This window comes from Macaca nemestrina, chromosome 2, assembly GCF_043159975.1.
Source record: "Macaca nemestrina isolate mMacNem1 chromosome 2, mMacNem.hap1, whole genome shotgun sequence".
Taxonomy (NCBI): Eukaryota; Metazoa; Chordata; class Mammalia; order Primates; family Cercopithecidae; genus Macaca; species Macaca nemestrina.
Window position 1 is genome coordinate 61,328,809 of NC_092126.1, and position 288,358 is coordinate 61,617,166.

The window sequence follows — 288,358 nt, forward strand, 5'->3', positions numbered from 1 at the left end:
ATAGTCATCTGTATGTGTCTTTTACTTCCTTGTAGCTCATTCACTTATTTCTTTACAAATTTTAAAATAATTATGTTGATTATTCTAATGTACCTTCTGAATTTCCTGTCTGAAAGTTTGTTATCTTAATATCATCTGATATCAGTATTTGTTTATGGCATGTTGCAAAATATACTGATATTGTTGAACTTAATTTTAATTAAGAATATTATAAACTTGATTATATGTGTCTCTGGTAAGCTAATGAACCCACAAATTTATGTGTGGTAAACAGCTACTAAGATAACTTCCAGTGATCCCCACTCCCTGGTATTCATGCCTTTGTGTAATCTCCCCTTGAACATGGGGTAGGACTTACTAATTTGTTTCTAATAAACAGAATACAAAAGAAGAGATAAGATGTCACTCCCAAAATTACATTTTTAAAAGAGCATGGCTTGGCCAGGCACGGTGGCTCATGCCTGTAATCCCAACACTTTGGGAGGTCGAGGCGGGCAGATCACGAGGTCAGAAGATCGAGACCATCCTGGCTAACACAGTGAAACCCCGTCTCTACTAAAAATACAAAAAAATTAGCCAGGCGTGGCGGCGTGTGCCTGTAGTCCCAACTGCTGGGGACGCTGAGTCAGGAGAATGGCGTGAATCTGGGAGGCAGAGCTTGCAGTGAGCTGAGATCGCGCCACTGCACTCCGGCCTGGGTGACAGAGCAAGACTCTGTCTCTAAATAAATAAATAAATAAAGCGCATGACTTCTGTCTTAGGTGTTCTCTCACACATGGTGGCTTACGCTGGAGAAAGCAGTTACTATAATGTAAAGCAGCACTGTGGAGAGGCCCACCTGAATGAGCTTAGAAGCACATTTTTGACACTAGCCAACAGCCATGTGAAGGAACTTGGAAGTAGATTCTCCACCAGTCAAGACTTGAGATGACTAAAGCCTCAACTGATAACTTCATTGCAGCCTACAGAGAGGCCCTGAGTCAGAACTACCCACTTAAACTGCTCCTGATTCCTAATCAATAGAAATTGTGACATAACAAATGTTATTTTAAGCTAAGTTACAACAGCAATAGATAACTAATACAAGGATAACACATTTAAAACTGCCCTCATTCTAAGTCATCAGTTTTGATGGTTTCATCTAAAGACAGGAAAATGAACTACAAATCTACAAAAAGTTTATACATCTGTTTCTGCATCATAAGAAACAGATATTTATAGATATTTGCAAAATTTTGAGACCACATTCAGGATGGCCTCAATTAAGACATAAGCTTCTATGGCATAAACCTCATTTGAAGGTGTAGTTTCTCAGACATACAGGTGGTCTTACTCTGCAGCAGCTGAAACTGAAGCACAAGAAGCCCTTGGAACTATTGTCAGGACATGTAAGTCCCATGTACTAAAATACTTGGGCCAGAGAAAACCAAGTATAGTTTAAATAGGAGTTTCCCCTCCCCTGAAATCAAAAGCCACTAAGGAAGAACTTCAAGACTGCAGGTATTGGTTGCAGTGGAGATTTTTCTCTGTAGAAAGCACCAAGGTGAGCCTTTAATTAAGAATAGTTAGTAATTTTGCCAAGAAATGGTAGGGGGGACCATCTGATACATAGGATGGTTCAAATTCCATAAACATTATTTATTTATTTATTTTTAATGTTTTTTGTTTTTTGAGATGGAGTCTCACCCTGTTGCCCAGGCTGGAGTGCAGTGGTGCGATCTTGGCTCATCACAACCTCTGCCTCCTGGGTTCAAGTGATTTTCCTGCCTCAGCCTCCCAAGTAGCTAGGATTACAGGCACCTGCCACCACACCTAGCTAATTTTTGTACTTCTAGTAGAGACGGGGTTTCACCATGTTGGCCAGGCTGGTCTCAAACTCTTGACCTCGTGATCCGTCCATCTCGGCCTCCCAAAGTGCTGAGATTATAGGCGTGAGTCACCGCACCTAGCCCTCCATAAACATTTATAATGTATACTGTGTGTCAAGCACAGAGGTTGGTAATATGAATGAAGATACAGTTCCTAGTCTAGAAGAACTTATACTCTAAAAGAGGAGTGAGACTTTTGTATATTTTAAAATTAAAATTTAAGAACTTGCATTAGTTTCCTATTGCTGCTATAACAAATTACCACATCTTTAGAGACTTAAAACAACAAATTGTCTTATGGTGAAGATCAGAAGTCCAAAATGGGTTTCGCTGGGCTAAAATCAAGGTGTTGGCAGGGCTACATTCCTTCTGGAGTTTCTAGGGATGAATCTGTTTCCTTGTCTTTTCTAGCGTCTAGAGACTGCTGTGTTCCTTGGCTTTTGGCCTCTTCCTCCATTTTAAAAGCCAGCAGTGTAACATCTTCTGATTATGACACTACTATCTCCTTCTCATAAGGATCCTTGTGATTACCTTGGGTCCATTGGGATAATCCAGGATAATCTTCCCGTCTCAAAATCCTTAATCACATTAGCAAAATGTGGTAAAAACTGAAGGCCTAACAAAGATTCATGGTTGTTTGGCTGAATACATTCATGTTAAGAGAATGAAAAAGGCAAGTCCAAGACTGGGAAAAATTTAAAACCTGTATCTGATAAAAGTCTGTGTCCAGAATATATAAAGAAGTCTTATAACGTGATTTTTAAAAATGGGGAAAGTATTTGAAAAGACAGTTCTATCAAAGAACATATATGAATGACAATACAAAATAAAACCACAATGAGATGTTATGACACTACGACTCAAATGGCTACAGTTAAACATCTGACTATCCCACATTTCAGCAAGAATGCAGTGCAACTGTAACTCTCAGTTCACAGTTTTTATAAAATTTACATACTCTTCTAATACAGGCCAGCAGTCCTTGCTCTTAGGTGTTTACTTAAGACAAATTAAATATACACAAAGACTAGTACATAAATATTCATAGTAGCTTTATTCATAGTAGCCAAAAACTAAAGACAGTATTGTGATTATGATATTGATATATGTATGAACTTAGCAATAAAACTGAATGAACTGAAATAGGGAACAACACGGATGAATTACAGAAGCATTATGCTAAGGGAAAGAAGCTAGACACAAAAGATGACATACTATGTGATTCCATTTTATGAATTCTGGAAAAGACCAAACTATAATGACAGAAAGCCTATTCGTGGTAACTGGGGGTCGGAGCAGGTAATTATCTGCAAAGAGACGAGGGAAATTTTTGGAATGATGGAAATGTTCTACATCTTAATTATGGTGGAGGTTATGACTGCACTTTTTAAAATTCATCAAACTGTACAACTAAAATTGGTAAATTTCATTGAATGTAATGAAACAAGGCTGAATGAAAACATCTGTCTATACACACAAGCACAAATCCAGTTAAGCAGTTTGCTAATCTTAAACTCACACTTGGAACAATTATACTTTTTTTAACCTCCAAGGTAATGTATGAGTAAATCTGAGGTCTTTTGGAATAGGTTTATGTATATAAATACTATGAAATTCAGAGGAAAAGCTCTTTCTACTTGGACTTACGAGCAGAAGACAGAATTTTTAAGCTTCGTCTGAGCTGGAGCTACAAGGAAAATTCCTTTTTTTTTTTTTTTTTTTTTGAGACAGAGTCTGGCTCTGTCACCCAGGCTGGAGTGCAGTGGTGTGATCTTGGCTCACTGCAACTTTTGCCTCCCAGGTTCGAGCGATTCTCCTGCCTCAGCCTCCCGAGTAGCTGGGATTATGGGTGTATGCTACCACGCCCAGCTAATTTTTGTGTTTTTAGTAGAGACGGGGTTTTACCATGTTGGCCAGGCTGGTCTTGAACTCCTGACCTCAAGCAGTCCACTTGCCTCAGCCTCCCAAAGTGCTGAGATTACAAGCATGAGGCACCATGCCTGGCCAAGAAAATTTTTTTAAAAACTTTCTAGCTGCTTTATGATGACATCAGAGGATTGAAATTAGAAGGGGGAAGGGTGACCTAAGAAGAATGTAACTGAAGTGGAGAATCTAAAAGGAGGCCAGACTATTGGAGAGGGGATTCCATTGGACTGCAGGAAAGCATAAGATTGCCTTGGTAAAGTGAGCTTCAATCATGGTGTACCTTAAGTTCTAGAATAAGGAATAAGGAATTGATGAGTGGGTCAGTAACTGTCCAACTGGAACAAAGTTGGAAAATCATTGTGATAAAGTAAAAAAAAAAAAAAAAAAATAGGTTCTTGAATGAGACTTGTGACAAAAGGGTAAACATCAGATTATAGAGTGTTGATATTTATTTTTATGCAGTATGGGATAAAGGTGTAGTTTTTATTATGCTTTAAATGAATTATATTGGATAAAAACAGGTTTTCATTAATTTTATTTATAACTACAGATGTTTCTCAACTTATGAGAAGATTACATTCCAATGAACCCATCGCAAATTGAAAATATTATACATCAAAATGCATTTAATACACTTAACCTACCGAGTATCATCAGAACATATACATTAGTTTACAGTTGGGCAACATCATCTAACATAAAGCCTACTTTATTATAAAGTGTTGAATATCTCATGTAATTTATTGAGTACTATACTGAAAGTGAAAACCAGCATGGCTGTATGGATCCTTGAAGTGCTGTTTCTACTGAATGTGTAGTGCTTTCATACCACAGTAAAGTCAAAAAACCTTAACTTGAACCATTGTAAGTAGGGAACCATCTAATAGTGGATCTTTATGAGATAATTCTATTTTTGTATAAAATAGAATTCTCTTCTACTCTTCTTGTATCTAACAAACATGTTAGCCCAAAATAATTCTTTGTAGTATTTAACTGCCTGCTTACTATTTAAATTCCAACACTGAATCTTTCATGATTATGTATATTTTCAACAGTGAGTCCATTCTTGCACACCGAGAAAATATGCCACAGATGATGAGAAGTTTATCTGAACCCTTTGGAAGAGACTTGCTCAGTATCCCTGATGGTAGAGGGAGAGCTCGTAATCATAGAGGACATAATGATGAAGATTCTTTGACTGTAAGTTCTTTTTTTTAAGACAGTTAGTGAGAAGACCCTGTAGGAATTTGGAGAAAATTATTACAGAAGTATATATGTATAATGATAGGATATGACTAATATTCTTGTTGTAGAAATCACTATTATATTAAAGGGGGGAACTTTGGAAAGGTGAATTCTTGAACAGTGACTTGTCAGCTATATAGAATTCCACTGTGCTAACCAAAACTTTTAGGTCCATAGGGTTATATATTAGAAGCAAAACTTAAACCATTATTTTTTATATTTATGTGTATGTTTCTCACCTTATAATTTCCTCCAATATCTGAAATGAGAACAGGCAAGGAAATATCCTTTCTCTCCCATACTCATTGTTTTAATACTTGAAAATCGTATCAAAAGCTACAAAGGATTGTCTTTATTGGACCAGGAAACACTAATCTTCTATAATCTTACCTCTGGACCTTCAAAGCTTAGATTAACCTTTAATTGTTTCTCGAAAGCCTTACAACTGAAATATATTTTCATATGTCTTGCCTTAGAGCAAAGCTAGAGGTTACAAACATACTCAACTAAAATTTTTTAAAAAACAGGATATTTATATATCATAACCATATTCTTTTTTCCCTTTTTTTTTTCTGTTGCTTTTTCAGCCTCAGGAATAATAGTTCTAAGATAACAAGCCTTCAGGGGTTTCTATAAAGATGAATCTCAGCAATTGAAATGTAGATATTTGAAACTCAGTAAACATTTAATTGGTAAATTGAGAAACTTCTGTATAGTAAATGTCATAATCAAAATGAATTGGATATTATTTTTCCAGGCAATGAGTTGTTCTCTTGTACCTTTTGGCAGTTTTGGTGGTATGGTTCGTATCCTAAGACACAAATCATTTTAGCAATATTTTCTGACAAATATTTATTTTTCATTAACTCAAGCAGACTAAATTGGCCTGCAGCCTCACTTTCATAATGGCTTTTTAATATTTGTACTGAAAACCTCTGTTTCAAGTATCAAACTTACCTTAAAAAGTTTAAGCACATGTTTCCTGAAGTAAGTCATTTCAACATATATAAAATTCATCTTCAAAAATAAGAAGTAGGCTGGGCGCGGTGGCTCAAGCCTGTAATCCCAGCACTTTGGGAGGCCGAGACGGGCGGATCATGAGTTCAGGAGATCGAGACCATCCTGGCTAACACGGTGAAACCCCGTCTCTACTAAAATACAAAAACAATTAGCCGGGCGAGGTGGCGGGCGCCTGTACTCCCAGCTACTCGGGAGGCTGAGGCAGGAGAATGGCGTGAACCCGGGAGGCGGGGCTTGCAGTGAGCTGAGATCCGGCCACTGCACTCCAGCCTGGGCAACAGAGCTAGACTATGTCTCAAAAAAAAAAAATTAAAAAAAAAAAATAATAAATAAGAAGTAGATTTTATTGGATGAATATTTGCTTGATTTACAAAAGGGATCCTCATAGTTGTGTTTGAAAGTTGAGGACTTCCACATGTTTATGATTACTTTCCAAAAGATTTTTTAAAAAGTACTAAACTGTAGATAGATAAGCACAACATTTGGAAAAACACAGATTGACTGCTTTCTCTAGGATTTTGTTGCCACCTTGCCCGTGCAGCTTTTTCTTGTCTGTATTTAAGAATGGCTGTTGTGCAACCAGCATTTCTATCACCTGTTTCTTAGGGTTTTTGTGCTGTGTCTGTGATGCTAGCTTCCAACACACTAAAAGCATTCTGGGGAGTAGCAGAAAATAACATGAATTTGGAACATTTGTATCTACAGTCTCATGAAACGAGTTTTTTTTTTTTAATTATTATTTTGTGCTACAATTGAATCATTTGTTTCCTTGAAGTTTGACATAAAGGTATAACATTCGTCCCTCCTGACCAGTGTACTTAGTAAGACAAATGACAAAAAAAGCAGTTATAACACAGAGTTATGAATAAAATGATCAGGAAGTTCAGCATGCTATGGGAGCACAGATGGAAAAAAGCACCTTTTGAGGTAGGGTGGGTCAGTCCAAGCAGACTTCCTGAACTTTAAGGATTAGTAAAAGTTAGCCTGAAAAGGAGGGAGGGGAAAGGAATACTGTTCAACAGAGAGGAAACAGCATTTGCAAAGACCTGGAGGCTAGGGAGCTAAAACATGTTTAGTGTCACTTAACCCTAGAGTATGAGTTGAACAGTAGATATTGATGAGGAAGAAGAGGTATCCAGAGACTTCTTTGGGCCATAGTAAGTAGAGTAAACAGTATCTTAAGAGCAGAGGAAGCAGTGATGAGTTATGTCAAAGGGGTAATAGAGTTCAGATTCTTGAAAGATTAGAAGAGACCGTAGTGGAGGCAGGGAAGCCAGAAGGCTGTTGAAGCATTCTTGGTAAAGTATTAGTGATGGCTTACTTCTACTAGGTAATGTCTGTGGTGATAAAAATGAATTACTTCATTTGAGACAGTTAAAAGGGTAAATTGATAGAATTTGGTGATTGATAGGGTGGAAGGAGCAGTAGAGAGGGAGAAGGGGAGTATCACACCCATTTTTCTGGCATGAAGAATAAGGTAGATGGGAATGCCACTGAGATAAGGCATTGATTCAGTACAGATATAGGAGTGGGGTGGTCAAAACGATCATTTTAGTTTTGGGTGTTTGGCATTGGAGCCATCTGTGGGTTTTCCAGGTAGTTTATCTGGTAAACTGTTGGATATATGGATTTGAGCTGAGCTAGAGATAATTTGTTCATTCATTCATTCCACAAATATTTATTAAACCCTCTTAAGTGCCAGGAATTATTATATATGTATTGGGGATATTGTAGTGAATAAAATAGACAAAATTGCCCTGCCCTCAGAGAGATTACTTATATAAAGTGGGAAGACAGACAGTAGTAAACAACAAAATAATTTCAGATAGTCACAGTACCCTGAAGGAGATGAAACAGGGTAATGATATAGAGATGGGGGAAAGTGAAGTAAGGATTAGACAGGTGGCCAGCAGTGGCCTTTCTCAGGTGGTGATACTTGAATCATGAGAAGGAACTAACTAGGCTAAAAGTCAGGAAGAAACATTTAAGGCAGAAAGAGGAGAACGTGTACAAAATTTTTGAAGGCTTTAAGGGCCCACTGAAGTCTCAACTCCATTTTGTACCCCAACTTTTTGTCACTCCAGTGTGTTGGGTCACCCCAGAGCAAGTGCAGATACATCTTTTGATGGTTGATTTGAACGTGAATTGAGAAGAGGACAGAAATACCCAAATGCCTAATCTTTTCCTCTCTCTCTTTTTTTCCTTCTTTGGGTTAACCCTTCCATATCTCATGATAATAAGAATGGATTCTCAATCTAGTGTTAAAGCAAATATTCAGAATATTTCCTGGATTGCGTTTGCCTCTCTGAAATGCAGAATTAATTCTACTTCGGTCCTTTTTGTACCCAAATATATATTAGTGTTTCCTAAATGTGCCTTTGTTGTTCCCTACTATATTAAGTGCAGGTTCTAAGGAGGAATTTGGTTTTCCCACCTATTTTACATTATTAATATCTGTAAAAATCCAATAGCAATAAAAGACAGAGACACAAACAGAACTTAGAGGATTCAGAGCTCCGCTTGCTTGAACAGAGAAGTTCATTAAACCAAGCAACTCATTCTGTTTTATAACAGGTGATTTACTGGGTAATACATTGGAATGTGTGCTTGACTTTTATTTTCTGGTGAGTCTTCCAGTGATAAAACCTAAAATCAATGGTAGATTTTAAGACCTAAAATCAGTGGTAGATTTTCCTAGAGCAAAGTTTCTCAACCTCAGCACTATTGTCATTTTGGGCTGGGTAATTCTTTGTTCTGGGAGACTGTCCTATCCGTTGTAGGTTGTTAAGCAGCATCCCTGACCTCCACCCACTAGATGCTAGTTATAGGCTCTCCTCATCTGTGACAGCCAAAAATGAGTATAGTTATTGCCAAATGTCCCCTGAGAATCAAAATCAATCTTGGTTGAGAAACTACTGTTTACAGGAATTCTTAACTGTTTTTCTGAAGACACATACCTCGTGCTTCAAGGGTATAGCCTACTGACCCTTCAGTAGGCAGCAAATTGAAGGCCTATTAGTAAAGTGAATTGGCTTCTGTCACCTGGATCCTACTATGATGAGAGGAAGGCTGGCTACTTACTTGAGGGGCAACTTCTATCAGCCATGTGGTACTGCTGGAGGTGACACTGGCATCTTATACCCAAGTTTTATTTATTTGTATGGTGGAGTATTGAGAGAGAAAAAGGAGAATTATGAAAACGATCATATGCTGAAGAATATATCACTTAGTATTTAACATATACCAAATTGTGTTTTGAAAAAGTGAGTAATGAGTGATTAGATGTGTATGTGTATGTGTATTTATGCATGCACATGTATGTGTATATATACACGTGTGTGTATGTTTATAATGTTATAATTCCCTAATTATTTGTATGCTGTCTTTTTGGGATTTTGTGTATGCTTCAATTTTCTCCTTAACTAATCACTGTTATTATATCCTCTTTAAGTTATCTTTGTCTGGTTGATTACTGCATGAGATTTCACTAAATAAATTGGAAAAAAATGTTTTAGCTGTTTTGGAAGATGTATTTGCATCTTTTGTGTTGTTACTTATAGTTAATAACATACTTTCTGATATTCTGTAGCATACAGATGTCAGCCCTTTTCAGACAGTGGACCAAATGGTGTCAAATATGAGAAACTATATGCAGAAATTAGAAAGAAACTTTGTAAGTACTGAAAACAAAGTATTGAGAACATTGTGTATACTTTGGTATATTCTATTTCATAGTGGCTTTCAAACACTTTTTTAACCATAGTGGTTAAAAAAGATATCTTACATGATTAACCCAGTAAGCAATATTTGTATACTTTATAAATATATTTGAAGCACAAGTTTCATGAAAAAATGACTATACTATTTACAGTATATACAGTTATTTTCTAGTCTATTTCATGTTTTAAAAATCCTGGTTACAACACACTAAATTGAGTTCATAACCTCCAAGTTTGAAAAATAATAAATTGAGTTCATAACCTCCAAGTTTGAAAAATAATGTTAACTTTCAAAATTTTTTTAAAAATTGGAAAAAAATTGACCTCAAAAACATTGATTCTATTGAAAGTCACTATTGTAAATGAACATTTTATTTGAATTTGCATAATTTTATTAATAACCTGTCTACTTAAAAGGATTTGTAACATCTAAAGAGTTTTAGGGTTTTATAAACAACTCTGAAAACAGAAATTTTAGGAATGATGTTTAGGTATAGATCCCTAATAGTCCAAATACTTATAAACTAGTACTATAACAGTACTCTCTATATTAACATCAAAACCAGTCACTTGATTTGATCTGAAGAAGACCCATATCATTCTAGTCATCCAGTTTGAATTCTATGGATCATTTCAGAATGCCCAAATAATCTAGGGCATTATTGGTTTTAGTAATGTAGCAATCTGGTACCTACAGGAGGAAACTTGATATATAACTAACTGATTGGCTTGACGTTGGCAAGATTACGCACAAGGGTCAACCACTGACTATAGAAGTATCACAGGTTTGGGGGCATAGCATCTTCATTGAAATCTAAGCCACAAGCACCCAAAGACTTAAGGATCTCTGAATTAGTCACTTACTAGTCTTTGTAATGAGAGTGGGATGATGGTACCTAAAATGGACGACCATCAGGACCCTCTAGGGGTGCCTTTTTTTTGGGTGGAGGTAATTTTTCAAGTCACTTCTCACTTGAGAACCTGGGTGTGCCCTGTGACTATACCATATTGGTAGTTTAGTATCCTTAGTAGAACTTACAGCTAGTGTTACTTATTTGAACTCTCTGGCAATAATTATTTATATTTGACTCGACTGAATTTACAATTTGTTTACCTTTAGGGTCAACTTTCACTGGATCCAAATGGACATTCATTTTGTTCTTCCTCAGTTATGACTTATTCCAAAATAGGAGATGAACCACCAAAGGTTTTTCAGGCCTCAACTCAAACCCGTAGAGCTCCAGGAGGAGTAAGTTTTCTATAAGCATTCCTAGAGCTTTATAAAGTTAGGGGATGATAGACTGTCAAGATCAAATTATAACTATTAAAATTTAATCTGGTACATGATGGCGGGGGGACAGGAGGGCGGTGTGGGGGTCGGGTGTAAGGTAGTCCTCACTGTGGAAACCATTAAAACTCAACTGTATTTACTCAGTTTGTGGCGATTTTTCGTGCCCCCACCCCCGTGAGGGTGCCTTTTTTCATGTAAATATCTATGGATGTTTATTACCTTTACATGTTGACAAGGTAAACAAAACCACGAAAAGCCTTTGTTTCGTGAAATAATGTCTATTTTTAAGTTTACATTTGAAGTGAATTAATTTTTTAACTCATGAAATATTTGAAATGTACAGAGAGGATATAGAGAATAACATAATAAGTGCCCATATTCGTGCCACCCAGTTTAATCATATCATAACATTTTTCTCTATTTGCCTCAAATTATCTCTTGCTTTGTTTTCTTTTTAAGCAAAAATGTACAGAGGCAGTTAAAGCTTCTAATACATTCCTCTGAGGTCTGTTTCCCCTTTCTCCCCTTCTCAGAGATTACCATTTTCCTGTATCTGGAGTTTATCATTTTCATGCATGTTTTTACAATTTTATTACTTATCTTTCTATCTTAAAAAAATGGATTATTTTCCAGATTTCCCAACATTACATAAAGGGTATCATATTGCATGTGTCCTCTGCAACTTGTCTTTGCTGAGTAATATACTTCTGAGATTTATTCAACTTGATACATGTGGCCCTGGTTTCTTTAACTTGTATATAGTATCCAAAATACGAATATATTATGATTAATACACTTCTGAGATTTATTCTAGTTGATACATGTGCCCTGTTTTCTTTAACTTCTACGTAGTATCCAAAATATGAATGTACCATTATTTTTAAATCATTTTCTGTCGATAGATATGTAGGTGAGTCTAATCTTTCACTAATTCATCTTTATACACGGCTCCTTATACAAAGAGTCTAGGAGTGGTATTGCTGAGTTGTAGGGTATGTGTACTTTCCTCTTTACCTAGCATTTCCAAGCTACTATCCCAGTGATTGAAATTGTTGGCTTCCACAAACTGTGGCTTGTGAGTTTCCATTTGACTACTTCCTTGTTAGTACTTACAGTAAAAATTTAGGTTTACCCATCTAATGAGTGTGAAGTAGTACATTTTTTAGTTCTTACATATGAAGATGAACCTTTTAATGATGCTCTTGCCATAGTTCTGCTAATTAATCTCAGACATTTTAATTTTAACTTTCTAAAAGTGACAATCTTAAATGTAAACAATATAATTGTAGATGTCCCCCAGTAAATCATGTTAGTAGCTATCATAAATATTCTAGTAACACTTCCATAGAGTTGATAGGCGGGAATGATGAGATTCAAGCCAATCAACATGAAAAATAATTAGTTGCCCTTACTTGTAGGAATGCTACGATAAACTTCCTTCTATTACATTGTCTAAAACAGTCTTGAAGGCATTAAACTATAATTGCTACTTTTGTTTTAATATTTGATTATAATTTGGAAACAGGTTAAATTGTATGGGTTCTGTTTATTCTAGACATTTTCATTTTAAGGAGTTCAGGAAATATCAGAGACTTATCACCACAGTTTTACCACAAGTTAATAGTGGAACTGAGTACACATTATTTTTAGAGTGGTAGATCTATGGCCATACCTCAGTAGGTAAGCTGGCCCTGAGAATTTTAGAGTTATATACATTCTATATATATATTTAAATAATAACAAAATTTCTTTATTTTTACAGATAAAGGAAACCAGGAAAGCAATGAGAGATTCTGACAGTGGACTAGAAAAAATGGCTATTGGTCATCATATCCATGACCGAGCTCATGTCATTAAAAAGTCAAAGAACAGGAAGACTGGAGATGAAGAGGTCAACCAGGAGTTCATCAATATGAATGAAAGTAAGTTATCACAAAAAAATAATATTCTTTCTCATAAAGTTAAAATAACAGTTAAAGTTGACTAATATTTTTTGTAGAAACATGTTATAAGAGGTAGTTTTTTAATAATATGTGTAGAGAATACCTTGTCAAAGAAATAGGATTGTGGTTTCATCCTTTCATAGGAGAGCTCTTTTTTGTAGTGATTTTTGGCAATATGGGATATTACTTATTTTTATTTTATCCTTGGAAAGTGGAATCTTTTGAATTGTTATTTAGTAATATTATCAGTAGGCAAAATGCTTCTTTAAATATTTTTTCTGATTATCAAGAAAGTACATTTGAAAAGTGTAAAGACAAAAATCATCCATAATCCAAAATCAAAATACTAGTAATGTTTTAATGTATTTCTTCCTAATCATTTTATATATATAAACATGCTTTTTCCTCAAATTATTATTTTACTTTTATATAGTTTATATTGTGCTTATTTTAATTTACCGTTATAATTGTAAAGTCACTTATGATGCATTTTTCAAAAACATTTTAAGTGGTTACCTAAAATTTTTATAGTAAATAAGCCATAATTTTTACTTAAATCATTCTGTACTGTTCAGTACTTAGGCTTTTGTATAGATAAGATTTTAATTTCTGTTGTATGTTGAATTACATGTATGTCTCTCTCTCTCAAGTAAATCGTCTTTTTCTAGGTTTTATATTTATTCTTCAGTGCATTTATGTCCTTCTAGTGTCCTTTCTCCCTGTAGTTTTTAATAATATTATAATTTATTAACAAATTTAATCATTAAATTTATTTTTATTAATTTTTAAATCAGTATTAAGCTTTTATATTTAATTAATTGTATTAATTCAATAATGAAATTATATTAAAATTTAGTTGGATTCATCTCCTAGTTTCAGAAACTAGTTTGAATAATGTTTTTCCATAATAAAGTGTTTAAATTTTAAATTGTTGTATTAAAAAAGAAATTCTGGCCAGGCATGGTGGCTCACGCCTGTAGTCCCGGCACTTTGGGAAGCCAAGGCAGGCAGATCACGAGGTTAGGAGTTCAAGACCAGCCTGACCAGCATGGTGAAACCCCGTCTCTACTAAAAATACAAAAATTAGCCGGGCGTGGTGGCTCACGTGCCTGTAATCCCAGCTACTCATGGGGTTGAGACAGGAGAATCGCTTGAACCAGGAGGTGGAGGTTGCAGTGAGCCGAGATCGAGTCATTACACTCCAGTCTGGGTGACAGAGTGAGACTCTATCTCAAAAAAAATAAATAAAAGTAAAAATAAAAATGCAAAACTCAGCCGGGCATGGTGGCCCACACCTGTAATCTCAGCTACTGGGAAGGCTGAGGCGGGAGAATCTCTTGAACCTGGGAGGCAGAGGTTGCAGTGAGCCAAGATCACACCATTGCACTCCTGCCTGGGCAGCAGAGCAAGACTCTGTTTTGGGTTGGGGGGAAGAAGAAATTCTGTTAACATTGGGATTTGATAAAATTATTCCTTTTTTTTTTTTTTTTTTTTTGAGATGGAGTCTCGCTCTGTTGTCCAGGCTGGAGTGTAGTGGTGCAGTGGTGCGATCTCAGCCCACTACAAGCTCTGCCTCCCGGGTTCATGCCATTCTCCTGCCTCAGCCTCCCGAGTAGCTGGGACTACAGGCAGCCGCCACCATGCCCGGCTAATTTTTTGTATTTTTTAGTAGAGACGAGGTTTCGCCATGTTAGCCAGGATGGTCTCGATCTCCTCTTGTGATCTGCACGCCTCGGCCTCCCAAAGTGCTGGGATTACAGGCGTGAGCCATCACGCCCGGCTGGGGTTTGATAAAATTATTCTTATGCAATAAGATAGAAGCCATGATATTGTGACCTGTGTTTAATTGTAACCTCTGTAATTTTATCACATTTATATATATACTGAGTATTTCACAATAATCAACATTTTAATGAAAAATTTAGTGAAGGAACATAATATTTTAAAGCAGTCTTAAAGAAGAAGTACTATCATTCTCTATTGTTGCTACTATGGAAGTTAGATTACTTACTTCATAACAACATGAATTGACATTCTAGCTGAGTAACCTGTCTTAGGAAATTGACAACAGAAACTTGTGAGGTCAAGTTACATAGAAAGATGGTTAGGTGAATAGAAGTGCTAGTCACAGAAGTATACAGTATACAGGAAGAACATATTCATTGTGAGATGACCCAGGAAGAAAAACTGTTAGTTATTATAATTGGGTCAGCTGTTCCATTGGGTAAAATAATATGATATCCAGGCAGGTGAAAAAATAGATCATCAATAACTAGGTCATCAGTAGGAACAGGAGAGCAACAGACAGGAAAAGAAATACTACTCTCATCAAAGACCCTTATATTTGAAGCAGCTTCCTGCCTCTATATTGAGGTTACACTAATGAAAACACCAGACTAGACTGAAATATGTGGGAGCAAGGCAATTACTGACAGTTGATACCTTAATACTTATTCCCATTATTTTTCTATTTAACATAGATGATGCTCATGCTTTTGATGAGGAATGGCAAAGTGAGGTTTTGAAGTACAAACCAGGACGACACAATCTAGAAAACACTAGAATGAGAAGTGTTGGTCATGAGAATCCTGGCTCCCAAGAACTTAAAAGAAGGTAAAAGTTGTTTCTAAAATAGTTTGGTTTTTAAAGAAGAATTTGAAGTAAAGTTACATAATTTTATTTCTGTTATCAGAAAGTTTTGATGATCATCCAAGTTGTATCCACAGTATCTTTTGTGAAAGATGTTATAATTTTATACTAAAACTGAGTATTCCGCACAAATTTAAATTTATATCTAAAAATCAATAATAGTTTAGGATTGTATGGTTAGTAATTCACTAGTAAATTATGCCTCAGAAGACAGAGACCAAAATCCTCTTCAGGAAAACTGATTTGCTACGGAGTAGTTATTCTTGTAAAACAGATTCTAATATGGTTATAGAGTCATACATTTCACACTGGTAAAGATACCTAGAGATATGTTAAGGGGAGAGGGGCTGTATTTGGAAGACTTAACAACTTCCTTAACAAATCACAATTTATCATGTAATCGTAAATGAAATTTCAGACACGGGTACAATATGTAACAGTACATGCAATACCATATTTGATGTGTTTTAGGTGTTTTGGAAGAATTTTGCAAGAACATTAGCTTATTTTACAATTCCCTTTTAGTATAGCTGAGAAAAATAAATTTGCTGAAACCACATATTAAGGATTATAGAGATTTCTGGCTGGGCATGGTGACTCATGCCTGTAATCCCAGCACTTCGGGAGGCCGAGGCAGGTGGATCACTTGAGGTCAGGAGTTTGACACCAGCCTGGCCAACATGGTGAAACCCCGTCTCTACTAAAAATACGAATTAGCTAGGTATGGTAGCATACACCTATAATCCCAGCTACTTGGGAAGCTAAGGCAAGAGAATGGTTTGAACCCAGGAGGCGGAGGTTGTGGTGAGCCAAAATCACACCGGTGCACTACAGCCTGAGTGACAGACTGAGACTCTATCTCAAAAATGAATAAATAAATATTATAGAGATTTTAAAATACATTTTGTACATACCCTGGAGCTACAGTTTAATGTGGTTCTCTGCGGGGGGGGGGGGGGGGGAAGTGAATAATAATATCTATTTCCTATGAAGTTACACTAAAGAGAAAGGCCTCACCAGACCTTAAATAGAAATCTGTTCTAAGCTATAAGAGAGTGGAGAATTGCTGCAGAAGGTAGAAGGCTTCACAGAACTAGCGGTGGACAAGTGAGTATCAAGTAAATCAGAAGCCTTATGGAGAATTTCATATGCTAGGATCTTTTCTTCTAAAACACTTGTTTAGGAATTTAGAGCCCTGGTATTTTCTATTGAATTGCTTGAAAACTTGCTCCTATATTAATTACAGATATTTTTCTCATTTGAAAAATGTACTGATTAAAAACCTAGCAGTGCCAAGTTTGAATAGGAAATCCAGGTCCCACTTAGAGAAGGCATACTCTTTATGGATGACCTATAAATTTCTGGCCCTAACAGTGGCATTTTCTCTTAACCAGCACTGTCCAATGGCATTTCCTGAAATGACTTCGGTAATGACAAAAATGCTATATATCTATTCTGTCCTGTGTAGTAATTACTAGCCACATGTGGCTGTTGATTCACATTTGAACCATTGCTGGTAGAACTGAAGTATTGAATTATTTTAGTTTAATTCAAATATAAATGTGGTTAGTGGCTACCATACCATTAACATTAAACAGTGTTTAAACTATAAACAGTTAAATCTATCTCAGGAAAACAGCTGTTGCTGTTTTAAATTCACTGAAATAGTCTGCCTTGTTTTTCCCGTTTGTTTGTTTGTTTTTGTTTTTTTGGAGGGGGAGACAGTCTGGCTCTGTCACCAGGCTGGAGTGCAGTGGCGCAATCTCGACTCACTGCAACCTCCACCTCCCAGGGTCAGGCAGTCCTCCTGCTTCAGCCTCCTGAGTAGCTGGGACTATAGGTGCACATCACCACGCCCAGCTAATTTTTTGTACAGATGGGGTTTCACCATGTTCGCCAGAATGGTCTCGATCTCTTGACCTCGTGATCTGCCCACCTCGACCTCACAAAGTGCTGGGATTACAGGCGTAAGCCACCACACCTGGCCAGCCTTGTTTTTCAAAGCTATTAAGGAACTTTTAAGATAAAAGTTTTCTTATGTTACAGTGGTTTTTAACATGTTTATTGATTTATAAACCATTGGCCATTTTATAAATCATATTAATATTCACATGTATATTTCTCAGGGAGAAACCTCAACAAAGTCCAGCCATTGAACGTGGAAGAAGATCAAATGTTTTGGGGGATAAACTCCACATCAAAGGCTCATCTGTGAAAAGCAACAAAAAATAAATAGCCATGCATTTGATTTGCTTAGTTTTGGTTGTTTTAACAGTTAGTAATGGTGCTGGGTAATAAGCATAAGACCAATCTCTTGCTGTTAAATCAGTTCTGTCCTTGGCAACTTTCTTCTGATACCTGAATGTTCATGAAGGTCCTAGCTTTATATTGTCCCTCTTTTAGGAATAAAATTTTGATTTTCAACAATGTGAGTAAATTGTGAAACAGTCTATTTAATATAAAACTCTTTAAAACATACTGATTTTTTAAAGCTTATATGCTGATTTCGCTTCCCCAGTTGTTTTTGTGTTGGCTAGGTATTCTTTTATATTTATCAAGATTGATTGCAGAGCAGTTCTGTCACTTATAATTAGTTATAAGACATTATAATGTTAAAAATTTCTCAGTTTTTACTAACACTGTACTCGGGTGATATTAATAAAGGTTTAAATAATTTATCTCTAATTTTATAATGTGTTGTACAGCCAGCTAGATTAAAACTTTAAAAATAATAAAGCAAAACTACACTGGTACTCTTTTATGAGAAAATAGTTATTATTTTGATAAAGGACAAGAATAATCAAATAGTTCATTTTCGGAGAAAAATATTTTAAATTGCTAATGTACATGATTGTTTTGGTTATAATTTCTTTATAGAATGTATCTTTTTTATATTACATTCTTAATATTCATCAGATATCATATTGACCATTCTCTTTAACTTCTTAATGTGGCATATTTCTGCTCTCCTTTCCCACAGACAGCTTCATCTATCTCCAAGACTAACATTCTAAAGCTGGAGAGTCCTTGGAGAAAACTCTGCTCAGCTTTTTTGGGACATTTAGAAAAATACATTTAGTATTCTCCAAACCAGAATGATACATTGTCTCAGAATTTGTTAGACAGCTGATGGGTGTTTTTGAGCAACATCTTAATAATTCAGTTGTTTCTGTTTTAATTGTACCATTAAAAATCAGCTTTAGCATTTTTATTCTAGAATTTAAACATTAATCTGTTTTTATAAAAGTTAGGTTTAAAGTTTATAAGAATATAAAATCTTAACTCACATCTGTTGTTTGATATTTCTTTTTTTTTTTTTTTTTTTTTTTGAGACGGAGTCTCGCTCTGTCACCCAGGCTGGAGTGCAGTGGCCGGATCTCAGCTCACTGCAAGCTCCGCCTCCCGGGTTTACGCCATTCTCCTGCCTCAGCCTCCCGAGTAGCTAGGACTGCAGGCGCCCGCCACCTCGCCCGGCTAGTTTTTTTTGTATTTTTTAGTAGAGACGGGGTTTCACCGGGTTAGCCAGGATGGTCTCGATCTCCTGATCTTGTGATCCGCCCGTCTCGGCCTCCCAAAGTGCTGGGATTACAGGCTTGAGCCACCGCGCCCGGCTGTTGTTTGATATTTCTATCAAGGAAAAAAGTCCCCAAAATTTGCTATCACTCTATAATCCTAAATATTTTTCTTTTCAGTTTCATAAGTAAAATTATGACTATGCTCATACTTCTCTAATTTCTTATATAGTATTTTTGTTAATTTTAGTAGTTTATGTTTTATGCCTTTAGTCATTAAAATGCAAATGTGTTCATTCATTGTTAAAATTGAGCATGTATTAGTTAAAAATTTCCTTTTAGGCATACTTTAGTATACTACTAACATACCATAACACATTGGGAAATTGTCATACAGCACAAATTTTAAATAACATCTTTATATAAATTAACCTAATAGAGCAAAGTCTTAATAAAGTACATACTTTATTTTCGTTTTACCTAAATCATTACACTGATGATAAGTTGAATCATTGTAGTCAAATCTAAAAACACCCTTTAATAAATAATTGTGTTTAACAGTATAATTCCTGTACATCAGATTACAGTTAAGAGATTGTGGTGAGGCAAAATTTGAGACGGTAGTACTGAGAAAAGTTCTGTTTCTTTCTTAAAAGTCAACTCTGTCTTTGTACCATAAAAAAAATAACTATCACTATCTATATCCCAGAATGATATTTGTTTGCAACAACTTCTTACGATGGGTGTTTAATACTGTTAGTCTGTAAACTTAAACTATTTAAAACTATATACATGCCGGGCACAGTGGCTCATGCCTATAATCCCAGCACTTTGGGAGGCCGAGGCAGGTGGATTGCCTGAGGTCAGTTCAAGATCAGCCTGACCAACATGGCGAAACCCTGTCTGTACTAAATACACAAAAATTAGGCAGGCGTGGTGGTGGGCACCTGTAATCCCAGCTACTCAGGAGGCTGAGGCAGGAGAATTGCTGGAACCTGGGAGGGGGAGGTTGCAGTGAGCCGAGGTCGCACCACTGCACTCCAGCCTAGGCAACAGAGCAGGACTCCATCTCAAAAAAAAAAAAAAAAAAAAAAAAATCTATACACATACTAGGTAGGATGGTTTATTTTTAAGATTAATATTTTATTTCCACTCCTTTTATGAGCCAATGATTTACATGAGTTTACGAGGTTTTTTAATAAAATAAATAAAAATTAGAAGCTTGTTTTTTGTCTGTGTATTCATTATTGTTAATTTCATGAGAATGCCATTTGTTTTATTCTTGGAAGTCTTCTACAGGAAGAACTATGTTTTTTTTTTCACTGTGCTCTGTTACAGAGTGTTTTAAAGTGATTTACCTTGTGCCTACTTAAAAGAGTCTGAAGGCTGGGTGCAGTGGCTCAGGCCTGTAATCCCAGCACTGTAATCCCAGGAGGCCGAGTCAGGCAGATTGTCTGAGGTCAAGAGTTCAAGACCAGCCTGGCCAACATGGTGAAACCCCATCTCTACCAAAAATACAAAAATTAGTTGGGCGTGTTGGTGGTCACCTGTAATCCCAGCTACTCAGGAGGCTGAGGCATGAGAATCTCTTGAACCCGAGAGGCAGAGATTGCAGTGAGCCGAGATCACGCCATCGCACTCCACCCCGGATGAAAAGAGCGAAACTCCCATCTCAAAAAAAAAAAATGGTCTGAAAAGTTAATGTGTTTAGATCTATGAAATTACTTTCCATGTAATTTGCTAATTGTAAAAAAAAAATAATCCAGACTTATAAAACATGAATGGCTAATCTTTTGGGAAATGTTAATCCTAGTATTAAAATAAGGAGCAATAGATATAAATTGGAAGAAGATCATCAGAATTAAAATTTTCTAAGGTCCTTGTAGTCTTAAGGTTCAAGGTAAAAATAAATGATTAACTGATGACTGTGTTAAGAATGCTTGTCAAAATAGGGTAGCCACTGAAAGAATAGACTAGCGATAGAGTATGCCTTTGAAGGAGATAAAATGAATTCAATCTCAAGGCAAGAAAGGAGGAAAAGGTAAATACAAAACATAAAAAATTGATGAGAAATAAATGTATATAATTTGTGGCAAAACATTAAAAAGCAAAAATTGTCAGTTCAAATTTTTTAAAAATCTAGCACCATACTGTTTCCAAAGTCGTATTCAAAAGACATTAAAAGGTTGACAGAAGATGGAAAAGATATAATGGCAAATATTAGCCATAAGAAAATTGGTATGTCTATATTATAATGAAACATTTAAGGCAAAAAGTGACTACTAGATAATAAAGGGGGACCCTGCTAAATAATAAAAGATTTGACCGATCAGGAAGATACACCAATTCTAAGCCTATGTATACCTAATAACATAGCATTAAAATATATGAAGCGATATTTGAGAGAAGTGACTTCTGGTTCTAAACAAATGGAGCATACATATTTTTTCGTATTCTTCCCACTAAGTACAGCTAAAAACTCTGGTAATAATTCTTAAACATTAGAGCAGAGAGAAAAATACTAGCTAGGGACTTTGGTACTTGAAGAATGATACGGTGTGAAAGGAGTGGAAATAATCTGAAAAAAAAGTTACGTTGTGTATATAGTCTTAAAATAGTTTATAGACTATCATATATACAAATATGATTGTGGGATATAGACATTAATAATCCTCTTTCTATGGTGCATAGAGTTAATTTTTAAGAAAAAAACAACTTTTCATAATACTCCAGCCTCAAATTTTGCCTCACCAGAATCTCTGTGTTTTCAAGAACTGGAACTTTCTCAGGTTGTTTTCATTCTTTAAAATGATCGACTTTACTATTTGATTACATTTATTATGGAAAATGTAAAGTTGCAGAAGAATGCTAAAATAGAAAATACCCGTTATCGCATTATCCCCCAAACAACGAAAGATTTGTGTATTCATTTCTAGTCCTTTTATGTGGATATATAGAACTTTAAAAACAAAATACTGTAAAATTATATCCTGATTTTTCACATTTTGGAGTAACCATTTCTTGAGGACAGTAAGTATTCTTTGAAAACATGATCTTCAGTTTCATTGTTTACATCAGAGTCTAATTATAGCTGTACCATACTTTATCTCCAAATATTTGTTATTTCAGATTGTTTTAAATTTTTGCGATTGTAAATTTTTATGACTATAATTTTTATACGTAACTATTGCTAATAATTCAAGATAATTATGGGAAAAGAGTTACCAATTCAAAGAGTATAGCTATTTTTAAATTTTTGATACATTTTAGTAAATTACAGAAAGATTGTACTTATTTATAGTCATACCAATGAATGTCCCAGAAATGTCCATTTTTTTCATATCCCTTGCCCAAAGAGAATAGTAGATGTTACTTCTCAAACTTTTATTATTACAAATTTTAATAGAGGTAAAATATTATCTCATCTTAATTTTGGACTTTTTCTCTGATAATTAATGAAGTATGATCTTTTTCCATATGTTTACAGCTGATTTGCTTTGCTTTTCTGTACATTTTAAGCAGTGCAGATCTTGTAGGAGCTTCCAACATAAGCAATTTCTTGTCATATCATTAGTTCTTCCTAAATGAGCAAGACATGAAACTGTGTGTGTTTATCACATTATTTCAAGTTAAGTATCCCAATGTGACTGAAATTATAATATTTTCTCCTGGGCAGCCATGTTATTTTAGTCTTGTAATCTAACAAAATTAGCTCTTATTCTTCACATAATAAAGAGGTTTTGAATATTCCATGAACCCTATATGTGATATGATAGTGAAGAGTAAATTTAAGATCTTACTTGCATTTTCTATCAGGGTCTTCAAAACTCTATTAACTGCATATTCATGCTCCTTATAGCAATCCCTATCTGTAGCCATGGCGATGTTGGTATAGTAAATTCCAGCTTATCACTTTTAGAATTCCACCTCTGGAATTGTAGTCATATAATATCCACCCCTTCAGTATAGAACAAGAATATTTCTGCTCAGGAGCTAAAACAGAGGCCTGCATTTGTGTCCATTGTCCCCTTTGAGTGACATCACAGTCCTAGCTTCTTGGCAGTTGTAGAGAACCTCTTTAGTTTGGGGGCAGCTTTGTTTAGTCATTGGAATATGTCATAGGAATGGCTCCTGTCATAGAAGATCTGAGAACTTATGATTGTCCTGTCAATGAACTGATCAATAATGATATCTGAAATTTCTTCTTTTACATATGTATAGAAATCTCCTCCTTCAAAGCCCAGATGTTTGCTTGGATGGTAACCAGGAGACTACACCTGGCTGGCCAACTACAGGGGATTTTAGTTGACAAAGGGGTTGACCGGCTGTGGTCTGATCCATCTCTGCATTTTCTCTGAGAATGGTCTTTCCATGGGCCACTCCCAGTCAATGACTAAGTCCTGCAGGGATATAGGTCTGTTCCTGAGAGTCGTCAGACTTTGATATCTGACTTTGGCTCAAGAACTCCCCAGTGGCCTTGCCAAAACTTCTGGAGAGTGAAAGGCAGTATAGGATGCTTTCACCAACTCTTCTTTCCCTCTCTCTTTCACTTAGGATCAAACTTGTATGACTGACTGGTGGCCCTCTCAACCTTACCTAGCTACCTCCATTTTCTCAGGTGTTTCTCCTAATAAAATCTTTGATCGTTTAATCCTTTCTTGGCATCTGCTTCTCAGAGAAACCAGACTAATGCAAGTTAGTAGTTGACTTTGAAAAACAAAATGGTTTTCTGCCTCCCATACTTTGCAAGAAGAACGTAATCAACATTTTATATTTTCTCTAAAATTAAGGCCCTGGATGGCTTGCCATATGGATGGCCACATATTTTTCAGTTCTGTCTCTAAAGTTTCTGGATCGTCCAGGCCCATTCTACCAATTATTTTAATCCAGGGTCATGGTAGTAACATCTAAGTTACATACAAGAGACAGTAGCTGGGACTAGAGGTGCCACCATGCCTGTTTTTACTATGCACATGGAAGCTGACACTGGGAGAAGGCTGTGGTCAGAGCACAGGGAAAAATGTGCAAAAAAGTAGACAGCAGTTGAAAATGCAGTGTGGAGGTGAGAAAGGCAAAGTCTAAAGGAGCAAACTTCTTGTGCCCTGGAATAGTTGGATTGTTTGGTTGCATTCAAGTTCATTTTTAAATTTTGTCAGTGTGATGTTTTGATACATGTATACATTGTGTAATGATCAAGACAGGATAATTAGTATACTTATTACCTCAGATACTTATCAATTCTTTGTGGTGAGAACATTCAAAATCCTCTCTTCTAGTTATTTTGAAATATACAATCCGTTATTGTTAACTATAATCACCATACTGTGCAATAAATAGAACTTCTAACTGTTATTTTGTACATTAACCAACCTCTCCCCATTTTCCCATCTTCCCTACTGTCCCTAGCTTCTGGTAACCCCACTATTCTACTCTTTTTTTTATATTTGAGATGGGAGTCTTATGCAGTGGCACAATCCTGGCTCACTGCAACCTCTGCCTCCAGGGTTCAAGTGATTCTCCTGCCTCAGCCTCTCAAGTAGCTGGGATTACAGGCACCCACCACCATGCCCAGCTAATTTTTATATTTTTGGTAGACACGGGGTTTCACCATGTTGGCCAGGCTGGTCTTGAACTCCTGACCTCAGGTGATCTGCCCACTTCAACCCCCAAAGTGCTGGGATTACAAGCGTGAGCTACTGTGCCTGGCCTGTAATTTTTTTCTATGAACTCATTTATTTTTTTCCCTTGGACTTTTATCTGTGGGAATCCTTTTTTTAAAAAATTTTTTGTCACCCAGGCTGGAGTGCAACGATTCAACCTCTGCTCACTGCAACCTCTACCTCCTGGATTTAAGTGATTCTCCTGCCTCAGCCTCCTAGTAGCTGGGACTAGAGGTGCCACCATGCCTGCATTTTTTTTTTTTTTTTTTTTTGCATTTTTTGTAAAGACAAGGTTTTGCCATGTTGCCCAGACTGGTCTTGAACTCCTGGGCTCAACTGTTCCACCTGCCTCAGCCTCCCAAAGTGCTAGGATTACAGGCGTGAGTCACCGCGCCCAGCCAATAATTCTTTAGTCCTGTGTTGAAGGTTGTTTTTTTTTTCTCTCTCTCTCTCTCAAAAAGGATTTCTATGTTGTTGTTCTAGCTGCAGTTGCTTGGGGATAGCAGTTGGTCAAAATGGATAATCTTAAATTCAATTATCTGCATCCTCTCCAGCATTTGTTACTGTTTGTCTTTTTAATAATAGTCCTCTTAACAGGAGTGAGATGATACTTTATTGTGGTTTTGATTTGCATTTCCCTCATGATGGGTGATGTTGAACATTTTTTTTTTTCAAATATTTTTTGGCCATTTGCATGTTTTTTTTGAGAAATGTTTGTTCATATTATTTGTCCATTTAAAAATCAGATTGTTTGGGTTTTTTGCTGTTAAAATGTTTGGTGCCTTATGTATTCTGGATGTTAATCCCTTGTCAGATAAGCAGTTTGCAAACATCTTCTCCTATCCTGTACATTTTCTTTTCACTCTCTGTTTCATTTGTTGTGCAGAAAATTTTTAGTTAGATATAATCCCATTTGTTTACTTTTGTTTTTGTTGTTTGTGCTTTTAATGTTTTATTCATAAAATCTTTTCCCATACCAATGTCCTGAAATGTTTCCCCTATTTTTTTTATATTAATAATAGTTTTATCATTTAGGGTCTTACATTTAAGTCTTTCATCTCTTTTGAGTTGATTTTTAAGGTGAGAGGTGGGGGTCTAGTTTCATGCTTCTGCATATGGATATCTGGTTTTCACAGTACCATTTATTGAAAAGACTGTTCTTTTCCCAATGACTCTTCTTGGCAGCTTTGTCAAAAATCAGCTGGCTGTGGGTATGTGGATTAATTTCTGGATTCTCTATTCTGTTTCACTAGTCTATATTTCTATTTTTATGCCAGTGTCATGCTGTTTTTGTTACTATATCTTGTAGCAAAATTTGAGATCTGGTAGTTTGGCACCTCCAGTTTTATTCTTTTTTCCTCAGAATTGCTTTGGCTGTTCAAGGTCTTTTCTAGTTCATAATGAATTTTAGAATTTTTTTTTCTATTTCTGTTAAGAATGTCATTGGTATTTTAATAAGAATTGCATTGAATCTGTAGGTTACTTTGGGTAGTATTGTCATTTGAACAATATTAATAATTCCAATCCATAAGCATGGGATGTTTTTTCATTTGTTTGTACCCTCTAATTTTTTTCATCATTGTTTTACAGTTTTTCTTATAGAGGTCTATTATTCCCTTGGTTAAATTTATTCCTAGGCATTTTATCTTATTTTTATAGCTAAATGGGGTTGCCTTCTTAATTTATTTTCAGCTTGCTCACTGTTTGTGAATAGAAATGCTACTGATTTTTATATATTAACTTTGTATCCTACAAGTTTACCAAATTCCTTTATTAGTTTTAAGAGTTTTTTTGGTAGAGTCTTTAGGTTTTTCTGTATATATAAGATTATGTCATCTGCAAACAGGGACAATTTAATGCCCTCCTTTCCAATTTGCATGCCATTTATTTCTTCCTCTTGCCTAATTGCTCCAGCTGGGACATCCAGTACTATGTTGAGTGAAAGTGGCTGGGAATCCTTGTTTTTGTTTCAGTTCTTGGAGGAAAAGCTTTGAGGTTTTCCTCATTCAGTAAGATGCTAGCTATGGGTTTGTTGTATATAGCTATTATTACATTAAAGTTATTTCCTTCTATACCCAATTTATTAAAAGTTTTTATCATGCAGGGATGTTGAAGTTTTCATCAAAAGCTTTTTCTGCATCTATTTAGATGATCAAATGGTTTTTGTCCTTCATTCTGTTGAAGTGATATATGGCATTTATTAATTTGCAAATGTTGAATCATTCTTGCCTCCCAGTTCAAAGTGATTCTTCTGCCTCAGCCTCCCAAGTAACTGGGATTACAGGCATGCACCACCATGCCTGGCTAATTTTGTATTTTTAGCGGAGACAGGGTTTCTCCATGTTGGTCAAGCTGGTATCGAACTCCCAACCTCAGGTGATCCATCCGTCTCAGCCTCCCAAAGTGCTGGGATTATAGGCGTGAGCCACTGCACCTGGCCCTACTTTTTTTCTTAAAAGGAAGAACTGAGCTGTGGCTTAGGGTTTTGTTGTTGTTGTTGTTTTGAGATGGAGTTTCATTCTTGTTGCCCAGGCTGGAGTGCAATGGCGCAATCTCAGCTCACCGCAACCTCTGCCTCCTGGGTTCAAGCAATTCTCCTGCCTCAGCCTCCTGAGTAGCTGGGATTACAGGCATGCACCATCATGCCCGGCTAATTTGTATTTTTAGTACAGACGGGGTTTCTCCATGTTTGTCAGGCTGGTCTTGAACTCCTGACCTCAGGTGATCCACCTGCTTTGGCCTCCCAAAGTGCTGGGATTACAGGTGTGAACCACCGTGCCTGGCCCTGGATTACAGTTTTTGTATGGTGGATCAATGTATGCTGCTTATGGGCAGGACTCCACAGTGTGTCACCACTGAGTTGTTTCTACCCCTTATATGTCTCAGTTTCTCTCTCCCGAGGTGAGGGCTCAAAATGTTGGGTGATCAGTCCTTACATGCTTTTCCTGGACAAGTCTTTTTTTGTCTCTGTCACCCAGGCTGGAGTGCAATGGCATGATCTCAGCTCACTGCAACCTCTGCCTCCCAGGTTCAAGTGATTCCTCTGCCTTATCCTTCCAAATAGCTGGGACTACAGGTGCATGCCACAATGCCTGACTAATTTTTGGATTTGTTGTTGTTGTTGTTGTTGTTGTTTTTAGTATACAAGGAGTTTCACCATATTGGCCAAGTTGATCTCAAACTCCTGACCTCGTGATCCACCCACCTCAGCCTCCCAAATTGCTGGGATTACAGGTGTGAGCCGTTGCACCTGGCTGCCTTTTTTAAAATTAATTTTTGTTGTGGATTTCCCTATAGGGCCACTGCATGTTGTGAGGGGCTGCCGCGGACCCTGGTGGACTGAACAAAGGAGGACAAATGCAGGAATAAAGACAAAGACAAAAGTGTATATTTGGAAGAAAGGGTCAGGGGGTTCCTTGCTTCTAGTGAATAGGGCCCTGAGCTTCTAGAGCCCTTCATATTTATTGAGTAAAGCAGATAGGGAGAAGGGGGTGGTTGTCAGTCAGCTGCTTTACTTAGGGCAGGCCTGCATGACTGCATTCTTTGAACGGTAGACTCCAGATATCCCAGTAGATAACCTCAAGGAGCATGGTGCCAGGGAGTGATTGCCCTCAGCATACCTTCTGGCGGCAGGTGCAGATGTCAGTTTGCCCACATCCTGCATTCATGATAAACAGTTTGCTGTTTAATCATATAGCCTCCAGTAGAATGCTGAGCTGGTCACGACCCTCAGGCTTTCAGCTCCCAACAAGGGGCCAACCCCCTAGACACTCCCAGGAGGCCCCCAGTCACCCAGGGGTGCCTTTTGGCTGGGAGAAGCAAAATGCCCTTTCTCTTCTGAGCTGAGAAAACTCAGTGTCTCATTTACCTATGAATTGAACAATAGTTCAGTTACTCATGCAAATGTACACCAACAAGCCAAATCAAGATTAATTTTCAGAGAAAAAGCAATAGAGAAGACCCTTTAGAATGCATCGCTGAACTAGAATTAGGATTGTTAAACAACAACTTCCTAGGAGGAAACAAAAAACAGCCAAGACCACTTCCTGTAAACTGTGCACAGCCACCCCAACATTGTAGTTCTCATCTGCCGTTACACATGCCAAGGTCAAATCTTCTCACAGTACAAGGTCATCTCTGGTACACCCAAAGCCAAAGAGGTCAGGTCATTCAATACAGGAAAAAAGAGCTTTGGACCTAAGAAGAGTCTGCCCATGACTCTTGAAACTCCACAAAGAAAACAGAACACACCAAAAAGGGTTAGTGGTGGCTTTGTTCTGAATTCTTTAAAGGGGTTCAAGTTATTAGAAGCCTTCTCTAGATTTTTTTCGGTACTGCAGATGGCAAAGGGGGAAGGAGGTATAGGGTGGAAGAAAAGTAAATGGAAGAAGATTTGGTTTTTAGGACAGGAAGCAAACATGGAAATCAAGTGCATCGTATTTTTTGTTTTGTTTTGTTGTGTGTTTTTCTTCCCTCTATTGCAGCTGCGAGGAATTCTAGCCAAATTAGAGAGGCTTTGTTATCCATAATTTGGAATTCTCACTCGGATTTAACCAAGTCAGGTAGAGTTGGACAAATCTGATGGGAGAAAGACCAGAATAAACCACAACCAAAAACCCAACAATATGATCACTGAGCACACTAATGGTAAAGAGAAATTAAGACCAAGTGCTTTTTAAATTTAGCCAGGACAAAACCCCAATTCAGCTATTTACCTAGGGATGGGTCTCAGGCTGAAGACTGCTTTACCATCCTACAAGCAGGAAAAAACTCAAATTTGTCTTTCTTGTTAGGAGCAAGCTCAAACTCCGGTAAAGGAGTTACCTGCCTTCCATCATCATGGAAGCAGAAAATCTTTCTTTCCTTGTTGGAAGCAAGTAAAACTCCAAAAATGGGAGCTGCACAGCAAAATAAACTTTAGATCTTCACCAAATTTTGGGAGATTAGGGATTCTCTGGAGGGGGTGCTCCCAGACCTCAGCAAATTGTCATATTGGTTTCAGCCATAAAATTAGCTCATGCTGGTACCAAGCACTGATAAAAGATTTGTCAGAGATCTGTTGGATATAAAATGCTTGGTGCAGTGAAGTAAAAACAGCACCCAGGCAAAAGTTTAATGCTCTCGGCAAGGCAATTTACTTTTGCAAAAGGGTGCCACTCACGTCAATCAAGATCACAAGTGCACAGAGAACAAAGGAGACCAGAGGGTTTTTATCCTTAATGCAGTCCCTATCTCTGTGTCACCCCCCCATGGGCTGGAGTTGTACTGCACAATCTGAGCTGACCCAATTGGCTACTTGTACATATTTTCCTAAATAGAGAAGGGAAGGGGGACGTGAGGTACAGAGGTGGAGCATGTGAGACGTGCAGTTTCAGGGGAACAGTGGGTACAGGTAACCAAAAGAACAGATGTTAGTTATTGATTAGAACTGGGAAGTGGGTAGGCTGTTTACGGTAACAAACAAGGGGCAAGGAAGAACGAGAAAGTTGAGTTTGAGAACAAAGGATAAGGAAGTTAACAGGCTAATTCCTTTGAAGAGAAACTCAAAGATTTATCGTATCTTACAATTCCTCCCTTTTAATTTTCTTATGATTCTTTCTCTTCAAACTTTTATAACATGTCTTGGATTTGCTGTTTGATTTGATCTTCTAAAAGGAAAAGCTTACTTGAATAAGGTGGAGGAGAACTAAGGGAGGCTTTAGTAAGTGCTGCTTGTACAATTCTTTGTATTAGCCCATGGATGCATGGTATGACACAACACCTGACAGGAATGAGTACACCTATTACAACTGCAAGGGAAATAAGAATTGGGACCACGATTCCTTTCTGTTTACCGAACTACTTTCCTAGCCATCCTGAAATGGGGTCATTGACTCCAGAATTTTTAGCTAATTCATTGGATAAAACAGTAAGTCCCTGCAAGTCCTTTGTCATGCTCCCATCGGGGGCAGTGTTGTTTGGGATGAATTTACAACGTTGGGTTTTAATCATAACACAAACTCTACTTTTTTTGGCTAATAACATATCTAGAGCTATTCTGTTTTCCTAAGCCATTTGGCTAGTAGGCCTTAATTGGTCAGCTATTCCTTTGATAGCATCCCTAGTGTAATTAATAAACTGCTGCTGATTATAATAGATGTAATCTCTCCAAGCTATATTTTTATTAATAGTTATTCATGGAAACATGGATTCAAATCCTGCAGCTATTCGGTCTCAGGCTTTGAACCTGTTGGGCACTCCCCGGGGGATTCCAATGGCATCTATGTAAACTTGAGAGTCAAAAGACCCATAAGGGACTTCTCTTATTTTTTGGTGTTGTGGTTTTTCTTTTTCTGGTTGATGAAATGCCAGGGTGAAAGGGATAGCCAACTGGACAAGAGCACAAGTGCTGCTCCAGTTACTTGGCAGGGTATTCAGTAAGGGTGCACCGCAACACCACCATACATACGCTTGAACATGACTAAGGGGAGACTGATGGGTAAGCTCTTGGAAGGGCTTAAGCTCACTGCATCCTATTAAGCTTCTAAGGAACGCCAAATTTTCCCCATTGTGAGAGACATGAGGTGAAATTGATGTTGGGAACCGGAAGCTGGATGGCCCTCAGGGACTGACCTGCAGGGTGTTGGACTTCAGGATATAGCAGAAAGAGATAGCTTGGCATGATTTGTTGCCCCAGGCTGTATTATCCTGGAAAAGAGCTACTATACAGCCTATGCCTGGTTGATTGAATGACCATCCTAGTGGAAATGGGACAATCTGTGCCTCTGGGCTGCCATGCGCGCAAGCATAACAACTGCTTTTATTTAACGTGTGGTGGGAATATTGAATCCATTTCAACCAGGCATTTAAATCTTGATATCCTGTTTCAATGTTAGGATTTGTCTTAAATCTTTTACTTCTAAAATATATACTTTAACGTTGTTAGGTAGGGCAGAAGGTTCAGATGGAGAAGAAGAAGGGGGGGGTCAATAAAGCAAATTTTAAAGAAGCCTATATAGTCATATCCATTGACTTCTGCTCCTAAGCCATACAAGCGTTCTAAAGGGGGCGCAGGGTTGGTGGAGGTAGGGGCATTAATAGAGATAGTTACTGGGTTACAATGGTCAAATTGACAATTAGAGGGGGTAGTTCCTTTCGTAAGGCAGAGGTAAGATTTTAGGTCAGTAGAGCCTTATGGGGAGGTCCCGCTGTGTGCTCTGGTAGTTAGGATGACATCTGCCCATTGAGAACTTATCTCCTAACTTGGGGTGCCTTGGTACCCCCGCCACGAGCAAGGTGGGGGGGGTGGTCAGTGGCTTCTCTGAAGGGGCAGAGGTATTTTTCTTAAGTAGAGACATATCTTTGCCAGTATTCATCCTTTTGACAAGGCATGACAAGGCAAGCATCGAAAGTAATGATTTGGAATGAGTCTGACCTAGTTACATTCATAACAAGGACAGCAATATAAAGAGGAAAAAAGAAAGGGTAATAGAATAGATAAAAGAGAGTTAAACTTTTCTTAACCTTAGTTTGAGGAGGTTTTTCTCTTGGATAATGACCAATGACTTCGGAGATGGCAGTGCTTTCTTGACTCGGGTATGATAGGTCCATCTTTTCTTCCTATTTGGACTATGGTTTCAGTGTGTTAGAAGCACTAGGCTGGCTCCTCAGGCTGGTGTCAATGTCCTGGAAACTCTAGGGGCAGCCTGTACTGGAAAATCATGAGTTCTGAAGGAAGAGAAAGTGGAAGATAAACCAAGTACGTAGGAATGTTGGATTGCTTTGAGAGGTAGTTTGGATTCTTAATAGGGTAATAGGAAGTCAGAAGATATTTGATTTTTGGCAACCAAGTCTCCAGACTTGTTTGGCTAAGGGTATAAATTCCTATACAGGTATAAACTTTGACTATACTATACATGGCTTGGGGTCTTTAATGAGTCCTCTAATGTAGGTGGGATAGGACTTTCTTTATAAAAGGTTTGAATAACATTTCTCTGAGTTCCCAGGAGAAACGGCAGCTGGTCCAGCTTATCTGATTTGCTAGGTTATTTTCTTGACTTTTGAAAGACAGGCTTTTTGGTGCCTGGGTACATGGACAATAGCTATTTTTTCTTTTCTGGTAACTGAAGGCTGTTCAACACTTGGGTGATTAACTCCTCATGAACAAGGCTTTGACTTTTACTATTAATTCAGTCTGAATTTTTCTAAATGTATGAGCCACCATAAAGGCATATTTAGAATTAGTATAGATGGTTCTCTCCTGATCTTGCAGATACTCTAAAGCTTAACTAAGTGCAGACAGCTTATAAATGTGGATAGAGGCCGGGCGCGGTGGCTCAAGCCTGTAATCCCAGCACTTTGGGAGGCCGAGACGGGCGGATCACGAGGTCAGGAAATCGAGACCATCCTGGCTAACCCGGTGAAACCCCGTCTCTACTAAAAAATACAAAAACTAGCCGGGCAAGTTGGCGGGCGCCTGTAGTCCCAGCTACTCGGGAGGCTGAGGCAGGAGAATGGCGTGAACCCGGGAGGCGGAGCTTGCAGTGAGCAGAGATCGCGCCACCGCACTCCAGCCTGGGCGACAGAGTGAGACTCCCTCTCAAAAAAAAAAAAAAAAAAAAAAATGTGGATAGACTACTTATTAAACACTTTGATTTTATCTCTCTAGGAACTTTTATTAATCACTGAACACTTGTTGTGTTCTTTTTCCCTTAATCACTTTTGAAGGGGGTTTATTTTAAGTTTGGCCAGATGTTTGTGTGGTAATCTGTTAAATCTAAACATGTGTGCTTTCTTTTTAGATTTGGATATATCATTAAGAAACTTGCTAGGTTAAGTGAATTGTCAGTAATTAATGTTAAACCATCCTTTTTAACAGAATAGCCTCATACTTATACACATGTAATTCTTTTCTGGTGGTGCATTTTAATATAAAATATAAAACCTTAATATATAATATAAAACTTTAAAGAATCAGAGTTCTTTTCAGGTGGATATTTTCACTTTTAACACTGGCCTGACCATAATAAATGCTAGTGGATATATCAGCTGAAAGATTATCTACTACCTCCTCAGGAGACTTAGCTGCAGAGATGCCTGGCTGCTAGGAGCTGCGGCTGAGGCCTGGTATTACTTGGCCCTGCCAAAAGCAAGGCAGATGTCCCATAATGTAGTCTGCTCAGGGCATAGGCTGGGGCCTGGCCTGTGTGTCTTGCAGAGCTGCCATCAATATGGTGCCGGGACCTTGGACCACCCAGCGGGCAGGAGCATGGGCTTTGCCCTCGCTGGGGTGTACTATGGGCTGGATGATGCCAACAACATGTTGTGGCAGATCCTTGATGTTGCCAACCCGGCAAAAGCCACCTGGCGAATTAGGAGCTTGGAATTCTTTTGGGGAGGGGGACTTAGGCTAGGCCTAAGGGGAAGGGTTGGGGGTATTAGGTGGGGGACTATGGGTGTTAGGTGGAGGATGGCCTAGGGGATCCCGTGTGCTGTTCTTTTTGCCAGGATCCCCTGAGCCTCTTCCCTCACTGGTTCTAAAGTAGGGGCAGGTGCATAAGGGAAAAGGGAGGACAGGTCTTTGCTTCCAACAAAGAGCATAGACCAGTTCTTCTTGAGAAACAGGGCTTTTATTATTTGCATGTTGAATTAAAAGTTGACATAGTATATCGTCAGTTGACCCAAACTTTGGCCAGAAGATTGAGGGATGGAGGATAGGTCTTTGAGTCCAAATAGAACAGCAATATTTTATCATTTATTGCTTTTTCTTACGTTTAGTTCTTTCATTATCTTCCCAACCTTTTAGCATGAGACCTAGAGGGCTATCAGGTGGTATATCTTTGAGACCTAGGGGACTATCAAGGGGGATATCTTTGTTGCTAACTTCATCTTTTTTGCTTGTAATATTTCCCATACTGGGTCCTGGCTAGGCTCAATCCCTCTTATTAGGAATCTCTTGCCTAGCGGGGTCTTGCTGTGGCTCATCCTCTCATATTAGGGATCTCTTGCCTATTAGGGGAGTTCCTTGTGGCTCAACCCCTCATATTAGCAGTGTCTTGCCTATCCTTCAGTGGAAGCTTTGCTAAGGCTTAATTCGCCTATCTCCGCCTCCTGGAGGTCCCTTGCACCCTTGTTTTGCTTCGTCGGCTCTGGTCACTTCCCTCACGGGAATGTTTCAGTTCCCTCTTAGCATTGATGGCGGGTCAGTATAAATCCCTGATGGGACCCCCAAAGGGTCGCCCTAAGCCATATAAGGTGACCACGGAACCGCAGATTGGACTCACTCACTGCGCACAGCAGTAGTCCTTGTTACCGTTCAAGCACTTTCAACCTCCGGAATGCCCCGACCACACCCTCGGACCACCAAAGAAGTACTTTGTCGCCCCTGCGACGTTTCCTACCTTGGTCTGTGCACAGAGTTTACCTGTTCGCCGCAGTATTGGCAAGCCTCTCCTCCCCACGTTGCTGAGAGTCTGGGTTTATTCGTCACAACGGGTGGGTCTCCATCTCCCGTCCCTGAGGCCACCGCAATGGGGCAGTGGGACACGTCTCGCCTTGGTAAGGAAGTTCACAGGCTAAACACTTTGAAGAGAACTCAGAAAGATTTATTTTATCTTACAGATCAGCGGTACCTCCACTCAGATTCCCTTCATGGTTACCAAAATGTGAACCCTGAATATCTGAGACAGGTCTCAGTTAATTTACAAGGTTTGTTTTGCCAAAGTTGAGGGCACATGCCTGTGACACAGCCTCAGGAGGTCCTAATAATATGTGCCCAAGGTGGTCAGAGCACGGCTTGGTTTTATACAGTCGGAGACATAAGACATCAGTCAACATATGTAAGATGAACATTGGTTCTGTCTGGAAAGGTGGGACAACTCAAAGCAAAAGCAGGACAGCTCAAAGTGGGGAGGGGGCTTCTAGGTCATAGGTAGGCAAGAGACAAATGGTTGTATTCTTTTGAGTTTCTCATTAGCCTCTCCAAATGAGGCAATCAGATATGCATTTATCTCAGTGAGCAGAGGAGTGACTTTGAGTAGAAGGGGAGGTAGGCTTTGCCCTAAGCAGTTCCCAGCTTGACTCTTCCCATTAGCTAAGTGATTTTGGGTCCTCAAGATTTGTTTTTCTTTGACGAAAATATGTACTCATAAAAATTTAGCTAGACATTTCATAGATTTCTGTCTTCTATTTTTCTCTTTGGAGAAAGTAAAAGTGGATTACTTTGATTAAAAGTGGTGATTAATAACAATAAAAATATACTTGGTATAATCATGGAACAAATGAATATATATATACACACACACACAAAATAATGAATATAAATCATTACTAAGGAAACAATTAAAGTGGTAATTTCAATATAGTAGATATACAATCTTATTTAAGATTAGTCATCTGTATACTAAATTAAATATAAAATTAAAAATTAAAAACCTTTATTTTATATTTACATAATTATGTGTTTTAAAATAATACTTATAAAGGTGTATAAAGACTAAATTTTTAGAAGTCTAAATAAAAAAGTTTATTTAAAGTATTTGATGTAGTTTGCTGTGTCCCCACCCAAATCTCGTCTTGAATTGTAGCTCCTGTAATTCCCATACGTTGTCAGAGGGACTTGGTGGGAGGTAATTGAATCATGGGGGTGGGTCTTTCCCACGCTGTTCTCACAATAGTCAATAAATCTCACCAGATCTGATGGTTTTATAAAGAGGAGTTCCCCTGCACAAACTCTCTTTTTGCTGGCCGCCATGTAAGATATCCCTTTGCTCTTCCTTCATCTTCCACCATGATTGTGAGGCTTCCCCAACCATGTGGAACTGTGAGTCAATTAAAACTCTCTCCTTTCTAAATTACCCAGTCTCAAGTATGTCTTTATCAGCAGCATGAAAACAAACTAATACATTATTTTTTAAATGTTAATGGATTCACTCATTAAAGTGGCTTAGAAATCCTTTATTGCAAATTACTACATGGATGATATACAAAAAATAAGTTTGAAATTCATCATTGAAACTTTCATTTTCCTTTTCTTGTCCCTTGTACTGATTTCAATTTACTTGATCTTATTTATTCATTCATTTAACAAATATTTATTAGACATCTCAAACATGTATGGAGACACAGTAATGAACAAACAAAACTGTTGTCTTTATGAAACTTACATTCTCACATGGAGACTCAGACAATACACAGATATGTATGCAAAATGTCTGAATTTATCTAAGAAGAACTCTGAAGAAAAATGAATCAGAGTGAGAAGACAGAAAGGGAGGGACGGAGGCCGGGTGTGGTGGCTCACGCCTGTAATCCCAGCAGTTTGGGTGGCTGAGGCGGGTGCATCACGAGGTCAGGAGTTCAAGACCAGCCTGGCCAACATGGTGAAATCCCGTCTCTACTAAAAATACAAAAATTAGCTGGGCATGGTGGCAGGCACCTGTAATCCCAGCTACTCGGGAGGCTGAGGCAGGAGAACTGCTTGAACCTGAAATGCAGAGGTTGCAGTGAGCTGAGATCATGCCATTGCACTCCAGCCTGGGTGACAGGACTAGACTCCATCTCAAAAAAAAAAAAAAAAAAAGAGGGAAAGAACCATGCTGCTCTCTGGGGAAGAGCAAAGGCTCTAGCCACATGAGGATCAGCAAGGAGGGTGTATTAGTCAGGGTTCTCTAGAGGGACAGGACTAATAGGATAGATGTAGGTATGCAAGGAAGTTTATTAAGGAGTACTGACTCACACAATCACAAGGTGAAGTCCCACAATAGGCCATCTGCAAGCTGAGGAGCAAGGAAGCCGGTCCGAGTCCCAAAACCTCAAAAGTAGGGAAGCCAACAGTACAGCCTTCAGTCTGTGGTCAAAGGCCCAAGAGCCCTGGCAAACCACTGGTGTAGGTTTGTGAAAGGAAATTAAATTTTGGGACCCCAAACTCATTTAGCCAAAGAGAAAAGTCAAGCTGGGAACTGGGTCACACAAACCTGCCTCCTGCTTTTGGTTCCCAAATAAGGTGGCTACAAGATGAAAAGCTGCATGCCTCCCCCATATTTTTCCCACAGGGAAATTCCTGGTGAGCTGTTAAAATTTCTCCATGCAATGCAAGTTGATAGCTTATCTTTACAGGTGCAGTCAACCTGGCCTGCCAGACACAAATGTGTATGTGATTGTTCCCCTACCCCATTTTGGCTGTGTTATCTTAGGTAAAATGCAGATTCCCCACATTTTTCCTCTCCCCCTTTTGTTTATGTGAAAACTGTATGCTTCTCAATATCCTGCCCTTTCCCCTTTAAATTTGAAACCCTCAAAATCATCTTTGAAGAAAGGCATAGACTGTCTCTCGGGCATGTTGTTAACTTTGGCAAATAAATCTTCTAAAATGACTGATACTTGTCATTTTCCTCGATTGATAGTTTCGAAGAAAAGACTCGAACTCTGTAAAATATTTGGAGAGATTTATTGAGCCAAATATGAGTGACTGTGACCCATGACACAGGAGGTCTTGAGAACATGTTCCCAAGGTGGTTGGGGCTCAGCTTGGTTTTATACATTTAAGAGAGGCACAAGACATCAATCAAATACACTTAAGAAAGACATTGGTGTGGCCCAGAAAGGCGGGACAACTCAAAGCGGGGGTGGGGGTGGGGTGCTTCCAGGCTGTAGGTGAATTTAAACATTTTCTAGTTGACAATTGGTTGAATTTGTCTGAAGACCTGAGATTGATAGAAAGGGAATGTTCAGGTTAAGATAAAGATTGTGGAGACCAAAGTTCTTTTGAAGTCTTTAGTGGCTGCACTTAGAGAAAATAGATGACAAATGTTTCTTATTCAGATCTTAGTTAATCTCTTTAGGCTTGGGAGGGTCTGGAAGAAAAAGATCTAGCTATTTAACAGAGATTCTTTACGGATGCAAATTTTCCCCCACAAAGAACAGCTTTGCAGGGCTATTTCAAAATGCATCAAATAAACATGTTGTGGGGTAAAATATTTTTATTTCTTCCTTGTCTCATAATGTCATGCCAGGATCAGGTTGGAAAATAAGTCATAATATACAGGGTTAAATAAAACCCACCTGATGAGAATTTATGGTTTGTAGGGCATAGGGCATTACGCCCCAGACCCCTTAGATAGGAATTTGGGCAAGATAAAAAAAAAAATCAGAGTTTAGTCCTCAACAGGTTCAAGAGTCCAAAACCTGAAGAACTTGGAATCCTATGCTTGAAGGCAGGAAGCATCCAGGATGGGAGAAAAAGATGGAGGCCAGAAGATTTAGCCAGTCTAGTCCTCCTACATTCTTCTGCCTGCTTTTATTCTAGCCACCATGGCAACTGATTAGATGGTGCCCACCCAGATTGACGGTGGGTCTGCCTTTCCAAGTCCACTGACTCAAATGTTAATCTCCTTTGGTAATACCCTCACAGACACACCCAGGAACAATACTTTGCATCCTTCAATCCAATTAAGTTGACACTCAATACTAACCATCCCAGAGGCCAATGTGGCTTGAGCAAAAGGGGCAGGGAAGTAGGAATTCCTTGAGATAACTGTTTTAATTAATTTAGGGGAGCTTTAATTAATTTAGGGGAGTTAAATAAGTTTAACACGAGACCAAATTAAGTAAGAAAGTGGCAGGTTTTAATCGCAAATATGCAGCAACTCTCAGGCGAGGTTCTCCGGTCCTCAGGTATGGGGCCGGGGAAGTCGCGCCGGCCTCTGCCCGCGGTGGACTTTTATACATTGGTACTGGAAGGGGGAGGGCAGTGGGCGAGATAAGGGCTGATAGGGGCGTCTCCGTAGGCCTGGCCGGGTAAGTTTCGATCTCTTCGGATTGACGTCAACTGGCGCATGCTGGGTTGTCCTGCACTTTCCCCGGCACAGGAAAGTTGGTGATGAAGAACCCAGAAGCAATCGGGACTGTGCCATCTTGTTCACCTTCCTCCATTTTGGTCCCTTCTCCCTCACCCAAACAATAACAGCAACAATGAATTCAGTGGATGGAGTGTCTTTAGCAAAGGACCTGGTCTGACTTAAAAGTATCCCTTTAGTTACTGTGTTGTGAATTTGAGGCAGAATAAATAAGCTTAGGAGGCCATGCTAAGAAGTTGTACAGGATACCAGCCCGCTTCCCAATGGTTACAAGTTCCTGACACCCAGTACAGCCAGGAAAGAGAACAAAAGCCTTTATTCATATTGTAGCTTCCCCAATTTCCAGCCAATTAGCATCAAAACCCAAGAAGCTATTAGCTACAAATTCTTGCCTTGAGTGAGGGGCAGGGGGAGGGCGACTGGGTGGCTAGAAATTTTTCAGGTTCTGCATGTGTAGCTAGGCTCAAGGTTTAGCTTTTAATAGTTTTTTCCTTATTTTGATAGTAAAAAACACACCACCAGGAAGAGATTTTGTATGCTAATGATACATGCAATACCTGTCACAGCAGTGGTCACCAACCTTTCTGGCACAAAGGACTGGTTTCATGGAAGACAATTTTTCTACTGGCAGAGAGTTGGGGGATGGTTTCAAGATGATTCAAGTACATTTATTGTGTACTTTATTTCTACAATTTTATCATTTTCATTATATATTAAATTGTAATATATAATGAAATAAGTATACAACTCACCATAATGTAGAATCAGTGGGAGCCCTGAGCTTGTCTTCCTGCAATTAGACAGTCCCATCTAGGGGTGATAGGAGACAGTGACACTCAAAGAGTGTTGCTTATGTCCAGTCTACTCCATAACTCATTTTGGTTGCTGTCACTGCAGAAAACCCTACTTCACAAAGATAGGGTGTTGGAAATGAAAGCAGGCTTTTCCATGCTTTTTAGGCAATCTCAGGATATTCTGCCTTGACTTTAATCCAGAATGTATGGAGATTTTGAAGTTGTCTCAAACATACTTTTAAGGCCACCATTATTTGTGATCTCAAACTAAGGGAGGAGATCACCCCTCATATTGTCTTATGCCAAAGTTCTGCCTCCAAAGAAAGAAGAAGTAAAAACTAAAAGACAGAAATGAAATCCACAAGCAGACAGCCTGGCACCACACCCTGGGCCTGGTAGTTAAAGATCAACCCCTGACCTAATTGGTTATTTCCATTAAAAAGGCACTGTGAAGATCCCTGTCCTGTTCGGTTCTTTTCTAATTACCTGTGTATGCACCCCCAGTCACGTACCCCCTGCTTGCTCAATTGAGCATGGCCCTCTCACGTGGGCCCCTTTAGAGTTGTGAGCCCTTAAAAGGGACAGGAATTGCTCACTCTGGGAGCTTGGCTCTTGAGACAGGAGTCTTGCCGATGCTCCCAGATGAATAAACCCCTTCCTTCTTTAACTCAGTGTCTGAGGGGTTTTGTCTATGGCTCTTCCTGCTACAAAACTATTGATCCTCTTCTAGCACAGACAAAGTTGATTTACAAATAATTTATTCACAAATGGGTCATGGATCAATTCCTTCCCAGTTCAGGGATCTTTTGTGGTTGGGAAGTAATGCTCAAACTCTTCTGAAAGCTAAGATAGGTGATCATGCACCAGCTGGGAGAGAGAAAGCCCTGGCTTAGTCTCTTTCAAAATCTCTGTTAATGTTTGAACATGTTAAAAATCCCAGTGTTAACTCATCACCCCATAATTCCATTTTGGTTTTGAATGCAGCCACTTTATCTGCCAACTTGAACACAGTTGTCCTTCTCCCCTGAAGTGACAGATTGAGTTCATTGAGCAGGTTAAATATGTCATATGACTAAGCAAGTTCTGTGACCCATTCTGTGTCACTGAAATGTGCTGCCAGTGGTGACTGTTTTTCTAAAAGAAATCTGTGGAATGACTCTCATAACTCAAAAACTCTGGCCAGTGATCCACCTTTAAAAATCCATCTCATTTCTTGTGCATAAGAAGGTGGGTGTGCTCTCTGTGCATCTCCTCACAGAGCTGTGTGAACAGACGTGAGTTAAGGGCATGTACTTTAATGTGGTTGATAATTTTAATCACATCCTGCAAAACGTTAAGTTCAGGTGATACTTTTCGGCTAGCTAGCATTTCTCTATGGACGACTCAGTGTGTAGACTCACATTCAGAAGCAACCTCTTTGACCCTAGTAGTGAAACAAGAAAGCTGTCCAGTCATGGCAGCTGCTCTGTCTGTGCAATACTGACACAAAATAACCAATTCAGTTTTGCTATGTAATCATTCAAAGACTTGATTAGTTATGCCGCTGTGGTGTTTGTAGGCAACAAACGTGCACATAACATATCCTCCTGCACATCCTCCTGAAAAATCATACAAAAACAAGCATTGTTGCTTTGTTGTGAACCTCGGTAAATTCGTCAACCTGGATTTTGTACCAGAGTGATCCTTTCTTTCTTTCTCTCTTTCTTTCTTTCTTTCTTTTTCTTTCTTTCTTTCTTTCTTTCTTTCTTTCTTTCTTTCTTTCTTTCTTTCTTTCTTTCTTTCTCTCTCTCTCTTTCTCTCTCTCTTTCTTTCTTTCTTTCTTTCTTTCTTTCTTTCTTTCTTTCTTTCTTTCTTTCTTTCTTTCTTTCTTTTCTTTCTTTCTTTCTTTCTTTGAAATGGAATCTCACTCTGTCACCCAGGCTGGAGTGCAGGGGCATGATCTCGGCTCACTGCAACCTCTGCCTCCCGGGTTCAAGAGATTCTCCTGCCTCAGCCTCCTGAGTAGCTGGGATTACAGGCACACACCACCATGCCTGGCAAATTTTTGTATTTTTAGTAGAGATGGGGTTTTACCATTTTGGTCAGGCTGGTCTTGGAACTCCTGACCTTGTGATGCGCCCGCCTTGGCCTCTCAAAGTGCTGGGATTATAGGCATGAGCCACTGCGCCCAGCTCCATTAATCCTTTCTAACAATTGTGCCTCGATATCCTCTGCTATTTCATCATTTCCTCTAATTATGGTGCTAGCCCAAAGAGGCACACGTACCACCTTTTGAACTGCAGCATCTCCTAAAAGTTCACGACAAATGTCCTTAGCAGCAGGCAGGTTCAATTCTTCTCCAATAGTAAAGGGCTTCTTAGCTTTAGCAATGCTGTTAGCCACCAAGAATGATGCTGTCAGTGCAGGTACATTTGATGGAAGTGGTGGCCTTCAATAATTGCTTCTTTCTTCGTGTTCATGTTTTTTCTTTTGAAAAACTCCAAAGGCTTCCCTTTTAATGTAGGGTGCTTGGTCTCCATGTGGTGAAGCAGTTTTGAAGGTTTTCATGGGTTTGTTGGATAGTCTCTTGCCACATATTTACAAAGCAGGCTTGGAGAATGTGAATCACCTGTTGCAATGAACCTGCAACTTAAGTAGGGCTCTAGGTATTTTCTTTTAAATGCAATTTTCCTTTTATTGTCAGTCTTACAGCTTTCTATTGTCTCATCATTGGGTCTGTCCCCATTTTCAAAGAAGTTCTCCAGTGACATTTGTTTTTTACTCATTTGGCTAGGGTTGGCTTGTGGGCTTACCAAAACTGTGACTGAGACAAGTGCTCAGTGTGGGAAGGAAGCGTGGACAGATTTGGTAAATAAAATAATAGGCGGGTCACGCATGATTTTAAAGTCTGCCATCAGATGCAGCTGTAAAATTAAAGTACCTCAACTCACTTGCCACTATAAAGCTTGCCACCAGTGCAGCTTTTGTCACTTGCCACTCACTGATACGGTTTTGATATGAATCTGCAAGCAATTGATTTATTATGGTCTTTGTGCAGTCAAACCTCTTTGCTAATGTTAATCTGTATTTGCAGCTGTTCCCCAACACTAGCAGCCCCACCTTAGCTCCACCTCAGGTCATCAGGCATTAGATTCTCATAAGGAGTGTGTAACCTAGATCCCTTGAATGCGTAGTTCACCATAGGGTTCACACTCCCATGAGAATCTAATGCCACTGCTGATCTGACAGGAAGCAGAGCTCAGGTGGTAAAACAAGTGATAAAGAGAGGGTGTAAATACAGATGAAGCTTCACTTGCTTGCCCACTGTTACCTCCTACCGTGTGGCCTGGTTCCTAACAGGCCATGGACTGGTACTGGTCCCTGTTCCAGAGGTTGGGTACCCCTGTGTTAGAACATGTAGATCCTGAGTACATGTGCCAACCACAGGTCCAGCTTTGCATACTTGAACTTACCAATATTTTATTAATATGGATGTGCATCTCCCATGTTACCAGTGAAGGGTCTTGACTATGAGTCATACAGGTTCTTGGTGTTTGAACAAAGAATTGGACAAAACACACAAGCAAAGCAATGAAAGAATGGAGCAATGAAGGCACAGATGTGTTGAAACAAAAGTACACTCCACAGCTCAAGAGCATCTGTTATTCCGGAACTTAAATACCCACTAGAGGGTTTCCATTGGTTACTTGGTTACATCCTGTGTAAATGAAGGAGTGGCCCACAACCAGCCTGCTTGGTTGCAGGAGATGATCAATCAGAGGCTGAAGTGAAGTTACAAAGTTACACATGAGGACTTCGCCTGCAACCAGTCTGAGTGTTTGCCATAGGGGACCAGTCAGAGGTACTTTCCATTTTTTTATCTGCAATGCAATGCATTTGGGAGTAGCCTCTGATCCTTTTGTTACTTGGGCATGGAGAGGTGGGGTTTTCCTTTTGATTCAGCTCTAGGAAGTCAGCAGGGCCTTCGGTTCCCTGCCTCCAGACCCTGTTCTCCTGCCTCACCCATAAAGGGAATTCCCTAAAGATACTAAAGGCTGTCTATCTCTCTGTCTCTGAGCAGCCCACTCTGCCTCTTAGAGTGTACTTTTGGTAAACCAAATAAATTTTTTCGCCTACTCTTACTTTGTACTTGCTTTCAAATTCTTGTGGCGAAGTCAAGCACCTGAACCGGCCCACTGACAACAGCAAGGATAGAAGCAGTGCGATCGGTTACGAGGGTATTACCATAGTTCCTTCCAGAAATGGCAGTACTGAGAGGTGCGGAGAAGTAAGTTCTGGATTTTTTTTTTTTTTTTTTTTTTTTTAATACAGAGTCTAGCTCTGTCGCCCAGGTTGGAGTGCAGTGGCACGATCTCGGTTCACTGCAAGCTCCGCCTCCCGAGTTCACGACATTCTCCTGCCTCAGCCTCCCAAGTAGCTGGGACTACAGGGGCCCGCCACCACGCCAGGCTAATTTTTTTTGTATTTTTAGTAAAGACGGGGTTTCACCGTGTTAGCCAGATGGTCTCTATCTCCTGACCTCGTCATCCGCCCACCTCAGTCTCCCAAAGTTCTGGGATTACAGGCGTGAGCCACTGCGCCCGGCCAAGTTCTGGATATTTTTCTGAAAGTAGAGCTTACAGGATATGCTGACTGATTAGACCAGAGATGTCACAGCGTGGTGTCAAAGTAACTAACATTTTTGGCTAGAGTCACTAAAGCTTACATTTATGAGTTGGAGAAGACTGTAGAAGGTTTGGGGAAGAAGATCCGAAGCTCAATTTTGGACCTGTTAAGTTCAACATGCCTCTAACACACCCAAGCAGAATAGTCAAGGATGCAGTCTTCCATATGGACTAGATATTAATATCTGACATCGAACAATAACAAATAACATTTTGAATTGTTTGTAGTTGTAATTGATAGTTCATTCACTATATTTTTTCCACTTTCTTTTTCAGGCCATGTCATATATATACACATATATATATTTGTAATAGATAATTTTGCCTTTTACCTACTTAAATTCTGTTATATACACTTCTCCACATTGCTTTACAGGCCTAACAACCATGTTTAAAGGCTGTATTTTAATACAGAGGTAATATTTGAAAAAGAAGATGAAGACCAAAGAAGGACTCCCTTCCCCCACCCATACACCTGTGTCGTCTTACTGGGAGCAAACGCAAAGCGATTGCACTTTCTCTTCCAAGTCGGTAGAAGGCGCGCGAGCAGCGTAGGCACTGCTCCGCCTCCAGTCCAGTTGCTTCTCTTTCATTTCCTCACTCTCTTTTTCCTTGCGTCCTTTGCCCCGGAAGTGCTCTTACAACATTGGCCGCCGGCGTGACTTTGACCGCTTCCCGGTGCCTTACCGGCAGCTGAACCGACCCGGAGCCACGGGAGTTGTCGCGTGCTCTGTGCTTGCGATGAGACTGCTGGGAGCCGCAGCTGTCACGGCTCTGGGGCGCGGAAGGGCCCCCGCCTCCCTAGGATGGCAGAGGAAGCAGGTACTGGAGCACAGAGAGACTGAATCGGGACGATTCCCGAGACCTTGTGGTCTCTTCTGGGCCATGGAAGGCAGTGACACCCCTGAGTCCTCCTGACTGGCAGCTCCGAATACTGGCGGTCGCGCGTCAGTGCTGAAAAGCCCCTCCGTGCCTGCACATTAGCTCGTTAACTTATTTGTTTTGCTCTCTGGTATCCCTGGGGTTTAATCAGCTAAAAGTACCTGTCACTCAAATACTTTCATATTGTATCCACCTTTTCTGAGGTTGTTTTTTGTTTGTTTTTGTTTTTGTTTTTTTTTTTTTTTGCCTCTCTTTTCCCATAAATAGTTGTACATAGTGGAAGTGCAGTCCTATAGGGAAAGGTTTATATTGTATCTTAATTCCATCTAATAGGGATCCCCATCCCCTGCCCCCAGAGTAAAGTTAAAACAAACTTCATGAATTGTTTTTGTTTCGAGGGAATTGTAAATCTTTTGGAGCCATTAGCACCACTGCATAGAGCATATAAGTTCTCAAACATATTTGTCATCTGTGAACTACAATAAAGGAGAAAGGGAAAACAATTAAATTTAAGCTAAAATTTGTATTTTCTATTAAAGGTTTTTGGAGCTGTCTTTGTGATTTTTTCTGCCCCAGTGTGTATTTTCAAGTCTGTAGTAAAAATTATCTCCCATTTTAATTAAATTTGATTTATTCGTTAATTAATTTAAAAGAATACGCTTTTTCTGTCGTTTGTAGTCTCTCCTCTGATTACAAGAGTTCCAGGCTTAAACGTTTCCCCTGGTGCCTTTCTCAAGCTATCTCATATCCAGTGAGATTTCTTGGAGGAATAATGTCCACCATACTCCTTTAATTCTCTGTTGTTCTCTCTTATAAAAGGTTTGTAGAATTGAGCTCTCGTATTTTTTTCAGGTGAATTGGAATGCCTGCCGATGGTCTTCATCAGGGGTGATTCCTAATGAAAAAATACGAAATATTGGAATCTCAGCTCACATTGATTCTGGGAAAACAACATTAACAGAACGAGTCCTTTACTACACTGGCAGAATTGCACAGATGCATGAGGTATATATTCATGGTTGATTCCGGATGAATTAGAACCTGATTTTAATTGTTTTGTTGCCATTATTTAATAAAGCTTATAAACCTGAAAGATTAAAACAGTGGTAACAGTGGACCTTTGACAGGCCTATCTGAAAGTTGCTTAAGTATCTGCGTTCTGGTGTTCTTTTAAGTTTTTATAGACGGGGTCTCACTTTGTTGCTCAGGCTGGTCTCAAACTCCTGGGCTCAAATTATCCTCCTGCCTCAGTCTCCCACAGTACTGGGATTATAGGCATGAGCCCCTGCACCTGGCAACTGTTTCCATTTCAGTTAAGTTTTCTTTCCTTCTTGGAATGCAGGAACAGAGAAAGTCTGAATTGCTGTGCTTGTGTTTAGGTGAAAGGTAAAGATGGAGTTGGTGCTGTCATGGATTCCATGGAACTAGAGAGACAAAGAGGAATCACTATTCAGTCAGCGGCCACTTACACCATGTGGAAAGATGTCAATATTAACATTATAGATACTCCTGGTAAGTTGGATTCTTGGTTTTATTGCAGCTTCTTTTGGCAAAAGCACATTTGGTTCTTTCTGTTACTATGACCCAATTAATTTTTGAGTGTCAAATACTCAAAAGTATAACACTGAATTCCTATTAAAGAAGCCTAACTTAGGACCTAGAGCACTTCATCCTTACGTAGTTTTCTTGAATATTTTGTGCAAGTAATTGTGAGTAGGCAGATTCTTGCCTTCTACATATTCTAGCTGATTCTAAAGGTGCCTGTGCCCTAGTATCTTCTTGAAGTGGTCTTGCCGGGCCCTCCACTTAAGGGTTGGTGAATAGTATTGGTGAGCTCAGGAATCTACATTCTAATTAGAAGACTTTTGTGACGAGCAGAGATACAAAAACTTTTAATAGTGCATATGTTAAAAATTCAGATTGCTCTTTAAGACCCTCTCATACTTCATCTTATTCAGGGCATGTGGACTTCACAATAGAAGTTGAAAGGGCCCTGAGAGTGTTGGATGGTGCAGTCCTTGTTCTCTGTGCTGTTGGAGGGGTACAGTGCCAGACCATGACTGTCAATCGTCAGATGAAACGCTACAACGTTCCATTTCTAACTTTTATTAACAAATTGGACCGACTGGGCTCCAACCCAGCCAGGGCCCTGCAGCAAATGAGGTAATGAGCCTTAGAATGGACAAAGAGGATGTGATGCTCTAGACAGCAAACCTTATATCCAGAAGGATGATTAATTTACTGTCATTAAACTTTATTCTTAAATTTAGCTTTTTAAATGTATTTATGTGAGTTAGTAAGTGGAACACTGATTTTAGTAAATTGACTTGTGGTATGTTCTCATCAGCTACCTTCTCTGTAAAATGGGGACAATATTACTTAAATTCTAGAGAATTTGAAGATGGATTCAGAAAACAGTCTGTTTATACTGTTTTGCTATTATTAGAGAAGTTATAATCTAGATTGTAAAAATGCCTTGTGTTTTATTTAGACGAAAGATCATCTTTGGTTTTACTTTTTCCTTGAAGCATTTTAATTAATGCCCTTAAATAGCTTGCCATAGAGATGAGATTTTCTTGTTTTCAGATGGAAACATATTTTCTAGGACAACAGTAACACTTCCTTTCTGTACCAGATAGAACCAGTAGTATTTATAGCATTTTAAATTTTACACAATACTGTATATTTCACAAAGCCTTTAAAAAGGTCAGAATTTCACTTTTCACCTTTTGTAGATGTGCAAGTGTAGCTGTAGAGTTCATACTTATGTTTCACATGGCACAGTTGATGGATATATAGGTGTAAAGTTTATGGTAGTGGACAGGCTAAGAATGGTGTGTCTGATGACAAAAAATCTGATGAAAGTGATATATTTGATATGAAAGTGAACATTTTCTTTGTTGGGTATTTATAACTTTTGGTAAAATGTTTTTACTTTTTGTCCTTATTTTACTTGTGCTTGGCAATAGATGGACTTTTTTCACCGAATCTTCTGAATTCCAAGGAAACACTGTTTTAGCATTTATTTGATTGCTTCGGTTTATTCTTTTCTCCACTCCCATTTATTTGTTTTCCATTTTGTAACTTCTATAAAGCAGATAAAAATCTGGAACTTCTAGATCTGACCTTCATGTCTTACCTTTTCTATCATACTTATTCTTTCTGTCTCCTTCTCATTTTGCATTGCGCTTATGAGAGAATTCTTGAGGTTGATCTTCCAGCTCACTAATTTGATATTCATTTGTGTCTCTTCAGTTATTTAGCTTGCCTTAAAACTTTTTTTCCGGCAATTATGTACTTAATTTTCGTAAACTTTCTCTTTTATTGCAACATTTTTATCAGTAGAGGTAATCGTTTCTCAAATCTTTACATTTTATTTTCTTTGCTCTAGTAACTCTCTTCTTGGAGATAAGTTTTATTAAGTTCACATTCTCTTTCAAGCTTTTGGTTTCCTTCAAATATTTGGTGATTCTTAGATCTTTAACCATAGTTATAGATGGGAGTTTAGAGTCTAGACTAAACAGTGGTAGCTAGAGCATATTCTTTTCCAGTGAGAATTTTTGCCAGTGAATGCAGTTTCTATTCAGTTTTGAGCCTGGGCCGGGCGCGGTGGCTCACGCCTGTAATCCCAGCACTTTGGGAGGCCAAGGCGGGTGGATCACAAGGTCAGGAGTTCAAGACCAGCCTGGCCAACATAGTGAAACCCTGTCTCTACTAAAAATACAAAAAATTAGCCGGGCATGGTGGCAGGCACCTGTAATCCCAGCTACTCGGGAGGCTGAGGCAGGAGAATCGCTTGAACCCGGCAGGCAGAGGTTGCAGTGAACGAAAATTGTGCTATTACACTTCAGCCTTGGCAACAGAGGGAGACTCTCTAAAAAAAAATAAAAATAAATAAATAAATAAAAGGTGGGCTCAGCTATCCTACTGTTTAATTTCCCGGCTAGCCCCCCATTATCTATTCTTCCCCCTTTTGCTTTTGATCCAGTGTATCTGGGGATCTGATGGTAAAACAGTTATTCTGGAGTTCTTTTTGTTGCCTGAATGGGGTTGTGGCTTCCTGAGCTCCTTGAGTTACATTGTCAGTCTGTTCCCAACAGATTTATATTTTCTGTTCTGACCTGATGGTAACACCCTTCTCAGTTCTCCAGTGTCTGCCATTGATTTTTTAAAATACTCATTTCAAAGGGACTAGGGGAAAAGAAAAAAGGTAAACAAGTGTACTTTTATTTTTCAGGTCTAAACTAAATCATAATGCAGCGTTTATGCAGATACCCATTGGTTTGGAGGGTAATTTTAAAGGTATTATAGATCTTATTGAGGAACGAGCCATCTATTTTGATGGAGACTTTGGGTAAGTGCTAAAAATACATTATTAAAATTTTAAATTTTAAAAAGCATTAAAAAGAAGGAAAGGATAAGTTCATCAAACCCAGAGTAACTATCTTTTTGAAATGTGGCTGGAAGAATACTCTGAGATGGTTTTGTTTTAATGCCTTTAATCCTTGTTGCTCCCCATTTTATTTAGTATTTATTCTGAGAGAGACTGTGTTACTTTTTGAGTAATAAACTCATATCACATTATGGCACGCGTGGTGTGGTGGAAGGAGGCCTTCAGTTTGGGTTAGTAAATTTGGGTTAGTAAATGTATTATATCTTTTTGCACTTGTTCATTTATTCATTCATTCTGTGGACTTTTATAGAGCAGCTGCCAGGTCTGGGGTATTGGGATAAAAATTAGGAAGAAAATAGGGATCATAAGTATTTGCTCCTCCTGCTTTATAATTACATGGACAAAAAAGATTGATAAGTTAAAACAGTTAAAATTGTACAAATGTAGTTTGGGAAATGCAAGAAATAAATTGGTAACTTTTTGATGTGGTATTTGGTTCATCAGCTTTTGAGCGACCTTTACCTACAAAGTACTGCAATTGCCTGGTGGTTACCAAACCTCAGCATTCTTAACAGTCTCCTGGAGACTTTGTTAAAAGACATAGTCCTGGCTCTGCCTCCAGAGATGCTGATCAGTCCATTGGGGTAGGGCCCGTAGTTTGCATTTCTGGAAGGTTTCCAGTTGATGCTGCTCTTACAGGTCTGCAGACCATACTTTGAGTGACATTGATCTAGACAATGTGAGGAGTCATAAATGATCCTTTGTTCTGAGGAGTGACCTCTGCAGCCTGGTAGTTTCTCCACAGGCACTTCCTGAGGGATTTCCTTCCTCTGCTATGGAATTGGGATTGCAGGTCTGGCAGGTGGGTGAATGGCATTGTGATCAGTGAACTGTAGAATTTATCTTCATCAGCCATCTTGTAAGCAGGAAAAGGATGGAGTCTGTCCAGGGGATAAGGTGTTTCTCTCACTTTTTATGTGACAACTGAGTAATGACAGCAAAGTTTACCTTCTACTCCTTATGATATAAGGCCCAGAAAGGCAGAATTTTTCGTTTTATTTTTTCCTACTTTATTCACTGCTATGTCCCAGCCCCTGCAACTGCCTGGTACATAATAGGGACTCAAAAATATTTGTAAATGAATGAATAAATCCACTTTCCCAGAATTACCAAGGCACATATTTCTGTTGTCAGAAGTAGAGACTCTTAAACTTTGTTGTACATCAGAACCACAGATGCAGCTTCTTAATGTACATGTACCCTTCTCCAGCCCTAGTTTACTGTATGTATATTTGGAAAGGAATCCACAGATGATTCTGACACATGAAAGGCTAAGAAGCAGGGAGCTTGCCAGGAAGGTTGAACTAAGATCTGAGGCTGTGGGGAGTCTTAGAATATTAAGAGTTACTTTTTGTTTCCTTGGAAATGGCTTCTTTTGTCTTTATTAAAGTTAGGAATGTATTTTCTGAAACGCTTAATTTTTTATATTAATTTCCATTTTAAAAGAAATACCTTGAAAAGTTTTCAGACTGCTTTTAAATATCATATCAAGTATATCCATTTTAGCTTTGAACATTTGATTTGTAATTTTACCTGTTCAGCCTCTGGAGGAATGGAGAACTGATGTCACAGATTGAAGAGTCTGCCATATTTAGTCACCCTTTTTTTTAAACTACAAATTGGGATATTCTTTGTTAAAAAGTGTATGATCAGGTCTGTTATTAATGGAAAGGAATAGAGTAAAGTCTTCCTAGTGCTGCTCGCTAGAGATTGTTATGTTGTGATTAATAAGAATGTGATTAATAAGAATATGATTAATCGAATTTTCAAGAACTCAGATGGGCCCCAGACAGGTTGGCTTTGAATCTTACCTCTTCTGTTTACTAGTAGGACAGCGTTGGGCAAATTACTTTGCCTATGTAAGTTAGTTGATCTGAAAATGCAGATAATAAAAGCTACTTCATATGTGAAGATCAAATAAATAGCTTGTCAGATATTTAGTTTAGTGCTTACTGCATTATAAGTATTCAGTAAATGGATACTGTTATTACTTTGCATGCTTGCCAGTTTTAAAATAATTAGAATACAGTAAAAACTACACTGAAGAGTTTAAACTTTGATTTAGTTGATACTTTGTCAAGTCATTGTTTTGAACTTGTGTTTTACTGTATATTGAGTAAGGATAAAACCAGGTTGCATTACATTGGGAAGATTTTGTGTTATATATTTTATCATTATCTTCTGTAAAACTTGATATGCAGAAAAGTAGAATGTGATGTCTATTATAAAACCAGAGATTTTTTTTCTTATGATAGTGGACTGTTTTAGCTCTTCAGTTACTGGTAGTGCAACCTTGTCTTTAAACTTGCCTGTTACAGTATATTTATCTATTATTCTGTGTGCATTTTAAAGGTATGCATTAGTCTTGTTTGCCATTTGAATGCAAATGTATCAAAGCTCTGTCTTACCTAAAAAAATGTTTTAATCATATCTTTTTCATTAGTCCTTCATATATCAAGTTGAATATCCTTAAAGCACCAAAATACTTGTTTTCTTAGTCAGATTGTTCGATATGGTGAGATTCCAGCTGAATTAAGGGCGGCGGCCACTGACCACCGGCAGGAGCTAATTGAATGTGTTGCCAATTCAGATGAACAGCTTGGTGAGATGTTTCTGGAAGAAAAAATCCCCTCGATTTCTGATTTAAAGGCAAGTGCTTTCAAAATAAGTCTTATATTAACAACAAAAAGAAGTTGTTTGATTTTTGTAGGGAGGGGACATGATGCTTTTATGTATGGGCTTTATTAATGAAATCTCAGTACATTTATTTAACATAATTGGCTTCCTCAAAAAATACTTGACATGGTATATTACTTTTTTTAAGTGAGTTATATAATATCTTCAAATGAGAAAAGTTATTGAGGACCCTTAAATTATTGGGGACTTGATTTTAGTTTCTGTTAGAGCCAGCACTCCAAAGAGTGTCAGGTCATTTTATTCATTTGTTGGTTGAGGCCACAGCACTATTGTTGGCTTCTTCCAGCTGCCAGAGCTAAAGCTCCACTACGTATTCTCTAAGGCCTGCTCAGCCAGCAGACACATTGATGGTGTTTCACTAAGGGTTGGGGCAGGACCTGGAGCCTGCTACTGTCATGACCTGTAATTTATGAGAGATTTGTACTGTTTGGTTTCCTGTGTGTATGCTCTTTACAAAGAGAAAAAGATAAATGTTCCTTAATCGAGCATATGTTCATATGGTTTAAATATTTAAAAGGTATACAAAGGTAAACAGTAAACACCCTTTTATTTTATTTTTTTTCCGTCTTCCCAGTTCTCTTCCCCGTCCCTGAAACAGGTTACCAGTTAATAGTTTCTGGTATATCTTTCCATAGGCTTTTGGTTTTGCATATATATTACTTTTTCCTCCATTTTACACAATTGTAGCATACTCTTTGCAGTGTTCTATTAGTGTGTTTATTTTCTATGTGTATATGTATTTTTTTTTAGCAAATTGAAAATTAGTGACAATTAGTGATTCCAAGAGTGTCGAAAGCAGTTGTATAGTAAATCACTTCCCCACCCTGAAGGAGAAAGTGATTTTTTTCTTTGTATTTTGACCTTAAGTTCATTGGGGACCTGATTTTAGTCTCTATTAGAGTCAGCACTCCAAAGAGTGGAGTATCAGTTCATTTTATTATTTTGTAATTGACTTGAAGCACAACATATAATTTTAACATTAACTACCATTAAATTGTTTTCTTTTGTAGATAGCAATTCGAAGAGCTACTCTGAAAAGATCATTTACTCCTGTATTTTTGGGAAGCGCCCTGAAGAACAAAGGAGTTCAGCCTCTTTTAGATGCTGTTTTAGAATACCTCCCAAATCCATCTGAAGTCCAGAACTATGCTATTCTCAATCAGGAGGAGTAAGTCTTGAAAACTGAATCTTAGTTTATGCAGAAATACTTTCATATTTGTGCACTGTGAAGGAATTTAAGGATGGTTCTTCTAGTTATGTCTGTGATTTTTTTTCATAATTTACAAACATTAATCATGGTTTTTATTTGGGTAACAGTTTTGACATAGAAAAATATTATATCAGTTCCCATATCATATTCTGTTTTGAGTTAAAAGTATGATTTGTTTTACTATCTCTCAAGGTTTACATCATTAGAAAATTTTTTCATTTGGGACTAGATGTTAAAAAAAAAAAACTTTAAGAAACAAACTTCTGCCGGGCGCAGTGGCTCACGCCTGTAATCCCAGCACTTTGGGAGGCCGAGGCGGGCGGATCACCTGAGGTCAGGAGTTCGAGACCAGCCTGACCAACATGTAGAAATCCCATCTCTACTAAAAAGACAAAAATTAGCTGGGCGTGGTGGTGTGCGCCTGTAATCCCAGCTGAGGCTGAGGCAGGAGAACCGCTGGAACCCGGAGGGCGGAGGCTGCAGGGAGCCGAGATTGCGCCACTGCACTCCAGCCTGCCTAGGTGACAGAGCAAGACTGTGTCTCAGAAAAAAAAAAAAAAAAAAAAACCTCAAAAAAAAAACCTCATTGATTATTTTCTTTTCTTTCCCTATGAGACCATTTCTGTGTTTTTTAGTCTACTCTTGTCCTATCACTGTGTAGTAACTAAGCTAAGCTCTGAAGACCTTTTTTTTTTTTGAGACAAAGTCTTACTCAGTTGTCTAGGCTGGAGTGCAGTGGTGTAGTAATACCTCACCACAACCTCAAACTCCTGAGCTCAAGTGATCCTCTCACTTTGGTCTCCCAAAGTGTGGGGATTACAGGCATAAGCCACTATGCCCAGCTGAGAACTTATTTCTATTGATCTCTTTCAGTGAAATTTTACTTATGTATGACACCAGTAATATCCCACACACGTGCTTTTTCTCAGATAATACTTCCTGATGAAATAAAGTGATAGAAATATCAATATTACATCTCATAGATTTATATTTCTTTTATTTTAAGTGACTCAAAAGAGAAAACCAAAATCCTCATGAACTCCAGTAGAGACAATTCCCACCCGTTTGTAGGCCTGGCTTTTAAACTGGAGGTAAGTTGCTTTTTAATGTATTTAACTGCTATCTGTAGAATGTTTTTACTTCTAGGCTTTATTCCTATTACAGAATGACTCTGACCTTTATGAAAGATGCGTAAAGTAGGAAAAGTAGAAGGAGCAGATAGAGAATTTCCAAAGCTCTGACATGATAGTTCTTTTGTTATTAGGTGCATTTCTTTCTAGTCTCTTCTCTTTGCCTGAAGAGTGTACATTTTTACTGAACTCATACTACCTGTATAGTTTTGTCTTGCTCTTTTTATTTAATGTCACAGTAGATAATGGTCCATGTTTCTATAAATAGTTTAAACATTTTAAGTAGTAGCGTAACAGTGCATCAAGTAGATGCACCAAAATTTGCTTAAAATTTCTTAATTGTTAGACGTTCATATTGTTTCCAGGTTTCTGCTATTATAAATAACATTGGATGCATTTCTAGAAATATGTCCTAAGGAACTAATGAAGGGTAGCAAATTAATGTTAGCTTCAGCTCACCTTATAAAACCAAAATCTTACAAACAATTGAAAATGCCCAGCCGGTTGCGGTGGTTCACACCTGTAATCCCAGCACTTTGGGAGGCTGAGGTGGGCAGATCACAAGGTCAGGAGTGGGAGGCTGAGGCGGGCGGATCACAAGGTCAGGAGTTTGAGACCAGTCTGGTCAACATGGTGAAACCCCGTCTCTACTAAAAATACAAAAATTAGCCAGGTATGGTGGCGGGCACCTGTAATCCCAGCTACTCAGGAGGCAGGAGAATTGCTTGAACCCGGGAGGCATAGGTTGCAGTGAGCCGAGATCACACCACTGCACTCCAGCCTGGGCGGCAGAGCAAGACTCCATCTTGAAAAAAAATAAATAAATAAAAATAAAATGCCCAGTAATTACAATTTGATAAATAAACTGAGGTACATTCTTATAGTGCAACATTATTCAGACTTTAAAAGTTATGTTGAAATGCTTATTTTTTGACATGAAAAGATGTTTGTGATTTAAAAAGAAACAAACTTACTTATTTTAGAATATTTTAAAGAAAAGTTATGAAGATAGTCCACAGAATTCCTGTATATCCTGCACCCAGTTTCCTCTATTGTTAATATACACTGTCCCAACTAATGGACCAATATTGGTATATTATTATTAACTAAAATCCATACTTCACTTGAATTTCTTTAGTTTTTGTCTAGGTCCTTTTTCCGTCTCACTAGACAGAAGGACTACAGAAGGTCCATCCAGAGGACCATGTTATATTTGATTGTCGTGTCTCCTCATGCTCTCCTAGGCTATAACAGTTTCTTAGACTTTCTTGTTTCTCACGAGATTGACATTTTTGAGAATTATTGGTCAGCTCTTTTGTAGAGTGTCGCTCAATTTGGGTTTATTATTTGATGTTTTTCACATGATTAGATTGGAGTCATGTTTTTAGGAGGACTACCATCGAGGTAAAGTGTTATTCTTGTTGCATCATATCCAAGGTACAGACTTGCAGCATGATTTATCATTGTTAATGCTAACCTCAATCACCACACCTGGCTGAGATAGTGTTTGACAGGTTTCTCCGCTATAAAGTTACTGTACTTTTTTTATTCCCCTTTTCATAGTGTACTTTTTAAAAGGAAGTCACTTGACTCAGCCAACACTTAAGGGGTGGGGAATTATGTTCCACCCCCTTGAGGGGGCAGTATCTACATAAGTTATTTGGAATTCTTCTGAATGGGAGATTGGTCTTTCTTCCGTGCTCATTTGTTTATTTGGACAATCGCTTATTTAATATCAGTATGGACTCATGTATACGTATTTTGAACTTTGAGTTATAATCATGACTATGACTTTGAGTATGTCATTTGTCGGTCAGAGTGAGTGGGTTTGGCGATTGGGAACTCTCAGTTGACTCCTGTGTTCCTTTAACATCTTCCAATGTTTTGCCTTTTTGAGAATACTTCCTTACTTGCCAGCACTACAAGACGCTCCAGGCTTATCTTGTATATTCCGTGTCCTAGCCCTAGAGTCAGCCATTCTCCAAGGAGCACTGGTTCCTTTTTAAGTAAAATGGCATTAGAAACCAAGATTTGGGGACTGGATGGGCTTTTTGTGGAAATGCTGTTGCTTCTGTTAGTAATATTTTAAGTGGGGGAAAGTGGTAGATAAGTTGGAAGTGTTAAGAGTGGTTATTTCTGGGATGGGATTATATTTTGGGGGCGTTTTCCTACTTTAAAAATATTTTACAGTATATTTATTACCTCCAAAATTAGGGGAAAATTTTTTTAATTAAAAAGTAGAAACATTACAGTAAAATTTTTTACACGTAAAGCTTTTAAAAATACATCTATAAGAATATTTTCTTAGGATTCCCAGAATAGTGATTATTGAGTTAAAGGCATAGAATGTTTTCATATTTAATGGTTTATATTGCCAGATTGCGTTCGTACTCTCCAAATTAATGTATTGGATTATTTCAACGAATATCATCATTGAGTATTATTTAAAAATCATTACTGATTTAACAAATGAAAAATTTTATTGTAATCTTTCATCTTGATGAAATACATTTTGATTTTTAAAAGCAATCAGTGCTTTAAAGTTCATATACTCAAATATGTCAGTCTTTTTCGTTTAGTCATTCTTTAATTTTTAACCTTAGAAACCTTTTATTTGTATATATTTTGTTAATATTTAGTTTCGTTCCTTCTACTTTTTTACGTTTTTTTTTCTTTCCCCATTATTAATTCAACTGGTATTTGGTTTGGTGGGTAGGATCTAAATGTATTTCCTCTGCCTCCAAATAGAGTATCATTTGTCCAGTTAGTACTTTATGCACAATCCTTTTTTCCTTTTCCATTGATTTGTCATGTTTCCTTACCATCTATTGACAAATATATTTTATACTTTAGATTTTTATACTATACTGTATGGGGTGGTTAGTTTAATTTGTGCTGTTTCTGAACTTTGTGAGTTTCAAGCATTTTAATATGTTTTTATATATGTCAGGGTTAGTTTTATATCATTACCATAGATTTTGAAAAATTTCTGTTTTTACCTATTTATTCCTCTGAATGAATTTAAAATCACTAATCACATATTTAAAATTTCCTGTTGGGATTTCTATTGCTATTTTGTTAAGCGTACAATTAACATGGTAAGAACTGGGAACTTTTAAATATATGTTAATTGGTCACTGCTAGTATATTCAATCACTTCACAGAACTCTTTTTTTTTTGGAGACAGAGTCTCACCTACTCTGTCACCCAGGTTGGAGTGCAATGGTGCGTTCTTGGCTCACTGCAACCTCCGCCTCCCGGGTTTAAGCAATTTTCCTGCCTCAGCTTCCCGAGTAGCTGGGATTATAGGTGCGACACCACCCCCGGCTGATTTTTGTGTTTTTAGTAGAGATGGGGTTTTGCCATGTTGGCCCGGTTGGTCTTGAACTCCTGACCTCAGGTAATCTACCTGCTTCTGCCTCCCAAAGTGCTGGGATTACAGGCCTGAGCGACCAGCCCAGCCACAGAACTCTTACTTGCATAATTTTCCACATGATTATCAGAGATTGTATTTTAGATGTATAGCACACACCTACTGTTTCTAATGGTATCTTTGTTGTTTTTCCAATTATACCTTGTTTTGTCTGATATCTTATTGTATTAAACTTACGAAATAATGTTAGAAGGCAAAAGATACTTCTGTATTATGTAAAAAATTTAAAAATTTTGTTCTAATACTAATAGCTTATCTCAAAGGAAACAGAAATAACTTAGATTGTGATACCAAAAAGATTGATGAATAACAGCCATTTATCTGTGTTCAAAGCTAGTATTAGTTTATGACAATAAACTGAAGTATGTAAGATAGTTTACTAAAATTGGTAGAGAATACTCGGAGGGACTTATGAAGCTTTCCTCAGTACTTTGATTATTATGTTTCTTTTTATTCTTCTTGCCCCTACCCGATCTTGACTTCTAGGTAGGTCGATTTGGACAATTAACTTACGTTCGCATTTACCAGGGAGAGCTAAAGAAGGGTGACACCATCTATAACACAAGGACAAGAAAGAAAGTACGATTGCAACGGCTGACTCGCATGCATGCCGACATGATGGAGGCAAGTACAGGGTCATCGTGAGATTAGAAATTCCTCTAATATGGGTGAAATAGATCTTTCTTGGTATCCTGAGCCCCACTAGAAAATTAATTCTGGTTAAATGTATGTTCCTAGTTTCTTCCTTTTTACTTAAATGTGTTGCAGCTCTGATCTAGCACTTTGCTATAGGCTAAATTAGCAGATGTTAACAACTCAGTTTTTTTAAATACCACTAGTTGTGAATTAGTTATATTTTCTCAAGAGCCTGGGTTAAGGAAAAGAGATAGTTTCCTAACACTCAGAATAAAAGATTCAGTACTTTCCTCAAGAACTATCATTACAAAGAATGTAATAGGCATTTAAGACTGTGGAACTGTGATTCTTAAAGATAAGAGAATCATAAATTTACACACTTTTCCACATTGTTTTATTTACTTTCTGAAATACAGCAGGCACAAAAGCCCTGTTTAACCCCGGAGCTTTTATTCCTATTGTAGAACCCACTACAGGACCATATTGGGGCCAGAATCCACCTGAAGATTTAAAGCTTCAGGGGCTGATCTGGGAGATAAACTTTGACTTACGCCTTGAATTCTTGAGTTGGCTTGGAGTCTGCTATAGCCTTCTGTAGTCCTTATGGTTAGTTCTTGGAAGGAATACTGAGTGCATGAGTTTGTCCCCTACTCCCACCCTCTCCCAATCCAGCTATATATTCCTGGAGAAATGTATCAGTCTAAGCAAAATCTTATGAATTTTTTGGTAGCTATAACTTTTGTTTCTTCTAGAGGAGGAATTGTCAGTCTCAAAACCCAACAGCATTGCTGTTTTGTGAGATAGGCAGCAGGGGGCAGGCTAAATGATTGTCATAGCTGTTTCATGGACCAGGAGCTGGAAGATTTGTGTAGCTGTGTCACCATTAAAGAAAGACATGTTTACTCACAGCCACAGTTGTTGTGAATGAACTGTAAATGTAAAAGGACAAAAACTAGGAAGCTTGGAGGCACCAATGCTTTGTTCTTAGATTTCCTGTGTTTTCTTGACTGCTTGCATCTGTGAGAAATTAAAATTATTTTTAGTACAGTGGGCTCCATTCTCCTTTGTTTTCAAAACTTCCTTTACAGGTTTCCTGGTATATCTCTGTCATACACAATCTCATTGTCTAACCGCGGCAACATATATAGTACATGCCTTTTTTTTTTTTTTTTTTGAAATGGAGTTTTGCTCTTGTCTCCCACGCTGGAGTGCAGTGGCGCGATCTTGGCTCACTGCAACCTCAGCCTCCCAGTTTTAAGTGTTTCTCCTACCTCAGCCTCCCGAGTAGCTGGGATTACAGGCACCCGCCACCATGCCTGGCTAATTTTTTGTATTTTTAGTAGAGACAAGGTTTCACCATGTTGGGCAGGCTGGTCTCAAACTCCTCATCTCAGGTGATTCACTCGCCTCGACCTCCCAAAGTGCTGGTATTACAGACGTGAGCCACCATGCCCCGCCAGTACATGCCTTTTAATTCCATAGAAATAACTTTAGAACTTTGAGGCACTGTGTTGTTGGTACTGCAGATCCTTCAAGTAATGAGTTTTCTGTTTAAAATCTTGTCTGTTGACATATGGTTTAAATGAAGGCCTTTTAAAAATACATCTTAGCATGGTTGATTGTTGTTGTATTGGTTCTAGCTAATTCACTATAGAATTCAAGCTGAGAGATTCTGCCATGCTTATTTATATACAATGTGTGTACTGTACAGTTACTTTTTAGTTACCACGTCTTTATTTGTATTACTTATATCAAATATCATTTTGTTTTATTTGTTTTTTTAGGATGTTGAGGAAGTATATGCTGGAGACATCTGTGCATTGTTTGGCATTGACTGTGCTAGTGGAGACACGTTCACAAACAAAGCCAACAGTGACCTTTCCATGGTAAGCCATTTAATTTCAAAGCTACTTATCACTAGAATTTTAAAAGTCTGTTTTTTCATGTAGTGCATTTAATACTTCAGAAAAACAACCACAGAAGTTTTCATTGAGTACCACAGTCATCAAGTTAGTGGTGGCTCTTTGAATGTTGGTTATAGCTCTTTGAATGTCAATTAGACAACTGCTGTGTAAGCTAATTCACTTGGTTTTTTCATAGTAAAAAGTAGGAAGAGTTTTGACTATAGTAAAAAGGAAAACTTGGAGGATCCACAATCCTCCCAAGTTTAGCAAGAAGGAAAAATCTCCACCAGATGGTACCTGGACAGTGTGGCTCTGATTCCTCCACCCTGAGACCTGCATCCACACTCGGGGTGCATTTCTAATTGTTACCACTAGCGTCAAGCTAGTTTCAGTGGAGTGCTACTTCCTTACTAACTCAGTAGCAGGAAAGTGTACTGTTCCCTCAATCCCTTGTGAGACCAGACTGTAACATTTAGACTAGACTTGGGATAACAGAACATAACCAGGCTCAGAAGGCAATATGCAACTACACAGTCTGATTTATAGAAACAGCCTGCCGTTTGGAACTCAGAAGTCCCTTTTTATCATTGAGGGATTCTGAGGGAGGAGCATGCACAGGTAGTTCTGCCTTTGAATTCCCTTCACTCACTCACCTTTTTTGCTTCTGTAGTAGAGCAAATTCTGTTACATTATGGCCATTTGTTCATAAGAGTGATCTCTTTCATGAATTCAGTAAAGAAAGAGTATGATGAGTACATAGGTAATTTGCAGTGGGTCATTTACATAAGTACTGACCCAACTCTAACAGATTAGCACTGTAATACTTCCTGCTATCTAATGATGAATTCATGATTTTATAGTTTAGTTTTTTTGTCTATAATATTCTCTAATGTGTGTAGTATTACCTGTTGATTTAGGACACTACAAAAAAGCATAAATCTATACAATTTTTGTTTGAGATCCAGATAAAAGGAATGTTTTCTAAGTATTATTGATAAGACCTTCTCTAAGTACTTCTCATTAGCAACATGAAGTGATTGGTGGTTGTGGGAAGTGCTTACCAAGGCTTTGAAACAAATAGGCCTTGGTTAGAGTCTCACCTTTGCCCTATACTACCTCCTGGCCCTTAGCCAATTTGTTTTACCTTATTTCCAAGGCTTTAGTGACTTTATTTGTAAAATTGGGATAATGCCTGCTTCTCAGAGTTGTAATTGATTAAATGAGGTATCATGGGTATGAAGAATGTGGTGCCCTTTCTCTTTTTGCCTTATCAGTAATTGTAGTATATTTTGATTAAATAAAGTAACTTAGAAGATTGCAACAGCCACCAAGCAATAAGAATTTCACATCTCAGTATTTGGATTAGTTGTAGTGATTATGTTAAACAGGTAAATAAATACATTCATTAATTTTATTTTGGGAAGGGGGAACTTATATAAGTAGATAGCTTTATTTATTTATTAATATGTTGTATTAATATATGTATTTAATGCAAAACACATCAAGATATATATTGTCTAGCCTAAAGACAATGGCTAGTATTTATCCTTTGTTCTGTTGTGAAGTGGCACATTAATCTATCCCTGACCCATGTGGGTCTGTTTTTGAATTCTTCTGTTTTCTTTTAAAAATATTTTAGGAGTCAATTCATGTTCCTGATCCTGTCATTTCAATAGCAATGAAGCCTTCTAACAAGGTAGGAGTTTGATTTAAAGCTCAGTATATCACAATTAAAACTTGAGCTCTTTTTCATCTCTCTCTACCATGCACTCGATATCTTGTAATAACCAGCAGTCTTATGGTCTCTGTTTCCTCTGTTGGTATTGAGATCTTCTTTTTAAGTTTACCAGTCTGTTCCTAATGATAACTTCTCAGTATATTTGAAGAAATGGATGGTGTTAAAATATTCACATTACTGTACTTTATAACTCTTTAGTATATTGTTGGCTTCAGAGTGGTAAGTGTAACTTCCCGGATTCAAATCATAAATAACTGAAAATGGGGAGTCAGGGGCATTTCTCGTAAGTTGTAGTAAAACCCCACTATAAAGTACTTTAGAATGTTGAACTGATTAATCGACTCGTAGGTTATAATATAGCTCTAGGTTTTGTGGTATTTCTGAGGTAAGTGTCTGAGTATTGCATGGAAAGCCTGAAAATAAGACTTTTTTTCACTTTGAAATATAATTTTTAAGATAATTTTATGCTTTATAGTTTTATAATTGGGTTGATGTAATTTAACTTTTAATAAATCCAAAATTGCCTGGTTAGGTTTTGCATTTTCATTCTTTGCCATAGGAATTAGTCTGATCTTAAACCATAATTTTTTAGTTCTTAAGTTGCCTTGGCATTCATAACAATCATGTTAATGTGGTATATTGAAATTCACTTATTCATACATTGAGTGAACATTTTGTGATTTGTTATACAGAACTTATTACAAAACATACTCTGATGAATTGTCATGTGTGATATATCACTAACAGCTACTACTACATCTATTTTGAGGAATCTTGAGGTTTACCAGACCTTTCCTCAATATAGAAAAGAGAAAATTGAGGTGGCAAGACATATTAAATTACTGCATTTTCTCAGGAACTTGAGGAAAGGTGAACCTTACATCTTAACCTCAGTAGGATACCGTAGTTTATTCCAAGTACGTTGTTAAAATTGCTTGCTTTTCTCTTTGGAAGTATGCAAGGTTAGAACTTATGTATTATGCTTTTTCATTCCTAAATTCAGAGTTTATTTAAGACACTTAACTGTTGATAATTTACAATAATGGAGGGAAATCAATGCTTCAATATCCAGAAGGTTTTTTGGTGTTTTGGGGTTGTGTATGCATTAAAAAGTTTAAAGATGTTTGCTTGCTGGAATAAGTTAATTTAAATCAAATAATGAAGTCTCCATGAGTCTCAATAGTAGGGGCAGGCATGATGTTTCTAAGTTGAGAGTATCTGGCTTGTGCAGGAAAAAGGCAAAAGACCTAGAAAGACTAAACTGGGATTCAGTCCCAGCTTTGCCATGCAATAGCTGTGTGGCCTTGAACAAGTCACTTAAACTCTCTGTACCTCATTTCCTCACCTATAAAATGTGGATAATTCTGCCTTGCAGCATTGTGGTTGGGATTTGAGAAAACGTATGCAAAACACATACCACAGCTCCGGGTGTGTGGTAAATGATAGCTGTTAATATTGGTGGTACTGGGCATATAAGTTTTCTATTGCTGACATAGGAAGTTACCACATGTGGCTTAAAACAACACAAATATATTATTTTATAGTTCTGTGGATCATAGACTGATAACTGTTCTCAAAGGGCTAAATTAATCAAGATATTGGCAATGCTGTTTTCCTTTCTGAAGGCTCTATGGGATCATTTCTCTCCTTACTCAGGTTATTGGCAGTATTCAATTCCTTGTGGTTGTAGGATGGGGGTCCCCATTTCTTTGATGATTGTTACCTGAGGGCTGTTCCTAGCTTCTAGAGGCTACCCACCTTCCTTGGCTTGTGGCCCGCTTCCTCCATCTTTAGTGCCGGCAACAGCTGGTTAAGTCCCTTTCATGCTTCAGATATCTATCTCCTGCCACTTCTTCCTTCATGGAATCCCTCTGATCCACCCTTCTGGCTTCCTCCATGTTTTAAAGGCACACATGATTTTGTTGTACCCACCTAGATAATTGATAACAATCTCCCCATCTCCAGGTCTGTAACCTTAATTACATTTGCAAAGTCCCCTTTACTATGTAAGGCAGCATATTGACAGATTTGGGAGGATTAGGGTATCTTTGGAGGGCCATCACTTTGCTTACCACATGGGATTACATGTCATCTAACGAGAAAAAAGGTGCATCATACCACATCCAAGCAGACTGTTTTGAAAGGGACAAGTCTCATTGTGGTATTTGCCTATTTGTTGGTCTTAACTATCCTGCTTGGATCTACAATAGTGTCTTGGTAAACATGCTGATTCCTTTGATTATGTATAGGATTTCTAAAATGTAACACAGATTCCAATTTCTGCTTTATGGGCAATTTTCACAAAACGACAGTTTGTCAGTGTAAGAGGAAAGGGCATAGAGTGAAGTCTTGGACTCTTGTTTTCTATCTTGGTATGGAAAGAAAATTCTTTTCAGTGAGCTATTCCCTGCTCTCTTGGCTGTGCGGTATCCAAGCTCACATTGTTTTTAAAAATGGAGTAGAACTAGATGTGTATCATTTTTATTTCTTAACTGCTGATGTATTTTATTTCATTCAGTAAAGTTTTCTCTAAAATCCCATTGCTTATCATGCGCAGTAAAACATATAGTGATTTTCTTCTTCTTTTGAAGAACGATCTGGAAAAGTTTTCAAAAGGTATTGGCAGGTTTACAAGAGAAGATCCCACATTTAAAGTACACTTTGACACTGAGAACAAAGAGACAATTGTATCTGGAATGGGAGAATTACACCTGGAAATCTATGCTCAGGTAATGAATAATAAGGAAGTTAAGTTAAAATCAATTTATTACTATCTGTTTTGTTAAAAGTCAATAATTCTCAATCTAATGTCTCTAACTAACTGGTTTTTCATCTAATGTCTCAATCTAATGTCTCTAACTTCACTCTGGTTTGTATGCAGATGTGGTCTACTGCTTCTGCTACTATGTGTTACAAAATAATTATTTTTGATCTCTAAACCTTTTTATTTGTAAAATGTTCTAGACCCCTAGAATCAAGGCTCAGGGGATTTGCAACAAGAATATCTGTCCATCTCCAGGTCATGGTTAACTGGGTCAGGTAAATCCTGGTTCAAGCCTTAGGGAGACAACCTGCGGTTGTACCAACTCTTCAGGCCATTTCTTCTCAAGTCAATAATTGAAGGTCATTATAATATAGATAAAAGGAAGGTGGGGCCTATACCTTCCCAGGAAAGGTCTTGTATGTATGGATATATAAGTAAAAAACAAAGGTATGTGATTAGAAATTTTGATGAGATCATATCTTTGAAGTTGAGATAGAAAATCCTGACAACAGATTTATATATTATTCAAATGAATATATAATAATATGGAACAATGGTGACGTTTTAGTGGGTAGATTAATTGGAGGTAAATATAAATTAACCAATGTAACTTAGAATTCATTTATATAAAATCTGTAAAAGCAGTTTGTATTAAGTATCACATACCTAATCCTTATAAAATACTAAAATGATTTAATATTTGTTTATCTATTATATTTAAATGAATGCTACTAAGATATATAAGATGCTCATGAGTTTTTCTTTCAGTTTATTTTTTTAAATTTGAATAATATTTTCCCCACTCTTTTTAGAGGATGGAAAGAGAATATGGCTGTCCTTGTATCACAGGAAAGCCAAAAGTTGCCTTTCGAGAGACCATTACTGCCCCTGTCCCGTAAGTATGCAACGTAATTAAACATTATGAGGCTGAAATTGAAGCTTTTTATTTTGGATATACATACCACTATTACTGTCATAAAGACATTTTTATATAGGGATACTTTGTATTATGAATCTATAAAGTTCTATACCATAATCAAGACATTTATATAAAGTGACACTTTGGGATTATTTGACCTCATAAGCTAGATGCCAGTGAAATTGGCACATACATCATTAATAGACATGTTTACACTTCCAGTGTTAGGGTTTTTGTTTATTCCAGTTGTACTTCCTTTGGCAGACGGCTGTTATGTTTTACTTTAGTGCCATATTGTGGATGCCAGAGAACTTGCATTTGCCAGGGAATAATCTCCTGCAAGTGAAGAAAATTAATGCCATGATAAAATTCAGAAAACATTTAGGAAAATGTAGTTGGGTTTATATTTTGTTAGAGATAAAACAGTCTTCGCAAAGAATAGTACTTTTGTTAAATTGCTACAGCTATAATATACTGAAATATGGTGCCTATCTGGATTTACATGAATTCTGATTTAGAGTCAAAATTAATAAAGCATACTTTGGCAATACAGGGAGTCTCAGTTTTCAGAATGGCATCAAATAAAGGTAAATTATACTTTACCTGAGATCCTATATCATGAAGTAGAATGGTGTAGTCTAATTCAATAAAGTCATCATTTCTTTGCTGTGACAAAAAATAAAAACCTGTTGTTTAAAACTTAATATCATTGGCAAAAAATTACATTTAATTTTGAAAATCATCTTTGATTAGTAGATGAATATAATATTTATATTTAGGTAAAAATAAAAATTGAATGTCAGAATTTCAGTTTAATGTGACAGAAAATCTATTCTCTTACACTAAATAAAGTGTTCTTTCAAGATTCATTTTAAAATCATGATTTTATATTTGTTCCCCAAAAAATGTTTACCTGTTTTTAGTTTCCAAGTTGTGGTAGCTACTTAAGAGAATTACCAAGTGTAGCTTGTTATTTAAGAACCCTTCGTGTTTCCATTGTACACAAAAGCATAATTTATGGGATAAACTGTAGCAATGGGTGTTTACATTGAAATAATACAATTTTACAATAGAAATTTTCTTTTTGAAAACTGAAAAATAAGGCCAGGCACAGTGACTCACACCTGTAATCCCGCACTTCGGGGGCACCGAGGTAGGCAACTTGCCTGAGCCTAGGAGTTTAAGAACAGTCTGGGAAACACAGTGAAACCACGTCTCTATGAGAAGAAACAAAAAATTAGCCAGGCATGGCTGTGTGCGCCTGTACTCCCAGCCACTTGGGAGGCTGAGGCGGAAGGACCGCCTGAACCTGGGAAGTTGAGACTGCAGCGAGCCATGATCACACTAATACACTCCAGCCTGGGCAACAGAGTGAAACCCTGTCTCAAAAACAGGCAAACAAACAAACAAACAAATGAAACCAGAACACCTGAGAATAATAAAATGTAGTGAGTATAGTTATGTGATTGTGTAATTAAGCTTTTTTCTGTACTGTACAGTAGAGGGAAAAAAAAGTTTCAGTATGGCATGACTATAGTAAGTTGAACACAAAACTTAGATTGCTAAGGGAAATAGTCTGTATTAAGCTGAGCATAAAAGCTAAATGTCGGATTATAACTCAAGACTTTCCTCTTCTGAAAGCACAGCTTTGCTTGTGACTGCCATAAAAAGTGGCCCTGAGGATCTTTATAGAGCAGATTAAAGGTGAGGAGAGTCATTACAATTGTCCCTTAGTATCCATGGAACACTGGTTCCAGGATTCCCCTCAGATACCAAAATCCACAGATGCTTAAGTCTCTGACATAAAACAGTGTAGTATTTCCATATAACCTATGCATACCCTTTCATATACTTTAAATCATCTCTAGATTACTTATAATACCGAATACAATCTAAATGTTATGTAAATAGTTGTTATATTAGGGAATCATGACAAGCAAAAAACCTGTGCATGTTCAGTACAGATGCTACCATCCATTTTTTACCCCAAATATTTTTGATTCTCAGTTGTTTGTATCCATGGATGCAGAACCCATGGACAGAGAGACCTGACTGTATATTGTATACCTGGGATTCTATCTTGCTGCTACTAATAAAACTCTCTAAACCTTTTTGTTCTAGAAGAGGGTTTGAGTAAAGTATCATAGTTAAATCTGACTTGACTAACCTGAAAGATTAAGAGCTACAATTACCATGATGCTTTTGGAAAGTGCAGTCTAGATACTGTGTGTTAATAGAAAGTGTTTCATTGAAATCCTTGGCTTTGCCTTGCTATTGTTAGGCTTCCTAGTCAGTATGTTCCCAGAGAATGCAACTAACCAAGCACAGTTATTAGGCAAGTTTGAGGCACAGGAGGCCTGTGGTTTGCATCTCTCAGCCAAATCAAACAACTTTTTAGACCAGTTACTGTTGCTTTGGACTCTTCCTACAATTCTTCACCTTCTCTAATCTTGATTGTAACTGACCTCCCCTTTGAAATCCCGGGTTTGCTATTAAATACAAAATGACTATAGGGATACTGTTTATCGAATTATGAATTACAATACTTTTGATAAATATTAACCCCATTAATAGTGTATTTTATAGAAACTACTTACCACTTGCTTGACAGTTTGAATTTTTACCATTTTATACCATGTGTCTTCGGTAGAATTTTGCCATATTATATAACCACAGGCAACCCAGGCTAAATGTAGAAGGAGCGTCATTTCTGGAGATACATTTCCAAAATTGTCTGGTAGGAGAAACATTTATATGATAACTATATATGTAGTATTAACCTTTTAAAACAAAATGTAAATTCTAAATCATGTCTTAGTTTCCTTCAAATGTGTGCAGAAAATAATTTAATTAAGCTATGGATCTATGAAATTTCCGAGGCCTCTTTTTTGTTGGATTAGATTGGAGATGAGTATTTTTGCCAAAGCCTGCATGTTTCTAACATACTTAGCAACTAACAATTTTAAGCATAGATAATTGAGATTGATTTTAAAGTTGAAACAAACAAATGATTTTCATGCCATATTTATGTATATACCTGGAATATTTTGTGCTTCTAGTGGTTCCTTCATCGACTTGAGTCTTTGATAAAATGTGTTGTCTTCTTCATCTGGATTCTTTCCAGTTTCTCCTTCAAATGTGAAGTTGACTTCTGGTGCAGTTTCTTGTCCCATTAAAGGGTAAAGGACTTCAGCTGTGCAGTTCACCTTAACTTGCTGTTTGAAATTTAGCAAAAGATCCTTATATACAGGAGGCTATTCATTATTAATTATCATCTTTGAGATATGATTTAAAGCATAGGCCCCTAATGGTGTTGTTTTAGACTAGACTTCAGAGTGCATGTTTTCAGAGGTATCTAACTGGGCCTGGCCTATTAATATTCTATACTTATCATGTGAGTACCCTAAAATAGGTAACTTACCTTATAAATGATCTTGTAAAGTCTAGTCTTAAAACTGAATATATCTCAGTATTAATGGGGTGTCCACTTGCAAGGCCAGATTTTAGTCTGACTTTATATACCAACTCAAGACTCTGGTTACTTTTAAAGTTTTTCCATTACTGTTACTCCTTGCTCCTGAAATAACATAATTTTTTTCAAATGCAGATGCAGCAGTCTGTGTCTGGATATAAAATTAGAAGATTATAGCATTGGGTTATGCTTTGTAAAGATGGCTGTCTAGCAGCTCAGATGCCTTTTAATGAATCTCCTTATGAATTATGCTCAACAGAAAGGCAAGCTTTTTAAAATTTCAAGATGGCTGTGGTACAGATTGCCATTGCTTTCTTTGAAGTTTGTCTCATTACTAATTTGACAGTTGTGTATAATCTTTAAAATTTCCCTTCCTTATTACTGGAGGATCTTTATATGAATGGTGGTATCAGCTGGCATTCTATTGCTTGTGAATATCTAAGAACACATTATTTCTCTAAAAACCCAATGAAAAACAGAATGAGAAAAGCAGACGTAAGAAAGTGATTGATTGGGGAGTAAATTACTTCACTCATTTATATTAGGCATAAGTGCTGATTGCCCTAAGAGTAAGGAAATTCATTTGAACTGAAGTATATAGTCTTTTTCTGTGTAGGTTGGTAGAAATAATTCACATACCTAGGAATACCCAACGATAGTAAAGAACTGATCCTTGTAAACTTTGCCCATATGGTAATTTTTAGAGGCAGGGATTTCACAACAACTTTTTAAAAAGAGGTAAAACTAATCAGTGTTATGGATTTGATCAGCAAAAATGATCTGGAATATTTAGAATTAAATTTGATTTAATAAGAACATTTTGGCTGGGCATGGTAGCTCATGCCTGTAATCCTGGCACTTTGGGAAGCAGAGGCAGGAGGATCACAAAAATTAGCCAAGTGTGGTGGCATGCACCTGTGGTCCCAGCTACTGGGGGTGGCTGAGGTAGGAGGATGGCCTGAGCCCACGAAGTTGAGGCTGCAGTGAGCCATGTTCCGCCACTGCACTTCAGCCTGGGTGATAGAGACCCTGTCTCAAAGAAAAAAGAAAAAAAAATTGACGTACTTTTTGTATAATTTCTTCAACAGCAAATTTAAGGTGATACTTATGTCCTCTTCCTGGAATATCCTAAAATTAAACAAATGTAATGGAGACAAGAAAATATTATAACAACATTATACTTGCATTGTTAGAAGCATCCATCTCATTTGGTTGGAGGGGCTGGCTGAAGGGGAATGGTGAAAGCCTTAGATCTTGAAAAAGGCATGTCACCATGAATGTAACATCTAATCTAGCAAGTCCCCTGTCAGGTTTATTTTGGATGAAAACAAAAAGTTAGGATAAAAGCATACAAATTGGGCACAGCTCACTTTCAGTCATCAAAAGACTTTAACCTCTGGATCTGTGATCTTAAAGTCTCTACATAAATTTTGAAACAGTGTTTAATTCTAAAGATGACAAATAGTGTCATCTTTGAAAAGATTTTTCATAAAGCTCAGTGTACCCTCCAAATAATGTTCAATGAACGTGAATTTCATTTTGAGGCAGATTACTGCAAAGCAATTGGAGACTTAATACAATTAAGTATTGTTTTTACTTGTATATTAGTGGAACTGCAAAATGATTAACAAATTTTATAAGACTAAGAAATGAGTTTCACTTTTAAATCAAAATACTGGTTGAAAATTTATACCTAATTATGTTATCTGGTCCAGTTTCAAAATAAGATCTACGGTCTGTCAGCTCTTAAAGACTGTTAGCAGTTAAAATTCTGTCAGATAAATAAGGGATAATCTGAAATCCAGTGGATTTTAGTAAAATGAAAACAAACGTCGTTAGTGATTGCTGAGGCCTTAAACATTTAACTCAAGCCTTTAGCAGAGGGTGCACATCTTTTAAGGCAGTCATGTGGTAGTGGTGTTTGGGTGGCTAAAGGCCAGCGTCAGCCCACAGTGCTTTTATTCTTTGACTTTGTCGGTTTCTCTTGCTGTTTGTTTCCTCCTTCATTTTGGTCAAAGGGTCTAATAAGGATTTGTCTTAAAATGTAGGCAATAGAGAGTCATTTGGAAGATGGGAGCTTTTGTTGGTCCAGATCAGAGTAGCAGATGAGAAACGTGGCAGCCTTAAGAGTCTTTCGAATGGTTCCTACAGGTTACACTTAAGGAAAGTGCTGCCCCATTACTTAGAGCGTTTTCCCATTTTCCTGTAACTATGCGTGTAAAAACTTTGTCTCTGCCTTAAGATGAAAACAGTCCCGGGCTGTCTGCAGAGACTGTAGTATAGACATTCCCCCAGAAACCTTAATATCTCAAGACCAGATACCAGCAGTGTGTCCTAAAACAGAAGGTGGGTAGGGGGTGGCGCGGAGTATCTGCACACAAAGGCTGAGACCTCGGGTCAGTGGAGGGAGCGCAATCCTGAAGCCCCCGCTGCGCGCCACCCCCTGCTAAACTCACCTCCATGCTGGCTTGTTTGACCTTCTGCACCTCAAACACCCTGTGGGGGGTCCCCTGCTGGTAGTTGATGTAGTTCTGTGCCACCAAGGCTGCCCTGGAGGCTGGGTAGTTGGTCGGCGGGATTTCCATTCTGTTAGAGCAGTGACTTCAGGGCTTGGGCTGCTGAGGCTTAACGGGACGAGTAGCAGAGCGCCACCCGTCCTGCTTGCTGCTGGGTCCGGTTGCCGAGGCGAAAAAGTCGCAAGCTCCTTCAGTCTGTCTTCTTTCTCAGCAACTTCCGACTCCGGAAGCTGCTGCTTGGGCTCAGTCTCTCTCCGTCCCAGCTCCCTGGGCTGGCTGCTTCTGAGGCCCCGCCCCGCTACTGCCAGCAGCGGCCTTCCTTACTCCGCCTGCAGGTTCCTACTGGAAGAGAGGCCAGCATGCTGTCAGGCACCAGCAGGTGGAGGTGTGGGGAGGGAGTCAGTGGGCTAGGTTCTCTGGGATTGCGTCTTTCCTTTCATTAACCTTTATAGAAGTGCAGGGTGGGGCTTTCTGGCCTTCGCTTATGTAGGACGTCTCTGAAGCCTCCAGTTTTCTGTCCATGGAAAAAAAGTCTGGTTGCTTCGCTTGCATACTGGAGTGCAACTTCCGTATACACCGCACGCAGTGTCCCTGACAGGGCAAGGTGCACAGGCACTCCAGGTAGTGATTCGATTCCTTCATTTCCCTTCCCCTTGTGAGAGTCCAGGAAGAGGCTTTCTCGTCCTCAGCTCTTTGTGGGTTTTGGACCAGTTCTGCCCAAATCAAAGTATGAGAATCTGCAAACTATAATATTAAATTGGGGGATTATGTAATTTGGATCAGGAGAAAAAAAATGCGCCTGTACCCCTCTCCTTTACTAATCTTAAAATGATGAAGTTTTAATGTAATACCATGCTTCCAATTTGAGTCATTTTGAATATTTTACTTCAAGGATTAAAATAAACTTAAAAACTAAACTTATACAAATTACTCTCTCTGGTATGTGGTCTCCCTCATTGAAATGGGTCTATAAACCTGACTTTGTAGAAGTACAGGTTTATCCTTGGTGGTCTTAGGCTAATTGGGCTAGGATAACTTGGAGATTCTACCAAGGTTTGGCCAAGGTCTTCGCAGACTGGATTGGGACCTTTTTTTTTTGAGTCACAGTTTCGCTCTGGTTGCCCAGGCTGGAGTGCAATGGTGTGATCTCAGCTCACTGCAACCTTTGCTCCTGGGTTCAAGCAGTTCTTCTGCCTCAGCCTCCCAAGTAGCTGAAGATTACAGTCATGTGGCACCATGCCCAGCTCATTTTGTATTTTTAGTAGAGACAGGGTTTCTCCATGTTGGTCAGGCTGGTCTCGAACTCCCGACCTCAGGTGATCCACCCGCCTCAGTCTCCCAAAGTGCTGAGATTACAGGCGTGAGCCACCACACCCGGCCTTTTTTTTCCCTTGTGTATTACGCTGGTTTAACAGCTTTTTTTTTTTTTTTTTTTTTTTTTTTTTTTTTTTTTGTGAGACGGAGTTTCACTCTTGTTGCCTAGGCTGGAATGCAATGGTGCAATCTCAGCTCCCTGCAACCTCCGCCTCCTGAGTTCAAGCGATTCTCCTGTCTCAGCCTCCGGAGTAGCTGGGATTACAGGTGCCCACCACAATGCCTGGCTAGTTTTTTGTATTTTTAGCAGAGACAGGGTTTCACCATGTTGGCTAGGCTGGTCTCGAACTCCTGACCTCAGGTGATCCACCTGCCTTGGTCTCCCAAAGGGCTGGGATTATAGGCATGAGCCTCCGCGCCTGGCCAGGACCTTTAACTTGGTAGTAACACACACACCCGAGACTCTTGAGGTCTCTTTTTTTCCAATTATGTAGATTCCGCAGTAAATCTGGATTCTGGACTTGGGCCCCAGTTTCATGTTTATTATTGTCTCCTGGGATTTGGGGGTTCTGATTGACTTTGCCTTTAAATACCATCTGTCTGCTTGCCCATCATCTTATATCAAATGTCTCTCTCTCTGTCAAAGCTTAATCCAGAGCAAGGCTCTAACTCTGTTCAATTTTATGAAGGCTGAGAGAGGTGAGAAAGTTGCAGAAGAAAAGGTTGAAGCTAGCGGATGCTGGTTCATGAGGTTTAAGGAAAGAAGCCATCTCTGTAATGTAAAAGTGAAAGGTGAAGCAGCAAGTGCTGATGTGGAAGCTGCGGTAGTGATCAGTGATCTCCTAGGATCGTTGATGATGTTGGCTACACGAAACAACAGATTTTCTTTTTTTCTTTTCTTTTTTTTTTTTTTTTAAGATGGAGTTTCACTGTTGCCCAGGATGGATTGCAGTGGCATGATCTCAGCTCACTGTAGTGAGCCTCTGCCTCCTGGGTTCAAGCCGTTCTCCTGCCTTAGCCTCCCGAGTAGCTGGGATTACAGGCATCCGCCACCATGCCTGACTAAGTTTTGTATTTTTAGTAGAGACAGAATTTCATATATTGGTCAGGCTGGTCTCAAATTCCTGACCTCGTGATCCACCTACCTCAGCCTCCCAAAGTGCTGGAATTACAGGCATGAGCCACCACGCCCAGTCAAACAACAGTAATTTTCAATGTAGATGAAACATCCTTCTTTTGGAAGAAGATACCATCTTTGACTTTCATAGCTGTAGGGAAGTTGGTGCCTGGCTTCAAATCTTCAAAGGACAGGCTGTGACTCTCTTCTTAGGGGCTAATGCAGCTGGTGACTAAGTTTGAAGATAGTGCCCCTTTCCAATTGTCAAAATCCTAGGGCCCATAATAATTATGCTAAATCTACTCTGCCTATATTCTACAAATGGAATAACAAAGCCTGGGTGACAGCACATCTGTTTACAGCATGGCTTACTGAATGTTTAAAATCCATTGCTTAGAAAAAAAACGATTCTTTCAAAAGATTACTGCTCATTGACAATTCACCTGTCACACAAGAGCTCTGATGGAGATGTACAAAGAGATTAATATTGTTTCCGTGCCCGCTAATACAACGTTCATTCTGCAACCCCTGGATCAAAGAGTAATTTTGACTTTCAAGTCTTACTATTTAAGAAATACATTTTGTAAGGTGATCGCTGCCATAGGTTGATTCCTCTGATGGATCTGGACAAAGTAAATTGAAAACCTGGAAAGGGTTCACCATTCTAGGTGACATTAAGAACATTTGTGAGTCCTGGGAGGAGGTCAAAATAACATTACCAGGAGTTTGGAATAAGTTGATTCCAACCTTCATGGATGACTTTGAGAGGTTTAAGACTTCAGTGGGTGAAGTAACAGTGAATGTATTGGAAATAGCAGGAGAACTAGAATTAGAAGTGGAGCCTGAAGATGTGACTGAAGTCCTACAATTTCATGTTCAAACTTGAGCAGATGAGGAGTTCCTTCTATGGATGAGCAAAGAAAGTAGTTTCTTGAGATGGGATCTACTCCTGTTGAAGACACTGCGAACATTGTTAAAATTATAACAAGAGGTAAACCTGGTTGATAAAGCAGTGGCAAGGTTTGAGATGATTGACTCCAGTTTTGAAAGAAACTCTGCTATGGATATAATCCTTTCAAACAGCATCACATGCTACAGAGAAGTCTTGTGAAAGGGAAAGTCAATCAGTGGGGCCAACTTCATTGTTGTCTTGTCTTAAGAAATTGTCATGTGACTGGGTGAAGTGGTTCACACCTTTAATTCCAGCTACTTGGGAGGCTGAGGCAGGAAGATCACTTGAGGCCAGGACTTTGAGACCAGCCCTGGGCAACTAGGGCAATAGAGAGACTCATCTCTAAAAAACATTTTAAAAGAAATTGCCACAGCCACCTCAACCTTCAGCAGCCACCACCTTGATCAGTCAGTAGCCATCAGCATCAAGCTAAGACCCTCTAGGCTCCTAGACCTTCAGTGTCTACTCCTAATTCTGATGCTGAAGTTTCAGATGATTGTTAACATTTTTTAGCAATAAAGTATTTTTTAATTAAGATATGTGTGGTGGGATTTTTGTTTAGACATAATGCTATTGCATACTTAATAGACTACAGTATCGTGTAAACATACAGCTTTTGTAATCACTAGGAACACAATTTGTGTGACTTGCTTTATTGTGATATTAGCTTCATTGCAGTGGTCTGTTACTGAACCCACAATGCCTCCAAGATATGCCTGTATGTTGTGATGCTTTGAAAAAGAAAGTGAACAAAAATGTATTTGTAATGTACTGTCTTCTCATAAACTGTTTTAATTTATAAATACAGTGTTTCTTTGGACTATGTAGCTTTTAAAAAAATTAATAGCAGGCCGGGCGTGGTGGCTCACGCCTGTAATCCCAGCACTTTGGGAGGCCGAGACGGGTGGATCACGAGGTCAGGAGATCGAGACCATCCTGGCTAACACGGTGAAACCCCATCTCTACTAAAAAATACAAAAAACTAGCCGGGCGAGGTGGCGGGCGCCTGTAGTCCCAGCTACTCCGGAGGCTGAGGCAGGAGAATGGCGTGAACCTGGGAGGCGGAGCTTGCAGTGAGCCGAGATCCGGCCACTGCACTCCAGCCTGGGCGACAGAGCGAGACTCTGTCTCAAAAAAAAAAAAAAAAAAAAAAAATTAATAGCAATATAGCATTTCTCATCTTTTCTAGTTATATTAGCCAGCAACTATAAAGTAACTAAAGGATGAAATGGTTAGTTCTTCTCTTAAGGCCTTTTCTAAGAAGTTGGAGGAATTTTTTTCTCCTATTTTTTTTTCCTTTTGATGAGTCATGTATCTGTAAGCCAGCCTCTTAGGTTGTCGTTGTGTGTGTGAGGTTTTTGAATAGGTCCTCTGCTGATAGTGTCCAGGAAAGTGGCTGAGTACATTCTGATAACTCAGAGCTTTTTGCTGATAATGAAATTTTAGGTTTCACGCTAGTTAATATCTCGTGTGTTGCCACCAGTAGTGAGAAATACAATATGTGAGCTTCCTCAAGTCACCATTTTGAAGCCTTATGAATGCAGTCACCATCTCTGTATATCAAAGCTAGTAACACTGGTTGTGAGATAATAGGCATTTAAAAGTATACATACCAATTTAGGCTCTCTTAAAAACATAATTACTAGAAATGCCCATTGCTTGCAACTTTGTTATGACTCTGAAGTCAAAACAAATCTGCAAATTTGAGGTAAACAACAAAGCCAACACAATTCTTACATATATATATATATTTTTTGTTGTTGAAAACAATGTGGCCCTGACGTAATTTTTTTTTTTTTTTTTTTGATTAAAAAAATAGATTGAGTGGGTACAGGTGTAGTTTTGTTACATGGATATATTGGGTAGTGGTGAAGTCTGGGGCTTTTGGTGTAACCATCTGCCAGATAATATTCATTGTACCCAATAGGTAATTTCTCTTCCCTCAATCCCCCCCACCCAACAATTCTAATCAACATTCATTTTAATGTGACAGATGATGTTTTGCCAAAATGAAATTGTCTTTCATAATGTGACATTTCTTTCACCTTCAGCATTTCTGTTTAGCTGCCTGTCACGCAGTCTTAGTTCTTCTACCTTTACTTTTTCTAAACTACTGCAAAATCTGTCTTCTTGTAGCACCGTCTGTTAGCTTTTGAAGTGAATAAACTAACCCCAGCGTTTGTAAGTTAGTTTATATCTTTTTTGTATTAGCCTTCTAGAAGAATGTTTAAGATCCTTGGTTTTAGAGCAAATCCTGACTCTGCCACTTAATGCTCTGTCACATTGGGCAAGTTACTTAGTCTCTCTGTCCCTCAGGTTTCTCATCTGTAAAATGGTCATAAAAATAATACCTACTTCATGGGTTTGTGGTAAAGAACAAGTAAGACAATCCATATAAGGTACTTAACATAAGCCTGGCACAGAAGTATTCTGTTGTTTGACACTCTCTTGATGATAAATTCAGATATGGTTCCTGAAACTGTGTGGAGTTACTTGTTTGTGATTTGGTCCTTTAGAGCAGTGCTGCCCAGTAGAACTTGGGGCAGTGATGGAAATCTTTTAATTTAAATGTAAACAGCCATGGTTAGTTATTACCATATAGACATCACAGATCTAGAGTACGCTTGTATAGATGTTATATTGTTGACAAATTGAAAACATGATTTAAAATGTCTCATAGAAACCGTTGTGTATACTTGAGAATATGAGAGCGTTCCACAGTTTTGGAAATTTGCCTGTTGTAAGCTGGCATCTCCTAACAGCTTAGAACAGGCAAATATTGATATTTCCTTTTTCCAAACCACTCTCAGATTTGTATGCAGGAATGCACACTCATTAATGTCCATTTTCTTACCTGCTAATAATTTTGAAAGCAGCTGGCCTCTTCCATCTTGTAGTCTTGAGGAAGATTTCAATTTAAAGGAAGAAATGCCTTGCAAACAGTAGATACTCATGAAATGATTTTTCCAGTGAAACAGTAGCCTGTGTTTACATATCTTTAGTATGTATGTAAAGTGCTTATTCTATCATATTAATGTTGCCATTAGTGGTTTGAAGTAAACACTGACCTGTGTTTAAGTATCTTTTTGTGTCTTTTGAATGACTGCTTATGTTAGTCTCTATCATTTTGCCACCGATCATTTTCAGGTATTAATTATTTCACTTGGAAATCCCTTTTCTTGTATTGCCTGAGTCTATGATGCCCAAGGAATAACATCAAATAGGAACTATCTGAATAAATTAACTTAGCCATCAAAGGTCCTATTTTCAAGTCTTTGGTTACAGAGATTTAAAGAAAGAACACTGTGTTCCAGGGAAATGGGCAAGGTCTTCGGAATGTAGGTTATTAGAACAAGAACCAGACTGACCTTTTTCTTTTAATTACTCGACTTTTACTTTTTTATTTGTGAAATTCATCTGTGTATTACCTTGGGTAGTATATCCCACCCTCACTTTAAGTAAAAACAGAAAAGAGAGGGTTCTTTTTAAAATCTACAGTAAACTTTTATAAAAAGACCATGATAATAAATAAATAATCAAATGTGTTCTTTTAAATTAATAGGGGTTACTTATTTTGTAATTACATAATGCTCCTTTTTTTTTTTTTTCTCCTAAATCACTTTCAGGTTTGAGTTTACACATAAAAAACAATCAGGTGGTGCAGGCCAGTATGGAAAAGTAATAGGTGTCCTGGAGCCTCTGGACCCAGAGGACTACACTAAATTGGAGTTTTCAGATGAAACATTCGGATCAAATATTCCAAAGCAGTTTGTGCCTGCTGTAGAAAAGGTAAATTTTTTAAAAAGCGTTTTTGCATTTTTACTTACTAAAAACAGTTCATCAGGTATTAAATCATACTTTATCTTCCATCATGTTGTCTATCATGGTTTGTTTTAGTTACATACCTGTTTCTCTGATTGTTAGGCTTTCCATCTGATTTAGAATGTCTAGTTCATTAAGGAGAAGAGCTATAAATCCATGCTGTGACAATGATGGGAAATTATTATGTTTCTGAATCATAGTTGTATTTTTCTTAATAAATTGAAACTACTCTATTGTAATCAGCAATTAAAATTTGTAGTAGTTCTTAGTGATTTGTAAGAGTTTTATGTGTACTATTGTAGCTGAATGATCATTCTTTAGATTCCCAACACCTGGGTGCTACTGTCTCATTTCTGCTACTGATTAATATGCTTTGGTAAATCAGTATTGAGAACAGTTTCTTCATTTGTAAACTGAGAGAAAATACTTAAACCTGCACCCCTCACAAAATTGAGGATCAGATAAGACTATGTGACATTTCCTTGGAGAAATGCTTTGCACATGTGAGGGGTGTTTTGTTCACTTTCCAGGTCATTTGCTTTGTGACTGTTGTAGGCTGGGCACGATGGTTCACGCCTGTAATCCTAACATTTTGGGATGCTGAGGTGGGCAGAACACTTGAGCCCAGGAGTTTGAGACCAGCCTGGGCAACATGCTGAAACTCCATCTCTACAGAAAAATGAAAATAGAAAAAAAAATTAGCCTGGTCCCAGTGGCACACACCTGTAGTCCCAGCTGCTCTGGAGGCTGAGGTGGGAGGGGAGGATTGCTTGAGCCCAGAAGATAGAGACTGTGGTGAACTGTGCACCATTGTACTCCAGCCTGGGTGACAGTAAGACCCTGTCTCCAAAACGGAAAAAAGAAAAAAGAAAAAAAAAAAATGTTGTAAACCCTTAATTGATTCACATAGACTGTGTTTTGTTTTTTTTTTTGAGACCGAGTCTCGCTCTGTCACCGAGGCTGGAGTACAGTGACGCAATGTCGGCTCACTGCAAGCTCCACCTCCCGGGTTCACGCCATTCTCCTGCCTCAGCCTCCCTAGTAGCTGGGACTACAGGCACGTGCCACTACGCCCGGCTAATCTTTTGTATTTTTTTAGTAGAGACGGGGTTTCACCGTGTTAGCCAAGATGGTCTCGATCTCCTGACCTCATGATCCGCCCGCATTGGCCTCCCAAAGTGCTAGGATTATAGGCGTGAGCCGGTGTGCCTGGCCAGTTTTTGTTTTTAACCTTTTGACTTAGAAGATCTTATTAACAGGTTATAGTTTTGATTTCAGTGGTGGAGCATTTTTTTTTGTGATTAATGTATTCTATTTCAAGACAATATTTTGTCATTCACACACTTTAAATTCTTACATCCACTAAGATGAATGTAGATGAAGGAGAACTTAGATATTTTACAGCAAATATAACTTACAGTTTTGAAATGTCAAGAAATATTTTGTGCTATCTGTGCAGCCATGTTATTGTGTTGCCGAGAAAAACTAACTTAAGTGGTAGGAGCTCTACAAGTATTTGTTAAGTGACTGAATTAATAAAAATTGCAAGCTCATCAAATGGTACTCTTTAAATATGTGTAGTTTATTGTATATCAGTTATACTTCAACGAAGCTATTTTTAAAAAAATAATTAGATTTGAAAAAATGGTGAATTACCCTTTAATTCTAGTTCTTACTGACATTTTGTAACACCAGAGCTGTAATGTAGTGATCTACCAATGAGGCAAAGCAGTTAGAGGTATGCAGTATGGGGCTCAAGACACAGCTAGTGAATAAACACCAATTTTGGTGGGGGTTTTCTTTTAGGGAGTTTCTTAGTTTTGCCTTTCCACTGTTTCCTCATTGTTAAATTAAGATCATGCTGTCTCTATGATGTGTTATGAATAATTGAGTTGAGTAATTCCTGCAGATGAGGTTATGAGAAAGTGACTGTTAGCACTCTAAGCCTTGCTTTCAAACCAGCTTATGCCCTTAACTAATATGCTTTTCCAAGGAATTGTTCATCTAAATGCCACAGTAATAAAACTTAAATAGTAAAGTTGTACTGTTTACAATAGCAAAGACATGGAATCAGCCTAAATGCTCATCAATGATAGACTGGATAAAGAAAATGTGGTACATACACACCAATACTATGCAGCCATAAAAAAGAACAATATCATGTCCTTTGCAGGGAGGGGCATGGATGGAGCTAGAGGCCATTATCTTTAGCAAACTAACTCAGGAATAAAAAACCAAATACCACATGTTCTTGCTTATAAAAGAGCTAAATGATGAGAACACATGGATACATAGAGGGGAACAACACACACTGGGGCCTATTAGAGGGTGAAGGGTGAGAAGGAGAGGATCAGGAAAAAATAACTAATGGGTACCAGGCTTAATACCTGAAAGATGAAAAAATCTATACAACAAACCTCATTGCTCAAGTTTACTTATGTAACAAACCTATACATGTACCCCTGAACTTAAAAGTTAAAAAACAATAGTAAAGTTGTTAAACATTTTTAAAAAATTCTCCTTTGAGGGGTGAAATACAGCACACATAAAAACGTACACTTCTGAACACAAATATTTTGGGGTTCTTGATAATGTATCTGCAAGTAAAATCCATTCTCTCCAGAAGTTGTGTTCATTCATTAACAGGGGTTTTTAGATGCCTGCGAGAAGGGCCCTCTTTCTGGTCACAAGCTCTCTGGGCTCCGGTTTGTCCTGCAAGATGGAGCACACCACATGGTTGATTCTAATGAAATCTCTTTCATCCGAGCAGGAGAAGGTGCTCTTAAACAAGGTATGCTGTGCCCGGGTACCTTAGTGTATCTGTTTTCCTGATAGATCATCATAGCCTCAGAAGGCAACACTATTTTTAGTCTTCTTCACCCAGAGCCCTAGGCACCACAGGGAATATTGTAGGTAGTGGGCAAATCTTTATGGAATTGAGATCAAGGTAGATTATTACGTTCTCTTTCTCGCAAAACTAAAAGACTACCGTATTCTCCTGCATTCTCTGGGGTTTTCTTTCAGGTATTTGAATTCATAGATAATTTATAAGTTCTGTTTTTAATAGAGAAGACTGAAATGTTCAGAATTCTAAGAAATTTTTAAAAGATGTCTTAACTACAGTCTTGTTATTTCTAGTGACTTATTCAAATGTCAAGAAATCCATAAATTTGTAAGTAATTTCTTCATTATGACATTGTATGCTTTTAGGCATTTTGAGAATGGCAAAGTATTTTGAAATAATTTGGTAAACCTCATTCACAATGCAGATTTCTTGCAAAACTGCTAAAATTGTCAACATTTCTCACAGAATAATATTTGTATTTAAATGCTGATGAACTAGAACCTTATGCAGTTGCAAACATATCTGATTCTTTGCTTTTAAGAGAAAAAAAGCTAGTGACAACATAGCAGTTTCACATCAGGATTATTCAAGAAAGGAACTTCAAAGCCATTTCCTGAAGCCAGAAAATTCCATTCTCTTTGTCATCTTTTCCATGTCCTTTATGTGAAAATACATTAGTAATGTCCACAAGTGTCTTCACACAGTAGAATTATAATTCACAAAATATTTCCAAAATACCTTTATCAAAGAGGATTAAAGTGGACAGTAGAAACTTTAATCATAGTATTTCCTAAACATTCTGTAGATCAGGATTTATTGATTCTGTATGAATTTGAACTTTGTGGTATTTTTGGTCACACTTTGCATCTGTGATCAGGTGTGGGGGGCAGTGGTTGGGGAGAGTTGCTGATTCCTCATTTATGTTTCAGTTTCTCAGCTGTGAAAGAGAGGTTTCCTTTATATCAGCTCTCTATTAAAAATGCAGTTGAGGCCGGGCGCGGTGGCTCACGCCTGTAATCCCAGCACTTTGGGAGGCCGAGACGGGCGGATCACGAGGTCAGGAGATCGAGACCATCCTGACTAACACGGTGAAACCCCGTCTCTACTAAAAATACAAAAATTAGCCGGGCGCGGTGGCGGGCGCCTGTAGTCCCAGCTACTCGGGAGGCTGAGGCAGGAGAATGGCAGGAACCCGGGAAGGTGGAGCTTGCAGTGAGTGGAGATCGCGCCACTGCACTCCAGTCTGGGCGACAGAGCGAGACTCCGTCTCAAAAAAAAAAAAAAAAAAAAAAAAAGCAGTTGAAATTTATGATGTAGAAATCTTGTCACAGTCTGAAGGTTGTGTAAATAGGAAACAGGTAAATAAAATGACAAAGAAAATGAGACTTTATTAGGTATGACTCACATTAAAATACTTGTGTTTTTACCTCTGTGTGTTTACCACTTTAGTATGCCTTAAACTGACAAATTAGTTATAATCACTTTATATACTTTTTAAAAGTACAGTTAAAACAAATTAAAGTACTGATTGTTCTATGGTGGTTCTTTACTGGAAATTGGTAGCTTTCCTGGAAATAGAGGTTACATAAAGCCAGATAATTGATATGGTTATCAATCAACAAGGAGCCTCATCCTTTTTAACTGCTCCTACATTTAAATATAAGTAAATACAGATGCATGTGGCCATATATATACATATATAAATAAAGTGGCCATATACGTTTTCCTACAGGATATATATGTTATATATTATATATGTATATATATTTGTAGATGTGTTTATATACAATACATGTATAAATTATATATGCGTATATACTATATATAAAGTGTATAATATGTAACAAAGTATAAAATATATGTAAACTATATAAAGTATATATAAATATATAATATGTATAATATACTGTGGGAAAAAGATATATAAAAAATACATATATAAATATATCCTGTGGAAAAAAATGTATATGGCCACTTTAAAAAATATAAAATATGTATATATATAATATTACTTTTAGGACTTGGATGCAATGCACCATCCAAAAATGGCAGGGTGAGTTAAGTTTGGAGCTTTGTTTGTCTCATGGTCTAGGGTTAGAGGAAGGCATGTGTAAGGGTAAGATTCATTTGGAGCTAATATATTAATATATGTATATATATTTCCTGTGGAAAAAATGTATATGAATATTAACTAAACAGTTGAATATGTACTATTTAGTTTTTTGTTATTTAGGTATAGTATATATATTATTAAGTATGATTAATTGCCTATTAGATGTACAGGGGGAAAACACTAGATTATAATTGAATTGAGGTTTTTTTTTTTTTTTTTTTTTTTTGAGACAGAGTCTCACTCTGTTACCCAGGCTGGAGCTGGAGTGCAGTGGTGTGATCTTGGCTCACTGCAACCTCCACCTCACAGTTTCAAGCAATTCTTATGCCTCAGCCTCCCAAGTAGCTGAGATTATAGGCATGCACCACCACGCCCAGCTAATTTTTGTATTTTTAGTAGAGACAGGGTTTCGCCATGTTGGCCAGGGTGGTCTTGAACTCCTGACCTCAAGTAATCTGCCCACCTTGGCCTTCCAAATTTCTGGGATTACTTTTCTATTTTTGAGACAGGGTCTTGCTCTGTCACCCAGGCTGGAGTGCAGTATCACAATCTTGACTTACTGCAACCTCGAACTCCTGGCCTCAAGTGATTCTCCATCTCAGCCTCCTGAGTAGCTGGGAGTACAAGGGCATGCCACCATGCCTGGCTAATTTTTTTTAATTATTATTTTATGTAGAGATGGGGTATTACTTTGTTTCCCAGGCTGGTCTCATAAACTCCTGGGCTCAAGTGATCCTCCTGCCTCAGCTTCCCAAAGTGTTGGGATTATAGTGTGAGCCACCATGGCTGGCTGAGTAGTTTTATTTTTTACAAGATATACTGTGCAAACAAGCAGGATGCTAGCATGAGAAATAAGTTACCTTACTGTTTCTTCATCTGATTTTTATTTCTCCATGATTGAAAGACAAAAATCTTGAAAACATCACACTGTATCCTCCAAATATGTCCAATTATTCTTATTATTATTGTATATTATTATTATTGTATTATTATCTGTCACCCAGACTGGAGTGCAGTTGTGTGATCTCAGCTCACTGCAACCTCCGCCTCCTGGGTTCAAGTGATTCTCCTGCCTCAGCCTCCCAAATAGCTGAGATTACAGGTGCATGCCACCACACCCAGCTAATTTTTGTAGTTTTAGTAGACAGGGTCTCACCCTGTTGGCCAGGCTGGTCTTGAACTCCTGACCTCAAATGATCCACCTGTCAGTTATAAGCCACTACTGCGCTTGGCCTATACAATTATTATTTGTCAATTAAAAATTAAAACTTTTTTTAAAAACATTAGATTTGAAGTAAAAATAAAAATTAGCTTTTTCTGCCCTGATAAAAAAAGACAAAAATATAAAAGTCAGGTGAAAGGAAGTTCTTGCCACACTCAGCAAGAAAATCAACTTTTTTTTTTTACATACACCTCTGTTGAATGCCATATTAGAGTTTTACAGTGAAAATGTTGGTAAATGAGTTTAATATAAGAATAGCTTATAACTATAAGATATTATAGTTATTATAATAGTATACTATTATTATATGTTTTATCTTATCAAAATTGGAAGAACTGTAGTTCACATTCTCCTGTATTCTTGATTTAAAAAATGAACATTAGAATTCATTTGAACCTAATTTTAAATATTGTTCATGAGACTGATCAGTGATGTAATCTAAAACTGAAAGGTGAAATTGACTTGACTACAGACCTGCTGGAGGAAAAATTTCTTTTAGGACTTGGATGCAATGTGGCTATTGAAAAATGGCAGGCGAATTGGCTTTGGAATCTTATCTCATGGTATAGGATTAGAGGAAGACATGTGTAAAGATAAGATTCATTTGGAACTAAATCGGGGAGTAGATTTAGAGAGTTAAAAGGAAGGGAGCAGGGTAAGGGGATGTGAAATAGAACCAGAAAGGCTGTCCTCAATAATTGAGTGATGGACACCATATACTTGCCTCTTTCCTTTCCTTTACCCTTTCACAATCTAGATGTTTTACATTACTTATCCTGTTGAGAACATTAGATAATGTGTAACTAAATCTAGATACGTCTGCTCACATCTCTCCTTCTGGGTGCTTTTTTTCGTATTAATTACATTGCTTTAGAGCCAAGGAAGCCCTGCTGTTGTAAAGAAGTTATGCAAGGAATAGAACTGTTTCTACACTCTAAAATTGTTAGTCTGATTTAGATGTCCATGTAGGTTTCTGCAGGACTTAGCCAGTGAAGCATAGGAGTCTGCAGTACCTCTTTGAGTTCAGTTATTTCTCTTTTAGAACAAAATTCACTCATTAGAACTAATTATTCGAGGGTAGGTGTGAGCTAGGATATGATTTAAATTTAAAAATATTTCTAATTACATTTCTGTTGTCATAAGTATTGCAGTTAAGCTATAACTGTCTCTAGAAGAAACACTAAGTGAATATATAAGAAAAATTTTTAGTTTTGGTTTATTATAATCAAATTGATGCTTCTGGAAAACCTGTGATTATATTTAAACAAAATACTACCCTTGTCATCATTTCTGTGAAAGCCTTTATTTGGAGATAATTTAACAAACCTGAGACTGAAGTATTTGTCACTATCACAACTTCCAAATTAAGTATAAATGTTTGAAGTTTTATTATATTCTCTCCATATTGTTACATTTAAACATTAGCACTTTAACAGAAAGAAGTGTTTTGGTTATGTATTAAATGGGATAAAAATAAATACAAACGCACTGAGTTTTAGTGTTTAAATGGCCCAATCTAGTCCAGAATCCTTATTTTGTAGATGAAAAAATTTGAGACCTGGACAAACTGTGTTTTTCCAAAAGGCATATAACTTCTTTGAGGTAGAGCAAAAACTAGAAACTTGGTCTTCCCATTCTCAATCAGGTGTTGAAATTTTTCAGACTAGAAAAGGAAAGACATCATAGACGTGGCTTGATTCTTGCTTCTGAGTATAGGAAGGGTACCCTCCACGTCCCCTCCTGCCCTGTGACAAAAGTTATTTTCTTATAATTAAAAATAACTGTCTGCCAGGGACTACAAGAAAGAATGGGTTTATCCAGCCTGACCATGGCAAAAGCCTGTCTCTACTAAAAATACAAAAAATTAGTGGTAGCAGACGCCTATAATCCCGGCTACTCAGAGGCTGAGGCAGGAGAATTGCTTGAACCTGGGAGACAGAGGTTGCAGTGAGCCGAGATTGCCTCATTGCACTCTAGCTTGGGTGACAAAGCAAGACTCAAAAAAAAAAAAAAAAAAAAAAAGAGAAAGGGTTTACCTTGGTCAAATTTGTAACAGTCATTATCTTTACCCCTGACGATTTTCAGAGAGAATACCTAACTGAGCTGGATCATTTAGATGGTAAAGGACTTGATCAGATGTTGTTTTAAGACCCTTTTGTATTATTCTCTGCTATTTAATGAGTTTTAAGGATAATAATATGATAATGGAAATACCAATATTAAAATTAAATGTTGGAATTTCCATTTAGAAGAGTGACTGTTATTACTACAGGAAAAATGAGTCTAGGTCAAATATTTTAAGCTTGCCATTTGTGTTTGTACCTTTGGGAAAGTAGCATCTTTCTCCCTTTTTTATATCTGGACAGTTGTAGTTTGTATGAAGACTAATGAACTTTTTTTTTTTTTTAACCCAGCCTTGGCAAATGCAACATTATGTATTCTTGAACCTATTATGGCTGTGGAAATTGTAGGTCCAAATGAATTTCAGGGACAAGTAATTGCAGGAATTAACCGACGCCATGGGGTAATCACTGGGCAAGACGGAGTTGAGGACTATTTTACACTGTATGCAGATGTAAGTACTCTTGGTCATTGACAGTCCTGCTTTTATTAACCATAGAAGGAAATCCAGATTAACTTTTGTTTTTGCAAATGGACACATTTCCTTGCTGAATTTGTGGCTTTATACATGTGGCATTTTCTGTAATCTGCTATTAGAGCAACTCTTAAGTGCAGAAGTTAAATATAAGATTTATTTTATCTTGACCTTTTGTAAATGTGTCATTTTCTTAGATGTATATTATCTCTCTTTCTTGGATAAGCACAGACAGACAAATTAAAAAGAAAAGGAAAAATAAGATGTATATTATCTCTCTCATTTTAGCTTTATTTGCATAGTTATCTTTAATTTATCCCTTTTAATTCCCTTGCCTATACCTTTCTTGACTTAAATCTCAAGGGAGAAAGTGTTTATTACATTTCATAAGGCCTCCTGGAAAAACACTACTTTCAGCATATCATTAAGGTGTCCAAAGGAAAGTTATATTCACATTTTCTCAGAAGAAACAGTTCTGAGTGCTTAAGCTGGGGCTACAGAGTGGAGTGGGGATGAGGAGGGAAGGCTGTCAATGGTGTTCACTCCATGAAATGGAAAGATTTGGTTTCTGGTCGCGACTGTCAAATGAAATAATTTTCAAATAGGATTTCCACTTGGAATAAAACAAAAATGTTTCTCTTTGGCTTTTAATTATTTTAAACTAAGAGTAGTGAGCAGAAATCTTAATCTAAAGGAATTAAATGGCTAAAGTGCATCTGTATTTTTCTCAAATATTTTCCAATAAGCAATGCTAAAATATCTACTGTGTTTGTTTTCAGGTCCCTCTAAATGATCTGTTTGGTTATTCCACTGAACTTCGGTCATGCACAGAGGTAGGCAAGTTTAAACTTTACTGTAGCACCCTTCAGAAGACCACCCTACACAATGATCATATTATAAAATCTTGACCTTGCATGACTTTACTTGATAGTTTAAAAAAAAAATTCTCTTTTTTAAAAAATCCTTAGGGAAAGGGAGAATACACAATGGAGTACTGCAGGTATCAGCCATGTTTACCATCCACACAAGAAGACATCATTAATAAGTATTTGGAAGCTACAGGTCAACTTCCTGTTACAAAAGGAAAAGCCAAGAACTAACTTTGCTTACTGTGAGTTGACTGACTTTAACTGAATTTGTGTGGTCTTGATACTTTGATGGATTCCAGTGGAATAAATTCAGGCTGCTGAAACAAGAAATTCTGAGCCCAGGAAGCGGGCTCTTCTTTCTTCAAAAGAAGTCCTTCTTACTCATATTCAGGAGCTTCTGTTATATTCAAAGGTAATTCTATGTCTATCTCAATTCTATTGATTGGTTTTATAGTTTATTGAAAATCCTCAAATAAAATATAATTATTACTGAAATATGTTTAATATTTATTTAAGGGGAGAAGAGACTAATTTCGGTTATACTTTTAAGCTTAGAATGTATGTTCATTTCCTTTTCAAATTTTGTATCATAGGAGTTTACAACACAGAGAAAAGCTGAAAAAATGCAAAGAACCACCACATACTTTCCATCTACCCTCTTTTGTTAACAGGTTGTTTATCATATAATGATTTGTTTTGTCATATTTGCTTTCACTATTATCTGTTTAAGTCTCATACCTCTGTATTTTTAGTTTGCTGAAGACTTGAAAGTGAATCGCATACACCATGACACTTCTTGGAGTGTCATTAATGGGCAGGCTTTTCTGTTGACGAGTGGGTTCCATATGATCTTCATAGAGAGAGTTTTTCAGATTCTTCATTGGGATATTAAAATATTAGCCAAATTTCTCTCTGTTTTATATATGTCTGATTATTTCAGTTTGTGGTTTCTGCAAATTTGTAACTGCCTCTGTTTTAGGAGTGTAAGTATTACTTCCTTGTGGTCTATTGTGAAGTGAAAAGTAGACCCTTGCATATACTATTCTTGTTTGTGCTCATCTTAATGTTTTTGTACACTTAAATCAAATGTAAGTTGGTTTCATCAACGTAATGAATACTAGTTAAATTTGAATTCCTTGGAATTTATCATATATTGTATTCACTGAGATTGCGAAGGAACGAATGTTAATCTTTTGTTTCCAGAAAAAGCTAGGCTTTCCCAAGCAGTTCTATTACCCGGTTCAGAATTGCTTCATCCAAAAATCATCTGATGGTGTAGATGGATCCTAGTCCTTTCCCTTACCTGATGATAGAAATAAAATAATTGATTTTAAATTCCTTTGCTTTTCTTGACTTACAGACGTGGCTTTATACTTGCAGGTTTCTAGGGAAAAAAGATTTTTAAAAAGTATTGAGCACATGTTTTCAAGGCATTTACTAAATACTTTTTTTTTTTTTAGATTTTTATTTTTTTGTGCGGGGTCTCGCTCTGTCCCCTAGGCTGGAATGCAGAGGGACTATCTCTGCTCACTGCGACCTCTGCTTCCTGGGTTCAAGCAATTATCCCATCTCAGATGCCCAAGTAGCTGAAACTACAGGTGTGTGCCACCACTCCCTGCTAATTTTTGCATTTTTTGAAGAGATGGGATTTTGCCATATTGCCCAGGCTGGTCTCAAACTCCTGGGCTCAAGCTCTCTGCCTGCCCCAGCCTCGGAAAGTGCTGGGATTATGGGTGTGAACCACCGTGGCTGGCTGCTAAATACTTTAAATGCATTGTACCATTTCATTCGCACAACCCTAGGAGTAAGTACTATTATTATGTCCATTTGGTAATAGAGGAAGCACAGATAAGGTAAATAGCTTTAATGAGACCACAAAACCTAAGTTTTTAAATTGATACTTTAATTACAATTATTCACTAAGTGCATTTCCCCCATGAATGTCTGTTGCTACAGTAGCATCAGGTCTGAAAAAATGTGGTTGCTTTGGCATTTCATCAGCATCTTGTGCCATTCACAGTAACTTTGAATATTGTTCCTAATGAGGAAATACATTCTGTGTACCTTCATGGAATTTAGCGTGATTCCTATGGCTATTGAGAATAGTCACAACTACTGGAACTAAACTGGATAAATTTGAATAATAAGTAAAAATTTTACTCATTTTTAATTTGTAAAACATCCTGGTTATAATGTTACAGTGTTAGGAAAGGTCTTAGATATTTAATCCAATACCAGCATTTCATAGGTAATGACTCAGGCCTAGCTGGTGGGAGTAATTAGAATAGGTTCATAAACGGACAGATCAGGACCAGAACCCACATCTCTTTCTAACTCATTAGTTATAGTTGGCAAAGATCACATACCAACCAAAGTCTGTAGCATAGAAAAAAATTAATGAGAATATTTGTAAGTGAGGGATGTTTATATTACTATCAAGAAGGATAATTGTTGGCTAATTCGAATATTACATACTTGTGTTGGAGAATAGTAGCAGCACTAGGTAGTATTGTACTGATTCCCAACCCTCACTGCACTTGAAAAATCACTGGGGGAGCCTTCAAAGTAAAAACCTAGGCCTACACCCAGTAATTTAAAGTATTTGACTGGATCAAGATAAAACGTTTTTTGGGTGATTCTAATATGCAGACAAAGTTAAAGACCACTGAAATATTGCCTGCACTGCACTTAAGCCCAAGACATGAAATGAAAAATTTGTGACATTCAGAAGTGTCATATTGCATTCTTTTGTGTGATATTAGAGTTTGATTTTTTTGTTTAATAATTGTTTCTTTTTTTTAAGAGATGGGGTCTTCTAAGACAAAAACCGTCTGACTCAGCAATACCATTACTATATACCTAAAGGAATGTAAAATCATTCTGTTATAAAGACACATGCATGCACACATTCATTGCAGAACTATTCACAATAGCAAGACATGGAATCAACCTAAATGCCCATCAGTGATAGACTAGATAAAGAAAATGTGGTACATACACATTGTGGAATACTATGCAGCCGTAAAAAAGAACAAGATCAAGTCCTTTGCAGGGACATAGATGGAGCTGGAAGCCATTATCCTCATCAAACTAACATAGGGAAAGAAAACCAAATACTGCGTGTTCTCACTTATAAGTGGGAGCTAAATAATGAGAACACATGGACACACAGAGGGGAGCAACACACTGGGGCCTATTGGAGGGTGGAGGGTGGATGGAGGGAGAGGATCAGGAAAAACAACTAATGGGTACTAGGCTTAATACCTCGGTGATGAAATAATCTGTACATCAAACCCCCACGACACAAGTTTACCTAGGTAACAGGCCTGCACATGAACCCCTGAACTTAAAGAGATGGGGTCTCGCTGTGTTGCCCAGGCTGCTCACAAATTCATGGGCTCAAGCAATCATCTGGCCTCAGCCTCTGGAGTAGCTGGGACAACAGGCACACACCACCATGCCTTGCTTGATAACTTTACCTAAAAAAAAAAAAGCGTTCCTGTTTTTTGTTATTTCTTTCCTCTGTTCACTCTTAGATTGTGTGGTTATAAAATCACTAAAATTTAATCAACTCCAAAGTTTAGGATTTTTCATATTTTAATGTTTTTGAAATCTGTGTGAGTCTCAAAATTGACAGTCAACCCAGTAGGAGTAAGTCGTGACATGTTGGAATGTATATTCCTTTGTACGTGATAGCTATTTGCATTGCTAAAACTGTAAATTATTGAACTGGAGCTCTAATTGCCACTGAAAGTATCTTCAAATAACATTGTAGTGCATAATTGAAATAAGTTAATTGTATTCAAGGAAAATTTATTGTGAGCATTCATTCATTTATCCATTCCAGTAGGTCTTAGGCAGCATGTTAGGTGACTATAGTACTTTGAAAACTAGGAAAGATCACAGAACAGGTCAAAATTTTCTAATTTGAGAGAAATTGATGTAATAAACTATGATGTCATGAATGACTAACATTCAGGTGCAAATAGATAAGCTTCCAACTGACTTTCAAAAGAACTTGTTTAACTTCTAAAAATTCATAATTCAGGTAAGAAGAAAATAAAACTATGAATAAAATAAAATGGAATGTAGACAAAAATCCCTGGTATTATTTTATGTGTCTTAAAATTCTGAAAGTTCTAAAGGGATAGGAAAATGAATGTGATGCTGTATGTAATTGTAATTAGCTAAGAGTGATTCAGAATAATTAGACTCTTAATGAAAAGAGGACGTAGGGAATTTAGTTTTTCATTTTATGCCAAGTGATTTTTCTGTTGTTTATTAGCTAGTGAAACCAATATTGGTAAAATTAAGTTAACAATTTTAGAGTTTGTGCTAAAAAAGATGTTCTGAGGCCAGACGTGGTGGCTCACGCCTGTAATCCCAGCACTTTGGGAGGCCGAGGTGGGTGGATCACTTGAGGTCAGGAGTTCGAGACCACCCTGGCCGATACGGTGAAACCCCGTCTCTACTATAAATACAAAAACCATCCGGGCAGGGTGGCACGCGCCTGTAGCCCCAGCTGCTCAGGAGGCTGAGGCAGGAGGGTCGCTTGAACCCGGAAGGCGGAGGCTGTAGTGAGCTGAGATGGTACCACTGCACTCCAGCACTACTCCAGCCTGGGCAACAGAGTGAGACTCTGTCTCAAAAAAAAAAAAAAAAAAAAAAAAAAGAAAAGAAAAGATGTTCTGATGATGATAGTGGTAACTTTTTAGTTGGTTTAACTTTTGGGGGTTTTGTAAATTAATAAATTAGGTAATTTGTGTTTGTATATTTGTATGTATAGAATTCCCCTTCATAATCTATTGTATGGTAATAAATCTGCTAAAGGGTTACCTTAGAATCATTACCTGGTTGGATTATGGACACCTTTGTGAGCCTAATCTCACTAATGAAAAATGCCTTTTGTGGCTCATGCCTGTAATCCCAACACTTTGGGAGGCTGAGGTGGGAGGATCCCTTGAGCCTAGGAGTTTGAGACCAGCTTGGGCAACATAGGGAGATAAATAACCAACTGGTGTGGAACATCCGGGAATAGATAACCATTTCTTTCCAAAGTCAAGATAGCTACCCAATGAAGATCAAACAAACAAACAAAAAGAAAAACAAAAAGACAAAAGAAAAATGCATTTATGGGGATGAGGACTTTGAGAAAGCTCCAACTCTAGAAAGCTGAAACAACAAGTTTCTAGTCCTTAATGTGACACTAAAAGATTGATTAAATATCACAGGACATTGAATGTACTATTATAATGCTCTTGGGACTTTTTTTGAAGATCATTTGGGGAACTTCAGTTACAGAAATTTATCACTTGATTTTGGCATAATTTAATCACTGTGGATTATTTTTGATAAATTTAGAAAAAGTATCTCTTCATTATCACATAGGTGGGAGAGCTGATGTGTCCTTTAAATGATTGTTTGCAGTGCTTCCAAATAATTACAACTCTTTATTTTTTTTATATATATATGTATTTTTTAAAATTAAGACTGTATTTCACTATGCTGCCCAGGCTGATCTTGAACTCCTAGGCTTAAGTGATCCTCCTGCCTTTGGCCTCCCAAAATGCTGGGATTACAGGAATGAGCCACCACACCCAGCCACAAATGTTTAAATCATTAAACTTTTTTAAAGAGATGGGGTCTCACTGTGTTGTCCAGGCTAGTCATGAACTCCTGGGCTCAAGTGATCCTCCTACCTCAGCCTCCCAAAGTGCTGAGATTATAGATGTGAGCCATCACGCCCAGCCCGTTTTTTTTTAATTAAAAAAATTTTTTTTTAAATTATAAATCAGCTGGATTTTGGGAAGATAAATGCAAAGCATAGGGTTTTAAGTAGAAAAATATATAAACTAGATTAGCTTATTTTATTTTGTATGAGTTCATGCCTTCTTTAGTATAAACTTTTCTGATTGTCTAAAAGTGCACACTTAAAAGTAATATTTTGGTGTATTTTAAGGCTCCTATTTCCTAATCAATTACTGGCTACAGAACCTGGTTTACACACTGACATAAACATTCCACTAAGTGATACTAGTTTTCAGAGGCAAATGATGACAACATTTCCTGGATCAATTCCTCCTGCCTTAAGGAGATACTCTACTGGATTTGATTAGTACGTACTGTGTACTATGTATATACTGTGTTTGCTTTTATAAATTACTTAGGCCAACACTCGGTCCAGGTTGTCCTTGTAAATGAAAATGTAAATATTTAATATACTTTCAGTTACATCAGTGTTCGTTTTGATGCGTGTTTGCAGACAGCTTTATCTGGTGAGACAGATGTTCTATTATTTGTAAAATTTAAGTTAAGCAATGTTACCATTTCATTTAATTCCAGTTTAAGCACAAGTTTTTCCTTTCTATACAAATCTCCATGAGAACATTTAACACATTTCATTATTTAGAAATGTAAACATTTGGCCGGGCGCGGTGGCTCAAGCCTGTAATCCCAGCACTTTGGGAGGCTGAGACGGGCGGATCACGAGGTCAGGAGATCGAGACCATCCTGGCTAACACAATGAAACCCCGTCTCCACTAAAAATACAAAAAAATTAGCCGGGCGTGGTGGCGGCGCCTGTAGTCCCAGCTACTCGGGAGGCTGAGGCAGGAGAATGGCGGGAACCCGGGAGGCGGAGCTTGCAGTGAGCCGAGATCGTGCCACTGCACTCCAGCCTGGGCGACAGAGCGAGACTCCGCCTCAAAAAAAAAAAAAAGAAATGTAAACATTTATGTAAAAGTAGGTGGCAAGTTAAAAAGGAATACTTGCCTGAAATCATAAAATATAATCAAGTTCCTTTTAAACAGTTAATTTTTTTTCTATAATTTACTTTCATCGAAAGTATTTATTATTTTTCATCTTTGTTTACATGCTAGAAGCAATTTAGCAACATAAAATATATTAGCTATAGTATGTTCAAAAGAATGAGAAATGTAAATTCAGAGATGAGACCATCATTTTTTGCAGTTTAAAAAAAATGCTGATCCCATTGCAACATACACTAATTATCCAGGTTTTACATTTTTGGGCTGAAACCCTGAGGAGCCTGCTGGTGACTGTTTAGCACAGAGCAGAGTTCAATGTGCGTGCGCTTCCAGAGTTAAAAGCTAAGCAGACTGAGAAACAAACAAAAAACCAACATCTTTGAATTTTTGAGTTTTTACTTGTAATCATAGGCTTTCCCAAATTGTTCGAAGATCTATACCTTAGCTATTTTACCAGAAAAATGATTTATGCTAGTATCGTCACTTTTTAAGAAGTTGGAAAATATCATTTTTTCTTTTTAGAAATTACTAAGCTCTGTTGGTACAGCTGATCCTTCTTCAGTTCCAGAGGCTTCTTCTGGTGTCTGTAGCTCTTGACAGTGGTACTTCACTTTAAGTGGTTTGCCAGGGTACCAGACCAAGTGAATATGACAGGGAATTATTTCCTAGGAAATAAGAGTTATAAAATACTGTAATCTGCAAAAACTTATGGTAAAAACAATTCTACATACAATTTTATGTTTTACCTGTGTTGATAATTCATGAAGTAGAACAGTATAATCAAAATCAATTGTATCATCATTAGTTTTCTAGAGGGAGAAAAAAGAGTTAGTGTAATAAATATGATGGTATTTAGTGTAATAACTATACAATACATTCTTGTTTTGAATGGGTGCCTTGTGTCTCCTACTGCCTTTTAGATTTCAGCCTCAGGGTTTTTGGTAGTATTTTGCTTCAAGATATGGAAGTCATGGATCCTCATTTTTGTCTTGTCACTGAGTTATATGAAAGTCTGGTTGAATGTCTATCACTTTTTTGATGGAGACTGAAGTCTGTGGGAATAGGGAGATTTTTTTTTAACAACCTTAATGATCTTGATACTGTATATGCACCTCAAGATGATATATTAGCCCTGATATGACAGGCAATAAGACAAGGGGAGGGGCAACCAGTAATTCTAGAAGGCCTACCATGGGCCGGGTTCTGTGCTAGGCACCTTCCACATGTTCTCATCTAATTCTCCTTTACGATCTATGTATTATAAGCCTGGTTTTACAGGAGAGGTAATATGAGGTTACAGCTAGGAAGTGACAAATGGGAATTCCAACCAGATCTACTGACTCCAACATCCACATTCTTCATATATACCAACATGAAGCTATACCACAGTATTTCTAAAACCAGCGCATTGGATATTTTTCAGTAGGCAGGCAGTTGTCTTCACCTCTTTTATTCACATCGTTTCTATACATTTTACTAGTGACTAAACCAACTCTGTATTTTTTTTTGACATTTCCTCCCCGCCTCCTTTTTTTTTTTTTTTGCAAGAGTGCTTATCTGTTCACTAGTAAAAATGGAAGAAAGAATATTTTTTAAAAATACCTTAATTTGGATTATAATTTTAGTCTTTTCCTACTATAACTGAGTACTCCATTTTTCTAAGAGAAAGAATGAGTTACTTAAAAAACAATTTTTTTCTTTTCTCTTTCCACCTATTCCCCCTGTTCTCTACTTCCTGCTTAGCTCTTTAGAAATGGAATCATAACCTTTACCTTCCCTTTTACCAGATACTCCCTGCATGGCAAGCTTATGTATGTGCTCACTTCAAAGCTCGAGAGCTGGAACTCTCTCCCACCAGGAGAAGGCCTCATGAGACAACAGTCAATTTACAATCTCATTTAGGCCCACGAGGGAACTCTGTCCAAGTATCTTGAGATAATGGCCATTTTACAATCTAGCTCTGCCCACAATGGCACCAGCTCTACCACCCGGTAGATACGGCACCCAAGAGAGTCACACAGACCCTGCAACTGCTCACTCCCTCCCCTGCATGCCATTTATGTCAGCTCCCCCTCTAAAAGCCCTTGTTTTTTGTCCCAAAAGGGAAACAATACCTTAAAGGCAGGAGCCTATACTTCTTCCCCTAAGCTAGCTTTGGAATAAAGTCACCGTCTTTATACCAGACCTCACTCTTGTGAATTGGATTCTGCAAGCAGCAAGTGACTACACTTGCATTTTGGTTACATTACCAGGTTTGTATTAAGACTACTAAAGAATACAAAAAAGCAAATCCCCACCCCCCCAAAAAAAAAGTTTTGTCTCCCCTTTGCCTACATTGATGGAAATTTTTACAAGCCATGAAATTTCCAGTAGGTGAGGAAGTCTGGAGGGAAGATACAGGAGAGGGCCTGGATACATCAGAAATCAACTGCATTTTCTATGGTTTTCTTGGCAGTACTCAGTAGGTTTCCCTCCTGTCTCACAGTGTACCCACAAATGTTCAAAGCAAACATCTGAGGCACAAGCTGCAAAGTCAGAGAATTCATGAGAGAAAATTCAGTGTTTCTTTCATAAGGGAACAGTTACTGGAGGTTCCAGTGATCAGTCTGGCATTGTCGCTTTGAAGGTGTGTTTAGCCTTGTTAGACCTTCATTTGGTGGCTGTCTTGACCTTGGAAGGAAATGGTTATCTATCCCAAGATGTCCCACACCAGCTGAATATTTATCTCAGACTTTTGTGCTGTCTGCACTATTTTTTAAGTCTTGACTGTTTACCATGTATTTTTATGATTTAAAAATTGGTTTTAGGCTGGACATGGGGGCTCATGCCTGTAATCCCAGCACTTTGGGAGGCCAAAATGGGAGGATCACTTGAGCCCAGGAGTTTGAGACCAGCCTGGGCAATATAGTGAGACCTCATCTCTATTAACATAATAATAATAATAATAAATATAAAAATTGGTTTTACTTATACACTTAAAATGTTTTATTGAGAACAATGCCTTATTCTGCTTTTGAAAATGGCATTTCGGAAGGAAATCATGGCAGTCTCCAGTGAGGCAAAAAAGAGGCAGAGCTTAAAACAAATGTTAGGATTCCAGCCCCATTTGACAGACTATTTTGGTAAAAGCACAAGAAGAGTGTTACCCATTTTTAAATACAAAAATGTGAGTCGTGATAATGCTGGTAAAACCCTATATCATTTGACTGAGAACTTCCTCAATAAAGTTATTGAAACATCCCCTTACATTTTTGTTTTTATAGATTCCTTCTCCTTTAGGAGGAACCACCTTTAAACCAAACCAAAAGCACAGCTTCTTAAAAAACTGCATAAGAGGACATTGTACATCCCAGCCTGGCAAAGGATGCCAAGATCAGACTGCCCTCCCCATGTCAAGCTCTGCCAAGAAGTCGTTATTTTTAATATTATTCAGAAATTATCTTTTTGGCTTCAATTCAGATCATCACAAGTGCCAAATCTTGTGGCCCAAATGGATGATGATTTGTTGTTACATTTCCTGGTAACTCAGCACTTAATCTTGTTGCAGACAGACTGGAAGTGTTTTGTTTGTTCCCTTTTACTTGGTCATGACCCAGCCCACCCCCTGCCCCTCCACCCTGCTTCCCCCAAAAGGGAGCAAAGGATCTCTAACAGAACCAGGGTGGTTTTAGTAGGAAAAATTAGGCTTAAGTTAGTAATAGAAGTTATCAAAAGTAGATTTCAGCATAACAGATAGGTAGACAGGATGGTTTCTATATGTAGCTTTGGCTAATGGAGACTTCTATGTAACGTGAAGATGAGCTGACTGATAGTGATGTGCTGCAGGTTAGACAGTTTGGGATGCTTACAAATCTGGTACTGATTGATAAGAGTTAGAGCAATACTCAGCTTGACTTTTCTCAATTCATGTTAAAGGCTAAAGGTATGGGCTTATCCATTTTTTCCCTAGCCAGCAAATATCCCTTGTTCTTGGCACAGTCCTCATAGTATTGGGAATGACATCTATTCTTCAGTTCTAAGGAAAGTGTTGTGCCAGTAAGATGGGTCTTACTTTATATTTGTATTTCAGTCCTTCTTTTTTTTTTTTTTTTTTTTTTTTTTTTGCACACTCTTCCCTCAGGCCTTATTCATGTGGGGCTGTGAGTTTATAAGCTTGTACTTCTTTACACATTGATTTAAAGGTGAAATTAGCCCTGAGTATCGAGATAGTAATTCCCACCCAGAAAGTTTTTGGAAAAATTATCATCTTTATACTTTTTTTGAGCTACCTTGGGCCAAGAGCACCTCCAGTCACTTCCTGCCTCCGTGCCATACTGGCTTTCTCAGCCCTAGTGTCCTGTTACTAGTCTCTCAGAATGGTATTTAGACCTTCTGCTCATAGTGTCTTTTAAAAAATCATTGCTTGTTGCTTGTGTTGCTTCTTTTGGTGAAGGGTCACAGGAGACTTTAGTGGCCACTCATTGGCAGAATTTGAAAATCTTTGTGCATATGTACATACTTTTCTTTAAGAGAACTCTAAGCTGAAATGCATATCAACCTTGAAACCAAATATCCTAATTGCTCCAGGGATTTAAATTTGTGTTAGTTTCACTTCAATCCTTTGTGAGTCCTCATTTAATAGGCCCTAAGAGAGAAATGATTTGCCTTGGGTGACCCAGCAAGTCAGCTGCATATTCAACTATTATTTATCTAACACCCAGACATCACAGGGGGGAAAAAAGAAAATCTAAAACTCTAACTCAATGAGCATTCTCCCTCTGCATTTCTGTTTTTGTTTGTTTTGTTTTGTTTTTGAGACAGAATCTTGCCCTGTCACCCAGGCTGGAGTGTACTGGCACAATCTCAGCTCACTGCAATCCCTGCCTCCCGGGTTCAAGCAATTCTCTTGCCTCAGCCTCCCAAGTAGCTGGGACTACAGGCGCCCACCACCACACCCGGCTAATTTTTTGTATTTTTAGTAGAGACAGGGTTTCACCGTGTTAGCCAGGGTGGTCTCCATCTCCTGACCTCATGATCTGCCTGCCTCGGCCTCCCACAGTGCTGGGATTACAGGCGTGAGCCACTGCACCCAGCCTGCATTTCTGCTTTTTAACTGTCTAGTTACACATATGTCCTCACTTTCCTACTTGCAATTTGGTTAAGGCATATTAGTGGACAGATGATGGACATGAAAGACTGGTTAGAATGGGAGAGAAATACACCTGCTATTTTTTGTACCCTAGTATGTCCTAGTGGTAAAAATGTGTCATATGCAACTGCAAAAGAAAGGGAAACATGTTCGTTATCTCAATGTGTTGCTCTATTCCTATTGTTTTCCTCTCACATTTACTACAATTAGTTCTGTATTATCTTGACACTATTTTCTATGCTTAAAACAACCTCTTCCCCCTAACTTTAAAATCAGGTACAGTAAAAGCCTCTTGTTGAGGGTGTGGTTATCTTGGTAGATAAGAGTGTGTCAGAAATAGATAGAAACTTATGTAGCAAAAGATAGAAACTTATCTAGCAAAAGAACTGGTACCGTATCTTGACTTGTTATGTGGCAACAATCAATTAGATGGTAATTTCTATTTAAAAGCGTTCTATATGGGAAAAGACATGTTCATTTTGATAAGTAAAGACAAAATCTAGGTTTCTAGTTGATGTGTGTTGTACATGTGGTCTTTGGAAAGCAAACCAAACTTTATTATTGGCATTAAAAATGATGACTTAATGCTGAGTAAATCCTGTACTCAGAAGATACTCACTGATGATCCATCCATGGGTGAACCTATGAACAAAACAAATTTTTTAAATTGGTGCTTATGATTAGTTCAGCTTGCCTCTCTGATACTCCCAACACCTTCGCTCTTGTCCTGCTCTCAGCTGATTACTTTGCCTCCTTTTTCACTGAGAAGACAGAAGCAGTTAGAATAGAGCTTCCACAAGATCCCACTTTGATATCTGCCCTCCTAGACTGGGCCACTGTTTCCTGCTTTCCCTCTAGGTGAACTCTCCGTGTTTCTAATATCATCTGGATTAATCACATCCTCTCTTGCCTACTCAAAGATAGTAACTCTAACTTTTCCCTCTCTTTCATGCAATTCCTACTTTGCCTCTCTCTGCCGGACTTTTCCTCATCAACATATAAACATGCTGTTACGTCTCCCAACCAAAAAAAATACAAAGAAAAAACCCTTTCAGCCCTATGCCCACCCATTGTCCAGCTATAGTCCTCTTCCTTCCTTTTACTCTCTTTTATTATAGCTAAATTTCTTGAAAGGATGGAATGTCCACTTCCTCTCCTCTCCTCCCATCCTTTCCTGAACCTACCCCAATCAGGCTTTTGTCCCCACTGTGCCAGTGAGAGGGCTTTTGATAAGCTCTCCATTTGTTGACTTCCAGTTGCTCAGTGAAATGGGCAGTTCTCAGTCCTCATCTTACTTGAGTCTCCAGCAGCATTTAATACTACCAGCCAGTCTTCATCCTTGAAATACTTTTTTTCCCCATATCTCCAACTGCTTAAGTCAGAAGTGTTCCATGATCCAATCCTTTACATAACTTACCTTCTTTGTCTACACTCATTACCTGTGATCTCATCCAGTCTTGTGGCTTTAAATACTGTATGGTGACAACTACAGCTGAGACCTCTCCTGTGACCTTTAGACTCTTCTGTCCAGATGATTATACAGATTCTCTGGTTATAGAATTTAGAATGCCCCAAATCAAGATAATTCTGCCTCAATTCTGTTCCTGCTATAAGCTTCCTCAATCGGTAAATGAAAACTCTGTCCTCCCAGTCAATTATGCCAAAATCCTAAAAATCATCCTTAATTCCTCTCATTTCTGATATCCATATCCAACCCATGAGCAAATACTGTCAATCTGCCAGAATCCAAACATCTCTCTAGCCCCATTGCTACCACCCTGGTCCAAGCCAGCGCCAGGCCTTGCCTAGAATATTGCAATACTTTTTTCTTTTTTTTTTGAGACAGAGTCTTGCTCTATAGCCCAGGCTGGAGTGCAATGGTGCAATCTCGGCTCACTGCAACCTCCGCCTCCCTGGTTTAAGTGATTATCCTGCCTCAGCCTCCTGAGTAGCTGGGATTACAGGCACCCGCCACCAAGCCCGGCTCATTTTTCTATTTTGAGTAGAGATGGGGTTTCACCGTGTTGGCCAGGCTGGTCTTGAACTCCTGACCTCAAATAATCCGCCCGCCTTGGCCTCCCAAAGTGTTGGGATTCCAGGTGTGAGCCACTGCACCTGTCCGAATATTGCAATACTTCACTGGTTTTTCTGTTCCTTTATCTCCCTGTTACCTGTTCTTAACATAGCAGCCATAATGATCCTATTGTAAGTCAGATCATGTCACTCCTCTGGTAAAAACCCTCTAATGGGTAAAAGAGTGAAAGACAAGACTCTTTGAATGGTCTGCAAAGTCTTCCATGAACTGATGCTGTCCACTTGCCCCCCTCCATTTGATCTGTCTCTTGGCATGCTCCCCTCATCACTCAGTTCCAGCCACACCAGCCTCACTGCTATTTCTCCTGCTCTCAGCTAATGACTTTGCCTCCTGTTTCACTGAGAAGACAAAGCAGTTAGAATACAACTTCCACAAACTCCCACCCTGATATCCGTCTGTCCTTTTACCAGTATCTGCACCGCTGTTTCCCTCCAGGTGAACCCTCTGTGTTCCTGAGATCATCTGGATTGATCATATCCTTTCCTGCTTACTCAAAGACGTGAATCTTGCAGCCTCAGCTCCTTCCGTCTGACATTCTCTTTCCTTACGGGAGCAGGGCTCAGCTCACCCTCACTTCCCTTTGGCCTCTACTCCAAAGTCACCTCTGCTCAAATTAGCCTTACTTCAGACTAAGTAGTAATTCTGTCAATACCCTGCATTCCCTGTTCCCTACCTCATTTTTTGGGTTTTCTTAGAGACAGCATCTCACTCTCTTGCCCAGGATGGAGTACAGTAGCGCAATCATAGCTTATTGCAACCTCCAACTCCTGGATCAAGCAATTCTCCCAACTCTGTGTCCCGAGTAGCTGGGACTACAGGCATGTGCCACTACATCTGGCTAATTTTTATTTTCTTTGCAGAGATGAGGCCTTGCTGTGCTGCCCAGGCTGGTCTCAAACTCCTGACCTCAAATGATCCTTCCACCTTGGCTACTTAATTTTTTTTTCATAGCATTTACCATCCTATGATACATATTTATTTATTAGTTCACTGTCTCTTCTCTCACTAGAATTAATCTCAATGAGGGCAGCAACGTTGTGTCTTTGTTTGCAACTGTATCCCCAGCCCCTGAAACAATACTTGGCCCATTGCATGAACTCAAATATTTATTGAAATAAATGTGATTAAAACTCCTGATATGAAATTAGAAGTTCACATGAATTCAGTCTAAGGAGACTGCATTGATTGTAACTCTTGCGGCATAAGTTAATTTTCAGGTTTTTCTTACCCACTGCCTCACACTAGTGAGCTGTGCCAAGTAGTAGTGTGAAACCTGTGTTGTCATCTCCCACATCACGTAAGAGCTTCCAAGGAAAGCCAAATCCCAGATGGGTCTCAGATAGGGGTCAATATGTCCATGATTATCTGAAAGAGACAAAAAAAGCACATTTGTATTAATGCATTTTTAAGACAAAATCTCAGAAATTACAGAAATGAAATAGGGTTTAAACTTAGTCATAGCAGTCATCTCTCTCACAGCAAGACCTTGAGCCAGATATGTGATTTGTTTGTATCTGTTTCTATGTTAGTATGTAGATTTATATTCTTCAACTTGCCAAACTGAGTAAATCTATTATAAATCAATGGCCATTTGCTGTACTGTATACATGCAAAAATAAGAGCTACGAAGCCTACATTCTATCAAGCCTATGTCCACAAAGTATCTTGGACCCATCATGTCTTCTCCAAACCCACTGCTACCACCCTTCAGGCCTGGGCTGCTTCTCCCTGAGACCACGGCCACAGTCTGCTACCAAATCTCTCAGATTTCAGTCTTCTCCTTCCAACTGTCTCGCACCTAGCAGCTAAAGTGACTTTTGCATACTCATTACTGAATACTCAAAGATGACATTCAATTTAACTTAAGTCTTGTTAGTTAAGAAGCTTTTTTTTTAAGAGATAGGGTCTTGCTCTGTTACGCAGGTTAGAATGCAGTGCCACAATTATACTTCACAGTAGCCTTGAATTCCTGGGCTCAAGCGATCCTCCTGCCATGGCCTCCCAAAGTGTTGAGATTACAGGTGAGGGCCACTGTGCTGGCCAAGAAGCATTTTTAGTTAGGTTGAAAAATCTATCACTGATATTCACTGATACAAACCTTACCTTCTGATTTAGGTCTACAGTGAATGTGATGGTGGTCTTTGCTTCCTAGTCTACCAAAATATCTTTGTGCTTCTCTGGTCATTCGCTTTAAAGCTAATCAATGTGTTGGCAGCAACTCTGTCACTCTTGTTTAACACGTGAAGAAATCAGGTGGATTTTTTCTGTGGCATTGTTTTCGGACCTAAAATCTTTCAAATTTGGCAAACATCTTTATTAAAACTTACACAATATTAGACACCGTGAGAGGTTAGGGATACAGTGACTAATAAATTACTGTTTGTGACTTTTAGGAGCTCAAATTTTATGAGATGACTATTCATGAACCATCGTTTTATGCAGTTTTGCAGGGATACTATATTAAGGCCCAATAATAGCACAATACATGAGGAATACTAACAAGCTTATTAGGAAACTAATCCTTCTGGGTAAAGTAATCCTTAGCATAAATTCTCTTCTGTATTGGTAGAACTTGGCTGGTTTGTACTCAGAGGTAATTCAAACAGCATTCATTGATTTCTTGGGATCTGTGAAGGATACCAAGATGGGTCCCCACCCTCCACATGTTGACATGGTGGGGTTATAGTTGATACATTCCTTAAGAGAGGGAGGATCAGAAAGCTGAGGGACAGCAGGGAAGGGACAGGTTTCTTTGGGCTGGAGAGGGTTGGGGGAAACTTCACAGAGATGAGATTTTGGCTGGGCCTTGAATTGCTGTCATGTGTGTGGGGTCTGAGTGAGAAAGCAAGCATGTGAAGGTAGGAAGGCACCAGGCAGGGGCAGCCTAAGTGGCTGGTCTTGATAGAATATACAGTATACTGGCAGGAGATTTTGAAAGGCCTTGTTTGCAGAGATGCCAGAGTGGGTATGAACTGCAGTTGAGTAGTAAGTGTGGAAGATGACTTTGACTGCCGGGTGCGGTGGTTTCAGGGAGAAGCCCAGGCATGAAGGATGGTGACAGTGGATTTGGAGATGACAAGATTAGTCCAAAATACTTTGTGAATGCAGGCTTGATAGGAAATGGCAAGTTATTAAATGTTAGGAGATTAGTTGATAATGACCAAAATTTCTGGATAACTCTAGGAGAATAGTAATACCATTAAATAAATGTAGGACAGAAAGTGGGAACATTTTGGGTGAAAACAAGTTGAGTTTGTTATTAGGTGTATTAAATACAGTGTCAAGAAAGTCATGAAGGTGGATGATGTAAAGTGCTACAGATAGGCCGGGCATGGTGGCTCACGCCTGTAATCCCAGCACTTTGGGAGGCTGAGGTGGGTGGATCACCTGAGGTCAGGAGTTGGAGACCAGCCTCGTGAACAACAACATGGTGAAGCCCCAACTCTATTAAAAATATAAAAATTAGCTGGGCATGGTGGCACACACCTGTAATCTCAGATACTTGGGAGGCTGAAGCAGGAGAATTGCTTGAACCCAGGAGACAGGGGTTGCAGTGAACCAAGATTGCGCCACCACACACTGGACAGAGGGAGACTCTGTCTCAAAAAAAAAAAAAAAAAAAGTTCTACAGATAAATCAAGAAGGATAAGAAGCAAGATCTGGTGGTTAGGCTTTTTGGTGATCTGGGTGGTCCCTTTATGTACATAGGGTAGAAGCCAAATAGGAAGAGTTTGAGGATGTGGCAATGTGTATAGAATCTACTTTTGACAAGTGGACAGAATAAAGAAAAAGAGGGGGTGATGGGTCAGTGAAGAAACTGGTCAACAGAACTCTGATCTTGATGATCTTTATAGGACAAGAGAAGGAACTGGTTGATGAAGGTTCTAAAGGTGGGAAGGATACTGATGGGGCAAAATTATGAAAGAACCAGATAAACCAGAACCAAGGGTATAAATAAAAGGAGTCTTAGAATTAAAGAGAGGGTTGGGGAAGATGTAGCAACTTTGTGAGGTGGGAAGAAATGACAGAATCAAATGTCTCAATCTCAGTAAAGCAGGAGGCAAGACTATCTCTTGAAAGTGCATGAGGCTGGGGTATGAGCCTTGACAAAATGGAAAAGCTTCAACACAGCTGTCTTGTGGAGTGCAGTAAGATGTTAGAAATAAATAGCAGCATTGAGGGCTCAGCACTTGGAGAAATCTTTTAGGAGAAAATACCTGTTGAGAATAAAGCAAAAGGTATTTGTTGCCCTTCATTGTCATCATATCACCCTTACGTGACATGTAAGTTTTTTGGTTCCATAATGCTTTCCTGTTAATATCGAAGTGCCTTCAAACTTGGAACTAAGGACTTTTCAGTACTCTTCACTGGCTTTTCTGTGTAATTTATTTAACCTGGTAATGTCATTTTTGCCTGTCACCATACGATAAGTAATCAGTAGGGAGCTGTGACTATTTTTACAGATGTTATTGTAGAAAGTGTGTTTCGGACTTCTACTTCCTGACAAGAATATCAGCATTTCACGAATGAATTTGTTTTTCCTCACTGCTATGAGGAGCTGAACCATTAGAACTTCAGAACATTATGTAATACAAGACTCTGAATTCAACATCTTGGATATAAACTCTTTTGCTTATTTTGCTGTTAAGAGGTTTCCCATCATTCCTGTCTTCATTGACTGAAAACTTCCTTGATCCAACTCATCATCACATGTTCTATCTTATGGTGCTGCTGTGAGTTCAGATTTGTGAAATCAAAACCCATGACCCTAGAAGATAAATCAATTATACTAAATACTGTTAATAGTGAGAACATTTGAAAGGATAAGTGCTGGCAACACTGCTGTAGAATCACTTCGACAGACACAACTTCAGCTGGTTATTCCTAGGTCTTCAGTCTTGCACTCTGTATGTAGTATACTTGGATTCATCACTAGGAAGTTTGCAAATTCATTAGAAGTGAAACTTTTACTCATAAAAAGCAGACAACTCAAGGGGGGAAAAACGTGGAGCAAGGATATTCCAAAATGGATTAGATCTTCTCACTTATCCATTGTACTACAACAGTCCAATGCCTTGGATTGATTAAATACTGAATAGGAATCTGCTGAGATTTTTTTTTTTTTTTTTTTTTTTTAATTTGAGACAGAGTCTCACTCTGTTGCCCAGGCTGGAGTGCAGTGGTGCAATCTCAGCTCACTGCAACCTCCGCCTCCTGGGTTCAAGCGAGTCTTCTACCTCAGCCTCCCAAGTAGCTGGGACTACAGGTGCCCGCCACCATGCCTGGCTAATTTTTTGTGTTTTTAGTAGAGACAGGGTTTCACCATGTTAGCCAGGATAGTCTCAATCTCCTGACCTCGTGATCCACCCGCCTCAGCCTCCCAAAGTGCTGGGATTACAGGCGTGAGCCACCACGCCCAGCCCCCCTGAGATTTGAACTTGGGAAAATTTACCTTATCTAAAACCAAACCTTTTTGGTTTTAAGTAATTTTACATACACAGACAAGCTATAGATAGCACCATTAAATGTCTCTGCCAAATTTACTATGACAGCAAAACTTACAAGTTTTTTGATGAAAAGTTGCCCTCTATTAAAAAGTTTTTTGAAGTTTCACAGTAGCTACATTAAGTTAGATTATTATAGAATGGCCCCTATGGATATACAGGACTTATTAACTAAACGTAATTCAGTTAACCTGCGCTGTTAAAGAGTGTCTAAAATCTCATGATCCTGTGGCAAATATTCAAAGAAAAGATCCAATACAATTTCTAAAATTTGTGTATGAAGGAGTATAGAGAAGCCCTATTTTCCCAACTAAAGGAAAACAATCCCTAAATAAGTATAGATTTATAAGTATCAGTCATCAGCTCATTTATTTCAAGCAATACTAAATATAAACAAATTCTGCTACAACGTGAGATTTTAATTGCTCCCCTTGATTCCTAAGCACAGGATTTGATCCGAGTTGTCAGATAACTATCATGTGAGAATCATTCAGAGTTCAGAATTTTAGAAATGCAAGAAGCAGTATTCCACTTGGAAGTTTTTAAGGACATTTCATCTCAGTAAATCGATGGGGAGCAGAGACATTCAGGAATGGAGACTGCAGAGCCTCCAGTGTTGACATGGGTTTGCCACAGAATCTGGGCAAATGAGTGAACTGTGGGAGAGGGTGGGGTGATGAATGCTGCTGCGGTCAGACATCAAGCTTAATACCCAAGAGCAAGGCCAGAGATGACTTCTGTGGTTTTGAAAATTGGATTTGCCAGTAAATGTGCTGAGTCTCAACTGCTACCCACACATTCTGGTGAGGGCAGGAACAAATGAGCTCTGCTTCAGTTCAGCTGAGTCACTTCAGAGGGCAGGGCTCCTTTGTTAGAGACAGCACCACTGCCCGTTAACTACTGACCTGAAATGAGATAAACGTGACTCCCCTGCAGCATCCCAGAGAGCGCTCACCCGGCCCTAGGGCACAAGGCTGTGATGAGCAGAGTGGAGGCTCTGGAGGCTGTCGTCTAAAGTTTCCAAAGCCACTGCCAAGAACAGAGATGTCATCTCAGCTCCTGGACTCAACCCAGAGAACAGCACCCCTATATGCATATCCTATTTCAAAATCCTGTACCTCTTACCTGGGGGTTCAGTTCTTACTGTACCCCTCATTCTGGGATGGAAAATGAGGAGGTTTTTTTTTTTTTTTGGAGGTGGAGTTTTGCTCTTGTTGCCCAGGCTGGAGTGCAGTGGCACAGTCTCAGCTCCCTGCAACCTCCACCTCCTGGGTTCAAGGGATTCTCCTGCCTCAGCCTCCTGAGTTGCTGGGATTACAGCTGTGCGCCACCACGCCTGGCTAATTTTTGTATTTTTAGTAGAGTCGGGGTTTCACCATGTTGGTCAAGCTGGCCTCGAACTCCTGACCTCGTGATCTGCCTGCCTTGGCCTCCCAGAGTGCTGGGATTACAGGTGTGAGCCACCATGCCTGACTCGAAAATGAGGAGATTAAAGGGATACATACTGTTGGTGGAGTTACTGCATTGGACTAGAGATGAAGAACAGAAAGATGATACCTCTGAGTTTTGTTTAAATTATGAGGGATACCACAATCTTCAGTTGAATGAAAGTGCCACTTTAGGGATAAAAACTTAAATGATCTATTAAAGATTTAGTTATTACATCCATTCCTGAATATAGAAATTCCAAATGCCGATTCATACCAGGTATGCTGACTATCTCCAAGGGGTTTTTCAGTTGCTTCATTTGCTTGTAAAGCAGGTAATCCTCCTGTTGTCTTTTCTTTTTCTCGATGAGCCGTGTACAAGTTACATTGATGGCTGGTCTGGGTTTCTGATTCTTGAAAACCACTCGAGCAGAACATTTCCCCAAACGTCCTTCACCTTCCTGAAGTAAAGACTTTGGAATTAAACAGGATACTTTCTTATCACCTCCCACTCACCCCAATACACACAAGCACACACAAGAGTGAGAAGAGTTCATTGTACAAAGCGGGCAGGCTCTGGCATCAATAGATGGTAGTGAGTTTTACTTTATAGAAAGTGGTTTTTGTACTCACAGCTGAATACAACAGTCCTTCTCTTTGCTATCATTTAAACTCTTGTCTTCTGATTGTGACTTTATCAAATGATGCGGGGCATATTTCCAAAGAAATATCATCGACATCCATTGAGCGCTGCTTGGCTGAAACCTCTAGGGTAGTGGCCACTTTACTGTCTAATGTGGACCAACATAATGCTTAGGTGGACCTCAAAGTTACTAACGATCTAGATGAAGCTGGCTCCTATTTACAAAAATAACAACAACGTCTTCGTGCTGCCTTATGAATTAGGTCCTCTTATTCCACTTTGGAAGATTAAGATACTGAAGTTTCAGAAGGAACCTACTCCATGTCTCACAGCTAATAAGCCAGGGCTTTACCTCACCTCTGTCTAACACTGAAACCCAGGCTCTCTGTACTAACTTCATCTCTCAATGCCAAGATCTAATCCAGAATAAATGGGGGCACCGATCATCCACATGGGATTCATTCAACTACCTGAGTAATGTTTATTTGCACTCATTTTTTTTTTTTTTTTTTTTTTTTTGAGATGGAGTCCCACCTGGGTGGGAGTGCAATGGCACGATCTCGGCTTACTGCAACCTCTGCCTCCTGGGTTCACGTGATTCTGCCTCAGCCTCCTGAGTAGCTGGGATTACAGGTGCCCACCACCATGCCCGGCTAATCGTTTGTATTTTTAATAGAGACGGGGTTTCACTATGTTGGCCAAACTGGTCTCGAACTCCTGTCCTTGTGATCCTCCCCGCTTGGCCTCCCAAAGTGCTGGGATTACAGGCATGAGCCACTGCCCCCAGCCTTGCATTCATGTTTAAATGTAGATGTTCTGGATATTCTGGGCTCTCCCTCACTTATTTTACAATCCAGAAACATCTGGAGCTTCAACTAGACATCAGATGTATGACTCATTTCTCGCATAGTGGTTCTTCCCCCTTTTAAGGAATTCCCCAGTTTCCTCAATCAGATAATAAAAGCCAGGGAACCTATTCCCTGAAAAATGCACATATCAACACTGTGCCTAGAATTTGAGGAAGTTCATGGGCCACTAGTCTTGGCCCTCCTCAAATCCAACTCTCGTTGGCTGGTTGTGTAGTTGAGGCAATAATCTTCTTTTTACTTTTGTGATTGTTTAAACTGGGTGAAGTCCCAGTGAAAACAACCACCAAAAAGAAAAAGAAAAAAGTCCATGAGGAAACAAATTGTAATGAAAATTCTATCTGCACTTGAGCCCAGAAGTCAAGGTTGCCGTGAGCCATGATCGTGCCACTTCACTCCAGCCGGGGAGACCGAGCAAGACCCTGTCTCAAAAAGAATAAATAAAAATTAAAAATTAAAAAATTGGATCTGCTTAATAAGCGTATTTCTAAAACTACTTCAAAAAACTGAGAAACACTTTCCAGTGGGCAACTTTTCCTCCTGCGAGTGCTGGTTTTGAGTGAGAGGGAATTTCAGCACTGCTTTAAGATGTTAATTATTGGTGCAACATAGGAAAACAGTGAAGGAAGCATTCAGGAAGGGGCAGAAGGAGGCTAGTACATGGCCTCCTCTGTTGTCGAAGCCATTTCCAGAGAAGAGAAAAGGAACCAGGTACTGCCCCCTTTCATTTTCCTTTCCATTTCCCTCTCAAAACATCTCCATGGAATCAAAGCCGTTGCCGGAGGATAAAAGAGCTGCCCTTCACCCCCTGAAATGAAACGTTTCAATTAGCTGGCTGTGCTCTTAATGCATCTACAGGATCAAATCCAGGGAAGCATATTGTTGGTGAAAATAATCTAGTAATTGTATTCCCTCTAGCGTTAACACTTTCAGTTTGCAACACTAACAATCAAAGACATCTTTCGTATGCTTTAAGGAAATTTTAATTCGTAGGTTAATAAAGTCAGAACATACTGCTGTCATGTTGGAACTTGGGTACTGGTGAGCATTCTTCCAGAAGCATGGGGTTGGGGAGTCATGCCTTCACTCCCGAAACTCTGCCACCCTGGAACACTTTAATCCTGGATGCTGCCTGCTCCAGGCTGCTTCTCAGCACAAGACAAAGAGCCATTTGGGCTGGTCTCCTCTCCGCCCATGCTCTGATTGCCGCCTTTCAGCTTGACCCAGCACAAGGAAACTCATCTGGCTCTAATTTATGAGTTTTCTCTTTACTGTCTTCTGAAAACAGGGAAAAGGAAACTTGGCAAAGCATGGTCTGCTTGGCCAAAGCTGTAGTGAGGCTAATAACGGCTGGAGCACGTGCTGGTGTTTTACAGAGTGCCTCTGTGTATGTTAGCTCAGGGGGTTGGTCTCACGCTATGCTGGCAAGAAATGTCACCATCTGACAGGAAGAGAATAAGTTGGCATTTGAGAGTGAGTCATTCTCAGGACTCTGAGGAGCTAGGAGGGATACCAGAGGGAGCATGAAATTCTCTTCCAGGGGTCCCAAGGAAGAGGAAGGTGATGGCTTATATGGATTGTTTTAAATGCAACCCTGCGTAAGACCATGAAGTTGAAGTAGTTAAACATTGAGCTCTTGCCTAGTTCTGTTCTTTAGTTCTTGATGACAAATAGCAACCAAATCAGGAAGAAACAGAACCAAATCAGGAAGAAACAAAACCAAACCTCCTGATCACTATATATGAAGATTCTCACTGTTTTACAAAGCCATATTTATAGCAGTTGCTAATAGGATACTTTGCCAATTGTGGCAGCTTACCTCTGGTTTGTAGCGCTCTGTGCTGAAGACCACGTCAACTTTACATCCCTCTTTTGGATTCATCTGGAACACAGAAGCTGAATCTTAGTATAGTAGAAGCTCCCTTAAACATCTTCACATCCAGGAATCACACTCTTAGGATAACATGGCACGCAAATGGTAGCTGTAGCATTTATACCTGAATAAAATTGGTGATTGCTTGGAAGAACTCAAATTTTATTCTGATTGTGCCACTCTGCTTGCTTGTTTGACGCCTATTCACAAAGAGGGAGGTTGAGAAAGGGAAACGGTTGCGTTCCGACTGGAGTGGCTTTGTGAGAAATGAACAGGTGTGTGCAGGGAGCTGGAGGGAATTCCTTCATCCCCAACTCCTCAGTGCCTGCTCCATGCCCCGTCCTGGTGCCACATGAGCGAGCAGGACGGACGAGGACTTGCTCTTCTGCCACCCACAGCCCAATGGGGGATGCTGGCAACAAACACATAACAAATAATTTAGATGCTTTCAGGGGCTGATGAGTGAAGAAAGAGAGCAGTGGTGTAGGAAGGTGCTTGGCATGAGGTGATCTCAAAGAGGAGACCGGCAGGACAGGAAGGAAGCAGCCATCCCAGATCTAGGTGGCGGATGCCCGGTACAGGCAGAGGGGACCCACAAGCGCAGGCGTGAGGTGGAACTTCAGTCTGCGACAGGATGAATCACCAACACTGAAGAAGTCTTCCAATGCTATACTCTTTCTTCCCTTTGCAGTTTTTACAGGCAAGCATAGTTTTAAACTTCTGAAATGTTAATGTGTAGCCTTTTAAAACTGTTGAATTGATTCCAATGCATATTTTGGAATATGCATATCTATGTCATTATGGCAATTTAAACTGTTTAGAAGAAGTTTATATTATTTGCCATCTTTTTTTTAAGAGAGCAAAATGATAAATCAGTAAAAGAAATATTTCCTAGAGAGGAAAGGGAACTTGCTGTTGTATAGAGCTGAAGTTACTTCAATAGCATTGATTAAGGTTAGACTCTGGAAACACTAGTTTCCTTTGAATCTTAGCGTAGCAATGCAATAACCAACCAACATCATTTTATTTTAAATAGACCAGATAGCATCCATTCCTATTATAGATTCTTAAAAAATGCTGGGAAACTGGAGAAGGGAAGGAAAGGATTCCTTGGCAATTATTTATGTAGGGAATATTTAAACTTGGACATGTATAGATGTTGCTGGGGAAGGGAGGGAATTCCTGAGAGCGCTGCACACAGAGCAGTTTGCTGAGGGCTTCTTGTCAGTCTTCAAATGAGTTCAGTTGTAAGCTGAACCACTGATTGTGGTTTACGCAATTGCACACACACGAGTCTGTCTATTCACTCATTTCACTGTTCACCAACGACTATGCCAGGCCTTGGGGAGATATAAGGAAATATGACATCCAGCCCCGCCTTCCCAGAAACCTACTTCTATCTTGGAAACAGGTTTGTAGTGTAGCTGATCAGTGCGGCTGAGCACAGCCTGTGTGAGGGTGCTGAGTTTAGGAGGCTTTCTAGAGTGGGTGAGGCGTAAGCTAACTCTTTGAGGAGCCAGTGTTAGCCAGACAAAGGTGTGGGAGTGGGATGTAGGAGCTGGAATTCCAGGGGGACAGTGAAGCTGGAGAAAAGGTGTCTGGGGAGGTGGGTGCAAGGGCATGGAAAGCCACACTTTGTTGAAGATGACTTGGAACTTGATCCCAAAGTCTGGAAGAGCAACATTAAACATATCCACAGTACACAGGGTGTTGTGAACAGTAGGATACGGCATAAACAGAGCTTAGGACAGTGCCTGGGTCAGGGTAAAATTCAATGTCTGTTCACTATTTTTATTATTACTAAAATAAACAGGCATGAGAGAGCAGAAGAACTGGGCTAAACACAAAGAGACTGACCCAAGTTGAAGGATAGGGGACGTTATATAACATGTTCTCCCATCAGGGTTGCTCCTGAAACACCCAATGAGTAGTGAAAGACTGTAGACAAGGCTCCCATGCCCTCCATCTCAAAGATTCCTCAAGTTCAGCATCTTTAGTACCTGCCAATGTGGGAGGAACACAAGGCTGAGGCTTGCTGCCTCTCACGCTCCCAGCCACATGGGCACCTGCAAACAACTAACACTCAGAAGGCAACACTTCTGCTTGCCAGTGGGTTCTAAGCCTTGAATGGGTCAGTGCACCAGCCCTGCCCCTGCTACGTGCACCGCAGCACCTGGGAGTCTGCCTGTCCTGTTGAGTAGGGGTACAGCTTCTTGCAGAGGAGTCAGCGACGCCCTCAGGTTTCTAGCTGTGAGGTGGGCAGGGGTGGGCACGGAGGCCATTCACGAGATGAGGAGGAAGCTGAGTTGGGTGGGTTCAATCTCTGGCACAGGGGGACATTTGAGATGTCTCGGAAAATGCTGAAGGTTATAGAAGTAGGATCAGCAGAGGTGGTGGTGAAAGCCATGGAATTTGATGCAACCCCCCAGGGAAGATGTGTAGAATAAGAATCCTGAGGAACATCAGCTTTCACATCAGTGATACACTGGGGCATGGTTATATGCTATGCAAAAAGATTCACTCAAGTCTTCCTTATTCTTGATATAATTGTGCATATTTTAAATACAGGACTTAAGGTATGATTTGATGCAACAGTGTTCTGGAAACACATAGAGGCAAAGTGAGAAGGGCTTTGAGCTTGTGTGGAGTCTGTGCTTTTAAAGAGTTATTTTCTTTGCTGATTTGATTTCTTTATTTTGTTTTAAGGAGGCACTTTTTTATTTATTTTATTTTATTATTATTTTTTTTTGTGGAGCCAGAGTCTCGCTCTGTCACTCAGGCTGGAGTACAAGTGGCATGATCTCGGCTCACTGCAACCTCCGCCTCCTGGGTTCAAGCAATTCTCCTGCCTCAGCCTGCTGAGTAGCTGGGACTACAGGTGCACACTGCCACACCCGGCTAATTTTTGGTATTTTAGTAGAGACGGGTTTTCACCGTGTTGCCCAGGCTGGTCTCGAACTCCTCACCTCAGGCAATCCGCCTGCCTCGGCCTCCCAAAGTGCTAGGATTATAGGCGTGACTCACTGCACCCAGTGAACAAGGCCTCTTAAAAGTGTCCACATTTCATCCAAAATAAAATTTTTATATTTTTGGTTGTACTTATCATGTATCAAGACACAGTGCTTTTATCTCTCACAGAGGCCTCTCTCTTCTCCTTTCCTCTGAGTCACAAGCGCCCCGTGCTGCTTTGCTCTGGTGAGATGAGCCACGCACAGCCACAGGCCTGTGTGTGAGGTGGGTGGGAGCCAGGGCCACCTTCCTCTGGATGCGGTGTCTCGCACTTGCTCTCCAGTGGTTTTAGGATTGTGTTGGACTTTGGCTCTCCTTGATTTAAAATGTTCTGTGATAAACGGGTCCTTGTTGTTCAACATCACTCCATGATTTCAGCTTCTACCTTATTCCAAGTACTGTGCTGGGTGCAGGAACGAGAGCAAAACAGCAGCAGCTGCTCTCAGGGCAGCCTATCGGAGAGGGCCTTAAGTAGAGCATTGTAGGAGTGATTATTTGATTGTGGCTGACTTAAGAGCTATGAAAGGATAGCTGGAGAATTAATCTAGTCTAGAGATCAGGGAAGCGACATTTGAGCTGAACTCCAAAGATGAAGAAGGAATTGGTCTTGGTTGGGGGAGGAGAGCTGGCAAGGGTCTGAGGAGCGGCCATGGGGCTTCAGGGCAGAAAGACTGGAGCTGGAGCTGGTACGTAAGCGGCTGACTGGGTGGCAAGAGCCACACCTGCAGGCCACAGAGAGGATTTTGTCCTGAGAGAAATGGAAAGCTAGGGACGAGAAGGAGGGATTTTGAAAAGATCCCTCTAGCTGGAGTGTGGAGAATGATGCTGGAGTGAGGAGTTGTGCAGAATGAATGCAGAGAGAGCAGGAGGCTGGCTGAGGGGGCGGGGGAGAGGTGAGGACAGTGGAAATGGAGAGAAGCATATGGTGGACCAAGTATACCAGGTTGCCCCCCAGCCAGGCTGCAGCAGGCCACCCTCACACCAGCCGTGTGAGAGTAGTCATAAACCATCAAACCCCAAGTCCTATCAGAAAGTAAAAAATAAGCAGGTAATTCAAGATCAGAAATCATCACTAGAATACAACATTTTACATTAAGACATTTTTTTTTTTTTTTTTTTTTTTTTTTTTGAGACAGAGTCTCGCTCTGTCACCCAGGTTGGAGCACAGTTGTGTCATCTCAGCTCACTGCAACCTCTGCCTCCTGGGTTCAAGAGATTCTGCTGCCTCAGTCTCCCAAGTAGCTGGGACTACAGGCACATGCCACCATGCCTGGCTGACTTTTTGTATTTTCAGTAGAGACGGAGTTTCACCGTGTTAGCCAGGATGGTCTTGATCTCCTAACCTCGTGATCTGCCTGCCTCAGCCTCCCAAAGTGCTGGGATTACAGGCGTGAGCCACTGCGCGCGGCCTTAAAACATTTTTAACATTGTGTCATTTAAAAGATGCTTGTGTGTACAGAATAATGCAAGTAGCCCAATAATTGGGCCAGTTGCCTGCTACTGTTCTAAGCACCCTACATGTATTAAGTACGCTAACAAAGCTCTGAAGGCCTACTCAAACTCATTAGTAATTACAGGAACACAGAAATGCAAATTAAATAAGCAATGAGTTAGTACAGTACCATTAGTAGACTGGCACTCAGAAAGTGGACAGGGCCCATTGCTGGGTGGGGTCTGGGCTTAAAGACTGCAGTCTGGCCTATGCAATCTGGCATATGTGGTCAAATCAAGTTTATGTGTGAATGCCCTATGACCTAGACATACCACTCTGGGCAAGTATCCCAGAGAAATTGTGATGGAGGTCTGTGAAGAAACTGACTCATACAAGGATGTTCACTGAGGCATCATGTGGGGAGGTGAGGCTTTGGAGGCACCCACCTCATAAAGACCTCTGGTCTTGCCCAGGGATGCTCCCTCTGGGACTTACACAACAGGTTGTTACAGCCAGATGGTGTAAAGCTAATCCATTCAATTCAAAGCCATGAGAAAAGTAAGTAGACATTTTTGAAACAGCCAAATCTGACATGAGGCAAAGGTGACCAACAATTCTAGCTTTCCTGAGGAAAGGAGGATTCCTGTAATGTAGATTACGGTGATTTCATTCCTTTCCCCCACATACTGCCAGAACTGTCCATCTGTGAAACAGATCAGGAAACTTGAATCCCTCTCTTTAAACACAGCCAAAGGCAGAGCATATTGTTCCAATATTTTTCAGAAAAGGGCTATTTAATAAGAAAAAGCAAGCAAATGACCATATGACTGTATAACCTGAAGGACTCAATTAGTAGCTCTTCACTGAAGGATTTTTAAAAAATATGTATAAAAGGGGTCTTGTATACTACAGCCTGGAACTAAATTCTTCATAATCATGGGCCAATAATAACATGGTTTATGCTCTAATCTTTTTTATTTTTATTTTATTTTATTTTAATTAATTAATTAATTAATTAATTTTGAGACAGAGTCTCACTCTCTCACCCAGGCTGGAGTGCAATGGTGCAGTCTTGGCTCACTGCAACCTCCACCTCCCAGGTTCAAGCAGTTGTCTTGCCTCAGCCTCCCAAGAAGCTGGCATTACAGGCGTTTGCCACCATACCACCATACCCGGCTAATCTTTCTATTTTTAGCAGATACAGGGTTTTACCATGTTGGCCAGGCTGGTCTCAAACTCCTAACCTCAGGTGATCCACCTGCCTCGGCCTCCCAAAGTGCTGGGATTACAGGTGTGAGCCACTGCACCTGGCCATTACTTTTTGTATGTTTATTTAACAGGTGATTTTTGGCCCCACTGGTCAGTGAGAAGTGGCAGTCCCATCCCCCTCCCCATATACCTTCTACCTCCTGTTCCTGGTATGCCATACCACCATGTACTCTTTTTTGTTTGTTTGTTTGTTTTTTTGAGACGGAGTCTCTGTCACCCAGGCTGGAGTGCAGTGGCGCGATCTCAGCTCACTGCAAGCTCCGCCTCCCGGGTTCACACAGTTCTCCTGCCTCTGCCTCCCAAGTAGCTGGGACTACAGGCACCCGCCACCACGCCTGGCTAATTTTTTGTATTTTTAGTAGAGACGGGGTTTCACCGTGTTAGCAGCAAGGATGGTCTCGATCTCCTGACCTCATGATCCACCCGCCTCTGCCTCCCAAAGTGCTGGGATTACAGGTGTGAGCCACTGCGCCCGGCCTCCACCATGTACTCTTCAGGGACTGATCAACACTTTGAGTTTGGTTTGATTTACAATCAGTTTGGAGGGAAAAAGGCCACTTTCAAAGACGTATTTGAGAGAGAGTACAATGGAATGCCTTCAAAGACCTGAACTCATCACCCTAGATTTTATTTATTTTTTGGTAAATGTTCCTCAAATCCTTAGCAAATCAATATTAAGCATTCATTCAGTGCTTACATATGAAGCATCCTGCCACCATCAGAGGGAATCATGATAAAAGCGATTGTTATACTCTTACTATGTGCCTCACCTGACCCAACATGGTACCCGTGTACTAACTTATTATTCACTAAAGCCCTTTAGTAGGTATGATTGTCATCACCATTTTAAAGATGAAGAAATGGAGCCACTTGACCAAAGTTAAGGAATTGGCCAAAGTCACAACACAGGAAGCAGGAAAACTGGCCTGCAGAGCCCCTGTTCTTCCTCAATACTACACAGAACTGCCCAGAAAAACAGAGCCCAGCAACCTCTCTAAGAAAAGGAAGAATAAAAGCTGGCTGCTGGAATGTGTGTGTGAGAAAGAGAGAGAGTGCAAGCACACTGGGATGCTCTTGGACTGTGCTTGTAACCAAGGTCCCTGTGGACAGGAACCACTCCAAACCTTCCTCTGGAAGGGAGACTGCCAGGCATGGTGTGTGTATTAGTGTGCTAGGGCTGCTATAACAAAGTACCACAAACTAGGTGGCTTAAAACTATGGATATTTATTCTCATACAGTTCTGGAGGCAAGAAGGCCAATCTCAAGGTGTCAGCAGGGCGATGCTTCCTCTGAGACTCTGGATAGAATCCCTCCTTGCCTCTTTCTAGTTTCAGATGGTGGCTTTCAATCTTGGTTCTTTGTTTTGCAACTGAGTCACTCCAATCTCTGTCTCTATTATTGTTTGTTTGTTTGTTTGTTTTTGAGGTGGGTCTTGCTCTGTTCACCCAGGCTGGAGTGCAGTGGTGCAATCATAGCTCACTGCAGCCTCAAACTCCTGGGCTCAAGGGATCCTCCAGGCTGCCTTTATCTTTAAATGATGGTCTTCCCCTGAGTCTGTTTGCATATCCACATGGCCTTAATATTATATAAGGACACCAGCCATTGGATTTAGGGCCCATTCTAATCCAGTATGACTTCATCTTAACTTGATTACATCTTCAAAGACTCTGTTTACAACTAAGGTCACATTCCTAGTCACTGAGGGTTAGAACTTTTTGGATATAACATTTCTTTTTAGAAGACACACCTCAACCCATAACAGATGGAAGTAAAGGTGATCTGAGACTTTAGAAGGAGCCCCTGGATGCAGACCCTTTCAGACAAGGTATAAATGAAAGCATGACCCAGTGCAGGTGGGGACATCTCCAGGAAAGACTAGGATTAGAAAAGCCAAGAGAGAGGGAGAGGGTGCTCTGGAAAGGTAGCTTGTGTGCCAGGGCATGGAAGCGAGCAGCCCAGCCTAGGGCAGTCAGCACATTAAGTCAGGGTAGACTTGGAGCTGAGGTTACAATGGTGGGTGCAGGCCAGATTAGAGATGGTCTCTTATAGGGACTTCATTCTAAAGCGGTGAGTCTCAAACCTGAGTGTGCCACGCTAATCCCCTACAGGACTTGCTAAGACCCAGCATGCTGGGTCCACACCCAGAGTTTTGATTCAGGAGGTGTGGGGTGGGGCCTGAGAAGTTGCATTTTAACAAGTTCCACATGATGCTGATCCTGTTGGTCCAGGGACCACACTTCGAGAACTCTTTAGGTGCTGAGCGGAACCACTGAAGGTCTGAGGGGTGCAGGTAGGAAGTGACATGTAGATCAGATGACAATCACTAGGATACAGCTGACCACTAAATAGGAGATTGATGCCGGGACCATCAATTCTCTCTGAATGCCTGAGAGTCTCATCAGGACCAGATGAAATGGAGGAGTGTTCTTTTGAAGTGTGCTGACTTCAGGAGCCTGGAGTTTCTGGTGAATCAGGTTATGATACCTCAGAGAGTGCAGGCGGCAGGTCTACCCTCTGCTTCAGCAGGTGCAACTGATAAACTCCATGGTGACACAGTATGTGCTGTTCTTCAAGAAGGAACACTTGGGCTGGGCGTGGTGGCTCATGCCTGTAATCCCAGCACTCTGGGAGGCCAAGGTGGGTGGATCACCTGAGGTCGGGAGTTCAAGACCAGCCTGACCAACAAGGAGAAACCTCGTCTCTACTAAAAATACAAAATTAGCTGGGCGTGGTGGCGCACACCTGTAATTCCAGCTACTCGGGAGGCTAAGGCAGGAGAATCGCTTGAATCCAGGAGGTGGAGGTTGCAGTGAGCTGAGATCGTGTCATTGCACTCCAGCCTGGGCAACAAGAATGAAACTCAAAAAAAAAAAAAAAAAAAAAAAAAAGAGTATCCAGAAGGAACACTTGAAGAAGGCACTTTGGACTAAAATAATTTTTAAAGAAAATTCCTTCCTTGCTTCCTGTTACATGGATAACTACTTTATTTTATAATGACATTTATATATGCACCAAGAAGTTAAAACTGCTCATTCTAATACAACTCTACAATGTCACGTCCTGTTTTCGTGAAAGCTGTTTATAGTAAACAACAAAGCTTTGTTTTCATGTTAATGGATCAAAGATTTTTCTTCCAGTAGGTGTCTGTACTATCTTTACATTAGGCACTACCCACTTTTTTTGAAGATTGCATAAAATCACCAAAATTGCATAAAGTCAATTTGAAATATTAAAATATTTAAATATTTTCCAGTATTTGAAAGATTGGGTAAAGTCATTGAAATATTGGGTGTGTTAGAAATGAACCCGAGGAACTTGATGAGGGATAGAGAATAGGTATTTATGTGTTCTAAGAGCACATGTAAAACCTCAAACATCCTGGCCGGGCACAGTGGTTCATGCCTGTAATCCCAGCACTTTGGGAGGCTGAGGCGGGTGGATCACGAGGTCGGGAGATCGAGACTGTCCTGGCCAATATGGTGAAACCCTGTCTCTACTAAAAATACAAAAAATTAGCTGGGTGTGGTGGCGGACGCCTGTAGTCCTAGCTACTTGGGAGGCTGAGGCAGGAGAATGGCGTGAACCCAGGAGGCGGAGCTTGCAGTGAGCAGAGATCGCGCCACTGGGCTCCAGCCTGGGTGACAGAGGGAGACTGCGTCTCAAAAAAAAAAAAAAAAAAAAAGATCTAACATCCCCTTTAAACTCTCTCAAAACACCACAAAAACGTGGAGCAAATAAAAGAGCAGGGATGGTATCGTGGAGAAACCTTGCTGTGCACCACCACATGGAGGAGTCTCAAAGCTCCTCTACAGAAAACACTTCCCATTTATCTTCCTCTCTGTGGTGTCTGTCATTGGTTGCTAAGTGCTGGTCCTTCCTGTTGCGTTAGTGCCGACTGTGACAAGGTTAAATTTCCTGTTCTCAGGCTGGCAGTGCAGGTAGGTGGGGACGAGCTCACAGGTAATTCCAGTCTCCCTCCATGCATCTTGGGACTCACTGGTCTAACAGCTCCTAAATGTTGCCTCCAGCATTCACATTTGGTAAGAAAACATAAATGTCAGACTATTCCAGTAAAAGCAAACTTCTTCATTTTATAAGGTTACTTTTATGAGTCAGGCTTGCTTGGAGACAAGTAAACAACTCATTTGTGAATAGAAATTGCTGTGCTATCTTATGTTCCAGACGGAGACGGCATCAATATATTGTATTATACCCTGGAATCATCTTATTGCATTTTCCTTCTCTCGAGCAAGGCCAGATAAAGCAAATACAGTTTATGGAACAGAAGTCAGTTACCTTCCGATCAGGCCCAGGCATTGGGGCTCAAGGAGCCCTTTGCGTGCGAATGCTTTGCTTTCTCAGGCTAAGTAGCAGTGGAGAGGACAGCCAGAATACTGTGTGTCCTCTCTCTCAGCCAACCCTGGGTCCCACATTCTTGATTTGGGGTAGGAAGTGAGAGGAAGTGGCCAGAGGCAGCTGCCCCCTCCAGATCCCCTCTGGCCTCAGGGGGGGATAATCAGAAAAGGCTGGTTGAGAGCGGGACATGAGGCTTCAGGTCTCCTTTTCTCCTGCCTGAAGCAATGGGAATGGGCTAGGTCCTGGCCTGTCTCCCTGTTCCAGGTGCCTCAATGATTTCAGCATCCTTCCAGCTACCTTCATTTAATTTAACAAATATCTAATATTTGTCTCTAGCAGGCCGTGTGCTAGTACCATGAAGAGATAGAGACCTTGCGCCCTGTAGAAGCTGACCATCTCGTTTGGGATAGGCAAGCACATGGGCACAGTGGAAAGAAAATTGGCTGTTCAAAAGCTTTGACAAAGCTGCCTATGGTCGAGTACTGAGATCGACAGGAGAGGGCAGGTGGGTTCACATGTGAGATTAGCAAGGCTGCAGAGGCCAGCAAGACAGGAGGTGGGAGCAAGAGCTGCATTTTCTGGGTACCGGCATATGTCGGGCAGAGTGGTAAATACTTGCAGGAGCTCACAGCCAGCCTGGACACTGACTGTGGTAGGCTGAGTAATGTCCCCCACACACACCCCATGCCCAAAGATGTCCACTTCCTAATCCCTGGCATCTGTGAATATGTTATTTTACATGGCAAAAAGGATTTTGCCAATGTGATTAAGGATCTTGAGATGGGGGGATTATCCTGGATTATTCCTGTGGGCATAACGTAATCACAAGGTCCTGTGAGAAGCAGACAGTAGTGCCATAATCAGAAGATTCTATGCTGCTTGCTTTGATGGAGGATGCAGTCATGAGCCAAGGAGCACAGGTGGTCTCTAGAAGCCAGAAATGGATTCTCCCCTAGAGCCTCCAGCAGGCACAAAGCCCTGCAGACACCTTAATTTGAGCCCAGGGAGACCCATTTCACGCTTCTACCCTCCAGAACCATGAGTGAGTAAGTTTGTGTTGTTTTAACTCACTAAATCTGAGGTCATTTGTTATAGCAGCAGTAGGACACAATAATGATACAGAATTACTGTGATCCTTAATGTCACGTTCTGTGTGGGCATGTGCCCTTGGGATGACCATGGATCGCATACATCCCATACACGGCCATGGTACAAGACTCCCTTTCTTTTTTTTCAGACAGGGTCTCACTCTGTTAGCCCAGCCTGGAAGGCAGTGGTGCAATCAGGGCTCACTGCAGCCTCAACTTTCCTGAGGTCAGGTGATCCTCCCATCTCAACCTTCCAAGTAGCTGGGACTACAAGTATGTGCCACCACACACAGTTAATTTATTTTTTGTAGAGATGGGGTCTCATCACGGCAGGCTGGTCTTGAACTCTTGGGCTCAAGCAGTCCTCCAACCTCGGCCTCCCAAAGTGCTGGGAATATAGGCGTGAGCCAACATGCCCGGCCAAGATTTCCTTTCGTAATTTGACTTTTCTGGCTAGAGACATCCTGAACAACCATGGCAAGTCAGCCAGAGTGGACTTGTTATGGCTACTGTCTCCAACCACTGTGGGACCGTCTCTGTGAAACATTCTTCAACTGAGGCACCATCCAAAAAGGCAAATAAATGCTGAGGTCGCATAAGTGTCATACATCTCTGGGGTGATATACTGCTTAACAGCAAGTGAGATCAAGGGTCAGGCTGGATTTGGGCAAGTGTGTGTGTGTATGTGTAACCTTCCACACCTCATAATGTCAGTCGTTGTGCGCGGATTATTTACATGCAGTCTCCAGCAGAACAACCTAGGTCCTTAAAGGATGAGTCTGCAGCCAAGCCAGACTTCCGACAGTTAACAATCATGACCCACCACTGCCAGTCCTGATGTGGGACATTACTAATGCACTGTGATTACATGCATCCTTGGCTATGACTCCACATGTGGAAAGCCAAGTGGAAAATGTTGTGGGCTGTTAAAAAAAATTGTGGTTTAAAAACAATTTATTATAAAAAAGGGTAAAACAACATTCCTACTGGCTAGCTCATCCGGGTGCAGTTAGCTTAGGAGATTGGGGCAAAGTGCCAAGGAGGTCAAAGTCAAAGCTTTAACCCCAGGCCCAAGTGGCCTTTCCCACCCCATGCTAGACCCAGACTCTGCAATCAGAGTCTGCGGACCGGGTGGGTGCTGTGGTGGGTGGTGGGGTGGAGACTGTAGGCACATCTGTGCCATTTCAGCATGAACATTGCCTGGAAGGAGAGATTCCTGCCTGTCCTGTGCTTTCAGAATTGTTCTGTTTCATCCTTAGGGCAGTGTGAGGGCACTGAAGAGATCCGAGCATAATCTTGCAAATATCCCCCTCCCTGCCATTCTTTCCTAATGCCTATAAAAGCCCTTGGGAGCTTTCCTTACAGGAAAATTAAGACTAGTTCACTTGAGTATTTTATTACTTATCTTCTCCCTCTATGTTCATTGCAGCCTTTTTAGTTCTCCAGTTTTTGTTTCTATGGACTATTTAATGTCTTGCTTTCCTAGTCTTCTGAATGATCACCTCTGAATTATTGACATTAATGGAGAGAGAGAGACCTCAAGAGCAGTACTTAGATAAATTATGTTGTAGTAACGTGCTTTATAGATTGAGAAGTCACAAAGGAATAAAGTTTTTCTTAGTAGAGTAAGTGCTCTCCTAACTGCCTTGTGGCCTAGAGGACAGGGCTCCATGCTTGCTGTCAGACCCACGGTGGCCTGAACCCCAGAGCATGGGCTCCTGCCTAGTGGCCTGTATGGGCCCAGCCTGACGCTTACCCAAAGCCAGCTGCTTTGCTCCCAAACTTGCATATATTAGATGTACTTAGTACCTAATTACATAAGTAAATATTATGTAAACTGGTGAAGAGCGGGTACAAACAAAGACGTCATGTCCATGAAATCAAGTTAAATGCTTTAGAAATTTAGCTGTTGAATTGGTGTCAATAAGCTGAGATTAGGCAAGAAAAAGCAAAAGCAGAGGATTGTTCAGCGTATTCTTTGCACGCTCATTCCACTATAACAAAAATGCAAACCACAAACGATTCCTCATGGGTGTGTTTTCTTGCTAGAAAGACTGTGATATGGTTTGGATGTCTGTCCTCTTCAAATCTCATGTTGAAATGTGCTTCCCAATTTGTAGATGAGGGGGCCCTGGTGGGAGGTGACTGGATTATGGAGGTGGGTCCCTTATGAAGGGTTTAACACCATCCCCTGGTGATACGTGAATGCTTGCTCTGAGATCTGGTTGTTCAAGTATGTGGCAGCTCCCCGCTTGCTCTCTTGCTCCCGTTCTTGCTATGTGACATGCTGGCTCCCTGTTGCCCTCCGCCATGATTGTAAGCTCCTTGAGGCCTCACCAGAAGCAGATGCCAGCACCACACTTCCTGTGGAGCCTGCAAAACCATGAGCCAATCAAAGCTCTTTTCTTTATAAATTACCCAACCTCAGATATTCCTTTATAAGAATGGAAGAAATGACTAATGCAGACTGCAAGGAGCTCCAATTAAATGGCCTTGGCCCTATATCAAAAGATAGATGATAAATGTACACTTTCAGATTTTATTTTAAATTGAAGCAATTAAGGTATGGGCATAACTCCCCTCTCCCCATACGCTTTGATCAACTGTTTAAAGTATGTTTCCAACAACTGGTCTTGACCTGGTCAGAGGGTGTTTTGTTTAAGTGGCCAACTCCTAAACAGCAGTGGATTCCAGAATGGGTTGACTTTCTTATGGAGTGTGTGCACTTGAAGATTTCGGCTAGTCTCTCAAAATGTTAGTAAAAGGCCGACCTCTCACCAAATGCTGCATGCAAAGCCAGTGGTCCCAGAACTTGCTGAGTGGCAAGAGGAGACTTGTCTCCAAGTAAGGGACAGCCTCGAATAGTCAGGAGCAGGGCAAACATTGTGGGGATGATCCAGGCATCCCTGGGAAGCATAAGATCGCTCAGCACAATCCAAAATCTCCCACCACTCCAACTGTGGGTCCTGAGCCTATGCCATGTAATATTAGAAAAGTAAAAGCCTCTGGTTATGGAAAGGTAGTGTAAGGCCAGGTAAGAGAGGCATCAGGTGGGGTCAGTGAGGGAACACAAATCGTGGTCTGTGATTTCGCCTACAATTAGCAGCAAAACAAAACACTTACTCCACTCCACTCCACCCGACTCCAGCTAGCACTTAGTTCTTCCTTGAATTTACTACCGTAGCTATTGCTGCATTTCACCACCAGAGGGCAACAGTGTTTTTAAAATGAAAGATGACGTGCCAACAGCTCACGGAATCAAAGAATTTCAGAGCGAGAAGAGGTCTTTTTTTTTTTTTTTTTTTTTTTTTTTGAGACGGAGTCTCGCTCTGTCGCCCAGGCTGGAGTGCAGTGGCCGGATCTCAGCTCACTGCAAGCTCCGCCTCCCGGGTTCACGCCATTCTCCTGCCTCAGCCTCCGGAGTAGCTGGGACTACAGGCGCCCGCCACCTCGCCCGGCTAGTTTTTTTTTGTATTTTTTAGTAGAGACGGGGTTTCACCGTGTTAGCCAGGATAGTCTCGATCTCCTGACCTCGTGATCCACCCGTCTCGGCCTCCCAAAGTGCTGGGATTACAGGCTTGAGCCACCGCGCCCGGCCAAGAGGTCTTAAACATCATTTAGTCTAAAGGCTTTCAAAACTTTTTAAAGCTGCAACCCACAGCAAGAACTGCGTTTTTCATTATGACCTAGGTCATACATATATATCTGAAACACATTTGGAGACACTACTTACCCTTGCTTTTGCAATGCATTCTAATCGTTTGTAGTCTATACCATTTCGTTTAAAAAAAAAACAAACAAAAAACGGATCCCACACTAAATTGACTTTATAACCCTAATGAGCTCTTAGTTTGAAAAACCCTGACTTCATCTCAGCCTCTCATCTTACAAAGGAATGCAGTGACCCCTAGAATGGGGAGGGATACCCATGAGCTACACTTCTCTCCCCTACCTGGCTACCTGCTCGCCCCTCAGGGTCAGTTCTGGATGGATGATAGACATTGTGCAGCAGCTGAATACTCAGTCCAACAATGCTCTGGTTGGGTAGAGTGCAAACCTGAGTTTGGAGATCAGTCGTGGTTCACTTTTTTTCTTTTTTTTTTTTTTTTTTTGAGACAGATTCTCGCTCTGTCACCCAGGCTGGAGTGCAGTGGCATGATCTTTGCTCACTGCAACCTCTGCCTCCCAGGTTCAAGCGATTCTCATGCCTCAGCCTCCTGTGTAGCTGAGATTATAGACACGCACCACCATGCATGGCTAATTTTTGTATTTTTAGTAGAGATGGGGTTTCACCATGTTGGCCAGGCTGGTCTCAAACTTCTGACCTCAAGTGATCTGCTTGCCTCAATCTCCCAAAGTGCTGAATTACAGGCGTGAGCCACCACACCTGGCCCATGTTTTATTTCTCCCCAATGCTATGACTGCTCTTATAATGGAGGCAGGAATTTCTTATGACTACACTGAAAGCTCCATGTAGGTGTGTCTGCACTCTTCACTCAGGCAGCGGAGTGCTTCAAAACTGAAGGAATCTCAAAGAGGCCTTCCTAATGACCCTATGTTAAATGTGAATCAGGCCTCACTAACTAGCCCAGTTCCTGGCACAGAGTAAGCATTCAATACATAGCTAATGGATGAACAGACTACCCCGAACTCATGTTTTTATACTTTCTAATTGGCACTCATATCATCTTATATGACTCTTCAGACCACCTGACATCGTTGGCAGAACATGAATCATTTCCATTCCAAACAGGGAAATAGGCAGAAAAGACTTAAATAACCTTCCCCAAAGCCACTGGACTAAATGATGTTTAAGACCTCTTTAAGATTTATATAACTTATATAAAATTCCCAGCCCTTGCGTCCTCATTGGAGCAATGCAGGGGCTGAGAATTTTTACTTTATTCACTCAGGTTTTGAGAGCTAGTTTGATTATTTTATGAAGGATGTCAAGTATCTTATTTTATTTTCAAGGGGTGACTAAGTGCATGATAATGCAAGTTATTTTTATTCATTTATTTATTTTTTTGAGATGGAGTCTCGCTCTGTCGCCCAGGCTGGAGTGCAGTGGCGCCATCTTGGCTCACTGCAACCTCTGCCTCCGGGGTTCAAGCATTCTCTATCTCAACCTCCCGAGTAGCTGGGATTACAGGCGCCTGCCACCATGCCCGGCTAATTTTTTTTTTTTTTTGTATTTTTAGTAGAGAAGGGGTTTCACCATCTTGGCCAGGCTGTTTCTGAACTCCTGACCTTGTAATCTGCTCACCTCAGCCTCCCAAAGTCTGAGATTACAGGCGTGAGCCACCGCGCTCGGCCTATTATTCCTTTTTAAAATGGGTTTGGAAGGGGAAAAAGAAATATCTGGGATTGAAAACTGGTGTACATTAGAAATCGGAGTGAGCTTGGTTTTCTATAGGGAATCCTGCCCTGGTAACCAGGGAGCAAATCCTCAGAGGCCCCTTTTTAAGGCTCTGGGCATTGGCTACTCTCCTACCTTGATAGAAAGTTCTCAAGCTCCATTATCTCACTGCTCTGCTCTGGGCATTGGCTACTCTCCTACCTTGATAGAAAGTTCTCAAGCTCCATTATCTCACTGCTCTGTTGGACAAGGAAAACTGAACTTTTTTGTATCTCAGCAAGGATTGTTAAGACAGATGACAAGATGGCCGGGCGCGGTGGCTCATGCCTGTAATCCCAGCACTTTGGGAGGCCCAGGCGGGCAGATCACGAGGTCAGGAGTTCGAGAACAGCCTGACCAACATGGTGAAACCCCGTTTCTAGTAAAAATAGAAAAATTAGCCGGGCATGGTGGCAAGTGCCTGTAGTCCCAGCTACTCAGGAGGCTGAGGCAGGAGAATCGGTTGAACCAGTGAGCCGAGATCGTGCCACTGCGCTCCAGCTCGGGGCAACAGAGCGAGACTCTGTCTCAAAAAAAATAAAAATAAAAATAAAAAAATTTAAAAAGTGACAAGAATAAGTTGCCCGCCCGTCCCTCCCTCCCTCCCTCCCTCCCTCCCTCCCTTCCTTCCTTCCTTCCTTCCTTCCTTCCTTCCTTCCTTTCTTCCTTCCCTCCCTCCCTCCTTCCTTCCTCTCTCTTTTTCTTTCTTTCTCTCTCTCTCTCTTTTTTTCCCCATAGGGTCTCACTCTGTTGCCTAGGCTGGAGGGCAGTGGTGCATTCTCTGCTCACTGCAACCTCCAGGTCCTGGGGTCCTGGGCTCAAGCGATCCTCCCATCCCAGTCTCCTGAGTAGCTAGGACCACAGGCCCACGCCACCACATCGGCTAATTTTTTTAAAATTTTGAAATTTTTTTATTTTTGGCAGAGACAGTGTTTTGCCATGTTACCCAGACTGGTCTACAACTCCTGAGTTCAAGCGATTTGCCCACCTTGGCCTCCCAAAGTGCTGGGAGTACAGGCATGAGCTACCATGCCCCGCCAGGTTGCCTTTTTCTTTATTATTTTATTTTATTTATTTTATTTTGAGAAGGAGTTTTGTTCTTGTTACCCAGGCTGGAGTGCAATGGCACAATCTCGGCTCACCGCAACCTCCACCTCCCAGGTTGAAGCGATTCCCCTGCCTCAGCCTCCCAAGTAGCTGGGATTACAGGCATGCACCACCACACCCAGCTAATTTTGTATTTTTAGTAGAGACAGGGTTTCTCCATGTTGGTCAGGCTGGTCTCGAACTCCCGACCTCAGGTGATCCATCCGCCTCGGCCTCCCAAAGTGCTGGGATTACAGGCGTGAGCCACCGCGCCTGGCCAGGTTGCCTTTTTCTAGGAACAATTTGATTTAATCATTCAATAAATATAGGCGTGCTGGGTGCAGGAATAAGTTTTGAAGAACCGAGGCTGAGCTTCTTGAAGAACTTTCCAATGGTGTTTGGCACTGTTAAATGAAAATCCTGCTGCTATGCTTTAAAACTCCACCTATTTATTAAGTACACGTGATACTCAGTTCCAGATTCTTTGAGGCCGTGTGTCTGCAGGCCTTGTGGAATATCTGGGGGTTGTAGAAGGAGCAACTTTGCTTTTGGGACAGACTTAACGTAGTTCTGTAACTTTTGTAATCTATATGATGAAGAACGCAAAGTAGCTGCACACACACAAGACAATACCTACAGTCAATGCCTTGAAATCAGCAACCAACCAAAGGGTTGCAAAGTTCTCATTCATTCGGTTCATATAGAACACTGACCCCTGATTAACTCACTTTTATTAGATCAAAGCAGACGCTAGCATTAGCAGGTTTCTGCCCAGGCCTACGTGTACATTCCAACCACATTACCCTGAAGCCCTAGCGTGGTGGCCTGCAATTAACAAGAGACAGCCATCCGCGGTATGGTATGGCTACTGGCTTAGATTTTGGAAATCCCGCCCAAAACTTTGGCAGCAGTCACTAGCAGGGCGCGTGTACAATAAGCGCCCCCATAGCAACCAACTCTGGGTACCTCCATACAAAATTAAATTTTGCCCTTTCAGCCTGTTCCTCAATTTCCTAAAGCATCACTCTCCCAGGTATAGAAGCAATCAAGAGCGCTGCCCTATGAAAAACCTATGGCCTCATAAATGCTGGAAGAAGCGAGCCAGATTTCTGCGGACGCTGTGCACCGAAGGGCCCCTTCCACGCCCTGGGACACTTCCGGGGCGCCGCCCAGCTGGGATCTCCCCTGGCGTCGTGCGCACCGCACCTTCCCCGGCAGATCAGCCGTTGGACGGGCAGGCGCGCGCACCCAGGTGTCACCGTCCAGCGCCGTGCGCGGACAGTCAGGCGCGTGCCCCGGCGCGTCGCTCCGCACTCACCCACGCGCGGCCCTCCTGCACCTCGGCCAGCACTCGCAGCGCGCTGGGCGAGCCGGCCCGGAAGTTGAAGAAGTGAAGCGCAGCGCGCGCCGCCTGCTGCAAGAGCCTGCGCGGGACTCCCGCATCCTGAGGCTGTGCAGGGACTTCGGCGCCCCTGGACACCGCGGGCGCCACCACCGGGGCTAGCAACAGTAGCAGCGCGAGCAGCGGGGCGGTGGGGCGCGGGTTCCCGGGCCCAGACCGGGGAGCGGGCGGCGGTTGCCGGCGGGGCTGCATGGACGCGGGAAAGTTGGCGCGGCACCCGACAGACCCGGGCTCGGAGAGGGCGGTGCCGGCGCTCGCGGAAATAAGGCCGTGGTGGGCCCCTCCCCTCCGCCCCCGGGGCGAATATCTGGAGCGAGCTCGGGTCCCCGTGGGGCCACTCCCTTTCCACGGTTCCTGCAGCCTTTGGGCTCTCTCTGCCCCTCCGCATTGCCGCGGCTTGGTGCCAGGATGCGGCGTCGCCTCCGCGGCGCGGGGCCGGGTGTTTCTGGCCCAGGCCACGAGGGGAGAGGGACGGGGTTGCAGGGACAGTGGGGACGCCTCCCTCGAGGGATCGCGGCCCGCCCATGCTACCTCGCGCCGCGCCCCTAGCCCAGCTCAGGGATTCGGCGTTTCCGCTGCGGTTTCGCAACCCTGGGGTTTTAAGGGAAATTGCTTGGGTTCTCCAAGCCTTAGGGCTGTGATTTCCCAGCGGGTGAAAGGGGACCAGCGCAGAAAGGGGCAGGTCGCAGCGGGCATTGATGGGGCTCCTCATGGCATAGCCACTGTGGAAGTGGGAGAAGTCGCCAGAGGGCTGGGGCTGGAGAGGAGGCTGAAGGTGGACACCAGCAGGGAGCCCGGGACTACGGAGCCAGTGGCTGGGGATGGGCCTGAGCACCTGCAGGTCCTGCCCAGGAGGAGAGGCGCTGAGGAGGGAGGAGTGGGCAGCAAGGCAGGGTAAGATAAGGCCTGAGAGTCCCATTGGTCTCAGAAGCAAGTAGGTCATTGATACATTGATAACCCCGGTGCGAGACAGATTTAAAGGCCGGGGGTGGAGGTCGGATTCCAGCGGGGTGAGGCATGCATGGGGCTTCCGGGAATGGAGGCAGCAAGTGTTGGCAACTCTTTTTTTTTTTGAGACCGAGTCTTGCTCTGTCGCCCAGGCTGGAGTGCAGTGGCGCGATCTTGGCTCACTGCAACCTCCGCCTCCCAGGTTCAAGCAATTCTCCTACCTCAGCCTCCCGAGTAGCTGGGATTACGGGCGCCCGCCACCATGCCCGGCTAATTTTTGTATATTTAGTAAAGACGGGGTTTCACCATGTTGGTCAGGCTGGTCTCAAACTCCTGACCTCGTGATCCCCACGCCTGGGCCTCCCAAAGAGCTGGGATTACAGGCGTGAGCCACCATGCCTGGCGGCAACTCTTTTTAGACAGTTGGCAGTGAAGGGCTGAGATAGCCATTGTTTTTAAACCACAGACAAGAGAAAAAGCCCTGGAGAAGTAGGGCTCAGAGAGGAGAACTGGTACTGCTAGGCACTCCCAACATCCATTTCTCCATCCTGCATTTTGTTCAGCGGTCTACCCCTGCTCCAAACCTGGACCCCAGTGCTGTTGTGGGACTAAGGGAAATCCCTTCTTGCCAGTGGGTGGTTGAGACTGGGCATGTGCCAGTTCTGCATGGTGAGCAAAGCCTGTGACTTGATGGACGTGGTGCCATCTCTGGCAAGATCCTGTCTCACTGCACTTCTTCCTCTGGCTGTTGTCTGTCCCTTGTCTGTCTTTCCTTCCTTCTGCAGATAATTGTAAAACACCTACTCTGCCAGACCCTGGGGAAATGAGGGTGAACAATCTTAAACATCTCTGCCTTCCTGGAGCACACCTTCTAGGCAAGTGGGGCCCAGACAGTCAATGAGGCCGAGGGAATGTGCCCTATGTTGGACGCAGTTACATGCCAGGGAGAAAAATTAAGCCAGAAAAAGAAGTGGGGAGTTGGGAGGTGGTTAATCATAAAAGGTGTGGTCAGGGCAGGCCTCTCTGGGGAGGTGATACTTGGGTGAGGACGTGAAGGAGGTGAGGGAGCCAGGTGGACATGTATGCAAAAGCACTGTAGGCAGAGGGAACACAAATGCAGAGGCTGGGGCAGGAGTCTACCTGGCATGTTTGAAGAAAAGCAAGAAAGTCCAGCTGGAGGGAGAAGCCAAGAGGGAGAGTGCAGGCCCTTGATAGGCTCCAGTTAGGTCTGGCTGTGCTGCCCAGAAGCATGCCCCCGTCTTGCTGGCTGCCTGAGAATGAAGCCCATTTCAAGAGTGGCAGAGCAGAGAGAGGGGAGGGCCCTGGGTTCCTGATGGCATTGTTGGACACAGGAATCAGCTGATCCTGGAGCCTATTTCTTATTATTTCACTTCTTTGAAGCTGGAGTTGCTGTTTCTTGCCCTCAGAGGCAGCCTAGCACAGGTAATCACCTCCCAGAACCCAGTCATCTCCCCATAGTTTGTTTTGTGCTATGATAATAGAATACCTGAGACTGGGTAATTTATAAGGAACAGATATCGATTTCTCACATTTCTGGAGGTTGGAAGTCCAAGATCCAGGCACCACCAGATTTGGGGTCTGGTGAGGGCTCAGCTCTGTCTCCCCTTCCAAAGTGGGGCTTTGCATGCTTCATCCTCTGAAGGGGAGGAACACTGTATCCTCACATGCTGGAAGAGCAGGAGAGAACCCACTCTTATGACCTAAACACCTCACTCTAGGCCCCACCTCCCAACACTCTTGCATTGGGAATTGAGTTTCATCATGAATTTTGGAGGGTACAAAAACACCCAAACTATAACACCCTCCAAGAGGTTATAGTAGCAGACTTGAGAATGATCACCTCCAGGTTTTATAAAGATTAAATTTTCCTCATTTTACTTCAGTGCTTTGTCCCCCATGAGTATGTTAGGTTGCTTTTAACTGTATGTAATGGAAAACCCGATAAACAATGTGGACTATTTATTGGTCTGGAGTGGGAGATCTCAGTGAGTTTCTGAAAGACCCAGGCTCTCTCCATCCTTCTGCACAGCCATCCTCAGCTGGCTGGCTTTTTGTCCATGGACTTGTAGTTTCATGGTTATAGAATGGCTGCCACAGCTCCAGACAGCACATCTTCACATGCTGCAGCCAAAAGCAGGTAGCAGGGAATAGATTGCCAGAGTAGAAAGAGTGGAAAGAGAGCTGGACATTATGCACCTGTTTGTTTTTTGCATCAGTAAGAAATATCTTTTCCAGAACCTCCTGCCTACACCTTTCTTCCCCTGAGACCTTCCTTTATACCAAATCTGCCAGATCTGGGTTACACTGGCAAAGCCTAGCTGCAAGGGAGGCTGGCAAACAGTATCTGTCATTTTTCAGAGTCAATGGTCTGGTCTGTAAACTAGGATTAAATTTAACTGTATGGAACAAACACCCGAATGACATTGGCTTAAACAGGAGAGGAACTTATCTCTCACATAAAGGAAGTTGTAGGGTAAAAGTGGGGTAGTAGACAATCTGTGGTTGGTATTGGCAGATCCATGAGGTTGTTAGAGGTCCAGACCTTTTCCAGATCTCTGCTCCCACATCCTAAGGGTGTACTCCTTGCCCTCAGGGTCCAAGATGGTCACTAGCCATCAGCAGGGCTCCCTTTATGGATTTCCTAGAAGTCTCACAGGGCACTTGTGCCCTGTATCTTATTGGCAAGAACCTGGTTGCAAAGGAAGCTGGGAAATGTAGTTTTTATTCACGGTGGCCCTATGCCAAAATAAAACTCAGGATTTTGTTACTAAGGAAGAAGATTGTGTCTTACGTTGGGTATCCTAGAAGCAGGCCCGGAAACAAAGATTGTTCGCAGAAGAAATGCTCCTAGAAGAATTCAGTAAGGAGCTAGAAGAAGGATAGCTATGCAAGGATGTCAGATAGTTATATGACTTATATGACAGGTAGGTTCAGCCTGACCTGAAGGGGAGCTCTCAACTGTAAACGATGCCTCTGAGATGTCCCTGCCCCAGGCAGGGTATCTGGGCTTCCATTCTTCTATGCCTGTCAGCCACTGGCTAAGAGCCATCCTTGTTGATAACTCAGGTACTTCAGTCTTTCTGTAGGTGGACATAAAAGGGCAGTAGTACAAGAACAGCCCTCCCAGAAGAGCTGCAGGAGCCTCAGGTCAGAAGCAAAAGTATGCCAAGTGGAAGGGGCAGACTCAGAGAAAGGGATCCAGGAATCTCTGCAGAGCCCCAGTGGGGTCCCTGCAGGGATAATGCCTAGTGGGAAGGAAGTAGCCACCTCTGTCACTGAGGCGAGGAGGGGAAGGGTGGGAATGGCTGATAGTGTCCAACAGGCAGCCTGTGCAGCATGTGTGCAGTTCCTGCCTATGAGATAGTGAGAATCATGGAAAGTCATAAGCAAGAGGGAAGACAGAAAAGACAAGGAGACCAAATGCTGCTGTGTGAGCTCTGGGTGCTCTTCCGAGGTTAGGTATTTTAAATAGTGACAACAGTTACAATGGGGGCAAATTGATGCTGATCAGGAACACATGTAGACATTTAATTATAGTATTTATTTTATAAACAGGGATTTTCTGGAACACAGAGTATTTCCTTTGCAAGAACTGTCCATGTTCTTTGCCCACTTACCTGTGGGGTTGTTGGATTACTGGTTGATTTGTAGAAGCTCTTTCAATACGAGGGAAATCAGGCCTTGGTCTGTCATGGGTATCCCTGTTTTTTCTCAATTCATAGACAGATTTTGTGTGTTCACAGATTGTTCTTCCTTGCCACGTACTGTGTCGGGAGTGATGTTGCTAACTGTTCACCACGTTCTCCAAAAGACCTGTCATCATATCCCACCCCCAGCCTGGGGCCGCTGGGAGACTGTGCCACATGGGAGGGGAGGAAAGTATCAGCCAGCGGGTCTGCTGTAGCCTCTGCACAGAAGCAGATGTGTCCCCACAAGGGTGTCCTGATATATCATGTTCCCTAGTTCCTTAGTCATTGCTCAGTTTATCATGAGCATTTTAGAGAACTTACTTTGTGTTTAAGAAACCTAGTGGTATATAAAGCTATAATGACTTTTAATCATATGAAAAGATAGTACAGACTGTGAGAGGGGAAATTGACATGACCTGTTTGGTGGACTATTTGCAATATCTATTGAAATTAGAAATGCACATGGCTTTGACCCAGCAATTCCACCTTGAGAGTTTATACTAACAACACATTCACACATGTAAATGAAGAAGTATGTGCAAGGATGTTCATTTCCACATATGGATTGTAAACTCCTCCATGGCAGTGACACTGAATGTCTCATTTTCTTCTCTATCTTCCCTAGAACAGTGACTGGCACACAATAGGCGCCAATACAGATTTTTTTTTTTTTTTTTTTTTTTTTTTTTTTTTTTTTTTTTTTTTTTTTTTTAGTAATGAAGAGTTAAGGGCTGGAAAAACACCTGTGTTTCATGGTTGAATAATTATGGTACCTCCATAGAATGGAATATTGTACAGTCATGAAGAAGAGGTATATTGAGGTGTGTGTGATACTGAACCATCTCTAAGGTATAATGTTAACAGCAAGGTGTAGAGTAGGGCAAGTAGTATGCTGCTATTTGTTTAAAAAGAAAAAAAATAACATACATAGATGTGGAAATATGCAAAAACAGTCTCTGTGGAGGTTTACAAGAATTGCCAATAGGGGTTGAGAGAGAAACTCTTCACCATAGGCTGTCTTTTGTGGTGGTTGCTTTTTTCATGTGTGTATAATGTATGTTACCTGTTCTAAATAAGTAAATAAATGAGGTGCAGTTTCCGAGTGCACTTCAATCAGTTTCTCCTCTGGTAGGGAAGACCACCACAGGAGCTTTCCAGTTCTGTGGTTCCGCGTAGCCAGAGCAAGCCTGCTTTGCTTGTTGTGTAGTTCCAGCTTGTCTCCCTTTCTCTGAGTCTTGCCTTGCCACACTCTTTCTTGCCTCGGACCTAGTCATGTTTCCTCACATTGAAACTTCCAGGGAAGGAGCTGCTGAGCAGATGCATACTGTAGTGTCAGTGGCTATCATGGCTCACTGCATGGCTCATCTCGGAAGTATTGTTATTTAAATAGGGATCAGGTCTTGAGCCAAGATACCTAAGTTCTGACTGAGCATATTGCAGCACTGGCTCCTGTGCCCTATGCTAGGTAGAGGTATCCAGCAGCCCCTGAACAGCTGTACTTGCACCCCTCCTATCCTCTTGACTACATAAAGAGGCCAGAGAGCAGAGAGAAAGGGCTCTGAGAGGCATTGGCTGTTTATTTTCCTTGTCTTAACCAACTCGGGCTGCCATAACAAAATACCTCAGACTAGGTGGCTTAAACAACAGAAATGTGTTTTCTTATGAATCGGAAGCTGGGACGTCCAAGATCAAGATGCCGGCTGATTCACTTCCTGCTGAGGCCCCTCTTCCTGACGTGGCCTGGAACGGTGTACTCACACAGCAGAGAGGGAAGCAGCAAGCCTCCATGTGTCTTCTTACAAGGATGCTAATCCCATCATGGGATTAGGAATTATGGTTAGACTTCATCTAACCCTGATCGCCTCCCAAAGGCCTCACCTCCAAATATCATCACATTGGAGGTTAGGGCTTCAACAAATGAACTGGGGGGGACGCAATTCAGTCTATAGCAAAGCCCTCCCAGAGGGCCTGGGATGTGTCTTTCTGGCAAATGAGAGGACTGGGCATGAGGAGACTGGGTGGTTGGCTGTGGAGAAAGAAGGGTATGGTGGCACTGCCATCCTGGCTACCTTTGGCCACCCCAGCTTGTGGAATGTAAGAAGGCCCAGGAACCAGTTCCCATGCACCTCAGGCCCCAGGTTTTCTTAGCCAAGCCCTGAGAATACATCAAGAACAGGTGAGGGCATGTGGACACAGGTGTGCGGGGGGCCTCCCAGCAGCTGTCCCCGCTTCCTGCTAATGCTGCTCTGATTTTCGCCTTTGCTCACCTCTCTCCAGTGCTGCTGAACACACCCCGTTCTGGCGATCTGACTGGAGAGAGACAGTGTCACTGTGGTGGGCTCAGGGATAGACTCAGGACCCTATTTGGGCAAGTAAGTCAGGAGAAGCGGTTGGTGGAGTCTCGGAGGGAAGTTGTCTTGCTCTTCTGAGAACGTGTGCACTCCCGTTCTCTGCCGTGCATGTGAGAGGAAGCCTGTGCCCCAGAAGCTGGTGGTGCCATCTTGCCTCCTCAGGAAAGAGGGCTCAGGATGGTGTCGACTCAGTGGAAGGCAGAGATGAAGCTCAGAAAGAAACCAGGCCCTTGGGGGTGTTACTGACCCACTGGACTGTGACCCATTTGAAGCCTGCCCTGTCTCTAGACTTTTTATTGTAAGAACCAGTAAGTCTGTTTCATGGTTAAAGCCAGCACGAGTGTGGTTTTGTAACTTTGGTTGAAAATTCCTAATGGATTGCTGAGGCAGTTAGTATTGGCAGGAAACACAGAGATCTAAGGCTGCCTCGCAGTTGGGGTGGGAGGTGGGAGGCAGTGGGGAGACTGTGCCGGGTGTGGTGGAAGCCAGACACAATCTGGGAACACCACAGCTGCTACCTGCATTGGGACTACCATATCTTCAGAGTCCACCAATTTTGGGATGACCTAGCTGGAGAAGGGACATTTCCCTTCACCAGCAACTCCCAGCCATGGCAGTAGTGCCTTGTCAGCCACAGGGGCCAGGCCAAGCCTTGGCCCCAGGTCAGAAGTGACTGCTCCCAGGCTAGACAACTGTCTGTTCCCATTTGAGCATCATCTCTCAGCTCCACAAGTCCTGCTGCCCTCTCTAAGGCTGTGAGGCAGAGCAGGGTCCGGGGGAGAGAGGAAAAAAGACCCTGGGGAAGGAGAAGGAATCCCTGAGATAGAGGCTTTAACCTACATCGTGGCTAAGAGTCACATCAGAGAAGACAGCAGAGTCAGTGGGGTGGATGGAGTATTTTGCAAAGGTACGCTTAGTTGAGACTGTTTTCTCCTCTCTCCTTGCCCCTGCACTCACCAGTGTAAGCACTCACACAGGCGCTTGGAAAGCAAAGTTGATATCAGTTATTAGAAAAGATAAAAACATCTCCTATTTGTGCATGAGTGTGACTGCCCAAGGTGATACCAGAAGCTTCTTCCTTCTAGATATGCATTTAGAAAGGTGTGCACACAGACCGTCTCTGGAAGGACAAATCAGAAATGACTAACAATGGTTAGGGGAAGAGAGAGGATGCTTGGGGTTAGAGGGGCTTTCTGTAACTGTTAAGTCTTTGGGTTATTTTCTGTTATCATTTGTAGGTAGCACAGTGGCTCAGAGAGTGGACTTGGAGCCAGGCTGCCTGGTTTGTAGCCCAGCTTGACCTGTGTGATCCGAGGTGAGTTATTTCATCTCTCTATGTTTTGTGGTACTTCCTACCTCATTGAGTTGTTTGTGAGGTGCAAACAACTCACTATCTGTGTATACATAAAGCATTTAGGACAATGCCTGGCACAAAGTAATGGCTATGTAAGTGACTGCTATTATTATTATTATTATTATTGCCATTAACGTAAAAATTAGATACAATCTCGAAAAATATGCAGTCACCTGTGGATTTCATTTCACAAAGGATGAGAAGGGATGGCAGGGACTGAAACCTACTAGGCCACTAAATAAAATCTCAGCTATTACTTGTAGCCCCTGTAACCTAATCTTTCATTAGAACTATTTGCAGTTAAGAAAATAAGAATCTGTAATCATTTTTGGTCTTCCCCTTGCAGAGGTAAGGGTGGGTGAGGTTGGCAAGAAGAATATGGAAATCCAGCCTTAACTATTGAAATCTGATTAACCAAAGCTAGAGTGTGGCCAAGATGATTCTTAGAGCTTTGGAACCAGAATGCTGGTGGAGAAAAGGGAGCTCTCCTGGTTCCTTGGGCCTGCATCTTGCATGCTCTGAGGGGAACTCAGCTTTTGTTTAGGTGAAGCCCTGTAAATCTACACATTTACCGTGCTGTGTTCCTGGGCCCATAATGCCTGTCCTGAAGCCCTTGTAGGAAGGCACTTAGCTATCCACAGAAAGAACAGAGCCCCTGATCAATGGAGCGAGCTGCGTTCCTAGGGCATTTGGCTTACTGGTCTCTCCTGTGAAGGTGCTTGGGACTCATATGGGGAATTCACAATGTCCTAAATATTGTGCCTGTAAGCTACCTGAGGTTTATGTGGCTGTGTTGAGTCCCCAGCGATGGTATTTTGCTTTAGGAGCAAGACCTAGGACTTGGAGCCTTCAGCATTATGCCCACATCCCATCAGACTCTCAGCAGGAAGGCAAAGGCTGCAGTGCAGAGAACCCTAGAATCTGCATCTGGGCTGCAATGGAACAGCTAACTAGAGTTTTCTGAATCCATGAGGTTAAAGAAGAAGCCTTTCCAGCTTGAATCTAGTGAGACTGAATTCTTTGGGGATGCGGAACTGGAGATGAGGTTCTTTCTAAAAGAGATGCCACAGAAAACAGTGGTTGCATTTATTCCTGTCACCAAGGAAAGATTTCACATGACATAGTTTAGGTAGAGACTGACATGGATGTATTTGGAAGTGTCAACACCCAAGGGGATAAGGTAATCAGCCCTGTCCAAGAGAGCTTTCTGATGACAATGATCCGTATCTGCACTGGCTACGTGTGGCTACCAAGTGCTTGAATTATGGCCAGTGCAGTCTAAGAACAGAATTTTTAATTGTATTTAATTTAAGTTGATTTAAATATACATAGCCACATATATTTACATGGTGTCTGATGATAACTATATCATACAGCACAGTTGTAGACAACCGACTTTTCCCTATGGCACTTCGTTTGGGAAGAGAATATTTTGGGGAGCTGTGTTTCAGACATGATGCTATGTGCTTTCTCTTACAGAATAATCTTGTTTAATCTCCACGAGTTTGAGGACTAAACTGGGTGCCAGAGAGAAGTTAAGTAACTTGCTGAGGTTGTGTCAGTAACAAGGGAGCAGGGAAGAGATTCAAGCTCAGGTATGGCCCACCCAAGTACTGCTTGTGCATTCCACAACTGGGGAGACTCTAATTTACTTAAGGGTTTAGATTACGGCGGCAAAGTGAATTAAGGGCCAGGAAATGTGGCTTTGTGATTAGGTAAGTTGAGATATTTCACTTCAAGAGAAGAATACTGAAGAAGTCACTCGATATTTAGAACTATATTCAAAGATCATTTCCTTTTCTTTTTTTTTTCTTTAGATGGAGTCTCGCACTCCATCTAAAGTCGCCCGGGCTAGAGTGCAGTGGTGTGATCTTGGCTCACCTCCCGGGTTCAAGCAATTCTCCTGCTTCAGCCTCCTGAGTAGCTGGGATTCTAGGTGCCCACCACTACACCCAGCTAATTTTTTGTATTTTCAGTAGAGATGGGGTTTCACTATGTTGGCCGGGCTGGTCTCAAACTCCTGACCTCAGGTAATCCACCTGCCTGCCTCGGCCTCCCAAAGTGTTGGGATTACAGGCGTGAGCCATCATGCCTGGCCTCAAAGATCATTTCTTAGAGAAGAACAGCTGGCTGTCTCTGTCACCATTAATGAAAGCTTCACTTTATTCTGGTTTACGTAGGGGCTATGGAAGAATGTGATAAAGTCTTGTTTCTGACATGGGCATTTCTCTTCACATCTCAGGGAGCCTGGTTGGACTTCAGGCCCCTGTGAGGCTGACTCTGTAGTCCTGGAGAAACTCAACAGCCAGGAACTTAGGACCATTTGTGTGTGGCATTTGGGCTAACCAGATTGGTGGCTTCTAAAGAAGATGGAAAGCATCAAGTTTCCTATATTTAAATTATTTGGTGATCTCAATACCGGTTGTTAGCCAAAGTACACAATGGAGACAGCCTATTTGCTCTACTACTTTTGATGTAGAAATATTACTAAGCTTGAGCTGATTAATAGAACTGTTACACATTTCTGTGCTCCCCTTACCGGTGGCATGAAACAATTCTTTTAAAACCTGCCATGTGTTCACATTTAAAACTAAAAGTAATTTAGATTACATGGATTTGAGAAGCGCATGTTGACACATAATTGCCAACAGATGGGTTTTCAAATGTAATGAAGTAAAAATGGTCAGTACCCCATGTGTTGGATTTTGCAATTTTCCAAAGTAAGCCCTCAGTTTTGGCATGTCATGCTAGTTAAGAACACAATGTATTTATAGCTCAATTATACATTTTCTGATGAATTTGGCGTGGTATTTTGTTTTTCCATCAGTCACTTAAGACAGGACATTTGCCATTCCAAGAATGAATTAACACTCTTCTAAGTGATCTATAAACTGAGATGTAAAATAAATTACAAATTGGGACTGTTTTAGTTTTCCAAGCAAAGGGTATTTAAATAAAGCTTGAAATCATAAACCTTATTTCCTGTTTGAGAAGATGCTATATTCATTACAGAGTGAAATAAATGATTTTAACTTTTTTTTCCAGCAATAATAGTTAGAATCTTATGTTCTTCAAAGAAAATTCATAATACTTGTTAATATTTGTATGCCATGAACTTTCTGGAGTGATTGATTTATGCAATTCTGTTTATGACACTGGCGTTCGTCAGTCAAATTTGCATAGAGTATGTTATCAAGGCAAACCACAACCAACTCTTCATACCACAGAGGAAGGCATCTGCCCACATGTGGCAGCCTAGATAACAGGACAGTGTGTTAGAAAGCCCTCATTCTATTTTCCCCTCTTCACCATTATTTCTACAGGGTGCACAGCAGGGCATATGTATACTAGTGAGAGCAAACAGAAGTACTGAGAAATAAATCACCTGACTAATAAATAGACAGCACAATCACCCAGACGACTTAGAATACATGAATACATACAGACAGAGGTTGGTTGATTCCTTGGAATGTTCTTATGACAGTGCTGATTTGTGTGTGTGGTTAGTTGTTAAAATTTGGTGCTCCTGCAGGGAGGATGATTGGTGCAGGCTTCTATTCAGCCATCCTGCCCGTAGTTCCTTGGAATGTAATGTGCGGTAGGTGGATCTTCAAGTCCAGAAGCAGAAAAGCTGGATCTGTGGGCATTCAGAAGAGTCAGCAAGTTGCGAGAACAGCAAGGGGCAGACTAGTCTAGGCAGATGGTGTGGGCTGAGTGAATGAATTGTAGGGAAGACCAAACAGAACAGCAGTGAAGCTGGCTGGAATCATGCCAGTGGCTACTTGGCAGTAAAGGAAAATGGAGGAAAACCTTGAAGCCCAGCAATGGGCATTTGCTCTTAGAGGCTTCTCTAAAGTCCCAGCACACCTAGCCTTGAAAAGAGCCTACTGTGCGCAGGGTGAGTTGGATTTTTTTTTTTTGAAACAAATACTAGTGTAAACATGTTTTTCTCTTCGGTGGTAAATATCAGAATTATGATGAGGCTTTAGGATAAGGAGATACTATTGTTGGCTAAAATGAAATTCCATTTTTTGATTCTTAAAGAACTAAGAAGGATAGTACAGGGCAAAGAGCTCTTGTCTGGGAGTCAGAAGGCATGGGGTCTAGTCCCAGCTCAACCGCTCAAACTGGCTCAGTCTCTTCTGTGTAAAGTGCTGGGTGTAGGAAGAATTACATGGTAATCAGAGGGAACTGCCAGTTTGAAACACTGTAGTTTTATTCTCTTTTTCCTGTGCCTACCTGGTGCAGAGAACCTTGCTAAGCTGTCCTTTCTTTGGGCTAATCTCAGTAGCATCTTCCCACCTTCTGAAAGAAGGCTTATGCCTTCTTACCATCATGCATGTATCATGCATGGCCTTATTACCAGATATTTTAAGTTAAAAAAAATCCAAACCACCAAAGATCAGAGTTTAATTGATATGCTTATTGTTCTGAGCCAAATGAAACAAATGAATGTCTGGAATTTGGTAAATGAGATGACTCCTATTTTGAATTGTAAGTAAACTAATGTGGTAGTCAGGGTAGTCTAGGATATGCTGCAATAACAAACGATGCCTACATCTCAGGGCCTAAGATGAAAAAGGTTTATTTGTTGCTCTCATCACAAGTCCATTATGGCTTGGCTGGGGGTTTTACCATAGCATTGTCAGTGTTCTTATTCCACAGGGCAGGCTGGTGGAGCAGCTGCTTCTGGAGCATTTCTTGTTGCTACAACTGAGGAAAAAGAGAACAGGGTGAATTATGCTTAGGCCCTTAGAGTTTCTGTTCAGGAGTGATATATGTTACTTCTGCTCACCTTTTATTGACAAAAGCATGTCATAGGTGGTGCTTAACTTCTTCAGGGGGTGGGAAAGTACAATATCATCATCTTCTCCAGGAGGTGGAGAGCTGGAGGTATGTGGAACAGCACAAATGCTTACCACAGCAGTGACTGCTGGGCGACACCCAAACTCATCACGAGCAGAGTCTTTCGTATATTGTATTAGTTTGCTGAGCTGCCATAACTGAATACCACAGACTGGGCAAATCAGACAGCATTTATTTTCTCCCAATTCTGGAGGCTAGAAGTCCAGTATCATGGTGTAGGCAGGGTTGGTTTCTTCTGAGACCTCTCCCCTTGGCTTCCCTTTCTCTGTGTGTCTTCACATCATCTTCCCTCTGTGTGTGCCTGTGTCCTTGTCTCCTTATAAGAGCACCAGTCATGTTGGACTACAGCCCACTCCAATGACCTTACTTTAACAAATTACCTCATTAAAGAGTCTGTTTCCAAATGCTGTAATATTCTGAGGCGCTGGGGGTTAGGGCTTCAACATATGTGTGAACTTTGGGGGGACACAATGGAGCCCATAACAGATATCATATTAACATTAGAACCGGGGCTATAAAAATGGTAATTGTTAATAGCAATTAGTAATTAGCAAAACTTTTTGATACATATTTTCCCTATCCGTATACTTGGTACCAAAAACTCTTAAGATTTTTTTTTTTTTTGTAGGGTCTTGCTGTGTCACCCAGAATGGAGTGCAGTGGCGTGATCTTGGCTCACTGCAACCTCCACCTCCTGGGCTCGGGTGATCCCCCCATCAGCCTTCTGAGTAGCTGGGACTACAGGCATGTGCCACCATGCCTGGCTAATTTTTGTGTTTTTAGTAAAGATGGGGTTTTGCCATGTTGCCCAGGCTGATCTTGAACTCCTGGCTCAAGCAGTCCACCTGCCTTAGCCTCCCAAAGTGCTGGGATTCCACGCATGAGCCAGCACGCCAGGCCACAAAATTTATTTGTGCAAATAAATTATTTCTTGCTATAACATTCATGACAGCTCTAAGATGCTGTGATTAGAGTTTAAAAATTGTAGATTTAATTGCAGACCTATAGAAGGTTTTCCTAATATACCTCATACCCTAAACTCTCTTTAAACACATTAAGATACTACAGAATCCAGAAGACTGACTGAACTTTTTAGTGGTTTTAATATTTCTCCTGTGATATGTGTTAGAAAACCATTGACCTGTTACTTTTACTGAGTATTTTCCTGCTATTAGACATGATTGGCTGGGCACGGTGGTTCATGCCTATAATCCCAGTGCTTTGGGAGGCTGAGGTAGGCAGATCACCTAAGGTCAGGAGTTTGAGACCAGCCTGACCAACATAGTGAAACCCCGTCTCTACTAAAAATACAAAAGTTAGCCAGGCGTGGTGGCGTACGCCTGTAATCCCAGCTACTTGGGAGGTTGAGGCAAGAGAATCACTTGAACCAGGAGCGGAGGTTGCAGTGAGCTGAGATCGCGCCGGTGCACTCCAGCCTGGGTGACAGAGTGAGACTCCCTCTCAAAGAAAAAAAAAAAAAAGATATGATCTAGCCTGGTGGTTCTGAGACTTGAGCATGAATCAGCATCCCCAAGAGGGTTTGTTGAGACAGACGACTGAGCCTCTCCCCCAGAGATTCTCATTCCGTAGTTCTGGGATAGATCTAAGATTCTGCATTTCTGACATGTACCCAGGTTGTGCTGATGCTGCCAGTCAGACCAGACTGCAAGAAGTGCTGGTTTAGGAAGTTGCAGGTGAGGTGATGGAAAAACCGTCTTTCTGTGTTTCCTCATCTCTGGGGCTTGAGGTCCTGGAAGGCAACCAGGCTAATGTGGGTACATCACTGATACCTTCCAGTCACTGGGAGACAGGGAGTCGGAATTGTCAGAATGGTGAATGAGGCACTGTGTAACCAGGACCAGCTCTTTTGTATTTCTTAATCCTTACACAAACCATGTAGTATTACCCACTCTGTGTAAGGCCTGCTTCCTCTTGAACCATTCTTCAGTCATTTTGTTTCTGTTTTTAGAACAGAGGGGCTGGTACAACATTCTTTTTAACAGTTATGCCAATTGCACCAAAATCTTGAGAAAAAACACCCAGTCATTTTCTGTTTCCAACTGTGCTGCTTTTCATACACACAAATTTCTGGGGCCCAGTGCTAACTGTAACCACTTTTGCTTTGGGAGTCCCAGAGCTCCTTGCCAAGGCTCAGCCTCGTGGCCCACACTCACCTCTCTTCCTGATGGCCTTAGCCTCCTATTTGAGACTGCACACTCAGACCATGCTGTTAGGACTGATGGATTTTTAGTCCCCCAAGTAACAGTGAAAACTGGAGAAGTGACAAGTGGATGTGTCCAGAGAAGGAGGCCGAGGCAGACTCTGCTCTCTGCTTCTGCAGTATCTGTTCTCCATTTCTTCCTTACTGTGATGGTCTGAGTTTTGTGTTCCTCCCGAATTAACATGTTTCAGTCCTAACACTCAAGGTGATGTACCCACATTAGCCTGGTTGCCTTCCAGGACCTCAAGCCCCAGAGATGAGGAAACACAGAAAGACGGTTTTTCCATCACCTCACCTGCAACTTCCTAAACCAGCACTTCTTGCAGTCTGGTCTGACTGGCAGCATCAGCACAACCTGGGTACATGTCAGAAATGCAGAATCTTAGATCTATCCCAGAACTACGGAATGAGAATCTCTGGGGGAGAGGCTCAGTCGTCTGTCTCAACAAACCCTCCTGGGGATGCTGATTCATGCTCAAGTCTCAGAACCACCAGCCTAGATCATTTTTTTTTTTTCTTTGAGAGGGAGTCTCACTCTGTCACCCAGGCTGGAGTGCACCGGCGCGATCTCAGCTCACTGCAAACTCCGCTCCTGGGTTCAAGTGATTCTCTTGCTTCAACCTCCCAAGTAGCTGGGATTACAGGCGTATGCCACCACGCCTGGCTAACTTTTGTATTTTTAGTAGAGACGGGGTTTCACTATGTTGGTCAGGCTGGTCTCAAACTCCTGACACTCAAGGTAGGGCCTTTGAGAGGTGACCAGTGGCTGTATGAAAGAGGCCTGAGAGTGACACGTCATCTTTTGCATCATGTGAGGACACAGCAAAAAGGCATTGTGAACCATGAAGTGGGTCCTCACCAGAACCTGAATCTGCCGGCACCTTGATCTTGGACTTCCAGCCACCAGAACCATGAGTGATAAATTTCTGTTGTATAAGCCACTCAAGTCTATGGTATTCTGTTATAGCAGCCCAGATGGACTAAGATACTTACTGACCAGATCCAAGGGTCATGTAGGGTGGTGATGTGCCCAGCTAAATACTGTGCCAGTGACACAGTATCCAGGGGCAGCTGTGTGACCTGCTACTGGTTCATGCATGCAAGAGTTCTGTGTGGGGCTTCTGAGAAAACCTTTAAAAGGAGGTGTGGCTCAGCTGGGGTGCTCTTATTGTCCTCTGCCCTTCACCCTTCCCCTTCTTCCTTCCTGGAATGCAGATGCTAGGCTTGGAGGTGCAGCAGCCATGGTGCTACAAGGCAGGCTCCATGCTGAGCAAGTTGGAGCAGGAGGAGAGCAGGAGCCTGCCTCTCCAGTGGCAACCCCAGCAGCTGCTGAACTCCAGACTTCCTCTGATGTGAGAAAAACAAACCCCTACTAGACTCTGCCTGTTTGTTAGATTTTTCTGTTACTTGCAAGGGCTCTGCCTTCATCAGCATGGAGTCTGAGAAAGAAGAGAAGTGACTGGGAAGTGACATGTGAGTGTCCCACCACTGATGACGGTGATGAGAATCAGCAGACTAGCAGCCACGCGAACAAACATTTCCTGAGTACTGACTCCAGATCAGGCACAATGCCAAGCCTTCGGCGTGACATTTTACAGATGAGGAATCTAAGGTTCAGAGAGTTTTAGTAACATGCCCAAGTCACGCAGCCAGGAAGGGTAGAGCTTGGATTCACACCCAGGCCTGTCCAACCTCCCTGGCCCTCATCAGGACTCTTAACCTCTCTAGCTCTGATTCCCAGGCCTGTCTTTGGTGTCTAGAGTCAGGCCTTAGGCACCTGTCCACTTTCAAGGCCCTGGCTCTCATGGCTTGTATCTCCACCAACCTCCCTGATCCCTTCCCTGCAAACACAGCTGCTCCTCCAGGGCTGGGCTGGGGTTGAAGCCCCTCTTCCCCTGCTGTGCCCACCCTCTTCTGTCTGGTGACTCCTGCAGGATGGGGCTCCTCCGCCTACTATTCCCTGTGTTCTCCTCCTTTGCTTTCCTTATCAGAATGAGAACAGGCATGGCGCCTCTTCTTAGAGTTTTGATTTTTCAGAGTAGCAAATACGTGTGCTCTTCACATTGTATCTTTATCATTTTGATTGATGTCAGTTTCTAGAACACTTCAGCACTGGAAACAAGTACCAGAGGAAAACAACATACATTATAAAGAAAAATATGTGTAGTATTGATAAATGATAGAATCACAGAGTTGAAAGGAATCTTGGGGCACCGTTCAGCCTCACCATTTCCCCTGAGGCTGAAAACTCAAAAGGTGAACTGGGTGGGTAGCGGGCTCAGAGTGCTTGCAAGGGAACTGAGGCCTGAGCATTCCGTACAGAAAGAATAAATCCCATGTCTCCCACACAATGTGTTCAAGCACTTTCAAATGTACGAAGACACTGTTGTGATTGATAGAATATGGATTCCTTTAAAAGCATCCCTGAACGTAGAGGTTTTGACCATGATGCATTTTCTGGTATATGTGTGTGTTTAAGGGGTCTTCGTACTCAGGGAGTCATGAACTCCTTCGCAGGCAGACCTGGCGCGTGCTGCTCACTCATCCATGACAGCTCCTTGGGAGCCTCAAAGCCAGCCTTATCTTGCATCCAGCTCTGCCTCTGGGTCACTTCTACAGTTGCCCTGGTCCTGTGTAGTGTGACTGAAAATAAGCCCCTCCAACCTTTGGAAATCAGAGTCTGTGTCCTGGTCCAAATGTGTCCTGGCACCTCTTACTCATTCTCATCTTGACCTACGGTGGCCAGCTTCTCCTGGTCTGCCAGACAGTATCCTGGATTTAAAACTAAAAGTTCTGGGTCTGGAAACTCCCTCAGTCCCAGGAAAACTGGAATGGTTGGTCACCACTGTCTACTCTCTTTCAGGCTGAATAATGCCATTTCCTAAATTGTTTATGGTAGACAAGGTATCTATATCCCACCATCCTGGTACCCCTCTGGGCTCATGCTCCAGTTCATCACCGCCACTCTGAACATGCTGCATCTTGAGCTGAAGGAGATCCTCCGTGTTGAGACTGTGGATCTGTCCATGAAAGCATTCAACTTTTAACCAACTGGTCCACAACACTGGCTTATAATGCATGTGTGACCAATTAAAACCACAGGGCGTTCTCCATAAGCTTCTGTCAGGTCAGGTTTCCCACCTCCACCCTGTACATGGCAGTTGGTCTTTTGAGCTAATGGCAATTTATTTTAAATTTAGTTTAATTCATTGGCTTGGGCCTAGCCAATGTCCCTTTTCAGGTGATGTGAAATGTGAGCCCGTGGCCCATCTTATTGGTCATCTCACCCAGGTGTTGTGGCCTCTGCTTATTTGATAAACACACCTTCTGTGCCCTCCTCCAAATTGTCAGTACAAATGTTTGGCACAGATCCCTGGGGCACATCACCTGAGACATCCATTGAGATTCACATCAAGCTGTCAGTTGATAATCTCTATTTTCTTGTTCAGCTACCAGGGAATAGATCTAATTGGATTTTGACTTTTGATCCTTAGGGGTAACCCCAGAGGCTTTGGACACATGCTGATGAAAAATCAAAATCTCTTGGTGGCTGAAGCATATTCCAGAAAGACTATGATGCCACCAGGTCAATACCACTCTGAATAAGCACAGGTAATTGAGGCATTGACCCTATAATTATGTGGGTGGTTTACTCCCAGCAAAGGACTAATTCTCAATTGGCTTCTCTTTGCCACTCAGAGGTCTCTAAGTCACTTCCTTTCACCATTTTTAGTAAACTCCTGGGGAGTTCGGATCAATTTGCTAAATATTTCAAGATTTTATTCCATCACATAAAGAAATAGAGTCGTAGGATGTACCTTCAACTATAACCTCTTAGAATTTGTGTTTTAACTTTTGTCCCTGTACCTGTGACCTTTTTAAAAAATTGAATTAATACCTACAGAGAAATGCCCAGATCTTAAACATGCAGTTCCATGAGTTTAAGCAATTGTATAATCCATGCCATCAGCACCCCAGTCAAGATACACATCCCACCCGTCACCCCAGAAATGCTTCAGTGCCTCCTTCCAGTCAGTTTCCCCCTCGCCCTTCATATGGCCTAAGACTGTACCATTCTTAACACGTCTTAGACACCAGGCAAATATAACCAAAGGTGATTAGAAACAAATACCCTATGAAAATAAAATAAGACTGATATACATGGTTTGAAAATAAATACAGTTAGTTTATCATTTTCCATCTCCGTCTATGTTACAGGTAACTAAGTGTTTACTACATTGTTTTCTTACATTTTCTATTGCATAATTTTCTTTGAATAGTTCAGTGTCATACCAATTAAAATGTTTATTCTGTGTTGCAACTTGTAGTATCTTAAAAAAAATATGTAAAATTGAACTTAAAAGGGGGGACATTCTGCTGGAACATGAGAGTCATTAGGTGTATAACAACCAATGTCATCATTCCTGACTGGTAGAATTGTCTCATGAGGCCTGCAGCCAGCAGGGGTGCTCATAGGTAGAGGAGTGGATACTGGCTGGCCTCTACCTGGTGGTTTGTGTTGGCTGCTGTTTGTGGAGACCTGCATTTGTAAGAGCATCCCTGACTTCTGTGGACACATCTGCAAGTGTCTGTGGAATGTAATTAGTGCAGCCCAGGCTTGCAAATAATTTCTCTATATATCCTCTTGGCCTGTTTCTCTGGAGAACCCTAACTAATACGGCATTTTGCCTAACAATGGTAAGGTGCTACTCAGACCCCTGCATAGCAATGAAGAAATAGTAGTAGTAACAGCAAAAACAAAAACCACCATGACAATAATAGCAACCATTTACTATTGCTCACCATGCTGGCAGCTGTGCTGAGGAGCTTGTATAGATCATCAAAATTAATTCCCACAGCTGTACCATTTATAGATCAACTAATTGAAGTAAAACAGGTGAAGTAACTTTTCTAAAGGGGTAAACAACATTAAAAGTAGAATTTGTACCAGGTGTACCTGTCAGTGTCCCAGGAGAAAATGGCTGGTATATTTAAATTGAGCGATCAGAGGCAAGTATGATAAATAAATAATGGAGTTTTCATGTGTGTGAGGAACTGCACCTAGATGTGTTCTTTGGTCTGTCTGTCTGGACCATTCCATGCTATGATGTCCTTTTAATATCTCTAGCTTTCATAGTAAGTCATATTATCTGGAAGAGTGAGTCTCTGGCTCTCCCTGCTGCTCCTCGTCCTCTTTCTTCTTCAATTTTTTTTTCTTAGCTCTTCTTTTCTGTTTATTCCTTGCATTAATTTGAGGATGTACTTGAAAAGTTTCATGAAAAAAATATCTGGGTGGGGTGCATTGGCTTACACCTGTAATCCCAGCACTTTGGAAGACTGAGGCTGGCAGAGCATTTGAGGCCAGGACTTTGAGAACAGCTTAGGCAACATAAGTGCCACCTTATTTCTACAAAAAAGGAAAAGAAAATTAGCTGGGCATGGTGGCTTATGCCTGTAGTCCCAGCTACTCGGGAGGCTGAGGTGGGAGGATCACTTAAGCCCGGGGGTTGAGTCTGCAGGCAGCTGTGATTGCACCACTGTACTCCAGCTTTGGAGTCTACAAGGCTTCATTCTGTCACACAGGCTGGAGTGCAGTGGCCTGATCACAGCTCACTGTAGCCTTGACCTCCCAGGCTCAAGCAATCCTCCCACCTCAGCCTCCCAAGTAGCTGGGACTATGGGCACGAGCCACCACACCCCGCTGATTTTTTATTTTTTTGTAGAGATGAGGGTCTCACTATATTGCTCAGGCTGATCTCAAACTCTTGAGGTAAGGCAGTCCTCCCACCTCGGCTTTCCAAAGTGCTGGGATTACAGGCATGAGCCATTGCACCTGGCCAAACTATCATCTTACAATAGTTTTTAACACTCTCCTGGATTTTCTGTACTAAGGTAGTCAAAATTCTAAGGCCCCCAAGATTTTCACCTCTTGAGGTACATACCCCATATAATTGCTTTCCCTTGAGTGTCAGTAGAACCTGTGAATATGATGGGATAGTCACTCCCATTATTATGCTGTACCATTTAAGATAGTTCTAGGTGACTGAAGGGAGAGATTCTCCGATGGCTTTGAATAAGTAAGCTGTCACAGTGTAGGCCAAGTGGGAAGGGACTGCAGGCGGCTTCTGGGGTCTGAGAGCAGGCCCCAAGCAACAACCATCAGAAAATGGAAGCTTCAGTGCTATCATCCCAGGGAACTGAATTCTGCCAACCACATGAGTTTAGAAGAGGATCATGAGCTCCAGCTGAGAGCAGAAGTAGGACCCCTGCCTTGATTTCAGCCCAACCTTGATTTCAGCCTGCTGATACCCTGTGTAGTGGTACTGACTTCTGACCTACAGAACTGTGCCATAATAAATGTGGGTTTTTTTAACTGCTAAATTTGTGGTTGTTACCCAACAACAGAAAGCATTGTAAAAATTAATGGCATTTGCAATTAATGGCAAGATTGTTTCTTCCTTTCCAAACCTAACATTCTATATTTATTCCTGGCCTTATTTTCCTGGCTAAAACCTTGAGTTAAATAGAAGGGATGATATTGAAAATCCTTAAATTTTTCTTGATTATAAGGTACTTCTTTTATTTTTATTTTTTATTTTTTTGAGATAGAGTTTCGCTCTTGTTGCCCAGGCTGGAGTGCAATGACTCGATCTCGGCTCACGACAACCTTCGCCTTCCAGGTTCAAGTGATTTTCCTGCCTCAGCCTCCCGAGTAGCTGGGATTGCAGGCATGAGCCACCATGCCCGGCTAATTTTCTATTTTTAGTAGAGACAGGGTTTCTCCATGTTGGTCAGCCTGGTCTCGAACTCCTGACCTCAGGTGATCCACCTGCCTTGGCCTCGCAAAGTGCTAGGATTACAGGCGTGAGCCACTGTGCCTGGCCAATTGTAAGGTAATTCTTCTAATGTGTCATCATTAAATGTTTTTGTAATCTTTTAGAGAACATCGTTGATGAACTCATGAGCTTTAGCTTCTCTTCCTACTTTGCTACGAGTTTATTTTCCAATTATGAATGGGCTTTAAAGTTGTTAAGTGCGTTTTCTAGATCTGTTGAAATAATTATATATTTTTTCTTTTTTAACATGTTAGGCTAGCTTCTACATTGACAGATATTCTGAAGTTAAGCCATTGTTTCATTCTGGGAATAAATCATAAATTTAAAAATGTAGTACACTGCCAGTTTTAGATTGCTGATGTTTTATTTAAGATCTTTGCTATCTTTCTTCAAAGGATTAGTAAAACAGTTGTAACGTCTTCAAAGATTGTAGCTCTTTTTTTCCCTCTTAAATAGACTTTATTTTTTAGATCAGTTTTAGGTTCATAGCAAAACTAAGCAGAAGGTACAGAAAGTTCTCATATTTCCTCAGCCTCTCCCACTATCAACATCCTGCACCAGAGTGGTACACTTATTACAACTGATGAGCCCACATTGGCACATCATTATCAACAAAAGTACATAGTTTACATTAGAGTTCCCCCTTGGTGTTGTATATTCTATGGGTTTGGACAAATGTGTAATGACATACATTCACCATTGTAGTATCATACATAATAGTTACCCTGTCCCAAAAAGTCTTTGTGCTGTTGAAAATGATGTATTCTTTAACATCTTTCATCCCTTCCTACCAATCCCTGGCAGCCACTGATCCTTTTACTGCCTCCATAGTTATGCCTTTTCCAGAATGTTGCATAGTTGGAATCATATAGTATGTGGTCTTTTAAGATTGACTTCTTTTCATTGAGTAATACGAATTTTGTTTTCTCCATGTCTTTTCATGGCTTGGTAGCTCATGTCTTTTTAGCACTGAGTAACATTTCATCGTCTGGATATGCCACAATTTCTTTATTCGTTGACCTACTGAAGGTCATCTTGGTTGCTTCCAAGTTTTGGCAATTATGATAAATAAAGCTGCTATGAACATTCATGTATGGGTTTTCGTGTGGCTGTAAGTTTTCAACTCATTTGGGTGAACACCAAGAAGCACAATTGCTGAATCATATGATAAGAATATTTTTAGTTTTGTAAGAAGCTGCCAAACTGTTTCTAACATGGGTATATCATTTTGAAAGATTGTTGTTTTTGTTGTTGATTTTTCTTGTACCTTTTATTCAGCTGAATAGAATAGTCTATTTTCATTATGGAACCATGCATTTTAGTCATTTATAATAATTATGTGGATTTAATATACTTATAATGTGGGTTAACATTTGGTAGTGCAAGCCCATCGTTCATCCCAATGTATGCATTATTTTCTTTTTCAAAATTTGTGATGCTGAAGTGTTATTCTATAAACTCCTCTCACCCCTTTGCCCCCAGTTGTTGATTTTTTAAAAAATTGATTAAATTTTTAAATTATTGTCTCTAAATGCTTACAGATCTTTTCAGGTATTTTATTCATCTTGAGTTTTTAAAATATTTCTCTAGAAAATTATGTACTTCATATACATTTTTATTATAATATTGTTATTCATAGTATTCTTTCATGAGGTTCTAAAATTCTCTATGCCAGTATTTATATTGAATTTTTATTTTTTAGTATTGTTGATATGTGCCTTTTCTTATTTATTATTTGCCAGGTTTGTGAAGATTTTATTTATTTTATAAGTCTTTTCAAGAGTCAGCATTTGGTTTTATTAAATCTATTTAATTATCTTTGTTTTCTTATTTCATTCATTTCTGTTCCTGCATTTATTAGCTCCTTACTTCTACTTTGTTTTGTTTATTAGTTATATAGCTTCCTTTTTTTTTTTTTTTTTTTTGAGACTGGATGTCACTCTCACTCAGGCTGGAGTACAGTGGCATGATCATGGCTCACTGCAGCCTTGACCTCCCAGGCTCAAGCAATCCTCCAGCCTCTCAGCCTCCTGAGTAGCTGGGACTACAGGCACATTGCCACCATGCCCAGCTAACTTTTGTATTTTTGGTAAAGATGGGGTTTTGCCGTGTTGCCCAGGCTGGTCTCAAATGATCCTCCTACCTTTGCCTCCCAAAGTGCTGGGATTACAGGCGTGAGCTACTGTGTCTGTCTGTTAAATCTATTTAGTTACCTTTGTTTTTTATTTCATTCATTTCAGTTCTTATATTTGTTCTTTCCATTTTATTTATTAGTTATATGACTTCTTGAACTGTTAGATCATTAGTTTTTAAATTTTTCTTTTTTTCAAATATATCTGAATTATTTCCTCTAGGTTCTGCATTATCCGCATTCCATATGATATGTAGAGTTTTCTTTGGTATCCATTTCTAAATATAGTATTTTGTTATTTTTAAAATGATTTATTCTTTAACTCATGAAATATTTAGAAAAGTATTTCTTATTTTCCAAATCTGTTGGTTCATTTTTTATTTGTTTTGGATTTTTAATTGTGTTTTATTATGGCTTGGGAACTTGATCTGAATGATACTGAGTTTTTATTTACTGAGATTCCTTTTGATGTTCATTCAGTGTTCAAGCTTTATGAATGTTCAGTTTTTTCAAAAATGCTTCAAATGTGACAAAAATATGTCTCTAATGTGAGGTGCATGATTCCATTATTTTACATTTTTGAGGTCTCACTTTGTTTACAGTGTTCTTACAAGGTGGTTGCCTTTCATTAGATCACAGGGCTTTCTGGGTCCCTGCCTAGCTCTCAGTTTAATTTTCTGAGTAAGGATTCCTGTAATCTGCGGAAAATGTAAATGTGAATACCATTTCCTTAAGTGGAATAGGTTTGGGGGTTTGATTTTATGTGAAAAACTTACTCTTTTTTATCCTTAGCAGCAGGCAGATTACAAACTCCCTTGACATCCATGGTGTTGAGGGAAAATGTATATTTATGTGTATAATTTTTCTAGCCTCCTTTTCATAGAGGGGGCTTCACAGGGAGTTCCAAAACTTGTGTTGCATTTATTAGAAATTTGAGAGGCTAATCCCTATATGAACACTTGGATTGATGATACAGAGGTACCAATTATAATTACATATACATACAACTATATGTGTATGTTTCTTATATATGCAAACAGATATATTTGCACACTATAACTTAGATTTTCACTGTAATGTGTGAACTAGTGCCTATTTCAAACACTGCTTTTGAACTTGATAGACATTGGTTATATATATTTTTAAATTATATTTTAAAAATTCTATCAAATTATCTGCAATCATTAATTAGGTTATTCAGAGCTGTCTCAGCAAACTTATTCTGTATTTGAGAAAATGGGAACTGAATGGACTTGTTTATCATCAATTTGTGCCATTGTCTACAGAAACTGAGATCAGCTTTGGCTAGTGTTTTCCTTCTGCTTTTTTTCAAAGAAGAAGATTTTTATAGTATGTGGGACAGGGACTTTTAATTTTTTCCACTACAACATTACCACACTCTACTGAGCTGATTGGAATTTTATTTAATCTTCCATCTTAAAGATGGAAGGCCTCCAAAGGCTTTTGTAGGCCCCAATTTGGGAGTATAATCACTCTGAATGAAGAAACCAAAGTAAGTAAACTGTGCGGTATTGGGGGGAATTAGGATTGGGGTGAGGTAAAGTCTTTTTTAAAAATGTACTAAAAACAAGATCTCCTTTGACTTTTGATAAAGTCAAGTTATCCTAAATGCTTAAACCATTTCACTTAATTCTTGGTAAAGATATCCATTAAATGTACTTTCATCCACTGTAGTTCTGAGGGCGGTTGCTTTTTGACTCGTTTATTTTTCTTAGGCATTGAGAGAGGAGGGGTAGGAGCTTTCCACAAAGGAGGCCCAAGGTGGTCCATTCCTCCACGCTGGCTGTCTCCTCGCTAGGCCAGCTCATCTTCCTCTAACTCAAAACAACAAATAGTTTCTCTCAAGAAAAGTGGTTTTTGAAACCATTATTTTTGCTATTTGACAGGCAGGAATGTTTGTTTGTACTAACTCCAGCTCCAATCATAATACTGTACACATGGTGCTCAAGAAGCTGGGTGGTTCAGAAAGAAGTAATGCTTCCAATGATGGTGGGCATTTTCCAAGTATTTGATCTGTGCCAGGTGCTGGGCTAAGAGCTATAGGGCTCTTGTTTGATCCACAGGCCAGTTCTGCGAGGAAGGAGCAGATCATTTATTCTGATATTCAGAGTTTGCCAGGGTTTGGATCCTCATTTACTGTTGCTCTGCTGGTGTACACTGCCCAGGTGATATCCGTTATTATTATCCTCTACTCCTCATCCTGATCTTGACCTTGAAGTGTGAGCCAGTGTGATTGCCTGAGAGAATAATTCTTTAATGCATAAAAATAATTTATAAAAGTGCTCTTTGTTGAAAACCTTCCTTGAATGCCATTCTAGGAACATTTTCTTCTCATCATTGGCAGTGTGGGCTGGGCATGGTGGCTCATGCTTATAATCCCAATGCTTTGGGAGGCAGAGACAGGAGGATTGCTTGAGTCCAGGAGTTTGAGACCAGCCTGGCCAACATAGTGAGACCCTATCTCTATTCAAATATTTAAAAATTAAAAGAAATTTGGCAGCATGTTCAGGAAGGGCAAGACCCACTTAGATCATCTTATGACCATGAGACAGGATGGAGAAGGGAAGAAGGTGAGTCCTAAGCTGTAAAGGAAGATTGATTTATGGGATAAGTGAATGAATGACCAGAACTGTAGCTTCTGTTTCACAAAATGCTTTGTAATAGAGAGAACATGAGCTTTTTGATTAGACCAGGTTTGAAATGGCATCCCACTGCTTGCTGATGGCATCCTGGACATGTCATACAGGCTCTCTCAGACTCAGTTTCCCTGAGGAAAGAAAGAGCAAAAAAGTAAAAACGTTATGGTCAATGAAATCTCGTCCTATCAGAAAAGTAGGTTACAACAACTTGGTCTGTTAAATCAGAGCGTTATTGAGAATGCAAATCCTCAAAGACACACCTTCACTCTAGCACCGCTACTGATGCAGGAGAGTAGTAGGGGTGCTTGGCCATTGCTCACTCTCTTGTGCACCCCCCGCTCTGCTCAGAATTTGGTCTCTATAAGGAGCCAGGGCTTCTTACAGGGAAGCTGATTTCCTGTCTTAGTTGGAGAAAATATCAGGATTGATCTGAAGCAAAATAATGATTTCAAGTGGTTTATGAGATGTGGTGAAAGGACATAGGCATTGACCTAGAGAGCTTCCGCTTGCCTTTGGAAATGTGAACGTGGCCCTGAAAATGATAATTATAGTTCATTGAAAGACTTGAACTTGTAAAAAGTTCATAATATTTATAACAGAACAACTAAAATAAAGTTCAATAAAAAAGGAAGTCATAATAAGAGAGTATATGTACTGCTGTGTTTAATTTTGTGTTGATTGTGGTAACAGGAGAAGTGTAATCCATGTGGGGTTTCTCCTTCTTTTGGGCTATGTCTACTTGCCAACGTCGGGTGTGGATGCACACTTGTTTCTGTCTATGTGAGGAGAGAAGGAGAGCACAGCTGTGTTTGGCTGTGGCCGTGTTGGGTGGGCTCTGTGTGTTGGTAGGAAGGTAGGCTTTGGGCTTCCTGCAAGTCATTGGTGGCACTGGCTGGTCCCCTTGCCTTGTTTCACACTCCTGCTTTAGGTCTCAGCTTAACGGCCTGTTTCTCAGTAAGCTTCCCACCCAGATTAGTTTACTTCTCTCAGAACCTTTCCCTTGAGAATTTATCACAATAGGCAGTTGTGCAGTTATGTGTATGATTATTTGATTAACGTCTTCCTCTCCCACTGAGCTGTGATCTCCATAAGGGCAAGGCCCACGTCTGTTTTGCTCACTATGCTATTTCCTAATACCTGGCACAGGTACATCACAGGTTCTCAAAATACACTTGACACATGAATAAATGGCATAGTGCTGTACCATCCTTTGTAAATGTAACATTTGGCTTGATTCCTCACCATTACAGGGTATAATTAACATGAAAATTTTCTACCCCTAACACAATAAAGGTTTACTCTTGAATTTTATTCTCTATAACTTAACAGTAATTTGATTACGTTAGCTTTTGCATCTCTGGCCTCCAGAAAAAGAGAATAATCATAGACTCATGGCACTAAAGGGGACCCTGTTATCTCAACTGGACAATTTAAACATTACACTAACATTAAGCAATCCAGTCAAGATAAAAGAGCTTCCTAAAATTTCGGCAAGGTAAGGAGGTCGGGAAGGGAGAGCGCCCTGGGTTGAGGGAACAGCATGTGCAGAGCTCTGAGGTGGGAAGGTGCCCATCTGCAATGCTTGAGGAGCTCATAGAAGGCCAGAGTGGCAGGAACAGGACGGGGAAGGTGAAGTGGGCAAGTGGGCAGGAGTCAGATACCCCTCTGATGGGAATGTTCCCCTGCCGGAGTCATATGTTGAAATCGAATCCAAATGCAATGAGTATTAAGAGAAGCTTGCATGAATGGAATTCGTGCCTTATAAAAGGCACCCAGGGAGCTCATTTTTCTCTTCTGCCATGTGAGCTTACAGTGAAAAGACTCCTGCATATGGGGAAGTGGCCCTCACCAGACACCAAATCTGCCAGTGCCTTGATCTTGGACTTCTCAGCTTCGAGAACTGTGACCAATAGTTTTTTTTTCTTTGATGGTTATGCAGTCTAATATACTTTGTTACTGTGGCTCAAATGGACTAAGACAGTTACCAAGTTCCAAAGACAGTATTAGGCATTTGGCCTTTGTTCTAAGCGTGGTGTGGGGCCATTAAAATGTTCAGGTAGAGGTGTGACTTGTTCAGACTGTGTCTTCAGAGGCTCACTGACTGCCCTGCTGTCAATTGTGGACAGGCAGAGTGGATGCAGAGTACCCTCAGTGAGGAGGGTATGACTGCAACACTTAGCACTCACTCAGGATGGAGCTTCTTCTCCCCCATGCCGTCTACCACTTTAGAGCACATCAGGTTACATGATATTTATAAAAATGACCTTTCTTAGCAACCCAGTACACTGGACCCATGGTTGGGCTTTGAGGGGCTTCTAAGGTTTCAAAAGTACCCCATGAGTGGTTAGTATTGTAATTATTACTGACTCAAGGGGGATGAGGCCTCTGAAATCACAATGACCACATCCTGCTACACCCCTCATATCCTTTTTGAGTTCTCTCCAACCCTAACTCTACTTTGCCTGAGAACATGATCCTCCAGAGCCCAAGGGAGTATGGCCTTAGGCCATATCTTGAGCAATCTTAATACTTTATAAAATTCAATTCTGTTTCCTCCTACTGACCTGCAGAACTTTTACATACATCATTTGAGGATTAATTATGAAATTTAGGAAGATGTCCAGGTAAACAGATATGCTGTCTTTCAGAACCTCAGTAGTGAGAAGTGAAGTAATTTTTCTCTGGTGGAATTATTAGTGGAGCTATTTTTTGTGTGTATGTAGTGTTAATTTTTCATCACGAATAGTAGGGCACCAACCTTCTGGAAATTCAAGCTAGTTTTAAGGAAATGGAGTAAGACTTAGGACTACATGTATCACTACATCTTAGATTCAGCAATTAAAACAGTTTATTTTGGGATACATTGTGTAAGAGAGTACTTTGTTCTTCTCTAATGAAAGAGAGATACTTATTTTATCAAAAGATATCAAATTCATTATTTCTGCCTCTTGGAGCCTGGGGAGGCCCATGAGAACAGGGCTTCTGAAACAGCAAACATGTCTGCAAGGCTGTGCCCTGAGGCCACTTTTGCTAGAAGCGGCATCTCTGAACCAGAGGGAGCACACAACTGTTCTTGAAATTGAAGGTGTTTATGCCCGAGATGAAACTGAATTTTATTTGGGAAAGAGATGTACTTATATGTGCAAAGAACAACACAGTGGCCCTGGCCGCAAATCAAACAAAACCAGAGTCATCTGGGGAAAGGTAACTTGTGCCCAAGGAAAGAACAGCGTGGTTTGTGCCAAGTTCCAAAGTAACCCTCCCGCTAAGGCCATTGGGCACAGAATCCATGTGATGCAGTACCACTGGAGGATTCAAATTCATTGAAAAGTAAATAAATACAATTTTAGGTTTGTTCATTTGAAAAAAACATGTGGGTATCTAATGTCTATGTGTTGGCAGGGCCAAATAGTGAAACAAGGATCTTCAAGGCGAAGGCAGCATGTTGGGCTCCCTCCTTCTGACCTGCCCTTGGCAGCACATAGGCAACCTGTCTACAAGGTCCTTCCACTTGCTGCCTGCTCCACTGTCCCAGGGGGTCATTGATGGGTGTCTTATTTTTTATTTTATTTTATTTTTTTAGACAAGGTCTCACTCTGTAGCCCAGGTTGGAGTGCAGCAGCACGATCAGAGTTAGTATGGGATGAACTGTTGGGGAGGGGGCTGGACAATAGGACTGGACTAAGAGATCTTAGTCCTTACTAAGGAATATAGGCCACAGTGGACATCTGTTGTGCAGCTCAACAAGAAGCAAGGACCAACTCTTAGTTCTCTGAGGTGAGTTTTCAGGAGTGACGGGGGAGATGTTTTGAGGACATCCTGAACCCACACCATAGGTGCCTCTGTAACCAAGTGGAGAGAGGCCCTTGGTTATAGAGTTGGGGGAACCTGGATGCCTCTGGTACACAAAGAACTCTGCAGTGGGGGCTTAACTTCCATCCTTGGGAAGGTCCCCACCTACCTTCCTGGTCTTGAGGGATTCTCAGATGGAGGCCTGCCTGCAAGTGGCTCCTCCATTGTGCTCTGTTAGGAGGGAGGGATGGATTGATGGAAACTGAGTGGAAGTGTTGTTGAAAACTTTTGTTTTGGCTAAAAATAAATGATTGAACTTAAATACTGCTTGGAAATAATTCTTTGTTTTACCAGTCAACTTTCCCTCCTATTCTTCATGGTGGTTACCTTAATATTTATTCTTCGCCAACCTCCCAATCTAATTCCTTCACCGTCACTTTAAGCAACCACTCATTCCTTTTACCTTTCAGAAAAAATAAAAGCCTCTTCCTGCCACCAAACTTACAAACTTACTAGCTCCACCCCATTCTCCTCTTTTTGTTGTGATGGAAGGAGTGTCCCTCCTCCTCTCCAGGGTGAATCCCTACACCTGCACTCTGTGCTCTTTCTCCTCTAGCTTCTCCCTTTCTATAACCTTCTCTTTCTCTAGTTCTCCTGCCCCTTTCTTTCGTTTCATCATGCTTAAGTGTTGCCCATCTTCAACCAGCAAACTAAGCAACCAACCAACCACTTCTTAAATGGAAAAACAGGCATTCTTATTCCTGGTTAGTAGCATGTAAATTGGTGCAACTTTTTGGAAAGCAAATTAGCAACATCTAATGAAATTTAAATGTCCATGCCCTTTGATCCAGCAGCTCCACTTCTATGAATGCATTTTAGAAGTGCATTTGCACACACTGAGACATGGCTGAGAACGTTCACTGTGGCATTGTAACAAACAGCGCAAATATCCATCAGCATGGGTTTGGATTGTCATGTTGCTATGAAATAGAACGTGGTTGAGCTGGATATTACCTGTGTGCGTTATTCAGTGGTATTCAGAGAAACAACCAATAGAGATTCTCTCTCTCTCACACACACGCACGCACACGCGCATGCACGCACACACATCTATCTATCTAAATTATAAAGCCTCCACAGGGGAGGTCACTGGAGGACCAGCAGAGGAAGGGTCATCTCTCCCAGCTGTGTCAGGAGAAAACCAGATGACTTCCAATGTCCTGTGAGTCTAAATTTTTATATCATTAATATAACATTGTCAATAAAGTTTTAAAGCTTAATTTAGAAAAGAAGCATAGAATGTGCTTTATCATTGAGGAGACCCTGGTAGCACTGTCCCCTGGATGACATGAATCTCTCTGGGTTCCTGGCAACAAGTCACTGGGCACAGGGCTTCTACCCTGCCTAAGGAATTTCCATGGCTCGCTTCCTCTAGAACCCTGGAAGGGGGACCTTTGATCAGCTGGCCGGAGATTCATCTCCACTAAGAGGCTTCCTTCCCACAAAAGCCTCCAGTCACATCCTTGGTTAGGTTTTGCCGCCTCCTCTCAGTCTCAAAGTCTATAGCAAAAGGTAGAGCTGCAGGGGTTTCTTCTCCTGGAGCACAAGACAGGCTGCATGCAGGGATGCCTGGTTTAAGCATATTTTTCTTGGGGTGATGAGTGGCTTGGGAAGGACATGCATCATCTTGCTGCCCTCCTCTGCTAATTTAAGCTGCACCGTGCTTGTGGTGTTTGCATCAGCCCTTAATTTTGACAATACAAATAACTCTAGGGCAACACTGTCCAATGGACCTATCTGTGATGATGGAAATGTTCTGTAATATCTATGCTGCCAAATATGGCAGTCAGTAGCCACATGTGGCTATCGAGCACGGGAAAGGTGGCAAGTATGACTGAGGAAGTGAGTTTTAAATTAAATTTAAATTCATTTAAATTTAAGAAAGCACATGCAGCTAGTGGCTGCCGTATTGGGTAGTGCAGCTCTAGGCCCTTAAACAGAGTTAGTGTGGTCTTGGTTAAGCTCTAGCCTTGGAATGTTAAACTGATCTTCTTGAAATGTACTCTGATTCTTCAGCTGGAGAGCTAGTATTAAGCATCTGTATTGCCTTTAAACCAACCAATTAATCCATCAACTAACCAGTTTACACCCCCCTGCCCACTCACTGACTTTCATGGCTTTCACAGCCATCTCTATGCTGATGCCTTCCAAATCCCAGATTCTCTGCTGAGATTCAGACCCAAATGTACAACCATGTGATGGACATCTATCTACACTTGGATGTCTTACAGGTGACTCAGATTCAACCAATTCAAATAAAATCGTTCTCTTCCCGCTTTCTTCAAACCTGCTTTTCTTCTACGAGCTCTAGCTCAGGAATGTCACCTCCATTCTCCCACTTGCTTGTGCTAGAAACCTGCAGCTTGGTCTTGACTTCCCCCCCTCTCTCATCCATCTCATTCAGTTTCCATGATCTATAAATTCTGCCTCCTAAATGATTCTTAAATTCTGCTGCTTCTCATCATCTCCACTGCCACTCCCCTGGTTCAAATCACTATTGGATATTTCTAAAATGCAAATCTGATCATGTCCCTTCCCTGCTTAAATTACTTCAGTGACTCCCAATTTCTCCCAGGATAAAGGCAAACCTTCTAACATGATCCCTATGTGATCTCCCCCTGGCATCTTTTACCTCCCCTTATCTTTGGCTGCTTCCTCCCCTTGCATTCTCTGTTCTAGGTTTACCCCAAATACATCACAGCATCTCTCATCTACGGGCCTTGACACCTGCTGCTTCCCAGCTGAGAACCCTCTCCTTGCCCACCTGCTTTGGCTTAATGATTGCTACCCATCTTTTAGGTGTCAGCATTTAGTGGTTACTTTCTCTGTGGCCGTCTGGGCCACATGTTCCTCTCTGTGCCTCCATAGGACCCTGCAATTTCCAGCTCTTCCACGTGACTGTAAGTTCCTTGAAAGCAGAGCTTTGTCTGTCTTGTCTACCACTGACACATAGTTGATGTTAAGCCTCCATAACAGAATCCTTAAATGGAGCATATTTGGGCCAGGGCTTCTGGGGATCTTCTTCCTGTGACTTCTTCAGCTACTTTCTGCACTCATGGAGATTTTCCTACATGCCAAATCCATGCTAGAGGGCCTGCGTGGTTCATGGAAAATGACAGCTGGAGCCCTGTCCTCCTGGTGCTGATCTCAAGAAGTAGTTCATTTGGAAAGAGCAAGAAGAGAGGCCTTTCTCCCTATACCTGAACATAGAGCCACTTGGTTAATCAGCAGACGTTCCCAGGGCAGCCTCAAACAAATTGGTGGAGTCTATGTAAGTTCACAGGATGGACAAGCCCATGTGAACAGACTACCAAATAGAAATTGCCAACACTCTCTCATATTGTGGTAGGATAAGCTTACAGCTCTCAGGTGCAAGGTTTTATTTATTTATTTATTTATTTATTTAGAGACGGAGTCTTGCCCTGTCACCCAGGCTGGAGTGCAGTGGTGTGATCTCTGCTCACTGCAACCTCCACCTCCTGGGTTCAAGTGATTCTTCTGCCTCAGTCTCCCGAGTAGCTGGGACTACAGGTGCGTGCCCACCATGCCCAGCTAATTTTTGTATTTTTAGTAGTATCAGATAGAAGTGCTGGAGCCGAACAGTGTTTCACCATGTTGACCAGGCTGGTTTTGAACTCCTGACCTCGTGATCTTCCCACCTTAGCCTCTCGAAGTGTTGGGATTACAGGCATAAGCCACTGCACCCGGCCTAATTTCTTATTCTTTTAAAAATATTTTTTGAGGGTCTCCTGTGTGCATCTGTTCTAGATGCATGTAGTTAGAGCTGAGCACTCCAAAATGCACACAAGCAGCCATGTCTCTGGAAGTAACCGTCCCACAGAGTGCAGGAGCCTTTTAAAGACTGTGCTCCTCTTATAGTCATCTTATTTCCCAAAGTCAGAGAGGTTGAAGTGCAAAGAGTATACATTTTGCTAAAAAGGAATATTTATAAAACTGAAAGTGTATTGCACCTCCTGATATTTTTATGAGTAAATAAAAGCAAAGTAGCCAGAGCTAAAGAAATGCCTTTAGTGAAGGCTCTACACTTGGAAGTCTGAGCAATTGCAGAGTGAGACCAAGAGTTCTCCTCCATTAGGATACTCCTCCTGCAACTAGGAAGGGGCTGCTCTGATATTAACTAATGGGGCCCACATTGAACCTGGTGGTTTCCTGAGGATACAGGAGAGGAGACACAGAATTCCAGCACTAGAAAACACCAAAAAAAAGGGGTCCAGATCAGGGAACAGTTTCTCAGTTACTGATGGACAATGGTTTAATCATTGTTCCAATGGGAAGAAGTACCCAAGGTTGGTGGTGGGGGTGGGAGTAGGGGAAGTAGGGAATCAATTGACTTCTGTAGTCACTCTGAGTGAGAGGGACAGGCAGCTGGCCAGTGCCCCTCCCACTGCCCTCCTGGCAGAGAAGGAAAGAGAGTGACTATTTCTCTGCCTTAGAGTTAAAGCACCAAGAGAAACGTGAGAATGCTTGCGGGAAGCCAACCACATTTGCTCTTTGTTGACTTTTGTTAACAAGTGTCACTTGGTGTCACACTCTCTTCCCATATTCCCATCCTCAGCATGAACACATATGTGGGAAATACTCTAGGATTTGCAGCGATTTTTGGGAAACCTTGTCCATTCCACACCAGGCCCACATTCTGGGGGTGGGTTCCAGGCCCACAATGGCTCCTTCCTCTGCACCCACAATTTGGCTGTCTGTGGTCACTGGTTTAAATTTTCCTTTATTCACATTTTGCCTCCCCAAATGGATTGTAATACCTTTGAAGATGGGGAGTATACCTTGCACATCAGTGGTGCCTGCTTCGTATATAACAACACAGAGGTCATTAAAATGCTGAGTGAATCAGATAGAAGTGCTGGAGCCAAGCAGAGTAGTTCCTAATGTGTGTTAGGCACTCACAGCGCATGAAGAATAATGGGCTTTACTATTGTTCGTTTGTTCACTCTTTCATTCATTCGAACGTGTGGGAAATGCCCAGTCCATTGGGTCAGTAGAGAAGCCACTTGCAGTTCTTCGTGTTGGTTAGAAAGGCTCAAGGGATAGACCCTCTGCACTAACACCCCCACATATCTGCATCTACTCTGTCTCCTTTCTATTTGTTATGACATTTTTGGCTTAGAAAAAGAAAAGATGAAACAAAGTTCAAATGAAATTCATTGTGTGTTTCCTCACAGCTTACACTTGGCAATCCTCTAGGGAGGACTTTGGCTGAACCCAGTGAACCAGGAGGAAAAGAATCACAACGTCTGGAGTTTGTTGACTAGAAAAATTCCCTGTGGTCTGACAGATTACCATTTCCCACCCAACCATTCTCATCAGAGAAACCAGTCCCATTTTCAACTGGCACGGCTAGTTGAAAGTTCTGCATGTTTCCCCAGGTATCTAAATAATATGCTTTTGTATTGATTTTGCAGATTAGGCAGAAACTTTGACTTCCTCCTATGAAAGATGAAGATTGAGCACTTTTGTTCCCCTATTCTTCCAATGTAATTATATTGTATTTTTTTAAATTACGTAACTACCCAAAATTAACACTGTTACGATTATTATAAATGTTTTCCCCAGTAAGGCACACAGTGTACACTGATAATACTTCCTTGGTTATACAACTTCTTTTTCTCCCTGGAGTTCAAAATTTTCTTGTTTTGATATTTTTCTGTCCCTAATTCTCCTCCAACTCATTGCCAGGAGTGTTAATCTCCTCTTAATAGTTCAAACACATCAGGTAATCAACTGATTTTTTATTTTTAACACATCCCCTCTGGAGCCCACTGGCATCCTGCTCTGATGCGTCGTTCAGTTCTACTTAGTTGGATCCCTCTCTCTCGAATCCTTTGTATGCCTTTTTCCTAATTTGCTCCTTCATTTTGTGGAATATATTCAGTACCTTCCCAGTAAAGTATGTTTGTATTCTATTGGATTTTTTTTCCTGTTTTTATATTTTTTTAGAACTGAAAGCTCATTTTTGTTGTATGAATAGTTTGTTCTTTTTCATAGATGCAGTTACATTCTCTCTCTGAAGATATTAATTATGGTTTTCCTGAAAGTTTATTCTGCTTTTTGTGCTGTCTTGGCTTTCTCTGAATATGTATGTTTGATTATAATCCCCAGTAGTCATTGTTTATAAGTCTTTTCTTTGAGGAGCTCAGTTTCTCTCTAGAGAAGAAATTTCTAGTGTGCCGCCCCATGTGTCTAAGCTGAGTCACCAAGATTCTCAGATGCAGTGGCGAAAGGCTGCTGGCTGTTTTCACCATTCAGCATGCTGACTGGCCCCTCATCCCCTTCTCTGGTATATCTTCTGTTGGATGAGAGAGGTGCTTGTCTGATGGAGTGGAGAAGTGATCAAAGGATCAAGCTGTATTTAGTAAATCCTTTTAACCAACAAGGTTAAGGTCCCTGGGCCTCCAATTCTATGCCTACCAGGGGCTCTGGGGCCAGTCTGTTATCCTCCTGCCTCCTCACTGCAACCTGTGCCTGGTCTCTAAGTTACTCATCATTTACCACCTACTTTCCAGTTTCTGACATCGTGTTTACCTCTCTCTCTCCACACTTGTTCCTTTCTCTTTTAGCTTTGTCCTTGAGATGGTTTGTTTATTTGTTTGTTTTTTGCCTTTAACAAAATCTCGATACTGTAGTGAATTTTGGGGGTGGGAATATAGGCAAAAGACGATGTTCAACCCACTATTGTTATGGGTTAAATGTGTCCCTCAAGTTTCATGTGTTGGAAACTTAATCCTCAATGCAGCAGTGTTGAGAGGTGGCACCTTTAAGAGGTGATGAAGTCATCAGGACAGTCTTAGTGCCATTATTTCGGGAGTGGGTTAGTTATTGTGGGGTTGGATTCCTGATAAAAGGATGAGTTTGACCCTGTTTACTCTCTCTTTCCCTTCCACAAGAAAATGGCATACCCAGAAGGCCCTCACCAGATTCCAGCACCAGCCTCCAGAATGAGAGCCAAATAAATCATTGTTTATAAATTACCCAGTCTTAGGAATTCTGTTTTAGCAACACAGAACAGATCAAAAACAACCATGTTTACTTGGCTGGTTACCCCGTCTTTCTTGAAAGGGGGGAAAAAAAGCACTTGAAATAGTCTGTGGAAATTCTACCCAGTTTGGAAATGTTGCTGAATTCTCATGTCTCTAGATTCAGTTCACAACTCTCACTGAGCTGATGCTGCCGGGTAAAAGGTGAGCGATTACGGTGTGCTGACCATTTGAGTGAATAAATTAGTCAGGTGTTCACTGGTAGCACTGTTGACTCCTCTGAAAGCTAATGGACTCCGAAAACTCAGAAGAGGGGAGAGTATAGCAGCCTTAGTAAACTTGGGAGAAGTGGCTTCCATATCTGACTGCAAATTAGAATCACCTAGGAAGTTTTCAGAATTATAGATTCCTTGGGATGATTCCAGAACTAGTTGAATCCTAAGCTCATGAACTAGGTCCTGTATAAACTGCATTTTTACCAACAAACTACCCACTTGTAGCCTTCTTGTTATGTGAAAAGACGCCTGTAGTGTTTAAGGCACTGTTAATCATATCTTTTGTTGCTTAGAGCTGAAAGTGTTCCTAACAGATCTGCAGGGCTCATGAGAGTTCTTTGACACGAGTGGGGAGGGTGTGTCCATTCAGGGGAGTGTGGATATAGAGTCAGGGCTCGGCAAACATCTCTGGGAATATGCAGCCAGCTGAGGGGCTCCTGGGGATGATGGGGGAAGGCTCCAGGTGCTCCCCAGACTTCCAGTGTGGACTTGCTCCTCACCATGTGCTCCTCCCCTCCCTCAGCCCAGCACACCTTCCTCTGGTCTCCCTGGAGGCACTGTGATGGGGCTGTCCATCCCTATCCCTGGTCCACATGTCTCTGTGCTTTGTGCCCCAAGCCTCGCTTTTTTGATTCTCAGATGCCGTTTTAGAGTCACAAATATGAATGTTGACATTTTTGGCTCTTTTCAATCCCTCTTTACCAACTGTACTCTTGTGGGAGGCTGTTTGGTCACTGTACAAGGAAGTGAGCAAAGAAAACCCCACAGATTATTATCTCAAGATAATATCTTGCCACACTTATTAATAACAATCAGCCCATTGTTGCATCCACTCCTACCCTACCTTCAGCAAGATAGCTGGGTTCACTCCCAGAAACCGCTGGAGGCAGATTATGCGGATCCCACAGAGATGGCAGACAACAGAGAAATCTGGGGAGAGGGCAGTGGCTGGAGCCCAGGAACTAAAGAGTGCAGTGGGGATTTTTTATGTCCTTGGGGGAGGGAGTGTACTCCAGAGCCAAAGTCCCAAGTCAGGGAGGCAATGGGAGACAGCATAGCCCCAGAGGGTTGTGCTCATGGATGGGGAGAGGTAAGGGCTGTGGGTGGGGGTTCCAAGCAACTCTTTTTGTTAAAGAAGTCGCAAAGGTAGCCCAATTTCAAGGGTAAGGGAGATAGATTCTATCTCTTAATGAGGGAGTAGAAAGTTTCTGGATGAGCATGTGGAAACAAACATTTTGTGGCCATTTTTGGAAGATACAGTCTACTACAGCAGAAAGCATCCCACTAAAAGCCTGGTGCCTTGGGAACAGTAGGATAATCAGACTTTCACATAGTGGAGGGAATTCATTTCAATTCTAATGGCTAGCTGAAGGGAAGGGGTCATTTTTGACTAGGGCAAGAAGATACTGGTTTGGGAGCATTCAGGGGGCAGGCCAGGCCACTGGGGAGACAACTTTGTTTAAGACTTGGAGTCTGGGGTGCAGGCCAGAGTGAAGAGGAGGGATGGTTGTAGCCCCCTGACATGAGCCTGCTCATCCCTCGGGGTCAGCATTTCTCACCTGCCCCCATTGGTTTCCGCACAGCAAGCCTCGCACCTCCTGTGAACACTCTGCAGAGAATCCCGCAGTGCTTCTCTCTCTTCCTGTCACCCGCCACCCCTCATTCATTCCCATCCTTCTACCTCTGCACAACGTGCTCCCTTTAGGGGTCCCCCAGTGTCCTATATGTCCCTCTCTTGTTGTGCTTATTAGTCTGAACTGTCACATACTGGTTCTTTGTCCATCTCTAGTATAGGGCTGTGAGCTCATTGTGAGTAGGAACTGTAATTTTGACCCCTGTCTTCCAAAATGTCTAACAAAGTGAGAAGCCTCAGTCATGTTCACTGAATGAATGAATGAATGAATGATCCAGCACTCATTAGGCCCTGAGAACACCTATCTCTCCCATCAGAGGCTAGTGGTATTTCTGAGGCTGAAAATGTTCTCCTCTATGCTTTTCCAGCAGCCAGCTCCCTTGGGCTCACCAAGAACCATGTCAACAGCCATACTTGCTGCACTGCTGATATATGCAGCTCCCTTATCACAGCCTCCCAGTTCTTGTCTTCCCTCTCTTCTGTTAGATGCTTGTTTTTCACCATCAGGGTGACAAGGTCCCTCAGATAGAAAGTGGCAAGACCACAGTTTGCACTGGGTCCCTGTCTTTTATTAGCAGTGTGACTGCCGCAGCCGACTCTTCCCAGCTTGTGTTCTAAACATGCACCCTCACCCACATCGGTTCTTCCCTCTCTTCCTTACATTTTCAACTGCTCTCTCTTTCTATTGCTTCCTTCCCCTTAGAATATAATTATGTGCAAACAACTCCTATTTTAACCCATTTCCACCCATTGACCAAAAGTTTCTTTCTAAATATTGCCTGTTTTGCTTTCACACCCAAGTTTCTTAAAAGGCATCCTGTGTCTCTTTCTTATGAACACGGTCCCCTGCTGTCTTCCTTTTCCTCTTTTCCATGCTTCTGCGATGGGCCAATTACTCCCTGGGTGACACATTCTTTCTAGGGGGTTTCATACATTCAAGTTTTCTTGGCTTGAAAATCACCGATCTTTTCAAGGTAACTTTTCGGCATTCTGTTCCCATCTGGCAGGTGTTATTTTTATGAATTGGCAGTGGGGGGAGATAATTTTGCTTATATAGCTGTGGGTTTTTGGCCTCTCATGCTATGTACTCACATACTACCTAAATGGAGTTGATCTGTACAAGGAGAGAAGGTGAAGCTGAGTTACCTGGGAGCCCGAGAAGCAGAACATTTCGATTGAACACTTGGTTGCTATTGTGCCAATAACTTTTCTCTTTTCCACTCTCCTGAGCAGCAGTACCATGGCTTGAACTCCGTGTCATGCTCTTTGCATCAATTCTGGGCAAAGTCAACTTGCTTTCCCGTAAGTAGTAGAACTACGGGAAAGTAAAAAAATTTCTTTCCACCTCACAAGGGAGTGGCTGAAGGCCAGTTTTAATAGAAACGATGCTTTGTTACTCAATATTAACATTATTTGTTTGTACTCTATTATCCGTTCATTATTGTCATGTTCTTCCTTAAAAGAAGGTGGGGCATCTGCTTGTTGGATTCAGGCAGAGCATGATTTTTAATGTGTATATTCTTGGTCTTAAGCCATGAAAGTGTTGTAAATCACCAGCAAGCAGCACTAAGTATTATCATCCTCTAGGCATTGAAAATTTGAAATGAGCTGCTGACCCAGATTCTTTGAAGAGAATACTGAGTCATAAAATGTTATTTCCTGTATTTAAAAATTACTTTTTTTCACTTCAAAGAAAATGAAGTGAAAAAAAATTCAGTCAAAGAAAATTAACTGGTGTTTGTTACCCAGTTATGTGTTTTGGTTGAAAGTTCTTCTAAGGAGTAATGTGATCCTCCTCCACCTTCTCTTTTTCCAGTGTGTTTGCTTCCCCTTTTCATTTTCTAGGTCATGTAAGAAATCTTTAAATTAATTGTACAGTTTTTTTTCCCACGATGCTCAAAATCCTCTAGTTTTTATCATCTGAGTTCAGGCATCCATGCATATGCCAGCAAATATTATTCTTTATAATAAAATTTCCTCCTGTAATCATCAAAGAGATAAATCAGATTTCAAATCCCAACATCAATGCATTCATTTCTCAGAAATACTCTGTGCTCATAACAACTTCCACTTCTGCCCAACCATGTGCATCTCTCCTATGGCTCTGAAACTGCATGAGTGAGGAGTAATCAGGGTTCCTCAAACATGGTGCTGGAAATTTTGTGTGAAATGAGTTAAGGAGCACAACTGTGTGACAAGAACCAAATGGTATACTTTTCCAGGAGGAAGTCTTACTCTCCCCTGATGTACTTACTGCAAGATAAAAGTACTGTTTAAACTAAAAATTACTGCTTTTGTCTTCTGAGTATTGTTTTTCTGGGGTCTTGTAATATAGCCTTAACATTTTTTTCTTAAGTTTTTGGAGTATCTTGAAAGGCCTATATTGACTTTTTTGTTTTTGTTTTTGGTTCTTTCTCCAAAAGGTGAGGATGAGTGGGAGACAGTAACACTCAGATTGCTGAAACACACAGTACTATAAAATAAGATGAAACTGAAATGTCAGGGTAGCTCTGGAGAGGGATGAAGAGCCTGGGAAAGGAGAAGCAGTGGAGATAAGAGCAGAAGGAAGGGGAGGACCCAGGGACTGGTGGTGGGATGAGTCTGAGGTCAGGACTGCCAGTAGAAAACCCCCAGGGCTTGGATGGACAAGGACCTTTTAAGAACAATGATTAGCTGTTTTCAATTTCAGGTTGCTATCGGTGAAGGATGTCCAGGTTCTTGGCATCTTGAACAAAGAACTGGGCAAAACACACAAACAAAGCAAGGGAAGAATGAGGCAACAAAAGCAGAGATTTATTGAAAATGAAAATACGCTCCACAGTGTGGGGGCGGGCCCGAGCATAGGGACACAAGGGCCCTGATACAGAATCTTCTCGGGTCCAAATACCTCCTAGAGGTTTCCCACTGGCTACCTGGTGTTTACCCCATTTAAATGAAGTGGTGGCCCCAATCCGTCTGGTTGATTTCCACTCAGAGGCTGAAGTGGTTACAAAGGTCACACTCCTATGCAAACTCCTAAGATTCACTTTAGCATCACAGGCTAAAGTGGAGTTACAAAGTTGCACTTTCAAGCAAAGGAAGACTTGGCTCGCAATCAGTCTGATTGGCTGTGAACAGCAACCAGTCAGAGGCTGAAGTGAAGTTATGAAGTTACACTTCTATGCAAACATCTGATTGGTTGCTTGGCACCAATCAGAGGCACTTTCAGTTTCCCATCTGCCCTGCAGAAAAGGTGGGGGTTTGCAAAGCGAGTAGCCTCTGGTCCTTTTGTTACTTAGGCATGGAAAGTTAGGGTTTTCCTTTTAATTTAGCTCTATGAAGTCAATGTGAAACAGCCTTAGGTTCCCTGCCTTCAGACCCTATTCTATCTCAAGGTTGTTCTGTTTGGTGGCTAGGCTCTGCTCCTCTGTGTTATCCCAAAACCTTCATGGAGAGCCTGCCGTATCTGGCAAATTTGTACAGGTAGATTTGGGGACTGAAGGCAGAAAAGGACCATTTTCACCTGGGAAAGAAGTGACATGAGGGACAAGAGGCAGGGGCATGCCTGGGGCCATAGGCCACAACCACCCCCATGCATCCCAGTACCCTTCAGGGTGGCATTAGGAAGGGCCCTGGTGGGTTTGTGTTTGGGTCTGAGAAAAGTTGCACAAGAGGAACACAGGAAGTGGAAGGAGGCCAGGGCTGGGGAGAGGGGCCTGGGGAAGGGTGGGAAGGCTGCAGGGCAGGACTGGAGGCTGGAGAGGGAGTTGTGGCTGTCAGGAGGGAGTGTGGATCGTGTAACAGCCTGGGTTCCCTTGAGATATTTGGTGGGGTGGGTGTGAGGGGGAAGAATCTGATAAAATATGTAAAGTTCTTTTGGCCAACTAAGTTGGAGCATTACAGGCTGGGGCTGTGTTACAGACTGGAAGTGGGGCCTGATAAGGAACTGATACATTTCACAACTGGTAAATTACAGTAAGCTAAAGTCCCATGACATTCCAGGGTCCCTCAGTCACCCACAGCACTCATAGAGATAATCGGGAAATCTCAGACTAACCAAACTTGTCCTGTGTATTTTCTTCCTGTGGTACAAATTAGACTACAAAGCTTGCAATAGAAGAAGAAAAGACAATCACTGTGTATTGCTGGGTTGTGGGTTCTGAAGCAAACTTGAAATTGAAGGTTAGAGCTGGGCAAATGTAGCAGAGTGATCTGTTTCTAGAGAAAGTGATTCTAATGCAGAGATTATGGCCTGAGATTTTGAGAGTGGCCAGTGAGTATTGTGGGGGCAGGCACTGGCCTGCTATGCAGACAGGATGGAGAGAGATAAATGGTCCTCCTGAAATAGTAGCTCTTGGGGTAGATATTACTGATGACACAGCAGAACTGAGTGATGTGCTCCTTGCTGGGGAGGAAACCAGCATTTTAAAATTCTCTACATATTTATGACCCTTTGGACGGTAATCCTGGAGCACTTTGCTGTTCTAAGTGTCTGATGAGGACTCCTGAGCTGCCAGGTTCTAAGATGCAGCTGCCAGATTATGTTTATTTTTTGACAAAAACAGGAGCTGGTGGATCCCAAATCTGGGACAGGGCCCTGGTGTCCTGTGGACCCTGATTGGAATTCATTTAGAAAAATGCAGATGGGCTGCACTGTTTCTTACTTAAGGATATAATATACCCATAATGCTTTAAATGAAGTGCCGGAGATGTTTTCTAGAGGTCTTACTGAGCAAGAGATCTAGCGGGCCAGACAAAGCTAACCATCAAACTGCTGCCCCTGTTTGAGTCCCTGAGATAACTTCACGCCAATCAGGACTCATACAAGTCTGGAGCTTTGTGATAATGAGTTCAGAATTAGTAGTGTTTCACTCTTCAGACTTATCTTGAATTCTATCAATGACTTCCCTCAGTGGAATTTATTTATTTATTTTTGAGACAGAGTGTCTCTTTGTTGCCCAGGCTGGAGTGCAGTGGCATGACCTTGGCTCACTGCAAACTCCGCCTCCCAGATTCAAGTGATTCTCCTGCTTCAGTCTCCTGAGAAGCTGGGATTATAGTCATGCACCACCAAGCCCAGTTCATATTTTGTAATTTTAGTAGAGATGGGGTTTCACCATGTTGGCCAGGCTGGTCTCAAACTCCTCACCTCAAGTGATATACCTGCTTTGTCCTCCCAACCTCAGTGAAATTTAGATCTGTCAGTTTCTTACTTTTTGTATTTTGAAGCTATGTTATTGGGTGTGTTAAGATTTAGGACTGTGATATCTTTCTGTTGGATTGAGTCCTGGTCATTATAAAGTGCCCCTCTTTATGTTTGGTAACACTTCTTGCATTACAATCCCCTTTGTCTCATATTAGGATAGCTACCCCAGCTCCCTTGTGGTGAATATTTACATGGTGACTCTTTTTCTGTCCTCTCACATTCAATCTGTTTCTTATACTTAAAATGTGGTTGTTGTAAGCAACATATATTTTTGTCCAGTGTTACAGTCTTGGCTTTTTACTTGGGTTATTTAGTTAATTTATACTAAAACTGATACAGTTGAGTTTAGTTCTACTGTCTACTATTGTATTCTATATGTAGACCTGTCTGTTTTATGTTTCCTTCTTTTCTTACCTTTTTTTTGATAAAATATTTTTTATTATTCTATTTTACTCCTTCACTAACTTGCCATAGACTTCATTACTGTCTGCTTCCATTTCTTCAGTGCTAATCTCTGGCTGCCTTCATTTCTGGGTTCCATCAATTGAAGAGGAAAAGTAACAGATTCTCCAAGTGCTCAGGGTGAGCAATAGATGGTTTAAGCTTAGAAATGAATGGGCTGGAAGGATAAATAGAGATAAATAGAGATGGAAAATCACATTCTTTGAAGGGATCCATGAGATACATGGTTTTATAATGGAAGGGGCTGCATTTTCAACAACAGAAAAGAGAAATAATGTCAGTTATTCTAAATATTGTATAGTAAAACTTCCTGGGCTCTAAATGTAGCCATGTTTCCCAATTTTATTACACTTACAGATATGTCTATACTTTGAGAAGAAGTCATGCTATTGACATTCTGAAGTCAAAATTAAGTATCACTTATTATTTAATGGCTTAATTTTCTGTAATCCGTGGATGAGTTTAGTAAAAGAAACTGGTATTATCTGATACCTGTTCTATCATCTTTCCTCTTCCTGGATTTCTTTTTGATTTTATTTATTTATTTATTGAGACAGGGTCTCACTGTGTCACCCAGACTGGAGTGTAGTGGTGCCATCTTGGCTCATTGCAACCTCTGTCTCCCAGGTTCAAGTGGTTCTTGTGCTTCAGCCTCCTGAGTAGCTGGGGTTATAGGCAAGCACCACCATGCCTGGCTAATTTTTGTATTTTTAGTATAGACGGGGTTTCACCATGTTGGCCAGGCTGATCTCAAACTCCTGACCTCAAATGATCCACCCGCCTTGGCCTCCCAAAGTGCTGGGATTACAAGCGTGAGCCACCCCGCCCAGCCTCTTTTTGATTTTAAAGAAGGAGTTTTTACTTCTGTGTTTCTAAAGCTAATATTCCCAGCTCCTAGCTACCCTTACCCACCTCCTGTGGAATATCACCTTCACGTGTTTTGGCATGTTTACTATCACCCTTTCTGTTTCTCCTCAGAATATATCTTCTGTCTCTCCTGCCATTTCTAGTTATATGCAGTCTCTTGGATCTCTTTTCCAAGAGGTCTGTACCCTCTACTTCTATTTTCTATTTACTCATTTCTTAATTTCTTTCTTTCTTTTTTTTTTTTTTTTTTTTTTTTGAGGTGGAGTCTCTCTCTATCGCCCAGGCTGGAGTGCAGTGGCGCTATATCGGCTCACTGCAAGCTCCGCCTCCCGGGTTCACGCCGTGCTCCTCCCTCAGTCTCCCGAGTAGCTGGGACTACAGGCACCCGCCACCATGCCCGGCTAATTTTTTTTTTTTCGTATTTTTAATAGAGACGGGGTTTCACCGTGTTAGCCAGGATGGACTTGATCTCCTGACCTCATGATCCACCTGCCTCGGTCTCCCAAAGTGCTGGGATTACAGGCGTTAGCCACCGTGCCCAGCCTACTCATTTCTTTTTTAAAAAATTTTTCTCAACAGGTTTAATTTCATCAGGTCATTTAAAAAACTGATGCATATAAACACAAAAAGAGTTCAGATTTTGACTTCCTGCTGGCAGAAACATAAAAAGAAAAAAAAGAGTTCAAATTTGTATATTTAAAAAATGGATCCACAATAGCTGAACATATTTATAGAGTACAAGTGATATTTTGATACATGCATACAATATGTATAGAGCTCAATTTTTTCTCTTTAATTAAAAATTTTATATTATTATTTACTCATTTATTTGTTGATATATTAGGATATTTTCAGCTACATGTGACAAGAAATCCAACTATTAATGTAGCTTAAATAATGAGGACATTAGTAATCTCACATGACAAGAGTTCAGAGACAGGGTTGTTTGAGAACTGGTGAAGTGTTCAGTGATGATATTCAAGACCCAAGCTCTTTTCATCTTTTAACACAACCATTCTTGGTATGTTGGTTTTCATCCACAGTCTTATCTTCTCATGGTTGCAAGATGGCTGTCGTAACTCCAGGCGTCACACTTCACACAACTACATTCAAGATGGAAAAAAATAGTTTTCTTCTCACGTATTTTCATCAGAAGGAAGGCATTTCAAAACCTCCTTATCAGACTTCTATGGGGCCATTTCTCAGAATCAGGTCACATGATCTGGCAGCAAGGACTGGGAAAATGAGTAGATGATGGTACTTTAATCCTCTATAGTAAGAGATGGTTTTGATAGCAAGTGATATTTTGGAATGTTATGGTCTGTGGTAAGAAACCAGTGGTGTTTACCACAATTAACTCTTTAAATTTACCTTCTGGTCTTGAGCTCCAGACTCATATAACCAGTTGCTACTGGAAATTTCTATTTGGAAGACCCCCTAATATCTCAAATTCAATGTATCTGCCCTTTCTCCCTGTCCCTGGCTCTTCTCCATACTCCATCTCAGGGAACAGCACCACCATCTATGCAGCTGTCAAGCCAAGAACCTCGGTGTCATCTTTGCCTCCTCTCTTTCTTATCCTTTTTCATCACCTTATATGATTGATTGCTTCCATCACCTAAAGGCCCCTCACATCCACCCACTTCTCTCCATCTTTATGTCCTCATTGCCACTATCCTGTGTTGTCCATTTCTGAACTGCAGAACAGTGCTTAACTCAGAGCAGTAAGTCAATCTGTGGGATGAATGTTTCCAAATGGGAAACAAACATTTTAAGATAAACAATGACTACTATCTTGCCTTATCAATTAGCCTCTTTTCACCCATTTTTTGTTGGGTGGGTGGAAGGCCAGATGCAGCAGGATGGGTTATTGACAGAAGAGAATTATAAAGGATATAAAGTATTTTAACTCTCTGTCGGTCCTATACTAGCCTGTGTCTCTCTCCTTGTGCTCTCCTCATATTAAGAAACAGAGGATGTTGTCCGGGAGGTCATAATAACCTAACTGAGTAAAATTCTGAAAGCCAATTTTCGATTCCCAAGCGTATTGGCTATCTAGAATTTCCAAGGAACTTGATGTATCAGAGTAATGCAGAAAAGCAGGACCTCAAGCACCAGGGTTTTATAGCACCTATAAAACATGTTTTACAGTTTCTGTTCAATTTTATGCTGTTAAGCTAAATATTTGACATCATATGGCACTTCAAGCACATTGATTTATGGTAAGTCAGCAATTGCATCTGTAATAAAAAGTCCAAAGTATGGGTTTTAAAAGTAATCTACTATATTTATTATTGACATAAACAGTTACCTGCAGTCCATTTGAACATCATCTTAGGTTTAACTCATGTATTAAAGATATTATGTTTTCCACTCAGCAAGGTCACCTTGAAGGTGAAAACTGTATGTGGTTGAAAATGAAAAAGATTAAATATATAAAGATAAATATTTTGAAAATAAATGATATATAGTATTTCATTTTTGTATACTCCTAATTAATAATCATATTCTGTTTATTTTTTACACCCACCTTCTTCTCCCAATCTCCAACTCCAGCAACCACTAATCTGTTTTCCATCTCTATAATTTTGTTATTTCAAGAATGCTATGTAAATGGAATCACATAGTCTGTAACCTTTTGAGATGGACTCTTTTTTTTTTCTTTCACTGAGCATAATTCTCTTGAAGTCTGTTTACTTTTATGTGGATTGTCTGTCTCGTGCTTATTTCACCAGGGTAGTTACAACTAGGGTGGCAAAATTTGACTAATTCAAGAACTACTTCAATATAAATCAAAATAAGAGAGTCTAAATTCTAAGTAATTTTTTAACAGGGAAAGATTATTTATAATTATGAGTCCATGGTAATGAGTGAGGAATGTTTATTTTTAGACAGTGTTAGAGCAAATTTGGACAAAAATACACCTACTTCAACTATGACGTAGTTGGCAGCATGATTAAAAGAACCACCAAATTTCCCTAATGCTAATTTGAGTGTTTTAGTAAACATTTTAGAAAAAAATGTGAAGAATGTTAGAAAATATCCCATATTTATTTTGGACGTGCCAAATGTGTATTAATTTATGAGCATTTATTGTGTTCACCTTGTGTGTGCATGGTAAGCCCAGAAGTCATGGAAAAACAAAATCTGCATGGGCCAAAGGTATAAATTTGTATTGCCTTTCTTTGACTAACTAATGTGTTTCTTGCTACTGTTCTTAAGATATTGTTTGTAGGTTTATATTTGTTTTCAAAAATAAGTGTAAAGTTTGACAAAGACGATTTCTTTTTAAATACCTCAACAGAAGGAGGTCTGCTGTTTGGGGATGGTTTATTTTAGGGAGTATGTTACCAGGCTGTGACACAAGGTCTCCAAGGCCACTCCCAGGTTCAGTGGTTCTCTAGGAGGGCTCACAGGACTCCGCGTAAGTCATACTCATGATTATGATTTATTACTGAGAGGATACACAGCCAAATCAGCAAAGGGAAAAGGCACATGGACTGAAGTCTGGAGGAAACAAGGTACAAGCTTCTAAGGGTCCTTTCCCAGTTGAGTCACACAGGACACCCTTAACTCTCCCAGCAACAAGCTGTGACAACATGTATGAAATGCTGTCAACCAGTGAAGCTCATTAGAGACTCGTGCCTAGGGTTGTCATTGGGGGTGATGACAAAGCACTTTCTATCTAGCACATACCCAAATTCCTGGCTCCTAGAAGGAAAGCAGGTGGTCAGCATAAACCATATTATTTGTACGAATGGTTCAGGCACAATGAGCCACTCTTATCTACTAATGGAGGGAATCCTCCCAAAATCTAAGTTCCCAGATGCCAGACAACAGCCGACTTTGCAAGCTGGTCTTTTCAAGGATAGCAGCTTAGGCCTGCTGTATAAGTCTTTTCTATACATAAGCACATTTAGTGTAATGCCTTAGCCTATCAATTTGATCTCCATCTCTCTGATTCCTGTGTCTTTGAACTCAGATGAATAAGGGAAAAACATTATTTTCTTATTTATTAATTTTTGTTGCCCAGGCTGGAGTGCAATGGTATGATCTCAGCTCACTGCAACCTCTGCTCCCCCGGGTTCAAAAGATTTTCCTGCCTCAGCTTCCCAAGAAGTTGGGATTCCAGGCATGCACCATGATGCCTGGCTAATTTTTGTACTTTTAGTAGAAATGGGGTTTTGCCGTGTTGGCTAGGCTGGTCTTGAACTCCTGATCTCCAGTGATCTGCCTGCCTTGGCCTCCCAAAGTGCTGGGATTACAGATATGAGCCACTGCACCCAACCAAATGTTACTTATTGACCCTCAGCTAAATATTATGGCAGAGACAAATGAACAAGAGAGTGGTTAGGCAGGTAGGCCTCTTTCTCCAAGCATGAGAATAAAAGAAAACAGCAATAACCCAACAACAAACACCAACACATTAAAACTTTATTATTAAGGATAGTATCTGAAAAATGGATTTGCATTCACTATCCTTATTGACAAAGTCTATGTTGTGGCTTGAGATATTGATATTGATGTATGGAACATCTCAATTAACAAATTTATAATATTGCTTATTTCATTTAAGACTGTCATCCTTCATAATTTTCACATGTGTGTGAATGGGTGTGTATGCGTGCATGTCTGATCATTACTATAAGGTACTGGTACTGTGGTACATGTATACCTTTTGAAACTAAATAAATATACATATTTTAGAGTTGTGTGCCAAAAACTGTTTTACTAATAGGGATTTAGCAGTCATTGTCTTTATGTCATATAATTTCAAAACTGGAAGGAATCTAGAGACCTAATTCAACTCCTTCATTTTACAAATAAAGAAATTGATACCTAGGAAGGTGAAGCAGATTTGTACAAGATGACACAGAAGTTAGTGATACGGCCAGGCTAGAACTTGGATAATCCTTGAGCCAGGCAGGAACGTTTGACAAAATCTGGGAGGCCTTGGGAGCAACAGTTCTTTTGGGAGAAGAAATGAATGAGTCACCTTTCTCCTTGCCTCTGTTCCTCCTGTGTCATCGTGCTTCTGACATCTTCTTCCTCTTCCTGTTCTTCTCTAGGAGGACTGGGATGCCACAGTTTGCCTCACCTGGAGAGGGATGAGGGAGATTTATGCCCCATTCTGTCTCTGTGGGAGAATTTCACCTTGGAGTGTGCCTGAGACATTGCTAGTTAAATATTGGCTGGGAATATGATTGCTCAAAACTGCCATGAGTGCATTGTTACACATTTTACTCTTTTTCAAGTATGTAGGCTGAAATTGGAGAGAGCTTAAATTAGTTTGGAGTCTCAGTATTATAATTATCCCTTATGTTTTCACAAGGCTCACCCAGTTGTACAGTGCTTTTCCTCTACATAGTTTCAATTGGTTATTGTTTAAACACACTAAATTTTGGGATCATTTGTAACCAGAAAACAACGAATAAAATAATGAATTATATTTTACAGTGGCAGAAATCAAGACTTAGGGACATTAAGTGATGGTATGTCAGAACCAAGTGCCAAGCAAGGGCTTCAGATTTTTTCCCTCCACTATACCGCAATACTATGATTCTGCATTGTTACTCAGTCCACATACAGAACCTTACATAAATGATGGAGGCTTGATTACAAGTTAATTATTTCAACTACCCCATCTGTAATTTTAGTTTGAATTTAATGCTATTCATATACTGTAAACCTCCTCTGTAGAATTTAAAGAGCTTATTCTAAAAAAATTATATGACATGTCAAAGGATATAGAATAGTCAAAACAGTTTTTGAAGAAGGAGAACCAAGTGGGAGAATTTATATACCTAACTTTAAGATGAACAAAAAAGCTACATTAATCAAACCATGTGGAATTGGTATAAGGATAGACACAAAGACTAGTGGAATACAATAGAGAGTCTAGAAGTAGACCCATAAATATATTTTCAATTAATTTTTTACATATGTACTAAGGTAATTCAGAGGAGGAAAAGATTGTATCTCTAACAAATGGTATAGGAGCAACTGGATGTCTAAAAAAAAGTTAAAGGACCTTGACCCTTAGTCACACCATCTACAGAAGTTAACTGGATCACATAATTAAACATAGAAGCTAAAATCATAAAACAAAGCACAAGGGAAAAGTTTTGTGACCTTAAGTTAGGGAAGACTGTCTTAGATAAGACACAAGAAAACAGAAATAATAAAACAAAAAAATAGGTTAATTGGACTTCATTGAAATTATAAACATAAAATCTTCAAGAATAGAAGATGAGGTTTCTGGAATGGTAGTATGAGTCACTGACAGAAATGAAAGGAGAGATAAATAATTCAACAATGTAATTGGATACTTTAATACTCTACTTGCAATAATGGATAGAAGAGCTAGACATAAAATCAGGAAGGATAGGTTGACATGAAAACCTCGGAAAACTATAAATCAAAGACACCTAACAGATATCTATTCAATACTTTACCCAACAACAGCAGAATACCCATTCTTCTCAAGAATACATGGAACATTTTCTAGGACAGACCATATGGTAGGCCACAAGGAAAGCCTCAATGAATTGAAAAGGATTTAAATAATAGAAAGTATGTCTTCTGATCAGAAATAACAGAAGAAAATTTAGGAAATTCATAAATATATGGAAATTAAAGAAAACATTTCTAAATAACTAATGGGTCAAATAAATCACAAGGGAAATTAGGAAATGTTTTGAAATGAATAAACACAAAATACAGAATACTAACATTTATGTGATACAACTAAAGCAATGTTTGGAGGAAAATTTATAACTCTAAAAACCTATGTTTAAAAAGGAAAAAATACTATATCAATAACCTAATGTTATAGCTCAGGAAATTAGAAAAAAGAAAAATAAACTAGACACAAAGCAAGAAGAAGGAGAGAAATAATAAGAGTTAGCATGAAAATAGATGGAATAGGGAACAGAAAAACCACAGAGAAAATCTACAAAACCAAAAGTTGGTTCTTGAATCAACAAAATTGACAAAGTTTTATCCATATTGACCACCACCACCAACAACAAAGAGAAGACTCAAATGACTAAAACTCAAGAATAAAAGAGGGGATACAACTACCAATATTATTAGTCATTGGAGAAATACAAAGTAAAACTACCCTGAGATACTACTATATGTCTATTAGAATGGCTAAAATCAAAATTTTAAAAACCTGACAATACAATGTTGATGAGGATATAGAGCAACTGGTGGGAATGCAAAAAGCCAAAGTCAGTTTTCATGGCAGTTTCTTAAAAAGTTAAACATATACTTACAGAAATTGACAAGTTGATCCTAAAGTTCATATGGAAATGTAAGGGACCTCAAATAGCTAAAACAATCCTGAAAAATAATCACACAACTCAGTAATCCTACTCACAGGTATTCACTCAAGAAAAATAAAAACTTAAGTTCTCAAGAAGACTGTACATGAATGTCCTAGCAGCTGCTATAGTCTGAATGTTTGTATCCCTCCTCAAATTCATATGCTGAAACCTATTCCCCAATGCAATAGTATTAAGAAGGGTAGCTTTTAGGAGGTCATTAGGTAATGAGGGTGGAGCACTCATGAATGGGATTAGTGCCTTTATGAAAGAGGATGGAGGGAGCCTGTTCACCCTTTTGTCATGTGAGGACACAAGAAGGTGCCATCTATGAGGCGGACAAGGAGCCCCCACTAGATGTTGAATCTGCTAGTGCTTTGATTTTGAACTTCACAGTCCCCAGAACTCTGAGCAATAAGTTGCTGTTTATAAGTTACAGTCTAAGGTATTTTATTATAGCAGCCTGAAAGGACTAAGAGAGCAGTTTTATTCATAGTAGCCCAAGCTGGAAGAGACTCAAGTGTTCATCAACAGGTGAATGGACAAATTGCTCTATGCCCATTGACTGGAATCCTACTCAACAATAAAAACAAATAAACTATGGATGTACACAAGATTCGTTATGAAATTCATTGATAAATTTCAAATGATTTATGCTAAGCAAAGAAGACAAACACAAAAGACTACATACTCTATGAATCCACTTATATGAAAATCTAGAGGGAGTAAAACCATAATGAAGAAAACCAGATCAGTAGATGATAATAGTGTTCACTACTACTACCTACGTGCAATTAGTATACAATTATACATATGAAATATATAAAAATATATGAAATATATATAATAATTGCAATGTGGCAGCAGACTATAATGGCAGTGGGTCCTTTAGGAAATCTTAACTGATTTTCAGTTTCAGCTTTTGAAAAATTATCAAAATTCTAGGCAAAATGCTATTCCTCTCAAATAACTATGAGTGATTTATCTGGGCAACTCCTACATTCAAGGTTGCTAGGAAGACTAAGTGAAAAGGAAGGAAATGATGTGGTAACTCTTCCAAGCCTCTACTATCCATACAATTTATTCTTCCCTTTAAAACACTAGTCTAATATTCACAGAGAAAACTTCAAAATCCCTCCCTCTATAACAGAAAGGACAAGGCCAGAAAATTTAAGATGCTCAAGTTAGAAACACACAATGGCCACAGGGCCTCACAAACATAATGCCAAAGGCCAGTCCTATGGTTATAAGTGACTAGAAGCAAACATTTAGTAAGCACAGTGGAAGGAAGAGGAACCTTCCAGGAACTCCCTTGTGAAGACTGCCCTTCAGGTGACCTTAGAAGAGCATAACCAAGAACTCAGGACCATCTTGCAACTGGAATAAGGGTTGTACAACACAAGCAGGCCTGTGCCGATGGGTGATAACATGTGTCAGAACTTCCACAGCACAGAGAGAAAAATATAGAGTGGATATAATTTCTTAGTCACCCCTGGCTAAGGGTATCATAAGGATAAATTTAACTCTTGATATAATGACTCTATGTGTATCTTTTGTCATCAGTTTTATTAGTCATACTCATGTTTAATGAATATTGAACTTATTCCAGAACAGGAAGTTTGGTTATTCTCAATTAAACTGTTGTGGTTTTTGTCAAGACTCTTAAAAGTTTTTTTGTTGTATCCTAATGTTTTTCTGTTGAGACTCTACTGTTAAAACATCTATTTAAAAATATTATCTATATGATATTTAATTAATTTTAATAACATGAGTGATATTGATGACAAATGACACAGTTGTAATCTGTGAACTTAACCTTTTCTTTCTTTTTGATTTGAAAATTACCTGCTTTTTGAAACAACCTAATGAAAATTAAAGATGTACAGTTTAATACCTTAGATTTTCTGTCCTTTAATCCATGAAGTAATTAATTAAAGAATTCTCTGGGCCTCATATTTTTTGCATCAGTGCATCAGAATTCTTTTAAAGATCATTTTTTTGAAGGTAGTATTAGGAGAAGGACTGCAAGAGCTTAGCTGAAACATTTGCATTTCATGATTGGAGACTGTTCTAAGTAAAGAAGTCATTGCCCTCAGCTAGAGAGGGGTCTGTAGAAGCATAGGTAGAGCCTCTCTCGTTCTCTGGACCTGTGTAGGGCATTTCATCAAAGGATAAAAATGACAAGCTGTTAATATTTACATATATCAAAGAGCCACATGATTATGGTTAGTTCTTATTGCCATGAATTTGTTTCCTAATTTTGATAATTTTAGTTATCAGATCAAAACCACTATACACTTTGTTTAAATCAGAACATGCTGAATTGGTTTTCTTTACCCCTTCAAAAAGCTCTCTCCTGTTAAGCATAGTAGTGATGGGCTTTTTAAAAAGGACTTTTAGTTTTACAAAGCCAGGTTAGTAAAATAATAAAAAAGGACTCAACCCTAGGAATCTCCTGCCTCATTTATCTAATGAGCACATGGAGTGGATTTTAAAAGAGTTATTGTCCTAAAACATAGGAACAGAGAGATGTACTAAAATTTCTCTCTTAAAGTAGCACTTGAGTGACATCCACTGGCCAGACTACTTTATTGGCAGTGTGAAAGAGATGTTACCTCTAAGTCCCAAATAAGAGAACGTCTGAAGATAGATATTCTTAATAGTTGTACATATCTGTCCAAAAAGCAAATTATTTCTGCCTTTAAAAATTTATATCCACTACTGTAGACAGATCTTCATGCTATTTCTGGAAATCTATGCCACATGTCTCAGTTTAAATGGGCAAAAATTCAAAAGCTTAACAATACAATTTCTTGGTCAGACTGTGGGAAAACGGGTTTTTAAATTTTTATTTATTTATTTAGTTTTTATTCTTTTTTTTTTTTTAAGACAGGGTGTCATTTTGTCATCCAGGCTACAGTGAAGTGGTGTGATCATGGTGCACTGTAGCTCCAACCTCCCAGGCTCAAGTGATCCTCCTGCCTCAGCCTCCCAAGTAGTTGGGACTTCAGGCTCATACCACCATGCCCAGCTAATTTTAAAATTTTATGTAGTGTAGGGGTCTCACTATGTTGCTCAGGCTGGTCTTGAACTCCTGGGCTCAAGTGATCCTTTAGCCTTGGCCTCCCAAAGTGCTGGGATTATAGGCATGAGCCACTGTGCCTGGCCAAAAATAGGTATTTTTATAATGTGAAATGCTACAACCCTTTAAAAGGAAATTTGGCAATACTTAACAAAACCACATATGCATTTATCCTTTGGTTCAGCAATTCCACTTTAGCCTAAAGACACACTTCCACCAACATAAAAATACGTATTTGCAAGATTGCTTATTACATGATTTGCAATCACAAAATATTGGTAACCTACTAAATACGCAAATATAGAAGGGTGATTGAAGAAACTATAGTATTAATACATACACACAATGCAGTACCATGCAGGTGTAAGAAAAAGAACAAGGAAAACCTGTATGAACTGATATGGTGCAATTCTTAGGACATATTGTTAGGCAGACAGAGAGATAACTTTTAACAACTGACACCCATATCAGTGCCGTTTTTTGACCTAATTCAGTTATCATTTAAGTTTTTAGTACTAGAAATTTCTGGTGAATCAGGAATGGTAGAGGTGGGTGGGGAAGGTGTTTTGAGCCAGGTACAACATCTATCTTTGGCTTCCACATGTCAGCTGTTCTTATATACTAATCATAGTCTATTTGGGGATTTGGGGGGTCAGGTCACTTATCTGAATGTGCATATAGATAGGTGGATAGATAAGAGATCCAAAGCAGATAATAAACACATGTGTGTGGGTTTAGGTGTATGAATTGAACCAGGCACGAACTTTGCCATCTTGCAATATTCACAGACAAGTCATGCTTGAGTCTGGTAATTTCGTTCACTCCAAGATTTCACACTGATCTGTTCACATGGGTGTGTGTTGATTTACATTTCTGCCTTGTTTTCAGTAGTCCCTCATTGACCTGAAAGGCTGAGTTGGTATCATGTGGGAAAACCCTACTACTTTCCAAATTGTAAAATTTGTCCTGCTTCTGTAGAGTAATGCTCACATTTCCTTTACCATTGCTTTTATCCCAAGGGGCTTATTTTTATTTTATTTTTTCTTATCATGTTCTTTTTCCTCTTCTCACTTTGAATTTCAAAGGCATCTTTGTTGCATTTATTTCTTCTATTAAGATGTGGGGCTCATAATAATTTCTATTAAAAAAAAAAAAAACCAAAAAACACAACAGACTGGCACAGAAGCAGCCACCTGTGCTGCAGAACTGGAGGAAAATCCATTTTTTCTGAGACGTCTCTCTGACGCCATCTACTGACAAAGCTGCATATCGTGCCAGCTGGCAAAGGAAAAATATTTTAAACCCTCAGTCTGTGAAAAGAATGAACTTGAATCCGAGACAGTAAATTCATAACCTGCAAGGAAAGTGCTCATATATACTTCCCATGGTGATTCCTTCATCAAGTTAGTTAATTTTTTTCATAAAATACGTTCTCATCTTTTATCTTTCTCCTTCTTAATATGTAATTCAGAAGTATGGTCACCTCATTTATTATTTATTTATTTATTTATTTGAGATGGATTTTCGCTCCTGTTGCCCAGGCTGGAGTGCAATGGCACAATCTCGGCTCGTGGCAACCTCTGCCTCCCTGGTTCAAGAGATTCTCCTGCCTTACCCACCCAAGTAGCTGGGATTACAGGCATGCGCCACCACACCAGGCTAATTTTGTATTTTTTTAGTAGAAACGGGTTTTCACCATGTTGGCCAGGCTGGTCTCAAACTCCTGACTTCGGGTGATCCACCTGCCTCACCCTCCCAAAGTGCTGGGATTACAGGCGTGAGGCACCGTCCCCAGCTGCACATTATTTTTTGTTGCTTAATTTATATGTATTTTTTCTTTTACCAAGCTGGAGGGATCCTTTAACATCTTTTTTTGAATTAGAAGAATATACTATCACCTGTTCTCTCCTGACTCCCTTCACTTCTGATGAGGAAGGAAAAATACAGCAAGTATGTTTTTACAATTGAAGACAGATAAATGTATAGATAGGTAGACATATGGATGAATACACAGTTGGATACATACACAAAGAGAAAGAAAATAGATATAAACAGATTAAGAGAAGAATGCATGAACAAACAAAACATAGTAAGAGAGAGGCATATATTTGTTAAAAATTGAATACTGTAGGACATAAATGTATTTATTGGCATTTGAAATATGGGACAATTTAGGATCATTTTTCATCCCAGGCATGGTACCTGTCTTTGTTCCCAAACACGCAAGTCCCTTTCCTCTTGATCCTAACATACCAATTTAGTATCTTTGGGGGTAGATCATTTATCTCTATTTAATTAGTTTTCAAAACAGATGATAAGAATGTGCCTGTCTGGAGGTCTGTATAAAAGGAAACTTTTTTTACTGTCTAATCTTTGTTCAGTCATTAATTTGTATTGTGATTCCAGGGAATTATTTATTCTGCTCCTTCGAAACTCAAGTTTGCTATAAACAAATGAGGAAAACAACAAATTATTTCCTTGGAGCTGAATAAAAATAAATTTAAATGATTCCTAGGTATTTTGATGTATAAAAGTAGTCCTGCCTTATCCATGGTTTTGGTTATCTGCAGTCAACCTCAGTTCAGAAGAATGAAATGGAAAATTCCAGAAGTAAAGAATTCATACGTTTTAAATTACATGCCATACTGAGTATTATCATGAAATCCACCCCAGTATGAAATCATCCCTCTGCCCAGTGCATCCACTCTGTCCACACTCCCTGCCAGTGAGACACTTGGTAGCTGTCTCAGTTATCAGATCAACCGTTGCAGTATCATAGTGCTTGCGTTCAAGTAATCCTTATTTTACTAAAAATGACTCCAACGTGCAAGAGTAGAGATGCTGGCAACTCGGATATGCGAAAGGGAAGCCACAAAGTGTTTCCTTTAAGTGAAAAGGTGAAAGTCTTCAACTTAATAAGGAAAGAAAAAAAATCGTATGCTGGGGTTGCTAAGATCTACGATAAGAATGAATCTTCTATTTGTGAAATTGTGAAGAAGGAAAAATAAATTCATGCTAGTTTTGCTGTTGCACCTCAAACTGAAAAAAAATTATGGCCATCCAGTGTGTGCTAAGTGCTAAGTTAAATGGAAAAGGTATTAAATTTGTTGGTGGAAGACATGAAGAGAAATTGTGTTCTGATTGATGGCAATATGTTGGGCCAAAAAGCATTCAGCTACATAAAGACTTCAGCAAGGGATCCCCTAAAACTAGTGACAGCAAGCCATTTACTGCACGTAAGGGATGGTTACATAGATTCAGGAGTACAGAAGGTCAATGGTAGCTTATAACTGTCACGATGACTACATCATTCACCTCACTTCATCTCATCATGTAGGCAGTGTATCATCTTGCATCAACGTAAGAAAATGAGTATGTACAATACAATATTTGGGAAAGAGGCCATATTCACATAACTCTTATTATAGTGTATCATTATAGTTGTTCTATGTTGTTATTAGTTATTATTGTTAATCTCCTACTATGCTTAATATATAAATTAAACTTTATTATAGGTATGTATGTATAGGAAAAAAACATAGTTTACATAGGAGTTCGGTATTCTCCATGGTTTCAGGCATCTACCTGGGGAGTCTTGGAAAGTATTCCCCCAGGATAAGGTGGTGGCTAGTTTGTACAATAAAAAGCAGTATTTATTAAGCACATAAACATTCTTTCAGACCTATTATTCATTTATTTAAATTTGTAAACATTTATAGGGTACAAGTGCAATTCTGTTACATGCACAGATCATGCAGTGGTCAAGTCAGGGCTTTTAAGGGTATTCATCACCCAAATAATGTACATTGTACCCATTAAGTAATTTCTCAGTACAGAATTTCTCACATCCACCCTCCCACCCCTTCACTCTTCTGAGTCTCTATCGTCTATCATTCCACTCTCTACTGCCATGTGTTCACATTTTTTTAGCAGTCACTTAGGAGTGAGAACATGAGCTCCCTAGACCTCTCAGTGGATGCTTTCCCACTATCTTGGCCACTAGTTTTGCCAATTCAGCTCTAAAATAAAGGACAGCCTTAAACTCCTAGAGTACATATTTTTCTTTAAAAATTGGTACTTCATTCACATAATAATACACAAACTTTTCATTCCTGTGATCAGATAAATCAGAGAGTATAAACTATTTTTCATGAGTCAATATATGGAAGTAAACTAACGTCTGGTCCCATGATTCAAATTAATGTGGTTATTCTCACCAGACTTCAAAGGTTTTCTTTGCATATCTTCTATGTAGAGTTAGATGAAGCTAATGTAGAAGTTCAGAGAATCTGAATCCCTTTCTAAGGGCTTCGTATATGATGTTGCATTTGCCTGAAATACCCTTACTCTGCCCCTCCAACCCCACTCCCAATCTTCATCCCTCTAGTCAAGCTCATTTTTCACGGCTTCTGGGCTCCCAAGCAGAACCAGACACTCCTTCTCTCTTGTCCCATACTAGCAACCTGCACTATTGGTGGGGAGAGGTGGGGGTGGGGGTAGACCAGGGAGACAAAAGAAGGCACTGAAGAGGTTTACAGCTTGACTTCCAATATGAAGGATGAAGATAAAGAGAATGTTTTGGCTCACATAGCACTCAGGAGGAGTGGTAGGAAGTAAATGCACATGAAGACTGAATCCAGAACTTGGATTTTTGGAAGTAACCCTCTTCTCTTTTCTGTCTGTGTAGCTAACTTTGCTCCAGAGGCTGAAGCTACCCCCACACCTGTGAAACCAGGCTGGTCAATCTAGTGACCTTGTGTCCCAGATGATAAAGCCTATACTTACACCTGAATTGATCTCCAATCACTTTTCCATCAGTTGGTGGTTATAAAATAAGTGCAATTTGTTTGGCCAATAATAGGTCTATGCAGTTAGAATGAGCAAGTTCATTGTTTGGACAGGAATAGGTTTTTCCACAGAGGTAAGCTTCCCTTGTTACACCACTAGGTGGTGCAACGTGCTCCTGATATAAGGAACTCACTCATTTAAGCAGTTTTCAAGCTGGGTCCTATTCTAGATGTTTGAGACACAAAGGTGCCCAAGACTTTCAGGAGGTCAAAGTGTGGTGGATATAGTTTCAGATTTACAGAAAAGTTGTAAGGCTAGTACAAAGAGTTCCCACATGCACTCTTACCCAGACTCCTGAAATGGCAACATTTTACCACATTTGTTTTAGCATTTTACCACATTTGTTTTATTCTTTCTCTGTCCATATACATATATATCTACTATATGTACATATCCTTTGACTTCTAAATATTTCAATATGTGTTTTCTAAAAACAAGTACGTTTTTTTATAACCACAGTCCAATAGTCAAAATCAGGAAATTAATGCGGATACAGTACAAATTATCTACTTACAGAACTTAGCTTTTGTCAACTGTCCCCAATAATGTTCCCTATAGCCAAATAAATCCTGGATCATGTGTTGCATTCAGCTGTTATGTCTCTGCAATCTTCTTTAATCAGCACAGTTCCTTAGTCTGTTATGACACTGAGAAATATGGGCCAGTTATTTTGAATAATATCCTTCAATTTGGGTTTGTTTGATGTTTCCTTATGCTGAGATTTAGGTATGAGCTTTTGTTAGGTAAACCACAGAGTTTTGTGTTTTCATTTTCAATGCATATCTGGGGGCACGTGATGTCACTTTGTCTCAATACTGGTAATATTAACTATGATCACTTGGTTCACGTGTGTGGGCCAGGTTTCTGCACTGTTTTTTCCTTTGTCATTAGTAAATCTCTGGTGAGGAGCTACTTTGAGATTATGCATATATCCTTTACTCTTCAAACTTTTATCCACTAATTTTAGCAACCACTGATGATTCCTGTCTGGATCAAATATTATGATGATGCCTAGCAAATAGTGGTTTTCTATTTTCATCATTCCTTCTGCATTTATTGATTGGCTTTCTACTACAAGGAAGAGCGTTCCTTTCTCTTCTGTTTGTTTAATATTTATCCCAGGTCCAAGGGAAGAATGTACACTATCTTCACTGCTATTTAACATTCAACTGGAGATATTCACTACTGCAGCTGGAAAAGAGAAATCAAGTGAAGACAGAAGGACTAGAAAAGAGTAAGTAAAACTCTCTGTCTTTGCAGATGGTATGATAGTATACTTGAAAAATCATAGAAAATTAACAACAAAACTAAGTCAAACAAGAGAAGAATTCAGTAAGTTGGCAGGACATAACATACATAAATCAACAGCCTTCCCATACATAATAAGTAACATGACATAAAGGTAGAGACAACTACATTTACAAAAGCAACAAAGAAAAATAAATTTAACAAGAAATATGTAAAATATTTATGAAGAACACTTTAAAACACTCTCAAAAGACACAAAACAGTTTGAAAAAGTGCAACACCCCCTTTTTTTTGGTATGAGATGACTTAGCTTTTCTCACTTTGAGAAAGTGAAGTCTCCTTAAATTAATTTTTAAAGTTTATTTAAAAAATACTAAATTTTCTTATGGAGCTAGGCAAGCTGATACTAATTTCAGATGGAAAAATATGGAAGAATATCCAGGAAAACAAAAATAAAAGCTATGAAAGGGGACTACCTCTACCAGTCACTAAAACATACTCTAAAGCCTCTAAAATAAAAACTGTGGTCCTAGTGCATGACAAGAAACACCGAGCAGTACAACCAAAAAGAAAGTCCAGAAGTAAACCCAAATACATATGGGAATTTAGTATACAATAAAGGTGGCATCTCAAATCACTTGGACAAAGATGGACTTAACAATTGGTTAGCCATTTAGAAAAAGATAAAAAGTTTGACCCATACCGCATACTAGGCAAAAGAATAAACTCCAAATGGGTCAGGAATCTAAATCTAAATAATGAAACCATACAAGTACTAGAAAAAAAATGGGTGAATTCTTCTTTAACCTGGGTACAAGCAAAGGATTTCTCATTATGTTTCAAAATCTAGATGCAATAAAAGAAAAAATTGATAAATTTGACTATATTCTAAAAAAAGAACCCTTTTCATGACAAAACAAGCGAAAAACTTCATGAAGACAAAAGACAACTGATAAACTGGAAGAAAAAAGGTAATATCCCATTAATGTACTGTTAAAATTGAGAGGAAAGACTTCTTTTGTGTTTAGGATATGAAAAGCTGCAATGAGCATCCTTCCTTTCTCAATAAGGAAAAAAACTCAGAACTACAAGGTCACAACCTTAACGGAAACCATCAGATGCAGCTGGGTTGCAAGGTAACCAGGTAGCCTGAACTCCTGGGAAGGGCAAGCCACCAAGAAGTTCTCAGGCATGCACAGGGGAGTTGACACCGTCTAAAAAGCTCTTTCCTGCGTCCTCCTCTGGGTGCTCAGTTTGGTGGGTACATTACCTTTTTACCTTTTTTTTCCCCGTAGGTTTCACATTTCTATAATAATTTTTTAAAGCCCTGAGGATTAAAGCAAGTTTCCACACTCCTAGAACGAGTTTTAAACCCATTCAATTAATCAACTGCCTCAATAAACTTGTTTTGAAAAACCCCTCCTTTCTCAAAGTCAGTCAATGACAGATTCACTCCAATAAATTCAGTGGAGAATTAATAACAGTCTTACCAGAATATCTACTCTTCTACAGATGATGGCAAACCCTTTTGCCTCTGAAATTCACCTGTTCCTGAACTCTATATTCTCCAAAGCTCCATAGAGCATCAGCAGCCTGCTCTGCTTGGGGAGATTGTGCCTACTCAGCATAGCTTTTCCTTATTAGAGTATACAGTAAAATCCAGTTTTGTTGCTTTTCTTTTCTTTTCTTTTTTTTTTTTTTTTTTGAGGCAGGGTCTTGCTATGTCACACAGGCTGGAGTGCAGTGGTGCAATCACAGCTCACTGCAGCTTCTATTTCCTGGGCTCAAGTGATCCTCCCACCCCAGTTGGGACTACAGGCACATGTCACCACACCAGGCTAATTTTTGTATTTTTGGAGAGATGAGGTTTCACCATGTTGCCCAGGCTGGTCTCCAATTCCTGAGTATAAGCAATGTCCCCACCTCAGCCTCCCAAAGTGTTGGGTTTCCAGGCGTGAACCACTGTGCCCGGCCCAGTTTTGTTTCTTTTAGTTCAGATATTGATGACTGACTCATAATTCCTTGACAAACCAAAGCTCCAAACTAACTACAAAGATCATTTGGATTGTTGTGTGGGCAACATATCATAGAAATGCAACAACATAAGTAGAGAGACCAATTGAGGCTGTTGAAAATCTTGGGTAAGGAGCAAACCTCTGGAGTTATAAAATAAAAAAAGAGAGAGTTTGGCATTAGAAACTATATGGAAACATTACCATAAACTGAGTGAAAATAAATATATACAGCTCCTATCAGCAACAAAGAGCCTATTTAATCAACAAGAAAAAACCTCAATAATTCATCTGGAAAAATAAGCAAAGGATATGAAGAGAATTCCTAGAACAAGTATAAGTGGCTGTTAATGACATAAAAGAGGTTCAGTATTCCTCAGTATAATAGAAATATAAATTGAGACTACACTATGATAGCAATTTTTCACTAATCATATTTGCAAAGACCAAAAATCTGGTAACAAGATTGATTAGGATGATGTGGCAAACAGGCTGTTTCCAAGATTGTCCTCAAGAATAAGAACAATTTCTAGGCTATACTGCTGGGCTGAAAGGAAGAAAAACAACTGTGTGTAGTAACTCTGGAAGGACGCAAAATAATCTGGTAATGATGATTACTTTCCAAGAGTACTGGGTATAGGGAGGCAGGAAAGACTTGCTTTGAACTTTATTCTCTTTGGTACTGTTTGAATGATATACACCAGATGTATCTCTCATCAAATATAAGCAAAACAAAAAAGTTTAAAGAGTCTGTTGTGATTGTCTGGGAGATATTATTCTGGTAAGAGGAGTAGTGATGGAGAACATGCATAATGAGGGTGTATTTTGGAGGAAAGTTGACAAGACATGCTGAGGGAGTAAATGTGGGCGATGAAGTAAGACATCAAGGATAACTGCTAGACTTGTGGACAGCAAATGGTAGAGAGATGTCCCATTTACTTTGCTAAGGAACACTTAGGGAGGAGCAGGTATAGCATGGGTGAGAGAATTCAAGGATTCTGTTTTAGATGTGCTAAGTTTGAGATGCTTATTAGTCATCCACATCATCCACGTGATGTCAAATAAACAGTTGGAATAGCAGTCTTATGCTCAAGAAAGGAGTCTGGAATGAAGGTATTTTAGAGGCAACAGCATATAAATCCACACTGATAAACAGAAATACAATGTAAGCCACATAGGCAATTTTACATTTTCTAGCAGTCACATAAAAAGTAAAAATGGGTGGAATTAGTTCACATATATACATATATATAAACTAAAGCAAAATTTTGTATATATATACACACACATATATATATACATATACATGTATTTTTTTGAGATGGAGTCTCCCTCTGTTGCCAGGCTGGAGTGCACTGGTGCGATCTCAGCTCACTGCAACCTCTGCCTCCCAGGTTCAAGCGATTCTCCTGCCTCAACCTCCCCAGCAGCTGGGACTACAGGCACGTGCCACCACGCCCAGCTAAATTTTGTATTTTTACTAGAAACAGGGTTTCACTATGTTGGCCAGGATGGTCTCGATCTCTTGACCTCAGGTTATCCACCCACCTTGGCCTCCCAAAGTACTGGGATTACAGGCGTGAGCCACTGCGCCCGGCCAGTTTTAATATATACATTTTTAACCCAATGTCTGCAAAATATTATTTAAACATGTAATCAGTATTCAAATTACGAGGTTATTCTGTTTTTCATACAAGTCTTTGAACTCTGGTGTGTATTTTATACATATTGCATATCTCATTTCCAACTATCCACATTACAAATGATCAACAGCCACTCGTGGTTACCTACTGGACAGCAAAGGGAGGGTATTAAAGCTATGGGAATGGATGAGTGGAGGAAAGTGCAGGAATGGCTCTTGCATCATTGAACATCTAGATTTTGAATAGAAGAGGAGGAGCTGACAAATGAGACAGCAAATGAGATAGGCCAGCAAAGTGGGAGGAACACAAGGCAAGCATGGTGCCAAGGAGGCTAGAAAGGAGGGGCTGTCCCCTGCATCAATTGATAGAAGCTGAGTAAGATGATAGAGAAGTGACTAATGTATTTGGAAAGATGGAGTTATTACTCATCTCGGCAAGACAGTTTTATTAGACTGGGAGCTCCTCCACTGGAGTTGAAGAGAGAATGGATGGTAAAAGTGGAGATATGTATAGACATCTCAAAGGCAGCACCTGATCCTTGACACTCTCTCCTACCTCCTTCTCTCCCTAAATTTTGATCTCTACAGGGGGCCCAAGCTAGAAACCTGGGAGGCACTCTCAAGTCCTTCCTCTCTTTCAGATCGCATAGGCTATTATTTACAGTTATTCCCATTTTACCTCCTAAATAATTACCGCTTAATAATTACCGCTTTTTTCTTCTGTGCCATTCCTGCTTTTTATTGCCGACAGGCCCTCACCATTCTAATCGTTACGACTGCAGCATCTTCCTAATAATCCTCAGTTTTCAGCGTCTAGCTTTGACGCCCTCAAAATTCTGTTAGTAAAGCCCGAGTGCCCCCAGAAAGCGACGATGGTGCTGTGCTGGCAGACTGAATGTTTTTTAAACACAAAGCTTGCAGTCGTGCTGCTGTGGTAGAAATCCTTGCATGGCTCTTCTTGAAACAGGTTTAGTGTTTCTACTCTTGAGTTCCTTCTCTCGTTCAATACAAACACGCACACAACCAGTTCTGTTTCATGCTTTTGTCTTTATTATCCCTCGTAACTGCCCCCCCTGCCACCAACCCACTCAAACAAGCACCCTGACTGGCTCATTCTTACTCATTCTATCCTGGGTTTCAACTTCAAGGAGCTTCAGCGCCCCTCACTCCCTTGCCCCGAAAGCTGGTTAAACTGTGCACCTTTTCTCCCCTTTTCAAATGCCCTTTCCAGATATTTCTGTGGAATTCAGTGCCATTTTCTGCCGCTGTTCTCACCACATTCATTCATCATGTTGAGTTTTAAAAGTACTAGATTCTGTCGATTTCTCTAACTGAACTCTGAAATCTTTGAGGTCAGAGAGCTTGCCTCATTCCATTTTGTATTCCCAGTACGTGACACATGGCTGGACACATCAGAAGTTGTCCAACCAAGTTTGTGGGTATTAAGAGTGGTCAAAGACGCTGGGAAGGGCAGTGCCGGGAGAAGGGCAGCGCGCGTCTTGGCTACCCCAGCGCAGGTCGAACCACTCCGGAGTCTGGTGTGGAGCCGAGAGGGAGGCCCGCACTTTCTCCCCGCGGAGTTGCGCTGAGTCTGAAATAGGTGTACGCGTCAGCGGGGCAGGAAGCGAAAAGACAGTGCGGTAATTAGTGGAAAGCTGGAAGTGGGCACCTCCAGGGCCTCAGTCACACCAACACAATCACCCAGGGAAAGCGAACCGCACCACGCCTTTTCATCGCTCGCTGGGTCCAGGCTCCCAGCGCTCGCTGCCGCCTACATGGGCGTGGCCCTGCGTGACCTGCCGGGGCGTCACGTGAACGCCCGGAGTCATGTGACCGCCGTCTTGGTTGTCCTCTGCGGGCGCTGCTTCCTGCTGGGGCTTGGGGTTGTCACTGCTTTCCTCTCTCCGTCTCCTGCGAGCGCAATGGAGGAGGAAGATGAGGAAGCGCGGGCGCTCTTGGCAGGCGGCCCTGACGAGGCTGACAGGGGTGCCCCCGCCGCCCCCGGGGCCCTGCCGGCCCTCTGCGACCCCAGTCGCCTGGCGCACCGGCTTTTGGTGCTGTTACTGATGTGCTTCCTTGGCTTCGGTGAGCCGGCCGGGTGGGTTGGGGCTGATATTTAAGGAGTTCCCGACTTTCTCTTCGAGGTAGATCGTCATCGTGGTCACTGGTGCCACGGGGCCTCAGCGCAGCTTCTGCCTTAAGCGCCTGGGCCTCCTCATTTTGCCCTATGCGATTCCAGCCACACCTGTGGATGTTGCTAGTTACTCCGCGTCCGGAACGTGGAGGTCAAGGGGCTGAGCCTGGCAAGTTTTGTCGCGCTCCTTTGCTCTTCAGTAAGCCCCAGGGGCTAGCGACTCGCCCCTGAGGCCATAGATATGAAGGTAACTCCAGATTTTCAAGGTTCCTCTCTTGGCACACGTGGTCAGAGGAAATTCAGAAAGCTTTAACTGATCCTAAACGACTTTTGTTTGTTTGGTTTTAGGTGAGACGGGCTTGCTCTCTCACCCAGCCCGGAGTGCAGTGCTGTGAACGTGGCTTACTGCAGTCTCCACCTCCTGGGCTCAAGCAATCCTCCCGCCTCAGCCTCCCGAGTAGCTGGGACTGCAGAGCGGGCGCCACCACACCGTGCTTTATTATTATTATTTTTAGACACAGAGTCTTACAATGTTGTCCAGCGTTTAAAAAACATAAATGATTTCGTCGGCAGTCTTTTATATATTTTTAACCCTCTTTGAGAAAATGTATGAGTGTGTCTTGCTGATAGCTTCAGTGAGTGGATGTTATTCTCTTAATCTTCCACTCTGCCACTGTGAAGCAATCATATTGGACTGGACGTGTGGTAGTCTTGACAGTGGTTGGTTTCACTTATGAAATCTGATGATGTCTCTGAAAACAGTTTCTTGATAATTAGAAAATGATTTTCCTTCCTATGTTACGGTTTTTAATTTATTAAGCAAATATTCTAATATTAATTCGGTATGAATGTGTTTTTCAGGAGGCTAGCTGGAGCCCGTGTAATCAGCAGGTTTAAGAACATTATGGTGGATAACTATGCTACTGCTGAACATATAAGTAGACATGAAGGATGCTTTGGGCTTTGGTTTTCTTGCAACTCTTTTTCACCCCCCTCACCTGTTTTTAGAAGATGATGCCCATCCATTAGCTTTAAAGCAGGACATTGAATCCTTAAAAGCGACTAAAGCAGGGTTTAGAAACAACAACAACAACAAAGAAAGAACAACAATAAAACATTTAAAAAAATTGTTCCTACTCAAGCAGACAGTTTTTGGTAAATTCTGGTTATCTGTCTAGATTTCAGAAGCCAGATTCATACCTTTCTAATGACAATTTTTTATTGTCATTAGAACCAATAGCCTCGTGTACTTGTAGAGTTAGTGGAGCTATGGAGACAACATTATCTTATAGCCTACCAAGGAATCTCAATTATTTTATCTTTAAAATAAATCTGAGTGCATGATCAGATCTCTTCCTACTTCTCTCTTTCCAGTTCCCCCAAAGACATTCTTTAATCCTTTAGAATTTTCAGTTTCATTTTTTTTTTTTTTTTGCATTCCTGGCCCTGTATTCACTAAATTATTTGATTTGGGGTAGTTTGTAGAATTAGAGAACTTGTTTCAAATATTGGTTTTGTAAGAATGGTTACACTCCATTCCTTTGTCCTTAAGCTAACATTATTAGGAAACTGATGAGGTTGTAAAGTTTTTAGTGTACTTGTGTTTGTAAATAAGGAAATAAAATATAGATGCTTCATGAAGATGTTAATAAAATAGTATGTGTGAAGCATGATGAAAGTAAAATAGAAAAACATTTAATTGTTGATTGTTGACTTATTAATTCAGGTTCCCAATATTTGCTGTGTATGAACACTACTAATTTATGGAAGTTATTTGATATAACTTAGAAAATATTGGTGGATAAGGAAGTGGTTCAGAAATATTTCTGTAGTGTCAACCCATAGTATCACCATTTAAAATTGTAATTTCAGTAGTAACTGCAACTTGAAACCTTTATATGGAAAGTATTATTACTTACAAAGTATTTGCTCTTTTCTAGGCAGCTATTTTTGCTATGATAATCCTGCTGCCCTTCAGACTCAAGTTAAACGAGTAAGTTGATTTTTCACCTTTGTTTCTTTTGTTTTCTTTAGAGCAAGTGTAGCGGTGGAGGCATTATCAACCCTCAAGTGGCCTAATCTGAAGTGTCCACTGAATCTATTTTGACATCTGTAGTCACCAGATCCACAGGTTGCAAGGGGTTGAACTTTATTCAGCCCATTTATTCAGATATATATCTGTTGAAACTCAGTTGAAATGAGTTACCACAAATAATTCATTTATAGCACATATGTGACTTGAAATTGTTTCAGACCTTAGATAAATAATTATGTGGTATTTCCACAGTGTTTTCAAAAATACGAGCATGTTTTTGTTTGCATTTTACTCTCCCAGCACTTAGTCAACTGAATGACAAATGATTTGGTAAGATAGCTTTTTGCCTTCTTAAATAGGTTTTAGTTGTTATTTTGTTTTTTAAATGTGGATACTGATTGCAGAGGATTGTCCATGTCAGGATTTTTAGTCTAGTTTTGTATTGTAAAAACATACTTGATTTACAGTTTTTTAGGTATTTAGTCTCTTTTCTTTGTAGGTTCTTTTTAACCTTTGCACAGGGAAAATGCATAGGTTGGCCCTTTTCATTCTAGAATGAAAGAGAAAGGAAGTAGGAGGAGCATGCTTGAGGGGATAGAGAGGGTAGGGTAGGTAGGGATAGGCTGAGATTATCCTTGTATATGTGGGTGAAGTCCCAATGCAGGTAGTATATAGAAGACATAGACAGAAGTGGCCCCTGTAGCAGTGTGTCTGATCCTGGAATCCAGGAAGCCCCTGAAATGGCATGTGAACTCAAGAAGTTCCCAGGTGTGACTATTTTTCTGGGTCAGGGGCCATAGCTTTCATGAGATTCTCAAGGAAGTTAGTGAGACTTACAAATGGTTAAAAAAAAAACTTGCCCTTTACAGAAAGGAGAATGTAACTGCTTTCCACTTTAGATTGTCATATTTTGATTTGTTAGTTGCTAAACTTAACTATTTGGGAAAAAATGGTTTTATTTTCTTTTCATATAGGATATGCAAGTGAATACCACGAAATTCATGCTGCTGTATGCCTGGTATTCTTGGCCCAATGTAGTTTTGTGTTTCTTTGGTGGCTTTTTGATAGACCGAGTATTTGGAATACGGTAAGCTGGTAAAGAAACTATGGGTAAATCTTACCTGACTGTTAGAAAAATACAGAGCTAGATTAAGGTATTTCTAGAAAGAACTGAATAAAGTTCTGTATTAACTATGATAATTTGCATGAGTTTTTAAAAAACAATTTTTGTATCTCTGGAATTGGTTTTTGAAACTTGGTATTTCAGTTAAGGTCAGGACTAGAAAATGCTGATGGTATAAGGTAACCATCAGTTATCTATAGGAAAATTATACTCACCCTGGGGAATCAGATAAACCAGGTTCTGAATCCCATCATTGCCACTTGGTCATCTTCCTGGCTGTTCCGAGCTGTTTGCAGCTTCCTGAGCTTCGGCTCTCTCATTGCTAAAATATAGATGATTCCTGCCTTGCAAGGTGGTTATGAGGATTAAGTGAGAGATGGATGTACAGTATCTGGCACATAGATAGTGTGTGCTTCTTCCAGCCCCAGTGAGATTTTCTATTTCTGCTTTCCTTGGGGTATAAAACATTCTGTGACCACTTCTATTAGATGCTGAGGAAGGAATAACACTGTAAGCTTTGCCACTGTTCGTCCTTATTATTGTGTGTATGTTGTTAGTGAAACTGAAGAGGAATATAGACTGGGAATATTTTCAGAAGGCAGAGACCAAGATGATGAAAGGTCTTCAAACCATGTCTAGTGGATAAAAATTAAAGAAACTTTAAGAGTTTACACCTGGGGACTAACCTTTCAAATTTTTGAAGAGTTAGAATATGAAGGAAGAATTAAATTTATTTTGTTTGGTCTCAAGAGAATTAGCTTGAAGCTTCTGGGGAACAGATTCCTTTTAATATGAGGAGTTTGCTTGGTCAGATTGGCAGGAGATGACAAAAATTGTCTTGGGACCATAGTGAGTTTTCCAGTGCTAGAGAACATTCAGTAGAACACGGCATGGCCATTTCACAAGCATCTTGAGAGAGAGTTAAGTTTAAGAGGTATGGTTTACCCTGATGGCCTTTAAGGACTCTTCTAATACTGGCCTTTTATTATTCTAGGGCAACATTAATCAGATGTCCAGATTGTGGGATGTTAGATTTGTATAACATGGTTGATATTTGTCCTTTTAAATATCGGTTTTAGTTATCAAGAATTATAACCACTTAAAATTACTTACTGTAAAATTCCTTGGAATCAATCCTAAACTCTTAATGGAAATTTTCTAAAGAATTTACATTTTTAAATAGTTTTGACCCTGGGAACTTCTTGAAGATTAGTTGATTAGCTTTATTTAAGCGATGATAATGATTTAAACTAATATATGCCATTGCTGAAGCCTCTGAAATCCCCTTAGAAGTCCAGACTTCTGTAGATTCGCATTTAGCCTGAGAGTTGCTGGCTTCAGAGGGAGATGAGCCCTTTATTTTTCTTTCTTTGGAGGAAATGCAGAGGGGGCAAAGAGAACCAAAATGAATTACTACTAAAGGACTTTGTGATTACGAATACTAATGTAAACAGAAATTAAGATTTTTTTTCTCTTTCTCTTTCTCATTCTCATTCTTTCTTTCCCAAACAGATGGGGCACAATCATTTTTAGCTGCTTTGTTTGCATTGGACAGGTAAGGAAGGTCAAAACATTCATTGATGATTGACAGTGACTTATAAATTCTTATCTAATTAATTCAGTTGGCAAAGATGTGTTTAATTAATATCTAGCTTAATTAAGCAGAACCCATAAATGCCCATGTGATATAATCCTTAGTCTATTTTAAGCCTTGAAATAAATGAACATTAATATTTGAACTTCACAGATTTATTAAGGAGGAATATTAAAACCATTGTAGAAGTTGAGATTTATCACATTCCTTTTGCTTCTTTTTAATACCTTGAATTTACTTTTTCATTGATTTGACATGAACTTCTACATTATAGGTTGTTTTTGCTCTGGGTGGAATATTTAATGTGTTTTGGCTGATGGAATTTGGAAGATTTGTATTTGGGTAAGTTATGCATAATTTAATTTATCCTAATGTATTACTGTTTTAGTGTTCATCTATGAAAGATCTTTAAAAAACATTGTCTCTTCTGGGGAATTACTTCAAATCCTTGAAACCTAGCTTTATATGCATAAGAATATTTCTTAGTTGTCTTAGTTTTCCTTTAAAATATGCAATAATTTTGAGTGGTCCTAATCAACTCTGTGTGGGGTTTGAGTATTAAATAGTTCTCTAGAAATGACATTTTTCCCAGACATTTTGCCTGTTCTGTTGTATTAAAGACGATGATTTGAAACACATTTAGAAAAGTATAGACCATCGATTTCTAGGTTGGTGACTAATGGACATTTCACTCTTTTTTAGCGAGTGATGTGAGGGTCCTTTCAACCCTGTCCAAGAGCTTTGCTTGAATGATCACAATATGTGTAAGCTGACTCTTTTGTGTGAATTCTTATAGACCAGTTGTTCTACCTGAATTGCATTGTCTGTTCAGTAAGCCTATTCTGAGACCAGCCTTGGGCTTGCTGCCCTGAGGGACCCAGATGACAGAACTGACTCAGTCTTAAAAGCATAACTTATTCAAGCTTTGCACAGGTATCAGGAGCACGTAGACATAGATGACATACCACAAGAAGTACCATAAGTGAGAGAGAAGGAAGCAGAATGTATGTAAAGGTATGACAGGGATTCGGAAACAGAAACGTGGTCAGAAATGGCCTTACAGATGAAGTAGGCCTTGATAGAAGTACAGGATTTGGATTAGCAGAAGAGAGGGAAAATATTTTTGGGCTAGGACAGAGTCACAAGAAATAAGACTATTTCTTAGTTGTCTTAAGACTCTTTCTTAGTCCTTAATACTGAGGTGGCCTTGGTGTAAGGATATGGAGGAAGGAAGCTCCTAACTGAAGGTGCTTGGAGGAGAATCGTAAATATTGAAACTTACTGAAGGAAAATTAAAACCCAGGAAGTAGGAGAGTGTTGAATATGGAAAGTGAATGGGGGGATTGATTGATGGAGAGCTTTGCATATTCTGAAAAGTGTGAGTTTTTATGTTTTCACAAAGCACGGACCACTTTTCCCACATCTGCATTTTATATAATATCGATGGTAATGTCGTAACCAAGATGACTCCTTTTATTGCCTGTCATGGTTGTTATTGCAGTATATCATGTGACTCCAACACTTAGCAGTATAAAACTACCATTTCATTATGCTCACGGACTTTGTGGGCAGGAATTCAGACAAAGTGTAGCAAGGACAGCTTGTCTTTGCCTCCAGTGTCTGGGGCCTCAGCTGGAAAGATTCATGGGAGGGTGGGAGCTGAGATCATCTGAAAGCTTATTGACTCACATGTTTGGCACCTGGACTGGGATGCCTCAAACACTGGGACTGCTGACTGGGGCACTTACATGTGGCCTCTCTTTGTGGGTTGCTGTCTCACAGCATGGGGGTAGTGGCTCAGGGCTCCAAGTGCGAGGGTCGGAGTGAAAGGATGATGTCACCTTTTATAACTGAGCCTTGGGATCACACTGCCTCATTTCCACCATATTCTATTGGTTGAAATAGTCACAAGCCCACTTGGATTCAAGGGGAGGGGACAGAGACCCTGTCTCTTGATAGGAGAAGTGCCATGCTAACTGTAGTATTTCTTTAAAGTTGTGACTTCTGTTTTTTTTTTTTTTCTATTTTTAGGATTGGTGGAGAGTCCTTAGCAGTTGCCCAGAACACATATGCTGTGAGCTGGTTTAAAGGCAAAGAATTAAACCTGGTGTTTGGACTTCAACTTAGCATGGCTAGAATTGTAAGTATAATGAAAAGCCTGATGAAGCCAAATGGGAAGCAAAAGATTAAATCTTATAGTTATCTCTTAAAAATCACAGGATGAAATGGATTTGTGTATGGTAAATTAGATATTAACTTTTATGGATTTCTCTAGAACACAGCATGGCATTTACCTTGAGTAAAGCATTCCTAACCTTATTTCATCTAGCAAACAGTCTAAAATGGCTATGTACATTCATTAGTTCAAAGAATCTGAGCATAGGGAGGGATCCTGTAAGTTTTGTTGTCTAATTTCTTACCCATTTTTGGCATCCCTGCTAGAACCTCTCCACATATGGCTGTCCAGGTTCTGTTTGCAATATTTCGAGGGATTGCAAGCTTGCTCTGTGATGAAGCAGCCCACCTACTTCAATGAACTTTATGAAGCATAACCTCACATAGCGATGAAACCTCCCTTTACGAGTAGCTTTTACTGATGGCTCTGACTTTTGCTGTCTGTAGGTAAAGTTTACCTCCTCTGCTGTGCATCAACGCTTTGCTCCTTTGTAGACAGCTCTTAAGTTCTTGGTTATATGTGCTCATTTCTTGTGGTTGTCTGAGCCATATGACGTGGATCTCAGCTCCCTTACTGTGGTGCTCATGCCTCTCTGAACTTATCTCAGTTAGCCAGTACTCCTGTTTGTATTTGGAACCTAGAGATAATCATGGTGTTTCAGGTTTGGTCTTAGAGGCTATGTAGGGGGAAAAACATTATGGCTTTTGTTTGTTTGTTTGTTTGATTGAGACAGGGTCTCACTTTGTTGCCCAAGCTAGAGTGCAGTGGTGCTATCTCGGCTCATTGCAGCCTCGACCTCCCAGGCTTAAGTGATTTTCCCACCTCAGCCTACAGAGTAGTGGGGACTGCAGATGTGCACCACCCCGCCCAGCTAATTTTTGTAATTTTTGTAAAGACAACATTATGTTTTTATTAATGCAGACTATAAGGTGTGTTGGCAGTCCCAAATCCCATTAGGTTTTTTTCCCTCATTCCCATGAATAGAGTGTTAAAAAAAATTTTTTTTTTGCCACTAAACATCAAGTTTTCAAGCTTTGACTTTTAGTATATGTGCTGCCAAGGCGAGCAGACTCTTCGACTTTTAATAAGTGTCATGAAAATACAACATAGTCTCAGGGAATAAGAAATTCAATATAAAAATACTTGAATATAATATGTGAGTATTTCTATATTTTTATACATGTAGGTTCTTTCTGATTTTTCACTATTATAAATAGTGCTATAGTCTAATACTCTCGCTGTGAAAGTTCTATGCATCTCTTTTAGTCTCCTTAGGCTAAGTGGCTAGGAATGGAATTATTAAGTCAGAGTATTTGTTAGGTCATCTGAGGACTATTGAGAGATACTTCCACATTATTATTTCAGAGACGTTTACATCCCCATCTGTGAGATATGAGAGGATCCCTTTTATTGTAGCATTGATAGTACAGGCTATTAATTACTTTTAAAAAATTACTTTATCACTTTGATAGGAAACAGCGAAATATTTGAATTTGTAGTTCTTTGGTAAATCTTGTGGTTTTCCAAGTTTTCTAAATTTTACCTATAAGGATATTCCTAAAGCTTCACTACGAGTCTTGTGCAAGTCAATATATGTTTGTGGCAGTTTGTGAATCTAGTTGTCCAATAATGTTTTAAAGAAGGAAGTGAAATCAGTTGAGCAAGACTCAACTGACTTCATTCTGGTTACTAGAACATCAGGTTCTTTTCTGTGTCATTTTAGGTTAGCTGTAATTCACTAAGCTGCATTCTGAGGAGCTTTAAGTTTCTCTCTTTCTCTACGTATGTATATTCTTTTGATGAGAGAGCTGATAGGATTGCTAATGGAAAATATGTAGAGTGTGGGGGAAAACGGCGGAGGCAGTCAGGATGACTGCACAGTTTTGCCTAAGCAACTGTAAGCACTGTAACCTAGTGCTTGATACTCTGCGCACCATCCCCCAAACCAGCTCCTGCTGTAGTTTTCACATCTTCAGTTAAAGGCAACTGGGTTTTGGTCATGTTACGTTAGACGTGCCTACCATTCGTCCAAGTGGAAATGTTGAGTAGACAGTTGCATATATGGGTGTAGAACTCAGGGGAAAAATCTGGACAAGTGATATAAGTTCAGGAGCAAGGAAAATGCTACTTAAAATTGCAAAACTTGGTAAGTAAAATCACCAAGAGTGTGGATGTTGAAAGAAAAGAGATGATGTCAGTTACCAAGCCCTGGGGCACTTCCCACATTTGCAGGTTGAGAAGATCGAGATGGAGCCAACAAAAGCACTCCACTGGGATGGGCGGAAAGGCAAGGGGGAAACTACAGGCTGTGGTATCCCAAAACCCAAGAAAAGAAATCAAGGTGGAGAGGATGTCAACTGCTTGAAATACTATTGATAGGCCAGACACTATTGAAGACTGTGAAATGTACATGCCTTCAACAATATTCTCATAGCAAATACAGTAGCAAATTTCACTTGGCTGTTTCTTATAAAATACTAGCTAATGGTGTTACTCAAATGAACAAAAAGGTAAACAGAGACCTACTGGAAGCTTTCTTTAATATCATCAAAAATGTAAATTCATGGCTGGGTGTGGTGGCTCACACCTGTAATCCCAAAACTTTGGGAGGCTGAGGCGGGTGGATCACGAGGTCAGGAGATCGAGACCATCCTGGCTAACACTGAAACCCCGTCTCTACTAAAAATACAAAAAAAATTAGCTGGCATGGTGGCGGGTGCCTGGCGCCTGTAGTCCCAGCTACCGGGAGGCTGAGGCAGGAGAATGGCATGAACCCGGGAGGCAGAGCTTGCAGTGAGCCGAGATCACGCTGCTGCACGCCAGCCTGGGCGACAGAGCGAGACTCCGTCTCACCGAAAACAAACAAACAAACAAAAAAACATATATATATATGTATGTATATGTAAATTCCTCAAAGACAGGATGTTGCGTTAATAATCCTTTCATTCCAAAATATCTATTAAATTACTATTTAAAATCTCTATTAACTATTTAAAATATCTATTAAATAAAATAACATGACCTGGCTTATCAAGTGCCCAATAAATGTTTCTTGAAATAATGAGTTTTCAAGTAACAATAGTGAAGGAAAATTAGAAGGGTGCTGGATCTCCAATCCCGAGCTAAGACATGAATACTAGGAAAAATGAGAAGTCCATTGAAGGTATATGGTATATACTAATAGTTCAGGTGTCTAAATGCAATCAAACTCAAAAGCTCAGGCAATAGAAAAATCATGGAGAGGTAAAGTCAGGACCTCTGTGGTCATTCTGGAGGCTACATAGGGAACAAGAGAAGCACAAAAAAGACGGAACCTATGTCACCCCCAGCAGCCCTATAATGGAATAGCTCTTGGCCGTTTTGATCATAAAATCATCTTACATGGATCCTAAATACATAAATCAGATAAAAGTTGAGCAGCATTGGCTGAAACTGAGGTGGCTACCTGAGATCTGGCTCATTTCACCTCAAGATCTCCCTACCACTCTCATAATCCCTAAAGTGCCTCTAAGAAGCCCCTGAGATTCCCTTCTAGAAACTCAGGGTAATTTATATACAAATATATCTATGCTCTGACCACTTCCCACTGTGCCCACTGCTGACCACCTAGTGCGAGGCCCAATCATCTCTGTTCCGGATTATTGCTATAGCTCCCTAACTGGTGCCTTTGCTTTTGCCTTGTGGTCTGTTCTGAATGTAGGGTGAGTCTGCCAGTATGAGTCTATCACAGTATCATGCCACTTCTCTACTCAAACCCGAGTGGCTTCCCATCTCACACAGAATAAAAACTGAAAGTCCTCCTGTAACTCCCCTTCCCACTATTTCCTCACTGAGAACTCATCTCATCCTCTCCCTTCTCCATTTGCACTGTTCCAGCCTCTGCTCTCCTTGCCATTCCTTGAACTCCCAGGCAAGCTCCTCTTGGGGCCTGTGCAGTGGCTCTTCCTTCTTCCTGGAGTGCTCCTCCCTCAGATATCCCCACAGTTCGTTTCCTGCAAGTTTACACTCCAAAGTCACTTTCAGTTGGGAGGCCTCCACTCCCAATTTTATATTCTCCTTTCCAGCTTTTTTTTTTCTTATTTTTTAGAAGTACTTGTCAATATTTTTATGCTTTCTTCTTCTTCTTCTTCTTTTTTTTTTTCAGACGGGGTCTTGCTCTGTTGCCCGGGCTAGAGTGCAATGGCGTGATACTGGCTCACTGCAACCTCTGCCACCCGGGTTCAAGCAATTCTCCTGCCTCAGCCTCCCGAGTAGTTGGGATTATAGGCGTGTGCCACCATGCCCGGCTAATTTTTGTATTTTTAGTAGAGACAGGGTTTCACCATGTTGGCCAGGCTAGTCTCAACTCCTGACCTTGTGATCCACCCGCCTTGGCCTCCCAAAATGCTGGGATTACAGGCATGAGCCACTGTGGCTGGCCACTTTATTCTTTATTATATTCCCAATACCTGAAACAGTGACTGGCATGTAATAGGGGCTCAGTAATTGCTCAGTGAATGAATAAATGAATGAAGAATCATCTATTATAACTTTTACTGTCCTCTTTATGGACATTCAGAGGAAGATGTTTTTCCCCAGATTTCAGTGCCAGGAAAAGTTGGGCTTTTTCTGTTACTGACATATTTTTGTCTTAGATATGCTGGATTTTATAACTCATGTTTCACTTTTGCTTTGGCTGGTAGGAAGTTCTACATGTACTATGTTATTTTTTTATACTAGCAGTTTCTAATAAATTGGCTTTTTTTTTTCCCTGTGGTAATTATCTGTGGCTTTGTCTTGGTTTGTCAATTTTTTCTTGTAGTATTTTTTAAGGAAATTACCTCCTGTTTAATTTGGATCCTATTATACCTATTTCTGAGCCACCTCAAATCCCTTTTTTTTGAATAAAGCAGAGGTATATATGATTGAAAACACTGTTGATTTTTTTCCCTTTTCATTTAGGGAAGTACCGTAAACATGAACCTCATGGGATGGCTGTATTCTAAGATCGAAGCTTTGTTAGGTTCTGCTGGTCACACAACCCTTGGGATCACACTTATGATTGGTGAGTGAATCCCATGTCCCACATCTCCATTCTCCTGAAAGCTTGTCATAGGAAGTATCGTAGCAGGGAGGAAGGAACACTGGAATTTGTGTCTACTTTGGTTGTAGTGTTATCTCCATGGTTCTAATGAACTCTTTGACACAACTAGAAGTAGGCTATCATTTACCCCATTTGTATATTAATTTCCACTTTCTAAAAATGGATTTAAAATTTCTTAAAATAGATGGCCTTATTCCTTGTTATCTACTTTATTTTATTTTTATTTTTATTTTTGAAACAGTCTTGCTCTGTTGCTCAGGGTGGAGTACAGTGGCGCGATCTCAGCTCACTGCAACCTCCACCTCCCAGGGTCAAGCAATTCTCCTGCCTCAACCTCCCGAGTAGCTGGGATTACAGGCTCCCGCCATCATGCCTGGCTAATTTTTGTATTTTTAGTGGAGACAGAGTTTCACCATGTTGGCCAGGCTGGTCTTGAACTCCTGACCTCAGGGGATCCGCTCACCTCGGCCTCTCAAAGTGCTGAGATTACAGGCGTGAGCCACCGCTCCCGGCCTGTTGCCTACTTTAATATTGTCATTTGCATCTCATACATACGAAGAGATTATGTATGTAAAAACTCTTTGAGAACAACCTGAGAATTTATTCAGGTAAGATGTTAATTAAAAGTTTATAGCAGCGGTGGCTCACACCTATAATCCCAGCACTTTGGGAGGCTAAGGTGGGCAAATCACCTGAGGTTGGGAGTTCGAGACCAGCTTGATGAACACGGAGAAATCCTGTTTCTACTAAAAATACAAAAATTAGCCGGGCATGGTGGTACATGCCTGTAATCCCAGCTACTCGGGAGGCTGAGTCAGGAGAATCGCTTCAACCTGGGAGGCAGAGGTTGAGGTGAGCTGAGATCACGCCATTGCACTCCAGCCTGGGCAACAAGAGCGAAACTCTGTCTCAAAAAAAACAAAAACAAACAAACAAAAAACCAACCAAACCGAAAAAATGTCCATAGCATAAGGGGGAATTGTTTTCTTTAATCAAATACTGACCTTTTCAGTCAGTGTGCCTGGAGAGCTTAGATTTTTTGGAAGTCTGATGTGATACGATATGGTTGAAAAACTACTAAGTTGGGAGTCAGGAGCCCTGGGCTCTAATGCGAGCTCTAACTAGTTCTGTCATCTTGGACAAGGAAGTTAACCTTCTGTGTCTCAGTTTTCTTTTCTGTAAAATTACAATTGTTTCAACAAGATTGTATAGGTCACTACTGTCCCTAAGTTCTCTTTGCCAAGGCTCTGTGGTGCTAGTTGCTGTGTGGGTCACTGGGAAGGACACAAGGCTTTCTAGGTTTACCACTTTTGCTTTTTCTCTGGGCAGGCAGTTTGTCTCATTGAACCCCATGGTGTGCATTTGGCTGTTTGCAGGGCTCTAGAGAGACCTGTGTGATGATAGGGTGAAAGTTCTGTGCCCAAGATGTGCACATCTTTTATTCCCTTTTTCCCCGATTTTTAAATGGACACATAATTATACATATTTATGGGTATAATTTGATGTTTCCATACACAGATACATTGTATAACAATCAAATCGGAGTATATAGCATATCCATCACCTCATGCATCTATCACTTTTTGTAGTGACTACACTCAAAACCCTCTCTTCTAGCTACTTTGTAATGTATAATCCCTTACTGTTAACCATAGTCACCCTACTGTGCAATAGAACACCAGAATTTACTCCTCCTAATTGTAACTTTGTACCCCTTGATTAATCTCTCCCTGTCCTCCTCTCTCCTATTCTCTTTTGAATAATATAATATTTTTTATATATATATTCATTCCACATATGAATAGTATTTGTCTTTCTGTGTTTTATTCCTTATAATTCCTTGATCCATACAGCCTGGTAAAAAGAAGGCAGTGGAGTGGTAATCCTAAACAGGCAAGCATATTTAAAGATTCTTTCAAAGTCTTCCTCTCAAATCCTTTGCCTTACTTAAAACCTCCTTTTTACTCTTAAATGTTTCTTAGTATTCCATCTAATTTCCTCCACAATGGGGAATTTTAGAGTAAGACGTTTAGAGCCAGAAAAGACCTGTGCCATCATCAAGTCAAATCCTCTTATTTAAAACTGGGGAAATTGAATCCAAGAGAGCTTATGTTCCATGTCCAAGGTGATTCAGCTCGTTAGAGCTCATGTCTACTGACGCTGATTTCAGCGAATTTTCAACCAGGCTGTAGTAGGACAGCCAATTAAAGATTCATTTATTTTATTAAGCTTCTTTTCGAAATTCTTCCGGAGAAGTGTATCGTTATTCACTCTTTATCGTGATTTTCTATAGTGATGTGAGATCGGTATTAGAGAGAAATGCTGATCTCACAGGAAAGATCTTGAGAGTACTGCGCTTTGGGAGGATGGGGCACTTGGGCTGCCAGAGGGCGGGAGCGAAGGCCGTGTACTCTGGGAAAACATCGGAAGGAAGAGAGAGTTAAAGAGCCTAACTTGGCTTCATCATTTTTTCCCTGGTGTCCATTGACAATTGGTGCTTAGACTGAATGAAGAAATGAGGACTAATTCAGTAGCTGCTCATCAGTTTTCTTCAGTCTGTATTCTGCATTACAGGACTAGACTAGTTTTTTCTAGTCTTTTCCTTCTTATCTTTAACTTTGGACTGTGAAATAATGCAGTAAAAGCTACTGCTGTTTGCTGAGTATTTAAATGTATTCTTCCTCTTTCGTCCTGATTTAGTAATTGCGGATTTTTCTCATGTCTTTATGTGACATCCCTTTCAGTTGCTGTTTTCTGCTATTTATGTAACATACTTCTCTTTAGGAACCTTCTGTTTGGTTCGCTTTTCAAAGTCTGTTTTTCTTTTTTTCTTTTTTTTTTAATTTAGGGGGTATAACATGTATTCTTTCACTAATCTGTGCCTTGGCTCTTGCCTACTTGGATCAGAGAGCAGAGAGAATCCTTCACAAAGAACAAGGAAAAACAGGTAAGTCTAAATGAAAGAATGGGACTTCAGGGAATTATGGCCTTGTGAGATTTTGCAATGAGATAAGTTCCTAATGAAGTGTTGTAAAACCAGGTGGAGTTTAAGACATAATTTTTATTTTTTATTTCCAAATTGATTTCCACTTTTCTAAATTTTTAGATATATTTTCTTTTCCCCTTAAATCTTTTGGCAGAATTTATGTTCTCGATTGTACTTTGTGTGTTTGCAAAATGGTTATTGTTCTTGGAAGGGAGCAGGGAAGGTAGATGCCAGTCTTAGGTTTTGCTTTTTCTTATGTCTTTGTAAGTTTTCCCAGAAATGAAAAGTGTGTGTTTTTTTTTTTTTTTTTTTAACTGAATTGCAAAGATTAACCACAGGATTTTAAAAAATAATCTTGACTATAGATGAAAGCTCCTTAGGTATGCAAAATTATGCTGATAGTGTCTTCCTTTTCTTCTCTAAGGTGAAGTTATTAAATTAACTGATGTAAAGGACTTCTCCTTACCCCTGTGGCTCATATTTATCATCTGTGTCTGCTATTATGTTGCTGTGTTCCCTTTTATTGGACTTGGGAAGTGAGTATTCTGTTTCCATTATTTCTTGTCTAAATTATCATGAGAGTTCAATCACATAAATGTAGTTGTTAAAGCAGTAAATCTTGCTTCTCTGGTTATAGTTTATATTTTCACAGGAATTACTTTATATCCTGGGATATACATACGTTTTCGTTTAGCTTAAGGTTTAGTATTGGTTTTATACTTTTATTATTCTTTTGAAGAAATACCTGTATTACTTCACTGTTCTGCTGCTAATAAAAAACTGCCTGAGATTGGGTAATTTATAAAGGAAAGAGGTTTAATTGACTCACAGTTCCATAGAGCTGGGAAGGCCTCAGGAAACTTATAACCATGGCGGAAAGGGAAGCAAACACGTCCTTTTTGACATGGTGGCAGGAGAGAGAAATGAGTGCCAGCAGGAGAAATGCCAGATGCTTATAAATTCATGAAGTCTCGTGAGAACTCACTATCACGAGAACAGCTTGGGGGAACCACCACCATGATTCAGTTACCTCCCACAGGGTCCCTTCCATGAAACCTGGGGATTATGGGGATTACAATTCAAGATGAGCTTTGGATGGGGACACAGCCAAACCATTTCAATACCTAATAATTTTTGATTCATAATATTGATTTGTTTTAATAGTTGATTTTAGACTAGTATTCTTTTTTATTCCCTCTTTATTCCTTGGTTAAAAGGCTCTTACTGAGAATGGAGACTGTTTATTGGTGTACTGTGACTGGGAACATCTCCATTTATTAGGACTGTAATTCTGCCAGACTTAAATTCTGGGTCCAAAGCAAATTCTTCTTTGCTTTATCTTCTACTCTCTCCTTTTGCATTGGCATCTGCTTAAGCAGAGCAATGTGAGTGTGTTTGTGCAGGTGTATGGTTTGTACCCTTTAAGGTCAGGCTGTCCTTTTAAATAATTTGAGACAAGAACCCTATTTATTATTTAGCAAAGAATCCATTCAGTACTGCTTTTAAGCAGTAGTATATTTGATTTTCTGAAAATGTGTGTGTATTGCTTGCTGCATACCAGAGAAGGAAAAAAACAAGCATCATATTTTATTTAGTCAGTAAACATTAATGTAAATACTGAAGTTTAGCAGATTGCCTGAAGGTGAATATAAATAAGGTGGGAAAATAATATCAAGAAAAAAGCTAATTAAAATTGAGTTACTTTTATTCAACTCTTTATTTTTTGAAAACAGAGTATTTCTCTCTAATGTGCTAATTTCTCTGTCTTTTTAATTTTAGAGTTTTCTTTACAGAGAAATTTGGATTTTCTTCCCAGGCAGCAAGTGCAATTAACAGGTATTTTAAAATTAATTTTTAAAGTGCCTATTGCATGTGAAGTGTGGGTCTTTATAACCAAATGTTATAAGAAGCAAAAAAGATGTATGTGACCTAATATTGTTTAAGTGTGAAACTAGGACTACATTGGGACTTGAATCCTGAGTGGCCATGTTTAAATTAGTGGAAAACCAAAGAAGTCTTGGACTGCTTTTTATAATTTTTGATGAGCATTTTATAAGAATGTTAAATAAGTTAGGATTTGCTTTGCCTGATATTTTCAGGACTTTCTTGAAACTGATGTTTGGCTGTGTTGCATTTCATGAAATGTCTTATGTGTTCTCTGGGCAGTGTTGTATATGTCATATCAGCTCCCATGTCCCCAGTATTTGGGCTCCTGGTGGATAAAACAGGGAAGAACATCATCTGGGTTCTTTGCGCAGTAGCAGCCACTCTTGTGTCCCACATGATGCTGGCCTTTACGATGTGGAATCCTTGGATTGCTATGGTAACGTCTGTGTTAGCACGTGGTGGGGTCAGGGCTTCAGCAAGGAGTCTGTCACGATCATCTAAGTAGGCATGCTCAGCAAATTCAGATGACAAGGTCTATAATAGTGGGGAAATGACGACTTGATGCCAATTCCTACAAAATAATTATTTTTTAAGATATAATTATGAATTATTAACATATAAAGTGTCTTTTAATTTCATTTGGTTTATTTAACCAGTTAACTTCAGTGCTGAAAGAGAATTTGAAATAAAGTAGCCTTATAAAAGCCAGAATGCTTATTGGTCCCATTTGTTTTTCTAAAATAAGTGACTTAAAAGAAAACATTCCATCATAGATGGCAAAAAACCAAAAATCTGTTGGACCAGTAACTCTTCTTTTTCTTTGACTTGCTTAGTAGGTTAAAAATGATAATGAATTCAAGTTTTTGTTATTGTTCCTCAAAATGTCATTTTTAACACCCGAGGCTCTAGTGCTGTGTTTCCTACCTGTTAATAAAGGAACATCTGGCACATAAATATTTGTGCAGTGGGTGGGAATTCTGTAGAAGTGTTCAACAGATACAGTACAGACTCCTAGAAGTAGAGATGCTACAGCAGGGGGTTTGCATATTTAACATCTTGGTAAAGATTGTGAAACTTTCTCCAATAACTTTCTACCCATTTATAACTTTAGTAATATACAAATGTGACTTTTTTTAGTACTCTTTCTAGTATTGGGCATTGTCATTGTTTTAATCTTTGCCAATCTGATAGGTGTAAGTGATACTTATTTAAGTTTAAATCACAATATTTCTTTTTTAATGGAAGGAACAATCAGCATAAGGTGAGGTTTACCAAGCATTGTTGGTGATTACTGGGTATTGGTGACTCAGAGGCAGGATGATGGACTGTTAGCATAATATTGCCTTGACTGCCTAATCTGTAACTCCTAATAAATACTGGAAAATTAGCTTGCCTGAAACATTGGTAAAAACTTTTTAAAAATTACCTTTATTTCCTTACTTAGTCCTTGACTGCATCTTGGGCCCCAGCCAGTTATATATGCATATACTATGATGACAAATGAAAGTGGTTAAGACAGCGTGTTTCTTGTCACTAGAGGGATACTCTTAGGGCAGAGACTTTTTTGTATATTTTGAATATGAATTTTAGCCTAATCATAACAAAATTTGCTTGAGTATTTATATGTTAACTACTCTGTCACTTTTGCTAATCTGCATTAAAAGAAAATCACCTTTTGGTTAATGTAAGACCGTGACCTTTTTCTGCATTGCTTTCTATAGTGTCTTCTGGGACTCTCCTATTCATTGCTTGCCTGTGCATTGTGGCCAATGGTGGCATTTGTAGTTCCTGAACATCAGCTGGGAACTGCATATGGCTTGTAAGTATTTACACTGTGGATCGTGTATGTCTCTCTCTGCTGTGTCAATTTAATTATCATATAAAACTCCAGATCTGAATCTAGTCGTCATCCAGCTTCTGGGATAGCTCTGAACCTGGAGATAACTGGAAAAGTCAGTAAATCTATTTAAGATACTGTTGTGGCCACAAAAGAGCCTCCAGCAAGAGGAGTGGAGTAAGCTAACCCAGAAGAGGTCCTTGCTGACGTTACAATCTCCCTGCCTGTTTATGTGAGGCTTCTCAGTGAGAAGCTGAGTCCAGTCCCTGGCACAGAAAGGCAAAAGGGGGAAACCGCACCTGTGGTTGGTATTCGCATGGCCCTTCTTTCATTCAGCACAGGGGTATTGAATCCACATTGCACTTAATGAGGCAAGCTCCCTTACCTTTGAGCAGTCTAGTAGTGGAAAAAAACCAATCCAAAATCTAGTCAAGTCATCCCTGGTGGAAAACATCTCTGAACACAAATAGTATATGGTTCACAGATACTAATATTTATAGTGAAGTGTTAGCCTATGTGTGAAGCCTTTTGAAAATGCAATGTGTCTTTATATTTCTTCCATTGTAGCATGCAGTCCATTCAGAATCTTGGGTTGGCCATCATTTCCATCATTGCTGGTATGATACTGGATTCTCGGGGGTATTTGTTTTTAGAAGTGTTCTTCATTGCCTGTGTTTCTTGTGAGTATTCCATGTGACAACGTTTTGTTTCTTTTACTACATAACAGAATGTGCTTATTTTTACTTAGGCATATCTCCCAGATTTGCCTAATTCTCGCCTGTGTATTAGAATTTCATAGCTGGTGACTTTCTAGCCCTCTGAAGATTCACAGGCATTTTTCAGGAGATTCCTATCCTGAAAGGCAGTGATGGAGTTGGTTTCATATTCTCTTTTAACTATTTACAGTTTAAAAAAAAACAAAACATTTTCCCACTTAAAGTAGAACAATTTGAAGAGTCCTGAGTATATCCCTAGTGTAACTATGTGGAAACATTGGTGTGATTTAGGTGTGAGTGCTCATGGTTATTCATTAGGCAGTTTTAAGTGACTTTTATTTTTACTCCGTAATTTAGTTTTTACCTATAATTTCATTGGTTTGAAATATGAAGCATTAGGAAACTTGAAAGAAATATAAAAATAAATTAGCGTTTGTCCATAATCTTTAGAATACATATAAATTGTGTTTATCTGAAAAGAAAATTCTCCTTAACACATCAAGATGTCTTTTATACTTCAATATTGTGCTTAAAATGACAAACCACAGTGATGATTTTATCAAACTTTGTTTTTATTTACAGGGAGTAAAGACTATCCATACCTGAAGTGTCGTATTTGCAGATAATTGCTTATGAGTTGCCTTGAGTGCATTTTGTTATCTCATAAATAAATGTGCTTGTTTTAGAAACAAGGACATCAAGTTTTAAAAATAAATGTTTAAAAAAGTGGGTCATATAAGAATTTCAAACATTAGGTCATAAAATGTTTTTTGTCTATTTTTGATGCTGCAGCATGTGGTTAAATGTCAGTCCACAGTTCAACATGTATTCGGGTCTCAAAGCAAGCACTGTACCATTTGATTATGTTTTTCCGTTATTTTATTTTATTATCATTACTTTTTTAGAGACAGGATTTGTCTCTGTGGTCCAGGCTGGAATGCAGTAGAGCAATCACAGCTCACTGTAACTTTGAACTGTGGGGTTCAAGTGATCCTCCCACCTCAGCCTCCATACTAGCTAAGACTACAGGTGTGCACCACCATGCGTGGCTTATTTTTAAATTTTCTGTGAAGATGCTGTCTCACTGTGTTGCCCAGACTGGACTTGAACTCCTGGCCTCAAGTGCTCCTCCTGCCTTTGGGATTACAGGCATGAGCCAAAATAATAAAACACTAGGCCTGCCCTATTATTGTAAAGTAAATTAAACAGTGTTCTTCACTTATTAAGGGAAAAAGCCAAGGGAAAACATGAATTTTGAGGTCTTGATTGGCTATGGGCTTCTGGGAGTCTAATGATCACATTTTAATGTTTGGTTACTTAAAATTTGTAAAATGGACCTGGCATTTTTGGACTGAAAGCCCCCAGAAGACTACTGTTTGGCTTCCTCTAAAATGATAAACAATCAGGGGCTGGCAGGAGTTTTTGGTACGTCCATGAAAGAACCAGCACTGAGAAAGGGAGAGGAAGGAGGGGCAGGGCTGGGCTGTGGCTGGATCGGCTCCCTTTTTTGTAGGGGCCTCAACTTCCTTGTTTCTGGCTCTGCCACTCCTGGGCTGAGTAGCCCTTGGAGAAAATGGTGTGTAACTTATTTTTTGTGTTTTTGGAAAATAAAATAATGGGAATAATATTTTTATTTTAAATACCAATTGATAAAGGTTTGGTTGTGTCTAAGCTTTACTTTGTGATTATGATTACATAGGAATCATTGAGAAGAAATACTTATTTTAAGGGCCGTATGTTTTTTCACTCCTAGTGTCACTTTTATCTGTGGTCTTACTCTATTTGGTGAATCGTGCCCAGGGTAAGTAGAAGATCTGATATTTGCTTCTTAAACTGCAGTGGGTCATCTTGTGGGGTCTCTGGGTTGTCTGCCTCTTTGGGGGCCAGTGCTTTAGTTCATGCGGTAGTGACTTTCTGTTTATAATGATGGAAACACATTTGATTATATAATATATAATTATGTTTTCTGGGCCTTCATATTTATTAAAATTGCTGTCATTTTGTTAATCTTCTAGCCAGATCAGTTTCTTATAATATAAAATCTTAGATGTTATTTTTATATTAATATAAAGAAATATAGCATTTAAAAAGTAACCTAAAGCCCCTCTGTGTTATTGTCTTACATTAAAAAAAATCAGAATAAGCACATTTATAGCTATAATTTACATTTTAAGGTTCAAGATGTTTGGTTTAGAATTAGAAATTGCAAGATTTTTTTTTCTTTTGCTAATTCATACTGTATGTATTAGTGCATTTTGTTGTTGTTGTTCTTTATAAGATTTTGATGCTGTCCTTAGTAATTTTTCTAACTGCTTGCTCCTAAAGAGTGTTATGTGTTTAGTAGAATATAATATACATTCTGTGTAAATAATTTTAGGTCATTTCCTTTTTTTAAAAAAATCGTTTTTTTTTCATTTCTTTCTTTTTTTTTGACAGAGCCTCACTCTGTCACCCAGGCTGGAGTGCAGTGGTACGATCACAGCTCACTGCAGCCTCAACCTCCCACGCTCAAGTGATCCTCCCACTTTTGCCTCCCAAATAGCTGGGACTATAGGTGTGTGCCACCACACCCAGTTACTTTTAAAATTTTTTGTAGATATGGGGTCCCTCTATGTTCCCCAGGCTGGTTTCAAACTCCTGAGCTCAAGCAGTCCTCCTGCCTCAGCCTGGGATTTATAGGCGTGAGCCACCACACCTGTTCATTTCCTTTAATTTCTCTTAATTTTCACTATTATTGAATATTAATACAGTGTCCTGAAGCAATACACAAGTCCAAACTCAAAAAAAATGCTTAAATTAAGGGGTGATTATTTATATCACACAAGAATTTCATTTTTTCCCTTTGGGAAAGTTCTAGTAGATAAACCATTTCTTTTTCATTGTCGATAACTTTTTCTGTTACTTAAAATACAGTGTATCTATGCAAATGGTTGCATGTATGTGTGTATGGTTGAAATTTACTTATAATACGTACATGGAAAAGATTGTGTTTATTTGTATTTTAGGTGGGAACCTCAATTATTCTGCAAGACAAAGGGAAGAAATAAAATTTTCCCATACTGAGTAAGTATTAAAAGGGTGAAAAGTTGTCTTTATTTTTGAAATCTTAAATTTGAGCATTTCATTTCAAGGTTTGGGTTTTGAAGTTTTTTTTGATTCTCACGCCTGTTGTCCAGGCTGGAGTGTAGTGGCATTATCACAGTTCACTGAATCCTCAACTTCCTAGGCTCAGGCAATCCTCCCATCTCAGCCTCCCAAGTAGCTGGGACTGCAGGTATGTGCCACCATGTCTGGCTAATTTTTTGTATTTTTAGTAGAGATGGGGTTTTGCCATGTTGCCCAGGCTGGTCTAGAACTCCTGGGCTCAAGCAATCTGCCTACATCGGCCTCCCAAAGTGCTGGGATTACAGATGTGAGCCACCGCGCCTGGCCTGGGGTTTGAACTTCTAAGAGATTAGTCTTTCTTGAGTTTTGAGAGCTAACTATTATGTGTGGAACTACTATAACAATATTCTTGTTTTCTTCAGAAAGTTTAAAAATGGATATTAAGGCTTAAAATGAAGGAAAAAAATAATTGGGTTTAAGTTGCTCTCTGTGAGACAGAGAGAGAGAGAGAGATTGATCGATTGATCGATCGATCTATAGTACTTGTAATTTATTGGAGGAAAGTCCATCATCCTAAGGTCCTGGACTGGGCTTACCCTTCCATTCTCTCAGATATTTTCTTTTTCTTAAGCAGTTGATAATTTTTCATCTTCTTCTGGTACCAATATGTGGTTCTGTGTTCTCTGACTCATTCGGAAGAGATTTAAGTATATAGTGTGGTGTTTAAGTTAACTTCTTTTTCTAAAAGTGTATACTGAAACATAATAGTGATTCTGTTTCCTGTTATTTCTAATATTTTTAGACATTGAAGTTTTTATTATTTTAAATATTTGTGAATATGTATACCATGTGATTGTAAGTTTTGTGACTTTTGACTAGGTTAAAATCTGGTAGAATAGTCTGTTTTTTTGAGATGGGGTGGTTTTGGCCATATTAAATTCACTTTTAACAAATACATCTTAAAATAATCAGAAGTATGAGTTTTGAATATCTTCATGATAGTCATGTTAAAAGTTTGGAAACAACATAAATGTCTTAGAGTAGGGAAAATGGTTAAATATATCATGACACATCCAGGTAATATGTTGTTAAAATCATGTTTTAGAAGGATTTTTAATGTCTTAGATACTTAACATGCTGTATGTTAAGTAAACAAAAGATAAAAAGGCAAATATAATATCCTAATTTTATTCAAGAAAAAGTATGCTGTCACATGCTTATTTTAAACCCAAATACTTATGTATAACAGAGAAGATACCGCTAGAAATAACCTTATATTAATTGAAACCTCAATATTAATTAAAAGCAGAATATTTTTCAGATTTTCTACATTGATCTTTTGTGACTTTTAGAATCAAGAAGAGTTAAAAAATTATTCAGAAAAAAATGTGTAGCTTAGTATATGCTATTACGTGTCTTGTAATGCTTGGTTTTCATTTTATAAGGCAGATGAGTTTCATGTTTTTTCTTTTTATAATTTATTGCATTATGTTTTGCAGATAAGAAGTTTAAATGAATATGTCATGAGAATGGGCTTAACACGTCGTTGGTTTGAAAACCTCCATTTTTAAAAATTTACGGTTTAGTTACTAGAAAAAATAGTGGACTAGAAAGTTATATTTATATCCAAATATACCTATTTCAAAGTGTATTCGTGAGGCCTGTTTTAGCCTGTGTCTTTTGTATTGTGTGTTGCTGAAGAATTCTACTTTTAGTGGGCTCATCAACAATGAAAGGGTTAGAAAATTGCTGTGGAACATCCAGGTGAACTTCAGGAAGGACAGTGAAAAATGGAAAACATCGGAGCTTCTGTTGAGATAATCTTCATTAGGTATATATCTTAGGGATACAGCCTTGTTTTTATCTTATAGCAGGAAAAAATCTTTTGAGGGGAATAGAAGGACTGTGTTACACAAAATAAACAATGGCATTGTCATAGGCCTTCCTTTTAGTGGTAGGGCATAATGCTGGGGAATATGTGAAGATGTTTGTATGAAGTCTCTTTCCGATCATGACCAGTAGCTTGCGCTGTACTCTGTAGTTATGTGGATTGCTGAGCAATGACCCTTTTCAATTGCTTATTTCTGTGTTACTGAGCACGACGTAATTAGGGACGTAATTTTATAGCATAAACTTTCTGTACAGTTTTTCTTATAGTCTAATAACTAAAAAGTGACCTTCAAATTGTGATAATTGCCTATGTACATGGATAAATTAAAACACTGCACACGGAGTACTTGATGTCTTCTTTTGATTTTAAAAAATACAAAAACACTGATTTTAACTTTTATTCATGCAGAAGATTGCCTAGAAGAAAACCCAAGTTAGAATAAAGAGAACTTGCCCAATTACAGTCATTGAAGGATTATGGGGGTAGCTTTTTCTCCAGAGTAGAACTTTAAGTAACATTTGTGGTTTTTCTATATTAAATAAAATGTGAGTATGAAGCTTCTCTGACAAACTTTAAATACTTTTTAATGTTTTTCAGCCTTAACATATTGTTTGTTAAAGTCAAGGAATGCAGATATTTTAGACAAAATATTAAACCAATGTATTTAGCTGATTATATTGTTTAAAGTACATGGCATGACATTGTAAGTGTAAATGTTTGGGAACAGATTGAAAGTACGTTCCTCATGCAAGGTAGCTTGGCAGCTTTATTTACATCTGTTTACATCTGTTTTTCTGACTTACAGTTTATTGTGTTGATATGGCTTGTCTCTGTGTCCACACCCAAATCCTCATCTCGAATTGTAATCCCTGTGTGTTCAAGGGAGGGACCTGGTGGGAGGTGACTGGATCATGGGGGCAGTTTCTCCCATGCTGTTCTCATGATAGTGAGGGAATTCTCATGAGAGTTGATGGTTTAAAAGTGTGGCACTTCCCCTTCACGCTCTCTGTCTCTCCTACCACCATGTAAGATGTGCCTTGCTTCCCCTTTGCCTTCTTCTATGATTTTAAGTTTCCTGAGGCCTCCCAGCCATGTGGAAGTGTGAGTCAATTGAACCACTTTAATTTACAAATTACCTAGTCTCAGGTAGTATCTTTATGGCAGTGAGAAGTGACTAACACATGTGTCATTATTGAGTTGTTAGTTCTTTAGGCTCTGACTGCCATATGACTGTTTTAGCACATGGGTGTTGAATATTGACCTCACAAGTGCGGGAGAGTGCAGGAAGTCCACACTACTTCTGCTGGAAGGCCCATGTGGCCTGGCCTCTTGCCTTGTCTCTCCACTGCCTCTGTGCCCCAGCCACAGTGAGCTGCTTACATGTTTTCAAATGGGTTGTGTTCCTTTCCCTCCCAGCGGGTTTGTCCACACTGCTCCCTTTGCTTAGAATGTTTTCTCCAAGGCTCTCTAGAACCTGTTTTTGCCTGATTTACACCAGAAAACCTTAGCCCCCAGCCCAGAACCATTCTTTCTCATGGAAGCTCTTCCAGATCCTTCAAGCTGTACTGGGTTCTTCTAAATTGCTGTGATCTTGCAGTTTTCCTTTTTAGCTTATTATCTGTGATAATGTGGATGTGGGTCTCTCTGTCTTCCTTAGATTGTAAGCTCTTTGAGGGCAGGGACTGCATCTGTTTTGTTATTGATGATTGTATCGATAGTGCCTAGCAAATGTAGGCACAAAATAAATATTTTTTTGAATGATAATAAAAAGAGTAAATTAGAATAACTCTTTTGGAGGATGAATTGGCAATATGAGTAAAAAGTCATAAAAGGGGGATGGTGGTGGACTGCCTGCATTTTGGCTTAGCAATTCCATTGCTGATAACTTGTCCTAAAGAAACCATCAGATGAATATACATGTAAATATATTTTAAGAAAGTGTCTTCACTGCCGGATTTTATAATAGCCTAAAGTATAATAGAAAGCCACTCTAATTTACAATAATAGGGGATTTGTTAAGTACATCATATTACATACCTAAAGTGAAATATTAAGTAGTCATTAAATGGTTTTGTTAGAGAACATATTAACATGGAATAATGTTGATGGCATTTTTACACAGAAGATTCATAGTGGTGCCATTTTTATAAAAACAAATGTATCTGCACAATATGTACACCAGTGTCTCTGAATGATGAGTTTCTATTGGCTTATTTATATTTTCTGATTTTTTCACAATAACTCTTTATTGTGTAATGAAGGTTTTAAAAACCCCACCAAGAATATAATTCAATGCAAGTTTGAGTTCTGCTCTTTTAAAAAAGTGATAATGTTCAGAAGGGAGGAAAGTAACAGGTAGTGTTTTTCAAAGAACTCTGGGGGTGAAGATGTGGGAGTTCAACAGTGCCATGAGTTAGAAATCAAATTTGCATTGCCAGGAATAAAATTGCATGTAAAGGGAATTTTCAGAGACAAAACGGAAGATAATGGCATCAAGGATAAATAAAACAATGCCTTTATTTTTTAGTCCTGGTATTCACTGATAGCAAACAACAGCCCCAGCTTGTGTGCATGCTGCTTATGATATCTGGAAGGCCTCAACTCCAGCCTCGTATCCTTTGCCCTCTTCCATCTGAGTGTTCCTGAGTGCCCCAGTGGGGATTTGGTTGTAGGCCTTCAGTGGTGATTTGTTGCCAAAATGTTCATGGAAGAAAGCTTTGAGTTTTGGTAAGAAATACTAAAAAGCCCTGACATCATGTAGGCCAGACAGCCAAACTTACCATAACTTATTAGCAGCATTCATTTCTTTCAAGTATATTAGTGTACATGATCATGTACTCCTGTGCACATGTCTTTTCTTCAGTGGATCTGTATCAGTTCCAGGTTTTGGCAGCTGCCTGCTGCAGTGATCTACTGTGTTCCCTAAACTAGAACATAGAAAGTTCTAGTTTATTTTTCAGCACTTAGATTTTTAAAATGCCCTCGTAGATTTGGCAGGTTTATTGTGTGATGAAAATCAGTGGACCTACAGGGCATTTCATTTCACATTATCATGTACTTATAGGCATTTGTCATTTTGTCTTTTTGAAGAGGATCACCCTTGGTGATCCTGGGGCACTCAGGAACACTCAAATGGAAGAGGGCAAAGGATATGAGGCTGGAGTTGAGGCCTTCCAGATATCATGAGCAGCAAGCACACAAGTTGGAGCTGTTGTTTGCTACCAGTGAATACTAGGACTAAAAAATAAAGGCATTGTTTCATTTATCCTTGATGCCATTATCTTCCGTTTTGTCTCTGAAAATCACCCTTGGAGACTTGGTGCATGTCTCCCAAGTTTTACCACGTAGTAGCTTTTGTGTTTCCATTTTCTTATTAGTGAAATAGAAGATCACTAGAGTTCCTTCTGTAGTACTCTCATTCTTAATTTATGAAGCATAAGGGTATGGCTAATATATGTTAGATGTGTATTGGTGGATGACCTAAAACGTCTATAGATGTGTCTCTCCATACCTTGTGTAGTTGATGGGTTGGGCAAGCTGGACCCTCCAGGATTGCATTCACATTACTGTGGTAAGTAAATGAAGCACCCTGGAGGGGCAACAGAATGCTCTCTGGAATTTCTAAGAGTCCATGACTTATCCCAAACAGCTGAACGTATGGGCTAAGTTCTTGCAGGTCTTGCTCCCTTCCCCCAATATTGAGGCTTGTTTAGTTTTCCAAGGAAAATCTGATTATTGTAGGGGTTCTATGTCTTACCATGTTTAGATAGTTTTTTTTTTTGTTTTTTGTTTTTTTTTTTTTTGAGACGGAGTCTCGCTCTGTCGCCCAGGCTGGGGTGCAGTGGCCAGATCTCAGCTCACTGCAAGCTCTGCCTCCCGGGTTTACGCCATTCTCCTGCCTCAGCCTCCCGAGTAGCTGGGACTACAGGCGCCCGCCACCTCGCCCGGCTAGTTTTTTGTATTTTTTAGTAGAGACGGGGTTTCACCGTGTTAGCCAGGATGGTCTTGATTTCCTGACCTCGTGATCCACACGTCTCGGCCTCCCAAAGTGTTGGGATTACAGGCTTGAGCCGCCGCGCCCAGCCGTTTAGATAGTTTTTAACCTTTGGAAGCCAACTCTGTCTGCCCTGGGGAAGAAGTAAAAAATTTCAGGACAAAAGGGAACCCCCCTACCTCTAGCCCAGTAGAGCCCAGATTTCACAGGGTAAAGTGAACAAGAGATGGACAGTGGATAGAGTGGTTGGGAGGAGGATATGAGAGAGGCTGTGCTGGAGCTGGAAACAACAGGGCTCAAGAACTGGGAAGAGAAAAGTGGCTGGAGGTAGTAGGAAAGTGGGCCTGGCAGCAGGTCATCCCAGGATTTTAGAGTCATGCCCATGATGTGGAGTGAGTGTTAGAGGGAAGGTAAGAGTCCTCTTCTGGCTCTGGCAGGGTCCATGGAGGTAGAGACCAGGCTTAGTGGACGGGAGGGTGCAGGGAATGGGCCTGAAGGCAGTCATCTTATCTCTTAAAATGTTTTCCATGACTTCCATTTTTTTTTTAGAATTCTGTGAATTTTAATAGAGATTTGTGCTATGACACCACAATTAGGATGCAGAACAAATAGTTCCTTAATGTTTCAAAGGAAAAACATTAAAATTGCCTTTTAAGATAACATGTATGTGTTCTCTTCATGTGGAAATATTTGAGTTACCTTAGGAAGTTCTAGTTTATCTTTCAGCACTTAGATTTTTAAAATGCTTTTCGAGTCTAATGGCTAAGTACATACATTTTTATGATCATGCTACTTAATGTTTCGTAGACAATTTTTCACCTTTTGACATTTCTGAAATTGGGATGTGTCTTATCTTTGTTAGCATCTCATGATTCAAAGGAGTACAGTAGTGGGGAAGACCAAGCATGATGCTTGTGGCGATGTCATGTTGCTTGCTGAGTAAGACATGCATGGGCTTCTGGGTCTTCGTTTCTGGCATCATTGACTCCAAGGCTCTTTGCTAGACCTGGCAACTCAGAGATGTGGAAGGCATGGACCACCTTGCTCAAGGGTCTTATGAATGAGTGGGGAAATGGACAGAGGATCACTGATTCAGTGACTCTCATACAGCGTGATGAGGGCTGTCAGAGCAATGACAAGACTTAATAAGGTTCAGAGAACCTAGGACACCTGCATGATTTGAAGAGGAAGTGGTCTTTGAGCTGTATTGTAAAGGGTGAGTAGGCTAGTTCATCTAAAGGACAGAAGGAGCAGGAGGGGAGGGAGGAGGAGAAGATGTCCCAGAGCTAATCCTGAGAGAGGCTGCTGGTTAATGGAAATGAAGTGAAAGTGGCATGTGGGGAGCTCAGCTGTGCAAGGCAGATCACTGAAGTCTGTCTTCATGTTCAGGATTGTGATCGTAATCTTTTGAGCTTCTGGAAGATATTTATGCTGGTGATTCTCGAGATAGGATTTGAATTTTAGAAAGATGACCCTTTAAGTAGTAGGAAGGGAATGGATTGGGGGTTGAGGGGAACAAGTTTGGAGGCAGGAAAATGGTTAATAGGTTGGAGCATTGAAGTTAGAGACATGATGGGCCTTGAAGTAAGGCAGTGGCAGTGAAGATGGAAAGGAGGGACCAGTGCTCATAATGCTTGGAAGGCTGAACTGACAGGTGATCATTTGCTGGATGTGAGGTGAGGGAGAGGCCAGAGTTAAGGACAACACCCAGATTCCTGCCTAGGGTGGACAGTGGTGCCATTCGGCCATCAAGACCACAGGCGAGAAGGTGCAGGGTTGGGAGGAAAATGAGTTTAGTTTTGGCATTGCGGAGCTTGTGGTGCCCGAGATTTGTATGAACAGGAACATGGGTTCAAAATGTGAGAGAGGATTGCTCTGAGGAGTGATTTGGGAGCCATCGGGGAGTCAATGAGATTGCCCAGAAAGAATGTGGGATGAGGTGATAAGAGGGCCAAGGACAGTCCTGGGTCACATCCACTCACTGGGTGGGAGCAGGGAGAGATGCAGTCTATGGAAGCTAAAGAGGGTTTAAGAGGGAGTGAGTGGGCTGGGCATGGTGGCTCATGCCTGTAATCCCAGCACTTTGGGAGGCCGAGGTGAGTGGATCACCTGAGGTCAGGAGTTCCGGACCAGCCTGGCCAATATAGTGAAACCCCGTCTCTACTAAAAATACAAAAATTAGCTGGGCGTGGTGGTGAGTGCCTGTCATCCCAGCTACTTGGGAGGCTGAGGCAGGAGAATTGCTTGAACCCAGGAGGCGGACGTCGCAGTGAGCCAAGATGCCAAGATGGTGCCATTGCACTCCACGCTGGGTGACAATAGTGAAACACCGTCTCAAAAAAAAAAAAAAAAAAAAAAAAAAAAAAGGGAGTGAGTGACAGTGTCAAATGCCAAGAAAGGTAGAGAGGATAGGGGCTGACAGTGTTCATTTAACTTGCAACTGGCAAGTCATTAGTTTGTTTTTGAGAGGAATTTCAGTGGACTGGAGTGGTGGGGTAGGCAGCAGCCACGGTGTAATGATTTGGAGTGTGAATTCCAGGTAGAAATTACAGTAAAAATTGTAGCCTGCCCTTGCAAGAAACTAGACTATAAAAGAAGAGAGTGTAAGATCTTCAGAGGCCGCTTCTTTGATTGTCGGGTTAATGCTTTATAAAGGCCTCTTTATTAATGTGTTTTTCTACTTGCAGAGTGGAACATTCTCAGACTCTGTGATTCTTTAATTTTCTTGACGTGGCACTCTTTGCTTTTTGTTCATGATTTAACCACTATAAAAATGCCCAGCTACAGCTTGCTGCAAGAACATACATTTGGCTTTTTACCATGGAATTCTTTTTGAGGCCATTACCTTTGAAGTTGTTTGATACATTAAAAAAAGTCCTCAACAAAACAAACGTTGGGAAGTACAAATACTAAAGAGATTTTACTTGTTTATAGGAAAGTAAAATAATGAGAATACATAACTTTATCAGCTCAGGTTATGCTTAATTGCAAGCAATTAAAAACTATCCGCTTTTTATTGCCTTTGAAATATGGGATAAAAAGAAAAAGTGAGAATGCTTGCAGGTTGTGTGTCCTGGAACTGCTTTGAATTGAAGTTGGTGGGTGTTGGAACAAATAAATCCCAAACAACTTGTGATTTAGTTTTATAGGCACACATTCATAAATTGGATTTTTCAGTAATTCCAGAAAAGCACACACAGGAGAAGCATTTGCTATGTATTCATTTATTCCACGATGATTTAGTGAGCACCCATATGCTCAAGCCTCTGCTAGATCTGGGGGTGAGGGAGATAAGAGGATTTAAATAATGCTTCTCATACTTTGCAGAAAGGGAGATGTGCTAAGAGGGGTGTGGAGGATGGTCAGAGAAGGGAAGGCCTTCTGTTGGGTGATCACAGGAGGCTTCTTGGAAGAGGTGGCATTTGAGCTGTTTGCTGAGAGACAGACAACTGTTACAACTGTTCGTTCTCTTTGACTAGTTTGTTTCATGTTAACACCCTTGACTTCTCTGTGTCTTGACACTGTTTACTTATGTGATTTTCTGATGCTTTGTTATCTGAGAGCAACTCCTCTCCTCTGCTCTGTCAGCACTTTCTGTGATTCCTGTGTATCCTAAGTCTTTTGTTCTTTTTCTTCACTTCTCTCTCAGAGATACCCTTTTCTGATTCAGCTCTGAATATTTGCCTACCCAGTTGGCCCCAAACCCAGAGCTTGAGATTCAGTTGTCTCTCAACCTCCACCCTGCATTTCCAACTTGAGGTCTCACTAGCAGCTCACAGTAGCTTGTGTGAATCTGAGGTCTCCCTAACAGCACACAGTCCCCTCCCTCCCTTCCTCCCTTGTCCACCCACTGAGTACTAGGTGCTAGTTGATCATTCTTCTGATTCCTGTGGCTCAGAGTCTCAGAGTAGTTTTTGTTATGTCTCCCTACCAGTCGTGTTTAAATAATCATTTTATTTCTGTTTTTTCCAATATGTTTAAAAATTTTAGTTCTCCTTATGCCACCTTAGTCCTGTCTGTTATCTGCATTCTTGGATCCCTGCAGTGGTCTTCTAAATATCAATCATCTTTCCTTTCATGATTGACATCACCAGTGCTCACTGCCTGCCACACTTGCAATGTTGCTGGGATACCATGTTCTATGGGTTGACAAATGGAGTTGTGAGGGAGATAAAACAGACCTGAAATGATAAAGGAGTCCATGTCAACTTCAAGGGAATAAGCCCCGTGGGAGAGTCAGCAGTGCAGAGATCTGAGGCAATTGGAGGATGCTGAGTCCATGGCCTGTGGAAGTTGGGAACGTAGGCATTTGGAGAAGGCTTTGTCAGGGATTGTAGAGATGTAGATGGCAGGCCCGTGGCAAAATGTGGGAGAGGTTGGAAGCCACAGGGTGTGGTGGGAAAGCCGTGAATTGAAGAGTTCAGCTGGGACTAGACTGTGACAGGGCTAGCATGTCAGTGTGAGGGAGCTGGGCTTTATTCTGTAGAAGTGAAGATATGGGGGAGAGTGGACAGTTGGGGAAGGTGGGATGTATGGAACTGAAAGAAAATCTGGAGATGCCGTGAAGGGAAAGGAGATGCTGTGAAGGGAAGGGAGGCCAGTGTGGAGACTTTGCAGGAGTCTAAGCTGTGATGTTTTCTTTAATTCGTTCAAAACATGGGGGCTGCCAGATTAAGTTTCTAAATCATGACTTTGATCCTACTACACTTCTGCTGAAATGCCGTTGGTGATTCCTCCTGGTATGAGAAGTGGTTCTTTCACTGGCATGAGGGGGCGTCATCATCACATGTCAGCCTGCTCTTCCAGCATTGTCTCCAACTCCTTGCCTTCAGGAACCAACCAGTGACTTTCACACAATTAAATTTGCTCACAGTGATCTCTCTTTCCATTTTTTCCACTGCTTGGGACATTCTCCTGGTTGAAGTTTCTCCCAGCCTTCAGGTACTCTTAGGCTCTTCATGGCCCTCTCAGCCTGAGTGTTCACAGTCCCCTTTTAAACTCCTCTAATGCTTACTGCCTGTATTATTCATTTTGATAATCAACAACTGACATAATTTCTTCTGTAGCTGCTTAAGCTGTTAGTTAGTAGCCATATTGTTGCTTGTATGTTTTTATATTTTGCTTCTCCAACAGTCTGTACCTTCCTTAAGGGTTGGGATTGTGTTTGGCACTTTTGTCCCTTGCTATAGCCATCATATTTTCATCCAATATGAAAATAGCCCCAGTCACTGTATTTTGAACATCATAGTATTTGCTGACCTTTGGTTTTGTTTTAACCTGTCCAAACAATCAGGAAGATTATAGAAGATTCTAAGGGCCCAGGGGGATAACAGATTTGAGGATCCCAGCTTTCCCCAGGATGGAGGGCATTGAATGGGTAAATTCAGAAAGGACTTTTGTTTTGTTTTGTTTTTCTGGTTTTCTTATCCGCTTCTATAGGTGAGTTTTCTGTTATCACAAAGGAAGTGACGAATTTCTTCTTGCCTCAGGTTTGACAGTGGATTCTTGGTTCTACTTACAATGGGGTCCTTTTCCCGAAGGGATAGCCTAGTTTGATCCTAGTCTCTTGAGATAATTGTCCCTGAAAACTCAGGATATGATGTCAACTAAGTTAAACTTTTTTGATCCAAAACTGTCCAGAAATAAGTTAAAAATGGATGTTTATACTTTGCTGTTAAGTAGGTCAAAAAACTGCAGAAGCAATTTAGCCTTATATGGATCGGAGAAATAATTGCAAGCACATAGGTTAACAAGAACTTAAAGACAGGAAATCTTTGGCTAGGAGTGTAATGTATTTGCCTTTTAGACAAAGACAGTGCATCCTGAGGAGTCTACATTAGTTTTCTTTCCACCTCCAGGGTTGAAAGGCTGGTGGGCATAGAGGTAGTGGCTTTATGGCATGTGGGCTGGCTCCAAACCTTTCTTGGGGGAGCCTGGTGTACCAGTTCTCCAGTAATGTGAAACCTTATTAATTTGTAAGGGTGATAATTGGGACTGTAACTCAGCTGAAACTTGCCTATGTGTTATGCAAAGAAAGGACCAGAAATTAATGATATAAGCGAGAGAGCTGAGAGAATGTTCAAAAGAGCAAACATTTTAAGCTCTCTCAGCTCCTATAGAAACATTTATTTATGTGGAAACAGCTGACCTGCTAATTAGAAAACATCCTTGCCTATTCATTAAACCAATTATCCTGAGGAATTCTGCTAAGCAACACTTAGTCCAGTTCTAATTATTGTGTGTCCTTGAAGGGAAAAAACTGTACTTTTAGAATAAAATGTTATAATGTAGGCATACGCATGGTTTACTCAGACATTTCCCATAATTGGAGTGAGATAGTAATGAGGGGTTATGCTCGTTTCTTTTAAAAAGAATTTAACCACCTTCTCTTCATAGGGAGATTAGTGAATTATTAGATAATGTATTTTTAAGTGTTTTGCTCTTGTCTCCCAGGCTGGAGTGCAGTGGCGTAGTTTGGGCTCACTGCAACCTGCACCTCCTGGGTTCGAGCAATTCTCCTGCCTCAGCCTCCCAAGTAGCTGGGACTATAGGCACCCACCACCGTGCCCAGCTAATTTTTGTATTTTTAGTAAAGATGGGATTTCCCCATGTTGGCCAGGCTGGTCTTGAACTCCTGACCTCAGGTGATCTGCCCGCCTTGGCCTCCCAAAGCACTGGGATTACGGGCATGAGCCACTGCTCTTGGCCTAGATAATGTTATGTGTAGACCTGAGAAATCCTTGGAAATCATTATTGTTAAAAATAAGAAGTTTTTTTTAAGGGTTATCTTTTTGGATTACCTTGAGTCTTAACTAAAAAAAATCTTTTTAGGGAATAAACATCATTATGACTTAAGACATTGATGAAGTTTTTTTTTTTTTCGTAAACTCCGACATCATGTTTAAATTTAAATAAAAATGAAGTGAATCAGTTTTCTTGCAGCCGCTTTACTCTGTATCTCCCATTTTATCCCGCAGAGCTTTTCCTAACAAGAACACTGGTTAAGCAATGTAGTGCGAGAACACACAAGTTCTCCTCAGTGTTCTGCAGATAACAGCAATTGTATGAACAAGCGAGCTGGCCTAAAATGAGGAGTCGGTGCTGTCAAGGAGAACTTGGGCCGGCTCTAGGCTGGTGTTTGGATGGGGGCATACCTTTCAGTTTTAGGAGCGTGTGCCTCGGAGGCCACTGCCTGACTTTGAAAGCTCCATTCAACCCTGTCATCTGGGCATTCTCCCACTGGGTAAGCTTGGAAAGTTACTTCACACTGTGTGTGTCAATTTCCTTCTCTGTAAATGGAGGAAACAATGGCCTCCACCACAAGGGGCTACTGTGAGGATTAAATGAGTTCCGCCATGCAAAGGTGCTCCTTCACAGTAAGGTTTCATTTTGCAGGTCCATTTGCTCACTCATTCATTCAGCCCCTATCTATTGTGCCCTTACTATGTGCCAGGCCCTGCTATGGAGGCTGGGGGATCAGCCATCAGAGGAGATCTCTGTCCTATTGGAGCCTATACTTCAGTGGAAAGAGATCATAAATAAGTAAATGAATCAATAAGTCCAGGTAGTAATAAATGTTGCAAAGACAATATATAAGGAAATAGAGTGATTGGGTTATGAGGAGAGAGGTCAACATTAGCTATGGTGGGCAGGAGTGGCCTCTGAGAAGGTGACATTTGAGCTGAGACCTGAATGACAAGAGACCAATGAGAGCTCTCTTTAAAATAAGAAAGTTTTCTTTCCTTTGTTTTGGTGGCTCTCTCCATACTCTTATTTTAAACTCACTTAACATCAGTATAAAAGTGTCCTTTGCACTTTTAGGAGGTCTTGACCCCCTCTCCCACCAGCACTCATCTGTGTTCAAACAAGTTGTTGCTAGTGGTGTTAGGGCTCATTTTCCCCAAGCTTCACCTTGGCAGTATCCAGATCTGTTCACCCCTGGGAATTTCTTCCTTCCCCCCAGCTGGATGCTTGCCCACCTTGTTCTGCCTCAGTTTCTGGAGGAGCCTGACTCTATTGTTGCCCCCCAAAAGAAAGTACAGGACTGGGTTGAGGCAGCTGCTGACACTCACTAGAGGCCTCCATATCTTGTGGGCCACACTGGCTGCCCTCAAGAGCTGGCAGTCCTGAGAAAGCAGAAAGCGGATGGTGAGGTAGAAGGAGCGAGTGACATGGAAGGGCACAAAACAGAGGGTGAAGAGGCCACACACCAGTAGGATGGTCCGGATGGACTTGGCTCGGGCTGCGTTGCCTGTCCTCATGTGGTTTTCCTCTGGCTTGGTCAGGCTCCTGACCATCAGTGAATAGCACACCAAAATGACCAAGGTGGGAAAGACAAAGCCAGACAACGTCAGAACTACGCCATAGGCAAAATACCGGTCAAAATTCTCTGGGTTGGTCGTGTCATAGCAGATCATCTGGCCATTGATGTAGTCCGTGTGGGAGAAGGCCAGTGTGGGCAGCAGCTGGAGGACCACCAGGGCCCAGGTGGCGCCGGTGCCCAGCCAGGCATGCCTGCGGGTCCGGTAGGGCAGCGAACGCAGCGGGTGGCACACACCTAGGAAGCGGTGCACAGAGATGCAGGTCAGCAGCAGGATGCTGCCGTAAAGGTTGGCATAGAACAGGAAGCGCACCAGCTTGCAGAGCAGCTCCCCGAAGGGCCACCTGTCATCTAGTGAGTAGGTGATGATGAGGAAGGGCAATGTCAGCACATAAAGCAGGTCAGCCACCATCAGGTTCACCAGATAGATGGTGGCACAGCTCCAGCGCTTGGTTTGGCACCAGGAGAGCCACAAGACAGTGCCATTTAGTGGCAGCCCTAGGATAAAGATGATACTGTAGGTCAGGGAGAGGTAGACTTGCTTGTACTTCTCTGACAACTGGCAGAGACCTTGGTCCTGTGACGTGTTAGTGTCCAGCTTCTCCATGTCCTGGGAGGCTTCCTTCAGGGGCAGAGCTCCACAACAGCTCCCGCTTCTGCTTCCCCTGGAAGGAAACAAAATGGACAGCATAGCATCATGACCTCAGCCTGGCATTCAACTTTGTCTCCCAAAGTCTAGTCAGAGACCTTGTTTGAAAGAGACCAATCCCAGGAAAATCGAGGAATTTTTTTTTTTTTTTTTTTGAGACGGCGTCTCGCTCTGTCGCCCAGGCTAGAGTAGAGTGGCCAGATCTCAGCTCACTGCAAGCTCTGCCTCCCGGGTTTACGCCATTCTCCTGCCTCAGCCTCCTGAGTAGCTGGGACTACAGGAGGCCGCCACCTCTCCCGGCTAGTTTTTTGTATTTTTTAGTAGAGATGGGGTTTCACCGTGTTAGCCAGGATGGTCTTGATTTCCTGACCTCGTGATCTGCCCGTCTCGGCCTCCCAAAGTGCTGGGATTACAGGCTTGAGCCACGGAAAATAGAGTATTAAACGAGGGCCAAACAATCTTCCAAAGCTGGGCTTCCAGACTTACCAGGTCCAAAGGGCTGGCCTTACATTGACTTGTACGCTGTCTACTCTAGGCTGGGTTGTGATGGAAATGGTGGTGGGATGACACTGTCATTTAAACAGGGTACTCAGAACCTCCAGCTCTGTGGCTCCTCCTCCTGCTAGAATCCTTTGCATAGAGTCAGGAAATCTCCAAGGGGAGGTATTCTAGCCAGAGAAGCAGATATATTCCCAGGGGCTGAAACTGCCTACAATTTGATCCTAACCACACAGACCATAGTAGAGTAGAAAGTGACCCTTGGGGATTAGAGAGGATTAGGGAAAGTGCAGGTTTTGCCTACAGGCTCTGCTGGAGGATTTTGATTTGTATCTCTTTCAGGATTTCTTAACTGAGTATTTGAATACTGGGGCTGATTTGCTTATTAACCACCTTAGCATCCGAGCATCCAAGAAAACAAATCTAAGCCATGAAGCCAGGTGCAGCTTCTCCTTACTCCCTCCTTGCTGACAAAGTAGATGCAATAGGTGGGCCTAAGTAGCTAAGGAAGCCATGTGTGGAGCGTGAAGGGGAGCCAGTGTGTGGGCCAGCCAATCAGCATGGAGCCCACAGGAACTGAAAGATGTTTAACTCTGGGGCTTCATATTAGAGGCTTAATATTTAGAAAGATAGGTTAAAACAAGGGAAGAGAGAAAAGCATAAGTTAGGTAATTTGGGGATAAGTTGAGTGTTGCCTGCAAACTTCCATATAGAGAGAACCAAAGAAACAGACACTTCATTCACTCCGTCAATCAACAAACGTTTATTGAGCATTTGTTGAGTCAGGCACTGGGGATACGAACATGAGTAAGATACAGCTCTTGCTTTCCAGGAACTCACAGTCTAGTGGGGGAAGACATAAATGGATACAGCTGATTGTAATATGATGTGAAAAATGGTCAACAAAGTGTGTGAAAATCAGCAGGATACAGTGAATTCTCCCCTGAGGGAATTGAGGGCAGTCTTCTTAGAATAGGCAGCATTTGAACTGCTTGGGAGAAGAAACATGAGCTTGTTAGCAGAGATGGGTGAGAGGCATTGGGTAGGGGGAACTGCACAACCAAGGGAATGGAAGCTGAAAGGGTACAGTGTGTCCAGGGAGGGCAGGAGAGTCAGCTGCTGGAAGGAGGTTGTCTTAACAGTGATGGGATACGGCTACTGTGATGGTCAGTTTCAGGTACCAACTTGACTGGGTTAAGGGTATGCCTTTGAAGGTGTTTCTGACAGAGATTAGCGTGTGAGTCAGTGGACTGAGGAAGATCTACCCTCACCCAGTGTGAGCGGGCCCCATCCAATCAGGTTGAGGGCCTGGACAGAAGAAAAAATGGCAGAGGAAAAGCGTATTCACTGTTTGTACTGGAGCTGGGACACTCTTTTCCTGCCCTTGGACATCAGAACTCCAGGTTCGCTGGCATTTGGACTCTGGGACTTGCACCGTCTGCCCTCTGGGTTCTCAGGCCTTCAGCTTCAGACAGTTACACCATTGGCTTCCCCGATTCTGAGGCCTTTTGACTCAGAATGTGCCACACAGCTGGCATCCCTGCTTCCCCTGCTGGCAGACGGCATATTGTCCGACTTCTTGGCCCCATAACTGCTCAAGCCAGCTCCTATAGCAAATCTCCTCTCCTGTATCTGTATAGGAGATATAGATGGCAACATGGACCTGGGCCTGAAACAGAGGGAGTTACTGGTCACCAGTGCAGGGCTGTTGAAGTGCACGCAGGTGAGAGATGATCAGTATCCTAAGCAAGGCCAATGCAGGGTGGAGGCAGAGAAGGAGACGCTGCTGAGGCAGGAGTGATGGGCCTCATTGCATGTGAGGCATGAGCCAGATGAGTTGAGGGTGTTTGAGCTCTACAGTGTTGAGGACTGTGTGGGTGGTGAGTGTCTGAGGTGAGCACGAGGCTGAGGACGGGCGTTCTGAAGTTGGTGGCGGGGGACGGTGGCTCTCCATGCCTCAGCCTGCTGAGGGGCTCACCACCCTGCTCCCTGGCTTTAAAATCTGGAGAGCAAAGCTTTTATGACTGGGCGAGTAAAAAGGCCATTGTCATTCATTTTGTACCCTATGATTTGTTCATGCTGGGGGGCTGGAAAATGCTTAGGCATTTCTAGTGAAGTTGCCTTCCCATCTCAGTGTCAGCTCTTGGAGGGAAGCCGAGGAGGGAATCCACCATTATTTAGCACTGACTTGGGTCTGGCAGTCCACCCACGTGATCTTACTTAATCCTCAGAACAACCTTGTGAGCAAAACATTATTACCTCTGTTTCATGATGAGGAAATTGAGAGTCAGAGAACCCTCTAGGGCCCATTAAGATCCTTAGTCTAGTAGGCAGTACTCTGATCTGGCCCCTGGGCTAATGCCCTTCAAAGGACTGTTTTGGTGTAGTGAGAAGTGCTCAAATCCCACCTCTGCCAGGGGCGAGTATGCCTTCTCAAGCACTCACCGTATCTCTGAGCCACGATTTCCTCAGCTCTTGTAAAATGAGACAATCCCTTTCTGGGGAGACTGCTGTGAGAATTATCTAGAAGAGAGGCAAGTGCCCCACAGGGCAGCCACAAGGGAGAGAACCATCTTCCCATCTCTTCCCTCTCCCTCTTTTAGAGACAGTGGTACCCTGGAGACCTGAGCTCTTTGGTTTATGTGGCTGGGTGAGAGGCCAGGTGTGGCTTTGCTACCCCAGGATGGACAGGGTCACTTTATTCCTGTTGTTACTGTCTGTGAACCCAATTTTGTCTACCACCAATTCATATATTGAAGCCCTAACCCCAGAGTGACTGAATTTGGAGTAAGAAAGTAATTACGGTTAAATGAGGTCATAAGGATGGGGCCTAGTCTGATATGATTAGTGTTCTTATTAAAAGGGACACTGGCTGGGCACGGTGGCTCACGCCTGTAATCCCAGCACTTTGGGAGGCAGAGGTGGGGGGATCATTTCAGGTCAGGAATTTGAGACCAGCCTGGCCAACATGATGAAACCCCATCGCTACTAGAAATACAAAAATTAGCTGGGCATGGCTGTGTGCGCCTGTAATCCCAGCTACTCGAGAGGCTGAGGCAGGAGAATTGCTTGAACCTGGGAGGCGGAGGTTGCAGTGAGCCCGGATTGTGCCACTGGACTCCAGCCTGGGTGACAGAGTGGGACTCCATCTCAGGAAAAAAAAAAAAAAGGACACCAAAAAGCTTGCTGTCTCTGCCATGTGAACACATGGAATTAAATCTGTGAATTGACTTTAGCATTTAATATTTTATCTCCATCTGGAGAATGTCTTGAACAAGTGAAACCATTTGATGGAGTCTCATAAATGCCTTCAGACAGTAGAAGTTTGTTTTTACAAGTTTTTAAAAATAGTAACTTGATTCATATGTATAATTCTTAATTTGCAAAGATGAACTAGGGACTTATTTACATCACAGCATAATTATTTGATTTTTTAACAGATTCATATAAGGGGGGCGCCCTGGGTACAATTAATTAGGTGGTGGATTAAAGTAGCAGGTGGTTTGTTTGGAATTAATTTTCTAATGCGTTTCAAATCCACTAGATAACTTGATGTTATTTGGCCACTTGACCACTAGGTGGCAATAAAGACCAACAGGCTACAATCCCTTCCCCTACCCATCGGCCCCGCTTCAACCCCAAAAATGGAAGCCAGAATTAGGGTTGGGCTTTTGTCCAGGTATAGCAGCTGTGAAAGAGATATAATTCATTGAAGACATGTAAAAAAATCCCACCGATGGAAGAATCTCCTATTGGTCTGTTGTCTGCTGTTACTATGTTAGGTTCACACAAAGAAATGGAATGTAGCCAGCTGAAAGCTGCCTGTTGGGATGATTCTTCAGACCATCCCGTGAGATAGGCATGGCAGGCACTCTTCCCCACTTTACAGCTGAGGAAACTGAGGTTCAGAGAGGTTAAGTAGAAGTCATGTCTATGGTGATTTGGGGAAAGCCTGGACTTTTTACAAAGCAGAGATTAAGCAAGTTTCCAGATTCCTAGGGACTGTTTTCTTACCTACTTGTCCCTCCAGTGCCTGTCACCACCACCTGGAAGAAGAAAGACGTGGAAATAAAATAGCAAGTCATTTCTGGAGTCACTAGATACAGCACCTCTGTCATAGATGACAGAACCCTAGCTCAAAAAGCGTGATCTGGAGATAATAATAGAAAGATAACAATATATAGCATTAAAATAAAAACTGTCAAAAGTGAGACCCCTCTCCCATCCAAGTACTAACCAGGCCCAACCCTGCTTGACTTCTGATCAGATCAGACGCATTTAAAGTGGTATGGCTGTAGACACATCGCAACCCTATACTCAGTTTAACATATACCTTGAGTCTGATCATAAATGGCCCTGACGTTAGCTTTTTAATGATTTTGTATTATATTTTAACAATGTGGGCTTACACCTTCTCTGTACCAGGGCCCCTCTTCCATGTTTGAATTGTCCTGAAATATAGGAATCTAAGGGCTTTTATTTTTTCACAATGAAAGCAAATCAGGCTCTTTAAATAATTTAGAAGACTTTCTAGAGACAGTGAGTACTTAATTTCAATAATTAATCTGTACAACAGCTTGCACATTTTTGTTTTCTATTTACAAGGATCTGACACAATTGGCATCTTCAACTTTGTGTAAACAGGGGGAGTGATTGGGAAACTTGTCACAGCAGAGAAGGTGGCTGCTCTGAAATCAATGTTACTCTGTCTGGAAAAGTAATTGCTACCTTTCTCTTTTTAATCCATATGTACATTTGTGTGATACCCCAAATTGACTCTGAAATCAGAATTTTTAACCTCAATTACTGATGTGGTAAAAATAGCTGTAGCTATATTGTCCTGTAGCTGTGAAAGCCCATCACTGCCTCTAGGCTCAGGACCCTCAAAGGGGATCTTGAAAAAATCTTTTTTTCTTTTACTTTCATTTAGCACCAAAGATCTTTAAATGCATCATGACTGAGTCTTTCCTGTGTGCTGTATATGAAGAAATGCAGAAAGCTGGTTTCATCTGGGGCAAGATAAGATATCAGTCACAGAGCCTGGGGCTCCAGGAGTCCTGGCAAAGTTGCCTAAGGCATCTGCAGATACAGTCCTGGGGGCTGTATCCCAGGACCCCTCCTTTGATCTGGTCTTACCCTCAGGCAGCAAGTTCCCCTGACAGCCTGCCTGGAAAATGCTACTTACAGTGCTAACACCCTGGTGTGCTGCCCACCATCAGAGCTTTCTTGTTGCTATAGGATTTCTGGGGTGGGAGGGTGGTGCTGGTGGGAGAAGAATCTACAGCAGCTCTGGACACTCAACATGTTGGGGAGGAGGGAGAATGAGGCTGGCTTAGCCTGAGTCACCCAGAAAGCAGAGCCAAGGCTGAATGGGCTACTGTTTTATTGGAGAGTGCAATCCCAGGGAGCAGGAGTGAAGGACAGGGGAACGACCTGTTGAAGGAGGGAGAACCAAATGCGAGGATTTGAAGATGTGTTATTGAGTTGGCCCACACCCAAGGCAACTGAGTGCCCAGTCCCAAGGGACTGTCCTCTGAGAATCTGAAACCTGAATCTCCTGTGTCTCAGGAATCGATTGTGCCTCATACCCTCAGGCACAGGAGAGGGAAGCGTTTATCTGGCAGCTCCTGTCTCCTACTGGCCAGGCCAATGCCCCCTGGATGAGCTTCAGGGCTGTTCTTCCTGCAGGGGCTTTGAGAAAGACAGTTCTCCTCCAAAGGGGGCTGTAACAGCGGGTGCATGGCACGTCCTGTGAGAACAGAAGAGGATCAGAAAGACAAGACGCACTGAAAGAGATGATTTCCTTTGTCACGGAGCCCTAGTTTACTTTTGCCCTTTAAAGTATTAACCCCTCCCTCCCCACATACGCCTGGGTACCTCTTCATGGGAGAAGAAGCGTTCGTGCTGTATCCGGCCCTGGATACTTTCATGGGAAGTGATTTTTCCAGTTTCTTTTTACTATTTTTTTTTCTATTGAGTTGTCTATCTTTTGGTTATTGATTTCTAGGAGTTTTAAATATATATTTTGGGTAAAAGTCTTTTCAGTTACATGTTACAATAATTTATTTCCTACTCTGTGCCTTACCTTTTCTCTGGCTTAATGGTATATACATATAATTTTTTTTGAGGAATAGAAGTTCTTAATTTTAATATAGTCCAAATTATTGATTTTTCTTTTATGGTCCTACTTTTTGTACCTGGTTTAAGAATATTTCTCTACCTTGGGGTTATAAAGATATTCTGTGTTACCATAGGAAAGCCTTTCCCCTTTAGATCAAATTGATTTGGCCCACTAAAGGGTTTAGTGTTTGTGTGTGTGTCTCACCAGCTCTGTGTGTGTGTGTAAGAAAAACGGAGAAACCTGCTCAAATTTGCATATTGAAAAAATATCACTCTGCTGTTTGGAGAGCAAGGAACACTGGGAGATGAATTAGGAGGCTATTGCTCTAGTCTGGAAGATAGATGAGGAATAGGTGGGTATGTAGGGGGCTAATGAATATGACTTGGTGATGAATTAAATAGGTGGGTGAGGGAGGGCTTAAGGACTACCCATAGCGACTCTTCTGCTGCTGCCAACCAATGCCTTCACCTTTCTTCTGTCTATTATTTCATTGCCTTTTTCTAATCACTTCCTATTTCTTCCATGCCTCTCCTGACTCTACCTTCTTTCTGAGCATCCTTTGGCTTCTGCTCCTGTTGCAAATTACTAAGTCTGCGGGCAGAGCCAAAGAAATTCTCCTAAGACACTGACTGGCCCAGGTAGTCAGCATTATTTCTGTTTGGGTAGGACATCACAGCCAGAGCTCTCATAGGCAGTAGGTCAGCGCACATGTTAGCTTGCTGGGTGGCCCCTTCATTATGGCCAGGGGCTGGTGTCATGGGGTTCATGGAGTTAATGAGCAGTGCACACTTGATGGAGATGAACATTTAGGGTTACTCTGTCTTTAGGGTCTTTCAGAAACACAGTTCCCCTCAGAAGGGGGCTGTGAGTAACAGGTACATGGCATGTCCTATGAGTATGGAAGAGCAGAAGAAGGAGAAGACATACTCAAGAGGGCAAATTTTCTTTTTCACGTCATGTTTTAAAATGTCTAAATTATGAACTTGCTTTCTGAAACACATACTTAGAAATTTCTCATGACTCTAAAACAAATGTGAATAGCAAATGTAATATTTGAAGCTGGCCTCCAACACAGAGAGTTTCATTTATTAATAGTATGCCAGTCAGAGCCTTGGCTCTGAGATATTTTGTTCATGCATAAACCATACATTTGAACTGACAGTACTATTAATGATGGAATGCAGTTATGTATGTTCATGGTAAAAGAGCAAAGTATGTATTTTTGAACCTGATTATATACAAAACAGATTAAAAACAGTAGTTTTAGAAAACAAATATAACCCTTGATTTCCTGTTCAGTAAAACATGTCCATGGGGAGGTCTCTGAAAGCCTTACAGTGAAATATGAGGGGAAGGTGTGGAGTTGCAAGGGGTTTCATTTAAATACAAGGCTCATGTATTAATATTTTCATTGATTTATTTCCCTGCCAATATGTTCTGACATAAATATGGTGATCTATAATGTATCGACCATAAAAGTCAACATTATTTTTAAAGCTGACTCAGGGAAATAAAACCTTATTGTTAGTGCTGATATATACGGTATGTTATCCCGTTGAAAAATTAACCCGTCTTGTCCTGCTCCCGACTGAACTAAATAAGAGGTAAGCACTTGGATGGCTGCTGACCTTTTGTGCATGTTTTGCTCTCTGGCCAGTGTCTGGTTTGCAACGGGATTGGCCCATGATGTGAAGTAAAGGGCAGCACATATTCAACACTCTTCAGAGAAGACTCTGCCAAGAATGACAGCTGATCAGCAGAACTCTTTGCATTTTAGAGGATCAAAAGGCCTGTGAAACTTTTCTGGACACATACCATGGAGCCCATAACCTGTATCGTTGGTGAACAGTGACAAGAGGAGAAGTGGCACAGAGGCCCCAGCTCAGAGGGGAGATGTGGAAAGCATCAGCCGTGGGTGCTCACAGAGAAGAGCCTGAGTCTGGGATGCTAAAGGCAAAGGCTGCGCACCGTGTCTTCTGCACAAACCAACCGCAACAGTGGTGTGGGCTTCAACAAAATAATCACTGTGGAATGAATGAAAATCGAGCCAAGGAGAATTTAATTTAGCGACATAGGAAAGAATGCTAGTGAGACCTGGGGGGATCTGGATGACCTCTCCTCCTACTTGGTTTCAGGACAGTATAAGTTTGGTGAAAATAGCAAAATACTGAGAATTTTTAAGCAAAAGGGAACCCCAGGTGCCAGGCAGGTGTAGTCACTTGACAGATGAAGAGACTGTTAAACCCAACAGGTTAAGTAAATGATTTATCCGTGGTCAAATAGCTGATGAGTGGCTGAGCTGTGTTGAATCCAGATCTCTGGTTCTCTGTCTAGGGCTCTTTCTACTCCACATTATCACTTAGAGCCATGGTTGTACAGCCATGACTGTACACATACATGGAGGATGCACACAGGACCACTTGAATCTGGGTTCTAATCCACCCCTGCACTGCAACTGATCTTGTCAACGCTCCCCATAGCCTCCATGTTGTCAAATTCCATGGAAACTTTCCTGACTCATCTAAACCTCTAATCAGTGTATGCCACAGTTGAGCACTCCTTGAAGCAGTCTCTTCTCTTGCTTTTTCCATTAGTTAGGACTTTCTTGCTGGTGAGAAAAACCCAGGCCAAAGACAGTCAGGCAAAATGATAATCCACTGGCTTATGTACTCAAACTGTCCTGGTGAGGGTGGCTGTAGGTATGGTCTGATGCCAGAGCTCTGATGGTGCTGCCAGGACTACTTTTTGTCTATTTCTCGGCTCCACTTTCTCCAGGTTGGTTCCATTCTCATACGTACTCTACTCTCCCCTCAACGTGACAAGATGGCTGCCTTGGATTCTGCTCTCATTTACTTATGTGCCAACCCAGCAAGAAAAATTATACCTCAGCCAGGAAGTCCTGAGATTAGTACAGATTGGGCCTATTATCTTGTCTTAACCTCTGTGTTCATCCCTGAAGCAACCGCTGTGGCCAGAGTGATGGAATACATTGATTGGCAAAGTCCTTAGTAAAATTCTTCATCCCTAGGACCTATGGGAGAATTAGTCTCACCCAAATCTCATGTATTTAGAGTGAGAGAAAGGCAGTTCCCCTAAAGCATATTTGGGTTTCTGTTACCACAAGAAAGGGACTGAATACTGGGAAGTAAAAACAACAAATGCCCATAACTTCTCTGACATCACACTTTCCTATTATGCCTCCTTTCTCACTCTCTCAGTCTTGCTCATGGTATCACCCTCCTCAACTGGCCTCTGACGTTGGAATTCCTCCGGGTTCGATTGCAAGCCTTCTTCCCTCCTGTGTCTATACTTGCCCCCAAGGCGATTTCATCCAGTGCATTGTGAGAGGAGAAGATTATTGTAGCCCAGGCACTTTGAGTCAACCTTGGTTGAGGTTGTAGTTGAAATTGTAGGCCATATAATTTAATGAGAAATAATATTTAGTGGGAAATCGTGAGAGGAAGAAAGACTGTTGACACAAGTGTATTTGAGAATGTGAAGCACTGAGCTACTCCTTATCTTTTGGAACACAGTTGAGGGATATTTACAAATAGTTACCATAAAGGAACAAAGAATAAAGTATATTAGCTAGATGGGCTAAAAGTCCTGTTAAGGTTAGATCTCTGTATACTTGCTCTTCTCATTGTGAAATTGAATTTCTGGCTGATTTATTTGCTGGAAAGGTAAAGAGATTTTCTGGAATATTTCCCTTCTTTCTTACAGAGGTTTATTGTAATCATCTGTGGAATATAATCTTTGACCATGAGGCTATGGTTACTGCAAAGTTTGTTTTACATATTTGTTGTGGGGAATTGCATTTATTCACTTTGCGTGTGTTATAAGACATTGTATTTATTAGAGTATGTCCAGGATAGGAGATTCGATTCATGTACTTAGGCTGCTATGTGCCCACCAGCACTGCGAATGACATCACCAACTTTATTCCTCAACTCCTTTTCCATGTAAATTCATAAACCCAATTTCTAGTCAGAAACCATGAAGCCACTTTGTCTTGGTTTTTCTCATTATAGATTTATTTGAGAAAAAATAAGCTTGTGATCCTAGAAAAACAGTTTCTAAATAGTATAGGAAACTTCCTTTCTTCACACCATTTATGTCTTGACAAACCCCTAATTCATATCTATAGCTCTGTTCTGTGCTCTGAGCGCCAGACTCATATATAAAATTGCCTGCTTAGCACCACCTGGATACTTTACAGATTTCATTGACTTAATGTGGTCACAAGTGAACTCCTAATTTCCTCTATTTTTCCTCCCACCAAATTTGCCCCTCTACTCAACATTCTTCGTCATTTTAGTAAATGGCACTCTTACGTATCCAGTCATTCAAGCAAAAATCCTAGAAATCATTCTCTATTTTTCTCTTTTTCCTTCTCTCACATCAGTCCATCACAAAGTCCTTTCAAATATCTGTTAAACCATCCACTTCTGTTCACTCACTGCATCACCTTGGTCTTTGCCACTGTGACCTCTTGCATGGCCCACTTCAATTCTACTCCTCACTGGCCACCATGCCCGCTTCTATCGTATTTCGTGCACAGCAGCAAGGTTCATAGAAATGAAGCACAAGTCAGATCATATGCCCTTCTAAGCTTCCTATTGTTCTTTGGAATAAAATGCAAATGTCTTCCCATAGACTACAAGGTTCTGTGTCATCTTTTTCTTGCCACATTCCAACCTTGTCTTGTCTACTTTACTTTTCAGTTGTGGGGACACACCCACACCGGCTGCCTGCAGTATATGAGGTGAGGTATGAGTTGGAAATAGAACACATAGACACACAGACACACACACAGACACACACAAACCCCACCCTTATTGGTATAGTCAAGGCCCAGAAACTTCTGAGAAAAAGGATGGCCACAGAGGATGGGAGCAGATGCAGCATATTTTCATAGAGCTTTTTTCTCATTGCTAATTCCTCATTGAGATGTCTGTGCTGAGCAAAATGGGTCTTGCTGGTTCTAAGAAACAGCCAGATTTTTGCTGTACCCCAAGTCTTTTATATGTAAGACACACATCAAGACTTAGCTTAACATTCTGTGTACTGTCCTCTTACACTTACCTGATTTGAACCAAATTCAGCATCAGCCAAATGACATCCTTGTTGGAAGAGAGTCAATATTCAATTATGTAGGAAAAATATTTCTGCCTCTAGCTTTCCAGAATTTATTTTATTTTATTTTTATTAATTTTAAAAATTTTTAGTAGCTTTTGGGGGTACAAGTGGTTGTTGGTTACATGGATGAATTGTATAGTGGTGAAGTCTGACATTTTAGTGACTCCATCACCTTAGTAGTGTACATTGTACCCAATATGCAGTTTTGTTATCCCTCCCCTCCCATTTCCCTTCTGAGTTTCCAAAGTCCCTTGTCACTCTGTATGCCTTTGTGTACTCATAGTTTATGGGTAAACTCACTTATAAGTGAGAGCATACAGTACTTAGTTTTCCATTCCTGAGTTACTTAAGTTGAAATAATGCCTCCAGCTCCTTCCAAGTTGCTGCAAAAGATACTATTTCTTTCCTTTTTATGGCTTAATAGTATTCCATGGTGTATATATATCACATTTTCTTTAACCACTCATTGGTCAATGGGCACTTAGGTTGGTTCCATATCTTTGCAGTTACGAATTGTGCTGCAATAAATGTACATGTGCAGGTATCCTTTTGAAATATTTGCTTCTTTTCCTTTGGGTAGGTACCCAGTAGTGGGATTGCTGGATCGAAAGGTAAACTTACTTTTAGTTGTTTAGGAAATCTCCATACTGTTTTTCATGGAGATTGTACTAATTTACACTCCCACTAGCAGCATATAAGTGTTCCTTTTCACCACAACCATGCCCACATCTACTATTTTTTGGCTTTTTAATATTTTTTTGACTTTTTACTCTTCCAGGAGTAATGTGGTTTTAATTTACATTTCCCTGATGTTTAACATTTTTTCATACATTTGTTGATCATTTGTATATATATCTATCTTCTTTTGAGAAATATCCATTCATGTCCTTTGTCCACTTTTTTGGTGGGATTATTTATTTATTTCTTGCAGATTTGTTTGTGTTTCTTGTAGCTTCTGGATATTAGTCCTTTGTCGGATACAGTTTGCAAATATTTTCTCCCATTCTGTGGGTTGTCTGTTTACTCTCATGATTATTTCTTTTGCTGTACGAAAGCTTTTTAGTTTAATCAGGTCCCATTTACATATTTTTGTTTTTGTTGCATTTGCTTTTGGGGTCTTAGTTATGACTTCTTTGCCTAGGGCAATGTCCAGAAGAGTTTCTCCTATGTTATTTTCTAGAATTTTTATGATTTCTGTTCTTAGATTTAAGTCTTTGATCCATCTTGACTTGATTTTTGTATAGGTGAGAAATAGGGATCCAGCTTTATTCTTCTATGTGTGGCTAGCCAGTTTTCCAAGCACCATTTATTAAATAGGCTATCCTTTCCCCAATTTATATTTCAGTATGCTCTGTTGAAGAAATATTTAGTTTACTTCCAGGTTCTCAATTATGTTCTATTGGTCTATGTGTCTACTTTTATGCCAGTACCATGCTGTTTTGGTGATTATAGCCTTGTAGTATAATTTGAAGTCTGATAATGTGATACATCCAGATTTATTTTTTTTCTTAGCATTGCCTTGGCTACTTGGGCTCCTTTTTGGTTTCATATGAATTTAAGGATTTTTTTTTTTCTGTGAAAAATGATATTGGTAGTTTAATAGGAATTGCATTAAATCTGTAGATTGGTTTGGGCAGTGTGGTCATTTTTTACAATATTGATTCTTCCAATCCATGAGCATGGAATGTATTTCCATTTGTTTGTGTCATCTATGATTTATTTCAGCAGTGTTTTGTAGGTTCTCCTTGTAGAGATCTTTCATCTCCTAGGTTAAGTATATTCCTAGGTATTTTATTTTATTGTTTGCATATGTTGTAAAAGGGATTGAGTTCTTGATTTGATTCTTAGCTTGGTCATTGTTGCTGTATAGCAGTGATACTGATTTGTGTACATGGATTTTCTAACCTGAGACTTTACTGAATTTGTTTATCAAATCTAGGAGTCTTTTGGAGGAGACTTTAGGGTTTTCTGGGTATACAATCATACTATCAATGAACAGTGTTAGTTTGACTTCCTCTTTTTCAATTTAGATGCCCTTTATTTCCTTCTCTTGTCTAATTGCCCTGACTAGGTCTTCCAGTACTATGTTGAATATAAATGGTGAAAGTGGGCATCCTTGTCTTGTTCCAGTTCTCAAGGGGAATTCTTTCAACTTTTCCCCATTCCATATGGTGTTGGCTGTGGGTTTGTCATATATGGCTTTTATTATTTTGAGGTAAGTCGCTTCTATGCCTAGTTTGTTGGGGGTTTTTATCATAAAGGAATGCTGGAGTTTAATGAATGCTTTCTCTGCATCGGTTGAGATGATCACATGGTTTTGGTTTTTAATTCTGTTTATGTGATGTATCACATCACATAATGTATACACATTGACTTGTGTATGTCAAATTATCCGTGCATCCCTGGGAAGAAACTCAATTGATCATGGTGTATTATAATTTTGATATGCTGTTGGATTTGGTTAGCTAGTATTTTGTTGAGGGTTTTTGCATCTATATTCATCAGGGATATTGGTCTGTAGTTTTCTTTTTTGTTATGTCCTTTCCTGGTTTTGGTATCAGGATGATACTAGCTTCATAGAATGAATTAGGGAGAATTCCCTCTTTCTTAATCTTTTGGAATAGTCTTAGTAGGATTGGTACCAGTTCTTCTTTGAATGTTTGGTGGAATTCAGCTATGAATCTATCTGGTCCTGCATTTTTTTTTGTTGTTGGCAGTTTTTTATATATTATTATTACCAATTCAATCCTACAAGTTGTTATTCATCTGTTCAGGGTTTCTATTTCTTCCTGATTTATTCTAGGAGGGTTGCATGTTTTCAGGATTTATCCATTTCCTCTAGATTTTCTAGTTTGTGTGCATAAACCTATTTATGGTAGTCTGAAATGATCTTTTGTATTTCTGTGGCATCAGTTGTAATGTCTCCAGTTTTATTTCTGATTGATTTTATTTGAATCTTCTCTCTTCTTTTATTGGTTAATCTAGCTAATGGCCTATCAATTTTGTTTATTCTTTCAAAAAATCAACTTTTTGTTTCACTGATCTTTTGTATTTTTCTTGTTTCAAGTTCATTTATTTCTGCATTTCTTGTAGGGCTGATCTGGTAGTGACAAATTCCCTCAGCATTTGTTTGTTTGAAAATGCCTTTATTTCTCCTTCATCTATGAAACTTATTTTTGCTGGATGCAAAATTTGTGGCTGACAGTTATTCTGTTTAAGGAGGCTAAAGATGGGATCTCAGTCCCTTCTGGCTTGTAAGATTTCTGCTAAGAAGTTTGCTGTTATTCCAATAGGTTTTTCTTTATAGGTTACCTGATTATTTTGGCTCACTGCTCTTAGAATTCTTTTCTTCACGTTACTTTAGATAGCTTGATGATAGTATGCCTTTGTGATGTCCTCTTTGAAATTTATCTCCCCGTTCTTTGGGTTTCTTGTATTTGGATATCTGAATTTCTATCTAGCAAGGCCAGGAAAGTTTTTTTCAATTATTCTTTCAAATAAGTTTTCGAAACTTTTTGTTTTCTCTTCTCCCTCAGGAGCACCAATCATTCTTAGGTCTGGTCTTTTTACAAAGTCCCATATTTCTTGGAGACTTCATTCGTGTCTTTTTTCTTTATTTTCATCTGATTGGGTTAATTTGAAGGCCTTGTCTTCTAGCTCTGACTTTCTTTCCTCTCCTTGTTTTAGTCTATTTTTAACACTTTCCCCTGCATTTTGTAATTTCCTAAATATGTCTTTCATTTCCAGAAGTTCTGATTGATTTATCTATAAAATGTCTGTCCTTTTAGAAAAATTTTCATTCATATCTTGAATTGTTTTAAAAATTTCTTTAGGTTGGTTTTCACCTTTCTCTGATATCTCCTTGAGTAGCTTAATAATTAACCTTTTGATTCTTCATCTGGTATTTCAAAGACTTCATCTTGTTTTGGATCCATTGCTTTAGAGCTGGTGTGATCTTCTGTGGGTGTTATAGAACCCTGTTTTGTCATCATAACAGAATCATTTTTCTAGTTCCTTCTCATGTGGGTAGACTATTTCTTTTAATTATTATGAATTTATTTTTGATTTTACTTTTTAAAAAAAATTTCTTTTTTCCCTCTTAAGGAGGCGACTTTAATATTTATAGTTTATTGTAGCCTAATTTGGCTCTTGGTGCTTTCATGGGTGAAGACTTTTTATGCGTTCCTTGATTATAGACATTCGATGGCTTTCTCAGATGCTGGTTGTAGCAGCATTGTGCTCGGTGTGTGAGTAAGCTCATTGTCTCCTATAGGGTTGGAATGGCAGAGGTCTCTTGAAGCTTATCTTATCCCTCCATGGTGGGCACGTATTTATGGTTTTTTTCCCCAGTATTTTATTTACTCTTTTTATTTACTGGGTTGAATAGTTCAGGCTTCAGGCCAGTAAGGGAGGTGTTCCTGGGTAGAAACCTGTTGTGGCTAAAGTAGGTGAGTGAATGCAATACTCAGTGGTGGGCAGAGATCCTAGCCTTGACACAGGTGACTTGGGGAGCTCTTAGTGAAATACACTGAGGTCTTATCATGGGGAAGGGTGGGAACCACCTCAGATCCTCTGCCAGTCCAGTAGGAAAGCAGTCTGCCTTTCAGACACACTTCCGTCCCAGTGTTAATGCTATTCAGAGCACAGATACGTCTTTTCATTTGTGGTAATGTTGATGTTCCAAGTAGAGAGAAGTTGTGACTCTAACTCTCATGCAAGCTCCACCTGTGGAACACCCTGAAAAGTGTTCCAGAAAGGCTGTCTATAGCCGCACCCATACCAAACTCCCATGGGAGAAGCCCTAGCTATGTCTGCAGTGGTGGATGAGGGGAAAGAAGTCCCCTTCTCCAAGACCCGTCATGAGCACCAGGGTTGCCTGACTGTTGGGGTAGAGCTGTAGACTTCTGAGCCCAGAGCCCAGCACTGCAGCTGTGCCTCTGATCAAAGAAACTTTCTAGTAGCAGACAGATCTGAGACTCAAGGCCTGCTGTCCAGATTCTTTTGTCCCATGGGGTATTCACTTGTTGTGGCACACTCCCTCTTCCCCTAGGAGTAGGAGTCCCTGAGAGTCACATTACTGTTAATGCTGCTACTCCTCTGGGTCTAGCTGCCCAGTGCGGCTGCCTCACTCTAGGCTGGTGCTGGGGAATGTCTGCAAGGGATCTTGTGATGTGACCTGCCTCAAGTCTCCCAGTAGTGGGTACCAGCACCAGGTCTGATGGGGGTGGCAGGGGAGTGACATAGACTCTGTGAGAGTCCTTGGTTATAAATAGCCTCAGGGCATTGGTTTTCTCAAGTGCCAGTTGTAGCAGTAATGAACTGATCATCTGAGCAGACTCAGGACCTCCTGATTATCCAGGGTATTGCAGGCAATGGTCATAGCTGAGGTCACACACAAGTTTTCTCCTTCCTGGCTGCAGGGTTATTCTAGATGGAGATACTCTCATGAACTGTGTCTATTAGCCTCCAGCCAGGAGGTGGCACTTGCAAAAGAACACCAACTGTAGTAGTAGCAGTAGGATTTGTGTTTGCCTTATGTTACCCAGGGGAGGTATTCTGGTGTCTCAGGTGATGGATGGGGCTATAGTGCTCCTAAAAGTTTTTATCCCTAAAAATTTTTGTCCTTTGTATTAAGCTACTAGGATGGGTAGAAGGGCAAAGCCAGGTGGGGACTGGGTCAGGCAGGTCTGTCCTCTGGTTCCCTAAGTGCAGGTCAAGCAGCAGCCCATGGGGGGGTTAGGACAGTGGTTCTCTGGTCACTGGGGGTAATGTTCTAGGAAGGAGCATAGTTGCCTGTGCTGTACAGAAGAGCTTGTGCAGGGAGTAGTGAGTAGCAGAAGGAGTAAGCCCATCCAACTCCACACACACGGGAAGGCAGGTCTCTCACTTGCAGTGTTCCATTAGCAGCCGCTAGCTAAGTTCCAAGTAATCTACACTCAAAACTCAAAAGTGCTCCAGGCCATAAGCCTTCAGGAGAGACAGTAACAGACTTTCAGGCCATACCAATGGCCCTCCCAGTCTGTCTGCAAAGCTGGGGCACCCAGCTTCTGCACTCATGACTGTAGCACACTTCCCACTTTCCACCTGGTTCTGGCCAAGGGAGTTTGTCCCCACTTGAGATTATACGGTGAATTTTAATTGGGAGCTTCTCTTAACCTGTGACTGCCGCCTGAGTTAGCCAGCAGACTTCTGTGAGGTCTTCCGTGTTTAGAATCAGAAATGGCTTCCCCTAGTCCATGCTGGAGACTGGAGATGCCCACAAGGCTCTTCCCACTGCTGTTCCTACTTTTACATTATCTACTGCTCCCTAAATCAGTACTGAGTAGGGTTAAGGCCTTCCCCTGTGGATTGCATTGCCAGGTTTCTCAGTAGGGGTGTGTATCCTGGAGGCAGTTTTCCCCCTTCTCACACTCTGGGGACTTATGGCTTTGCCTGAAGCCTGCCATGTGTTTCAAAGGGTGTGTGTGTGTGTGTTTTTTTTTTTTTTTTTTTTTTTTTTTTTTTCAGTTTTCCTGTTCCTTCATTGTTTCTTTGAATAAAGTTCACAATGTGAATCTCTACATACTATTTTGTCTTTCCAAGTGGGAGAGGCATGCTAACACTTAGTTCTAAGTTTGGGCCACTCCTTTGGGGGTTAAGACTTCTCTGAGGCCCTACATGTAGGACACCAATTATGTTGATGAAAAGAGCCAAAATCTGCCACTCTCTGTACCACATGCTGCTCCATGCCCAAGGACTCTGAGGTGGCATTGTCTACAATGGCCCCACAGAGCACAAGTGTACAGGCCTGAGCAGTCTTGATGGGGGTGACAACCTTGGCATCTCCAGGCTCCCCATGGGCATGTGACCCCCACATCTAGCTTAGGCACCAGGGGGAGGAAGGCGTGCCTCTTGCGTCTGTGGGAGGAGGTGGGCACTTTACTTAGGCTGACAGGGGTGCAAGTGGAAGTGGCCTAGCTATTGCTCCTCCATTTCTCTGACTCCCAGCTGCCCCCACCTCTCCACCCAGGGCTCCCTGCATGTCTGACACCACCACCTCCTTCCAACCATGGTACTGGTCCCCTCTTCCCTCCCTGGCTGCTGTAGAGCCCTCCAGGCAGTGGTGGCAAACTTTACATAACAGGAAGCCGCTAGCAGCCTGTTGCAGGGAACACTCAAGGATCCAAGCCTGCTGGGTGCCCCAGCCCCTCCGCAGCCTGCCGCATGTGCCACCTAACCAGTCCCTGCGTCCTGATGCCCACAAGTGTACCTATGCAACCCAGCAGGACCGCATGGTGACAGCTAGCTTTCTAGCATTTTAGACAGTCTGTTTCTCCATAGTTTACTCCATGACTCTGATTCAGTCTTGGTTATTCTGATGCTGAGTTTGGTCTTAGGACCCCAATCACAAGTTCATTTTCCTAAAAGCCTATCTGTTCCCTGAATATGTAATGCTCTTTCATGCCCAGAGTCTCTGCAGTTTCTGTCCCCACTGCTTGGAACATACTTTTTCCAGCTCTTTCTCTACATGGCAGAATTCTTCTTATCCTTCAGATCTTAGCTAAAATGTCATGCTCTGAGAGAGCTTTTTACTGTCTAAAAAACAATTTGTGCTGTAATTTCTTACTAAAGAAACTTCTTCACTTTACATTTTTCACAAAATCTATGTTTAGGTATTATTTTGCTTGATTTTTATCTGTCTCACCCACTAGAATATAAATTGAGACCAGGGACCCTGTCTGTCTTATTTTATATGTCCTTGGCCCTAACAGTACGTTGCACATATGGGCACTTAGCTGAATGAGAGACTGTCCTGTTTACCATCTAGGAAGGGAGGGAGACAAGTGGCCTGCTCTGCTGGGAGTCCTGCTGCCTCTCCCACCCAGCAGGATTGCTGGATTTATGCAGACAATGACCACTGACTTCTGAAGCAGTGATTATTGGTGACTACCATCATGGATGGGCATAAAGAAAAATAGCTTGAGCCTTCCGCCCTCGAGGTCTTGGCTTTTGGTGTGTTTGCCTTCTCTATTTCTCCACCTCTCTAGCTTCCTTTCCAGAAGCAAGGTATATCTATGAGCAGATGTTGAGACAGAACATCTGAATTGCATGTTCACAGATCTTGATTCCTTTGAAATGAGATGTGTGTTCTTGAGGAGGATAAGGGAAAAACACCTATTAGTGATCTTGCAGCCAACTTTTCACACAATGGTTAGAAGGAAAGTTTTGTGTGATGTGGAAGTTAAGACATCAAATAAAAAAATGAGTGAATTATGGCTTGTCTTCATCTTAAAAAACACTGTGTTGGATTGGTCTCTTTACTCACAATTTTATAGGAGTTGCTTTGTGATGACTAATCAAGTATTTTTGCTGTTATTGCAGTTCACTGGGAACTGTAGCAGTCAGCTTTTACTAGGTATTGCTGTAATAACAAAGAACCCTAAAATCTTAATGGCTCACAACAGCAAAGGTTTCTTTCTCATTTACAATATGCCACCTGTGAGTCAGTCTCAACTGTTTTCCATGTTTCTTCTTTATCCTGGGATCCAGGTTGAAGGAACAGTCCCTATTTGGGACATATTAATCTTATAGCAGAGGGAGAAAAGAGAGATAAAGGAAACATAAATGGCTTTAAAAGCTTTTGCTTATAAGTGACATGCTTCAATTCCACTCACATCATTGGCCAAAGCAAGTCACATCTTCAAACCTGACATCAGTGGGGCAGTGTACTCTTCTCACACAGAGGCAGAGCACAGGATTGAGAATGTTAATATAATCTTCCACAGGACCTTTCTAATGAAGACCCAAGGTACAGCTGCTGAAAAATTTTGGCAACTTTTTTTTTTTTTTGGAGACAGAATTTTGGTCTTTTTGCCTAGGCTGGAGTGCAATGGCATGATCTTGGCTCACCACAACCTCTGCCTCCTGAGTTCAAGCCATTCTCCTGGCTCAGCCTCCTGAGTAGCTGGGATTATAGGCATGCACCACCACACCCAGCTAATTTTGTATTTTTAGTAGAGCTGGTCTTGAACTCCTGACCTCAGGTGATCCACCTGCCTTGGCCTCCCAAAGTGCTGGGATTACAGGCATGAGCCACCACGCCTGACCTGGCAACTTCAATGCATAAAAATTAAAGAAAAAAATAATGAATATCTTTAATTATGATGTATTGGCTTTATGCATAAGCCATATAATGCAGGACAAAGAGCATGAAATGGAGAATTTGGAGTCTTTGTATGCCAAAATAGTTCACTGTGTGAGCTGGGTCAAGACATTTATTATAGCTAGGCTCCCATTTCTGCGAAACAGGTAGGTTATATGAGATGATCTCCAAGTTCCTTACAAATCGAAGATGTCTATGTTCCTCTGATTCTAAGTGCTTGCTGTGCTGGTAAGTCTAAGTGACAATGTTGAGGGCTCAATTTGCAGAGCCTCTTAGGGCTTCTAGAAGGTTTGTAGGCAGGCAGTGAGATCTAAGACCTTTACCCTTAGTTGGCATTGGATGGGATGGATCCTGTACTTAATTTCTTCCCACTGAAGCCTTGCCACTTGCTCACATGGGGCTGCTGTTCAGTTTAGAAGGATTTTTCATTCTCAGTTCTCTTAGCCGAAGGGCAAGTTCTGACAAGGTAGCTGTTTCAGTATTGTCAATGAGTGATAATTTTAAAAAGCAGCGGTAAGACGTGAATGAAAATCTTGACTCCAGCCTGGCCCTAAATTGTTAGTTTTTGAAAAGATTTTTTTTTTTTTAATTAGATGTTGAAAATCTCATCCATCTGCGGCTAATTCTGTATAACTCTTGATGCTGGATGAGCCTCAGGGGTTTGGGAAACTTGTTCAGTGAGATGCTAACCTGAACCTGTCAAGATTTTCTTTTGTCAGTACATCTATTCTCATTTTCCCTTGCTATTTAGGTCTACTTGACATGTATCTTAAATTAGAAACACTCAGCTCTTTCAACCAGATTTTCAGCTTAAATCAGACCCTGCAGAACTTCAGCCACTAAATAAAAAACTGGACCAACTTCTGGTAGATTTCTACATGCCCATTTTTCTTCATCTCAACTTACATGATTTCATATATAATCATGTGCTGCAGAACGATGTTTCGATTAATGACAGACTGCATATGTGACAGTGGGGCCATAAGATTAAAATGGAGCTGAAAAACCACTGTCTCCTGTGATGTCTTGATGATCCTGATCCTGTGTAGGCCTAGGCTAATGTGTGTGTTTTTGTTGTAGCTTTTAACAAAAATGTTTTAAAAATTAAAAAACAAACAAACAAACAAAAAAACGAGCCAGGCATGGTGGCCCATGACTGTAATCCCAGCACTTTGGGAGGCCGAGATGGGTGGATCTCTTGAGTCCAGGAGTTTTGCAACATGGCAAAACCCTGTCTCTACAAAAAATAAAAAAAAAATCATGGTGGTGTACATCTGTAGTCCCAGCTCCTTGAGAGACTGAGGTGTGAGGATTGCTTGAGTCTGGGAGGCAGAGGTTGCAGTGAGCCGAGATCACGCCACTGTACACCAGCCTGGGCCACGGAGCAGGACTCTGTCTCAAAAAAAAAAGACACTTATAGAATGAGAATATAAAGGAAGAAAATGGTTTTTGCACAGCTGAAGAGTGTTGCTTGTGTTTTAAGCTGTGTTATTATGAAAGTCACAAAATTTAAAGCATTTAAAAGTTTATAAAGCAAAAAGTTACAGTAAAGCTAAGGTTAATTTATCATTACAGAAAAAAATTTACAAATGAATATAAAAATAAATAAATACATATTGTAGCCTAAGTGTATGGTGTTTATGAAGTCTACAGTAGTGTACAGTTATGTCCTGGGTTTTTACATTCACTCACCACTCACTCACTGACCCACCCAGGACTACTTCCAGTCCTGCAAGCTCCAGTCATAGTAACAGCCCTAAAGAGGTGTACCATATTTTGTCTTTTATTCTGTATTTTTACTAGACCTTTTTAATGTTTAGATACGGTTAGACCCACACACTTACCGCTGTGTTACAATTGCCTACAGTATTCGGTACCGTAACATGCCGTACAGGTTTTCAGCGCAGGAGCAATGGAATATTACGTGTAGCCTAGATGTGGAGTAGGCTACATGGAATACCATTTGAGTTTGTGTAAGTACAATCTATGATGTTTGCACAATGACACAATCACCTAATGATATGTTTCTTAGAACACGTTCCTGTCATTAAGTGACATATATCTGTGTTCTCAAATGTGTGTCCTGAAAGTGCTGCTATTCTCTGTGACGTGAAAATATCATTGTCATTGTTGTTATGATTAGCAATTAGAATACTAATTTAATTTAATAGACTACTTTCCTCCAATATGTTAAAACATTTTCCATAAATATTATCCCTTGGGGAAGCTCTCACACTTGTGCATCAGGAGATAGATAAACACAAGGGTATTTACTGCAGTATTGTTTGTAATCAGAGAAAAGGTGGGGGATACCCTAATATTCAACAATAGGAGAGTTGATAAATATATTGTGCTATAACCATACAATACTGCTACAGCATTTAAATGAAATGAAATAGAACTACATGTATTAATATGAATATATCTCAAAAACATGTTGAGTGAAAAAAGCAAGTTGCAGAATTATACATACAATATGAAACCAATTACATACTATATAAAACACAGAGACTACATGTTAACATATAGATACACACTTTTTAAATAAAAGTAAAAATAAAATATGCAGGAAGGATACACAACAATTTTGGTATAATGGTTACCTCTAGGGAAGGAGGGGAAAAATGCACAGGAAATCGATTGATGTCTGTCATGTTTTATTTCTCAAAAAAAGAAGAGAAAGGAAAGAGAACCATGGTAAATGTTAATCTTGGCTTAATCTTGGTGGTGAGCATGAGGATATTTGTTATCGTTACTTACTTATTTTTGCCATATGGGCAATCTTTAATAAGGAAACAGTCAATTTCTCTTTCCCATACCCCACTTTTTCTCATAACCTCAGAGAGATATAGTAGTATTGCATGTGAAAAACAACCTATCAGACTGGTTTTACTTCATGTGGTTGTGGGAAGGTGACCTCTTCTTTCTTTTTAATTTAAAAACATCACCTCAAATTCAGATTTGAGTAGGTTTCAAACAAGAGTGGAATCTAAGGGCCTTTCATTTATAATGACTTTTTTTTTTCAGAATTTCCGGGTCCCTTTCCCTGCTCCAGCTACCTCCGTTCTTAAAACCCTCTGCAAGCTTCCTGTTGTTGTCAGAATAAAAACCCCAGGCTGCTCTGAGGCCTGCAGCCCTGAAGCATCCAGCCCCAGCCTCCTCCTCTGCCTGTTGGACTTTCTACCACATTCCCTGCTCTTTCCGTGGAGGCAGGAAGGAGGGGAGTTAGGGTCTTCACAGGTTGGTGGCCTCTGCCAGGCTTGCTGTCACCCCTAGTCCCTCTTCAGCTCTAAGCTCTAGGTGACTCTTCCAGTACATCTGTGTTAGTTTCCCTCTCTGCTGGCTCCCAGTGTCAGGCATGGTTCCTAGAACATATAATCAATATGTATTTGTTAACTCTCACTAACTAACCTGAAATTAGAATTATACAGATTAAATGGAACCAGATGACACTTTAACACCCACTATCCCTTCTATGAATGGTGACATGTTTATTTATCCTCGCTCTATTTTTGCTATACATGACAATGATAGGTATAAAGTTAACTGCCTTATCCGATTCACAGAAATTTCTACTATGTGTCTTTGGACATATCTAAATTTAATATTACTTCATATCAGTGGTTCCTAATGTAAAGAGCCTATTGCCTCATGAAGTACTATTAGTTATTTTTAAGTAAGTTGTCTGTAAAATAGACAATCTGTTCTCCAGGTCAGGAGCATGCATTGATAACAGAAATTCCCAAGAATTTTCACTGAGTTTAATGTCAGTATTGGCAAGCACTGCATGGGAAGGAAATCACAACAACATATTCTGATAAAGTAGAAGCTGGTCTGAAGCAGGCTTGTATTAAACCAAGGAGTTTAAAGTTAAGTATAATTTTTTGATAGCTTCATTGTACCAGGCAGCTTCTTGGAATGGATTCATAAGGTGGTATTAGAATCAGAATCTTCTGGCTGGGCATGGTGGCTCATGCCTGTAATCCCAACATTTTGGGAAGCTGAGGCGGGAGAATCACCTAAGGTCAGGAGTTTTGAGACCAGCCTGGCCAACGTGGTGAAACCCCGTCTCTACCAAAGATACAAAAATTAGCTGGGTGTAGTGGTGCATGCCTGTATTCGCAGCTACTCAGGAGGCTGAGGCATGAGAATCACTTGAACCCGGGAGGTGTAGATTGTAGTGAGCCAAGATCGCACCACCACACTTTAGCCTGGGTTTAGGAGTGAGACTCTGTCTCAAAAAAAAAAAAAAAAAAAAACAAAAAAAAAACAAAACTAATCTTCTAAGCTTAATAATGCAAGTGAAAATTTATGTAGTATCTCTCTTGCTTTTGTATGAGAGGTTGAAAGTCTGCACATCTTAATAAGGTTTACCTAATAACATGTTAATAACTCACATATTGTCTGCTTTGGACTACAGACCTTAAATGAAAGGGCCTTCATAAATTATACATGTCTGACAAATAGGTGATACATTTTTCAAATCACATAAGCTTTTCAGAATCAAGTCTGCTTTGTGGAGATAATTAAAGAAAATCAATGTGTTTTGATTGATAGATATTTGACTTGAAAACACATTCTCCCCTCGACTCAGACAATGGGGCGCCTGAGCTTCAAGACCAGTGTTCTCTGAAGACAGAGTGAGGGATGGGAGTGGAAGGCTTGAGTGTTCTGGGTGTAGGACTTATGACTCCAGACACCAGGTTCTCCCTGCGGTACTCATCCTGACCCTAACTTCCCACCGAGCTGAGGGCAATTGAGTTGAACTCCTGATCTCTGTTTCTTTCCCTGGGTCAAGGAGTATGATTCTTTTTGTCTCACTGGGACCATGGGAGGCTTAATTCATCAATGTTGGTAAAGTGCTAGGAAGATGAGAAGTGCTGTGTCCATTCTAAGCCACAATATTGATTCAGTTTTTCCTTGTGGTTAATATAAAATTCTCCACATATCAGATAATGGCTCAGCATTGCATAAACAGCCAAGAATCGCTGGTGGGAGAGATGTGGCCTGTTTTCTCTTAGGAATATTGATGTCTGTAAAATGCCTTCAGTTTCTCAGAAAAAAACATTATTACATGATTTAAACTGATTATATTATTATTGTATTTTTGTTTGCATATCAGAGTCTTTTTTTATTTGTTTGTATTGTTTTGTTTTTCAGTAATGATCTGAAATAATGTTGAGCCCAGTAAATCTTTTATGTTAAGGAAGGCCTAGATTGGTAAAAATTTTGCTTATCTATTTTGGGTTAACCTGTCTATCTAAGTAATAGGGGGATACACACACACACACACACACACACACACACACATATACACAGAGAAAACTCTGTGTGTATTTAGCATATGTATATAGTGTGTATGTATATGCATATATAATGCTAATGTGCATTACCCATAATTCATAATCTTGTTCATTAAATCACAGGATGTGTGTGTATATGCATATATATGTGCACATATATACACACATGTATAAAAACATATATCATGTTAATATGCTTACCTATATATTTACCATTATTCTGAAATAACATCATAAGTAACTATTAATTGTGGCACTCAGCTAATTCACCATTCTTGGAAAGATTTTAGGAATTGCATTCCTGAAATTGCTTTCAACAGGAATTTTATAAGCATATATCAAAACTCCATCAGTTACTTTATTGTTATACCTTTAAAAAACTTGAATTAGAATGATATATCTTGATCATCTACCTTATAGTTCATCAGACTTGGTTCTGTATCTCTTCTTCCTGTTTCCAAATTCTAAACACATCCTCAGGAAATGGAAAACTCAACCCCACTGGTTATCGTAAAAATGGATGTTCAGGCCGGGCGCGGTGGCTCACGCCTGTACTCCCAGCACTTTGGGAGGCCGAGGCGGGCAGATCACGAGGTCAGGAGATCGAGACAATCCTGGCTAACATGGTGAAACCTCGTCTCTACTAAAAATACAAAAAATTAGCCAGGCATGGTGGCGGGTGCCTGGTGCCTGTGGTCCCAGCTGCTAGGGAGGCTGAGGCAGGAGAATGGCGTGAACCCGGGAGGTGGAGCTTGCAGTGAGCGGAGATCAGGCCACTGCACTCCAGCCTGGGCGACAGAGCGTGACTCCGTCTCAAAAAAAAAAAAAAGAAAAAGAAAAAAAAGACGGCTGTTCAGTGGACTGTTGCAATGAAGGTGAAAATTCCCTTTTAAGTATATAAAGGTCTCGTTTGTTAAAATGAACAGACAAACCTGTTTCTAACAGTATTATGGTGATGAATTTTTGAAAGTTCTTATCTTCCCATGGTACATATTGGAACAATAAGTCAGTTTCATTATCCTTTGGTTTCCATGTTTCTGCTAGACGGGATTGCTATGCCAACACACCCCATGGAACTGTGTCTCGGTTCCTGCCCTCAGCTCTACTCAGATGTCCTCCTTGCACTTTCCTCCCTCCAGTCCCTTGGACTGGTGGCACTGTCACCCAGGCGTCCAGGCAGCTGACATGGGTAGAAGGGTGGTAGAAGCAGGCATTATTCTATTGTCTCAGTTGGGCTTGTACAGGGACTCCTGCTTGGTCTTTGGGAGTTCAGGCACTAAAAAATCCCCTGTCAAGAATAATGAGGGCCTTAACAATGAAGGGATGAGGCAGATTTTGCTCCAGATGGTCTTTGGAAAAAGGAATTAGTACAGCCAGATTGGAAAGCTTTAGTGATTGAGAAAGAAGGACTGATTTTGATGAATCATTTTTACAGTCCCTGCCCTATTTCTTGGTCTTGTCTCTGTTTGGAGGACTGAGTGAACATGTCCATCCAGCTTCCTCCCATTGGTGCTAACAAACCGCACTGGCTGGATTTTGGTACTACATTCCCACAGTAGTATGTCTTAGGTTTCAGGCCAGCATCCATACAGACCATATATTGTTTCAATTGACTATTTTATTGAGACCCTTTTAATCATACCTACTTCACCCAATGAAGCAATTCTTGCTTTCTTATTCACAAATTTTTCTGGATAGTAGGTGATTACAATATGGTCCCTTATCTAAGCCTCCACCTATGATTTCCAAGGAGTAAAGTTCCCCAGCTGAATATTAGTTATCCCTCTTTTTTTTAAAAGTGGCATTAGAAAATGGCTAAAAATTTTATTGCCTTCTTATTGTGATCTGCTTTCTCTCCACCCAACTCCTGGGTAGGTACAACAGAGCTTACAATATGGCATTGGTAGAATGGCATGTGGCCCATAGACTTGTTTCTTTTGGCTTGTAGAGAACTTAACATTTGAGGGGGGATTACTTCCTAGTTAATAAGTGGGAGATTTCAACTCACATAAAGCCTAGATTCCCAACTTTTAAAAAGTCAGTTTCCACTTGACAGGCAGCTGGTACTGGGCAATGGTTGCCTCTCTTAACCAAGACATTTGCTCAGCAGTTCACCATCACCGGCCCACATTTGTCTAGCATTTTCATTATCTGCTTAGCCCAGAGGGCATTTGGTTTGAGACCTTGACACAGCCCCCTTCTCCAGCTCCCACACTTTTCAGTGTCTCCTTTGCTACTCCTGCTGTCTCAGATACTCCCTCCAATGGGCCTTTTCCTCACCAATCCCAGCTGTAACAAATCCTGTACAGCAGCCCTATGCACTCTTCCTGGGGAAGAGCTCTATGCTTTATTTCCCCACAGACTTAGATGCAGTTGGGAAGCTGAGTGCTGACCTCTAGGTAAATATTGGAGAGCTGTGGGCAGATCCCAGCCTGCTGGCTGGAGGTGCTAGTTCTGGTGCCATGGACATATGAGTCTGACCCTGCAGTCTTTTGCCTCGCTCCTGAACTCCCAGTTTTGAGCTTGACTGCAGCCTACAATTAGGGACAGAGCAGTATGGGGAGTTGTTTTTATCCTTTTGGAGAACTGTGGGACTTCCCCATAATAAATACTATAATATAATGATAACCACACAGTTGCTTTATAGTTTTTTCATTAAGTTCCTTCTTATAAATCATTCCTTTACATGTCTCCATGACCTGATGAAGTAGGTGTTATTATGGCTCCTGTTTTGCAGATGAGCCCTAGAGGAGGCTCAGAGCACCTGCCCAAGATCTCATGGTCACAGCCCATCAGGGTCTCAAGCGCCCATGATTTTTTATTAAAAAAAAACTTTTTAAAACTATCATTCTGCTCAGTGTGTGGCCCCAATTTTAGGCTTGAATGTTTCTCCAAATCTGTAAATGCCTATAGATACAACTTAGCATACAGGAGCATCAGGGTTACTAGTTATATTCAGCCTATCACTGAATAGGCCATCAACAGAACCCAAAGAGAAAAAAATCCCCAGTACTGTTAATATGTCAGTGAATTTCTCAATTTAAACTGTCTGAATCCTGAGCTATAAATGTTAGAAATAGATACATTTTTAGTAACAAAAATGGCTTTGGCATTTCTAAATATTCAGAAATTTGCAAACCATTACCTTCTTTATCATATCTACATACCTTTATATTCTTGTTTAAAATTCAAATTTAAATTAACAGATCTTAAAAAACTTGGTTACATTTTAACTAATAATAATCATATGGGTTTGATATGCTAGTTATGTTTCTTAAATGTCCATGGAAATAAATATATAAGTATGAATTTTGTTTTAAAGTTTTTCCATGGTTTTAAAGTTATGGTACATTTTCCACCCCTTGGGGAAATACTGCTTCCGATGGAAAAAACCATGCAAATTGCAGCTCTTTATTTTTGTGTCACTGGTGAGCTTCCCTGGCTCAGTGTTGTAAATGCATGATGTATAGTGTGACAGGCATGGAACTGTAAATGAAAATAAAATTTCAGGGCCCTCTAAATTTATTATGCCAAGGGAAGTTAAGCCCTGGAGACTGAACCACATAGCATGCTTGCAGTTCTGCTTCTGAGATTATAGATTAGCTCTCTTCTTTATTGTTCTTGTTCTAAAATGACTAGGAGAGACCAGAGACCATACCTTCTACCCCTTCTAATCACTGATCCTTGTTCCAGTTTAACTGCCTCTTTTATTGTCCTATACCTAACTCAGACCATATGGTGCCCAAGAACCGATGATTGTACCCATCTTCATACAGAATGTTTAATATACCTCTTCTGAAAGAAAAAAAGACCACCTTGACTAATCAGATCATTGAAACTATGCATTAAGCCTGACATAGAAGGGTATTGAAATTCTGTCAAGCTTCCCTATACTTTATATAAGCAATTGCAAACTTCTACACTTCACAATACTGACTTCTTTGGGATCTGTGCTTCCCAGGAGGCTCATCCTCAATCTTTCCATTTGAATAAACTCTTTTAAAATGAGATTCTGACCATTTTGATCATTTTAGGTTGACAGAACAGATACACTGGGGGGACCTGGCAACATCTGTGCTGTTGTCACTATCTGCCTGTTGTGCCTTCCTAAGGTTTTGTGTGGTCATGAACAGAGCTGGTGTTTTGGAAGATACTGGGTGTGCTGAGCACATACAATGACCCGTGTTCTTTGGTGGTGGTTCTTTCTCAAAGCTGGGAACTTGCATTCTTCACTAGGCTTTGTGGAGAATTAAGATTTATCCCTGGTTGAAAACCTCCACCTCTAAGAGCTTACAGTGGGAACTTTGAGCCTTTTGAACTCAATTAAGCAAATTTATGCACATTATAAGCTAGTTATTAATTTGAAGAAAAGGTCCTGATCCTTTTTTAAAAACATGGATTTCTACTACTAAAGAAAAAATGAGAAAATTTTTATATATTTATTTTTAAAAATCACTACACTGAAAGCAACATTAAGACCAACAGGAATTCTTTTGGTTTGTGTGCTAGGAATCCATGTTTCCTGGATCCCAGTTTCTTCCCAGGCACTGAGTTTATTGATTGAGTTATCCATGTGGTTCATATTGGTAGGGGAGGGCATAACCAGCTTATAGGATTCAGATCTGGGGAAATAAGAAGTTGGCAGATGCCCGCTGGACTAGCTGGAGAGAAAAAGAATCTGATAGCTCAACCTGTTGTATATATCAGCTTGGCCCATTGACCCACAGAACAATCACTGTATAACATTTCTTTATACATTTTTAAAAAGCATATATTGTTGTTTAGAAATGTTTATCCATTCTAATAGCCATAGTGTTCTTCTGAAAAATAATTTGTAATTTGAAAGGGATTATATATTTTTAAATGTATGCATTTGGTCTGGAATAGCCCTCAGAGGATATCCACATATATAAGTAGCAGGCTACAAACAGGACTTGGATTAATAGACCACAGGGGGCTATTTATATGGAGAGTTTAAGTACATATTATTATTTCTAAATTGTGTTAATAATAATACCCAACACATGTCCAGCATGCGTATGAGATTTTGCTGTTCTACAGAGTGCTGTCGTATACATCATCTCATTTGTTCCCCAGAACAACTGTGGGAGGGAAGCTGGGATATTTTTAAGTGTTGACACTGAAGTTCTTTGCTTGAGATAAAAAGTTCCAGTAATTTTTGGGAAGGAGAAGATGCAAAGGAGACACAAACATTATTTTCACTGTATTTTTGACTAGTGTCGTTGCAAATGTTCAGATTGGTTTTGGGTATTTTAGTCCCCTGGGAGAGACCGTATCTCATTATTTCTTCCACCTGGTAGGTGGAGTACGCTCTCAGAGGAAAAGCTGCAAGGTTAAGGGAGAATGCTATCTTGCACTTCACAATGCTTAATAGCAAACTTTTGGATTCCTCACTGAATACTTATCTATATCCTTTTTGTTTCAATATGTGCCATTTCTGGTAAGATCTGGAAAATCAAATAAGCATGTAGAGATTGTCAGAGGAAACACTATATTTTGTTATTATAGGCAGTAGTGATCAAATTGTGACTTACATATTTTAGGTGGAATATTTTGGGCTTTTGTGAAACATGGGAAACCAGAGACAAGCTGCATAGTACGTTGATAGCCAAGCTGGAATAGTGAAACTATGACTCTGGAATCCTGGAACCTGTACTGAGAAATATTTAAATAATTTATTATGATTATTTCCACAGAATACAACTCTAGGATGAAATGCTAATTTTATTTGACTTACATAAAGGGAAATTATTACTGCAGTTACTTTTAAAGAGCTCCCTGGGTTTGCTGGGAGTATCTGAATTAACAGTAAATTGAGCTCCATTACATATTAATGGGTCCAGCTGATTTATTGGTGGTATATCTGGCAATTAGCCATTCTGCGTAGTGTCTTCTGTTTGGCCATTACTTTTCACTATTGAGCACAAGCTCAGGGATGAGCACCTTGAACCAATCGGGAAGTCTGCCTGTCAACCTAATAGGGTCTTGCATCATTTTAATGGTGAGTTATGATCTGTCTTGAAGGATATTTGGACACACTTAATATCTTTTGGATGACAACCATTGGAGGCATAAGTGAAAGTACATGTTGTCATTGAACCACTAAAAATCTTTACTCAGTCACCAGATAGCCATTATGTTATATGAATCTCTTTGGATATTTCCTTTATTTTAAAAAATTATACAGTTGCTTTTAGCTTCTGTGGCACTTACAGAATGAATTGCTGTGAGTTCAGTGTAGCACAGCAAGTTATGGCCAACAGAGTTTATTTGCAAGAGTTACTTTGGGGTTCCTAATTTTTCCTCAAGAGAAATATTTTTTGCTCAGCCTGCAAAATGTTGTAATAAAAATTGGTGATTGATGTTGATTATAAGATTAAATGGCTAGGCTGCAGTGGCCAATGTTGTAAATCAAAGCAGCCCAAAGTTGCGATTGGCCACTAGAGAAGGTTCTAACTGTGTTTTCTTTAGTCGATATATTTCAAGTCTTTATAGTATTGACTCCTAAAGTTTATTGAAACTGTATTTAAAGCATCTTTCTACATTGTTTTAAGTTAGTTTCTAATACAATTTAACTTTGCCTATCTAAACATTCAGTACTAGAAGAACATACATGAAAATTCTCTTCTTAGAGGGAAAGCAGTTTAAGAGTTGGTGAGGGCATGGAAGCTGTGAAACCTAAGTTAATTGTCTGAGTTTGTATTGGATAATTTTTGTATTTGGCTGTTCAGAATTAATTTAGTCTTCCTAAAAAGTTCTTTGGGGAAGGAACCCCTTCCCCATTGTTTACAGTTTGGTACCATCCTTCTTTGTCTGAGGGGCTAGCCCCTGATCCAACACAGCCAAACGAATGTCCCTTTCTGAAGTTTGACTGTTGAGTAGAAGAACAAACACTGAAAAAGTTTGGAGTTCCTAATTTCCAGTCTGATCAGATTGTTCCTATCACTTTCATTGTCTGGCCATCTGAGTGACAATTGTTTTTCAAGTCTGTTTCTCCTACATTTGACAATTCCGGGAGCCCCATGGTAACATCTTAATAAATTCTACTTTGCTAACCAAGCCAGAGGTGGTTTCTCTTGATTGAAACAAAAGACCTTAATATATAAATTGGGCATTTGTGAACCCACAAGAAACCGAGGCTTCCTGATTGGACTGTGAATATTTATTCATTAATTTATTCACCAAATGTTTATGGAGCACCTCTTGTGTTAGGTACTCTTCTCAACACTTGGGAAACAGAAGCGAATAAAACAAACAAAAAGATGTGCCTTCATGAAAGATGCATTCTAATTAAGGGGGATAGATGATAAGCAAGATAAATATATGTATTTATTTTATATGTAAATATGTGATATCCAAGTTAAGGAGTGATAAGTTAAGGAGTGATAAGTGCTATACATATTCATGTAAAATATTTTTCATATTGGTTCTTTCCTTTTAAAGTCCCCTGGATCAGATAAGCCTGTTTGGGGGTGGGTGATGGCTGATGAGATGGAATGACTGGGACTGAGGCTCTGCCACTCTCTTGTACCTTGCTCCATCAGCATAGCTCCCAAAGGGCTTTGAGCCAGGATTTAAGCCAAGGGAGAACTATCCGGCTGAGTGAGGATGAGTGTCTGCTGAAAGCAGAGACCTGGAGAATAGGGGACTTGGGTCAGACATGGAAGTGGCAGGAGTTGAGCAAGGGTTATAGTCTTGGAGAAGGGGAGATTCTTCCCTTTGTGGCCCTGCCTTCAATGGGCCCCAAAGGGCTCAGGTAGGTAGAAAGATGACAATAATATTGACTCAGGAAAGTCAGACTGGGACTTGAGCAAGTGATCAAGGATCCAAACTGATCTGTGGTAGGGAAGGGAAGTCCACGTCAGAAAGAGAAGGAAGCATCATGGGATTGTGTGAGACAGAGCTGAGTAGCAGCTGTCAGAATTGGTTAGGGATAGTTGAAGGGAAGAGAGCTTGCCACCACTAACCAAGGGGATCTCATGAGGGATGAAAACTTAGAAAAGGGCTCAGACTCCCTCGAGAAGAATAGAGGTTGAGGGGATCAAAAGGAGTATTTGTCTTCTTGCTTGAAATGAAATCTAGTATTGAGGACACTCCCTAACCTGATGTCTACTTGAGGTCAAAATGAAGAGGTTTGGTGAGAAGTGCTAGGAGGTGGTTATGCTAAGGTGGGAAGAATCCACACCAGTACCCATTGGTCTGGAAACAGAAGATGTGACAGAGAAGATAACTTTCTACCACTCCTGGAGATTCCTGATTGGTGTGTTGGTGACCCACAGAGAGGGGCTGGGTATATGGAAGAAAAGCACATGCCAACAAGGAAGAATCCCAGTCATTTGTCAGCTACCTGCCACTGGCCTGGAATGAAGAGAAAAGTTATATTTATTGATTTCCTGGTAATGTGGACAGGCAGGAACAGAGTAGGCTGAACAAATACTTGACAGGTTCAGCTGGGAAATGAGCACCAAATTTTCTGGAACATACTCATTTCTGATGATTTTCTTTAGGAAAAAATGACATTTTCGGAAGAGAACCTTGAAATGAACCTTGAAATACCTTTAAGGTTTATGGAAACGTGGGCATCTAATGTAAGTACACAAAACATTGTTTTTGTTATGTATTGCTGCACAAGGCACCCCAAAACTTAGTAGCTTAAAACAACAGTTTTTTATGGTATGATACAGTTCTAGATTCAGCTTGTGGTCCTTACTTGCAGTCAGATGGTGGTTGGGGTGGTAGCCATCTGGAGACTCACCAGGCCTAGAAGATCTACCTCCAAGAGGGTTTATTTTCTCATACATCTCGCATATGGGCTGGGGTATCTGGAATAGCTTCAGCCTGGCCAGGTTCCATCTTTTTTCCACAGTCTCTCTGCATCATTATCTTGATATTCCTCATAGAATAAGGGTCTCGGTATAATTGGATTTTTTTTTAACATAGTGGCTGATTTTTCTCAGAGCAAGTGTTCTATGAGAGCAAGGCAGGAGCAGTGAGCCTTCTTATGACCTAGCCCCAGAAGGCATCATGAATTATTCCTATCTCATTCTATTGGCTATAAAGACTAGTCCAAAATCATCTTGGGAATGGACTACACAAGAATGTGTGTAACTAAAGGCCTGTTCACTGTGTGTGTGTGTATGTGTGTGTGTGCACATGCATGCATGATATATATTGGAAACTTCTACCACAAGCATGGTGTTTTCTTCTCCTTGGCATATGTTATGACTTTAGAAGAGAAAGGAGATCTTTGATGAATCATTGGCCTTGAATTTCTACAGTAGGATTTAAGATGCCTTAGTGACAGGCTCTTACAAAAGTATCAAGGTCACCACTAAATGAAGAACCTGTTTTTCTCAGAAGTATTCCCAAGACTTACTGAAATAGAACTCAATTTTAGGACATAGGGGAAAAGCGAATCACATTTATGCTGTTCAGAGGAGAGTTTGAATAATATCAGTATGTTTTATATCTATATAGATATGAATATACTTAAAGTTAGATGATGTTTTTAAGAAAGCAAATGAATGAGCATAATTTTTTTTTAGACTTCATGACAAAAAACATTTATTAAGTAGCCACAACCTAACAAGCCCTGCTCACCTGACTTCCCCTTCCTGCCTGGGAGGGGGCTTCTTGGTGTGGCCTGGGAGGGGGCTTCTTGGTGTGGCCTGGGAGGGGGCTCCTTGGTGTGCAGAGCCAAAAAGTGGGGGTCCAAATTGGGGAGCTCCCAGGTCCTCCACACAGGCCTTGTTGTCAGCCATGGGTCCAATGTCGAAGATGATGAAGACAATGATAGCAATGATGAAGAAGAAGAAGAACTAGAAGTTTGTCTTGGACCCTGATGGAGCATGGAGAATGCACACTTGAGGGAGCTCAGAGCTGGCTGCCCTGAGGCCTAGCACAGTGTCTGACAGGTTTAGTTGAGAAATGTGCTATTCCGGAGTGTGCAACAGATTGTTTTATAAAATATGCTCATTATGTTCACCCACTTCTCGTGACTTTTTGTCAGTACTAGTTTAGACATGGATACTTTTACAAGTGGATATTCCTTTAAGGTTATGAAAACATCTTGGTTATTATCATAGCCCAAGGCATAGTTGTAAGGGGATCATCGATTCTCTTGGTGTCTTCTAAAGTTACTTTTGGCTAAAAGCAGAGCATCTTCAACATTTTTAACGTGATATTTTTTCTCTACTGAAGAGAAGAGAAAGTCAAAAGGAAACTGCCACTGGTTCTAATTCTAACCATGAAGGGTGTATTCGTTAATGCTACAGGAAGAATAGAGAACAGCAGGAGGAACAGGCTTCCACTGGGAAAGAGTTCATGATTACCAGTGAGGGAAAGCACAATCAGACTGTGCTAAAGGTGTCAAAAAGTTGAGAAATGAAAGACGTGTCATTTCAATGGCATGATACCAAGAGAGGGAAGATGACCCAGGTGGTGGGGGAAGCTCACAAAAATTCAGTTGTAGCTCTGAAAAGGTGGTGCTAAGGCTTGGAAAGCTCTAGCTTTTTCCCCTTACTAATCTCCATTAGTCCTCTACCAAGCCCTAATAATAGGAATAGTAAAAATATATTTTTATTGATATGAATAATAGGTATCTTATTAATCTCATTTAAAGAGTGAAAGCAAACTTATTAATCTATTTTAATTTGTCTGTAACATACATATAACTTAGGCAAAAGATACTTGCTTAATATTATTACCACCTAAAAGCAAGACCAAGCTTTTGTTTCAGTCAGATTTCCACCATCCCTAAGGTCCTTCTATAATTCTGGAGCCAATCTGTGATTGTCCTATTGCTAACCATCTGAATAAACAAATGGAGAGACCTAAAGAAACAAAGAGTTCAGATTCTTTTTTTTTTTTTAAGATGGAGTCTTGCTCTGTTAACAGCCCAGGCTGGAGTGCAATGGTGTGATCTCAGTTCACTACGACCTCTGCCTCCCATGTTCAAGCAATTCTTCTGCCTCAGCCTCCCAAGTAGCTGGGATTACAGGCGCCCACCACCACGCTTGGCTAATTTTTTTGTATTTTTAGTAGAGATGGGGTTTCACCATATTGGCCAGGCTGGTTTCAAACTCCTGACCTCAAGTGATCCACCTGCCTTGGCCTCCCAAAGTGCTAGGATTACAGGCGTGAGCCACTGCACCTGGTGACAATAATTTTTTAAAAGCCACATTCAAAGCAAATAAAAGTTAGCATAATATTGACTCTTCAGCAAAAAATAAAATAAATAAATAAAATCTTTTCCATCCATATTTTTGTGTGTGTGTGTCATACAGTATGTTTTTTGTGTCAAAAGATGAAATAGACAGTGGTAAAGAGTACTGGGGACTGGGGCTAGGAGGTGATATTGCAAGAGGATTTCTAGCTTTTTCTTTTTTTTTTCCTATCAACCAATCTGGAGTACAGTGGCTTGATCATAGCTTACTACAGCCTCAACCTCCTGGTCTCAAGTGATCCTCCCACCTCAGTCGTCTGAGTAGCTGGGACTACAGGTGTGTACCACCATGTTCAGCTAATTTTTATTTATTTTTTGGTAGAGACATGGTCTCACTATGTTGCCAAGGCTGGTCTTGAACTCCTGGCCTCAAGGAATCCTTCTGTCTCAGCCTCTCAAATTGCTGGGATTACAGGCATGAGCCACTGAGCCTGGCTTGACTGCTGGCTTTCTGAAGTGACTGTTAAATTCAGGGCTGTAGAATCACTTCCCTATGAGTTTCCTGAGCTGATGCTCATGATTGATCAGGAATTATGAAAAAGGAAGAAGTACCAGAAAACTAGAGGTGGGAAAATGTACACATTTTTCAACAGTCACATAGAGGGGTGGGGCAGAAGATGGAGCTCACAAAATCCCTGCCTGTGATCTTGGTGTTGATTTCAAGTAGGATTCTGAAGTTAGTTCAGAAGTTAAAGTAGGGATCACTAGGATTCAGTAAGAGTTCATGGCAAGTGAATCTTGTCTTCTTTTTGATAAGATCTCTGACTATAGATGAGAGATGTATGGTAGTAATAGTTAGCCTGGACTCCAGCAAGGCACAGGACAATGTTCCTTCTGATAGCGACTGACAATTTATATATTCTACAAACATGTATCAGTCCCTTACTAAGTGTGAATTACAGAGGATTCAAAGATGAATGTGATATGCTGTTGAAGAACTTACAGACTTGGTGGGAGATAACACATTAATAAATAATCATTATGTAAAATAGTGGTTGGCAAACTATGACCCATGAACCAAATCTAGCCTGCCACGTGTTTTTGTAAGTCACGTGTTATTGGAATATAACCATGTCCATTGATTTGTATATTACATATGGTTACTTTCATGCTAAAATGGAAGAGTTGAAGAGTTGCAACAGAGGCTGCATGTTCTGCAAAGCCTAACATACTTATTATCTGGCTCTTTCCTGCAAATTTGCTGATGCTTGATATAAATCAAAAATTAGGAGTGTAATCAAAATGGTATGGAAACATTGAGGAGAAATCAATTAATTATAGTGATGGGGGTGCATTTGGGAAGGGTTCAAGAGGTAGGAGCAGTTGAGTTGTACCTTAATAATATGATGGGGCCAGGTGCAGTGGGTTATGCCTGTAATCCCAGCACTTTGGGAGGCCTAGGCAGGTGGGTCACCTGAAGTCGGGAGTTTGAGACCAGCCTGACCAACATGGAGAAACCCCCGTCTCTACTAAAAATACAGAATTAGCCAGGTGTGGTGGCACATGCCTGTAATCCAAGGTACTCGGGAGGCTGAGGCAGGAGAATTGCTTGAACCTGGGAGGTGGAGGTTGCAGTGAGCCAAGATCATGCCAGTGCACTCCAGGCTGGGCAACAAGAGCAAAACTCTGTCTTAATAATAATAATAATTAATAATAATAATGAAATTTTTAGCAAAAGAAGATCATAATCCTCTCCTTTTCTTTTTTCTCTCTTTATACTCCAGCCTCTTTATTGTTCTCTCTCATTTGGTTAAAATTTTCTTTTCAGTATTTCATAAAGGTTTGACTGTATATGCTCCATGTTCTAAGTCAACTTGGATATGGAGGTGAACAAAGGGCCAGTCTGTGAAGCATAAGGACAAAAAGTGGTATTGCTGTGGCAAAATAGGTGGACAGCAAGTCTTTATTTTAGTAGACATATATCCAAAAAAGGGAGCCAAAATGGTCTCTGGAATAATGACCTGAGGATGGGGAGGGATGTGGTGGTATTATGTTGAAGCCAATGCATATGTCTCTTCTCACGTGAGGTAGGGAACCAGACGAGGCATCCAGCCCAACATTATCAAAAGGCAAGTGGAGGAGACCCATGTGTCAAGTTTGTCCCTTAACTATGAGGAGTATGAAGAATTAGATATCATTCTCCCTCTTGCCAGAAATAAAAGTCTGGAGGCCCAGCAGATCTGCCAGGTGACAGAATAGGGCTACAGACGATCTTGGGAGGCTAGAAGGATGGTCTGGATTTAACAGGGAAATTTAATAAGGATGAGTGGAAGGTCCCGTTCTGGGTTTGGAAAATAAAGTGCATGACACAGATGAGGGAGAGCTGGCCTCACCACAAAGTAAGTCAGGAAGTCAGTGTGCTTGTCCTAAGCTTTGGCCTGTGTTTGTAGTAGAGTAATAGGAGGAAGATAATCATTTTTCTCTACTTTTGACTGAAGACAGGGCACCTGGACCAAACGTTCTAGTGCTGCGCTATGAAAGAATTAGAGTGGAACTCACTCAGGGCTGGATCTCTGAGAGGATGAAAAGACCAGAAGTCATTTTATATGTGAACTTGTGGAAGGAACTTAATTTAGACTGGAGAACAGAAGGCTCAGTGGGCACACCACAGCTGTTTTCAAATATTTCAAATATTTGTCTTATGGGCTTAGTTTTGGACTTGTGCTTGCTTCAGAAGAATTGGGACCAATTAATGTCAGGGGGAATAGATATTTCTTACAACAGAGGATCTAGAGATTGAGTAGCCTCAGAAAGGTCTAAGTCTTGGCGTAATGGTGCTCAACCAGGTAAGGATGGAGGAGGAGAGAGGACATAAAATGGCTGTCAACCCTTCTATGTTTTGACTCTGTTAAGTAGCAACAAGCTTGATAAAGTTATAAAAGTTGCACAGGGCTTAAATAATCAAACCACAGATCCAGTTTAGAAGTTTCCTTTACTTATCTTTTGCCTAATGTTTCTCAGTCTCTACTGAATATATCTCTGGTTTTAAAACCCCTGCCTTGAGGTCATAGCCACTCCTCAAATCCACTCTTGGTACAGAGTCACATCTTCTTGGCCATGGTTTTTCATATCAGTGTGGCTCCAAAATCTTGAACTTTTATGTTGCAGCACCTATGGCTATTTTAACTTAGTGAATTGTTTCATTAACTGTATTTTTATACAGCCCACTGTATTTTATACAGCCATTGTCTCATAATTCTAACTTAATTCCCTTTAGAGCTTACTTTCTATTTCCAGTGGAAGCCAAATGGAAAGGTAACATAGCAGGAGTGGCTTCCTGGTCCATATCTTTCCTGGGTACCATATTTCCCAATCAGTGGGATAATTTTCTAATCTCTTTTAGCATCTGAAGAGCATCTCCTTCTCTTTTCCATTTTGCCAATTTGCAGATAATTTAAGTATAATTGTTAAACGTACTCATTAACCACTTCACTGAAGTGCAAACCCTTAAACTTGGTTCAGAACACAAAAAACTTTCTGTTACAGGGGCCATATCTCTTTGCTTGTAACAAATCCAAGCTAACCCAGCACGTACTGTTCCAAAATACATTCCAATGGAATTTAAAGGGTTATGAGAACAAAGCTATAAAGCAGTTTTATCCCACTATGTTATTTCTCCCAGATTATACTATTGCCTTTTTTTCTCCCAGGGGCCCTCAGAGATTGAGCCCAAAACAATAATCAATGAGGTGGTTTTCTGGATCTGGAAAAGGGAAGGTTTCAGTAGGGAGGATTTTGTTGTCCTTCAAATGCCACAGTTGTTTGCTGTATCCATATCTGGGTCTTATTTACAAACTCAAATGTTAACAAAGTAAAAATCCATTGCCCATGTTCTTAAATCAAATAAAGGAAAGCCAAAGCCACCAGAAAAATCCTAATGGCCCCGTGGCTCTGGGAAAATAGAAGTTATATGAGTTGAGGAAACCTGAAGAACAAAGCCTTTCTTCTCTTAGATCTAAACCCCCAGAAAGTCTGTCAATAGCATATTCCACCTAGAAATAAAAACATTTATCTTTTTATGGTTGAGAACAAAAAAGAGACCCAGACTGCTCAAAAGAGCTTTTCTCCCCCACCAAATGGGCATGCCACGTAGGTTAATCTGCCTGTTGTTTATGAGTACTAGCTTTGTGCAAGGGCTGCCCTGGACAATGTGAGATATGAAGGTGATTCATGACAATCCAGGTTGGCCTTGAAGCAGTTTTGTTCCTCTAGAACCTGGTCATAGTGAGAAGAAGGTGTTGGCAGTAGACCTTATCTCTGTGCAAGAAGAGCAGGACAATGTAATTTGGTGGCTTTGGAATTAATGGAATGGAACTGTCAGGATCATCATAGCATTAGCTTAAGCAACAAACTGAGCTAGGCTTCCATTCAGCCTCACACATGGTTTCTTCCAATGCACTAATTGTTCACTGTGATTCATACATCGTTCTGACAAGATGGCAAATGGAAGGTGCAGAAAGTAATTAAAATAAGTGTGTGGTTTCAATTACCATAATATGCAGCCCTGAGCTGAATGTAATTATCAGGGAGAACCTGGAGAAGGGCTGCATTTGAGCATGGAGGACAAATAATTTCTTGGTTTGTCTTTTATAACAAAAATTTAACTCAGAGAAATGGACTCAAGAAAGAGAAGCTTCAGGCTTAAGCTGATAGTTCTTTTCCAAAACTTAAAAATGGGAATTCTTTGTCACTGGTTATGATCAAATTTTCTAGGGCCTTATGAATATATATATACTGATCAGGAGGACTATAAATGAATTTATACGTGGGTTGCATATGACCATATAAGTTTTGTCTCTTATTGAAACAAAATAACATTGGAATTATAGTTGGTCTTATAAATATTTCTTGTAATTAGAGTTATACATTTCTGAAATCATTTTCCACAGACCAAATCGTTGGGAAATCAAATATTTGCCCATTTGGAAAGTCTGAAAAGTACTTTATGACAAATAACTTATGTTTATTATTATTATAAATATAGTGATGCTTATTGCATATATTGTAGAGAACAGATAAAACAGTAAAGAGAAAACTTTTTTTTTTGTGCATTCTAACGAGGCTGAGCTAATCTCTATACATCTTGTGGTCTTAAATAATGTATATATGTGTGTCTGTAGGTTAACATAACTAGTTTTACACTCTATAATGTTTTCTATCATGATTTTTATCGCTTTCAATTTCATTGAAATGTCTATGAAAGTTTGTTTTTAATGACTGCATACTATTTTATTTCATGTCTGTGCTATAACATTCAACCTATATGTAGACATTTGGGGTTATTGCCCACATCTTTGGTGCATAAACATTTGACTGCAACCTTAATGGTTTTCTTTAGATGTTCAATTTCTTTAGAAATTCAATCATAAAGTTGAATTTCTGGTATAAAAGGTATAATGTCATCTTTAAAGGTTGCTCTGGTACAGACACATGTTGAACAGTTGAATTCAGGAAGACCTAATTTTTCAAGTCAGGAAATTATTTCTGGACGGATACCTCTACTCTAATTTGGTTTTCATTATGCTAGAGTTATTCAGACTTTAGATCCATGCAGACTTGGATTCATATCCTAGCTCTACTGCTTACTAATTACTTGATGTTGGTCAAATAACTCAACTCCCCTAGCTAATGTTCTCATCTATAAAATGGGAGCAATAGGCCAGGTGCAATGGCTCATGCCTGCAATCCTAGCAATTTGGAAGGCTAAGGCAGGTGGAATGCTTGAGTCTAAGATTCAAGACCAGCCTGGACATCATGATGAAACCCTATCTCTACCAAAAAAAAAAAAAAAAACCAAAAAAACAAAAAAACAAAGCATATATTAGCCAGGTGTGGTGGCACATGCCTGTAGTCTCAGCTGCTCGGGGGGCTGAGGTGGGAGAATTGCTGGAGCCTGGGAGGCAGAGGTTGCAGTAAGCTGAGTTGGTGCCACTTCAGTCCAACCTGGGTGACAGAGCAAGACCCTGTCTCAATAAAGTAAAATAAAATGGGAGAAATAATAGGTTTTCTGTGAGGATTCAGTGCCTGACTCTTGCTAGGGGCTCACAGAATATTTATTTGTTTTTCAAGGAGTATGCAAACTGACGGAGTTGTGGAGGTCAGTTGGATGATGAGGGGACAGAAATGCATAATCACACTTGGAGACATCTGCTTCACTCCATTTAAAATTTATTCTAATATAAAAATTCACAATGAACAGGGATTGATATAGTTGGATGTTTGTCCTTTCCAAATCTCATATTGAAATGTGATCCCCAATGTTGGGGGTGGGGCCTGGTGGGAGGTGTTTGGCTCATGGGGATGAATCCCTCACGAATTTCCTGGTGCTGTCCTCATGGTAATGAGTGATTTTTTATGAAATATGGTTATTTAAAAAGAGCCTGGCACCTCTACCTCTCTCTCTTACTCCTGACTTGCCGTGTGATGTGCCTGATCTTTCTTTGCCTTCCACCATTCTTGTAAACTTCCTGAGGCCCTCACCAGAATCAGATGCTGGCACCATGCTCCCTGTACAGCCTGAATAACTATGAGCCAATTAAATCTCTTTTCTGTATAACATACCCAGTCTCAGGTATTTATTTGCAATACAAATGGACTAATATGAAAAATTGGTAGGAGGAGTGAAGTGTTGCTATAAAGACACCTGAAGATGTGGAAGAAGCTTGGAACTGGATATTGGGCAGAGGTTGGAAGAGTTTGGAGGGCTCAGAAGAAGAAAGCAAGATAAAGGAGAGTTTGGAACTTCATAGAGACTTGTTAAGTGGTTGTGACCAAAATGTTGATAATAAATGTGGACAATGAAAGGCCAGAGTGACAAGCCTTCAGATGGAAATGGGGAAGTTGTTGGGAACTGGAATAAATATCACTTTTATTATGCCTTAGCAAAGAACTTGACTGCCTTGTGTTCATGTCCCAGGAATCTGTGGAAGTTTGAACTTAAGAGTGATAACTTAGGATATCTGGTGGAAGAAATTTCTCAGCAGCAAAAATTCAAAATGTAGTCTGGCTGCTTCTTACAGCCTAGATCAAATATAGGAGGAAAGAAAGGACTTAAATGTTGGAAAATTTTGATGCTCTGCTTTCCTTTTAAATATAAGTTCCAACTTTAAGTCATTTCTTTCCCACAGGCTGGATCTGAGTGTTGTCACTCTAAAAAACAGAAAAAAAGTGGGAAAAGGGCATCACCCGTTAGGTTTCAATACTTTGCACTTCTACTAAGCTTGATAAGGCAGAAGTGCAATCTACGATTATTTTAAAGTGAATTTCCTTCCATCCACCATTCTTCATCTTTTCCTTGAATAAGGAAAGATATCTAGGAAGGATATTACTTATGCCTTGAGGCTAGAAATTATGGGATAGATTCATCTAAAATATGGTATTCTGCATTTTTTTTGTTTTGTTTTTTAAGAGAATAATACCAAACAGTCTTCAAAGAAAACAAAGAAGGTGAAAATCTATTGCTTCAATAATCAAGAACACTTTCTGTGTTTTGAGGTGGGAGCATGATCAAGTATGCTTTGGGGATTTTCTGTATTTAGGAGATCCTGGATTCTTAATTGTTGGCTAAGTTCCAGTCAAGTAGGAATCAATGCAGCCTGTAAGTTCTCCACATTCTCTCTCTCTCTCTCTCTCTCTTTCACACACACACACACACACACACACACACACACACACACACACACACAAATGCTCCTTTCTGTGGCATATGCTTGTGTTACTGAAAGCTAAATCCTCAAAACCTAGTAAGGGCACTAATGATTCATTAAAGTAAATTGATGGTTTTGCTACTAATTCTTATTCCATACACATTTGATACAAAAGAAGTGTTGGCAATGGATAAATAACGTATCCTGGGCAGATGAACTCAACCCAGTAGGTAAGAGTTTGCTTTGGTCACAGTTGCCTATGAGTGTGGGTTTCAAAACAAACATAAAGCCTTAACTTAGAATTTCATTATGTTTTAGAATCGTCACTGCCTTAATAATCAAGCATCTATTTAAGTCCTCCTAATAAAGGAGAAATGCATGTTTATGGCTTTTTTTGTAAATATAAATGCAATGATCTATGCCTTAAAACCTTTTTGTTTCTGTGACAATGTTTGTAAATCTAGCCAATAGAGTTATTTACAGAAAAAATTGAGCATGTAATAATACAAGAACTGTTTCCCCCTCAAAACCTGACCCTGAATTATTTGTAAAAACTGAAATTTAATGATTAAAGAGAAGCCAGAATTGAAAAAAAAAATTTTGGAAAATTTGCAACCTGGCCCTGTGGTAGAGAAGGAAAGAGCATTTTCAGGAGAGAAATTCAAGCAGGCTACAGAGCAACCATTTGCTAGAGAGATTTGCATGACTAAAAAGGAGCTAAGTGCTAATAATGTACAAGATAATAGGAAAAAAGACCTTGAAGGCATTTCAGAAATCTTTGAGGTAGCCCCTCCCATCACAGGCCCACAGGCCTAGGAGGAAAGAATGGTTTCAGGGGCCAAGCCCAGGACCCCATTGCCCTGTCCATCCTTGGGACACTGATTCCCATATTGGCTGCTCCAGCTCTACCTGCAACTCCAAGGGCCACAGGTACAGCTTGGGCTGCCATTCCGGAGGATGCAAGCTGTAAACCCTGGCAGCTTCCATGTGGTGGTAAGCCTACAAACACACAGAATGCAAGAATAAAGGAGGCTTGGCAGCTTCTCCCTAGATTTCAGAGGATGTGGGGGAAAGCCTGAGTGTCCAGGCAGAAGCCTGCCACAGGGGTGGAGCCCCCACAGAGAGCCCCTACTAGGGACAGTGCCAAGGGAGAATTGTGGAGTTGAAGCCCTCACACAGAATCCCCACTAGGGGTGCTGCTTAGTGGAGCTGTGGGAAGGGGGCTGCCACTCTCCAGACCCCAGAATGGTAGAACCAGTGGCAACTAACACCATGGGCCTGGAAAAGCCACAGACACTCAACACCTACCTGTGCGAGCAGCCATGGAGGCAGAGCTGCCCAAGGTCTTGGGAGCCAGCCCCTTGCACTGTTGTGCCCAGAATTCAGCATATGAAGTCAGGGATTATGTTGGAGCTTTAAGATTTAATGTCTGCCCTTCTGGGTTTCAGACTGGTGTGGGGCCTGCTGCCCCTTTTTTTTGACTGATTTCTCCCTTTTGGAATGGGAATGTTTACCCAATACTTGTACCATTATTGTATCTTGGACGTAAATAACTTGTTTTTAATTTTACATGCTCAGAGGTAGAAGGAGCATGCCTTGAGTCTCAAATGAGACTGGACTTTTGAATTAGTTCTGGAACTAGTTAAGATTTTGAGGAACTACTGGGAAGGGATTATGTTATTTTGTAATGTGAGAAGGAAATGAGATTTGGGGGGCCAGAGGTTGAATGATACAGTTTGGATGTTTTTCCCCTCCAGATTTTCTGTTGAAATGTGATCCCCAGTGTTGGTGATGGGGTCTGGTGGGAGGTGTTTGGGTCATGTGGGCAGATCCCTCATGAATGGCTTATGCTGTCCTCATGGTAATGAGTGAGTTCTTGCTCTGAGTTCATAAGAGATCTTGTTGTTTAAAAACAGCCTGGTGCCACTCTTCCCTCTCTTGTTCCAACCCTTGCCATGTGATGCACCTGTCCCCTTTTTGCCTTCTGCCATGATTGTAACCTTCTTGAAGCCCTCACCAGCAGTAGCGGCTGGCACCATGCTTCCTGTAGAGTCTGAAAAACTATGAGCCAATTAAACCACTTTTCTTGATAAATTACCCAGTCTCAGGTATTCCTTTATAGTGATGCAAACAGACTAACAGAGGGATAAAAGCCATATGTTATTCAGTTATTTGACAAAAATGGCAAAGAATTAAGGAACAAAAAATGTGTACCTACTGGCAAACTCACCAGTTTACCACACACTGGCTGGTTTCTTTCAGAGGACAGTCAGGCCTCTGCAAGCCATGAGAAGCAAAATTGTGTGAGGAGCTAACCAGAATTCCATCCTTTGGGCTTTGAGGCCACTTTAGTGACAAGGCTTACTTTAATGAATTAAAATATAAAATTATAACAGTTATGCAAATGCATTAACAAAAACAAAAGTGATAACTCTGACTTCTGAATAATCTCATACTTTCATAAGAGATACTCAGTGTTTGGGGGTTAGAAGTTACAAGTTTATTAACTATCTTGAGGATTGATTGAGAAAGTCTTACAAATCTACTTAAAATGAATAAAGAATAAGTAAAACACACAATATTGCAAATATTTTTCCTGGTAATTCTGTAATAAACTCTAATCTAGGCAATGAAACCCTTTTTGTTTTCTTTCCCTAAAACAATTACTAGTAGACCTAAGAAATGAGATAGACAGCAACATAATAATAGTGGGAACTTCGATGCTCCACTGACAGCACTAGACAGATTGTCAAGACAGAAAGTCAACAAAGAAACAATGGATTTAGGCCAGGTGTGGTGGCTCACACCTGTAATCCCAGCACTTTGAGAGGCTGAGTGGGTGGATCACCTGAGATCTGGAGTTTGAGACCAGCCTGGCCAACATGGTGAAACCCCATCTCTACTAAAAACACAAAAATGAGGCAGGTGTCGTGGCAGGCACCTATAATCCCAGCTACTTGGGAGGCTGGGGCAGGAGAATTGCTTGAACCTGGGAGGTGGAGGTTGCAGTGAGCCGAGATTGCACCACAGAACTCCAGCCTGGGCAACAGAGCATGACTCCGTCTCAAAAGGGTGCTGACGAGTTGATGGGTGCAGCACAGCAACATGGCACAAGTATACATATGTAACAAACCTGCACGTTATGCACATGTACCCTAGAACTTAAAGTATAATAAAAAAAATAAACAAATAAATAATAAAAAAGAAAGAAACAATGGATTTAACGTATACATTGGAACAAATGGACTTAACAGATCTATACAGAAGATTTCATCCAGCAAGTGCAGAATACACCTTCATCCAGCAAGTGCAGAATACACATTCTATTCAATAGCACATGGAACTTTCTCCAAGATAGACCATACAAAAGGCCATAAAACGAGCCTCAATAAACTTTAGAAAATTGAAATTATATCAAGCACTCTTTCAGACCACAGTGGAATAAAACTGTAAATCAACTCAAAAAGGAGCCTTCTGAACCATGCAAATACATGGAAATTAAATAACCTGCTCCTGAATGAGCATTGGGGTAAAAAACCAAATTAAGATGGAAAATAAAAATTCTTCGATTGGCATTTCTCTAATGACTAGTGATGATGAAATTCTTTTTCATGTTTGTTGGCTGCATAAATGTCTTTTTTAAGAAGTGTCTATTCATATCCTTTGCTCACTTTTTGATGGGGTTGTTTTTTTCTTGTAAATTTGTTTGAGTTCCTTGTAGATTCTGGATATTAGCCCTTTGTCAGATGGATAGATTAAGAATATTCTCCCTTTCTGTAGGTTTTCTGTTCACTCTGATGATAATTTATTTTGCTTTGCAGAAGCTCTTTAGTTTAATTTGATTGCATTTGTCAATTTTGGCTTTTGTTGCAATTGCTTTCGGTGCTTTAGTCATGAAGTCTTTGCCCATGCCTATGCCCTGAAGGGTATTACTTAGGTTTTTTTCTAGGATTTTTATGGTTTTAGGTCTTATGGTTAAGTCTTTAATCCATCTTGAGTTAATTTTTGTATAAGGTGTAAGGAAATGGTCCAGTCTCAGTTTTCTGCATATGGCTAGCCAGTTTTCCCAGCACCATTTATTAAATAGGGAATCCTTTTTCCATTGCTTGTTTTGTCAGATTTATCAAAGCTCAGATGGTTTAG

General features: G+C 40.4%; 6 protein-coding genes, 1 long non-coding RNA gene and 1 pseudogene across 30 annotated transcripts in view; 4 read left to right on the forward strand and 4 right to left on the reverse strand.

Moving 5' to 3' along the window:
* LOC105488552 (myeloid leukemia factor 1) overlaps nt 1-17,909 on the forward strand; it is a 36,717-nt gene extending 18,808 nt beyond the window's left edge. For 2 of the 3 annotated variants that reach the window (XM_011752740.3, XM_071091154.1), the window contains 6 exons: nt 4,850-4,994; nt 9,649-9,732; nt 10,899-11,027; nt 12,832-12,991; nt 15,493-15,625; nt 17,788-17,909. In XM_011752740.3, the coding sequence (XP_011751042.1) occupies nt 4,850-4,994; nt 9,649-9,732; nt 10,899-11,027; nt 12,832-12,991; nt 15,493-15,625; nt 17,788-17,893 (757 nt within the window). In that variant the 3' untranslated portion in view covers nt 17,894-17,909. The remainder of the gene's footprint in view (nt 1-4,849; nt 4,995-9,648; nt 9,733-10,898; nt 11,028-12,831; nt 12,992-15,492; nt 15,626-17,787) is intronic. The other variant, XM_071091155.1, reaches the window with a different exon arrangement.
* Nucleotides 17,910-45,765: 27,856 nt separating this feature from the next.
* LOC105488550 (G elongation factor mitochondrial 1) lies at nt 45,766-91,068 on the forward strand. The gene is made up of 18 exons (XM_011752739.2): nt 45,766-45,947; nt 46,860-47,012; nt 47,387-47,519; nt 47,966-48,170; nt 50,245-50,361; nt 52,959-53,109; nt 54,168-54,325; nt 55,374-55,458; nt 59,417-59,554; nt 61,351-61,452; nt 63,110-63,166; nt 65,800-65,937; nt 66,785-66,867; nt 79,889-80,051; nt 82,731-82,875; nt 88,679-88,839; nt 89,640-89,693; nt 89,829-91,068. The coding sequence occupies exons 1-18, from the start codon at nt 45,867-45,869 to the stop codon at nt 89,958-89,960; spliced, it is 2,256 nt and encodes a 751-aa protein (XP_011751041.2). The 5' UTR covers nt 45,766-45,866; the 3' UTR covers nt 89,961-91,068.
* LOC105488549 (latexin) lies at nt 66,894-73,119 on the reverse strand. Its single transcript, XM_011752738.3, has 6 exons — nt 72,820-73,119; nt 71,429-71,491; nt 69,929-70,106; nt 69,489-69,625; nt 67,495-67,557; nt 66,894-67,227 (listed from the first exon to the last, which is right to left on the reverse strand). The coding sequence occupies exons 1-6, from the start codon at nt 72,946-72,948 to the stop codon at nt 67,129-67,131; spliced, it is 669 nt and encodes a 222-aa protein (XP_011751040.2). The 5' UTR covers nt 72,949-73,119; the 3' UTR covers nt 66,894-67,128.
* A 5,806-nt stretch (nt 91,069-96,874) lies between the features above and the next one.
* LOC105488548 (retinoic acid receptor responder 1) lies at nt 96,875-133,265 on the reverse strand. Of its 2 annotated transcripts, XM_011752737.3 has the most exons (7): nt 132,990-133,265; nt 113,979-114,041; nt 110,928-111,111; nt 104,948-105,084; nt 102,244-102,266; nt 97,243-97,305; nt 96,875-97,161 (listed from the first exon to the last, which is right to left on the reverse strand). In XM_011752737.3, exons 1-7 carry the CDS (start codon nt 133,263-133,265, stop codon nt 97,155-97,157), a joined length of 753 nt encoding a protein of 250 aa, XP_011751039.2. In that variant the 3' UTR covers nt 96,875-97,154. The 2 variants fall into 2 exon arrangements, with proteins under 2 accessions (XP_011751039.2, XP_011751038.2); XM_011752736.3 differs by lacking the exon at nt 102,244-102,266.
* LOC105488544 (uncharacterized) lies at nt 133,264-195,802 on the forward strand. 13 transcript variants are annotated; one of them, XM_071091158.1, is made up of 11 exons: nt 133,264-134,900; nt 136,819-136,966; nt 140,009-140,390; nt 141,321-141,397; nt 142,261-143,031; nt 152,018-152,135; nt 165,083-165,164; nt 167,410-167,533; nt 169,198-169,401; nt 178,608-178,684; nt 180,475-195,800. In XM_071091158.1, exon 1 carries the CDS (start codon nt 133,264-133,266, stop codon nt 133,969-133,971), a length of 708 nt encoding a protein of 235 aa, XP_070947259.1. In that variant the 3' UTR covers nt 133,972-134,900; nt 136,819-136,966; nt 140,009-140,390; nt 141,321-141,397; nt 142,261-143,031; nt 152,018-152,135; nt 165,083-165,164; nt 167,410-167,533; nt 169,198-169,401; nt 178,608-178,684; nt 180,475-195,800. The 13 variants fall into 13 exon arrangements, with proteins under 13 accessions (XP_070947259.1, XP_070947264.1, XP_070947260.1 ...); XM_071091163.1 differs by lacking the exon at nt 180,475-195,800 and having other exon boundaries at nt 133,264-133,967; nt 134,807-134,900; nt 178,608-179,640; XM_071091159.1 differs by lacking the exon at nt 178,608-178,684.
* LOC105488545 (uncharacterized) lies at nt 160,148-200,373 on the reverse strand. 4 transcript variants are annotated; one of them, XR_011619862.1, is made up of 4 exons: nt 200,300-200,373; nt 184,428-184,529; nt 181,743-181,832; nt 178,598-178,721 (listed from the first exon to the last, which is right to left on the reverse strand). It is a non-coding gene; the product is annotated as an uncharacterized lncRNA (long non-coding RNA). The 4 variants fall into 4 exon arrangements; XR_011619859.1 differs by lacking the exon at nt 178,598-178,721 and adding an exon at nt 180,458-180,534; XR_011619860.1 differs by lacking the exon at nt 178,598-178,721 and adding an exon at nt 180,564-180,666.
* On the forward strand, nt 195,847-226,503 carry LOC105488546 (major facilitator superfamily domain containing 1). Of its 6 annotated transcripts, none has more exons than XM_011752734.3 (16): nt 195,847-195,923; nt 203,666-203,718; nt 204,735-204,847; nt 206,396-206,438; nt 206,752-206,819; nt 208,509-208,617; nt 213,595-213,697; nt 216,585-216,683; nt 217,147-217,258; nt 218,502-218,558; nt 218,889-219,045; nt 220,331-220,428; nt 221,014-221,126; nt 222,916-222,963; nt 224,168-224,225; nt 225,767-226,503. In XM_011752734.3, exons 3-16 carry the CDS (start codon nt 204,738-204,740, stop codon nt 225,768-225,770), a joined length of 1,179 nt encoding a protein of 392 aa, XP_011751036.2. In that variant the 5' UTR covers nt 195,847-195,923; nt 203,666-203,718; nt 204,735-204,737; the 3' UTR covers nt 225,771-226,503. The 6 variants fall into 6 exon arrangements, with proteins under 6 accessions (XP_011751036.2, XP_011751034.2, XP_011751035.2 ...); XM_011752732.3 differs by lacking the exon at nt 195,847-195,923 and adding an exon at nt 201,414-201,676; XM_024794978.2 differs by lacking the exon at nt 195,847-195,923 and adding an exon at nt 201,954-201,972.
* Nucleotides 226,504-237,949: 11,446 nt separating this feature from the next.
* Nucleotides 237,950-239,163, reverse strand: LOC105488596 (P2Y purinoceptor 3-like; annotated as a pseudogene).
* Between the last annotated feature and the right edge of the window lie 49,195 nt (nt 239,164-288,358).

Bases quoted from the DNA above. Each gene is read 5' to 3' on its own strand.
- LOC105488544 (XM_071091166.1), top strand. From the start codon at position 133,264: ATGGACGCGGGAAAGTTGGCGCGGCACCCGACAGACCCGGGCTCGGAG.
- LOC105488548 (XM_011752736.3), bottom strand. From the start codon at position 133,265: ATGCAGCCCCGCCGGCAACCGCCGCCCGCTCCCCGGTCTGGGCCCGGG. The intron at 97,306-104,947 runs GTAAGAAAAACC...TTCTCCCTCTAG, and splicing joins TCACTAGTGTGAGGCAGTGG to AAAACTAATGATGATACAAT. The intron at 97,162-97,242 runs GTAAAACATAAA...CTTATTTCCTAG, and splicing joins TTCATGAATTATCAACACAG to GAAATAATTCCCTGTCATAT.
- LOC105488550 (XM_011752739.2), top strand. From the start codon at position 45,867: ATGAGACTGCTGGGAGCCGCAGCTGTCACGGCTCTGGGGCGCGGAAGG. The intron at 59,555-61,350 runs GCAAGTACAGGG...TTGTTTTTTTAG, and splicing joins TGCATGCCGACATGATGGAG to GATGTTGAGGAAGTATATGC. The intron at 88,840-89,639 runs GTAAGTACTCTT...GTTTGTTTTCAG, and splicing joins ATTTTACACTGTATGCAGAT to GTCCCTCTAAATGATCTGTT.
- LOC105488549 (XM_011752738.3), bottom strand. From the start codon at position 72,948: ATGGAAATCCCGCCGACCAACTACCCAGCCTCCAGGGCAGCCTTGGTG. The intron at 69,626-69,928 runs GTATATACATAA...TTCTCCTACCAG, and splicing joins AGAAGCACAAAATATTCCAG to ACAATTTTGGAAATGTATCT. The intron at 67,228-67,494 runs GTAAAGTATAAT...CTTCACTTGCAG, and splicing joins TTCATGATATAGGATCTCAG to GAGATTATTCCCTGGCAAAT.
- LOC105488546 (XM_011752732.3), top strand. From the start codon at position 201,514: ATGGAGGAGGAAGATGAGGAAGCGCGGGCGCTCTTGGCAGGCGGCCCT. The intron at 218,559-218,888 runs GTATTTTAAAAT...TTCTCTGGGCAG, and splicing joins GCAGCAAGTGCAATTAACAG to TGTTGTATATGTCATATCAG. The intron at 221,127-222,915 runs GTGAGTATTCCA...TTTCACTCCTAG, and splicing joins CTTCATTGCCTGTGTTTCTT to TGTCACTTTTATCTGTGGTC.